The sequence below is a fragment of the Girardinichthys multiradiatus genome, chromosome 21, assembly GCF_021462225.1.
Source record: "Girardinichthys multiradiatus isolate DD_20200921_A chromosome 21, DD_fGirMul_XY1, whole genome shotgun sequence".
NCBI classification, from domain to species: Eukaryota; Metazoa; Chordata; class Actinopteri; order Cyprinodontiformes; family Goodeidae; genus Girardinichthys; species Girardinichthys multiradiatus.
The window spans coordinates 22,669,094-22,930,459 of NC_061813.1; the positions used below are offsets into that span (position 1 = coordinate 22,669,094).

Here is a 261,366-nt window from a genome sequence, read left to right on the forward strand (position 1 = left end):
TCATTATGTATTAAATTAGAGCAGCTAAAGGTCACAGACAAACACATGTTAGCATTAGGTGCTTTTTTTTGGCTTGTAAGTTGTAAAAAATGTTCAGAAAATTTATTTTCTCAGCACTAGTTGTTCTGGTCCTTTGACCTCATCTAGACATCTGATTTGGATCTTTCGTTGTTTGAGAGCATCTGCCTCAGGCGCTCGATGATCAGATGCTTAAATCCAAAACAGATATATGATATACCTGTTTTAAGCACTTTTATTGAAGCCACACTTCTGCTAACTGTGCATTTTTGATAATTTTAATAAGAAGTTAGAAAATACATTGCACCATATGCGTAATATATCATAATCCAGGCCAGTAACTTCAGGCCAATACAAATGGTCAAACTACTCAAATCCAAAGAGAGTTCAGTTGGTTTAAATAGCATTAAAAAAAATACATATGTGAATATATGTGAGGCAGGTTTTAATGTGGTGGTCACAGCTTAAGGGTCCAGCATGTAACACAAGTCTTTATGGGGAAGAGAGTGTTCGGCCTCCAAAACCACGCTGAATAATTAAGAATGCATGGAATTGTAGTACAGCCGCACAAACTGTTTAATATCCAGATCTCTTATGTTAGGATATTGAGCAGAGGTGAAGAACAGGGTAAAGTATGGATATCTGCAAGAATGGAGCAAACGCTGGGTCCTATCATCAGAAGTCATCACCTCAATGACTGTAAATGTGCTTTTCTGACGTTTAAACAGGTGAAAGTGTCTGAGTTCCTGGCTTGCTTTCTTTCTTGGAGAGAACACTGGTCTGTCGCAGACCAAACGTCTTCTCTCTCTGATAAATTTTCCCGATGCTTGGAGACCTGGCAGAAATAGCCAGACAGGACCAGACCAGACATTTCTTTGAAAAGAGTGGGTGTTGATGCACGCCAGCCAGCCGCTCTGGCTGTTCTTGTGAACAGAGGGGAGCCAGTTTCTTTCTGCTCAGCTTGTCTCTTTTACCTTACTCTCAATTTCTCTGTCGTGACTTTGATTCTTGCTGAGATTTATCATCGCTGTTGTAATGTTTGTGGCTGCTGGATGGTTGAGTTTTATGCTGGTGATTGGTGGTTATTCCTGCACATCTTAGCAACAATTCTTTCCAGTCACCGAATAAATACAAGGTCTGTTCTCTCTTAGGTCTTGATTTGGGCATTCTTCTTTGTGACGTCCCAGCAAAGTGCCCACCCTCCATAAAACTGTACTGCAATAACAAACAATGCCATTGGTGATTTACGACCTTGCCCAGACAGTGATTTCATGCAGATTTCCATAAAGGGGGCCCTCTGACGATGTATCGCAATTGAACTGATATTGTATTACATGCGTATCAAAGTTGCCCCAAAAAACATGATCCACATGGGCATGAGCCACATCTCTTTTACAACTGGGAAGCCTATTAATAGGCTTGTGTTCTTTTGGTGGCTAATGTGTCTCAAGTTAGGGGAATTTGCATCTGTAGAGAGCAGCTGTCCACACATTGAGACAATAAGCAAAAGAGGAAATTAGGAGGGAAAAATTAGACAAAACTCCATCTTTAGAGATTTCTGATCAATCTGCAAACCTCAAGCTGTTGGATTCCATTATGCATTTCTTTATTCTTGGTTTTGGCTCATGTTTCATGTCTTGGGGCTGAAAAGACAAAGCCAATGTGACTGATTGCAACTTTGAAAGAAAAGCCTCTTGCTCCTGTTGTGCAGAGCCCAGCACTTGGCTGACTCCGTCAACCCCGGGGGCAGTGAAAGCAGCAAACCTGTTGTCATGCTGTGGCGGTTGGTGGTGCTAAACTAGGCCCTTTGTTTACCGTCTGTTTATTTCTCAGTTCCTGGGATTTGAGTGACTGAGCGGGGCAGTGACAGCTGGTTATCAGGAAGCCGCAAATGCCAGGGATCTCAGCCAGGAGTGCCAGGTCCAAAGAGGCCCCGTGTCCACAGCTATGCCTGTCCAATGCAGACCAGGATTCCCAAATGAGTTAGGATTGTCAAATGCTATTAATGTATGTTGGCAGAGGGCTTGATGAGGCCAACATTGTTGTGGTCTTTGAGGTTAATCGAGTTATTAAGCCAGTTGAGCCATCTAGGGGTCTTTAAGGTTGTGTAGCCCTACACATCCAGGGACCTACAACATTTTCTCCATTAATGTTGCAAATATTGTTTGGTTTCACCAAAATAAGAGAAAACCCCTTATACAGTGTTTTCCAAAAGTAATATATCCCTTCTACCCCATAAATTTTTATGTAAATAAAATGTATTGAAATTTATTTTATTCATAGAGATAAATCTCACTGAGACATTGGTCTTATGTCCAAGAGTGACCTGTTATAAACAGGCATACGAGACAACAATCATTTCAGTAAAGTTCTGGTTGCATGTATAGGGTTGTTGTCCTGCTTTATGGTGACCCTCTGGGGTGGAGATTTCCCTTCCATATTGTCTTCCAGGATTCATTTGTATTAAGATAAACCCATCTTCCTACCAACACTAAACAGCTTTCATGTCCCTGCAAAAGGAAAGCATCCTACGGCATGATGCTGCCACCACCATGTTTTATGGTGGTGGTGGCAATGGGGATTGTGTGTTGAGAGTTAGGCGATAGTTTTCAGCAACACATAGCATCCATGCATTCACTTTAAACATGTAGCCTCAAATCAAAAAGTGTATGTATGTATATTTCTATATCCCCCCTTCTCATACCTACCAGAAAGAGGAAGAAAACAACTAGAGTGCCCAGGTCCCTCTGCAGATATGCACCTACAGTACATTGTTTAGACCAATTTTGTCCTCCACTGACAGTCCATTAAGCCAACAGATAAAAGAAAAGGTTTAAAGGCTTTGGAGAACATTTTAGCTGTAGTCTCATCTTAACAGAGTACCATCCTTCCATATTTCTATACCTGCTTCTTCCATACAGGGTTGCGGAGGGAGCTGGTGCCTATCTCCAGCAGTCTACGGGCGAGAGGCAGGGTACACCCTGGACAGGTCGCCAGTCCATCGCAGCTGACCAGAGCACCTTCTTGCTATATCTCCTTAAATGGCTTGTACCAAACTATGAACAGGATTTCTTATGGCTTTCTTATTTTCACTTTTCAATAAAAGCCTAAAATACGGAGAAAGCAAATAATTGTTGTCCTATTAAGAGATTTCTATATTTTAATTTAACCTTTATTTAACTGGGCAGGACATACATTATTAAGAACAATTTCGTATGTACAGCTGTGGCCTGACAAAAGGTATTGCCTCTTGAGAGAAAAGGGAATAAGCAGCTATAAAAGTGTTTGGTGCATAACCTAACCTAAAAAGGTACACAAATACATAGTAGGTCATGAGCAACTGGTTGCACACGATTTTATTTTGGGGTATCAGATTAAAGTGGCTTGAAAACACACAATGCTACAGATAAATTTAGGTTCCCTTTTTCTTACACTGCACAATCGTGCACTACTTTGTGTTTGTCTATCAAATAAAATTGCAATTATTTGCATTTAAGTGTGTGGCCATAAAGTGACAACATTTGAATAAATAGAAGAGGTATATAAAGTTTAACAGGGCATTGAAATTTGATAAACAGTGAGTTTCATTGGTAATTCAAATAAAGATAAATCTCATAACATGAATAATCTGAGTTAAGTTCCTTGTGTCCAGTCTGTTCTCTTAGAGAAGCCCAAAACCTGGCATTTATGTTGATGACTGAGGAGTTTTTACCCTTTCATGTATTTTGCAAATTAAAGCTCTGCATTTCATTGATCCTCCAAAGTATTCCTTTAGAGAAAAAGCTGCATCTTAGCCTGGACCAAAACTAATTGGCTGAACAAACTCAGCAACACTTATGTAACCTCTCCCCACAGTTCACAACCACTCTGAAACTGCAGTGTTTAAGTTATGAGATTTTGAGTGGCAACACTCAGCCCAAAGTTGAACCGATGCTCGCCGTTTACCCAACCACCACTCCACCTGCATCTGCGGTCAAACACACACACACACACACACACACACACACACACACACACACACACAGACACACGCACACACATGCCCTACTATTTACTGGGCTCAATGCACCATTCCATCTAAAGGTAAGTGGCAAAGATTTATGTAGGTTTATAGTGAGCTGAGGCCATCCCACAACACAGAGAATTTGTGTGTAGGCGTCCTCATTCATTACTTCTCCAGCTAATTCACGAGCTATGAGCCATGAGGTCCCTGAGGATTTATATCCGCAATCTCCTTGGACCTCTCTGTTTGGACTGGGTCAGCATGTGTGTGTATATTAGTAACGTTGGCCCTCTCTGCTGTTAATTGAGCCTCCGTTCTCAAGTCAGGTCTTGGTCCAGGGCCAGGACCCCCTACCAAATGGCAGGTTAGGGAGCCTCTTTAATAAACCGGAGTTCATTGGTTATTAAAGCAGCCAGGTGTCCCAACCTGGTTTGTTTTTGCTTAGTAGATCATAAGCAGTATTTTCCATATTTTTGCTTAAATACTAAATAAACTCCAGCTCTGGTTCTAAGGTGGACTTTTTTGTTTCCTTTAAAGGATTGGAACTCCTGCTGCTGTTTATTATCATAAAACGGTATTGAATTAATTTCCTCTGAATGTGTTCGAGTGTGGGTCCAAACACCAAAAGATCTAAAGAGTTTTTTTCCTAACCTATATCCCATTGCATCCTTTAGTTTCAGCTAATGCATTGTGTGATTGCTTGGTCTGGAACATTTTCATCTAGTCGCACAGTGATCTGAAAATGTAATTCCCCTGCCCCCCACTGATTATTTACATTTTCTTGTCACTCTTAATGTTTTAGATCATCAATTCATTATCAAAAACGTATCTTAAAAATGAAAATACATTTGTTTCCATGGAATTTCTCCTTATTTTGCATGGCATGGTCTACAGCAATGTTCCCCAACCATTAGTAACCAATGTCCTGCTAGTTTAGTGCTGCCACACACCTGACTTAAATGAGGGGGGGATTAAGAGGCCTCTGCTGGACTGGGTGGCATGCTGAGGAGGTACTGCAATCATTTGAAACTGGTATGCTGGGGCAGAGACGTGTCTAAAACATGGGGAACTGAGGACCAGGGTGAAGACCCACTGGTTTAAATTACCAATAAAATGCCAATACATTTCTACATAAGCCTTTCTTAAGCAGATTACAATGAATCATTAAGTCTTTCAGAGGGAAATACCATTAGTCCAACTGTTGTCAATCATCCATCAACAGGAGTCCTCTCAACAGCTAACACCTGAGTACCTTGTTTACAAAGAGCAGCAGAAGATAGGTTAAGGAGAGAACAGCAGACAACAAACACAATAAAATACTTCATAAAGAAAAGTAAACACATTTGGAAAATTGGAAAATTCTAACTCTATATAAGACCCAGTCCATTTAGCATACCTAAAAGCCAGAAATCTGGATAAACATTGTTCCAAAAATGGAATAAATAAAAGGGCTTTGTGTGTTATCAGGATGCCTCTCGGGCACCATTATTGGAGGTCTTCCTTCCAGGTATTTCCCACTAGAAGGAGTCCATGGGGAATACCCAGAAGTAGCTGGAGGGACTAAAGGTGCATTCCCGTTGTACACAGAAGTCTGATTGTCAAACTGTAAATAATAAATCATTGTTATCAAATACCAATATCTGACAATATAGGAAGATATTTTTAATATCAATAAATTTGTTGGTGACCGAATCTTCAAGATAATTATTAAGAGCAATTTCTTTCTTGAGCTAATGGAAATTGGATGGTTGTGGCCTTGCTTTTAGGCAGTGATTCATCCAACCACAGATCACAGATCCAGATGCAGTTAGATTCAAAATGTCTTAGGATTTTCAAACCAGCAGCTTTGTACTTCATATATACTCGTTCCAGATATGTCTGAAAAAAAGTGAAAACTTCTATATTTTACACTAATAATATTATAATATATATATATATATATATATATATACTGCTCAAAAAAATAAAGGGAACACTTAAACAACACAATATAACTCCAAGTAAATCAAACTTCTGTGAAATCAAACTGTCTACTTAGGAAGCAACACTGATTGACAATTAATTTCACAGCTGTTGTGCAAATAGAATAGACAACAGGGGGAAATCTTTGGCGATTAGCAAGACACGCTCAATAAAGGAGTGGTTCTGCAGGTGGGGACCACAGACCACTTCTCAGTACCTATGCTTTCTGGCTGATGTTTTGGTCACTTTTGAATGTTGGTGGTGTTTTCACACTCGTGGTAGCATGAGACGGACTCTACAACCCACACAAGTGGCTCAGGTAGTGCAGCTCATCCAGGATGGCACATCAATGCGAGATGTGGCAAGAAGGTTTGCTGTGTCTGTCAGCGTAGTGTCCAGAGCCTGGAGGCGCTACCAGGAGACAGGCCAGTACACCAGGAGACGTGTAGGAGGACATAGGAGGGCAACAACCCAGCAGCAGGACCGCTACATCCGCCTTTGTGCAAGGAGGAACAGGAGGAGCACTGCCAGAGCCCTGCAAAATGACCTCCAGCAGGCCACAAATGTGCATGTTTCTGCACAAACGGTTAGTAACCGACTCCATGAGGATGGTATGAGGGCCCGACGTCCACAAATGGGGGTTGTGCTCACAGCCCAACACCGTGCAGGACGCTTGGCATTTGCCAGAGAACACCAGGATTGGCAAATTCGCCACTGGTGCTCTGTGCTCTTCACAGATGAAAGCAGGTTCACACTGAGCACATGTGACAGACGTGACAGAGTCTGGAGACACCGTGGAGAGCGATCTGCTGCCTGCAACATCCTTCAGCATGACCAGATTGGCAGTGGGTCAGTAATGGTGTGGGGCGGCATTTCTTTGGAGGGCTGCATGGTCCTCCATGTGCTCGCCAGAGGTAGCTTGACTGCCATTAGGTACCGAGATGAGATCCTCAGACCCCTTGTGAGACCATATGCTGGTGTGGTTGGCCCTGGGTTCCTCCTAATGCAGGACAATGCTAGACCTCATGTGGCTGGAGTGTGTCAGCAGTTCCTACAAGATGAAGACATTGAAGCTATGGACTGGCCCGCCTGTTCCCCAAACCTGAATCTGATTGAGCACATCTGGGACATCATGTCTCGCTCCATCCACCAACCTCACTTTGCACCACAGACTGTCCAGGAGTTGGAGGTCTGGGAGGAGACCTGGGAGGAGATCCCTCAGGAGACCATCCACCGTCTCATCAGGAGCATGCCCAGGCGTTGTAGGGAGGTCATACAGGCACATGGAGGCCACACACAATACTGAGCCTCATTTTGACTTGTTTTAAGGACATTACATCAAAGTTGGATCAGCCTGTAGTGTGTTTTTCCACTTTAATTTGGTGTGTGACTCCAAATCCAGGCCTCCAATGGTTAATAAATTTGATTTCCATTGATGATTTTTGTGTGATTTTGTTGTCAGCACATTCAGCTTTGTACAGAACACAGTATTCAATGAGAATATTTCATTCATTCAGATCTAGGATGTGTTATTTGAGTGTTCCCTTTATTTTTTTGAGCAGTGTATATATATATATATATATATATATATATATATATATATATATATATATATAGATATATACAGTATATTATAATAATAATATAATATGTTTAATTTTGGGCAGTAGATGAGCAATGGAAGAAAAGGCTATGATGCATGTGCTTGGAGAAAATAACTCTTTTCTACTTGCAGACTTTGTAAGCTCAAAGCCGAATCTTAAAAGAAAGCATGTTGTATGAGCTTTAAAGAGCACCAAAGCCAGGAAGCACACTTTGTCCTTTAAAGAGACAAACCATAACCTGTATTACACCATATTTTTTCTCCTTTATGATCTTCTTATGTCTGGCTTGGGTTCTCTCGACTAGCTCAGTAGGAATGTTAATGCCCTGTTCCAATTGGCTGAAATGATTTCTTCGCTCTGCCACTGGCTGGACTGTGGACACAGAGGGGATGGAGGGGAAGCTGGGAACAGGATAAAATATTCTATATCCTGGGTGACTCTGCTGTTCTTGGGGATTACAAAGGGTTTTACTGGCAGATGAAGGAGAGTAAAGTGGTAAGTGACATTTCTGGTCTGGGCATATAGCAATCAGTAGCATGAAGCCATGCCAAGTCTAACGGAACCTGGCCAGAAAATGCTAAAAAGGTTTGGAGGAGAATAAACAAACTTAGTGCTGGTTTGTGGAGCGGGAGGGTTTTGGGAAAGGAGAGGGAGGGGAGTCCAGGGGGACAGATCTGTTAACCATCAGTGGCTGCGTTTCATCCCGCCGCCCGTCTCCAAAAACTTTCAAGGGAGGCTTTGTGTACCTGCTCTGCAGACAGGAGCTGGGAAATTGGGGAACAGGAAACATAGGCATCCCCCCTTTCCCATTTTCCCCACACCTCCCCCAGTTCTATTCCCTGTGCCCCCAGCTGCCCTGCAACACATACCCGACTTTCACCAAACATGAGGCCGTCTTTCTGTCATCACCAAATGCTAAACCCTTCCACTGATCATTTGTAGTTCTGTAAAAGAAGACACGGTGCAAAATTTCACACCAAACACACGTCCAGGTAAAGATGAAAACAGGATGTCCCTCTACTTTTAACTGTAAAGGATACATGGGTCGCTTCATGACCTTAAATATACTGAAAAGTATTCATTGAACAGAGATGTGACTATTTGCTCAGAATAATTGTTAGTTCTGAATAAAGTTAAGGTAAAGTTGTTTGAAGCCCGGGTCCATAATTCATGGTTCATCATCTAAGCCACCAACCAAGAGGAATGGAGCTCTGACAAGAGTTCTCTATGGTAATTAGTCTATGTCGTCCATGAGCTGCTCAAGAGTGCTCAGCTGCCCAGCCTATGCCACTTCACCTCGACCCATTCCTTAAAGGATTATTAACAATGACAAAAAGCTGTTAGGCCAATTACAAGTACACTGTAAAGGTGAAAATGGAAATGATGCAGAGGTCAACAGGCAAAGTTCAAAAAGATCAGCCGATTTCACCAGAAAACATCAAATAGGAATAGTCATGAAGTATTAGTCAAATGGTGGGAACCAAAAAGAATAAGTACTAAAATTAGTAATTTGTAACTGCACAGTTCCTTCCAGGGTTATGAGTGTTCTAATATCTAAACATACCTCTTTAAATTAATTCTAACTCAAATGTTTTAAGTCCTCATCTGAACTGGTGAGTTTGGTAGAACATGACAAAGTGTGGGGGAAAGGGAGCACAGCAGTTAAAGTACTATGTAAACAATTCTGTAGAATAAAATGTAAGACCAGCAGTCTCAAATAGAAATTTCACTTTTATAGCTTCTGCTATTCTTAACTTGTTCTTGTAACAGATGTTTTATGCCAAACGTGTTTTGATCTTGTTTTCTTCTATCTCTCCCCCCTTCCCTTCTGTAGCTCTGATTTTCTTAGTGAGTGGTGTTGTTTCTGAGAAGCATCAGCTCACAGAGCAAGATGATCAGTAGGACTCTCCAGCACTGCCAGATTGTAACCTCTTGATTGCATTGGTCAAGTTTCCTAGTATTTATTTCTCTGTTTCCTTGAACCCCAGATTTGAAAACATGGAAGTTAAAAGTTACTTTGAGCAGCTTTCAGAATTTCAAGTTCTTTCCATGATCTGCAGCAAACCAATGATACTTATCTGGAAATCCTACCTTTATCCACAAGAGTTACTAAAGAATTCAACTCCAGAACTCTAAACAGAGTGATAATTTTAGCTAATACTAACAGTATTAGGGGCAAAGAATTACATTTGGTTTTACTACATGCACCTTTTATGTGGAGTGAGATTTAAATGGTAGCACTTTTCCAGTGAAGAAACTCTCGTTCTTGAACCAGTTCGGTTCGCATGCCTTCAAACGTGGTGTTTTGTTGAGAACCAGTTTCCATCAGTTTCAGGACCCAATCATGAGTTATCAACCATGGGCATTACACAGCATGGTAGCGAGACAATGGAGCTTGCTGAGCTGCAGGCATTGTTCCTTTTAATGCAAGAGAGCATCCATAAACTACAGTTAATACGGAAAAGGAGATGGTGACTCCGTGCAAGAACAATGGTATGTGCAATGTTTTCATTTGCACATGTTCAACATCCGTGGGTGTAAGAGAAATGAGTAGTTATACAATGCGTGTTTAGTGTGTTTTTGGTACGTTCTTCATCTTCACCACATTACTTGTTGCTTTTATTGTCAGCAGCTTCGACCCGCCCACAGGTGACATTACAGTTCGTGCAGAATAACATTCGTGTTCGAAATCACATTCAGGAACAAGCTCTGAACCACGTAGGAGGAAAAGCGGGATAGGTGGAGTGAGAAAAAGGGAAAAAGCTTGAGTTTCACTCCAGTGGTGTGAGTGTTGTCAACCTCGGCCAAGGAACCTCCTCAAAACTTTATTTGGGTTTAAGAGTTTTTTTAGAGTCAAATATCTTTGAAATGTAATGGTGTTTGCTGTCAACCTGGGTGTCTCAATGAATAAATAATGAAACTCCTGATTAAAAGCTGGCACCAAAGACCCAACAGAGAAGACGTGGTATGAGAAGATTTGCTTTTACTTATCCCTTAACAACTGCAAGGGCAAAAAGTGATTTTAAGTATCAAAAATATATATATGTTGAACTTTCCTGACATGGAAAACCATATTGAAACCTTTACTGGTGAAGAATGGTTGAGTATTAGTCAACTGTTTATTGTTTAGGCATTGCCAAATAAGTTGCATGTCAGGATTATGCAAATACTGTAAGTATTTGAAACATGTCAGCAAGGTATGCAAAATGTTATAAATCCCATTGAAGAAAAGGGGAAAAACCCAAACAGCATCAGTGAATTTGTCTTTTATAATGTAGAATATTTGGGCCAAAACGTGACTCTTGTCTTGAATATCCTCAAATCCAAATGTTATGTATATAATGTCTTTAAACCTAATGAAGGGCTATTATTAAGTTAAATAATTATTAAAAAATTTATTTGTATCTATGTTTGTATCTATTTATTCCAACAGTTAAATCTAAATGAGTTGAATTGCAGGTTTTGGGCAGCACTAATATAGTACTAAGGTGACACGGATCATAAAGGCTGCATTGTGAATGCTGACTTGTCTCCCAGTATGCTAAATTAAAAAATGGATGTAACCTAACACGGGATGGTAGTGGCGATAAGATCTGGAGTCAACCTGTGTCCCTGCAGGCCCTACTCTACCTTGGTGCAGCAGAAGGCAAGGCAACACATTACTGACAAGAGGTGTTCAGAGGAAAGTGAACATCCCCAGGATCAGCATATATATGTTTTTTTTTTTTTAAGTATAAAATCCTTTCCGACAGTCACCTTTCAAAGCCTAAGGCAGGGTTTGTCTGGTGCAGCTGGAAGAGGACGGTGTGAGCTGACAGTAGTTGCTGACAGTGAAACGCATGTTTACATATTGGCTCATGTATGACTATGTTTTGTGTGTAATCATAGATTGTTGAAGTCCCTGTAAATAGCTGTCAGCAAGTTTGTTGCTTATGCATTATGACTATGCTTGTTGGTTCACATGAGTTTGTTGCAGCAGAGACACAACGCAGCACCATGACAACGTTGGAGCTGTCTGATCCTTTCTGTCTAATTGTCTGTGACCTCGTAACTGGAGACGCACTCTGAAGGCAGGAGGAGGGCCTTTCACACGGCAATCACTTCTGCATTTGTCCGCCATGCAACTGCTGAATGCCACAGCCAGAAAAAAGAAAGGTGTCTGTTTTTGTTCCTAAGAGTGCATGCATATGCAGATGGGATTACCTTTATAATTTACAACTCACTCAGGAGAATGTAACTTCTTAATAAGTGCCAGCATATTTAGGCTGGTATTTGGGCAAAAACTGTTAATTATTCATAAAAAAAGCAGAAATGGCAGCATATTTTAAAAAAAATAAGAAAATTACAGATGAAAATAGAAAAACTCTAACAAAAGGACAAAACTTTTCTGTTATCTAGGATACTTAGGATAGTTTATAAGGTTCCTATCAAAAATGAATAATAAGTACATATTTATTCCTGTCGTTGACACTTTCCAAAACAAAGGTTTTGCTGCTATATTTGGACAATCTTTTTTTTCTTTCATTTTAATTTCAAAGTAAGTAGGGCCAGCAGCTTTTCACTCAAAAACAGCACAGCATTCATTCAATACAGCAAGTTTTTTGTTTAATACAGTTCTCATTGTTGTTTCTGAGAATGAACATTTTCTAAACCAACAAAATAGAAAATGTTCAAGTATGAAAAGTGTACACCTCTTTAAAGCAAACATCTGAGACCCTTTTTTGACCTAAAATACTTCAAATCAGAATAGGTGGTTTTATTGAAATATTACACGATTAGTTTATCATGGGCAGGTAAAATAAAAAATGGCCCTTGCTCACATTCAACTTGCCGATTTTGGCTTTTGTTGCAAAAAGTTTGGACACCACTGTTCTAATCATAAAGGACATGGACTGATTTGATGGAAAGGTACAGGTTGCAACCCCTTTGGAAAGTTTCAGGCCTTTAATAATTCACTGAAAGATTAAGAAAATCCTTTTATTTTCCTTTTTATAAATTGAAATGAAATCTTTGGGTTTTAATACAAGGTCGCTTTCTCATCATGTGGAGCATCAGGTCCTGCTTGCTTGACTCCCAGCTGGAACAAGGCAGCCTCTGTACCCCCGTAATTGTGCTGTGCGATGAGGACAAGTCTTGTTTATAAAGTTATCGATTTGAATCCTTCATCAAAGCTGCCACCAGCATTCGGAAGATGGTAAATACACTGTTCTACTCTAGCTAGTCTTTAAGTGGATTTACCTAAATATGGGTGACTTTTTCTCTGAATGCACCCATTTAAAGGCAGGCAGACAGCATTAGTGCAGATAAACATGTTTGCTAAGTAGTACTGTTTAAGGAGCAAATCTTCCTTTGTGAGGTTTCTGTGAATTAGACAGAAGACAAACTTGGCTTGGCATAAGATGTGTGAGTAAAAAATCCATGGGAGGACTCATGATTTTTTAACTCAAGAGATTTTCTTTAGAAATGCTTTACAAACTGGAGACTTTTTCACAACTTATCTGGTAAAATTTGACAGAAATAAACTTTGAGAAACAATGTTGTAGCAACTTAGGTTGTGCTTTTTCAATTTAGTTTTATGCCATAGAAATGAGGAAAAATGGAAGCCTGGATGGAGTTCTGATTATCTACTGAGAGAAACTGGTAAATATAGTCTTGGACAGTGTAAGCTGTCACGGTTTTAGAAATTCTTAGCAATCCTCAAAAGGTCACTTTCTTCAATTTTAATGAACCATTTATGTTCACTTAATCTGCACATTCTTATGTTAGCGGCTTTTTCTATGGTTTGGGTTTCTGCTCTATGTCTGAACAGACAAATTCTTTCAAACAGAAGAAAAAGTTTTTAATTTTGACCTTTTCATCTAACCATTTGTTAAAATCTTAGGACTGATGGAGGGTGTAGTTTTTTTTTTTTTTTACAATGAATTTTTGTTAGGATGTAAGGCAAAACTGATTAAAACAAGGTTAGCACATTACCAAATTGACACGCTTTGCACAAACAAAGCAATACCTGATGTTTTGGGGAGCATTTGTATCTTTTAAACGAAAAAAAAACGTACTATGTATTGTCTTTGATTACATTTTTATTTTCTTGCAGTTCAGTTATACTTTATTCTTTATTTTATGAATTAGTACCTTGAGGTTTTTAGGTAGTAAGACTAAAACAGATCCAGCACTATATTGTTAATTATGGTGCTGAAAAAAAGATCCCTGCCAATCACTGCACAGGTGTCCAAAGGTGTTAACAAAGTTACTGGTATACAGAAGGTGGTCATTCAATTAAAGCTAAGTTATTAAATTTGACTATTTTGGTTTTAATCTGAGGAATATGCAAAGTAGAGGTAAAAAAGGGTAAAAAGGAACTCCCTCACAGGCTGCACTCTTCTAGAAAATATCATTTTCTCCAGTCATAAACAAACCAGATGAATCACTATTAACATCACAGCCATTCCAGCCTTTTTATTTTTCTACTAACGGATGAAGTTCTTACTCTGCAGCTCTTTCTAAATGTGCCATTGCCAATATGTGACTTTTTTTTTCACGTTTTATGACAATATTAGTCAGTCATTCAGAGCACTTCATTTTAAGTACAAAGTGATGGTGAAAGTAGTTTACAACATGGAGGCTATATGGAGGCTTCCATTCCAGGGGAATGCACTCTCTTCCATCTCTGCACCACCCATCTGTCTGCAGAGATCGGCCTGTCCAAACGCCTCTGTTGTGTTCCTCCATAAAGGAGCGTTAGTAATGGCCCCTGTCGCACACAAAGGTATTTAGGCCTAAAGCGTCTTTCCCTCTCATCCCGATGCTGCTGGCAGCTGGACCAGCAGAATAATTAGATTTTGTACTTTATCCTGGAAAAGAGCCTTTCTTCACAAGCCACATTTGTTGCTTGGCTTCTCCTCAGCTCCCCAGCCCCCTGAAAGACTTTACATGACATTAACACATTTCAGAGAGCATTATGGCTCGAAAAGAGATTTGTCTAGACAAAGACGGGGTTTATTTGTAGTTAGAGCTTCATTTCCTGCCTGTTCTTTCTGCTGCACTCTTTCCCTTGCACCTTTTTGCCCCCCTCCTTCCTCCGTGACTCCTGCCGGGTGCACAATGCTTGGCGTCCTGACAGGTAAGAGGATTTCTATTAGTTTACCTCAGAATGGGCCCAGTAGAAACGTGATTAATGAAAGCAATTAGTCTTTGTCATGTCTTCAGTGCACTCCCGCTAAATCACTGGACTGATCCTCCACTGACACTAAGAGCAAATTACATCACCCGGATCCTCCACTCGTTGCCTCTTTATGAGCTCCCCACGTCTCAATGAAGAGAGTGACTGAATGGGACCCAGCTGATACCCAAGCCTCAGTTCTATACCCCTTTCATGTTCATCCTGCAAACATGTAATGTTTCTAATGATTTTTATGACAAAACTTTAAAATTTAGGATCCTAACTGAAAATCTATTGCTACTATATAACAAGGGAGATATTAGATATCCTGATAAATGTTCTAGGAATGTGTGTCATGGATTGACGGATAATATTCAGGAGAAGGGTGTAAGTGTTTCTTAATGAACAGTAAACTGATCAGAGGCCTGTGTCTGCCTCCCTTGGTTATAGCAAAGACGATCCAGAGCATCACATTTGTCTACAAGTGATATAAAGTTTAAAATGACCGCAAAATACTTGTTTTGAACTGTTAGATGTTGAGGTCTGTGTTATGGTTGTCTGTCTCGGAGCTTAAACACCTCTCAGCCTGAAAAAATAAAGGTCAGACCGGATAAAACAGAATTCACTAAGCCATAGATAGTGTTTTGCTAGCTGCAGGCATGGTGGACCTCAGCCAACAGTAATCACTGCACACTAAGAGAGAAACAGTCCCCCACCCTGCTCCTTCTCTGCTGCATGCAGCTTCCTCCTCTCATAGATCTTCAGAGTGATATATTTACATCTTCGTCTCTTGTGCTCCCACCCATCTGCCGCACTCTTCCTCTTAAGCTGTTTCACTTCGTCTTAGAACCTGAAGCCTTTTAAATTTCTGCTGAGGATTTAAATCATATGAAAAATGTTAAAAACAAAGATTTTAGCTTTAAAAGCAGGTAAACATTTGCCACAGATTCAACAGCTGTGAACAAATATTTGCCCCCTTAACATTAAAGTTATTAATATTTTAGATTTCTTTTTTTTTATTACATTTAAATGTTTCTGATAATTCAACAAATGTTATTATCAGACAAAGAAATCCTGATTAAATATAAAATACCCTGTTCTGGTAATAATTTCATTCAATAGAAGAAATAAATCCATCCAAACCAATTTAACCAAATAGTTATCCAAAAGAAGGAAGCTGGTTGTGCTACCCTTGACGGCAACAGCTGGCATCTGGCTATGAGTGTTGTACACAATTGTAGTGGAAATTTGACACTTTACAAAATTGTTTAAATTCAGCCACACTGGAAAGTTTTCAAGGATCAGTGCCTGTTTAAGGTCATGCCAAAGCATTGCAAATGAATTTAAGACCATACTTTGAGTAGGCCACTTTTCTCACCCATTTAGAGACTGCCTGCTGGTGTGCTTTGGATTATAGCTGCATAAACCAATCATACTCAAGTTTAAGGTCAAAAAATCATGGCTGGATATTCTCTAGAAAGAAATTTATGCTTCTGTCATTTACAGCAAGTTGTCGAGCAAAGCAGCTCTAGACCATCACGCCACTACCACACTGTTCAGATTTAATCCAAAATGTATTTGTTAGGATGTAAGTAATTTCTTTACATCGGGACATGATGTTTTGCTTTTTTAGATCTTTTAGCCTACTTCATTTTGTCAGACTGGTTCTGTTTAAGAGATTTCTTAATTATACAAGTCTAGTGGTATTTAGGCCAGGGTGTTGCCAATGAAATTCAACTAAATTCAACTGTTCATTTATGATTTAACAAGGATGTACAGTTACTTTTTTACAAAGGATTGCTTTACCTTTAGAATCAGAATCAACTGTATTGGCCAAGATTGTGTGGTTTCATGTGCTCACAGCTAACAGAGGTTTATAATTAAATGTCTGTACTTTGAACTACTTTTTGTATGAAGTCAGGTTATCTTTGTCTGAAAATTAAATTACTTTGATGCTTATAAAGATTTATGGGTGTCAAAAAGTCAAAAGCATAGGACATTTGTTTGCTGTTTGCTTTGGCACTAAATTTGCTGTTTTAGAAAAGCATTGTAGTTTAAATCAAACTAGATCTTTTCCCAGCGTCAACCATGTCCAACAGTTTCCCCATCTGCAACTAACTTTCCCTTCATTGTACCAGTACTCTAAGACTGCTCTTTATTTCAGCATTAACTCAATGTTTCTTACTATTTCCATTCACCATTGTTTATTACAGTTAGAATAATGTTATCTGTATAAGCATTGATATTTGATACTGTTACACAGATTTGAGGTTAAATTTAGATTACATAACTGCTAAATTTAGTAACAGTTTTAAAATAAACTTTCTTATTGCACAGAATATTATTCTGGAGCTGTTATAAGCTGGTTGGTTATTTATTGTTTCTGCTCAGGTAGCTAGCCTGCAGTCCGCTGCTTTACAGCTATGATTCTTGTAGATATACGATAAGGCTATAGTTTTAAAGCAGCGTTAACCTAATGGAGTGATGGTTCGCACTCCTCTGTCTAATCCCTCCAGCACTCTCTCTGTAGGAATGATGTGATGGAAAGTTTTAACAATTTAGAGCCATAACTTTTTTTATCATCGTTAACCAACCTTTATCTGTTAGGCTTCCGGCAAGTTTGGTAAGTAGAACATTATGACATGGTTAGACATGTACTGAGGAGTCTTTTTTTCCAATGAAAACACAAGAACAGGGTGCAGTGATTACAAACTAATCAAAATTAAGCAAAAGTTATGCTGCTAATTAGCAGTCTGGGGTTACTACAAATAAAACCTGCTCTTCGTAGCCACACTATTTCACAATTTTCCATGTCTTTTTCACAGAATCATTGTTTTGACTTGGCTTTGAATTCTGATCTATTGTTTGGATTTCAGTGACTGAAACTATTGAAAATATTTACCACTGTTTAGTCTTAGTTGCTTTGATTGCTTATCATTCATAATGCATATAATTCATGTTACTGAAATGTGTTTGTTGGCATTCTGACTGACTCTGAGACATTTGATTTATGATGCCATCGTTATAGTATTTTTTACTTATTTGTACAACATATTTCTCAATAAATGGCATAAAACTGTTTCATCTGGACAAACACTAAAAGTGCTTGGCTTGTGTGTGGCCTTTGGAAACGTGTACTCAGGATGATAGGGCGTGCATATTTTGGTGTGATCCTATTTCTTCATTTCCTGCACTGGCTGGGAACCAGGTTGCAGCACAGGCTTCAGCTAAACCAGACCTTTCTCCGCTGCCATTCTTCCTCTTCTTCTCTTGCTCTGTCATCAGATAGATACCTATTTGGCAGATATGTTACTATTGGAAATAAGATGAACCAAGGAACTTGGCATCCATCCTGTAAAAAAAGCAAAAGCTAATCATGTAGCAGTATACTGTTTTACTAATACTAATGTGTCTATGTGTGCGTTGGTGTGCGATCATATTGAATGTTTGCATCTGTGGCAGTCTGCTGATATGCCAGGGCTTGTAAGCATCTTTCTCCTTTCTGTGAAGCTTAAAGTGGAGAACGCCTTGTCAAGCTGTCATGCTTCAGGACACTAATATCCCAGTCCCCACACCCATCCCTCTTTCCATCAGTCAGAAATGGGAAAAGAAAATTGCTCCACATACACAAGCTTTTCTCTCCTCAGCTGCCAGCTTCACTCTTTTTCACCATCGTTGTCTAACGTTTTGCTGTCATTGATCCAGAAACTAATTGTTTACAGCTCTGTCTGGTTCCAACACTTTGTTATTTTTTCCAGGCTTCAAAAGAGTGTAACAACAATAGACTTGTGACTGCAGGGAATGCTTAGGGTAGCCAAGAAAATATTACTTATCACATCTCTCCATCACTAGAATATCTTGGAACCTTTAACTGGGTGAGAGATGATGTTCTGAGAGGAAGCAGACTTGTGGTTTTGCAGGCAGCTTGTTCTATGCCTAAGGGTATATTTTGGGTAGTGAATGACTCTCCAATAGGAGCTCAGGTAATGAATTGGGTGTGTATGGTGTCAAAGATGAAAATGGTGCCGTGTCTGCGCTATTTTAACAGCGATGATGTGGTTTTTATAATTGAGGCTGTCCTAATGCATCGGATGATCACTCATTGTTGCTGGGCTAACCACAGACATTAAGAATAGATAAGATCACACAAGATTTAGGGATTAAGAGTTAACATTCATGTAACATTGATATTTCATAAAAGAAAGCTGATATCCAAATATTAAACTATTAAAGGTCCTTCTCAAAAAATTAGCATATTGTGATAAAGTTCATTATTTTCCATAATGTCATGATGAAAATTTAACATTCATATATTTTAGATTCATTGCACACTAACTGAAATATTTCAGGTCTTTTATTGTCTTAATACGGATGATTTTGGCATACAGCTCATGAAAACCCAAAATTCCTATCTCACAAAATTAGCATATTTCATCTGACCAATAAAAGAAAAGTGTTTTTAATACAAAAAACGTCAACCTTCAAATAATCATGTACAGTTATGCACTCAATACTTGGTCGGGAATCCTTTTGCAGAAATGACTGCTTCAATGCGGCGTGGCATGGAGGCAATCAGCCTGTGGCACTGCTGAGGTCTTATGGAGGCCCAGGATGCTTCGATAGCGGCCTTTAGCTCATCCAGAGTGTTGGGTCTTGAGTCTCTCAACGTTTTCTTCACAATATCCCACAGATTCTCTATGGGGTTCAGGTCAGGAGAGTTGGCAGGCCAATTGAGCACAGTGATACCATGGTCAGTAAACCATTTACCAGTGGTTTTGGCACTGTGAGCAGGTGCCAGGTCATGCTGAAAAATTAAATCTTCATCTCCATAAAGCTTTTCAGCAGATGGAAGCATGAAGTGCTCCAAAATCTCCTGATAGCTAGCTGCATTGACCCTGCCCTTGATAAAACACAGTGGACCAACACCAGCAGCTGACACGGCACCCCAGACCATCACTGACTGTGGGTACTTGACACTGGACTTCTGGCATTTTGGCATTTCCTTCTCCCCAGTCTTCCTCCAGACTCTGGCACCTTGATTTCCGAATGACATGCAGAATTTGGTTTCATCCGAAAAAAGTACTTTGGACCACTGAGCAACAGTCCAGTGCTGCTTCTCTGTAGCCCAGGTCAGGCGCTTCTGCCGCTGTTTCTGGTTCAAAAGTGGCTTGACCTGGGGAATGCGGCACCTGTAGCCCATTTCCTGCACACGCCTGTGCACGGTGGCTCTGGATGTTTCTACTCCAGACTCAGTCCACTGCTTCCGCAGGTCCCCCAAGGTCTGGAATCGGCCCTTCTCCACAATCTTCCTCAGGGTCCGGTCACCTCTTCTCGTTGTGCAGCGTTTTCGGCCACACTTTTTCCTTCCCACAGACTTCCCACTGAGGTGCCTTGATACAGCACTCTGGGAACAGCCTATTCGTTCAGAAATTTCTTTCTGTGTCTTACCCTCTTGCTTGAGGGTGTCAATAGTGGCCTTCTGGACAGCAGTCAGGTCGGCAGTCTTACCCATGATTGGGGTTTTGAGTGATGAACCAGGCTGGGAGTTTTAAAGGCCTCAGGAATCTTTTGCAGGTGTTTAAAGTTAACTCGTTGATTCAGATGATTAGGTTCATAGCTCGTTTAGAGACCCTTTTAATGATATGCTAATTTTGTGAGATAGGAATTTTGGGTTTTCATGAGCTGTATGCCAAAATCATCTGTATTAAGACAATAAAAGACCTGAAATATTTCAGTTAGTGTGCAATGAATCTAAAATATATGAATGTTAAATTTTCATCATGACATTATGGAAAATAATGAACTTTATCACAATATGCTAATTTTTTGAGAAGGACCTGTACGTCTAGTCTTGGCAGAACACAATAACGTATTTGTTCAGCTAAGAAAAGGGGAATATAGTATTAATTTAGTATTTATCAATAAACAATCAGTAACAACATTTAAAAACACATATTTGTCATGTAGGGCTACAGTTGGTAGCACTGTTGTCTTGCAGCAAGAAGGTCCTGGGTTTGACTCCCGGCCGGGGGTCTTTCTGTATGGAGTTTGCATGTTCTCCCCTTGCATGCATGGGTACTTTGGCTTCCTCCCACCGTCTAAAAACATGACTGTTAGGTAAACTGGTCTCTCTACATTGCCCTTAGGTGTGAATGAGTTTGTCCTGTGTCTGTCTGTGTTGCCCTGTGATGGACTGGCGACCTGTCCAGGGTGTACTCCGCCTCCCGCCCATAGACTGCTGGAGATAGGCACCAGCTTCTCCGCGTTCAAAATGACTGACTGACTGACATTTGTCATATATGCCATGTATTTTAAACACATGAAGACATAATATTAATATAAAAGTTCACATAATCAACCTATACATTCTTATATCCAGATGTGTTATGCTTAGGATTACTGTATATGACCATGAACAGTTTGGCCCAAATAATTCATACCCCTGGCAGATTTAGATGTCAAAGAAGGTTTATTCAACCAAAACATTTTTCTCTAGTAGGAAATGAAAGAGGCATCTCTTAAAAGATATTAAGACAGTGTTAAAAAAGCCAAAAAATTATTTTCACAAAAACTGCATATGAAAAATTATTTATACTTCTCTAAATAAGCCTACAAACCACTTTGATGACCAGCTTTTTCATGTTTTCACTTATATATGGTTTATCTTCAGTCATGAGCTCCAAATATTGACATTTTGACCTCTCCTAAACATTTAACTCTAAAGCTATTTGGCAAACCTTTCATTTCTGTGCCTAACCTTCCACTTGCAGTAACAGCAATACAAACTGGGCCTGACTTTAAGGTCGTTTTGTATATTTTTGGGCATTCCTCGACACAAACTACATATAAACTGTAAATTGTCAAATGTTAAACTAACCAGCGTGCAAACACAATTTAAATCAGGTTTTGCAACCGGTAGATACATTGTCAAATAAAATTAGCTTGCTCTTAGTAATAATTAGGTTCCAGATTTAGTTCAGCAGTGGGTTTTTTTTCCACTGTCAGGACCTGGGTTGTGTTTGTGTTTTTGTGCATGCTGCATGTGTTCAGTGTTTCAGATGGTGCTGGAGTTCTCAGGTGTGCTGGGTGACTGGTGTGACTTATTCTACCGATTACTTGGAGGAGTACTTAAGCAGGAGACCGCCAGCACTTCGACGCCAGAGTGTTTTGCCTTCAGTGGTAACAAGCTCAGCCAACACAAAGTCTATGTTTTGTTCTTTGTTCCCAAGTAACTTTGTTTATGCTCCTTTGCAGATTGAAACCCTGAACTAGTGATGTCAAAATGAGGCTTTTTGAAGCATAGAATCATTTTTGAACCATTGTGTCATAAAGTGGTTCACTACCCGAAGCTTCATTCAATTCCCTTGGGTGACATCTACTGGCAGTAGTAATTGTTGCACCAAATGAAGCCCTCCGAATGTGAAGCACATCCTGTGTAAATAATAGCACTTATGTATATATGCGTGTTGTACATGTGTTTTGAGTAATTGTTGTGATTATGAATCTGAGAATATTATTGAATTTTTAATATTAATATATTAATATTTTATCAAATAATATTTCGGTCTGTTAAGAGTTGTCCTGTGAATACCAGCCCAGTAAGGCGATGGTATTAGGACAAAATAGAAAGGTGTGAGATGATATTATTGAACAGCATAAACTATGCACACACATGGAATGAATTCACACAATTTCTTAAAATACAAGAATTTATTAACAAAAATAAGTCAACTCAAAGTCAAACATATTTCAATCAACAAACTCTTTACTATGCCAAAACAATCCAACTAAACTACCAAGCAGAGTTAAAGAATAGGGAAAATTAATGGGCTATATACAATATAAACAAGTTGATTAAAGATGATTGGAAATTATGACCAAAAGAGTGAAGCAACATTACCATGCAATGTTTATGTTTGAGAACCAAGGATTATCTTGAAGAATCTGGAAATGAAGTTAAGTTAGTCTTGGAATTAACTTAGGCAATAATCAGCAAACATTTAGACAACCATTCACAATGCAAGATCAGATAAAATATTATTTTAATAAAATAATGTTTTAAATAATGATCTGCTGAATAAAACCAACCTCCTGGATGACTAATTCTCAACGGCGTCTAATTAACTGCCTGTATTTATTGAAATAATATTTGAAGAAATATTATTAAGGGAGTATTTTGGAAAAGAGCCAAAACTTTCTGGAGAAATGGGGCTTAATGGTGTTTACTTAGTTATCAAATCTAATAAATTATGTTCTGGGACTATTATTCACGAGCTTGAAAACTAACAACTTTTCTATTAAATACTCTTTAGTAGCAAGCACGTGTTCTTACCGGTTTGCATTTGAGCTAACAAAAGAAGCTAATAGCTTAGCACCAGAATCAACACATACCTTTAAAATACAGTTAATAAAAGGGTTAAAATGCATAAGCGCGGACGGCGCATTATGATCAATCTTCTGTTTAAAATCACCCTTCAAGTAAAATTTGTCTTAACTTTAAAAACACACAAAGAACACAACCTGAACACCTGTGCTGCAGATAGCCTGCTAGCACCAAGATAGCTGAGTTCAACACAAACAAAACTTCATAAAATGAAAAACGTTTAGATCATTTCATTCTAAATCTGTCTCTGCCCAAAACACCTAACCTCATGAACCATGGTGAGGAAACGTTGTCCAAGGGGCGAAGCTTGAAGAAACGTCCACAATCAACAAGCGGTTAGCTTTCAGCTAACCTCGGGGGTTGAAGGTGCGTTTGCTCTGGGAACAAAAGGGTTAGCTCCGGAGCTGTAGCTGGGCGGCTCGTCCTGTCCGCTGCGGTCTCTGCTGTCTTCCTTCCAGACTGGGAGAGCGCGTCTTTGCAGGGGGTTTCTCTCGAACACCGTTTGCTCCTACAGTGCTCGGAGAGACAGTGAAGCAATGCTTGTACCTTAATTACCCCCGTTCATGAATGAAAATACCGGATACACAGACAGTATTTCATTCGTACTTAACTTTGCATATGATCAATGATCGTATGACATCCTTGGATCCAGTTGAAGAGTTTATGTCTGTTTGCCAGCAAAGAGACATCAGCACGCTTTTCTCCCCTATCTGGCCATGTGGAAGAGGGCGGATGTAGCAACAGCTGTGCTTTTATTTGGGCAGTGGCGTCACAGCAAGTCCGCAGTTATCCCGTTTCCTGGCTGTGCCGGAAGAAGGTTAATGCACTTTATTTTTAAAGTTCCACAAAAGTCCGTACCGGAGTTTAATGTTGAAATCCATGGCTGTGGGTCCCAACAGTAACCCATTAAAGATTCTGAGTAATTAACTCATGAAAAAATAATACTTTAAAAACAATGTGAACTGTAGGGGATTACAGATGAAAAATAGCCATTAGGCTAATTCTGGCTTCTCCTTTCTTTCTGCTCTCAGTGGAGGAGGAGGCTTTTTCCCTGTCTCCCGCACCCCCTCCCATATCTGCCCTGCTTCAGCTCTGTGTCTTGTCTTCTTTTTGGAGCCTCTTCTTGCATATCTTCCAAATTCTTAGTTATGGATTTGGTCAGCTAGTCTCTCAATGCAATTGATCAAATTTTCTCGAAGAGAAGACAGGGTGAAGGAGAGCCCAACTTGTCCGGACTGGACGTTTTTCTCTGGATACACAATGGACTCCTGGCAGAAGTGGAGGATTGTGTGTTTGTCGATAATGTCAGTTGACGATGTGTAAGATATGTATATAATTGGATGTTTGATATCAGGATTTCTGCTTTTTGGAGTCAGCGGTTACCTGGCATATCGAGAAATTCGGAGAATGTCAGCAGTTGTTCTGGCAATTGTGAGGCTGCCTGGCATGTATGATGGAATCTTCAGGGTGATCAGCACTCAGACTGAGATGTTACGTGAGCTGAATCGCAGACTGGATGTGATCCTTACACAGGATCACAGGCAGGTTGCGGTTCCTGGACTCAGGGGTGAAATGGGATAAATCTTGGAGAAAGTTGTTCGCTCGGATCTGGCGAAAGACCAGGAATTTGGCAGTTTGGATTCGCCTTTGAGAAGCACCAGCGAGACTCTCAAGGCTGACGGAAAATTAAGAGTCAGCCTAACCCAAATAATTATTGTTTTTCTGAATCTGGCTCCCCTGCACGGCCTTGATGGCTGGCTATCTTCAACCTCTCCTGGAAGTTATGTAAACATGATGCTCTGCTCCCTCTGCCCCCTCCCTTCCCTGAGGACATCTGTGGAGCTGCTCAGAACTGTGTGGCCAGTTGATGAACATTACATCATATCATCAAGGACAATGGTCTCTGGGACAGTGCTTCATGGACTTACTTGCACACACTCACTTGCACACACACACACACACATGCTCAAGATAAACATATGCACCCCCTCACACCACCTTCACCGTTCCCGGCATGATGTTGTTTTGCAAACTTGTTGCTTCTTTGTGTTGAGGTTTTTTGCAATCTCAAACTGTATACTGCTAAGGATAAGTGTGAAATATGATTTTTTTCCCTCTACTTACCTAATGTGGCCTCTTTTCTCATTTAACAAGGGCAGCGCCTGTGAGTGGGCAGCAAAGCCTCGGTGACCCGTCCCCCCCTTGTCTTGTGTCATGATGTATGTTTGGATGGGTTGTACTGGAATTCTAATTTCCCCTCGGGGATCAATAAAGTATCTTTGAATTGAATTGAATTGAATTGAATTGAATTGAATTGAATTGAATTGAATTGAATTGAATTAAACTTGAATTGTCATTTGTTTTATGAAATTCCACTGTCCTATTTTAAATAAATGACAAAAAATAAATAAATTAATTAAGTGAACATTTTTGATTTGTCATTCATATCCATCCAGGACTTATACAGGTCAAGGGACAGGAAAATAGCTGCAAAAATCTCTGCAGACCCCAAACAACCTGCACATAAACTGTTCAGAGTTTTACCCTCAGGCCGTCGCTACAGAGCACTGTTTACTAAAACTAGCCGCCACAAAGACAGTTTCTTCCCCCAGGCTGTTTCTCTGATGAACATTTAATAGAGTACCAATTGGGTGGAAGGAGCACCCTTCCAGCCTGATCAGCACCCCTCTCCTTTCTGACTCTGTGTCGACCCCTAGGGGCCAGGAGAGACGCACATGGCTCTCACGTTACTCAATCCAACCTGACCCTCCACCACTTCCACGAGTCCATTCATTAGAAAGCTCTCATTTAAATCATGAGAAAACTTGTTTTCTCCCCCAGAGGTTTTATCATGATCTTCCACCATTTCATGAACCTAACCAGCATGACTTCTCAGATGGACGAGGTCCACCTTGGGAGCATAGTGTCTGTTTCAAACAGCTTGAATCCCTTGCTAAGGACATATAAGTTTTTGATCCAGGTAGCCAGGAGTCAAATATTGATGCTTACCTGGTTGAGGTTGAACATTGTCTTCTTGACTTGCGTTTTCCTTCTGATCGTGAGAAGCTGAGGCTTATTTGGAAAACAACAGCTAAGAGTGTTCATGTGTTCATAAAAACTCTTCCTCCCGAAATTAGTGACAGTTATCCAGCTCTCTGTCAGGCTCTTAGAGAAGAGTACTATGTTTACAGAGATGAAGCAGTTGCCACTATTAATGCTTTGACAGTTTTGCAAAAACAGTATGAACCTCCCAGAGAATATTTACACCGTTTAAAGACAGCTTATTTTCAGGGATGTTATGCTCCAGGTCTTGAAGAAGACCACACTTTTAAGTCTTTGTTTCTTCACAACCTCCACATTAGTGTGCAGTATGAAGTGACCATGCATTGCATAACAGAGAATCTCTCCATGCAAGAGATTCGTAGATATGCTCAGCTTGTGTGGGAAACACGTGTCCGTTCAGACAGAGCAGGAAAAGGCAAGGTTGGAGTGTTAAACATTCAAACAGAGAACAGGTCTAAGAAGAAGCGTAAAGTCAGTCCCCAAGTGATGCAACAGAACCAGGGGGGTGGTAACTGGCGGCAGCCAAAAGACAAGCAGCCAGTTAAAAGACAAACACCTTTTCACAGTGCAACATCGAACTGTAAGGTTGGTGGTAAAGAGTGGAGCCACTCCAAAGATGTCATCACAAAGGAGGAGATTGAGATGATCTGCCGGTGTATTATAACTGAGGTAACGGCGTTCCTAAAAGACATGGCAAGCCGTTGCAGTCCAGAATCAACACTGTAAAATCAAACAAGGTATGAAGATGGTAAATAATTTCCAACACCCTATATTCTGTTTTAATCATTTTCTTTCTCATGGTTTTGAACTTGAGAAATTATTGAGGTTTTAAAAGCAGTATTATTATGGTGTGAAAATTATTTCATGACTTTTGTTTTGTGTTTTTTTCTTTAAAACATTTTATTAGTGTTAGTCTCTGCCCAAGCCTGTCTCACTCCTGTCCAAACACTAACCTCTGTTGAACTCTGCCTACCTACAGGACCCCAGTGACTCTTTTCTCATGGTTGAGGACTGACTGTTAGCCCCAAAGACTGGACTTCATCTCATTCTTCAGAACTAAAAGGAGGGATGTTGGGACCCAGCCATGGATTTCAACATTAAACTACGGTACAAACGTTTCTGGAACTTTTCAAAATAAAGTGCATTAACCTTCTGTTATGATTCTGGCACGTCTGCTCTACCCTGTCTCCTTGGCTGCAATCATCAGATTAGATGCACCTGGTGGCTGCTGCTGTGCAGTGCAATCTATGGCATGCCAAGCACCTGTGTCTGCCCTGATATATACTGACTCTGACAAGCAGAAGGTGCCAGATTTTTGAAAGCCATCGTGTGAGTAGATATCCAGCGTTCCTTCCTGTCTGATCATTGTTCTTGACCTTGCCTTGCCTTTTGGATTTATGCCTCTGCCTGCCCCTTGCCTGACGCCTCTTGTTCCAATCGTTGACCCTGTTTCTGTCCTTGGATTATTGAGCCAGCCTAGCCCTCGGATTATTCACCCTGGAGTCACTTCTTACCTGAGCTGTGGAGATCACCGCCTGCTGCCCACTGAGGTTTCCCCTCTGGCTTTCAAGTTCCACTCAAGACAAAAGCAGGTTAGTGACTTTTCTGATCCCTGCAAAATCTGGAGAGACTACAAGTCACTAATTCCTCTTTCTTCCTCAGTGATTCCTGGAAGCTGTGAGGAGTGTTACCTGTGTGACGTTTTCCTGTGGCTGAATAAACCTTTTAAACTTTCAGTACTGTGTCTGGCTGAATCTTGGGTCCGCCTTTTTTTGATTCATAGCAGAAAAATCTGGCCAAAAATGGACCCATCGCCAGCACAACAGTAGCGCACCCATGTTAATGAGACCCTTTCCTGGTTGGGTTTCGGCTTGGAGGAAATAATTTCCACATTATGTTCTATCAACCTTGTCCCCGAGCCACCACCGTCACAAAGAAACCACACCCAAGTGACATGGACAACAGCAGATGTAAGGGAGTCACGCCTCTCTCCGCCTGAGATGTTCAGGGGAGACCCAGACCAGTGTCGAGCTTTCCTAACTCAGTGTGAAATTCATTTTGAGCTTCAGCCGTAATCCTTTCCCACTGAATGTTCCAAGGCGGCTTTTGTTATATCTCTGCTGGCAGGAAAGGCAAAATAGTGGGGGACTGCTGAATGGCAAAACAGGTCTACATCTTGTAACTTCTGTGAAACTTTTTCTAAGGAACTCATTCGAGTTTTTGACCCTATTATTCCAAGTCGTGAGGCCGCAAGAGGATTACTGTCCCTCAAACAGGGTGATCAGCCTGTCTCGTCCTATATAATTGACTTTCATTTGTTGGCCGCAGAGAGCCGTTAGAATGAGGCAGCACAGATGGATGCATTCATGAAAGGACTAAACGCAGACATCAAGGATGAGTTAGCGACCCGTGACTACCCCTCTTCTCTGAAACAACTCGAGGATCTGGCTGCTCGCATTGACATTCGGCTGGCAGAGAGAAGGAGGGAGAAGCGATATGAGAAGGGTCGCTCATCATTAACTCAGGGTTCTGCACACCGGCATGAGGGAAGGAGTCGGTCACCTCTCACTGAGGAAAATGAGAATTGTGAGCCCATGCAGCTGGGCAGAACCAAGATTACCCCTGAGGAGAAAGATCGTTGGAGAAGATTCAAGCTCTGTTTTTATTGTGGAGAGAAGGGACATTTAGCACTCAGGTGTCCATTAAAAGGACAGGCTCAGCAGAGGAAGGGAGGTCTCTGCTGAGCTGAAGTCAACTATCTGCCTCCTCCTTCTTGTTTCCTGCTCGTTTTCAAACCTCTTCCATGTCTCTCCAGGGGGCCGTGTTTATTGATTCAGGAGCAGACACTGAATTCATGGATGAAACTTTCGCAAATAAGAACGGCATAAAACTTATTCCATCAGCTGACACATGAAAGCATTGGATGGTCACAGCATGAACAATTCACACCTCAGGATGGAGGAGATTTAACAGTTGGAGGTAATCATCAAGAAAAAGTAACTTTTATGATCATTAATTCACATGAACTTCCTGTAGTCCTAGGGGCCTCCTGGTTGCAGAAACACAACCATCACATTGACTGGACACATTGACTGGAAGAAAAAAGAAGTTTTGGGTTGGTCTGAGTCATGTTCCGCTGACTGTCTTTTGTCTGCTGCTACAGTGGTCAGTGTGGAAAATGAGGTTGAGGAAACCTATCCAGATTTATCCAAGGTACCGCAAGAATACCATGATTTAAAGGAAGTATTTAATAAAATCAAGGCCACAGCTCTGCCACCCCACAGACCATATGATTGTGCTATTGATTTGCTTCCTGGCACATCGCCCCCTAAAGGCAGAACCTATTAATTGTCTGGTCCAGAGCACAGGGCCATGAAGAATTATGTTGATGAGGCATTAAAGGCAGGGCACATTCAACCTTCTTCCTCTCCTGCAGGTGCTGGTGTCTTTTTTGTTGGGAAGAAGGATGGTCCGTTGAGACCATGCATTGATTATAGAGGCCTTAATGAGATAACAGTTAAAAATAGATACCCCTTACCACTCATGAACACAGCTTTTGATCAGATCCAGGGAGCCAAGATATTTTCTAAGCTGGATCTAAGGAATGCATATCATCTGGTCCAAATCAGAGAAGGAGATGAGTGGAAAACGGCTTTCAACACTCCTACGGGCCATTATGAATACAAGGTCATGCCATTTGGACTTACTAACGCTCCTGCAGTTTTTCAGTCATTGGTCAATGACGTTCTAAGAGACATGGTGGGTCAATTCGTATTTGTTTATCTTGACGACATACTGATTTATTCTCAAGATCTGGAAACCCACAGAAAACCTGTCAGAGCTGTTCTCCTGCGTCTTCTCCAAAACCAGTTGTTTGTCAAGGCAGGAAAATATGAGTTTCACATCACTACCACTTCCTTTTTAGGCTTCATCATTTCCCCAGATCAAGTGCTTGTCGATCCCTCCAAAGTAAAGGCCGTTTTGGAATGGCCTGTTCCAACTGATCGCAAGCAACTTCAAAGATTTCTGGGCTTCGCAAACTTCTATAGAAGGTTTATTAGAAATTACAGTCTGGTTGCTACTCCCCTGAACGCTCTTACCTCTTCCAAGACAAAATTGTTGTGGAATAAGGATGCAGAGAAGGCCTTCAATAAGTTGAAGGAGCTCTTCACGTCAGCTCCAGTGTTACAGTCTCCTGACCCAGAGAGACAGTTTATCGTGGAGGTGGATGCCTCAAGCACTGGGGTCGGAGCCGTATTAAGCCAAAGAGGTGAGGATGATCGTGTTCACCCATGTGTCTTTTTCTCAAGGACTCTGTCTCAGGCTGAGCAGAATTACGACGTGGGAAACAGAGAGTTACTGGCCGTCAAGTTGGCATTGACAGAGTGGAGACATTGGCTGGAGGGGACTAAGGAGCCATTTATGGTGTGGACTGACCATAAAAACTTGGAGTACCTGAAATCAGCAAAACGGCTGAACCCCAGGCAGGCAAGGTGGGCTCTGTTTTTTGGTCGTTTTAATTTCTCCCTGTCTAACAGGCCAGGGAGTAAAAATGGCAAACCTGACGCCCTATCCAGGATTCAAGAGCCCGCAGAATCTCAGTCTGCGGATGAAGAGGATTTTATCCTTCCTGAAACCGTCAGGTTGTCTGTATCCCGAGTTGAGGTGGAAAGAGAGGTCCAGGAGGCCATTAGGGATCTGCCTATCCCACCATCATGCCCACCGGACCGCTGTTTTGTTCCTGAACGCCTTGTGCCAAAGGTATTGGAGTCTTGTCATTGCTCTCGCCTCGTTTGTCATCCTGGAATCAGCAGAACTATTCAGACAGTTCTGTCTCAGTTTTGGTGGCCATTGCTGGTCAAGGATGTCAAAGACTTTGTTTCTGAATGCACTCAATGTTGTCGAGCCAAGCCTTCTCGTCGCCCCCCTGCGGGGTTGTTGCACCCATTGCCCATTCCCCCTCGCACATGGTCGCACGTTGCAATGGATTTTGTGACAGGTCTACCGGTTTCAAATGGTCACTCTGTACTACTAACCATAATTGACAGATTTTCAAAGATGGTTCATCTGGTGCCCTTGGAGAAGCTTCCATCTGCAAAGGAGATGGGTGAGATATTGACCCGAGAAGTTTTCAGGCTCCATGGAATCCCTAATGACATTGTTTCCGATAGAGGACCCCAGTTTGTGTCACGTTTTTGGAAGGAGTTTTGTTCTTTGTTGGGAATTTCTGTTAGTCTCTCTTCAGGGTTTCATCCTCAGTCTGATGGCCAAACCAAGAGAGCCAACCAAGAAGTAGAAACCAAACTTCGTATCTTATGTGAGTCTGATCCGACCAAGTGGTCTCAAAATTTGCCCTGGGTTGAATACGCCATGAACTCTATGAAATCAAGTGCCACTGGTTTGTCCCCTTTTCATGTTGTGTTTGGTTTCCAGCCACCCATGTTTTCGGTTCAGGAGAGAGAGGCTAATGTTCCGTCCGCCCAAGCGGCTGCTCTAAGGTGCCAAAGAATATGGAGAAAGGCCAGGAGGTTGATGATCAGAATGTCACTGGTTCAGTCAAGAACGGCCAACCGGAGACGGATCCCTTCCCCTAAGTACCAGGTGGGGCAGAAAGTTTGGCTCTCCGCCAAGGACCTTCCATTAAGGGTAGAATCCCAGATATTGGCACCCCGATTTGTTGGACCTTTCCCAATCTCCAAGATCATCAACCCTGTCACTGTACGACTGAGATTACTCAACTCCATGAGGATTCACCCCACGTTCCACGTTTCTCAGGTTAATCCCTTCGTGGAGCCCCGACTTTTGAAAGCCATCGTGTGAGTAGATATCCAGCGTTCCTTCCTGTCTGATCATTGTTCTTGACCTTGCCTTGCCTTTTGGATTTATGCCTCTCCCTGCTCCCTGTCGGACTATTTGGATTTAGGTTGTCGACCTTGTTTCCTGTATCCGGTTTATGCCTCTGCCTGCCCCTTGCCTGACGGCTCTTGTTCCAATCGTTGACCCTGTTTCTGTCCTTGGATTATTGAGCCAGCCTAGCCCTCGGATTATTCACCCTGGAGTCCACTTCTTACCTGAGCTGTGGAGATCACCGCCTGCTGCCCACTGAGGTTTCCCCTCTGGGTTTCAAGTTCCACTCGAGACAAAAGCAGGTTAGTGACTTTTCTGATCCCTGCAAAATCTGGAGAGACTACAAGTCACTAATCCCTCTTTCTGCCTCAGTGATTCCTAGAAGCTGTGAGGAGTGTTACCTGTGTGACGTTTTCCTGTGGCTGAATAAACCTTTTAAACTTTCAGTACTGTGTCTGGCTGAATCTTGGGTCCGCCTTTTTCTGATTCATAGCACCTTCTTCCGGCACAGCCAGGAAACGGGATAACTGCGGACGTCCTGTGATACCACTGCCCAAATAAAAGCACAGCTCTTGCTACATCCGCCCTCTTCCACACGGCCTTCCAGAGGCACCAGATAGGGGAGACAAAGCGTGCTAATGTCTCTTTGCTGGCAAAAAGACATAACTCTTCAACTGGATCCAAGCGTGTCATAAGATCACACGATTATATGCACCAGTTAAGTACGAGTGAATAACTGTTTGTGTACCCAGTATTCATTCATAAAAAGGGGAAATTAAGGTATAAGCAGGTGTTCCAGAGGTGTTCCAGAGAAGCCCCTGCAGAGACGCTGTCTCCCAGTCTGGAAGGAAGACAGCAGAGACCACATCACCGTGTTAACGTGCAGTGTAGTTGGCGAACCCAACAAGCCGTCTTTCATCCACAGCTACGGAGGTTAGCTGAAAGCTAACAGTTTGATGACTGTGGACGTTTCTTCAATCTTCGCCGCCTTGGACAACGTTCCTCACCACAGTTCATGAGGTTAAGTGTTTGGGCAGAGAAATAGAAGGATTTAGATTGAAATTATCTAAATGTTTTTCATTTTATGAAGTTTGGTTTTGTTTCTGTTGAACTCAGCTATCTTGGTGCTAGCAGAATATCTGCAGCACATGCGTTCAGTTTTGTGTTCTTTGTTTGTGTGTTTTTAAAGTTAAGACAAACTTTACTTGAAGGGTGATTTTAAACAGAATATTGATCATAACGCGCCATCCGCGCTTATGCATTTTAACCCTTTTATTAACCCTGGTATTTTAAAGGTATGTGTTTGATTCTGGTGCTAAGCTATCAGCTTCTTTTGTTAGCTCAACTGCTAACTGGTAAGAACACGTGCTTGCTACTAAAGAGTATTTAATAGAAAGGTTGTTAATTTTTAAGCTAGTGAATAATAGTCCCTAAACATCATTTTACTAACTGTGAAAACTAAGTAAACACCATTAAGCACCATTTCTCCAGAAAGATTTGGCTCTTTTCCAAAATACTTCCTTAATAATATTTCTTTAAATATTATTTCAATAAATAAAGGCAGCTAATTAGACGCCGTTGAGAAATGGTCATCCAGAAGGTTGGTTTTATTCAGCAGATCATTATTTAAAACATTATTTTATTAAAATAATATTTTATCTGATCTTGCATTGTGAATGGTTGTCTAAATGTTTGCTGATTATTGCCTAAGTTAGTTCCAAGACTAACTTAACTTCATTTCCAGATTCTTCAAGATAATCCTTGGTTTTCAAACATAATCATTGCATGATAATGTTGCATCAATCTTTTGGTCATGGTTTCCAATCATCTTTAATCAACTTGTTTATATTGTACATAGCCCATTAATTTTCCCTATTCTTTAACTCTGCTTGGTAGTTTAGTTGGATTGTTTTAGCATAGTAAAGAGTTTGTTGATTGAAATATGTCTGACTTTGAGTTGACTTATTTTTGTTAATAAATTATTGTATTTTAGGAAATTGTGTGAATTCATTCCATGTGTGTACAGAGTTTTGCTGTTCAATAATGTCAGAGCTCGTCTCACACCTTTCTATTTTGTCCTAATACCCTTGCCTTACTGGGCTGGTATTCATAGAACAACCTTTGACAGACCAAAATATTATTTGATAAAATATCTAAATATTAATGTTAAATATTAAATAATATTCTCAGATTCATAATCCCAACAATAAAGAGGGTGCTTGTGTTGCTTCAGGTGTTTTTATTGAAGAAAAGTAATTTCTGCACAGTAGAAGGGCTCAAACAGTTTCTTTTTTTGAAACAATTTCTCCAGCTTTGGAAAATACTCTTTCACAGGGAACAGAGGAGGCTGGTGTGACAAGGAACTGTTTGGCTGGGTGGTAAAGGTTTGGATACAGAGAAAGGCCTAGAGTCCTTCACTGTGAAGTCCACAAGAGCTTCATCAAGCTCTTGCTTCCTAGATCCTAAAAAAAAAAAAGAAAGAAAGAAAATAATAAAGACAAGTAACAGTAATATTCCCATACTTGGGAACGCTTCCTAGATGGTTGCTCCATGACAGAAAAATCCACCAAAACTCCGAATATCCAAAAACGAGAGCTGTTCATAACGTATAATACGTGTAGAACGGGGATGTGAACCGGGGCTTGAGCCATCTTAAATACACTGAATCGCGCTAGATGTTTGAAACTCCGCCAGTCAACTCGAAGCAGTCAGCAGACTCGGTCTCAATGAAGCAGTGAAGTGGTTTACACATGATCGGTGACATCACATGAAGCAAGCTCCGGCCCACTGCGTCATCATATCTACCCTGTCGAGTTTGAAGCATGCTTTGAAGCCTCGGTGTTAGAGGTAACATCACTACCCTGAACTTTGGATTTACTTCGCTAAGCACTGACTACGTGTCCGGAAGTTTCTGGACAACCAAGATTACCTACGCTCTGAGGACTTCGTCTCCTAACTACTGCTTCAATCTGGATTCAGACCAAGCTGGCAGTTTCCTGCTTCCTCTGTTTCCTGGACCAAGGCATAAGCATACCCTGTCCACCCTCCAACACATGTATCTGCACATTAAGCTCATTCCTGAAATCATCAAAATCATTCAAACAGCACCAAAGGAAATCACCTGAACAACTTCAGCTTCGACAACCTATTCCTCTTCCCCTGGCGACCTGACCGCACCCACTTAGTAAGCCGCTTACTTGACTATCAGAATTACTTACCATTTGCTCAGTCTAATTTAGTCCCCTGTTTTCACCAGTTCTCTTCCCCTCTCTCCATACAGTTAAAGATTCTTCGGTTCACGTTCCCTGATTGTTTATGTCACAATAAAAACATTTTTTTTCACTAGATCTATTTCTTCGGAGTGTTCTTCTGAATGTGGCTCAGATCTATTACAAAAATGACTCTTTCCTTAGTGTTTGCACTAAGAGCAGGTTAGCTAAAATGATCCTTTATGTGCAATTATAGGCTTCTTTAGCTAAATGTTTTACAGCATAAACTGTGCATTAGCATTTATTTGTAGTGTTTGGCAAAGGTCACATTTCTAAGTTTAAATACTAATTATCACTGGCAATGCCTCCAGAATCAAGCCTGAATCTGTTGTTAAAGACAGACCACAGAGGAAAACAATGTTTATGTGACATGATTTGGTCGCAGCTCACAGTCTTACTCTTCAATCAAATACATCCCACTCTGCAACCCAAAAACATCCATGTTTCTTTTGCTTGTAATATAATTCTGTCAAGGGAACTAGCTCTTGACAACAATAAGCGTTAGATTGCGTTACACTTTCTTGTGTTTTACTCCACATAACATTAGTTCACTTTTCACACAACAGTGATCCAATTTCTGTGTTTCTCTGTAACAAGTATTGTTTAGCATGAAGGTTGCCAGCAGCAGGTTAGCACCTACTCAGCCCTGCTAACATGATATGCATTCACCTCCATTGGGGATATGCTGTTCATGTTCTATTTATGGACGTTAAGTAAAATGACACTTCACCCTCAAAACCTGCTGTCTAAAAGAGAAAAAAATGCAGACCAGTTTCATATGTTACATGTGGGACATATTGGGACAAGATTACAGAGAAGTAAGAATCAAACTCAAGCTGCTCTTAAATGTGTAGTAGTGCTAAATTTATCTACATATTCACCCAGAGGAGATGGAAGTAGTTAAGACACACAGTCACAAACTGTCCTCTTGAAAGATTTCTTAACAATGGCATAAACAGGTTGAATGTGGATGACAGTGGGTGGATTTTAAAGTGTCTTCATTCTGACTGGCATTATTGGAAAACCTGCAAACATGTTTAAATTCAAAAATGTGGGTAGCAATCTTTAAAAGCTCTGGATATCACAGTGCTGTGAAGAAGTGTTTACCCTCTTACAGATTAGTTCAGTTTTGTTTTTTTTGTTTTTTGTTTTTACTATTTTCTAACCAATAAATATTTAGTTCATCAAACAACTTAGTATTTTACTTGGTCCTATGTGAATCCCCCCCTTAAATCTATGATTTACCATATTTGTTATTTTAATAGCAGCTGATTATTGAATGAAAATCACATTTAAAAAAAAACTGTGATAACATGAACTTGGCTAAAAGATATCAGAAAGCAGCACATTGTGCCACAATCTAAAGAAATTGAAGAACAAAGCCATTGACATCAATCAGTCAGGAACGTGTTGCAAGTCAAGGCTTTCGGTCTTCAGCGAACCAAAGTGAACGCTATTATTCACAAACAGAGAGAACAAGGAACAGTGGTGAACTTTCCCAAGAGTTTCAAAATTACTCCAGAAGCACATCATGACATACAGGAAGTCCTAGCAGTACCCAGAACAACATCGAAAGCATTGCATGCCTCACGTGCCTTAGTTAAGGTCAGTGTTTAGGATTCAACCATAAAAATTAGACTGGTAAAAAATAGCATCTCTGGTGGTATACCAAGGTAAAAGTTGCTAAACTAACACAATTTCAAAAGAAAAGCATCATACTGACAGTTAAATAGGGTGGATGTGCTGTTATAGTCTGGGACTGTTTTACTGCCTCAGAACCTGGATGAATTACTGTAATTTCATGTAACTGTGAATTCTGCTCTCTTGCACAAAATCCCCAAGACGAACTTTCAGCCTTAAACTAAGAGACCTTTAGATCCAGTGGACTTTGAGTAGCAGGACCATGTGCTAAAGTATACCAGCAAGTCCACCTCTAACTGTGTCCAAAAGAAACCAAAGAAGAAGGTTTTATGGGTTGCCTAGACCAAGTCTGGACCTAAATCCCCTTGAGATGGTGTGGCATGACATTAGACAAGCTGTGCATGCTCCCAAATATGTCAGTGTAGCTGAATTAAAATATTCTGCAAAGAAGACTGGACACAAATGTATCCATAGCCATGTAAAAGACTTGATGTTTTCTTCAACTGCTTCATAGCAGTCGCAAAAACGCAACCAGTTGATTGTATTGGAATTGCTTTTTCACATAGGGACAGGTTGGTTTCGATAGTTTTTTTTACCTTAATAATTGAATGAATAATGGAAAAAATAAATACCAATGTAAAAAATACATTTTAAATCTACTCAAGTCATCTTTGTCTTTTATGAAAAGTTACTTTTTGGCGGAAAAATTTAAGAGGCCAAATACTTTTTCAAAGCATATTACCTGCAAAATGTACACTGCTGCAAAAAATAAAGGGAACACAATATAACTCCAAGTAAATCAAACTTCTGTGAAATCAAACTGTCCACTTAGGAAGCAACACTGATTGACAATCAATTTCACAGCTGTTGTACAAATAGAATAGACAACAGGGGGAAATCCTTGGCGATTAGCAAGACACACTCAATAAAGGAGTGGTTCTGCAGGTGGGGACCACAGACCACTTCTCAGTATCTATGCTTTCTGGCTGATGTTTTGGTCACTTTTGAATGTTGGTGGTGCTTTCATACTCGTGGTAGCATGAGACGGACTCTACAACCAACACAAGTGGCTCAGGTAGTGCAGCTCATCCAGGATGGCACATCAATGCGAGCTGTGGCAAGAAGGTTTGCTGTGTCTGTCAGCGTAGTGTCCATAGCCTGGAGGCGCTACCAGGAGACAGGCCAGTACACCAGGAGACTTGTAGGAGGCCGTAGGAGGGCAACAACCCAGCAGCAGGACCGCTACCTCCAACTTTGTGCAAGGAGGAACAGGAGGAGCACTGTCAGAGCCCTGCAAAATGACTTCCAGCAGGCCACAAATGTGCATGTGTCTGCACAAACGGTTAGAAACCGACTCCATGAGGATGGTATGAGGGCCAACGTCCACAAATGGGGGTTGTGCTCACAGCCCAACACCATGCAGGACCCTTGCCGTTTGCCAGAGAACACCAGGATTGGCAAATTCGCCACTGGCGCCCTGTGTTCTTCACAGATGAAAGCAGATTCACACTGAGCACATGTGACAGACGTGACAGAGTCTGGAGACACTGCGGAGAGAGCTGCCTGCAACATCCTTCAACATGACCGGTTTGGCAGTGGGTCAGTAACGGTGTGGGGTGGCATTTCTTTGGAGGGCCACACGGCCCTCCATGTGCTCGCCAGAGGTAGCCTGACTGCCATTAGGTACCGAGATGAGATCTTCAGACCCCTTGTGAGACCATATGCTGGTGTGGTTGGCCCTGGGTATGCAGGACAATGCTAGACCTCATGTGGCTGGAGTGTGTCAGCAGTTTCTGCAAGATGAAGACATTGAAGCTATGGACTGGCCCGCCTGTTCCCCAGACCTGAATCCGATTGAGCACATCTGGGACATCATGTCTCCCTCCATCCACCAACCTCACGTTGCACCACAGACTGTCCAGGAGTTGGCGGATGCTTTAGTCCAGGTTTGGGAGGAGATCCCTCAGGAGACCATCTGCCGTCTCATCAGGAGCATGCCCAGGCGTTGTAGGGAGGTCATACAGGCACGTGGAGGCCACACACAATACTGAGCCTCATTTTGACTTGTTTTAAGGACATAACATTTTTTTTGAGCAGTGTATTTTACTAAAATATCTATTTTTCTAATCCAGTCTATAAGCTTGTGCATTTTGAAGTATATCTATCCTCATACCCTGTGCATCCATTCTTGGAGTAAGTGGAGTAACTGCAGACACCTTGTGAAAATGGTTGTGGCATATGTTTTGGTTCAGGCTCTTTTTAACTCTGTGGGATGTCTTCAAATTTTCCAAGGCTCTTGTTAAACAACTTGAGCAAAAAAAGACAACCGCTAACAAACCGCCTTCTCTCTTGAAACCTGATTTTAACTCAGTCCTGCAGAAAAAGCTGCTTTTCCCTGAGACAAGCGAAGTTTGGCTCAAACATTCAGATGCTGACCGCTGGGAGTCCGCAGGCAGAAGCAGTCTTTCAGAGCGAGACAGTTTTTCTCCTTTTCCTCCAGCTGCTGAAAACAGTGGGAGTTACAGTCTGCGATTACTGGCTGGGACTGAGCTGACGTGAGTTCACACTAGTTACTTTTCGCTCAGCAGGAGCTCTGTTTTTACAAGACGTCAACTGTGACACTTTGGAAATGGTTTACAAATGACCTATGATGCCGTTTAAAGCAAATAAAATTTTGGTTCTTTTAGTGTAGGCCAAATATATACTATGTATACTTTCAATCCAAGTTGTGCTGTCAAGGATCATCTGTAAAAATATAAGCTTTATGTAATTTGTGAGGAAGCTGTAACTAGAATGAGCATGCTCTTTTTCCTAATTTGTGAAGAAAAAGCAGAAGAAATGTAACTGTTGTTTTCTATATATCATCAACTTCCTAGTAGTAATGGCCTAAGTCATTTTTTGTCAAAAATTATTTTTTTATTTGCCCAAATCATTTCCTCATGATGCTAGCCACCTCTTGTAAAATTGTCTAAATCCTCAGTTGAGGAGGTCAAGCAACTCCATGCCGCTTGTATAATAGCCTATGTCAAGAGTGTGACAGTTTTACAGCCTTTTCAAAATGGTGACCACTTCAGAAAAAAACAAAATCTACTCATCCACTGAAACTATTTCAATTATTGAGGGCTCATCCCCTATTGATAAGTGATAAGGATTACCACAGTATAGGCTAGGCATTAAATATTGCATAGATAGTATTTTAATTCTGTCTTTCAGTTAGCTTTTTTGTCCACAAAGTAGCTACATTCATGAAGCTAGCATTTAGCAAAGAGTGGAAGAGCTCCAGAACCTGTGAGTGTAACAAGTAATGTTTTTTTTTTTTACATTGGTCTAAGAATTAAAACTCTTTTCATTCTTTTTAAAGATTACTTCATCAACTGTTTTTCTTTTAATTTTCCACATTATGTGATCTAATTAAAAAAGAAATGTAGCTTAATAAAAAGGACCATAGGAATGGCTATGTCAACACTCATCTATTGTTATTACCTTTTTGGGGGAAATTTGTTCATAAATATTATACATATTTTGTAGGGTTTTTTGTGTTTCCTGAAAATCTAAAAAAAATGACTATTTTTGGCCATTATTTTAGGAAAGTGACAATATACACTACTGGTCAAAGGTTTTAGAACGCCTTTCTTGTTTAATGGTTTTCTTTATGTTTGTGACCAATAACATTGTACATAAATTCTCATTAATAGCATCAAAACTGTGAATGAACACATATGAGATTATGTAGGGATTATGTTGGTGAGAATTGACAACGTAAATAGTCATGAAAATAAAGAGACCCATTAAATGAGAAAGTGTATCTAGAACTTTTGACCGGTAGTGCATATTACCTATATTTTGCAATTTAAGTAGTAGTGACCTCTTTTAAAAATCTTTTCAATATCCATCCATTGTCTTCCACTTAGCCGGGCTCAGGTTGCGGGGGCAGCAGCCTAAGCAGAGAGACCCAGACTTCCCTATCCCCATCCACTTGGGCCAGCTCTTCTGGGGGAATCCCAAGGCCAGTCAAGAAACATAGTCCCTCCAGCGTGTCCTGGGCCATCCCCTGGGCCTCCTCCCGGTGGGACGTGCCTGGAACACCTCCCGAGGAAGGCATCCAGGAGGCATCCGGTATAGATACCCGAGTCTCCTCAACTGGCTCCTCTTGATGTGGACGAGCAGCGGCTCTACTCCGAGCCCCTCCCGGATGGTCAAGCTCCTCACCCTATCTCTAAGAGAGACCCCAGACACCCTGCGGAGGAAACTCATTTCGGCCGCTTGTATCCTTGATCTCGTTCTTTCAGTCATGACCCAAAGCTCATGACCATTGATGAGGGTAGGAACATAGGTTGACCAGTAAATCAAGAGCTTCACTTTTCTGACTCAGCTCTCTCTTCACCATGACAGACCGGTACAACGCCCGCATCACCAATCCGTCTATCAATCCCCCGCTCCATTTTTCCCTCATTTGTGAACAAGACCCCAAGATACTTTAACTCCGGCACTTGAGGCAGGACATACCCCAAGGTCCCCAGGCTCCGCTTCCACAGTGGGATTGAGGAGGTCTTCGTAGTACTCTGCCCACCAACCCACAACGTCCTAATTTGAGGTTAACAGCACACCCTACCTACGGTAAAAAGTGTTGATGGTGTACCTCTTCCCCCCCCCCCCCCGAGATGCCGGATGGTGGACCAGAATCACCTTGAAGCCATACGGAAGTCGTTTTTCATGAGCTCTCTGAACGCCTTCCACTCCCAAGTTTTTGCCACAACAGCCACCTGAGCCGCATGCTGCTTGGACTGCTGGTACCCATCAGCTACTTCCGGAGTCCCACAGGCCAAAAGACTCCTTCTTCAGCCTGACAGCATTGCTCACCGCCAGTGTCCACCAGCAGGTTTGAGGATTGCCGCCGCAACAGGCACCAACAACCTTGCGACCACAGCTTGGCATTGGAGGTGCAGAACATGGTCCACTTGGACTCAATGTCCCCCACCTTCCCCGGAACATGTTTGAAGCTCTCCCGGAAGTGGGAGCTGAAGCTCCGCCTCACGGGAGATTCCGCCAGGCGTTCCCAGCAGACACTCAAGATTCGTTTGGATCTGCCAGCTCTGACCGGCATCCTCCCCCACCATCGTAGCCAGCTCACCACCAGGTAGTGGTCAGTGGAAAGCTCCACTCCCCTCTTCATCCGAGTGTCCAAGACATGCGGCCGTAGATCAGATGACATGACAACAACGTCTTTTCAACATATTCGTGTCTATTTCTCTATCAGCAAAGATCTGTTGTGACAGCAAAGTTTCTTATTTTGCATTTTTTCCTCTTAAATTTATATTAGTTTGATGATATTTAAAATTGAAATGTGAAAGTAAAAGAAAAAATGGTTAAAAAAAATCTCTTACGGGTTACTTTTTCACATCACTGTACCAATATCTTACTTCAGATGGGGTAAGCAGTGGTGGTTTTTGATTTGGGCAGATGCCTGCTTATCTGTCAGCTGCATCCTGAACAAGTTTTCTATTGTTTTTATTCATATGCAGTCGATAGGGAGTCGGAGCCCCCTGCTTGATGCTTATGGTTGGGAGACCAGGTGGCCTGCTTTGTACAGTACTGCATTGCATTTAATCCTGTCACAGAACCTTAGATGACTCCCTGCATTTTTATTCATTGGGGAACAGCAGAAAGAGCGGCTGGCCCAGAAGCCTTACATGTAAAAACCGCCTCTGTTGATTAGGAATTTTAAGGCCTTATAGAGGAATGAGTCTTCCTTGTGCAAGACCAGGGTTGAACTTCAGCGTGAGATTTTTCCCTATTTGATTAAACAAACTAGATTTATTGTAAGCCCCATCCGAGTTAAAGTTTGTCTTTTTAATTATATTTTTTTATACTTTTACCATAATTTCTAAGTATTTGTCTTTGAAGCCATTTTGTAATTCCATAATGGTTACCCTTTTAACATGAAATTACCTCATTTAAAATCCTGACAGATATCAGTAAATGCAATTTAAACATTATTATTTTTATTATATGTATTTGTCACATTCAATGATACTTCAGTATAAAGAGAGAAAGGCAAATCCCTGAGCCCTTTCCAATCATAAATAAACTTCCTGCCTAACTTTAAATTTCAATTTAAGTCAGGTTTAAGCATTTAGTGTTTATTCTCCAGCTATGGTTCAAATGCCAATGGTGGTACTCGCCATCTGTGAAAGGAATGCTGGAGTCAACAATTTAATTCATAAGAAAGGGAAGCAGAATAGGGATACAGAGCAAAAAGGCACAAGCAGCCAAACGATCAGTTGATTAAACGTCCTGGCTTTGCTTTTGTGTAAAGCTCATATTCTATAATAAAACAATAATAAAAAAAACATTTAAAACTTTTAGCCAGGTTCACACCTTGCTCTTATCAGCCATCTTAAACAATACCTTTTGTTAAGACAGAATAAAAAGGAAAATCCTTGGTAAACAGTGTGGTAGGCAGACCAACCACTGATTCAGTTTTCTCACATCCAAAGATGGCCTACGACAAACATCATGCAGTGTCTGAAATTATCTGGGAAAATTGTGCAGTGTAACAGCTAATTTGTAGTTTTTATGAGCTACCTCCTCTCCTTCCCTTCAGAATTGTCCATTTACTGTTGAACATATATATGTCGGATCGGTCTGATATGACTCTGTTCCAGCAACAAATTTGACATTTTACAGTTTGACAGGAATTACTATCAGAATTTTATTATTTCGAACTCATAGGGTGAAACGTTCATCTTGAAATCACAATGTGGCAAGTATGTCAGCCCTCTATTTAGAGATAAATAAATTACGTGAACCACAGTTGTCATCCTCATACAAAGGGAAAGATTTATCTACCTGGTAATCAAGTCAGTGGGTGCAAAAGCGTTGTGCTTTTCAACGATACTTTGTGAAACTTGCCACTGCAATGTGATAGAATGGTAAGAGGTTTTGGTAGTTATTCTTAGAAAAGATAAAGAATCAGCTCAACATTCACCACTATGTGGGTTCTTCAGAAGTAATCTTCAGAAAACAATAAGCAGTGGTGAAGACATAAATTGCACTCAGGCATAGTTGACTGAGAAAAATTGCATTTTGTACAAAAAAATAGAATGTCATCATTAGTCCTTTCAACTGGATTTCCTCTTCCCAGTGGGATGGAGTCTGTCTCTCTTATTACACACAAATAATGTTAACCAAACATTATTATTATCATTATTATTATTATTATGTGCTCTTGCACGTTCTTGCGATAAGTAGTATTTTTTCTGTAAGTGATGTAGAAACAGAGTTGGCTTCGGAGCAGGTTTGGTCCCTGATTCAAAGTTTCATTATGGTAAGAGAAAACAAACAGAAAGACTGATAGCGATGAGAGATGCTACTTCCCTTACATGTTTGTGCAACACTATAGCTGAACCCAGCTTTTTAAGTGCAAAACCACAGTGGTAGGTTCAAGCAGTTGAAAATGCATAGGGGTAAATGTTTGCAATGCTGAACAAAAGTATGCCTACCCTTTAAGTTTTTCCCCATTTTGTCAGGTCACAAACACAAACTTTAGTTTTCTTTGTAGTTTTATTTCTAAGACCAATGTAAAATAGCATCTAACTGTGAAGTGGAAAGAAGATCATGGATGGGTTTTTTTTTTTAATCCAAAAAGTGCCCCCTCCTACTCTGACACGCCTAAATATGCAGTGCAATCAATTTCCTTATCTCAGTATAATCCAGCTGTTCTGTGAAGGCCTGAACATTAGTGAACAAACAGCATCATGCAGACAAAGGAACACAACAGGTAGGTCTTAGATGAAACTATGAGTACATTAAAGCAGTTTAATCCATCATCAAATAATGGAATATATATAACACATTCACAAAAACACTGCCATCCATCTAAAATAATAGGCAGGGAGAGAATAACTCTGGATGAGCTGCAGAGATTCTCAGCTCAAGTGAGATAATCTGTAAAACAGCAATATTATTATTCATATTATTCATAGACTCCACAAACTTTGCCTTTATGGAAGAGGGGCAGGAGGAAAGCCACTGTTCAAAGAAAACATAACCTGAATTTATCCTAAGCTATATAGAGGACACAGATAACATGTGGAAGAAGGTGCTCTGCCAGATCAAAATTCAAAATTTCTTCCTACATACAAAACCGATGTGTGGCTTAAAACTGACACTCACTCTAAACAATTTATCCACATGGTGAAACATGGTAGTGACAGCATGATGCTTTGGGATTCTATGTGATAGAGAGACAAAAATTATATGACTGTACAGTCAAATAAATATGATACACTGATTTCAAACTATTTCAGAGATAAAATTTCAAAGTGCTCTAGTGTGTCATGGTCTGTCAAAAAGTTGGAAGAAATTCCACATTTTGGCTTTTGGAAGTACTTTGTAAGGATTTTTTTGTTGGTTTACTGCATTTAGCAAAACAGTTACCTTAATACTTCCTATTCTGAACTGAGGTTTTAAGTTGTGTATGTGAAATCTGTGTTTTTACTTTATCTAATCCATAGTAGAAAAGACACTGAAACCTCACTCCTCCCATTGATTTTGAATTGCCTGCTACAAGCTAATCACATCAATGAGGCACTATAAATCATTATTATGATGAAAAGAAATGAGTTCAAATTAATACAACATAAATAACTAGCGCATCACACTGTAAGGCACCTATCAATATAATGGGATATTTTGAATGCATGTGATTTAGCCAAGACCACTTTCACTGCACCATTTCCTCCTATCCTCTTCCTCCGGTGACAGCAAATGGATTTATGTGTATGTGGTTGCCCAGAAGAGCCCACTACTGTACCCTCCCTGCAGAGCCTGTCACACTTGCTGATGTATGCCCCTCCACCCCGCTCCCTGGCCAAGCTTTATGATGGAAACTGATACAAACACTGTGATAGGGTTTCGGGATAAATTATTCACGCTTCCAATGCTCTCTGCTGCTGTTTCAATTCTTAGAGGACGTCCATTTTACAAATGGACCCTTTTTTTAGACCTCCTCCTTTTAATTGATCCGTGGCAAAGACAATACATGTGTGATTGAGGGCACGGACATCTGCACGGCAAAAGTTCAGCTCAATCCGTGACACCGTTTTCAGGCTGGTGTAAGTTGACAGGTTGCCGGCTGCCTGTTTGGCGGGGGCATTAGGTGCCTTTAGATTTACTGCCTGGTAGATGAAATGGCTGTACATCGGCTGCAGGGACGGCACATCAGCAGGACCCTGGCCTAATGTCTCTACCATCTGGTAGGATAGGACTTTAATTGAAAAGAATTTCTGGACTGAAAGGGAAGATCTGGACCAAGTATTGCAGTCCCCCAAGAGAGAGGAGTAATGAAAAGAAAATAACTTCTCTCCTCTTTAGTGCCTATGGAACCCATAAAGAATAACAGGACATGGTGATATAACAGACGCACTGCAGTAGTGAGTGGGTGAATAACTTTCATATTACACCCTACCATCTGCTAAGACTGTTTTGGAGCAAGGAAGCCAATTGGATTAAACCTTATGGTCACTTTGCTCACCGTGGCTTTTAGGACTACCTTCAGGTGGCAGTTCATAAAGCATTTTTTGTCAGATTTATTTAGGCATGAAAGATGTGTTTTCACTTTTGTGTCAGACTCCGCTCTCCCAAGATTTTCCTTAAAACAAACACAAGGGAGGGGAGGGGATGGCAGACGTCCTGGAGGCCATGGAGGATAACTGATGAGTCTAGCAGGACCAAAGGCAGAATAACAACATTCACCTTTAATGTGGTTTTGTCCTGTGCAATATTCGCCCGCATCCCAGACACAGACAGAGGAAGTGAGTTTGTGTGTGTTTGTATTTGAATAACACATGAATTTACATTCTGTCTAATAGTTTCAGACATTACACAAATCATTGATTGGATTGTTTGACTTTTGGGCCATTCTTCAAAAAATAGTAGCTACAGTCAAGCTTAGAAATACTCCTGCAGCAGTATTTCCCTCTCTGATGAGCTTTTTACCAGTGCACTCTTACGCTATATTATTGTAAATAAATAATCAATCATAATTCACTCTAAGCAATTAATTATTTTGTTACAAAAAAGCAAATTCCACAATTTCAAGATATATCTTTATTAAATTCATTTATTTAGCATCAGCATAAAAAATAATTACACTATAAATAAGATTATGAGAAAACACACTGGGAGCTAATAATAGATGTTATCAATAACTGCATTAATTCCTAATTTGCTTTAGATCTAATTACTAATAATTTAATTTAAGTTTAAAGAGGCACAGAGACAGAAATAAGAATACAAAGAAACAAATAAGAAGGGATACTAAGGTTAAATATTCTGCAAATTAGTTATTAAGGAGATGTTTTTATAAATAAGAAATGGAAAATTCAAAATATTACCTAAGGTGGTAAAGTTTACCACCTTAGGTAATATTTTAAAGAAAATTATTTTACAGCCTTGAATTGTGAGCTCAAAAGGTATTTTCTTTTGTTTACCTGAGAGAGCAAGAATAAAAAACATTTTCTGGCCCAAATATTTCATACTTCACAAGAAACGTAATTGCAGAGAAAGAGAGGAATAAATCCTACCTCACTCTCAAGAGGGTAATCAGTCCTGGTTTTCACTTATCCAGGCAAAGGTTTTTGATGGATTCGCTTGGTTCCTCCAGCAGCTCATCAGGACCTGGAGCTTCAGAGGAAGGAGATGTCACAAGGTACTGATCAACCAATCAGAAGAGGAGTTGGAGAAACATCACATTAAGCAGTTAATAATAAATATTGATTCAATTTATTTTTTTCCTATTGTATTCTTTAGACTTTGAAGAAATCAAAATGTTGAAAAACTATCCTTGTAAATAAAATACTGTGCCCTATTTGGAGCTATTTTCATATTCAAGGTTTTAAACAAGTTCTGCTTCTGCTGGAAAAACAAAATTTTTAAATTCAGAGTTTGGCGCATTAAATACTATTTGAAATTATCATTTATGTATTAGGGAATATTTTAAAGTAGCCTGACCTTCTAAATTAGAAAATAAAATCATTTATACAATAAAGTAAATTATTTACACCCCTGGCTTCAGACTAGAAGTAATACTAACCTTTTGGAGTCCTAACTTGAATCTGCCAGAGAATATGTGGAGGAAGCTAAAGATTAGGGTGATGGCAATGAGGTCTTCCAACCTCAAAGACTTGGAGCTCATCAACAAAGATAAAATGTCTAAATACTGGAGGAAACCTATAAAAAGCTGGTCATTAATTATAAGGTTTCATTGTTGTACTGCTGATTTCTATTAATCGGGTTGCAACTATTTCTCGACACACCAGTTTTTATTGGAGGTACATAAAAAGAGATAACCTTTATTTATTAAAATTGATGATCCTTTAAATTTTTTTATCCAAGCAGAAACAAACGTCTTTGTCAAATGTATATAATTTTAAACCCGAATCTGTCAGGAGTATGAATAAATTTGGGCTAAATTGTATCAGAGAAACTATGACATGTATTGACAGGCACTTTATGTTTAGCACAGCACTTGTCGAGGTCATGAAACATTCACATTTTTGTGGATAAGAAATGTTGTGGCTAAATCTACAAATCATTTTCATTGGGCCTTGGAAGAAATCAGTTCAAGTGGATGAATTTTAAAGTCTGGTTTGTTCTATGCATTACATTTGGTCGAAGAATGCAGCATAGTGGGCTAGTTAAGTTTCTTACCATCATTTACAGCTGCTTTAATAAAAAATGCTCCAGCAAAATGAGCTGCATTGACCTGTCCCACTCTTATTTCGGTTAACAAGTCTGTAAATTGGATGAGGTCATTGATAAAATGCTTTTAAGCTCCTAAAGGAATCCCCCACAACCAAAGTAAACAGATATAGATCCTAAAGATAAACATTAAAGAACGTTTTTGAAAACCAAACTCAAGAACAGATACTGTATGAAAGCAGATGAAATAAAGAACAAGCATCACTGGTGATGGGTTGTTTAATTTCTACCTATTTTATAAACAATGTCATTGCTGAAATTAGGTAGACAGGCTCCCTTTGAGCATTCATCCAAAATAGCTCTTTTTTGTTTTTGGCATTTATTGTTTTTAGACCAGCCTTGATTTTGAGTCAACAGAACTAGAAACCCGTCCGTGGGTCTTCAAGCAAATTCTGCTAACAGAGCTCGAGTGTCTATAAGCTTATGGGAGGAAAAATAAATTCAGATGTACTTTCAGTCAGAAAAACAGCATTCAACAAATTGCAAACAGGTAAACTGTTTCATTAGGACAATAACCAGGAATAGGCAGGATGACGAGTTTTCCCACTCTGTGTGTGTGTCTAAATGTGTGTGCAGGCACAGCTTCTCCACCAACATGGACCCCAATAGATCAGATAACAGCACTTCATAACATTGACACATTCACAGCATGGGGTGCACTATTCAAAGGTCCAGGGCGTTGGTGATATACTGTACCCACCTTACATGTCAGGGGCTAATTTTGAATCCGTGAACAGCTTCAGTCATGAACCAAAATTAGAGAGAGCTCGGCCTTAAGACGATGTAACTCTAACAAATACATATTTGAACACAGATTAGGTGCATTCTGGTTGGTGCAAATTATTTAAGTTCATTTTTAATAAATATTTTGTTCATTGGTTATTTTTATTCATTAACGTAACATTTGTGAATAATTAAGCTGAGGTACATTTTGAGAACTTTTTAAATGTGAACAAGTATATGTGTATTCAGACTCAGCACAGCATTCATGTTAAAGTATAGCTGCATACGTGGCAATTTGTGTCTGGTTACATAAGTGACAAGAAGTAAGACAAAAATCCAATTTTGGTTTTAGACAATTATTTTTGGCAAATATTTTTCCTAAACATGATTACAAAATTATGTCTCCATCCACAGTTATGTGAATATTTAGCAAAACTAGCAAGTTTTTTCTAACCTCTTTGTACCTTTTTGGTGAGAGAGTAAGATTTTTAAACATGTTTTCTAAAATTGGCATTTTTTTAATTTTGAAGGGAGCAATGAGGCAGCCGTCTGCTTTATGCAACAACATAGCATTTTGATCTGGAAACCACAACAGCAAAAACAAATTTATGCCATTTGATTTCTCATCCGCTTTATTCCTGGCTTTGCTACTGAAGGACTGATTACGTAAGCAACTTCCTAGCTGCAGGAAGTGGTTTGTTTCGGTTTGTATTTTTTAAGTAACAGGCTTTCAGTTTAGCTAACGATCTTTTTTTTTACTTTTACAATAAGCACACATCTACTTTTCTTTTCAAAGCTGCTCGAACCTGCCTACTTGTTGAGCTGTTTGCAGCATGACTGATATTCAGAAGAAGCTTAACCTGCGGCTTCAGCTGGTGCATGTTAAAGATGGTTTATTCCTGCAATCACTGGATTATTTTTAATCATTTACCAATGAGAAATCAAGAGGAAAGTAGCTCAAGGACAAATTTAACAAGACCACTAAAAGCCCTCATAAACTAGAGCCCATCTGCTTACCCCACTGGTTGAGCTGCTGAGAAGGATTTAGGCGCTGTTTAGCTGTCTCAATGTGTTTTGTGAAGAGGCCGATAGTGGCTAAGGGGGTCTAAGTCCTGCTTTTTGCCTGTGTTATGCCCCTCACTCACCAAGTGAGGTAGCCATAGCCCCGCATCAACTGACTTCTATGGGGGCAAGCCAGCTTCACAAATCAAGGGAATTATGTAATGATGATGTATGGTTTGAAAGTAAACAAGGTTCAGAAATCCTTGCTAGCGAGAATATTCAGAAGATAAGATATAAAATTCATATTGAAAGCGTTTGCTCGGCCAACAACAAAATCGATGCACTGAGTTCTCCTGCAATTACTGTTTTGAAAAGAATGGAATGGGGAAACTGTCCCCATATATTTTATGCATAGAGTTGACATCAATGCAGAAACAGTTCATTTCAAGCTGGCCCTAAATGAATTCCAGGTGGCACTTCTAACTGTCAGGTTCTGTGTTCGGATCGGACCAAAGCGCAGACAAGAGCTTGGGAGCAGCAAAACAAGAGTTCAAAATCAAAACAACCCGACCAGGGCGGGCGGAGGGGCCTTGGAAGGAGGGCATGAGTCCAAACAAAAATCAATAAATAATCCAACCAGGAGAAAAACATAGGCCGACGATGAAGCAGCTGACGGTCAGGATGCCTACGGCGAGGTAACCAGCGAAGAAGCCAATGATCCGGAGGCCGGCAGCGAAGTAGCCAGCGAAGAGGCCGATGCGGCGAGGATGCAGGCTGCCCGAAGGCCGGCAGCGGAGGTGCGCTTGCCCGGAGACCGGCAGCGGAGGGGCAGGCTGCCCAGAAGCCAGCAGCAGAGATGCCAGGCAAACCCACGAAGCGAGGAGTCAGGCGGTCTGCGACATGGAAGCAGGTGCCTCGGAGGTCTGCAGCGAAGCCAGAACCGCGGCGAAGACTTGGGTCTAGGTAGGGCCCGCAGAGGCTTGGGCCTGGCGTCCGGCTTTGGTGTGTCTAGCTGTGTTGTGTCTAGCTGTGGTGTGTCTTGCTGTGGCGTGTGTGGATGTGGTGTGTCTAGCTGTGGTGTGTCTAGCTGTGGCGTGTCTGGATGTGGTGTGTCTAGCTGTGGTGTGTCTAGCTGTGGTGTGTCTAGCTGTGGCGTGTCTGGATGTGGTGTGTCTAGCTGTGGCGTGACTGGCTCTGGTGTGTCTGGCCCTGAGTCAGGCTCTGGTGTGTCTGGCCCTGAGTCAGGCTCTGGTGTGTCTGGCCCTGAGTCAGGCTCTGGTGTGTCTGGCCCCGAGTCAGGCTCTGGTGTGTCTGGCCCCGAGTCAGGCTGTGGATCAGTCAAGCCAGGAGCAGAGTCCATCTGGCCACAGACAGTCAGCCCTGGAGCCAGGATCAGAGGCGTCACGTCCTCAAACCCTCTGGAAACTCAGGAAGTAGAGGCGGTCCGTCCTTGGACCCCTCAGGAAACTCAAGAAGTAGAGGCGGTCCGTCCTCGGACCCCTCAGGAAACTCGGGAAGTAGAGGCGGTCTGTCCTCGGACCCCTCAGGAAACCCAGGAAGTAGAGGCAGTCCGTCCTCGGACCCCTCAGGAAACTCAGAAATTTGGGGCTGCAGAGGCTCATAAAGTTTGGCGACGTCCAGCAGTGGCCCAGGATCTTTGGGGATCTGTGCTGCTCTAATGGCCACAAGAAGAGGGTCGAAAGGACCACCAGCGGAGACAGGAGCCGGAGCATTGAGCCATCCCTCCGTAATGAATTCGGCCTGTAAGACAGAGTGCACCAGGTCCAGATCCTCGGGATGTGCCATTAAATGGCGTCCAAAACTGAAGCAACATTGCCTCATGAAGTCTTTCTTCATTTTCTCCAGCCTGGCTTGCAGCCAATTATGGGCTGGAGGTTACACTAATGGCTGGAAAACTGCAGAGGGCGCTGGGTGACTATCCACCAACTCCGGGGAAAACAGCTGCGAGGCGACCATGGAGGACGGACCCCCCAAAGTAGGGTGGACGCTGGTTGTCTGCTGGAGATACCAGCGTCAGTTGGCGTCCTTCAGCCTCCTCCATTTCCTGGAGCAACATGGGTGAAGGTACAATCTCTACCTCATCGCCAAACATTTTCTTTAAATCCTCCCTCTTCTGTGGCACCCACTTCTTCAGCTCTTTTTGTTTGTCCTCTTGGTCCTGGTACTGGCTGGTTCCTAATGTCAGGTTCTGTGTTCGGATCGGACCAAAGCGCAGACAAGAGCTTGGGAGCAGCATGTTTGTAAGAGTCTTCAGATTTTATTTCCAGAGCTATTTACAAACACGTTGCGAGTAACTGCAGGTACTACAAGAATCCAGACAAAAACTTACATGAGAGTACTCTGCAGGAAAATGTAGAGAAAACAGAACCAGGGATAATGACGAAGGAACCAGCAGGGAACAAAGAACACAGACCAACTAATATACTGAGAGACATGAGAGGGAAACAAAGGGCAGACAATCAAAGAAACAGGGAACAGGGTTGACATGGACGCAGTGAGACAGAGGGAGCAGGTGAACCTAATACAAAAACCAAAATAAAAACATCTAGACAAAATAAACCACAAGAGACCATAAAATAAAAACCAAAATGTCACACCGTGACACTAACAGTGTTTACCCAACTTTTTTATGCACCTACATTACTCAGTTTATCCTGTGCATCTTCTTTGTGGCTGACAGATTTAGGTGAGTTATCACCCCCTACCAGGCTGGAGTGTGTGCTTCGGCATCAACAGTGTGTAAGCAATTAGTGAACTGAGAAAGGTGTCTTTAACTGCATTATTTTTCTTAACGTAATCTTTTTCTGTAATTACTTAATTGAATTAAACTCAGCCCAAAAAAGAAAATCCACATATAAATCTGAAAAAAAATATTAAAGTACCTTAGTTTGGGCATAACCACTACTTAGGGCAGTTTAATGATAATAAATAAATTGTAAAACAAAAATAATAATACAATCAGACAGACTCTTAGCAATCTAACATTTTTTAAAATATGTTTTAGAAATATTCTTGACTTATTATTTTTCATTCCCCACTGACAATTAAAAATTAGTGAATGAGCCCTCTTTACACTTTCGGTGAAGTTCAGACAACTTCAGAATAATTTGCGCATGTTTGGATGGAGAATGAGATAATTATATTGTTGTGACTCCAGAGATAATTCAAACCCAAACTGAATCCTCCTCAATTATATGTGTGAGGTAAAGTGGCCTCATTCAAAGCCAATGAGAGCTCTTGTGGTTCTCCTTGCCTCTTTGCTCTTAAACAAATAACCCAGTCAGACACCGATAGGAAGCGCCTCTGTTTGAGCACGCCTGACCTTTAGCCACTGTCCCAGTGTGTGTCCACTGAGACAAGACCTGCATGTTTGAGAAATAATCCCTAGTACCAACAAGAACAACTTTATAAACCTGCATGAGAGTCTGTTTTTCTGTTGATGCATTGCTCCAGAACAGTAAAATAAATCAAAAGATGCTTCCAGATGAACCCAAAGCCAGAGCAAGAGCTTTGGGTTTGGTCAATAATATGTGCATGTTATTTAGGGTGTTTGTTTGTTTTTTCTCATAGAAAGAATAACAAAGGCAGGGCATCTTGTGGGGAGTCAGTGTTATGCCATGCTCATGGGGCCAGCTGGCAGGGCCCAAAGCTGGCATGACAGAATGTGACAGAGGATCCGCAGAGCAGGGACCCGGGGAATCCCGACACAATAATGCGGATGGCAAAAGCCAAAGCCCAGATTAAATCACCGTCTTCCCCCACCTGCCAATAGCAAATTACACAATGGATATCAATGGCAGCCTCCCCATAGTGTTGAGCCTCAAGCAGCGTTTCCAGTCTCGCCCCAGCTGTTCGTCAGTACGCTTTAACAAGGAAACATCAGTGCAGGGAACAAATGTCAAGGAACCACAGCAGCAAATCAAGACTTCTGCAAAGAAAATCATGGAACTGATGTGATGCTGTTTTGCCATTTATTGTACTGAGACTTTCAGTCATGACGTCCATGGAAATTGTTATGTCTGCATTAGGATTTTTTAGTCAAACCGCAGACGACTCAATAAATTAAAAAGAAAAAGAAATTAACAGGCAGTCCACTATAATCATATTTATTTATTATTATGACAAGTATTATGTTTTTTATGATCTGACTCTTTTTATTTATAAAATAATGTTTTTTTAAATTCTATTTATTTTTTATTGTTTGTTTTAAAAGAAAGGTTCTTCTACTTACTAATATAAAATTTAAAGTTTTATTGAAAAAACAAACAAAAAATAAATGCTTAAACCTTGTTAAACTTATTATGCAAACATTATGCATCTGCCTTTTTTAAATAAAATTTTAGAATTTCTACTCATGTTTTTTTTTTGTTTTAATTTTCTACTTTTGATGCCATGTTTTCATGGAAAATTATATACAAGTTTCTTTTTTTCTGGTTTATGGAGTCTCACTTTATTTCCAAGTGCATATTTGTGTTGTCAGATAAAAAAATCATAGAGAATTTAAATGATATAATGATGTTGTCAGTCCAGAGCAGAGCAGAGTCTCTGATTTTAACCAGAGCTTTTTTTAATGTCCCGTGCAGGCCTCAATTTCAATCAAATATAATCACGTACATGCACACTAATTTACACACACACACACACACACACATGCAGTCATCAGGTTAGTACTCACTTCTGGGACTTGACAGGTAACGGTCCTGTGGTTGGGATACCAATCAGTCTCTCAAAATGTTTACATTTTTCAGTGGTGAATGCGTGCTTTGACTCTCAGGTGCCCCTGTATTGATTGCTGCTCCATAATTAAGATCTGCCAAAATTAGAGCAATTTTACATGCCGAACACCCTCACACATGTCGACAGACATATTTCCTTTATGGAACCTTTTGTCTTTGACTTTAAGTTGGACAGATTTTGTTTAAAAAAGATTTAGTGATCCTACATTAATTTGAAATTGTGCATGTTTTTTACTTAAACTTCAATGTTCCTGTATCTGCAAAGAGTTTGACTAAAACAAACACTCTAACATGCCTTATACAATACTGTCGTTTAGGTTGTTAACTGGGCAGCATGTGTTTATGTTTGGGTGAATACATGTTTATGCTTCCGTATTTTGGGAGGGATGACAGCTGACACAAAGAAGTTGTTTTGCGAAGACTTTACACCGTTGCATGTTCTGATATCTCCCTCGTGGTGAGACAGAGAGGATCTCAGCTCGATGTTGCTCTCAGCCATAAATCCCCCAATGTTTACATGTTTACGCTCACAGTTTCCATCTGTTGTTTCTGGAACAATCAGCAGCGGGGGCCCAGAGAGAAGAACGAGGAATGGCTGTAGGCCGCGGTCAACTTGGGTTTCGTGATTGGGAGGCTGGGCCTGATTATGCTCGACTGGGGTTAGGAGAGACGAGGGTGTTCTTTTTCTTTTCTTCAAGGCCCTCTCAAGGTTTTTGATGGAGGCGCGGGGGGCTCTGGGGACCAACACAAGCTTGCCCTCAGAGAGAAGCCTCACTAAGGGTGAGATCAGTCATTATGGGCCTGTAATCCCACTCATGATTCAAGGGCCAAACTCACTAATGGATTTCAGATACTTACTAAATCATTCACAAAGGTTCAGATTTGGTTGAAATTATGTGGTTGATTGTGAGAGAAACTGATGTGTTTTACTGCTGTGAAGTCTCCACAAACTATTTCAAAAAGAGTGGATATATTTTAATGAAGATATTTTTGACATTTGTGTAAAAATATATATATACGTCCACAGCCTTGTAAAAGTCTTCACGCCCCTTAAAGTTTTGGCATGTGACAACTTCGAAATACATTGTATTTTATTGGAATTATTTTTGATGGATCAACACAAAGTGTTGAATTATGGAGTGGAAAGGAAAGGAAAATGTTAAAAGGTTTTCCATGTTTTGACAAACAAAATTTGAAAAGTGTTGTGTGCATATGTATTCAATGCCACTGAGTCAATAGTTTTTAGATCCACCTTTTCATGCAGGCATAGCTGTAAACTTTGTTTGGGTATGTCTCTGTTGTCTTTTTGCTAGAACAAATATTTTGGATGAATACCATATATGAACATTATTTTCAAGTATTGACACAGATCATCATTAGATTTATGTCTTGGACATTGATTAGGCCATTCAAACACTTTTATAGACCTAATTCTAAAATGTTAATCTAAATTTTCTTTTAGGATTGCCCTGTGTTTAGCTCTATCTATCATCCCATCAACTCTATTGCATCTTACCATGTTTACTAAAAATACATGTTGTCCAGGTCTAAACAGAATTTAAGTCTTGTCACATCTTTGAATGCACTCCCTTTCTGCATAGTTCGAATCAATTGGAATCAATGGTGTCGATTTCAGTCTTCTGCTGCTTTTATTTTACTTTTATCTTGTTTTTTCACATTTAACTTACTATCTGGAAAATAAAAATTGTAATGCTCAGACATGTTTTAAAAATTTGTTGACCAAATCATTCAGATAATAGGTCATGCAAATAGTTTTATTTCATGTTATAAGCATCCAGGATGCCGAGGCGAGTAAAGAGTCTAGATAGTGTAAAGTTTGATTAAGAAATGTTTTTATAGGTTCTTGCTGGGAAATTTGAGATGTAGTTGTAGCAGTGGTGCACACATGCAGTGTACATGCCATGTGAGAACTCTGGTTGCTAAAAAGGGGGAATTTTTCAGCAAGTCCAAAAGAATCTGTGGCAGCCTGGCTCAGCTGGCGATAAAATTACACATACTACAGTGTTAAATGCATAGTAAGAAGATGTAAGGGGTTTAATTTCTCCGTGGTATTGTGTCGTCAAATGCCATTGAAAGAGAATACAGGTGGTGTAGAGTAAGGCATTCCCACAACTTCCACCATATTTCACTGTGGGGAGATAATGTATAGGGTGAAATGTAGTGTTAGTTATCTGCCATGCAAAAAGATGCCAATAAAACACATTGAAGTTGTAACATAATGAAATTTGAAAAATGTTTAATATTGCAACTTATTGTATGACAGTTAAACTTTTAACACTGCAAAATTATTGAAAGGTTTTGATATTCACTTAAATAGGTTGCTTCAGATGTTTGGAAAGACGCTGCAATTATTTATCTTAACTCATGTTTTCTATACTGTTTAATTGAAAAAGGTCTTTAATGAGATATTATCAAAATATCAACAGAACTGCTGCATAAGGAATGTTAAATAATCATTTTAGTAGTAAAAAGAAAACTCTTACTACTGAGAACTATAAGGCTAAACCCCTGAGGACAGTGGGGGCTCTAAAAGAACGGGTGATTATGATGACTGTGTGGATAGGGGGATAAAGAAAGCAAAGAAACAGAGGCAGGATGAAAGAGTGCGTTAGTCCCATGTGATGTGGCCGCAGACGTAGCGGGTCTCAGCGTCAGCCTGGCCTAGCGTCGGGTTTCCCCATGCCGGAAGTGGCGCGTTTCCCCTGGCGACAAGCTCTTCCTGCAAAATAAAGAAATCATTAGAAAGATGACAGCTGGGCCAAGCCAACACAAAGCCCAGGGGTAGCTAAGCCTCAGAGATCTGCCACCCAGCATTAGCTAGCTGCGTTCGGCTTCATCAGCATCCCCTTCAGAGGGTAAACAATGCCTCTACCAGGTGGCGCTCTGCAAGATCCTGCACCTCTGTGTCACAGCTTATCTCATTTCTAATTTTTCTTTTTTTTATCTCTGATCTGAATCTGCTTATTTTACACTCTGCATCTCTCTTGCACACATCCCTTGAGTTCTCCCTCTCCCAGTCCCAGAGGATGGTAAGATGGGGATTTCAGCCTGCAGACGGAGAAATATTTTGACATGTTAACCCCAAATCATATGTGATGAGTACAGAGCTGATGGCTCGAGGCTCAGGCAGTGACCCCTGGCAATCATGGCGTGTGGCAGCCACACTGGGGCCTCCACAGCATGGCCTTCTGGGAACACACCGCGCCACATTTCAGCCTCGATTGCTCCCAAAGCATTTCCTCCTCAAACCATCGCTTACGTCTGTCTGCCAGCTGATCATAGCAAAAAAGGGCCAAAGGATTTAAACATGCATTAAGGGAGCTCTCCTAAAAACCATCAGCACTTGACCTCAGCTGAAATGGTTACACTGTAAGGAGGATATTTGAGGCTAATCTCAAAAGATAGTGTCATCTTTAGCTTAATGGTCTTAAAAATAGGATGACTTGTTACATCCCTTAAAGGAAATGATACTGTACTTTAGCTACGTATTATGGAGGCAGACAACCAGATATGCACGTTTTTGTTTTCCTTATTCACATAGCTATGGAATATTAAAGGAATCATTATGGATTAAGGAAATTACTTCCTCATATGTACTGTGAAGGAATGTTTGTTCATAACTATGAAAGTTAGGGATTGTTATTATAGCTTGACATTATGCTTGGAAGCTCAGTTGAACAGCTAGCATAACACAATCAAAGTTTAACAAAAAGCCGTGATTTCTCAGAAAAGTGAACCACTTCTTCAAGATAGATAGGAAAAGGACAACTGCTTTATTAGTTAACCTCAGAACAAAAGCAAAAGACCTTGTGACGATGCTGGCTGAAGTAAGACTCACAGTGAAAGGAGTCCTGTACCGTGGACTTAATTGCCACTCAGAAAGGAAGGAGCTATTTCCCCAAGACCAACATAGAACACCAAATTACAGTTTGCAAATGCACTCAAGAACAAACAGCTTAATTTTTAGACACATGATCTGTTGGAATAGCCAACGATAAGTCCAGAAATAAATATGACAGAAAATCTGTGGAATTACCTGAAGATGGCTGTAAACAAGAGATATCTTTTTAGATTCTGAGATTTGGAGAACTTTCGCAAGGTAGTGGGAGTAAAGTATTACATTAATAGACTGAAAGCTGTTTTTAAATCAAATGGTGCATAAACAAAGTATTATTTTGAAGGTGTGCACAATTATTCAATAAGCTTGTTGCAGCTTTTTTATTTTTTATTAATACATTGGTTGTTCAGTTAAATAGTACAGCGTATGTGTCACATTCATTGTTCTAATTCTTAACATCACCAAAACCTGGTCCAGAATCTGGTAATTTAACAAGGGTATGGAAACATTTTAACATGAAATTTGTTTTTGTGGTTTTTGTGATAAAAGAGAAGACTGAATGATGTCAGTCCTCCCATTTAAGCTTTTTCTTGAAGTTGCAGAGCTGCTGGGTTCTTTTGATTGGCCACTACATGCTAAAACAGTCGCAGACAACTTATAGAAATGCTAAGAGTGCAATAAACATGTCTGTGTGTGCTGTGCTGTGCTGTGCTGTGCTGTGGGTAGAAACGATAATCAAAACATGACACAACCTCGCAGACACCTCCAGGTGCCACGGCTCGGTTGCTATGAGGATTAGGAGTGACATAGGTTACCACCTGCTAGCGCTCACTCATGGAGATTAATGTGGCTGCAAGAGCAAGACACAAAAAAGCACACACACCAACACACCCATGCTAGACTGCTGTCCCCTCTAATGGGGACTGATAAAAGACAGGCTCCATCTCTCACAAACAGGGCAGACTGGGCTGCTATAGGTCAACGCCACTGCAACCATTACCTCGTGCTGCTGCATGTTTGGCTAGCGGGCTCAGAACTGGGAAACAGGAGGGATTCTCTGGCTAGAGTTGGTTTCAATACTCAAATCTCAAAACTGTCACAAAAAATTGATGGCTGCATGAGGCCACAAGGTTTTATCTGTAGTGACTGGTTATGAAAATATTTTTCAGTGAATCACCGTAGCTGACAGTTAAACAGATGTTGGCTGCTTCTGCTGTAAGTCCAACACACTAAAACAGAATCAAAACTCAGACAAATGACATGATAAAACAGGGGCCACCAGGTCATACATTCGCCTTTGACCAAACAGAAGATCCTGATTGACGGACAGATGAGTAGGCTGATAAAAACTGCTCTGTGGCTGTTGACACTCTGTAGCTCATTTCCATTGCTGATGTCTGAGCCAGAGGCCTTTGCGGTCACGTCTCAGACTTATTTACACATACAAATTAGGCTGAAGGCAGAGTCAGACGTTGCTCCGATAGGAAAGATTGCCAGGATCTACATTTGACAGAAACTTCCTTTACTGGAAGCTGTGTCTTTTCCAAACTTCCCTCTTTAGTTCATACAACTATTAATAAACTGACTTCTTATGTAACTGAAATTGTAACAACAAAAGGTGTTAATAGTGTATTTACAGGGCTGTGTTAAATAATACATAACAATTGAAAATATATGTATGTCTGGGTCATTTTAGTAGAGCCTTTAAAATTTAAGATGTGATGATATTGTTTACTACAATACCTAAAGTAGCAGATGGTTTGATCCAAAAAACATCGGGGAAGGTATCAGTGGAGAGTGTCTGAAAATGTCTTGCACTTCAAAAATCTTGGGAAGCAATTAGGTGGATAATACATCTATTACTGCCTATTATGAGCCTTTTTAGGCATAGACTGTGGAATAAATGATAGAGCATCCCATTGTGGATGTAAATGTATTTAGTGCTGGTCACAGGGCAGAAAACAAATCATTGGCAGCAATAGATTACAATTTTTTCAAAACTCAGAATAAATAAGCATTTTACCTCCACTTATCCATATTGGAAACTGATACATTCATTCAAACTGATTTGCTGGAACCTTTTAAAATTTTCTCTGTAAAGCTTAATGCATTTGTCCAATCAAATTCTATGCTATCCTCTAGTGCCCTCTTGTCCTGATATGGTCAACTTAGGTTCCAGAGTAGACCTAAAACACAATGGCATAACATTAAATTCAAGGTAGCAATTCAAAACAATCAATAGATGGAATGTTTTGTGTGGTTAAGGACTCAACAACAGACTGGAGTTAGGCAGGACCATCCTGAAAAATGTTTAAATGAATTAAATACAAAATTTTAAAGTCAGATGTACTATATATCCTGAGTGATATCAGTTATTAAGAAAAAAAAAACTTTTCAAGGCTACCTTGTGCTTTGTGAAAATTTAACTTCAACCTCTTACATACACACACATTTTCTGGAATACGGACTTCCTTTTCACAAGTCACATCCAACTGACAAGATGAAGTAGGCTAAAATATCCCAAAAAACAGCACATCATTCCCCAATCTGAATAAATTTAAGAACATAAAAGTTATTGATATCTATCTAGAAAAGGTTGCAAAGCCATTTCTAAGACTTTGGAACTCCAGTTAACCCAAATAAGAGTCATTATCAACAGAGCCTTCCCAGAAGTGGCTAGCCTACCAAAATTACTCAAAGAAAACACTGATGACTCACCCATGAGGTTATGATTTAACAACAAGAAAGAGACTGGGCAAAAATGGCATCTATAGAGGTGTTCCAAGTCCAAATGTACTGCTAACTAAAAAGAACATGAACACGGCCTTTTACACATGTTGATGATCCAAAAGATTTATGGGGAAATGTTCTGCGGATTAATAAGACAAAAGTGGAACTTTTTGGAAGGTTTGCATCCCATTAGAGAAGAAAACTAATATAGTATTTTAGAAAAAGAACATGCAGTCAAATGTGGAGATGCCAGTGTGAGGGACTGGAATGCTTTGCTGCTTAAGTTCCTGGCCAGAAAATCTTGAAGTAAATATTCCAGCCAACAATTTCTGACCCTGAGCTCAAGCACACTTTTGTTATGCAGCAGGACAGTGATCCAAAGCACACAAGCAATGAACCTCCAATTGGCTTAAAGAGAATAACAAGGTGAAAGTATTGGAGATATGTAGTCAAATTTACTTAAATCAAATTGAGATGCTGTAGCATGACTAAACAGGCAGTTAGTGCTTGAAATCACTCCAATGTAAATGAGGGGGGCAGCTTAGTTTGGATTGGGTTTTTTTCTCCTCACGAATGAAATTATTTGAAAACTAAACTGTGTTTAATACCTTCGTTATCTTTGTCAGATACAAGAATGTTCAAACTTTTGCTTAACTCCAGAGTTAGACAATCGGTTTTCATAATGCCCGATAGCCTCAAGCAGTTCCCTACCTGTGTGTTTCCAGAACTCTGCCTGTAAAATACATTTTGGACGGTAAGCTCTTAATGACGAGAGTATGATGAGTTAAAGCAGACACCCTCCTTTTACCCACTAAACTCTTATAGATTCTGGACAAACAAAAATCCATTGCAAATGGGTGTCTTTCTGGGCCGAAGCATTCACATAGTACTATTTGTTTGGTCTGTTACAGAATTACTGCAGGGATAAACCAACCTCCTCCTTTTTTCTCCTTTATTTTCCCTTCTTTTTTCAGGTTCCTATAAGGGATTTTTATGTGCTGTTAGAGGGTATTCATTGTTAAGCTTTTGCTCCTATTAAAGGAACAATCTGTTTACTGGGCTCTAAATGGTTGGGACTTGAAAAACATTGTCATCACAGTTAAGCCCATGAGAATGATACAAAGAACTTAATAGCAATGAATAAAGATCCATAGACATGAATAAGTGCCAGTTTTGAACACTACCACCAATTTGTGGATTGGCATGTTATTCTATGGAACACATTCCCTTCAGAATTTAAGGAAGTGCATTATTTTCTAATGACTTAAAGTAGTTAGCCAAACATAGACCATCTGCCAGAGGATCTTTGGTTTTCTGTAGTGCTGTGTGTTTAGTTTAGAGAGCTGATCTGATTTCAGCTTAATGTAGAAGACCAAACCCTTCATTCCATAGTTATGAAAATAAGCTCATTCTGGTTAAAATGGACAGTAATGCTTAATTTTCTGGAAAACTTCCCTCTATCAGCTAAATTCAAGAACTGAGGAGCAACATAATATTTACAAGGATTTTTTTTTTCCCCCATTTTGTATAAACCAACTGCAGAACTCTAATACCTGCAACAATGATTCCAATGATTAAAAGCAATACGACTGGAACTGAAAGGAACGCTTGTCACAGTGCTGTCACGCCATGGATGCATCCATAATGGCAAACGACAACAATAAAGCTTTCTTTTGTGGAACAGCCCCATGGGCCTAATGCACTTATTCCAGAGTTCCCTTTTTTTCACCTTCACATTTTTCACATTGCACAAGAAGCAGGAGAAGGTAGGGCAAGACAAAGATCGGAGGTGCATAAATAGCCTTCAGGCCTCAGGATGTATTGTTTGGTCTTTTGTATTGGAGGCTGGGAATCACCCTTAGGGATGAGGGTGGAGAGGCGCAGGGATGTTAAGGAACAAAGTCCAGGTGACGTTCAGGTGTCAGTGTCACCTATTTAGGGTACAGAGCAGTCGGATCAGTGACAGAAAATGCTGCGGGCTCTTGGACTCTGTCCATGCTGACGTGATCCTCACAGGGAGGAGCAGAGTCAGAAAACCTTAAGAAGACAATATGAATTGGGTGTAAGCCCCTATCTATTGCACTTTGTAACTGATGGTGGTTCTTTTAGTTTATAAATGTGAAGGTGCCTTTGTCTGTGTATACAGTCATGTGAAAACCCCATTAAATATTCTCTTCCTTATTATGAAGTGTTCACATACTGATGTTTAGCAAGATTTTCATGGGTGCAACATAAATACTCAACTCTGCTGCCCAACCCACGAATGTATTTTCCCTATACTGGTTAAGAGGAAATAGACACGCTTTTAAATGGTAGTAGATTTGTTGCCAAGGAGCACTGTTACAGCAAAGAAAGAAATCAATTAAATACAAATATCCTTACTTATTGTGCTAAGTTTATTCATCCACTCAGTGACTTCAGTTGAAGTTTGTGGCACGCATTGTTTCGAGGTTGTATCCAAAAGTAATATAAATTCATCCAAACCAAGCACCAAAAAGTAAAAATTTTAAAGTGAAAAGAAGTTGATTAAAAAAGATATTTTAGCTACTTTGTCCAGACCATGATAGGCAGCAGATAATTGATTCAGATTACAATGTGCAATCCTACTTTTGCCTTTGTCTCACTCAGGTGTGACGTTTTTTCTGTGTTGAGGTCTTGGCTGGGCCTTCCCTCATTCACCATGGTGGTCAGCCATTTTCCAATGACGAAGTGGGGTCTAGAGCAATGGATCCATTTAGCAGTAATATTTCTTAATGGAAACAGCCTAATTACAACCGCAAATAACCACAAGCCTTCACAAAGGATTAAATATACAACCGAGGAAAAAAGGCAGGGATACATTTTCCAAACGATGAAAAAAAAAAACATCTGCAGTTGCTAAATAAAAAAAAAAAAAAACAGAGTCTGGCCAAAGGCTTGTTGGGATTGAGAAAAATGCTTTGTCACTCTAGATTTCACAGCACTGGTTTGAGCAACATTGTTGCTGGTTTGGATTTCAAAACCCTCGGCTTCCACGGAGAAAAACAAAAATATTTGTTTTGTGGTTTATTGTGTTTTATTATGGCAGCGAGATGAGATACAAGCTGAAACCTGGAAAAAGTCAAATGCAGCTGCTGAAGTCAACAAAAAAGGCCACTGTCTCTGACAATCATGAATAAGCCATGACTTAATCGTACTTTAGGAAAGATTTGTGATTTTGATTACTGATCGGGGCTGGTTTGTTCACTTTTAATCTTTTGATTGTGTTACTCAGATACAGATTTCAGAGGGAAACGGGGAGTTTTTATCTTTTTTTCTCAAAGGATTTTCTCTACTTAGCTTGCTCTGTTTTTTGTAATCCTTTGTTACGGGACAGATGATCTCAGCCATAAAGCACAAACTGCCACTTCCAAACAAATAATTGCATTCATCCTGTTAGTAATTTTACTTAAGGACTGAATAGAAAACCAAATCCAGGGGTATTATTCCTGGGTTTGGTTGCCGGCAGGCCACAGTTAGTGGTAGGTATAGTGAAATGAGTTCACTACGGACTCCTGATTGTGAATGAAGGCCTGCAATCATCACTCATCAGCAGCCGTTAATCGCCTGTCGCTGCTCCCAGCTAGCACCACTGACTGCTATAGCTGATTCCTGAGTTCCTATTGTCGTTAGAACAGCGGGTGATCTATTTTGCCCAACATGTTCTCCTACCTTTACACCACCCCTTTGGCGCTGTTAGAAAATGGAACTACAACAAAGGTTTTCCAAGAAAAGAAGCCAATGTAAGAATGGTCCTCTATTTCTACATCTACCATAATAACACAACTTGCAGTGCTGTGACTAGTGCTGGTTTTGTTTTTTTGACTCACTGAAATGATTCATCTTGTTAAAAAATATATAATAAAAATCTAATCTGATTAAATACAAAACTGCAGTTTGTCTTAAACCATGATTTTATTTATTAAGTGAAAAAAGCTATCCAAATACATGAAAACGCATTTTTCCCCCTATGTTAAATGATAAATTATTTGTGATTTAGTATTTTATTGGTATAATTTCACTAGCTACACTCAGTCGTAATTACAGCCAAACCTGTAGAATCAAAAGAATCCCTTAAAGAGGACATATCTGACAACACATTATGCCCTAATTTAAAGAAATTGACATATATCAGTCCGGAAAGGGTTAGAAGGCCATTCCACATTGAGAGCTGTTATCCACAAATGTAGAAAACATTGAACAGTGCCCGGCCAACTAAAGTTACTCCAAAGGAGCCTTTAACGACTGATCTAGCAGGTCACAAAAGAACTCAGAGCATCTAAAGCACTGCAGGCCCTACTTGTTTTAGGTTAGGTCTGTGGTTCTTGATTCTGCAATAAGAATGAGACTGGGCAAAAGAACATCAACAGAGGAGTTCTAAAGGTGAAAAGCACTGCTCACCTGAAGGAACATGAAAGCCCATCTCACACAAGCCAAAAAACGTCTTGATGATTCTCAAGACTTTAGAGAAAATATTCTGTGGACTGTTGAGACAAAGTGGAACCTGTTACATCTGGCTTAAGACTTACACATTATTTCAGAAAAAGAACATCATACCAGCAGTCAAACATAGCGGTGGTAGTTTGATGGTATGGAGCTGCTTCACAACCTGGATGAATAAATAAGAAAATGAAAAAAGAGACTTTTGTTTTTTCTCGGATTTGAAAATCTGAAACATGTAAGTGTATCACAAAGACGGTGAATCAAACTTTAAGAGGGGAATACTTTTTTACAGCAACGTAAATGTGGCAGAACCTTGACGTTAGAAGATTATTTTTAACACTGGAAAAAAATTCACATAATCATCTCTATAAAAGACATCCGTCTCTGATTTTGTTTGGTAAAATGAATCCGGGCTGGACGGCCAGCCGTAATCAATCCAGCACTGTTTAATTTGCTGTCAGCTTGCATAGCACAGAGCTGTCTGTCTCGCTTTGTTGGCTTTTGTTGACAAATGCTCGGCTGACTTGAAAAAAAAACTCAAATTAGGCAAATCCCTCCTTCCTTAGGTCTTCTGATGAGAGTTGTGCTGTATAATAAAACTCAGCAAGGAGCATCAAGAATTTTACCCATTCATTTTCCATCTTAAATTGTATTTCACGGTGTCTATAATCAAAAGACAAACAGCGTCACAGATTGGATTTGTGTTTTTGTCCTTCTCAGCACACCTGGACTTGTCTCAGCTCTGCACCTGCCTGACTGCTTTCAGAGTAAACATCTCCTGACCTGTCATTTACATGTGGGTCCAATCCTATTCAAATGCCTCCATCTAGCAGAGGACCATTTCAAAACAGACACCACGCTGACCTAGAATTATGCACCGATTTGGATGAGGTCTGAGCAGATGCAAAAATTATAATAATCAAATTAATGCCACTGCCAATAAACTTTCATTGGTAAATTGTATCAACTTCTGGCATCACTTTTTCATATTTTGTTCTTTAAACATTGCTTGAGCTCAGTCAGATTAGGTAGAGGGTGTGTATGAACATCAATTTTCAAATCTTGCCACAGATTTAATTGGATTTATGTCTGGACTTGACTGGGCCATTATTACCCATTCTATTATAGCGCTGACGTAACTGACAGTTATGTTGTCCTGCTGGATGCATTCACGATGATGCATATTTCATTTTTTGTTTCACACACAGCTTTTGCATGAATGCCAAAAAGTTTAATTTTGGTTTGACATGACACAGTACCTTCTTCCATATGTTGGCATGTTCAAAGCTTAGGATATTTTTTTATTTGCTAACCGAGCTTTAAAGTTCTCCCCTCACCAGTCTAGCGTACTCCTCTGTCCTTATGGTGGCTGTTGTTCATTAATGTTCTGTAGCAAACCTCTGAGGCCTTTTACAGAACATATGGATCTGTGCTGAAATTAAATTACATGCAGGCAGACTTTGTTTAATAATTAGGTAACACCTGAAAGCATTTAGTTGCACTAGATGTTATTTAGAGGTATTAAAGTAAAAGGGGGTGAATGCAAATGCACGCCACACTACTCAGACCTTTCTTCTATGTAACAATTGTGCACCATTTTCAATTAGTCTATCTCATAATATCTCGTGGAAATACTCCTAAGTTTATGGTTGTGGAATGACAAAATGTAGAAAAGTTAAAGGATTAATACTGTTTACACTGCTGTTGCAGCTTAGTTGTTTTTTTGCCTGGGAGACTAAGTCTTTAATATAATCTTACTCCTTATTTCCGCCATGTGGGAGATTACAATTGGGGCAACAGAAAAGCGCAAATAAATAATCCTCCAATGCAGGATGCTTAGACTGGAATACCAGCATGCTTAACTATAAACCCACCAAGAAAATAACATGAGTCACATGAAATAGAGAAATGAGTAAAAGACATAAGGCTGCCAAAAAGTTCTTGATCTCCAGTTTTATGTTTATAGAGTGGCTCATGGATAAATTGTCAGTCTGGAGCTGTGCATTATATGTAGCTATGAAGATTAATCTAAACATTGCCAGGTAAAAGTCTTATATGATGCCAAGCAATTAAATCATGGGGAAACATACCTTGAAGCTGTAATCTTATTCAAAGAAATGAGCTGTTTATGTTAAGCGCAATGAAGACAAACTAGTACAGTGGCCACTCTTTCCTGTGAAAGCGATCACATCTTTACGGCTCCCATCGCTGCTCTTTACAGATCTGTTTCCCAGAGGTATTTGATGAGGAGAGCCAAAGCAGGAGGAAGTGTGGGTCTGCAGCCTGCATGTTAACAATGGCTCTTCTCAGACCCCCGGCCTAAGCCCAGCCAGTCATGAAACACCATGGAGTTGTTATTGACCTCAAGGTTAACTCTCCTCAGGTAAGCTTGGGAGATAATGGACAAAGAGCAGTTCTTTTACAGGTGGAGTGACACGGCATATCCGCGCCGCACAGCTCCTCTCGCATTGACAGATTTTCTAATTCACTGCAGATTCCCATAAAACTGGGTGGCCAGGGCCTGCCCTGTCCAACAGAGGGCCCATTCATGCTGGGTGGGATAGGGGGCCTGGCCAAATTAACCTGGATTAATTTAAAAGAGCAAAAGGTCTTTACATCCGAATAAAAAGGAGATCAATAAATAAAATGTCCAGGTCAGGATGTCAAGCTGCGGCGATGATCGACTTGCATACAGAGAGTTACGATACTTGGCTCATACAGGGCTCCAAAAAAAAAAAATGAGAAGGAGCCTTAATTACTTTATTCTGAGGAAGAGAAGTGCTTCCATCGCTCTCTCTTTACATGGTAGAGTTGTGCTTCTATAAACACACTCATGTCAGTAAAGAATGCTCATTATTTCTCTCATCTGGCCTTAGGATTAGTTACCTCAACAGAAAAGTCATCAAAGAAACCACTCAGAGATGTTTGTATTCCACACTAAGAATAATTACTTAAGTGTATGATTTATGTCTCACAGGATTTTCCACATTTTTTCTCAATTTTTATTAAGATTGAAGGTATTTAAGAAAAGATTTATATTATCTAATATTAAAAAAGTACTGCCATAAAAAAAAAAAAAACTTTATTCTCCATTTGTGTTAGAGCGGCTCAAACTAAACCTGAACCACATCATGTCATTCACTACATGATCAATTATCCAGTAAGGTCAGCCTTGCACAGAGTCCATTTCATCATGCAGCCATTAATATCTAAACAGTGTCTGCCTGGAGATGACATGCAGGACAATGGAAAGAGGGCCTCAGAAATTACCAAGTAGTCTTACCCCTAGCTGTAAGCAAATTAAAGAGACATAAAGACACAGGGGCCCAAACTTTACAGGATGTCAAGCAGGTGAGAGAGAGATTTTCTTTAAGCTTGGTTGTATTTGTAAATCAAACACTACACATATATTGATTGGGTACTTGCATCTTTGACGATAGTTTTAGTAAGATGCAACAGGTGCAATGTTCGATTTGATTTTGGTATGCTAATTGTATGCATCGTAGTTGCTAAACTAACCTCTCTCACAGAAAAGTTAGTTTCAACTGAAGCATTGAAAATAAATACATTTTAAGATTCAGGAAAACATCTGTAAATCATGTAGAAATGCCAGAAAGCATAAACCGAAATGTGAAGGCATCTTCATTTGATATGGAATGAATTTCATACTTTTTGATTAGTTATTACAAGTTTGATAATTTGTATTAACTGTTGTAAAAGAAAGTTGTTCTTCTAAACTGAGCAACATTTCAGTTGCCACACTAACTGCCTGCACCATGGCAACTAAGCTAGCCTGTACAAAATGACTCACAAAACCACAAAATATGACATTATACTGTATATAGACATATATAACTATTTTTTTTTATTAACTGTATTGAAAGTCCCTAAAATTTTAATGTTTTATTTTCCGAGAAGATTTTTTTCTATCAACAGTAAATCTGCCTATTTACATACATGGGACAGGGAATAACATATACGGAAGCGATAAAGAAAGTGATCAAATACTGCTGCTAATTTTTGACAGGCTCAACTAATACTTCCCAAACATAAATTCAATTTATATATATAAACAGGAGAAACGTCTAATTCTTTTAGATTTTGTTTTTTGAAAACAAACCAAAAAAAAAAATAACAGGGGAAAACTTTAATCACTAAAACTATATTTTAAGGGATTAAAAACATAGAGAGTTTCCCATATGTGATGAAGAATGAAGGTAATAATATGTTTCTTATAAAAATGGCAAAACTATGTTCATATACAATATTTCTGTGGAAATCTTAAAAAGAGTTTTTCAGAGGGTTTAAGGGACACAGTTGGTGCACAAAATGAAGGGTCACATGTTTTGTTTATTTTTTATGTCAACTGTTGCCATATATGATAAAACTTCAGTTTACAGTTTATAATCAAGTATACAGTAAACTTGGAAAAAGATTGCCCACCCTCTGTCAGTCTCTGATGGTGGTAGCAGTAGCTAAAACATTAGACAGTGTTCTGGTTGGTAGTATACATGTATGTTCAGACATCTGTTTAGCAGCTTTTAACTGATGAGTTTTTGTTTTTGTTTTTGATGAATCGTTGATTTCAATATGTTTTATGGTTCACATACAAACACAAAGCATTAATTGTTTCTGTTTTTTACCAGATCATCGTAAAAAGAATCATATTTTTAAAAACTGTTTTTTTAAGCACTGTAACATTGTTATTAATTTTAAATTAAGCGCAGAGGTCATTAAAGATGCAATATCTATCAATTTAGAGCGTATATAAAAGACAAAAACACAATCAATTAATTTGTCAATTAATTTTGATTTATTTAAACATTTATATTTACATATATATTTATTCTGAGAGATAAATTCCTGTTAGGACCAACAGGTTTGGTCCTGATTATACTTCCTTGTACATGCCGCATTTACTACTAAGTTTTATAAATCTACCTTACAGTAGACCTTGCCTCATGTCCTTGCGTTTTGCATGTTGATCAATGATTGTGCATATACAACTCGTTTTGTGCAGATACTCCTTTTTTGTAACTTATTTTTGTAATTCTGCAGGTGTATTTTTATTGCTTCACATTATTTTCTAAGTAAAAAATATATAAAGGAATTTGCAATTGTTGATCTTTCCCCTCAGCTATCAGTCTTGTGATGCCCACAGTGACTTTGTAAACGAAATACCACAGTGGTTGCTGCCAGCAGGATACTTCCTCAGATTAGCAGGGCTGTTTACACAGTCCCCTGGTAATCTGGGCCACAGGGGACATACCTGTACTGTGTCAGAGGCTGAGCTAGAGTTACACAGTGTAACCAACCACGATGTCCAACACCAGAATAAGATCTAGAGAGTCCAGGGGGATTGGCCGGGATTCAGCAGAGTTGGCACTGGGTACAGCCAGTCTTGTCTCCCTTTGGCAGAACAAGGGGAGGAAAGGAGAAGTGCTGTGTGTTTTGTACGCACATTTTTTTTTTCTATTGTTGTTTTTTAACACATATTTTGGTAGTTAGTTGTGGATATACACTTAGGAAACACTGTTGACACATATAGGCACACAAAGGCAAAGCTTTCCATCATTCTAAAACAGTTAACTATGATTAACGATCTTAGACAATTAATGCACATAGGTAGGACAACTAGCCTCTATGTGCAGTGACAGGAAGTGGATTTAATGGAACTGAAGGGAAGAATAATAATAGATAGCTGCCATGTTTGAACTGCAGGTATTATGATCAGGTATGCACGCGCACAAATACAAACACACCACTGTGTGTACATGCACTCACAAATGTGTGTGAGCATATATTCCCTGGTCTTTCTTCTTGGTGCCTCTCTCTTTATCCCTCAGCTGCTTCCCTCTACAAACACATGTCTGGGGACAATAGACGGGGATGCTCACCATCTGCTCACCTGCAAACCAAAACACACAAGATGCCACTTTTAACTAAGGTACATTTGGAAAACTATGTCTAGGCTAAAACCCGAAGGATAAACTCTGTGTGTAAGTAAATCTCTGCTGCAGCGTCGAAACAGCATCTGAGCTGATTCAACCCCCTCCCGCCACATGTCCAAAACATTTCATTGCATCTTTATGTTTTCATTACAAAAAAAACAAATTTTTATATTTGATACATTTTACTAAGCGTGTTCAATACCTCTTTCCTGTGTCATTCGGGTTTATTACACAAAAGTAATTTGTTTTGATTTATTTGCATGTGTGGATTGTTTGGGCTGTTACCGACATCTGGTGTAAAGACACTGAATTGGTGCTATATAAATAAACTGAACTTCAAATTCAATTCAAATTCAAAAATACTTTATTGTTCCCCGAGGGGAAATTAGAATAATTAGAATTAGAATTAGAAAGAGAAACTTAACTGAATCAGTTGTCTCATTTGAAATATTTTTAACAAAAAACATTTTTCCTCAATACATTCCTCCTCACTACACAATTCTTGCATTTGAATTTAGCTGATATTAGCAGTTAAGTCTGCAGAAATGTAAGGCATGAAATATTTTAAAGCACTGCTGCAGTTGAACAGAGAGCATGAGCAATATATAATACTACTGCTAATGACAATGATAATGATGCCATCTCACGTACGCCCGCCCACCCTCTTCATAATGGGATAGCAGCGAAAGGGCGTGTTCAACAAGCTGGAGAGGCAGGAGGATGATTCTGGAGTAAATCACTTGTGGAAAGGTGAAATGTGGCAAGCACGAGTCGACCTAATCCATGCCAGACATGTGCAGAACACCAGAGGAGCAGGTGCAAACAATTGAAGCAGCTGTCAGTGAGCTGCCGTGATCTCTTTTGATATCTTAATTGTTAGTCAATCCAACAGCAATTTTGGCAGCATTGCTGTCAGCCCCAGGACTTGCCCTCTCTCAGCTCCCATCTGTCAGGGGTGCTCTGGTTCTTGCTCTCCCTTTCGTAACCAAGGGCCCATCTCCTCTGGATGTGTGTGTCCAGCCTGTCGAGCATCTCAGAGGGAAATCGGGCTTGATTGCTGCCATTTCCGCTCACTTTGGTGGTTTGGGTCGGGGTGCAGGCTTATGCTGATAATTGCCATGGTTCAAAACTACTGGAATACGTCGAGCCTCCAAGCTGAACTGCGTCCCCCCCAACCACCTTGTCTGTTCAATACTCCAAAAACATTGTGATTAGCATAAGAGCAGAGTGCGTGTCAGTACAGATTTAGGCCTACAACCTGACACTCTCCAGAAACCTCCTCACTATGGAGTCGTAAGGACAGGGGTCGGTGGAAGCAACAGGACTCAAGCTCCACAACAGTGGGATCATGCAATCATACAGGATACAGCTCCACAAAGAACATATGGGCTAATCGAGTTCCCAGGCAAATGTAATTCTAAAGAAAAGGTCAAAAAAACATTTTTATGTTGAAAAGCAAGAATACCATTCACACGTACAAATACATAGAAAAAAAACACACATTCACAGACATCCAAGAGGCGTCATTATGAAGAGATAACTCACAGTGCAGTGACAGCGGGGGACCTGCCGGTGCTCATTCAAAGCAAGATGAGTCCTTACTCTCGCCCCGGCCTGATCCTCTCGACAATTTATGTTGCCCCGGTAAGCCATTTCTATTTGAGGGGGTCCTGAGAGGAATGAAAGTCTTAACAGTGGAGTGTTGAGGACACCGGGACATGCAGGGGAGAGTTATGAGTTTTCTCAGCCGAGCGTCCAGCTTTGGGTTTCTGACATTGTTTTTATCTTGGTGAGTGTTGGAAGAGCAGGACTAATAAAAGGTAGCGGGGGCGAGTGGACAGGAGGAAGGATTGGAGGTGGAGTGGGTCGGGGGGTCCACGGGGCCTGCAGGCTTGAACTCCACAGCTGAACCACTGACCCTGAACATCCATCAGTGCGGGAATCAGACAAGACAGGGGCAGGAGTATGTGGCAGGAGGGGGCATGAGTCAGGCTGGTCACTGGGGCCAAAGGGACTACAATGGGTCTTGGAACATGGGAGGGGCAAGTCGCTGGGAATGTGGGGGTACACAGACAGAAAAACTCAGTATACTGTAAAAAGATGGAAACGTTTAAAGACCAAGTTGTCTGGTTAGTACATTATAACAAGGAATTTTGGAGGGTACTAAATATTGGACATTAAAATTTGGATTTTAATCAAGTGTAAATAGAAATTTAATGTTCTAATAACATTAACTATTGCTTACTAATCATTTATAAACTTTTAGACTAGAATTTAATTGAATTTGCTGGCTCCTCGTCGTACTCGTACTCGTTGTCTTCCGCTTATCCGGGACCGGGTCGCGGGGGGAGCAGACTCAGCAGAGACACCCTTACGTCCCTCTTCCCAGACACCTCCTCCAGTTCCTCCAGGGAGAGCCCAAGGCGTTCCCAGGCCAGCCAAGAGACATAGTCCCTCCAGCATGTCCTGGGCCGTCCCCTGGGCCTCCTCCCGGTGGGACGTGCCTGGAACACCTCCCGAGGATAGATGCCCGAGCCACCTGAACTGGCTCCTCTCGATGTGGAGGAGCAGCGGCTCTACTCCGAGCCCCTCCCGGATGGCCGAGCTCCTCACCCTATCTCTAAGGGAGCCACCCTACGGAGGAAACTCATTTCAGCCGCTTGTATCCAGGATCTCGTTCTTTCGGTCATGACCCAAAGTTCATGGCCATAGGTGAGGGTAGGAATGTAGACCGACCGGTAAATCGAGAGCTTCGCCTTTTGGCTCAGCTCTCTCTTCACCACAACGGACCGGCACAGCGCCCCCGTTACTGCGGCAGCCGCACCGATCCGTCTGTCGATCTCCCGCTCCATTCTTCCCTCACTCGTGAACAAGACCCCGAGATACTTTAACTCCTCCACTTGAGGCAGGAACTCCCCTCCAACCTGGAGAGGACGAGCCACCCTTTTCGGGTCGAGCACCATGGCCTCTGACTTGTAGGAGCTGATCTTCATCCCAGCCAATTCACACTCGGGTACAAACCACCCCATCGCATGCTGTAGGTCTTGGCTGGCTCCGTCAATCATTATTCTATTTCGCTTTGTACAGTGTCTAGATGAGAACGACAAGGCTGATAGATTTTATTGTATTATGAATGAATACATGAGTTTAGAAGAAGTTAAGAACCCTGAGACTGAGCTTTTTAATCCCAAGGCAACTGTTGCAAATGAACAGCACATCTTCCCTTCAAATATGTGGATGTCCATGGACATCTTTTTAATGGTTATAGGTTGGCTTAACCAAGAAAAACAAGACAATAAGTAAACAATTTAACTGTTTCAGGTCATAGGTACATTGTTAAAACAAAAGGCACTGTCATCTTTTCTATGTCTATTCAACAACATTTTACTTAGGAGAATATTTATAGTTGTCAGGTAAATAAATAACATTCCACGTGGTTAGAACTGATTTTAAAGGTTTACTAATATTTAGGTATCGGTTATCAAAAGAGAATCTTTTATAGTTTTAACATGGTTTGAGTGGATGTTCAAGTGTGTTTTTTTTTTGGTTAACCTTAACTAATTTCTGCACAGAGACATATATTAAGATCTACCTATAGTAAATTAGCCAATTGTAACAGTTTGGTTTGTCTGAGTGACAGAAAGAAAAAAAAAGGTGTTTCTGAATCAAATCATACACAGGGAAATAGGCATCCAGTTGGTTTGGGTACAACTGTATTTTTTGCAACTTCATTTTTTTATGAAAATGAAGTCAGAATAAATAGCAGAAATTGTTGTTTGACTTGCATGTGCTTCTTTTCACAACTGTAAGTAGAGATACTGTCGTGATAAAAATTAGAAAAATGGTTTAAAAAAAATGTTTCGATACGTGATAAAATTTGTCATATTTGGGAAACTTTACAGTTGGATCTTATCTGACCAGAGCCACTTCTTTCAAGTAAGTAGAGTCCAATTCACACCCTTTTCTAATTTATCATTACATTACAAGGAAATCCGTCTTTATTTTCCCATCTTTTGTCAACTTCAAACCAAAGTATAATCTTAAAACTGGACAAAATAACATGTGTTTAACTCTGTGACATTTTTTCCTTTAAATTTCTTCCATTATTGTGAGATTTTGACTGAGCTCAAAGAACAACTACAACCCTTCCCCCATATGGTCTTTCAGCTGTTGCCCACTACTCACTGTCACTGTGTTCCACATACCCACACACACAATGCACAGCCAAAGGTAGACTGGACACCGACATCCATCCCGCAGAGGAGCCCTGGCCCACAGCCAGCGAACCCTGAACTGGGGCCCCTGTCGCAATGACAGACTAAAAGGAACACTAATGGTTAACGATGAGGAAGAGTCCAGGGAAGACTGTTTTAACGTGATCCAGTTTGGAACTCCATAACACATATTCCAATTTCACAAGCAACCATAGACTGAGCCTTTTGTCGGTGGTATTAGCAGTTAAAGGGGTGACTGTGTTTGTATGCTTCACACTGTGTAAAAGAAAGCTCAGAGGATGAAGACGTGCAGCGGGATACAGTGGCTGGAGGGGGAAGTGAGATAGGAACCAAAAGAGTTTATGGCCCTCCCAGTTAGGATATGGCACTGCAGCATGAACAAATCCATGAGCAAGCAAAACCACTGTTTTAAATAGCAGGTATCTGGTGTCAGCCTGCCCTGAGAGAGGCCTTCTCCATCAATATGTTCCTTTGCCCTTGTCTGCTCCTGATATCTTTATCTTGTCAGGACCTCTGCTGTACGTTCCACCTCAATGGCTTCCGCCTGTGCAGATGGACCCCTGCTGGTCGATCCGCCATGGTTGCTCGAGGCTGGGCTGAGAGCAGAATGGAGTTAGGGCTGGCTGGGGAGGGGAGGGGGTTATTAAGATGTGGTGGGGGTGAGCTGAAGGCAGTCTCATGTCAACCTGTTGTCTGCAGGGGCCTTATTACACAGACGCCAATGGAGAAGCTTTTAGAGGGTAATTAGACCATTAAAGCTAGTCGGGGGAATAAATCAGCACTTGCTACATCCTCTGAATAAATGAGATGTTAAAAAGAGCAGCTATCCGGCTCAGTTACTGTGCGAATGTTTCCTTTTTGTTTTTAGCTGCACAAGAAAACCCCCCCAGAATATTTTCCATAGTTTGCTGATAAAAAAAACATCAATTTTTATCAGGCAAATTTTTTTACAGTGCAGATTTCTATCCCCGGATTTCTAACATGTTGAGACTGACTTGTACAAAGGTCTGGTGGCGAGAGGAAGCCTCCATCGCCCTTTCCTGTAATTTCGAGCTTACCCTGAGATGTAAATGGGAGCAGGATTGTGGGAAATGACAGATGCGGCTCGAGAGGGCCATTGAAGAGGTCATGTGTCATCACGGGGTCGCACATGCCCTTTGAGGGGAAGCTGAGGAGGTGGGGTAAGGGAGGAGGGGGTTTACCTTCCCACACTAACCTGGCGGGACGAGGCCTGGGAACGAGGACTCTGCCGGCATCACCAGCGACACCAACAGAAACTCTGTCACCTCCCCAACTTTCAGTATAATCTCTGCCCTCAACTGAAGGCGTCTCATATGTTACACCTATTAATCATGGCCATCATATGTTGTGCCGGCCAGTTTTTCTGACAGACATGCGCCTGCTCTGTGTTTCATCTCTTGCTTCCTCTCGCTTTCTCTTTTAGTCTCCTGCAATAACTTGATGTGTGTCTGTATGGGAGGGTGGGTGTGGGTGTAGGTGTGCATGTGCATGTGTGTAAGTGTGTGTGTCAGAATGAGAAAGAGGGGAACCTATGTGTGATTTTTATAGCCATCAGTTACTTACCTGCTCACATATGATACGCCTGCAACCTGCTTGGGCAGATGGCTATTACTTTCCAGTTGTGAAAATCAAGCCTATATAAACACAGGCAAGACTGAGATGCACTGGACCAAGTGCAAGGTCCTTCTGATAGATTCAACTGTGTGTGTGTGTGTGTGTGTGTGTGTGTGTGTGTGTGTGTGTGTGTGTGTGTGTGTGTGTGTGTGTGTGTGTGTGTGTGTGTGTGTGTGTGTGTGTGTGTGTGTGGGTGGGTGTTGGGGGGTAGTGAGGATGAGGGCTGATTCTCTGGCGTCTGTCATACGCGGCCTATCCTGTGGAAATCATTAAGTAGGAGCATTAGGCCGTCACTTCCTGGCAAAGCATGCAAGTGAGATGAGCAACGTTATCACTTTGCAGGACAGGTGGGAACTTTATTGGAGGCAGAGCAGAATTAGAGTCTGATCAGAAGAAAAGTGAAAACAGGTATTCAGTCTTGACTTCTTCGTTTTTAATTGAGACACTTTCCCTTATGAGGTCTTTCAAGTTTAAGGGCAATCCTCTTGTTTCTCTATTTACTGATAGACAAGCCCACATCATTACACATCCTCCATCGTCTTCAGTAGCAGGCATAAAGTTCCACATATTTATTCCTTGTTTCAAGCCAAAACTATTTTATAATCCCAATGCAGTTAAGCAAAATCAACATGTCACTGCAGAAGAGGTTTTTTTTCAAACTTAATTCCCAAGCAAAAGTTGCTATGTAGATAGCTGACATATATCCTGTTTGTGTGTGTATGAGTGGTTATTTTATTTTTATTTCATTTTTTTTTTTTTTTTTTTTTTTGCTTTTTGTTTTTCCCTCACTTGCCATCCTGTGTGTGTTGGCAAAATAAACTAGGGCTGCCAGTGGCCAAGATAAATGAGCCTCTGTCTCACATCATATGCCCCAGGGAAAAATAATGGAATACTATTTAGAAGTTCCTAGAAACTCTGACCTTAAAATCCTACAATATATTTATCTTAAAAAGAAAGTTATGGGTACATATGGATATTTTATAAAAATAAATAAATAAAAAAATCCCAATTGATGTTGTCTTTTGAATAAAATGTATTATAATTAAAGGCTACGTTTTCAAAATTTTCAAAATTTCCACATATATATATATATATATATATTTATATATGCTCCCAAGAACAATCCTTACAGGAGCAGGTCCGACTTGCAGACATCCATCTGTAATTTTCCGGTTTCATTAATTGCGGCCACCTCATGTTGGGCTGAAACTCGAGCCGCTCCGCGTCTTGAAACTCTAGATTCCTTTTAGTGTCAAGGTTGGCCCCGCCGTGTTGCCTCTCTCATGGAATCTGCCGTCATGTGACTGGAACTGCAGCGTCCCAAAACTGCCGATGTTATTGATCACGGCTCGCTGCTGTGAGTGGGACATTTACTGTATAGCCCACTTTACCGCACACCAGAGAGCTGTGTGCGGGGATCATATCTTATGCTGCAGCCCACAGTCGATCAATATTAATCTGGTAAATATTTCACAACGGGATGGCCAGAATAATATTACATCCATTATTATTATTATTATTATATTCTGTTTTTACCATTTTACATAAATATTTATTTTCTTATTATAATACAGTTGGTTTCTTCTCCTTTTTTTATTGCATAGAAATCCTACAGAAAATTAAGGAAATCAAATAATTTTAGTTTAGCAAAAATAATACAGATTGAACTAAATTCTGATTTGTTCATTGTACACTTTTACCGTTGAATTATAGTTTATTATATAAAGATGTCTATTTTCAACATAATGCCAATTGAGATTTATTTGAAAAAATTATTGTTGCTGTTATTATTATTATTAGTAGTAGTAGTAGTAGTAGTAGTGGTGGTAGTAGTAGTATAATTATCATAAGTATCAAAACGTGTAGTTTCAAAAAGTAACAGCGACATACATTTGCAAAGATTCTTCTTGAAAAAATTATTCTTTTTTTTTTTCAACTGAAATGTTGTCCTATTTTATCTTTTATGCTATTTTAAACTATTCTTAATTTACTATAATAATCAGGTGTTTTAAATTGCATCTGGTGAGAAAAAGACGTTCATCATGACCTGAAAGGTATTCATTAAAAACCCAATTTGGCTGTTTGTTTGAGACCATCTGAAGCTGTCCTCTCGGTTAATTGGTGCGGAGTGCAGATGGGGACAGTGAGGCCGATCAGGTGTCTCTCTTTGTGGCTGCTGGCCTCCGCTTATACAGCGGCACTCTGGAAGTCCTGTCCTGGAAGGCCGAGGCCGCGCAAACCTGGAGAACGCGTTCATGTACTACTATCGCCATCTAGTGGACACATAAGAAAAAGGCGAGGGGTCACTGACTTCAAATTACAGATTATTTCATATAACGTATGAATGTTTTGTGGCTGTGAATAAAAAGAAGTGTTATGCCAAAAAGCTCAGTTACATTTATGATTAATTGGATTTATTTTATTAGCTGTGATTGGAACTTTAGTTTTAAGGTTGTGTCTTTTTGCAGCAATTTAATTTACAGCAACTTATCATGCTATATCACCTGGGTCATTACACACAGAGTCATAGAGTGTTTATTTTTTTGTATATTTTGATTAACTTTACTTAAAGCTAAAATCGAAACCCAAACAGTTTATCAGAAGAAAGGATTTTAAAAACAGAATTTTTATGGCCTTAATAATCATGAGGAAGACTTTGGACCCGCAGTTGTCCAGCAGACCATCATTGACATTCTTCATTAGGATGGCTCTCAAAGCTTTATTAGGAGGGCTCTCATAGCTCTCATATGGGGTTCTATGCAGCAGGTTAGCTTGCAATGCCTTGGGCCAGCTCAGGATGTCAGACTCACTAAATGAAAAACAAAAAGTTGTTTCACATATTTCAGAAAGTCTTGCCCTTTTGCGTCTAGAATATTAAATGACAATCACGTTTCTTGTTCAAGATCAACATAGCACAAAATACCTTTTTCTTGCAAAACATGTACTCCAGCCAAAAACCTTCACAAATATGTTCAAACTGTGCTTGCCATATTTGTATAAAGGGGAAATCCCACATGGGCCTGCCAGGACTCGGAGCACTGTCGAGCCCAGCCTGGACAGGACCCACGGGTTGCATAAACTATGCTTTTGCTTCATAAAGGATCAATAATTAATATGTCAGAGTCAGAGCTCCTATCACAGACAAACCTCGCCAACTCTGAGGCGTATTGGAGTGTTTGTATGAGTTCTCTGCTGCCCCGTTAAGAACAAGGCACTGCATTCATTCTTGTGGGCTTGCTCGTTCCTTGAACTTCATACAAACTCACTTGAATTTAGTCCAGCTCAAGTAGACATTCTTTGTAAAACAGCTCATTTCCATTTCACTGGTCACCCGGCATTACCTCTGACTACACTCCAATCTGAAATCCTTCTATGCTTTCAACAGATTTCTCTAACAGCTTAAACCCTGAAAGATCTCTGGCATAAATAACACTGTAGGCATGGGCAGAAAAAAGAAGAAACCGCCTTTAACTGTGATGCTTTGACTATCTTCCCCCTTTGCTAGTATTTAGGTTGGCTGCTGGCTAGGGCATTGTGTTTTTGACCCAAATACTTCAGTCAGAGTGAAGGAGAGACAGCACATTATTATTCTCTCTGCATGCTACACTGCACATGCTAATAAGGGAAGTTTTTTTTGGGATGTTTCTTTTTTTTAAGAGGAGGAGATGATGATATCATCAGTGGGTTTTATCTAAGTTGGGATCTGATGGAGTGATGCAGTTTCCTTTGGCAAAGCTCTGGGGCCCAAACGTGAAGTTGTGGTTTTGCTATAGAGCGCCTGCTTAAGGAGATTACTCAGTCACCACACTTTTGTTGCATTATGCGTCAGACTGAAAGGCCTTTAAATCCCAATGAGATACCTTACTGATTAACTTTAGAGATTCAGATTAAAAACAGTCATTATCATTTCTCTCTTACAGTTACGGCTTTCTTTTGTCTGCAGGTCAGGATTACCAAAACATGCCCCTGGTATTATATTTGTAAATCAGATCTTTCTACTTCCTGACAACATAAACTTGTTATGGTATGGTTATGGTAAAAAGTCCCAGTTCAAATAAATCGAAATAAAATGTCCAACACATTTAGGTGTATTTTATAACATATTCTGTATTGATATTCTAATGACACAGAGAAAATCTGACTTTGAAGAAAAGGGGCTATGTCAACTTTAAGTTAGCTGGTGAAATAGCCACGGTCACGTTCTTCTCCAACCTAAATGAACCAGAATTAGAGTTTTCTAAACTGAGCTTAAAGTTTAGATTTAAGTGTAATTTAATGAGCAATACTTTTAGCTTTGTCAGTTCAGTGTAAAATAAAGATTGCACTTTAGCTAAGTTTTGCAATGATGAAAAAAACGCAGCCAAAATTATTATGAATGCCAACGAGCGAAAAAACTAACTAGAGTTTTCAGCCTGTGAATCAACCATTCAGGTTTAGACTATTTGATCTGCTGAGATACGTGTGTCATTTCCTATCAGAAACAAACTCGGTTAAAAAAATAAATAAATCTAAATCTGCTGAAGTATGAATAGGTTTTGGCTTTACTTTATTTGTCTTAGATACATGAAAATAGTAGATGATTTTGTTGTTTTTTTCACCAAAAATTAATTTTTAGTGCATCCTTTTTGTGTCAGTCCTGTATTTTTGCATATTAGATTTTATGGCGCATTAGTTATTTTTTAGCCATATAGATCACTGAGTATTTAATTGGAAAATATTACACATGTCTCTGTGCAAACAGCAAGCAACAAGAAAAACTATAATACATTTAGTTTACATAAGATTCTAAAATTTGAAAAATTAAACTGGGAAAAAATATGAACAAATTAATTAACATTTTTACGTAAAATATTATAGACCAGAAGGCAAATTGGGCAAACAGTTTAAAATGTGCAAAACTGTAAGCATTTCTAGTGCTTTTGTCAATACTTTTCCCCCAAACTCACCCTAACCCTTACATTAACATGAGCAATGAGATGGCAGGCTGAAACTCAGTCTGATTCCAGAGTAAGTGGGGGAGTTCCACCATATATTTCAGCTCCACAGAACCAGATTTTTATTGCTCCAGTAAACATACATTTGGGTAATTATGAGAGACAGTTTATTTTTTCATGTACACACGGCAATGCTGTCAGAAACCGTAGAGAAAAGCCCACGTGCCTCTTTTCACACCGGCCTGTCCAGCTTTCTTTTGCCCAAAGTTTGTGGTGTGTGTGTGTGTGTGTGTGTGTGTGTGTGTGTGTGTGTGTGTGTGTGTGTGTGTGTCATGGTCAGTTCTCCCCATTCACTGCAGATGGGTTAAATATTACATCAAAGCATCTTTAATGTTTCACCTCTCACGTTTCTTCTCAGTATCAGTTTCAAAACTGGAGCGGACAGCATTTTACAGAAGATTTTATGGATCAATGTCCATAATCACATTAGTACTGCTTTTACATTTAACAAATTTCGCCATGGCGGCATCAAAGACTTGCCCTCTCACTCTAATCAGGCTTTGCATCTTTGCATCCAAACAAGATCAGCAGATTCTCTGGTGCTTTGTGAAAAAAAAAGATTGTTAAGGGGGTGATAAACTTGCAGCATGCAGTTCAGAGGGAAGCAGCTATATACCACTGTAGCTACAATTTCCATATGAAAACTTTGACTCTAAACATTGATAGCATTTTTTATGAATACCAGGAACTGTGAGATTTTCTTACTTCTTGATGCAACTTTGACATAAAATACAAAAATAAAAAACATGCATAGGTACAACATAACATTACAGTCATCCCTCAGCACTTTGGTTTCAAGACCACCAGGGAATCACTGATAAATGCAGATTAAAAGATTCAAATTGCGGAAAAAAATTAAAATTGATGGCTTCCACTGAGCCACATAGGAAACAGGCGATGACGTAAAATGGAAAACATTCCAGGTTTCCCGGTCCAGGTTAATCAAGACAAGGTTCCCCCTGCAAAACGACCTGCAAATATGTGTGTGTGTGTGTGTGTGTGTGTGTGTGTGTGTGTGTGTGTGTGTGTGTGTGTGTGTGTGTGCGTGTGAACCTATTGCTCATGCAGTATATGCCACCTCATTTTACGGCTGATTGTACCTACCATAGGCTGCATGTATGAGGTCTTGACCGCATTTCTCCATCCTGTTCATTATAAATAAACAGGAACGCTTGATGAGGCATCAGGCTGTGGGAGTATTTCCAACACAAACATAGCTTCTGTTTTCTGCATGTGTGCATATATGTTTGAGAAAGGCTGTCTGTGTTAGGGCTAACATGGTTGGAAGCAGTATGTTAATGCTCACTGATTGTCTATGACTGTTATACAAGCCCCTCGCTGCTAAATGAGGATCATCAACACAAACCTCCGCTTTGATCTAGAAGCCCAAACAAGATGTTTCTGATCTATCTCCAGTCACATTATGATGTAGTTCCAACATTTTGCTAAACAAAATAATATGAGTTATTCCTGCAAATTTAAAAAAAAGCAAGATGCTGAATCTGAATCTGAATAAGATGAAGGACTATGCATCAAGACGTTTTTTAATGTGATTTATACTGTTGAACAGTTTCTAAAGAGGGAAAAAACAAAGGATCAGAATCAAAGACAAAAGTCTGACAGCTAATCCTACTTAATGGCCTCAAGTGAGTAGTTCATGTGAAGAAACCCACCAACGGTCAGAGCTGAAGCTGATCTGCTGTCGGGGAAGGACTGTGGGTAGGACCAAAGCGCAGACAAGAGCTCGGTAGCCGCATCATGATTTATTCCACAAGCCAGGTAACAAGACAAAACGTAGCAAAAACGAAGCATGAACTAAGCATAGAAAACGTAGCAAAAACGAAGCATGAACAAAGCATAGACATAGAAACGTAGCATAGAAACGTAGCATAAACGAAGCATAGACATCACCGACATAGAAACAAGGAACCAGCAAGGAACTAAACAAACAGAACAACTAATATACACAGAGCACAGAGAGGGGAACAAAAGGCAGGTAATCAAAGAAACAGGGAACAGGTGTGACATGGACGCAGGGAGACAGAGGGAGCAGGTGAACCTAATAAGACTAAGACATGAGGAAAGGGACTGATTAACAAAACAGTGAAACAGACCTAAACGAAAACTACAGACCAAGATAAAACAGAATCAAGAATAAACATGAACTAAAGGAAACTGAGAACTGGAGGTAGCACAACAACCTAAGATCTAAGGACTAGCAAAAGAAACCATAAAGTCCAAAAATGTCACTCCATGACATCTGCAGAGATTGAATGAGCTACAAATCCTGCTGATGGTAGAACCGGTACAATTTCAAATATTTATTGGTGCTATTGTTGCACAGAACGATCAAAACCAAAGAGATCTGCATTCTTTTTCACTTTCTGAAATATTGGATTATTTTCCATAACAGACAAATAACCCAAAGAGGCACTATTTTTTTTCTTTTTATCATAGATCCTCTTTGTGTACCAAACGTTTTTCCCTGAGCATATTATGCGAGTCTAAAAGTATACTAAGCACCATTTAGTCTTGGAAAAGCAAGTATTCATATTCTTGTAATTTTATGGGCTAGATCAACACAAAGTAATGTGTGCCTCAGAAGTTCAATGCTGATAATACATAGTTTGCAACTTTTGTTAAGAATAAAAAAATTAAAGCATGGCATTTGTTTGCATTCAGCCCCTTTTACTGTGATACCTTTCAGTAAAATCCTTCAGAGATCACCGGATTAGTAAAAAGCCCACCTGTGTGCAATTTAATCTTACAATAAATCAAGATGTTCTTTGAAGGCCTCATTGTACAGAGAAGCAGTCAAGCAACCCATGGTAACACCAGAGGAGCTGTAAAGATCCGCAGCTCAAGTAGGAGTATCTGTTGACAGACAAACTTTCAGACGTGCACGGCACAAATCTGGTCTTTGTGGAAAAAAATACAATTAATACGAGAAAGCTGTTTAGAAGAAGAATTAATTCTGATTCTCTCAGGGCCATGTAAGGGACACAGAAAACATGTGAAAGAAGCTGATCTGGCCAGATGAAACAAAAAAATGTACCTTTTAGACCACATGCCAAACAGCCCACATTTCTGTATTAACAATTCTGATGTAATATTCCAATCTTAAATGTGTTTTCAATAGATGTAAGTGTAACAGAATTAAAGACTTGAAAACATCAGTCTGTGTGTAATTAATCTATATTATGTGTTTCATTTAGTTAATTGAGTTATTAAAAATGTGAACTTTCCAATAATGTTCAAATTTATTGACTTTGACTATGTGTGGATGAAAATTAACACCGTGCCTCACACCAAGCGCATTATTCCCATGGTGAAACATCTTGGTGGCAGCATGATGCTATGAGGCAACCTTTCTATAGCAGGATCAGGAAAGCTGCCAGGGTTGGTGAGAAGATGAATAAAGCCAAATAGAAGACGGTCCAAGAAGAAACCCTGTCCACCCCTGTCTCGGGCAGAGGTTCACCTTCCAGCAGAAGAAAAACACTGAACATACGGGCTAAAGCTACAATGAAGTGCTTTAAATCAAATCATATTAGTGTGTTAGCATGGCCCACATACCCTAAAAGACTTGCAACTGTATTTGCAGAAAAAGAAAAAAGTGGTTTTACAAAATATTTTATTCAGTTCAGTTTATTTATATAGTGCCAATTTACAACAATTGTTGTCTCAACACACTTTATGAAAAAAATAGAATAACATCCAATGTCTACACATAAATATATGGTTGATTCAATTTAATAAGATAGATTCAATCCAACACTGGAGTCAAGTTCAGTTTGTTATTCAAATTGGTAAAAGGTTTAGTATCTAAGGAAATCCCACTGATTACATTGAGTCACTGACTTGACCATATTGAGTCAGGAGGGTTGAATACAAACACGTCACACCTTTCAGATTTTATTTTGTTAAGGAAACTATGTTTACTTTCTATCACACCTCACCCTTAAAAGGTACAAAGATGTTTGTGGTTGTTATGTGCCAAATAGCCAAATTGTGGAAAAGGTCAAGGAGTATGAATATCACACTGACCAATGACCTCCAAATCACCACCACTGGACCTTTTGTCCCCCATCACCGCAACATGTAGCAGTTGCTCAGGAGGTGGACATTTCTGGCCTTCACCATCCCCACAATTTGTAAGGATGCAGCAAATCCACTGGGGCAAGCTGGTTTTAATTATGGCTTCAAAGTCCATATAAACCATGATTAATGAAGCCAGGAGATGCTGTATGTCTTTAATTATGATGACTTGACTGCTGCACCAGCCCTGCGCCTCAGATGGATTGGAAATATTGTTGATCTGCACCCGTCTCCCTGGTGGAGTCTGGCATTTTTGTCTTCTTCAATGAGTGGAAGATGGGAGGGAAGTGACACAATCCCCCCTATCCACCCTACTTTTCTTTCTCTTTTCTCGCAGTGGCACCGAAATTTCTTTAATCAATGTACATGCATACTTATGAATGACTTTGGGCAGTGACAGATTGGAGAGCGGGCTGAGGGTAATTACAAGCAGTGGGCTGGTGTGTGATCAGAGCGTAGCATTGCATTACCTAAAGGGTTTTGTAAATAATGCTCTCATGCAATGAATGAGGATATTGTACAGCACATTATATGCTTGCTACAATGGCCCTGTCATTGTTACAATTTGGGTTTTGGCTGCAGATAGCTGTTGGTGTTGTGTGACAAGAACTGGAACAGTGAAGTAAATCTACGCTTATATGGTGGATGAGGTCATTTAGACAACAGTCACAACACAAGGCACCAATTAACCTCTGGTAACTACTTAGATGCTTCAAATAATAGGTGTTGAATTATTTCTTCTTTCTTCTTTCTTCTTCATTTAGATATGTGTGTGACTTTTTCACTACTAATGAAGCCACACAACTAAAACAATTTCTGTCTGGACTTTGACTAGTCCGTTCCAACACATGAATATTCTCTGAAGTTGTAGGTAAAGTTGTGCCAGAAACGTTTGGATCTATGAGGTTCATGGATATTCCATACTCTTTACATTTTAAGATGATGGGTTGGACAGCTGCCGCAGTAATGGGGACGCTGTGCTGGTCCGTTGTGGTGAAGAGAGCTGAGCCAAAAAGCGAAGCTCTCGAGTTACCGGTCAGTCTACGTTCCTACCCTCACCTATGGCCATGAACTTTGGGTCATGACCGAAAGAACGAGATCCCGGATACAAGTGGCTGAAACGAGCTTCCTCCGTAGGGTGGCCGGGCACTCCCTTAGAGATAGGGTGAGGAGCTCGGCCATCCGGGAGGAGCTCGGAGTAGAGCCACTGCTCCTCCACATCAAGAGGAGCCAGTTCAGTTGGATCGGGCATCTATACCGGATGCCTCCTGGACGCCTCCCTTGGGAGGTGTTCCAGGCACGTCCCACTGGGAGGAGGCCCAGGGGACGGCCCAGAACACGCTGGAGGGACTATGTCTCTCTGTTGGCTTGGGAACGCCTTGGGCTCCCCCCGGAGGAGCTGGAGAAGGTGTCTGTGGAGAGGGACGTCTGTGTGTCTCTACTTAGTCTGCTGCCCCTGCAACCTGGTCCAAGATGAAGCGGAAGATGACGATAGGTTGGACAGTCGTCCATGCGGTTTGGGATATTGCTTTACTCTGTTTTAAGTTTCTCCATAACTCTACTGCTGACCTGTCTGCTGTGTTTGTTAGTTTCTATGATGTTTGTTCACTGATGTTCTCTAGAAAACTCCTGAGGCCTTCACAGAACAATTAAATTCGTACTGGGATTAAAACACACAAAGTACAATCTATTTACTTTTTTATGGGATATTATGGTATTGTTGTTGTTATGGTAGTGTTTAGGAGTATCAGTGTACAGAGAACCAAATATCAATGTCACACTGTAGTACCAATCTTCTGACACTTCACAATTATCCACTACTTCTGCATTGATCGTTCAAATAAAATCACATTAAACCATATTAAGGTTTTTGGTTATGAAACCTTAATGTGTAGGGAAAAGGGTTAGGAATACTTTTACAAGGCATTTTTCCTGTCATGTTTGTTCAATAATACTGGAAAGTCTGTCTTTGAATTAAAACAAATATGTAGAGCAGAACTGCTAAGGGATTTGTCTTGAACTTTCACAGATCATCAGCCATGATTTACCTCAGATTCTCACAGAGACCTCCAATATTTTCAAAGGTGCTATTTTCAGTGAGATCGGGGTAACAGATTACTGGGTATTACGCTCTTAGTGTCTGAAGAGGAAAATTACAGCACCGATCTGAACGCCAAAGTTCTTTCTGCTTGTTTTCTTCCACAGAGAGGGAGGTAATGCTTTATTCAACACATTTCATCCCAATGGCTTGTGACTTCTCCCTGGCATCGCTATCCGTGGTGAGTCACAGCCAAAAGTATGTGCGGTTGGACTAAAGCAAAAGGATGACAGAAAGTAGAAGACTGCTCAGGAACACATTCATCTTCTCCCAGTAAAAGTCCTTTTGGCAGGTTTATACTGCATTAGTCCACTCAAGCTCAGCAAAGAGCTCTGCATCCATCATCTTAAATGCAAAGGAGGATGTGATTTTGATTTCTGGTGAATAAAGAACCCTCCCTGTTAGTATAAATAACTCTATTAATCCAAAAGGTAAGCTGCTATGAATCAACATTTTTACTGCTCTAAGCATTTGTGTGCATAGTGGATATAAAAAGTCAGCTTATTCCGTTAAAATGCCAGGATTTTTTTATTTAAATTCTTTCCACCTTTAATGTCAGCTTTACCCTATACAGCTCAATTGAAAAAATATTTTTGATGAAAAAACAGACAATAAAAACTAAGATAATGTGGTTGTATAAGTATGCACACCCTTATATTACTGGCTATGTTTGGAACTAACCACTCAAGCTCATATTAAAAGGGATGACACCAGTCGTTTAAAGAGCCTCTGAATCTAGTTGACCTCTCCTGACATTTTCTTTGTTGCATCCCACAGCAAAGCCTTGGTCCACAGAGAGTTTTCAAAGCATCAGGGCGATCTCATTGTCAAACAAGCATCAATCAGGAGAAAAATTATCATCAAGTAGTGAAAAAAGGGAACAACAGTGCGATTACCAAGAACTGGATGTTCTTTCAAAATTGACAAAATTACTGAACACAAATTGGTCAAATAGGCAGCCAAAAGGCCCATAGCCACATTTAAGGAGCCTTCAGGCTTCTGCTGGAAAGCTAAGGATGGAGAGGAACTTCATCTCTCAGCTTGACAACGACCCAAATCATACATCCAGATCAACAAAAGAATAGCTTCATGAGAAGATTCAAGTATTTTGGATGGCCCAGTTACAACCCAGACCGGAATCCAAAAAAACACTGTGGGGTTTATCAAAAGAGATCTTCTGAAGAGGAAAAAAAAGTAGAGTTTCTGCAAAGATTGAGAACACGTTTGCAACCACAGTTTTTTGATTTTCATTTTTCCTCCTAAAAAAAATTGTTTGATTGTCAGCTGGGTTGCACAGGTTACAGCTCACAATTAAGTTAAAAAATGTTTTGGAACCTTTAGCTTTGCTTTCTGTATATAAAAAGCAAACGAGCTCAAGCAGGGGTCAGTATGTCCACTGTTGCTTCACAATAAAATTACTGCCTGGCAGAGATTCATTTCCTCTTAAACAAAACTTACTCACTTAAATTTGTTGGAGCTTGAATTTAATGGAGTGTTTCAGACAGAATGCAACCAACAAAGGAAAAGTTCGTGGAGTCCCTTGGTGTAAACAGCTCAGAAAGCTATGAGCCTGGCTGGATTTGAAGAAGGGAGGATGGCTGTGATCTTTAAGAGTCCACAACCATGACCCCCCCACCTCCCCTCCAGCCCCAGCACATCACCTTAGCAGTCAACACAGAATTAGCGCTGGTTTATTATTGCTACTTTGCTCACCCATATCCCCTGCCTCCATCATCTTGAGAAAGGTTTTGCAAGCAGGAAAAATTGTAGATGAGAAGAGTATGGTGGAAGTCTAAATATGCCTAGTTTTTGTTAAAGAATCTGTCCATAGGAATCATTTGAGCAACTTTATAATAATAATATATGATACAAAAACAGGTGTAAAGAAACAGAATATAACAATACAAATTAAATGCATTGAGGAATGTTGAACTCTAAAAAAACACAAACAAAAAGGCACATAAAGACGGTAATAACAGGTCCGATTGGTAACTTAAATTCAGAAATAAAAGAGAAAATTGAAAAAGTCAATTGTGATAAGGGCGCCATCTTGTGTTGATGATGTGTACACCAGTTCAAAAAACAAAATAGGCATCTCCAGGTAGTGTCACTGAGCTGCTTTTGGTTCTTAATGGAACAAGCCTGTGATAACACTGTGCTATAATGTATGAAGTAAAGAACACACACACTGTAGAAGACGAACAAAACACAAAATACTCTTAAAATACAAAAACAGAGAAACAGTGCCTTGCAAATATAAGTGTGCTCCTTAAAACCTTTCTACATGTTGTTACATTAAAACCACAAAAAATATGCTTTCTATTAGAATTTTATGATAATGAGCAACACAGAAGTGGTGCATAATTGTGAAGTGGAAGTAAGATGACACATTGTTTACATTTATATTTAGTTGTCTGACGCCAGTACTTTGTAGACCCACTTTTGACTGCAATTATAGCAGCTAATGTGTCTCTATCAGCATCAAATGTCTAGAGACTGAAATTCTTGCCCAATTTGTTTTAGCTAAATAGCTCAATCTCAGTTAGATTTGATACAGAGCATCTTTGAAGATCAGTTTCCAAGTATTGCCAGTTTTGGATTTAGGTCTGAAATTTGACAGGACAGTTTTAACATACAGTATGAATATGCTTTGGTCGGAACCATTTCAGTATAGTTCTGGCTGTATGTTTAGGGTCGTCTTGCTTAAAGGTCAGACTTTCTCTCAGAGTTGCCTTGTTTTTTTTGCTCTATCCATTTTCCTATCAACTAAGACCAGTTTTAGTGTCCCTGCTGAAGAATAGCATCCCCAAAGCATGATGCTGTCACCAATATGTTTCAGTGTGGGAATAGTGTGTTCAGTGTTCAGGGACTGAAAGAAGTGGGGGTGCCATACGATCTGCACCACCGGGCCCTCTGACCAACATCATACAACAACTGAGACGGACAGAGCAGGAGTTCAAACCAGCAACCCACTGGTTACACAACAAACCCCTACCACCTGGCTTAGGTGGTAGGCTGCAGGTTGCAGCTGCACCGAACTTGCTTTTTTTTCTTTCACACCTTTTTACATATTTCTAGACATGAAAATTCATCTATAATGAGCCAGAACTCTGAACACAACAAAAAACACATTTGTTAATATTTTATAGTGTTTACATGTTGGACTTTTAGAAGTCATGTGGTTCTGTTGGTGGTTTTGATTCATAACCTCAATTAATCTAAACTGACACCCTAAACATACCATCATATTGTAATACATGGTGGTGGCCGCATTGTGCTGTGGGGATGCTTTTCTATAAGCTATCGCTTGAAAAATCTCAGTCAAGGTTTTATAAATGTCCTTATCCTCCTCGCTGACGGTGTTTCCTTTTCCAGCCCGTCCACCTCATCTGGATCAGACCGTTTAGGATGCAGGAAGTGATAATACCACACAAGGGACACCAGCCCCAGCAAGGAACCCCCATAGATCAAACCACTAACTGACCAGAAAAAAATTATTGCCTTCATCTCTGGCTTTAAAAAGAACAACATTAATGGAGTTGAGACATTGATAGCAGTGCAGGAAAAGTAATAAATAATCATTTCTAGTTTGGTGTTCTGTCCTTTCACATTGAAAAAGCTAAAAACCAGGATGGCTCCTATGATGCCCCGGTAGAGGAGTTCAAGGGCAGTGGATGTGCAGAAGTTGGTTTGAAGCAGGTGAGCCCATATCGTTCCCAGCAGCCAAAAAACTGTGAGGCCTACTGTGGTGTACACACTGAGGGTGAGGAGAAGGCTGTAACTGAGAGTTAGACTGGTGATGGTGAAGAGTTTATAGAGGAGGTAAACCACTGTGGCGGGGCCTGAGTGCAATCCTCGGATGTGGGGAAGAGATCTGCGCAGGCAGCTGCGATAGTCCACCAAAGACCAGGCCAGATTAAAGAAAGAGAAGGCCAGAGACAGATCTGCAAGAAAAAGCCAACTGTAAATGATGATTCTGAAAACTTTTGAAATGAAGTAAGGTAAGGATCACTTTGTTTACCCACACTGTAAGATGAACCACTCATCATGGCCTTGCCATATGTAAAGCTGTAAAAGAAGCTGCGGCGCACTCTCCAAGAAAGACTCAAAAAGCTTCAACATGCTCAGATCAGTAGCCAGGCAGAACAGTTCATGGTGCCTTTTCTGAACAGTTGCATTATCTGAACTTGATGCTCTCCAGACTACCCTGCATCCTAGCCTCAGCAGATGGTAATACCTGGTAACAGAGTCAAAGTAAAAAAAAAAAAACTGACAATATGTTGCTAATTAATGTTTTGTTTTTGCAGCTGCTCAGACAGTGACACATTTCAAGAGGTCGATTATTGCGACACAAATGAAATGTGGTCATTCCAGTTGGCACCTTGCAAATCCTGTCTACATGATATTCAGTCATGTACATACCTGAGGAAGATCCCCATCCCAAATATATGTAGGGCCAAAAGACGACCCTTTGACCTGCAGCTCATGACTTGTTCTTGTTTATCTTCCATGTTGTCTGAGAACCAGGCATAGCTGAAGATCTGGTTTATCACCAGCCCAGTGATTATAAACAGTGCAGTCATTCCACTCCAAACATATTGCGCTTCTTGAAAATATCTAAAAGCCAGTGCAGTGTCTGTGCAAATGTCTCCTATGTACATGAATAGTCCGCCAAGGTTTAAAAGCCACCTCCACTTGGAGTACCACATGTCTGACCGTTGTATTGTTGTCATCACTTCAAAAAGCTGGCATTCACGATTCAGGAAGAAAAAAAGTCTCAGTTCCTTTTCTGATGAGCTTTGCAGTTTCTGTACATGGGTTTCATTATCACAGGTGGCCTTTGAGTCCCTCTGCAATAGATACATAAGTAAAATATGTCAACATGAATAAAAATCCTTACAGTAATTTTCAATTATGTAAAACAAGTATTTTTTTCAGCAAAAAACTGGAAATTCATTGCAACTATGGCCGGTTTTTACATGTACTGTTTTTTTGATCAATGATACACTTAGTATGGAATTCATTCTGTATATGGATTCTGAGACTGACTGGTTTATGAGCATTATCATAATTTATCATAGCTTTTTTTTCGTTACAGAAAGAGTAGCATCATAAAGCATTATATACAGTACATTTCAAATTCTTAACTGATCAACTATCCAAGGAATACACAAACACACATTAACAGGTGGGGTAGTTTTATTGAAAATTGAGGCAAGTTCGGAGCAAACTAAAGATAAGATAAGAAAATGTTTCATTCCCTATAACATTTAATCTATTGGTTTAATTGTTGGAATTTCATTAAGTGACTTTCAAGAAATAAACTCATATATCTAAACTTGATCTTGAGTTACATGGTTATTCACACATGCAGAGAAAAGCACTACTACTTCCAAATTATTATATTCACAATAAATAAATACATAGAAATAAAAACTGTAACAAACTTACAGAGACATGTTGTCTGTGGCATCGAGCTCTGAACAGTCAAAGCTGGAGATTCCACTCCCAGCAGGTTTCTTTCTCTTTCCATTGAAACCTTTAATAAGCCCCACCTCTGCAAACAGAAAACAGCTCAGAGCACAAATGTGCAATTGCATAACAGATCTCATGCCTCTGAAGGTGTGGTGGTGGTTGCGTGAGTGTGATCTTTATACTTCCCGTCACACTCCTATATTCATTCAAACTTCACCAATACAACTGGCTTAAAATTTCCCAGAGAGGTTTCCGGAAAGCAAGAGCAACTAATGAACAGAGACTTAATGTGTATGTTGGGAATTTAGTGGACACATAAGGTGGATGGAGGGATGTTGCAATTCGTTTTATGGAGTTATTTTTTCGTCTTCTGAATTATGAAGGAAGTGAGCATATTCCTGAGCAAACCTAGGTTCTTAAAGGTGAGCTCCTATAAGCCCCAAAATAAAATACAATTGTTAAAGAAGAACTAGATACAGACAGTTAAACTTACAGACTACTTACAGACACCTTCATGTTGCTGTATAGGTAAGTTTAGTATCTAACTTCATAAAACACTCTGTTATCTTTATTTCTTTTGCCAATGGTTATAGTGCCTTCCAGAAATATTCAAACCACTTGAACTTTTTCACACCTTGCCATGTTGTAATCACTGATTTCTGTGTATTTCATTCCAATTTCATACAATAGACCAACAAAATCTAGAATATAATTGGGAAGTCTTTTTTTTACAAATAAAAATCAAGTGTGCCATACATTTGTATTACGCCCCCTACACTGTAATACCCCTCAATAAAATCCATTGCAACCAACTGCCTAGAGAGGTCACATAATTTGTGAACAAACAGCTTTATGAAGATCAAGAATGGAGGTGGAGGAACCGCAGAGATCTACAGGAGGTCTCAGGAGACAGAAGCTGCTGACAGGGCAATTATTAGTCGTACACTCCAAACATGTAAAAACTGTTAAAAGAAAACCATAAAAAATTGTTTAACTCAAGCCATTTAGGGGACACAGCAAATATGTGGTAGAATGTACAGTGCAGACCAAAGGTTTGGACACACCTTCTCATTCAAAGAGTTTTCTTTATTTTCACGACTATGAATATTGTAGCTTCACACTGAAGGCATCAAAACTATGAATTAACACATGTGGAATTATATACTGAACAAAAAAGTGTGAAACAACTGAAAATATGTCTTATATTATAGGTTCTTCAAAGTAGCCACCTTTTGCTTTGATTACTGCTCCACACACTCTTGGCATTCTGTTAATGAGCTTCAAGAGGTAGTCACCTGAAATGGTTTTCCAACTGTCTTGAAGGAGTTCCCAGAGATGCTTAGCACTTGTTGGCCCTTTTGCCTTCACTGTGGGGTCCAGCTCACCCCAAACCATCTCGATTGGGTTCAGGTCCGGTGACTGTGGAGGCCAGGTAATCTGGCGCAGCACCCCATCACTCTCCTTCTTGGTCAAATAGCCCTTACACAGCCTGGAGGTGTGTTTGGGGTCATTGTCCTGTTGAAAAATAAGTTATGGTCCAACTAAACGCAAACCGGATGGAATAGCATGCCGCTGCAAGATGCTGTGGTAGCCATGCTGGTTCAGAATGCCTTCAATTTTGAATAAATCCCCAACAGTGTCACCAGCAAAGCACCCCCACACCATCACACCTCCTCCTCCATGCTTCACAGTGGGAACCAGGCATGTAGAGTCCATCCGTTCACCTCTTCTGCGCCGCACAAAGACACGGTGGTTGGAACCAAAGATCTCAAACTTGGACTCATCAGACCAAAGCACAGATTTCCACTGGTCTAATGTCCATTCCTTGTGTTCTTTAGCCCAAACAAGTCTCTTCTGCTTGTTGCCTGTCCTCAGCAGTGGCTTCCTAGCAGCTATTTTACCATGAAGGCCTCATTCACACAGTCTCCTCTTAACAGTTGTTCTAGAGATGTGTCTGCTGCTAGAACTCTGTGTGGCATTGACCTGTTCTCTAATCTGAGCTGCTGTTAACCTGCGATTTCTGAGGCTGGTGACTCGGATGAACTTATCGTCCGCAGCAGAGGTGATTCTTGGTCTTCCTTTCCTGGGGCCGTCCTCATGTGAGCCAGTTTCCTTGTAGCGCTTGATGGTTTTTGAGACTGCCCTTGGGGACACTTTCAAAGTGACCTTCATTTCTTAAAGTAATGATGGCCACTCGTTTTTCTTTACTTAGCTGCTTTTTTCTTGCCATAATACAAATTCTAACAGTCTATTCAGTAGGACTATCAGCTGTGTACTGTATCCACCTCCTGCACAACACAACTGATGGTCCCAACCCCATTTATAAGGCTTGAAATCCCACTTATTAAACCTGACAGGGCACACCTGTGAAGTGAAAACCATTTCAGGTGACTACCTCTTGAAGCTCATCAACAGAATGCCAAGAGTGTGAGAAGCAGTAATCAAAGCAAAGGGTGGTTACTTTGAAGAACCTAGAATATAAAACATATTTTCAGTTGTTTCACACATTTTTGTTCAGTATATAATTCCACATGTGTTAATTCATAGTTGTGATGCTACAATATTCATAGTCATGAAAATAAAGACAACTCTTTGAATGAGAAGGTGTGTCCAAACCTTTGGTCTGTACTATACACTAATCAGAGGAAACCAAAATAGACTTTTTGGCCTTTTTGATGTCCGATGAGCTAAACCCCTCCCTTTCTAATTCTGAGAGAACTGCGCAAACCTGCTCTCCATTCAATGGGTCCGAATTTTCCTAACCTGTCAAAGATTACACTGAACAGGATTACTGAAGAATCTATTCAAGATGGTATTGGGGGGAAAAACGCACCTAGCCTTTGACAGCCTACATCCAGAAGTCAAACCCTGTTTCGTCTGGTGTGTTGGGTGGACTAAGTAGCCCTCACAGTCAGCCAAATCACATTGGTCATTATCTGATAACAGCTGCTCTCTTCTTTCATTTTACAACTTTCACTTGGTAACTGGGCTAGGTTAGGTTTAGTGACTTGAACTTTAGTCCCAAGGATGTTGTTTTAAAAAGTTTGGGCTTAAGGCAACCCTCAAAAAAACCTCCTACAACTATTTTTAAATCATGCACCAAGACATTTTACTATTATTGAAGAACAAAATAAGATGACACAAATAATTGACTGTCTACAGCTCCTCTAAAATGTTGTATGCTTTAATTCATAAAGCATTTGCAGGATGCAACACAGAATGATCAAATAATAGAAAATAATCTATCAATATAACCTAACCTTCCCTAATCCTGAGACTGGGGAGTCTGATGTGGAGCCTTTGAAAGGCGGAGGATCTTCCATACACCCGCTCTGATGAGTCTTTCAGGTGACAACAAGTTGATTTCTTGGACAGAAGGCACACTGAAGTCCACAGTTTCCTTCCTCTGAGTAAACAAACACTGATGTTCCAGGTCTCTGCAGTCAGAAACAATGATGTCTTAAGTATCAATAATCAGAAACAATGATGTCTTAAGTCTCAGAAGACTGAAGCTTTCAGAGTGTGAAGAGTTTAAAGAAAGGTGTTAAAGGGTTTTGTCCAGAATGTCTGGAAGCCTGAGACTTGTAACAACCAGGCTTGTTGAGTCCACTGACCAAGTTCTCTCAGTTGTTTGGGTACTAAAAGCAGCTGGAATCAGATATCCAATTTGAAGCCACAGTCTTTTCACAGCTCATAGGTTGAATCTCTTTATGTTGCAGAATCTCATCTTACCTGCAGCTCAGGTCCTCTGAGCCATCTGCAGTGTCCTTCTCTGTCTAGATCTTGCTCGTTGGTTTTCTATGAGGAAACAACTGAGCAGTTCTTCTATTTTCGCCCATTTTATAGAGCAGATTCTAGCGTCGTTGGCTGGTTTTTGTTGTCACGCTTCTCTTCTTGGTCACTAGTCACATTAGCTGATCTTTTGCTTGGTATTCCCCCAACATCATGTTAGTCTGCAAGGTTGACATCGCCCTTGAGTCATTTGCAGCTGATTCCCTCTTTGCTCCGGGACTTCCCGCAACTCGTTGCTCGCCGTTCCCCAATTCCTCAGCCTCTGCTCTGTCCCTGCTTCACTCAACATCACACTTCCTCTTTAACTGCACAACAGTATTATACTTTAGTTATGGCATTTACTTCAGCTACAGTTCCAAGCCATTACTCTTTACATCATCCTTTCTATTCATACATTTGAATTGGTTAACATTATTTCTTTTACATGTAAAGTAGATTAACAAAGTTCAGTAACGCTTTTATAAAACTTTAAAACCTTATTGCATTTCTATTCATCAGTCATCAGTGTTAAAATCATAATTAAATCAACAATCACTGATATATGTTTAACATGATTTTCAAAGAAATCATCCTTCATTCTATTTTTCATGACTTCTTATTCATGTAGTAAAATCATTATTCATTTGATACTCTAAAGATTAATCTCTTAGTTCATCATATGTAATTTCTTTAGTCTCAATCATAGTGATACACTTCTGCAAAAGAATGAGAATTACTAGCATGACTCCAAATGGGCCTCCCAGACTTTACAGCTTCAGGATGCGAACATTTACTGATTTATATTTCTTTGATTTGACTGTGAGGATTTAATAATTTCTGCATGGATACATGGAAAGATCTCACCTCATTCTGAGAGCCTACATAAAAAATGCCTTGTGGGGCAGAAAACAAACCGCCAACTGCAAATCACCCTGAATACAACTTCTCTCACTGTTAAAATGTGGCACAGTGTGAGGGTGTTTTTCTTCAGCAGGGACAGGGGAGCTGGTCCAAGATGATGGGAAGATGGATGAAGTTCCACACAGGGCAGTCCTATAAGGAAAACAGGCTGCAACAAACTTGACCAGAAGAGTGCGAACGTCTTGTGTTGGCCTAGTCAAAGTCCAGAATGAAATTCAATAAGAAAAACTCTGGTAAGACATGAAAATTGCTTTTCACAGAAGATGTCATTCTGTCACCGAGAAGAACAGAACTAATTAAAACAGTCATTAAACAGAACATGAGTAAAGACAAGAGTCAGCTAAAACACAGAGAACTCAAAAGTGACTAAACTCAAACCAAAGTTTTACAAATCATAATTTAAGAGTATGAAAGTTGTGAAACAGGCTGTGCTAGTTGTATGAGAGGTATGCACATGTAATTATACATTTGCAAACCTGAATTTGGTGATGGTTATAACATGCTGGGGGCTGGGCGGGGCTGCTGGTGGAGAGGCGCTTGGCAGCTGCACAGTCGCTTATGCCTTGGGCTGGCTTTGCAATGACGAGCAGCTTGAGTATTTTGGTTTTATGCCATTTTATACTCCCTGTCCTCTACTCGCCATCAGGGTTTAGAACACAGCTAATTGTTGAAGGTTCAACCAGTAGTTTCTAACATTTTCTTATCAAAAAATACAGCAGTAAAATGTCAGGCTCACATTATGGATATTAAAGACTTACTCACACCCCCAGAAACATAGTAATTTTTCTCTTTAACCTTTCTTTGTTGCAATAAATATTAAAAGACTCACTTGCATTTTCTTGCCAAACAATATTAAATAGTAATAATGCATAATCATATATATTTATCTGCCATGGGACCTTTATAATAACTGTTTCTGCTCTGAGGAATAGTATCAAATGTTTGAGATGTTTTTCTTCCTTCTTATCAGCAGCTTAGTGCCAGAGACTACGAGGGTTGATAAACAGGAACCCATACGTACTGTGCTGGCTTAATAACTTCCTGAAATGATGTCCCAGTCACCAAAACAGTGTAGACACCTTAAAGGAAAAAAAAAGAAATAAAAAATATACTGTGCTAGCCCCTCACATATGGGCTTCTGCACTGAATAAATGAAATATGTAACACATTATTTTATGTGTTTATCTATGTTTGCTTGTTTTAAGTGTGGGACCAGTGGGACCAGTTCACCTTATGATTGTCTAATAAATTGAAACCATGCTTGTCTACAGCTCTGTGGCCTTTCCTTCTACTCCAAACCTCTAGGAAGCGGCAGAGAGCCCCAGCTGTTTCCTCTCCTGTGCGTAAAGAGTCTCTTTGGTCAGGCGCAGCGGCTCCCTCTCTCTCCGTGGACCCTCCCACCAGCAGAAGAGTGACACGCCATTCAACAGCAGTCTGGCCCTGTGTTGAGAGCTCACACCATCTAGTAGGTGAAGAAAGAAAGAAAAAGAAAAAAACAACAACAACACAGAAAACCGCACAGCGAAACTTCTCCGAATCGCGTCGACATGGGGATCCGAAAAAAGACCAACAAGAACCCGCCGGTGCTGAGCCACGAGTTTGTGATCCAGAACCATGCAGATATTGTTTCCTGTGTTGCTATGGTTTTCCTGCTCGGGCTGATGTTTGAGGTGAGTCCACATGTTGAGCGGCTGTGTTTTTAACTGTAGATTGTGCGGAGTTGGTGGACGAGAAAGCTCATTTCTCCCTCCTATCTGTTCTTGTCGAAACTGACATGGCTGTCTGATCAATTCTTTACTACTTCCTCTCAAAGATCGAAAGTTTTCTATGCACATTGGTCCAGTTCTGCTGTTATTCCCGCACCAACTGGGCCCTGTCCGTTAATCTAAACGCGTTATATTTATATTTATAAGCTTAAAGGGGAGCAGAGCTCACTTTCCCATCTGGCTTTTTCGCGTCTTGAAATCGATATTTCAGAACACTTGTCTCCAGGCCCGCTTTCTGGTTGTATAGGAATAAAACTAAAGTATAATTCATATGGGAGCTGTTTGCTTCCAAATAATATATTGCAAGTTTAACACGCAACGTCGAGCTCCGTGTTTTGGAGATTTTGCAACAGCCCCGTTTGCTTAGTGTTTGCGTAGAAGTGTTACGTGGCATTCGCACAACGGTCGAGAGGGCTGTCATCCCCAGCTCGCACCAAAACAGAAAGTTGTCCTTCCGAGCCGAACTGTGCCTTTAATGGGTCCGGTATCAAACCACTCAACATTGCAGTCTATGTGTGGCGTTCAGGTGCACTTTAAACCTCCTGTTTGTTTAAATCTATCGCGGTTTCATCCTCGGATGAGAGCTACTCGCTCTTGTCCGTGTTTAAAGCAACTTCCGGAATTTAGTTCTTCAAAATAAAGGTTTTGCCCTCAACAGCCTTTGAAACGTGTTTTACTGCCGCTGACCCGTTGCGGAAATTGTAAAAATTGTCGCCCCCTTTCTAATTTATCAGTGATTGTAACGTGTTTTTTGACGGTTATTGTTTTTGCTTAAGCTGCACTAATATTTTTGAAGAATTTAAACTTTTGAAATTATTGTAATGTTTACTTTTGTGTCTGACTCAAAAATAAAATACAGAGAACTTAACAATAGAAGGCCAATTTATGTAAACACTACTGTTCCTAAAAATGCAGCTACAGGTGCTTTGCATTGAATTAGAATATCTTACAAAAGTACATTTATTTTAGTTATTTTAATCAAGAAATGAAATAAAAAAATAATATATAGATTCATTACAAACACAGAGCTATATTTCAAACGTTTATGTTTGTTAATTTTGATTATCCTGGCTTACAGTTTATGAAGAGCCCAAATTCAGTTTCTCAGAAAATGAGAATACAACATAATACAAATGAATACAGAATAATACAGAAAGGTTATGGTATGGCCAACACAAACACTTATCAGGTATCCAGCAGACAGTCACTCACCCCCTACACAGGGAGGATACGCCTATAAAGGCTACATTATACAAAGTTTAGTGGAAGGAAAAAGTATGATAGAAAAAGGGGGACAAGTAACAGGGGTAACCACAGCCTTTAGAGGAATCTGAAGCAAGCCTATTCAAGAGTTTGTAGAAGATTTAGAAGGCATTGGCTGCAGCTGCTGGTGGCTTCAAGAGCCACCACATAGATATATCCTAGACATGAGCGCCACCTGTTGTATTCCTTGTGTTGAGCTCCTCCTGAACCAGAGATCACATCAGAAGCATCATACCTGGGCTAAGGAGAAAAAGGACTGGACTGTTGCTTGAGATCCAACGTAAGGTTTTCACAGTCAGCTATGAGTCTTGCTATCTGCTGGTGTTGGTCCAATTCTGCCCAGGTCAAAGTCAGCAGCCCGTCCACCAAGAAAGTTTAGAGCACAAGTTTCACTCCTTGATCCGAGTTACTTCAGTAAATTAACCTCTCAACGGTATAGTAATTTTCTTCGCATGCATGTTTACAGATGCACATAAATATATGAAAACTAGTAACGTTATTTGGGACAAACATTTGACTTACACTTTTCCAATCATGGAAAACTTGAGCAAAATTCTAAATGCATCCTGAAAATCCACCTAAACGTCTTCAATATTGCTGAAATTTCACAAGTGAGTTGTTCAAGACAAGGTATAAAAAGCTTTAAAAATGGGCTACTGTAAAATGTAGGTTCTTACCTCCTAGTCTGCATGTACAACAGCACTGCTTCTGAACAGCCTCACATAAATCGTTTATAATGATACGCCCCGAGTATTTTACTTTACCACCACATCTAACACTTGCTAGGTCTGCTAAATTGCCGCAATCATAACGACACTCTTCATGGTTAAACAGCATAATCAGGCTGGTCACTGTAACTTGCCTATACTCTGCAGCTACTTCGCTCTTCTCCGTATCAGTCAATAATTATAGCTTTCTTCCACACATTATTATTTATTTTTTATCATTTGTTTTTTAACAATAATAAACCACATGTGCTCTAGCCTTGTCTTGTTGATAATACATAGATTCATTTTTTTTAATCCACAGGTCACCTCAAAGTTTGCAGTATTATTCATTACTGTCCAGTACAATGTGACCATATCAACAAATGGTAAGTGATATTTACAAATGTACATATTAGATGATGTGCATCTTTTAGGTTTAGTCTACATTGTAGGATTTTCTGTGTGTTTTCTTGCTGGAAGATTTGGATTCCGGAGCAGTGCTTGCGTGGCCTTAGACGAACCCATTTTAGAGCTTTCTCTTTTTTTAATTATTTAATTCTCTCTTCCATTTAGAGCTAAATTTAGTCTGCCTGATTTATAAAGTTCTCTAGTGGCAAGGTTGTTCCGGATGAATTCGGGGCTGAGGTGCAATATAGGCCTCACCATTCAATCTCCTGATGCTTCCAAGGTTAACATTTCCTTTGCCAGTTTCATGTACTGTTGATTAGAATCCAGCTTCAGTGAGGGAGGGTTTTTATCTATGCCTTCTCTCTGCTGACCTCCCTGTGTTACTTATTTACAACTCATATCTTATTAGACTAATCTTTACTCAGAAATGTCAAAAGGCCATTGATTTTTTTTTTTGTTTGTTTGTTTTTGTCAGTGCTGACTTGCAAACATGTTGATTAAATGGTTTCATGAAGGAGAACCACTGTAGCTTTTTCAATCAGCTGAGATATGTTAAAGTTTTCTCTGTATCTGTGGTGGTTAGTTTTCTGCATGGTGAAATTACGCGCCGTCGAGACTCTGTAATCCCAATGCCACCCTTCAGGATTCAGGATAATTAAAATTGTGGCTCTGCAGCCAAGGTGAATTAAGTGTGTGGCCAATCTTGTGACCACACGTCTGGTTGCTTAGGATCGTGACTTAGGTGTATCTTAAAGTGTCTTATTATTCGCAACCCTTGAACTTTTTAACGTGTGTTTCAACCATAGACCTCAATGTATTTTATTTGGATTTCATGCGATGGTTGAAGACAAAGCTGTGAAAGTAGAAAAGAAATGTTCCTTGAATTCAAAGATTTTTTTACATAAAAGTCTAAATAGTTTGGCTTGAATTGGTATCCAGCCCCCCTGAGTCAATATTGTATGGCATGTGTCTTTTAGGGCAGAGGTTCCCAAACACATCAGTCTGTGAACCCCAAAATAACAGTACTAGATCCTGGCAACCCCAAAAACTACATAAATTAACTCTATATGTATTTATTTATTTATTTATTAAATAAATTTAAAAAATTGAGTTTCAAAATTTAATGGTATGTTTCATTATGTAATAGTGTATTACATAAATAAATATTACAATGAAATAATTTAATGGTACATTAATTTATTTCATAATATTACCGTATTTTCCGCACTATAAGGCGCACCGGATTATAAGGCGCATAGAATAGAAGCTACTGCAGTCAAACGTTTGACTGGGGTTGCGTTATGCATCCACTAGATGGAGCTGTGCTAAAGAGAATGTCAACAAAACAGTCAGATAAGTCAGTCAGTCAAACTTTATTAATACACTACAAACCAGCGTTCTGATAACTCCATTCACTCTCATGGTAAGGTCTCCTCTACATAGAAATCTATTGAATAGAACCAACCGCACGTTAGGAATGCATTGGAGTCTATGAAGTTGAAGTTGAAATCAAACGTTAGTTAAAACGTGAAAGGGAACTTTTCCCTGATTCAGTAAACACGTAAAAGAAACAGTTTGATGCACTAAATCAAACGTTAGTACTGTTAACCTTTCCTGTTTCTGTCCCCTGACCGTAGTCTGATGACACAGGGGAGACGCTTTCTCCAGGGCCGAAGTTACTAGTTTCCTCGGGGTTAACTCCCTCACTCATACGTTGCTGAGTTGAGCATGAAGAAACAGCATCAAAACACTGAGTTGTTGACTAGATTCGGGGTTCTTTTTAATGACTTTGCAGCACGTAAAAACACAGGGCTTACAAACTCATAAACCGCTGCTCCGGTCGCCGTCTCTACCCACCCCACACACACAATAATACTGACGTCACTCCTTCACTCTTGATTCTCAGCTACGGCAGCACACAGCGCCACCTCTGTCCGGAGGAGTAATGTCAACATCTTCCATACACACACACGAAACATACACCCCACACACTGAGCTTCTAATCACATATAGTTCAGGCAATTCCTGCAACAGTACATTCAAACGTTATACACACACAAGTGGTGTTGGACTAGGAATAAGCACAGTACAGGTGTTTACCGCTATTACTTCGCAACGCCCCTGACTACGGTAGCCGTAATGCTGCAAGCGGTGCGGCTTTGTAGTTTACCAGTCGTACTGAAACATTTTGACAGAGCGCCGTGTACAACCAGTATGGATCAACCAATTAACCAATTGATCCATATATAAGGCGCTCCGGATTACAAGGCGCACTGTCATTTTTTGAAAAAATTAAAGGTTTTTAAGTGCGCCTTATAGTGCGGAAAATACGGTATTCAAGTTTGTCCCAATTGGCCCACCATACACCTCTGTGGTCATATCACAATGATTCTGAATATCATCTTGCAACCCCCACACTTGGTGTGGGACTTGGACTTTGACTAGGCCATTCTAACACATGGATATGCTTTGATCTAAACCATTCCATGATAGCGCTGGTTGTCTGTTTGGGGTTGTTGTGCTGCAGTCTCCAGCACTTTGCAGCCTTCAACAGGTTTTCTTCCAGGATTGCCTTGTTTTTAGCACTATCCATTTTCCTATCAACGCTGACCAGACTCCCACTTTCTGCTGAAGAAAAGCAATCCCAAAGCATGATGCTGCCACCACTGTGTTTCACCATGGGGAGGGTGTTGGTATTACTTTTCTTCCACACATAGTTTGTTGCATATTTGTCAAGCTCATTTTTGGTCATGCATGGCAGAAGCAGCTGCTTCTAAATGTTGCTTACGTAACCTTTCTCATGGAGTGGATTGGCTTCCTTCCAACAATGACTTTTTTCCTGCCAGTCCTCCATAAGGACCAGATTTTTGGCTGTCCTTGCCTGGTCTGTCATATCATGCTGTTTGTTCACTAGTGTTCTCTAACAAACCTCTGAGGCCTTCACAGAACAGCTGGATTTACACATAATGCCTGACTTTATTTACTGATTAGGGGTTTACTGAAGGCATGAGGTTGCAATGGATTGTGTTTAGGTGTATCCGAGTTTAGCAAATGCACGCCACACCTTTCCACTTCCACATCACGTGTATTTACTGTATTGTGTTGGTCTATGACATAAAATTCCATTAAAGTACATTGAGGATTCCAGCTGTGATGTGACAAAATGTGAAATAATTTATACCTATGTAAGAGCCTACATATTAGATATGAATGAACCACCTTGTCTGACGAAAGCATGATTTTGCAATCCTGGTCATGGCGTTGACTCTGCATGACTCGTCTGTGTCTCAGAGGGCCCCGAGGAGACGGCAGTGAACCACTTCCACCACGGCATCAAGGACCTGGCTACCGTTTTCTTCTACATGCTGGTGGCCATCATCATGCACGCCATCATCCAGGAGTATGTGCTGGATGTAAGTGAGAAACGATCACAGGAGGACTCTGTTTTTTTGTTGTTTTTTTTTAAACCTTTGAACCGTTTCACTTTTGGCCATTTATCATATTTTGTCTCTGTAGAAAATCAACCGGAAAAAGCACTTCTCCAAAACCAAGCACAGCAAGTTCAATGAGTCCGGCCAGCTCAGCGCCTTCTACTTGTTCTCCTTCGCTTGGGGCGCAAACATCCTTCTATCTGTATGCACACCCTTTGGCTGGTTGTGATTTTGTTTGCTTATGGTTCAGGCTGAACATTGTATTTAAAAGAGTTGTGCTCTTAGGAAAACTTCCTGTCCAATCCCGTCGCCCTGTGGGAGGGTTATCCTCATACGCTGATGCCGTAAGTTGCCATATTTAGCAATTAGACACGAGTGAAACGCAAAACCAGAATTGCGTTATTTTAAAGGATCTTGCTTTCCTTAAGATTCCAGATGAAGTTCTTCTACATTTGCCAGCTGGGGTACTGGTTACACGCTCTTCCAGAACTGTATTTCCAAAAGGCAAAGAAAGTAAGTGTGGCTGTTTGGGCCCTGCTGCTTTTTCCTGTTTGACCTTGTTGGTCGTGTGGCATTGTTTCAAAGAATTATCCTCTTCATGCTGAAATGAACGTGCTGGTCCCGCACTGGTGTAAATAGTTTGACCTCTCTCTGCCTCCGCCTCACTGTGTTTACCATTCAGGAGGATATTCCACGCCAACTTGTGTACATCTTCCTGTACCTGGTCCACATTGCTGGCGCCTACATTCTTAAGTAAGTGCTGCCGCTGAAGGAAAAGCCACAGTTTAAGGCAAGGTTGGTCTTTATCTTGCCGCTTCTAAAATTGTCTCTTTGTGTCTTTTAGTTTGAACCGGCTGGGTTTGGTCCTGCTGGTGTTGCACTATTTCGTCGAACTCCTGTTCCATGTTTCCCGTCTGATCTACTTCAGCAACGAGAACAGACAAATGGGGTGAGTTCTCAACTTGTTCATAATGAAGTCAGATGAAAAAAAGTTTTGACTGTTTAAAAATGTCCATCTTTTTTTGTGTGTTTCATAGTTTCACCATCTGGGCTGTCTTGTATGTGATTGGACGACTGCTCACCCTATCCCTGTCTGTCCTCACCGTGGGCTTTGGTCTCTCCACCGCTGAAAACCAAGCCTTCGATTTGGCTGCAGGGAACTTCAACATTTTCTTTGTTCGGTAAGTAAATGTGATGAAGTAAAGGGAAACGACAAATTCTTACTTTCTCTGCTTCTTTATGATACAGTAGAAACCGGATGTTTACACACACTATAAAAAGACACTTTATTCTCACTGTCTGACATTTAATCAGATAATAGTTTTTCTTAATTTTGGTCCGTTAGGGTTGCTAAAATTATTTCTGTTTGCTAAATGCCAAAGTGATTTGAGATTTTTTTTTAATTTACATAATTTTGTTTTAGTATTTGGTAGATATACCTCATAAATTGTATGATTTGGGTCAAACATTTTTCTATATCCTTTTAGAAACCTTTTATAGTTTGCTGGAATTTTAGCCCGCTCCTCCTGACTAGTTTGGTTGAGTCAGGTTTGCAGGCCGCCTAGCTCACATTGACTTTGTTGTCCTTGAGCCAACTTGTAACTAATTTGCAGAAATATTTAGGGTCATTATCTGTTCAGAAAACCCATTTGTGTCATAGCTTTAACTTCTTAGATGATTTCTCAACATATTGTGACAATAAACACCCTCACAACATGATACTACCACCTCCACACATCACATTTGTGATGATGGCTTCTTCATCTCTGAGTGGCCTTTCAGTTCATGTCAGTACAGGACTTGTTTCACAGTGAAGAATGACACTCCCTTACCAGCTTCAGCCAGCACCTTTAGGGTTTTGTTCTGGGGTGGATTCATGCACTGGGCCATAAAAACATATCCCTAAGACACAAAACCCGTCTCCTTCTTGAACAGTATGATTACATGACAATTCCTGTGGTGACCCTGATTTCTTTTAAACTTTATTCTTGACTCCACACAAGGAAGCAGTGTGTTTGAGGTGTTGCCTTTAAAATACGTCCACAGGCGGGTATCCATTTAACTCGGATGTTTAGAGTTTATTAGAAGCTTTCTGGATGAACTGAAAGGAATGGGTAATGTGTTAGGAACAAAAGGATGAAGTGTTTCATTTGATGAAAATGAAAGCTATCAACCTACAGAGGGCTTAAAGCCACTGAGAAATTTGAGTGAGAAAACTGATGTGGCAGACTAGTCCAATTAGCTGAAATGTCATTGCAGCATCTCAAAATGCTAGTTTTTATGACCCCCATGTGCTTGTATGCATGCCTGACCGCGTCGGAGCATGCTCTTTGTGAGATGACGGAGGGTGTCCTGGGGCACCTTCTCTTAGATCCTGACCAGGGCATCACTGAGCTCCCGGACAGTCTGAGGTGCAACCTGGTGGAGTCAGATGGACCTTAACATGATGTCCCAGACATGTTCTATTAGATTTAGGTCAGGGGAGCGTGGAGGCCAGTCAGTGGTATCATTTCCTTCATCCTCCAGGAACTGCCTGCAGACTCTTGCCACAAGAGGCCGGACATTATCCTGCATCAGAAGGAACCCAGAATCCACTGCACCAGTGAAGGGTCTAACAATGGGTCTAAGGATTTTATCCCAACACCTAATGGCAGTCAGGGTGCCATCGTTTATCCTAGACAGGTCTGTGTGTCCCTCTGTGGATATGCCTCCCAGACCAACTACCAACCCATATCAGGCTGAACAATGTTGCGGGCAGCATAAAGTTCACCACTGCTTCTCCAGACCCTTTCAACATGTATTCCATGAACTCGCAGTGAATCTGCTCTCATCTGTGAAAAGAACAGGGCACCAGTGCACTGAGGACATAAGGCCCTCAGGCCACCCTCAGGAAGTCTGTCTTTAATGGTTTGGTCAGAGACATTCACACCAGTGGCCTGCAGGAGTCTCCTTGTAGGGCTCTGGCAGTACTTACCCTGTTCCTCCTGGCACAAAAGAGCAGATGCCAGTCCTGCTGACGGGTTTAGAACCTCCAACGGCCCTGTCCAGCTCTCATAGAGTAACTGCCTGTCTCAAAGAAGCTCTTCCATGCTCTTGAGACTGTGCTGGGAGACGCAGCAAACCTTCGGGCAATGGCGCATATTAATGTGCCGTCCTGGTGGATTTGGACTGCCTGTGCAACTTCTGTAGGTGTCGCCTCATGCAACAAGTAGTGACGCTGACCCTGGTCAAATGTAAAACTACTGAAAAGCAGTCAAAACAAATGAGGAGAGAAAAAATGTGGCCTCCACCTGCAGAATCATTCCTGTTTTTGCGGTTGTCTCATTGTTGCCCCTTCAGTGAACCTGTCGTTAATTTCATTGACGCCAAAATCATCTGACACTGATTAACAACACCCTCTACTGCTTAACTGACCAGATCAATATTCCAGAAGATTAACTGACTTGATATTATAGTCTGATCAAAAACTGTCCCTTTAATTACTTTGAGGCAGCGTATGATCTTCTAAAGCAAAACACCATTCCATCAGAAAATCTCCTTTATTTTGGCACGCAGGAAATATAAATGGTTTTGGTAACAGGAAAGTTAAAAGGTTATGTCCTTTTACATAGTAGCATTGGATCCAAGTGAAAAACCTCTCACTAAGAGTGAATGTATGGTTGAGATTTGGACTCTTGAGCTACGTGCTTCCAAGCCTCAGCTGATGTTCGGAGGTTTAACACTCCTAATGTGAAACAACTTTTTGTATGTTGAAACCAACTTTAAAAAATGGCATGAAATGCAACCACCGTGCACATTTACTTCGCATATAATGAATTTAATTGGAGTACACACCCCTGTTAAGGTCAAATGGGAGATCTTTGTCACATAAAAAATGAGATGATTACAAATTTTAAAAAGGTGCAATAACCTGGATTGCAGAAGTCTACGCCCCTAACCTAGTGCTTTGTTGAAGTATATTTTCATTAAAATTATGACCCGTCTTGCTGTATTGTCTTTACCATTCAAAGAAGCAATTATTACTCTCATCTACTAGGATGACCGTCCTGTCGGCCATCTGCTTTACGCAGGCCTTCATGATGTGGAAGTTTATCAACTTCCAGCTGCGCCGATGGAGAGAGCATGCTGACGCCCAGACATTAAAAAAGAAACAGGCTCCTGCTAAGAATAAGTCGAAGAAAGACAAAGGTGAGAGAGCAAAGAAAACGCAAATTACAAACCTCTAAAGTAACAAAGAGAAATGGATGTTAAAAAAGGAAGACTTTAGCTAACTGTGCCCTGTTCTTTCCAGCCAACGGAGTAAACGGTGTAAGCTCGCACGGAGCTGATTCACCGAGGTCAAGAAAAGAGAAATCCTCTTAAGGCATAAAGAGGAGAAGAAAAAAACATTCCTATCAGCCTTCCTCCTCCCCTGTATCTCGAACCGTCTCTGCCAGGGTCTTCTCGACTGCGTCCAGCCAGCCGATTTAATGGTTGCTTGACCTTCCACGCCCCCCCACCCCCAACATGCGTTTTCACCTTCCCACACAGGACCGACCTCCCAGCTGGAACTCCCAGGGCCGCTCAGATTTGCTTTCATTGCCAGTCGCCCAGCACAGCTTCAACTTCAACTCCAAATCTTCCTTCCGTGGTATTAATGAAAAACCAACAAATAAACTAAGAGAGAAAGACCTTATTTAAGAAGTGCCTACAGTTGTGGATTGTTTTGTTTTTTTTCTTGTTTTTTTTGTTTTATTTTGTACAGAGTGTAATTTTACCAAGTCAGGAATGATCACTTCAATGTTTCTTTTCCTCACTTTAGGTCATTTAATGCTTTATTGAAATAATGTGTATTCCTTTTTATTTCACCTCCCTGTTTTGTATTTATACACCAGTTAACTCATCCTGATGCTTTCCTTCTCTTGGATGAATTCCCTTTTAATTCCTAATGCTTTTCCAAGATTGAAGGTTGCATAAAGTCTTGCTAACCTTGGGCCAGATCCCAGAGTTTTTTTTTTATTTTATTTTTTTATACCACATCAGACATCAACAGCCACCTGTAGATAGGAAGGACATAAGTTGAAGGACATGAAATAGGAGTACATAAAAACAAGCAAAGTGCATTTATAGTTCAGTATTGTCCTGAGCTGCCAGCAAAAATAGTAGTATTCTAATGTAGCATTTGATTATTGGAGTACAGAGGAGGTTTGTAATTGCAACATGTTCGTCACGAGTTTCTGGGAACGTTGTCGCAGTTGTAATCCTACTGTTAATGACGCATTGTGCTTTAGTTTTAAATTGTGTAGCATCTGACATACAAATCAAGAAAAAACAAATAACGTTCTCGTTAGTTGTTCTTAATGTGTTAGTCATGATCATAAATCATCTATGCCTTTTTTTTTTTTAAATGCCTGCATAGATGAGTTGTCATCACATGGGCTGTGAAAGGAATATATATATATTTTGTTCTGTCCCTTCATACCCCTGTACAGAGTTGACTGTGCCAAATGAGCCTGGTTGATTATTGCTGACCATATGTCTTTTACTTACACACTATAAACCATCAGAGGCCAATCAGCTGTACTTGCAATACTTTGTTACCTAAGTAACACAAATGTATTGTAAAGAATAAATCTTAAGTCATTTTAGGCATACAGTGTAGCAAGACACAATTAACTCCAGCAGTGTTTGGTTTGCTCTACTTGCCCTGGGGGTTTATCCTGTAAAGAAATAAAAAGATCTTGTTAAATTGGATGTGTCCTGGATTATTTTGCTGTTGGCGTTGAAGGCCAATCAAGTATAGTATATATTCACAGTTATGTAGTATACCGAAAGTAACTCAGAATATACATTATTAGTTGTATCCAACGTCAATACTCAGATCAACCACTTTTTTCGGTAGAAATATCTCCGTATGGCACATGATTTACTAGCAGATCTAAGAGAGTAATGGAAAGCCAACAGCCAAAACATGAATGCTGAATAATCTGTAATTGAATCATTAGTTCAAAGGGGCATGTTAAAAATAAGTGGAGTTCAATTTAGAGAGGTAATTCATTCTATGATAAAGCAGGTGGCCCTTATTTAAGAACGAAGGCAGCAAATATGCGTGTTTGTTACAGTAGTTTACTCTGAACATCTGAGTTAAATTGATCAAAAGAATCATGTGCTTTAAATAAAAATGTTTAATGGGCAGTAAACAATGTCTTAAGTGCAGAAAATGATAGGCTGTTCAGCTGTGCCTAAAAAAACAACACCAGAAAGACTACCATTTGAATGGACTAAATAATAGCCCAAAGGGCAAAGACTAAGCTCCAGGGTGATCAAGTAAGGTCTACAGTTACTGGTTTGTACTGTGGCAAGTAGAAGATGTGAAGTGGTGTGAAGCCAAGATATCCACAAGAAGCCCCTACAAAGTCCCATTGTTGGGGAAAAAAATATGTACTGAAGAGTGATGTGCACTTGGCCAGAGACCACTATGACTATGATTGCATGTTCACACATTTATTACCACTGTTAACTTGGCAGCAAGATGATCATGGGTCTGAATCCCAGCTGGGACCTTTCTGCATGAAATTTATGTGTTCTCCCTGTGTATATGGGGTTCTTTCTGGGTACTCCAGCTTCTGCTCATGAACCAAAACCATGTAATTTAGGTTACTTGGTCTATTCTGAATTAGGTACAAGCATGATTATATGTCTCTGCAATGGAGTGTCTAGTTTGTACCCTGTCTCTCACCCATTGACTGTTGGAGATAGATGTCAGTGACCCAGCAATCCTGCATGGGTATAAACAATGGAAGGATAAAACACAGTGACTAGCCTAAAGAGAAATGGCACAGTATCTTGTGTATTGAGGATTACTATTGTTGATTTTGGGTCTAGGGTGTCAGACAGATAAAATGAAAATCAAACTCAATACACTGTGAGGCATGGTGGCTGAGACATCATGCTACAGGCATATTTCTCATACTATAAAGTCAGACCTACTTAGACCGTACTAGAGATCATGCATCAGTCTGAATATATGAAAATGCTTGAAGAGGTCATGTTAACTTATGTGGAAGAGAAAATACTGTTGAAAACCTTGTTTCAACAATCTCAAACACACCACTAAGTGAGCAACATCTCTGTTCCAGACCTAAAAATTTAAAGTTATGGAGTGGGCATCTCATTCCCCAGACCTCAATGCAATAGAAAACCTTTGGTGTATCATCAAAAATGCTGTTTCTGAGGAAAATCTAAGAAATGCAGAGGAACTGTAAAATGTAAGAGTTTAAGTAGTGAATTATAAAGTACTAGGAATTTCCTCTAGGAGTAAGAAATAAACAGGAAATAATGTGATGAATATGAATAATACAAGAAAGAAAGGGTGTTTTTTCATTTATTACTTGTCCTTGCTGGGTCAATGGGAGCTGGTGCCTCCTGAATTGATTCTAGAATTGCGCCGCTCAAGGTGGCAGCAGGTTGGAGTAGCTCTGTTACTTTTGATTCTGATTTATTCTTTTTTGGGAACTATTCCTCTTGTGGTGGATACAGTTGATTTTTTTTTTTGGACGACTGTCCACTCTGGTGTCAGATGCTGTGCAGCTTGGAGGATTTTTCTTAATACTTTCTATTTTTGGACATTTGTTATGATGCATTGCCACGGCAACGGGGTTGTTTCTTACAACCGGGAGCAGCTGATTAATATCTCAAAAGCTCAAATAATACTTCAACTACAACCTCAAATCCCTGATGAGTTGAAAAGGAGACGCCGTGGATGCAGAGCAGGAGCTAAGAGAAGAGAGAGAAGGAAGTTCAAACTATCTCTTCCGTCGATTATGATGGGCAATGTGAGATCGTTGGGAAACAAGTTGGATGAACTCCAAGCCCTACAAAGGACCCACCCAGAGTACCGGGCATGCAGTATTATGTGTTTTACTGAGACATGGCTGCAGGATCATATCCCCGACTCCAGCATCTGTCTGCCGGGCTTCTTAACCATACGAGCAGACAGAGATTTAAAGAGGAGCGGCAAATGTAAAGGAGGTGGACTGGCAGTACTTGTGAACAACAAATGGTGTAATCCAGGACATGTAACTGTGAAGTGTCATCTCTGCAGTCCAGATATTGAACTGTTGGAAGCAAGTTTTCGTCCATATTATTTACCCAGAGAGTTCACCAGTGTTATTTTGGCAACAGTTTACGTTCCACCTTCCGCTGTTCCCGACACTGCATGTGATCCCATCAGCTCAGTTGTTGCTAAGCTACAGACACAAAACCCCAATGCTTTTGTGGCAATTTCTGGTTATTTTAACCACGCTTCACTCTCTGCTACACTTCCAACGTTTCAACAGTTTGTCAGCTGCTCTACCAGAGAAAACAAAACATTGGATTTGTTTTATGCAAATGTCAATGACTCATACATCTCTACAGCAAGACCTCCTCTAGGCAAATCAGATCACAATTTTGTTTTTCTCTGCTCGAAATATAAGCCCCTTGTTCAGAGGCAACCTGTAATAAAGAGGACTGTGAGAAAATGGTCACAGGAAGCTGAAGAAGCTCTGCAAGGTTGCTTTGAGGCTACAGACTGGGACGCACTTCGCCAGCCACATGGAGAGGACATCAATGCCATGACTGAGTGTGCAACCGACTATATAAACTTCTGTGTGGATAACATCATCCCCACCAGAACCGTGAGATGCTTCTCCAATAACAAACCTTGGATCACCAGTGACCTGAAGGACCTGCTTAACAAGAAAAAAAGAGCCTTCAGAGAGAGAGACAGAGAATTATTGAGGATTATACAGAAGCAACTTAAAGTCATATAAGAGACAGCAAGGAGGTGTACAAGAAGAAGATGGAGAGCAAGCTCCAGCTAAACAATATCAGAGATGTGTGGACAGGGATGAAGAAGATCACAGGCTTCAAGCAGAAGGATGATTAGACCGATGGAGGTCTGGACAGAGCCAATGAACTGAACACATTCTTCAGAAGGTTCAGTTCAGAAACAAGCTTTGCATCCTCCTCTCCTGCTCACAGCCAAACAGACATTCCATCTTCCTTTGACCCACAGGACCCACAGCTGTCCAGTAACACCTCACATTTTTTATCTTCCACCTCAGCCCTAGACCCTTCTGCTTCTACATGTTTGCCTTCAACCATATCAGAAGATGCTGATGCTTCCTTTGCTTCCACCTGTGTGTCTCAAGAAGTCAAGTGGAGATGCAACTGGAGAGACTGAATCAGGATAAGGCTGCAGGTCCAGATCATGTCAGCTCTAGAGTCCTGAAGGCCTGTGCAGAGCAGCTCTGTGGGATTCTGCAGCACCTCTTCAACCTTAGCCTGGCCCAGAAGAAGGTTCCGGTGTTGTGGAAGACCTCCTGTCTTGTTCCGGTACCAAAGAAAACTCACCCATCAGTCCTCAATGACTATAGACCTGTTGCCCTGACATCTCACATCATGAAGGTCCTAGAGAGACTCCTGTTGGCCCACCTGAGTAAGCAAACAGTAAACCATCAGGACCCCCTTCAGTTTGCTTATCGCTGTGAAGTTGGAGTTGAAGATGCCATCATACACCTGCTTCAACAAACCCACTGTCATCTGGACAAAGCCAGCAGCACTGTGAGGATCATGTTCTTTGATTTCTCCAGTGCATTTAATACAATCCAACCTGATTTGCTTTGTCAGAAACTCCAGAAGACTCAGGTGGAGGCCTCAACAATCTCCTGGATCAAAGACTACCTGAAAAACAGACCACAGTTTGTGAGACTGAAGGGTTGTGAGTCTAACCAGGTAGTCAGCAGCACAGGAGCACCACAGGGGACTGTACTCTCACCATTCCTTTTCACTCTGTACACCTCAGACTTCCAGTACAAGACAGACTCCTGTCATCTGCAGAAATTCTCGGATGATTCTGCAGTCGTGGGGTGGATCAGAGATGGACAAGAAGCTGAGTACAGGAAGGTGGTGGACCACTTTGTGGCATGGTGAGGAAACAATCATCTCATTTTGAACGTGACTAAAACAAAGGAGATGATTGTAGATTTTAAGAGAAACAGGAATAAGTCAAAAACTATTTCTATCATGGGAGAAGAAGTGGAGGTGGTGGAGGAGTATAAATATCTCGGTGTTCACCTGGACAACAGACTAGGGTGGAGATGCAACTGTGAAGCCATCTACAAGAAGGGACAGAGCAGACTGTACTTCTTGAGGAAGCTTAGGTCCTTTGGTGTTTGCAGCAAGATGCTACATATCTTCTATAAGTCTGTTGTGGAGAGTTTGATCTCTTCTGCCATCATCTGCTGGAGAAGCAGCATCAGAGTCAGGGACTTAAAAAAGCTCAACAAGCTGATAAAAAAGGCTGGTTCTGTTCTGGGGACTCCTCTGGAGATCATTGTGGAAAGACAGATTCTTCATAAAATTAAGAACATTATGGAGAACCCTGAGCATTCTCTTCATAAGACTGTCCTACAACAACAGAGTGTCTTCAGTCAGAGGCTTCTTCAGATCTGCTGTAAGACGGAGCGCTACAGGAGATCCTTCCTGCCCACAGCCATCAGCATCTACAAGGATTCTTTGAAGAAACCTTCATAATGAGCTACAACAACATTTAATTTCCCTTTGGGATTAATAAAGTATTTTTGAATTGAATTGAATCTCCAGCAGTCATTGGGCAAGAGGCAGGGTACATCCTGGACAGGTCACCAGTGCGTCACAGGGGAACACAGAGACACACAGGACAAACAACTATGCATGCATACCCATACCTAAGGGCACTTTAGAGAGACCAATTATCCTAACAGTCCTGTTTTTGAAATGTAGGTGGATGCCCGGAGTATCCGGAGAGAACCCAGTATGCACAGGGAGAACATGCAAACTCCATGCAGAAAGACCCCATGCCAAGTTTCAAACCCAGGATTTTCTTGCTGCAAGACAACGATGCTACCAACTGCTCCACTATGCAGCCCAATTGCAATTATTACTGCGTATGTTTTTTCTTTTTGTTATTATCATTATTACCTTTTTTCTTACTTGCTATGTCCTATTCATTATTTACCTTGTATTATTTTAACATCTATAAAGCCTCGTCATCATCAAAATACATAATTGTGTGCTACAAATCCACCTTTGACTTATTAAAACTTATTTATCAGTTTCCTGCCTCATCACAATTCCCACCAAAACATTTGTCAACCTCACACAATAAGGACATAACCTTAGCGCTGATTGACTTAATAAGGAGACTGGCCACCAGGCGGCGCTGTCGCACAAAATTTGACTGAGAAAACGCCTGCTCGCTTTTTTGGTCCATGGACATTTGGCCAAAACAGTAAATCAAGATAGCCAAATAAGTACACATTTATTGGAAAGATCCACAAGGCTTTATCAAGGCGATGCTTTTTGAATAACTTTTTGTCAGTTTATTGAGTTGTCAACCGAAACGTCACGATAATTAGTTCTGCAACTGTTTATTATAAAACAGCAGAAATGTAACATTTTAGTGACATAAATACAAAAAGCCTCACCATCAGTAACAACCGTTTTCGGTTGATACAGCTCTTATAAACCCCAATTTCACGACGCCACAACTGTTTATAGTCTTAAATTTACATCTACTTTGGCGCGCCTGAGTAAATTAGTTGTACTCCTCTGTAAACGACGCTTTTTTTATTCTATAAGAACCACAGTTAAGGGTGGGGGTGTTATACATAATATATCCTTTCAACCACAACATCCATTGACAACATTGTTTATGTTGTACAGCTGTGACTCCAAGAAACTGTCGTGGCTGGCAGATTAAATGTCGTCATTGTGATGCTGATTAATCAAACGGTTAGTACCATAATCCTAACAGGTAAATCGCCTCGGGACGGCACAGGAGCCCCCACCCCCGGCGGTAACTGAGTCGATTTGTGCTCGGAGCCCCGTGATGTGGTTTGGTGTGTGCGGAGGGGGGAGGATAGGAGCAGCAGCAGCAGCAGCAGCAGCTACCAGCCAGATAAACACTCAGCATTGGTTTGCAGAGAGCAGGAGTAACATGGCGGCACAGTTAGCCAGCAGAAATATTGTTTCACTACCGCGAAGGTCAGAGCAGGCTGGGATAAACGGGATTTAACAGCGAGGACAAGGCGGAAAGTTTCAAATCGTAAGTAGCCACACGCCTCTGTGCTTCTGTTAGAGAACATACGGGTTGTTTTCGTTGTGAAATCCGCGATTCCATGCGAGAGGTCTCCAATCTCGGTTGTGTCTGTCTTGACAGGCTCTCTCGCTTTGGCGTTAGCCTGTTAGCAAGCGCTAGCCTCTTGGCTAGGCTCCCTGCTTGTGGCACTTGTGTTTTCTGCTGCAAACTAAACTAGACGGCGAGCTTGCAAAGAAATTACTGCATGTTTCATGTGCTGTTTTTATTCGACGTGGGTGCGGCCAACTATATATCGTCACCAAACCCGAAATCTAACGTGCACAACACTTTCATGTGTCATTGTTATTTTGTGCTGAGTTAGCGAGTGACCGTTCCTTCAACACCGGGACGAAGTTCGCCAGTTTAGCAGGGACGTAGTTAGCATGCTAACGGTTTTAGCTGCTGGCTAGTCTCTCTGTTGGGCAGAAGATGAGCGATGTTCCCATCACCATGTGTTGGAGCGGACATCTATTCTGGCGTTTGTTGTGGTTGTAACGAAGCTTCTTTGCTACGTGCCATGTCAGATAAAGTTGATGAAATTGTTCACGGTGCTTGGAGGACTATTTCCCTTTGGTAAACTAGTGTATATTTTCCTTTTGGCGAGCGTCACGATCCATCGTCAGTGTTCACTACTACCCGAAAAACCCCTCCAGCGTGTGCGTGGGCATTTTAAACATGCCACATACATTGCCTTTGCATATTGTTGAGGAACCTAAACCTGTTTGAAACCCTATCTACAACGTTACTCTTGCTCTGTATGATGTGTTCCCAAGTCGTCTTCTTGTTCACTGATGTTCTCCTGCAGACCTCTGAGGCCTTAGCAGAACAGCAGTATTTGTACTGAGATTACATTACACTCTATTTTCTAATAAAGGCGACTGTTGAAGGCAGTTGGTTTGTTTGAATTGTATTTTAGGCGTATCAGAGTAAAAGGAGGTGAAATACAATCACACGCCGCACTTTTCAGATTTCTTTGTCAAAAAAAGGGGAATTACTTGCAGAGAGCAGCTGTATTTAACTGAGATTACATTACACACAGGTGGACTCCGTTTAGTAGTTAGGTGGTTTGTAAAAAGTTTTGGTTTCGTTGGATTTTTCTAGGGGTATTTGAGGAAATGGGCCTGACAGCAAATACAATCAAATGTTTTTAGACTTAAATTTGTAAAAGAAAAAGGGAAAAATTGGGTAATTATGCACAGAGGGAGGTGCAGGACAGCAAAGCCTAATAACAAAAATGAAGGGAGAAAGTTTTGCACACTTTATTTTTACAGTGGGAGTAATTTATATACTGGCAGTACTCCAAGGCAACCTGGATTGACTTCAGGTCAATAATACATGTCGATATTTAGACCTCCTATAGGGATGACGTGGAACCCTACATTCTGCTTTTTGAAAAAATCACAAATGAATAGAGTACAATTACACGTCTTCTCTGCATTGTAAAAAAAACATCACATTTGCATCATGAATCAATAACGTAGAGAACCATAAGACACAGTAGCAGAGTAGTAAACTGAAGGAAAAGTATTATATGTATCAGTCTATAGACTAAAACTGTACGCATAAATATGTTATTAGCCAGATATCATTTTCATTTTACTTCATTACTCCACACACTATGAAAGAACATACAATCCCAATAAAATAATTTAGAGTTTTGTTTGAAACGTGACAATGTACTAAAGGTTCAAGGAGTGTGCATACTTTTGCAAGTTATGTAATATAAAGTCTGTTATAAAAGTTCTGGCAGTTTTTCTTAGCTTTTTAAATTTCTGAAACTAGTGATAGAAGAAATATGGCATTATGACATTAATGATATAATTAGGACAATATTGCCACCTTGATACTGTACCCTGATACTGTATGTTTAAATTGAAATTAGTTGGACACGATTTGCGCTGATCAGGATTTGTCTGGCCAATATTGATCTCAACCAATTTGTTTTTTCTCACAAAGACTATTTTAATAGCTAACAGGAAAAAATGTGCTGTGGGCCCTTTTAAAAAGAGGTAGTTTGGAACCCAATAGAAAATGAAGGAATTGCAAGATTATCTCCATTTTTGCATCGATGTGTCCCTAACCTTTATCTGATTTTTATTAATTGTCAAAGTGCATCAGTATTGGTTGATGCATTTGGCAGACCAGATATTGTGGGAGTTTTTCCATTGATTGACTTGCCAATCAGATGAAAACTGTCCAGTTCTGATCTGCCTGATTGATTGTAGCATCTCTAAATGTATTTCTTGTTTCTTGTGCAAACCATCTCAGTGTGCCAGGATTAGTAAGCCACATCACACAAACTCCAAATTGGTGTACATTCAGTCATGTGTTTTTATTTTCTTCCTATCTATTCCCAAAAAATGAAACTTTCTGATGTTTGTGTTTTGTGTCGAGCTGCATAAAGCTTTGAGATGCACTTGACTTAATTCGCCTCATCTAAGGTGCCATGTTGCAATTTTTTTTTTTTTTCCCCACGCACACTGCGTTGTCGATGCTGATCCGGTATACTGAGCAGCCTCTCTCAGACTTACAAGTGAGTAGAAAGAATGTTTTCTGAAAATGTAAGCCAGTAATGCTTCGTGGGGGGATGCTGCTTGGAGGTTTCACTTGTGTGTTGCATTGTTGTGTCCGTGTTTCGAGTGGAGCGCTCTCCTTCTAAAGGGGCCCTTCTGCTTGACTGACTCAGAACTATACAGGCAGACAGCTTGTGTCATTTCAATGAGAGTCGGCACATCTCTGGGGGAACGCCTCCCGTGGAACCAGTTGAGCAGCCTCTGTTGCATCATTCAGCCCACCTGATGGTGCACCGTAGTTGTCACATCGTTGATACGAGGTTTTACGTGACATGTTGTCCTGCTGCAGCTTGGTTTCAGCTACTTTGCCTCTGTGAAAATTGGATGCGATGGATTTCAGTCACATCTGCCAGAAGTCATAACAAAAGACACGTTTCAAGAAGTTTAAGAGAAACACAGTTGGCACGAGGTTTATGGTTCTCATTTGGAGCACCTTGGCCTCATTCAAAGCATTTTAACTGATTTACTGCCTGGCAGGAAGATAAACCACATACTGTGTGTTTTGACAACGTTGTTAAACTCAATGTATGAACTAATATGAAATAGATTCAGTTGGAAAATAAAGTAAATTGTATGTTACGCTTGGCAAACTCAGCTGTGATCTGTTACCATCTCAGATGGTGTGGGATTTTGCACCTTTGGTTCAAGAAGAACACCCCACATCAGTGCCAAATGAGCAAAACCAGTGATCTATACCCCCCAGCTGATTTTATAATGCAGACTGATGTTGTGTTTGCAGTAAATGGGAATCATTCAAAATTTAGAGGTCACTTTTTTTTTCAGCCGACTCTGTTAAGCTCCATTCGCCCATAGGACAACCCGTTCGCTGTGGCTGTGCTCGAGCAAGTTCCCGCATCCACATGAACAGCGTTGCCTTTTAGTCTGCTGCATAAGACACTGTTCATGAGGACCGCTGGCACCATAAATTAAGTCCTCTAGATCATTTTCCAATGTTGGGAGCATGAAGATGGAAGGATCTTTTGATCATTTTGTTCTCATTATTCTGCTGAAACACCCAGCGATGGTCCATTTTCATTTTTCTGGCAGATGCCACCAGATTTTTCTTTAAAATGTCTTTTGTATTTTAGAGTTCATAAAGTCATGCATTATAACAAGGTTCTCATGACTTTAGAAGAGAAACAGGCCCACTGCATGACAGGTCCTTCACCATACCCAATAATGGGCATGAGTTGTGTTTTTTTTTGTGCATAAATTCATCCTTTGTTTTACACCACACTCACCTGAAGTGTTTGTTGGCGTAAAGCTCCATTTTGATCTCGTCGGCCCAAAGCACAAAGCACTCTATCAATTATAAAAAAGTATTCAGCTATTTCAGTTGCATGTGTTTAAGGGAATGACTTTTACTTTTTTCTTAACTTTTTCCCCCAACTGAGTAAATATACTCAACATCATCAAATTAACGGTTAAATTTTCAAACATTGCTAGACTGAAAGGTGGACTTATTTTATTAAATTTTTTTTTTTTTTGACACATCTTTGCCAGGTGTGCCAAAAACTGTACAGGGTGCTGTAGGTAGATGCGAGAAGGTGAGCAAGAAGAATTAAACTTTTTTTAACATCTTCATCTCAAATGACTTGAATCTGTTGACTTAATAGATCAGACTAAAGAAAAATGTAATGTCAGAAAGGCTTTTTGCTTGAAAAATATTCTCATCTTACCTGATGGCCATTTGGGTGTGTTAAATGCCGATCTTAGAGCAAGCTTATGACACCTCCTAACTACTCTGAAAGAATGCAGTCCCTTTCACATTCAAGCCCACATTCCTCCAGTGTCGAGCATAGCTGAATGTCCGAGCTCATTTCTGCTTTAAAGTGCAGACAAAATTGTCTAATTAAAGAATAATGTTAATGTGATAAGAGAAAAATAGGAATATCCTTTTCCACTGAAGAATGTCAGTGGGATGATGACAGAATCCATGCAAGCTCTTGCGCAAATATTTGGATGTTTACACAAGGAAAGCTGGCTGAAAGTTTTCACACACTAACTTGGCACACTGTACTGGCTGTTTCCTCGTTCTCTGACCGAGCAAAACGTGAAGCCGTTTTAGCAGCAGGGGTGTGACACGATGAAGCCCATCAGGTCACATGATTTAAATGGCGCTCTCTTGCTTATCAGTTATCTGGTTTTCCACTCTGGGCTTTATGGAGTCTTTAAAGTTATTCACAACACCATCCCTATTATTTCAGGATTAGACTTGATTTGCTTCCTGCTATTTGTTTTGCTTATAACTTTATTAAATGAAGCTGCGTTCTTTTGTCTTTTTTAGGTACTTGGCTGACGACAATGGTCTGACTTTTGTTTTGTGTTAGACTGCTTTGTTGCAGTACAGCTTAATCGTTTGACCCTTGTTCTGTTTCAGACACTGTGGTTTCGTTTGACTCTTACTGCCCTCTTAAAGCAATGTAACAGTATTAGTTTTTATATATGGCAGTTAAATGTATAAACCAAATGCTGTTTACATGCCATGCTGTAATACGAAAGTACAAATTGTTAGTGCAGGGTACAAACAATTTTCTGAATTTTGTAGATTAGTATAAAAACACTCAGAGTTGATATTAGCTGGTTAGTTGGGCTATCTGGTCTGGCCGCCAGCCTGCACTCAACTGCTTAACAGACATGCTGCTTGTAGCTTCTCTAGTGTAGTTTCGAAATGGCGTTGCCTTAATAACAATAGTGGGCTGCTCTCCTTGTAGTTTCTAAGACATGTGCAATTGGAACATATTTCCAAATGGTCCACTACATCTTTGCCTTTTTTTGGTAAAAGTTTAGTAGTCTCCTTTGAGCCTCCTGATGGGCAGTGCGCACCAACAGGTAGCAGGGAGGGCATGCTTGTGATGAAAACTCTGGTTGTGCTGTTACCTTCTCTGGCATATTTGAAAGGACTTAAAATCTAGAGTTCATTTGGTGAACATTTGTTGCGATTCTGCAGCATCTTGATGTAAAGTGATTCTGGTTACCACTCCTTTAGGACGCTGAACTGGGGCATCAGGGTCTACCAGAATGCACACCCAAGACAAAAGTAGTGATTGCAAAGTCTTTGGTTCAAATGTGGCACAAAAATACGATAAAATAAGCTTAATCTTTACAAACCATTTGCTTCCATATCAAGGAGATGCTTGATATGGAATCAGAGGTACTGTCAAATTTGAGGAAATAACACAAATCTCTTAAATTTGACAGTACCTCTGCTAATTTTACTGCCTTGATTTGGTAAATAATATATTTTCATATTCTAAGTTAAATGATTTTTACTTTTTATTTTTCACCTTTGCAGCTTAAGTTTCCCTTTTTGTTTTTCTTTGTCGATGATCTCATTGATTTATAACTCAATTTGCTCATTTCTGACCTGGTTCAAAAGTCTGCGTTGGGTGAATGAAACTGAGAAACGGTTGTCAGAATTTGATAGGTTTTGCTATTTTAATATAAAAATGTCTAATTATATTTTTTGATTTATACCTGCTAAACAGAAAACTCAACATAAAATATTTTAATGGAAAAAGAAAAGTTGTCAAATGCCTGTAAAAAATGGTTCTGTAAATATTTGTAGATCTGAAACAGAAACAGGGTTTCATACGGTTCCCTGCTTAAAATAAAAAAAATAAATGTCCTAAATTCTTTGGGTTGATTATATTTGCCTAGACTTTGCCTTTGTGTTTGTTTTTGTTACATGATGAGGCCTATTTTCTGAAAATACACTACATCGTGAGGACCATAGCCTGGCCCCATGGGGAAATTGTTGTTGTTGGCTTAGTGGTGAGGTTTAGGACTAAGCTGTCAGTTATATTTAGATTGAGGTATGTACTAGTAATGGTTAGGTTCAGGGTAAGGGTCAGGGTTATTCCCTGTAACTGAATGAAAAATGAATGGAAACCAGTGCAAAGTCCCCATAATGATAGAAAACCCCCAGCGTGTGTGTGTGTGTGTGTTTTGCAACAAAAACAGGATATGGCTCACTTTTGCTTTATTTAGCCAAGTTTAATTTATGGGTGTGCTTTTTACAAAAAATCATTGGATGTTTGTAGTCCTATTTGCTTTCATATTCAATTAAGTCCAGGAAACGTGGTTGAGAAAAGATGAATACAGGTTCAATTTTAAATGGATTAGAATGTCTTTTTTGAAAGTCCTCGCTTCGGTGAAGATTCCACCCGAACATTTTTAAAACTTTGACCAACTTCAATCACCTGAGCTGGCAAGCTGTTGTTAAACTCTCGTCAAAGGGTCACATCAAATCATTCTGACGGCCGCAAATGGCCCCCGGACCACACGTTGGACACCCCTGGCTTAAGATAAGTTCACCGGATGCCCACTGAAATGACGACAACAGCGACTTTTTAAAAATGTCAAATTTGACCAGAGAACTCTGTTGCACCCACACTCTTTGCCAGCACATTTTGACTCATGAACACAGCTGGAAAACTGCAACTGTCTCAGCTGATAACATGTGTGGGATCAGTTTTGAACAGCACCTTGTATGCTATTGTGCCACACAGCCCCTCTAATATTTTCTCCTAGGCTAATTGTATCAATTGTTTTAATTAAGTTGTAAAAAAAAAAAACAACAGGAATCTGAACTTTTCACAAAGTAAATGCAAAGGGTTTTTGTCCACACACATGTTTTTACTTCATAATTAAAACAAGAAACGTGCCTCCTATTCAAGTTTAGATACAGCAGATCTGAATGATCGTGTTATCTCTCCATCACATCGTCTGTAAGCTCCTCGCTGTATTCTTGATATGACACACACCTCCCCGTGTTATCTGCTGCCTTTGTCTCGCCGGGCATCTCACCCTGCTGTCTCTGCGTTTGTGTCGTCATGGAAACAGGCGTGTGACAGGTCTTGGGTGGGCGTGAGGGATGAGCTGTGGGGTAATGGCCAGGTTTTCACAGCGCAGAGGAGGAGAGGGGATAGTGAAAGAGCAGAGAGGAGACCTCTCAAAGTAAGGCAGAGACTGTTAACGAAAAGCTGAGTGGGCTTCGGTGTGGAAGGGAAGAAGTGGGCATTATTAACTCTGTCTCTGCTTCAGCAGTTGTTGTCATTGTGTTATTAGCAGGCTTCAAATCAGTTCCCTTATTTGTCTGTGCCAGAATATGACAGGAAATCAGCCTGCAAAAGATCTTTTGCTATCTTAGCTTGCAAATTTCAGTATACTAAGAAAACCGTAAGTAGTTAGGGCTCATTTTAGTTAAGCCAGAGAAAGAAATGTTATACAACAAACTTTAGATGGGCTTCTTTTATAAATTTCCTGCTTTATTTAGAAAAGAAAAGGAAAAGTAACCGCCAATTTCTGCCAATCAAATGCACTTTCTCAACTGCTCACCAATACCTCTGAATATCCCCATGAACTAAAGGTATTGAATCATTAACTGTCTCTTGTCTTTTAAACAGGGCTTGGACTTTAAAGCGATAATTAAGTAATTGCAGAAAATAAAATAACACGTTTAACCCACACTGTCGAAGGTAAACGCATACGCCATTTAAAACTAGTGTTAAAATGAGTAACTATCAGATGTGCAAGTGAATGCAGCGCAGAATGATGTACTCATGTTTGACTGGTGACAGGGAGCACCATGAAGTCATCAGAGTAATATTTAAAGCTATGGTTAGATTAAACCACACCAGATAACACCAGTAGTAGTGACAGAGTGATTCCTCAGAGTAAACTTTATCAGAAATTAATTCTACAGAGCTCCAGCATTTAGAAACTCAAGCCAGCGAATATATGAAATGAGAAAATGAGATTTCTTAGCAAGGTGAGAAGGCAAAACAGCTGAAGAAGTGATCACAGCCTGTCTGTGTCACCATGCCAATATGTTTTTAATCCAGTTTTTTTCTTACTGTCTTTTTTTTTGCCTTTTGGTTATTTATGCACCATTCAGACTGGGTGAAGAAGCGAGCTGAGGAAAATACATTTTGTGTAGGGGATCTAAAGTCCACGAAAATGCATTGTTTGCTACTGTTTTCTTTTAAATGGCTTTTATGTCATTTATTTAATTTCTTTAACCAGTCAGACAGTAGAGAAATGGGAAGGAGTAAAAATACAAAACTAAGTAGATCTAAGAATATTAAGAATTACGCATGATATGAAGATTAAAATGCAACCAGAGCCAGATATTGTCAGGTATGGGAGGACGAGGAGCAACATTCTGCAAGTTGTTTGAGTGAGTGTGACACAGAGGTGTTGAACACTTCTGAAAGTAGAAATACACAATGATGTATAATGCTGCTGATCTACTTGCAGTTACAAGTTTTGAAAGTAACTGCATCTGGATCTGTGTTTGAAAACAGAATCCAGATTGTAGCTTTCACCAAATTTCACTAAAGCTTTCACATTACATGTCTAGTTATTGATATCGTTTTCATCCAAGCTTTATTTGAACTGAAAAATATATTTGGCACGAATGGCACCTGTGTCTATCTGATAATTTTTTTTAACCTTATCCCACCACTAGGTTTAACACTGTCAACCTTGTTTCTTCAACCCATGATGCTTTGCGTGCATTATGGGCACAACTTTTTGCTGTTGAACCGGACCAGCATTCTTGCATGCAAACCCAAAACACTCTGAAGACCAAATATGAGCCAAAACATATGAAAACATTTACTTCTACAACTTAAACAGGATAGTATAAGTATTAGTATAGTCAGAAAAACCGATATAATACCAACAAAATTAATTATTCAACGATACTCCTTGTGTCAAAATCGATACTGACTCTTTCTCAATTTCCCAAATTGTTGCTCTTCCTGCAGCAGCGCTGCAACAACAGAGACACTCAGCCGCTCACCTGACCCATACAATGAGCTGCTGCTGAAAGTTTTAACTCTGCTAACATGGCGAGTATGTCCAGAAAAAATGTTGCGGCCCTCCTTAGCCAACAAGACGAACACAAAATGTTGTCCGGTGGTACTTGCCCTATAAGGCAGATGGACAGAAAAATGCCAAATGCATGCTAGCTGCATTAACCCTACAAGCTAACGCTATGAGACTGATGCTTAAGAGCAACTTAGGGTCAGTAAGGCTCCTATATCTGCAACACTGAAGTAGCAAACCTCCTGGATGACATAAGCTAACGCTGTCTGTGTAAATATTACTGTCAGTCGGCTGCTATAACAGTCAATTAAAGAAACAAACCAGTGTTCTCCGCTATATTACTTCTGTTTAGTTGTAAAGCTGCTTGAGGCTGATGTGGCTAATAATAACACAGGTAAAGATGGAGCCAGACTGACGCTTGACAGTAAGGGTATAAAAAAGTAGGAACCCGTAGCAACATAGCCTGCTGTTAGGTAATCATTGAAGAAGATATTATGCATAAGTACCAGAAAGACAGAAAATAAACAGGGGTGCTGCTGAATAAATTTGTATGGTCCAGATTCTTGCTTGCATTGTAAAAAAATGTTTTGCTTGTGCCATCCATGTGTGTTTTAAAATGCAATTTCTTTTAGAATAGAAGGATCCTTTATTTGCCCCACAGTAGTAACATTTATTTGTATCAACAGCAACTTGACAGGCAAATGGAAACACACAGTGGCACACTAAAGATAAGCATTTATAATAAAATAAAGTAATTACACGATTGAATCAATGGTACACACTTCCATAAAGAATATTACCACTTATACAAAGTCTTAGTTTGTCAATTGTTTGGCCAAGCAGGGAAGTGGTACTTTCAAACTAGAAATATATCTAAAAGAGGGCTGAATTGTCCCCTACTTATTGGTTTTCCCCCAATAAGGAAGTTAAAATATTGTTATATTGTAATCATATATTTTTCTTCTAACTACAAAGAACCCTGTATCTGTACCTGAATTTTAGGCCTTAGAAACTCCAACATATGCCAAGATTTTCAATACTAGGCCTTAAATGATATTTAGTTAAGTCTTACATTTTTATGCTCAGCAGGTTCCATATTTGTTGTGTTATGGGGGTTTTAAAAATATGATGACTGCATTCATTTTTTTTTTTTTTGTGATTTGTATTTCTGGTGGAGTCATTTTTTTAAAACTTACAAGCAACAAACCTTGTTGGAGGGTAAAATAAAACTGGTATGAACTTTACTTTATGCTGAAGGTGCTGAACGTTTGTGTAAGTTAAATGTTAATGTTACTGAATTCATGTTGATTTTAAAACAAACTATTCTTAGATTTAACGTCCCAAAACCTGCAGAAACCCCATATAGGCTTGTTCTGTATTTGTTGAAGGAAATAATGTGTACCTCCAAAGAACATGTAGGTCCCTGCAGGAGTCTTAAGAACAGAGAGACTTGGGTTCTAGGTTCAACAGGTGGAAAATAGGCTGTTTGGCTGTTCCTGTGTTGTGGGATCAGGCTAATCTTGCAGCCACACATCTCTTATATTATGAAGATTAGAATATAACTTGGTTTTATAATAGTATAAAAGTATATCAGTTTTCTGTTGTTGATTAAGACAGTAGTCAGGGAAGGAGGGATCAGGATTTATGTGGTAATAAACAGAGGACAAACACTGCAGGAATTGAAAATGCACAACTGAAATATAACTACCCATTCGTATTAAGTTTGAAGATGCTCTGCAGTTTATTCAGTAAAAACTCTTATGTCAAACAGCATAAACATTAAGAGAACCTATGTACTTGTCATAAAAGGACATACTCTTTATTCCTCAAACCTCAAAACATTCCTGATCTTTTCTTATCAGCATCCTTTTTTTTTTTTAGAAATCGGTGTTTCCTCTCTGGAGGCCAGTTGTAGCCCAACCCCATGTAGATGAAGAATTCTTGTCCGTCAAAGAGGCAAAAACACAAGCTTTTCTGTGGTTGCTTCAAATTAATTTAATGCACACTCTCGCTGAAATCAGGCTTCGTCTGACTGTAGGTTCAGCCGTGAACAAGACAACTGCCAGACCTTTGAAAAAACACTTTGGTATGTTTGTAAATTAGGAACATCAGCTGATGTTTTGGTCAAAAATACAAATAAAACTACAGCCAGCTATATACATTTACCATAGTTGGGTGCAACTTACACTGTCTTACTTGAAGTTGCACATGTAATCAGTCTTACAGCAACATTGCCAAGAAAAAGGTGGAAACCACGGAGGGACGACCTCAGCAATAATCTCAAAAGCAACAGTTGCGACCCTAAAAAAAAAAAAAAAAAACTGTTTTATGGGATTTTTAGCGATTTATACAAGGTGAGTTTCGTTAATCCACAAATGGGAGTTAATAAGTACTATAACCACCTTTGGGATATCTTTCAACAAAATGTTAGCATTTCTCCAAGAGCTAAATCTAGGCTAAAGAGTAAATGAGAGAGGGAATGGCTGAATAAAGAATTCACAAGTGTCTGAACTGCTCACAATTTACAATGTAAGTTAACTGAAAACCTTTTCCAAGATCTTTAGCTCTGCAAAAAAGAATGCATGTACAGGGGTTGGACAATGAAACTGAAACACCTGGTTTTAGACCACAATAATTTATTAGTATGGTGTAGGGCCTCCTTTTGTGGCCAATACAGAGTCAATTCGTCGTGGGAATGACATATACAAGTCCTGCACAGTGGTCAGAGGGATTTTAAGCCATTCTTCTTGCAGGATAGTGGCCAGGTCACTATGTGATACTGGTGCAGGAAAACGTTTCCTGACTCGTTCCTCCAAAACACCCCAAACTGGCTCAATAATATTTAGATCTGGTGACTATGCAGGCCATGGGAGATGTTCAACTTCACTTTCATGTTCATCAAACCAATATTTCACCAGTCTTGCTGTGTGTATTGGTGCATTGTCATCCTGATACACGGCAATGCCTTCAGGATACAATGTTTGAACCATTGGATGCACATGGTCCTCAAGAATGGTTCGGTAGTCCTTGGCAGTGATGTGCTCTAGCACGAGTATTGGGCCAAGGGAATGCCATGATATGGCAGCCCAAACCATCACTGATCCAACCCCATGCTTCACTCTAGGCATGCAACAGTCTGGGTGGTACGCTTCTTTGGGGCTTCTCCTCACCGTAACTCTCCTGGATCTGGGGAAAACAGTAAAGGTGGACTCATCAGAGAACAATACATGTTTCTCATTGTCCACAGCCCAAGATTTACGCTCCTTGCACCAATGAAACCGACGTTTGGCATTGGCATGAGTGACCAAAGGTTTGGCTATAGCAGCCCGGCCGTGTATATTGACCCTGTGGAGCTCCCGACGGACAGTTCTGGTGGAAACAGGAGAGTTGAGGTGCACATTTAATTCTGCCCTGATTTGGGCAGCCGTGGTTTTATGTTTTTTGGATACAATCCGGGTTAGCACCCGAACATCCCTTTCAGACAGCTTCCTCTTGTGTCCACAGTTAATCCTGTTGGATGTGGTTCGTCCTTCTTGGTGGTATGCTGACATTACCCTGGATACCGTGGCTCTTGATACATCACAAAGACTTGCTGTCTTGGTCACAGATGCGCCAGCAAGACGTGCACCAACAATTTGTCCTCTTTTGAACTCTGGTATGTCACCCATAATGTGTGCATTTCAATATTTTGAGCAAAACTGTGCTCTTACCCTGCTAATTGAACCTTCACACTCTGCTCTTACTGGTGCAATGTGCAATCAATGAAGACTGGCTACCAGGCTGGTCCAATTTAGCCATGAAACCTCCCACACTAAAATGACAGGTGTTTCAGTTTCAATGTCCAACCCCTGTAAATCTGATGTCTTTCTTAGTAATGCGAGAGATTGACTAGGTCATACATAATATGATTGTTTCAAGTCACTGCTGCTAAAGGTTTCTCTACAAACTATTGACTCATGTTTTTCACAAACAGCTTTTGCCTTTTGGCTTTGTTTTTGTTCTAAAGTTAGGATAGTGTAATATGTAGACATGTGAGTTTTTGCTGGCCTCAGGGTTTAGCAGGATCCCAAAGCACATGTTAACAGGTTAATGGAAATGGTTGAAATGTGCTGCTTTACTCCCACTTCTCAAGTAAAAGTCTCACCAAGTCCCCTTTGACTTGTATATTCAGCTTCATTTTTACAAGTTAGCGGATTCAGTTTCAAGTAGGAACTTGCATTTTTTTCTGAATTTGAGGAAAAACATAGTCAAAAGTTTTTAACAAATACAATATTAGTGACCTAATTTCCAATGCCTTGCAAACAAATTCATACTCCAACTTTTTCTAATTTTGCTTTGATTTTATTTAATATTTTACATTGCACATCACCATTCTTGTTTGGAAACATGGTGGTGGCAACATGATTCTGTGGGATGTTTTCTTTCCCCCAGCATCGTCCCCAGCTGGCAAGTGTTTATTGCATCGCTGTATGACCATCTTCAGGTTTTTCCATTTCTGGATAGTTCAGTTTGGAATTCCTTTTTACACATCAAAACTAGCACTGCAGGATATCAGGAAAACTTGCAATTACACTATTACTGCTGAATATTGCAACAACTATATCAGTTACGATTAATCCACATTTTGCTGTCTCTTTTCATTATTTTCCTGCACGACAGTGTCCACAACACTCTTTGTGAGCATGGCATTGAAAGTTTTCCAACAGGCCAAATATATTCCAGGCATTCAGAATTTCCATCCAAGCGGGCGTAACTAATGCCTCATTGACATTGCCATGTGATATATTGATCAGCTCTAATAAAAACTTATGCCAGTAGGATGAAAGCATTTATGTGACTTTTGAATTGAATTATTTCAATGTCACGTTGTAAAAACGTATCATTTGTACATCAGACCTACACAGAGACTCAACCTGGGCTCCAGGAGTCTTGAGACAAGCGACTGTGCTCCTCCACTTATGTAGGTCAGCTGCTGCAAAGTGCATATTGATCTCTAAAGCTAGATGATATTGTTGTGTACTTCTCATTGCTATAAAGGAGTCCCTCAGCTAGTTTGGCTTGAACAGAGGAGACAGCAGAGGTCACATGACCGTGTAACGGTGCTTCCGCAGCTGTTTTCCCTTATTTTAGGAGCTTTGTGCTGTGGAGCAAATATCTCCAATAAAAATGTGGTGGGTTTTCACTCTGTTACTTTCCACTGCTGCAAATAGAAAGGTTTGAATAGAGCGCACACTATTCAAACAAAGGTGATCTGCATATGAGAAGATGCTTCTCATTAACATTTGTCTGCATGGGGTTGTCGGTGGTGATTTAGAAGTCTGTCATCCTAATTTGTTTGGGTGAATCCCCTTTCTCTAAAACACAATGAATCCGTGGTTCTGGGTGTTGGCATGTGCTTGGCACCATTCCTGCTGCCCAGGGTGGAATCCTTGGCACTTAAGGAGTGAAAGAAAACCTAGGTTGAGCAAGCTGCCTCCGATACTGCTGGAGTTTGGCTGGGTGGTCCAAAGGTAATTAGCAAGAACGTGACCGTAAAATGAAAACACTATAGAGTCTTATAATGGGATGGGGTCAACTCGGCCCTGAACTAGCATTGCAGGTTGGGCTGCTGTAGCATAGAATGACGTGGTAAGCAGCGGCATTTCTCACTTGGCTCGTAGTAAAGCCAGAGGAATGTAGGAATTCAGATTCAGCCTTTTCATTACTGTACACATTGTGAGGGTCAAACTCTGACCAGTGTGGTTGCTATAAATGCCCACCCCCAACCCTGTTCTCTCTGCAATTCTTTCATTCTGATGACTCAATGTTTTTAGATGTCAACTGCTGTATGGTTTCTATATTTACTGTTCTCCTTATTCTGCCTATTCAACCTGTTTACTCATCCATACTGTATAGTTAACTAATATTTTGTCAGACTTATATTTTAAGGTTATTATTCACAATGCAGTGTGCTTCTGTTACTCTTTCCCTGTATTTACCACAAACATCCATCCTAATGAGCCTCATATTGATGCCTCATTAACTCTTACAGGCAATGTTAACATGCCTCATAAATACGTTAACATTGCATTAACTGTTATCGGGACCGAATTTGCTTCATGTGTATGTTTTATTGCATTGATCACATTTTTCCTGGCCTTTACATTTGCTGTTTTATTTGAGGCCTGATCTGCTGATTTCCGATTTTGACAGATTTCATGTGATTCATTTACATATTTCTTTTTTCATGGACTTTAATGCACAAAAGGGAACACGTGCTCCAGGGTCAGAAGGTAGTAGTTTTGACGCATTTAATCAACGGGAAATTACAGATTTTTTTGTATGTAGCCAATCACGATCAAGATAAAATTGGCAATCTCTAATTTTATATTACAACTGACAAGCAGGGTGTAAGGGTCCACGTATTTATACCAGAAACATCCAGTGCAGCCCTGTCAGTTTTGTACACATATACCTAAAATGCAAGTTAGAGAAATCTCAATTGTAAAAGCTCATGCTGCATTCAGGTCCAGCTGGGACAGTAGGGTGTCTAAATATTGAAACTCCTCCAAAGCAATTTAAACATGATATATTCTCAAATATGGGTATGTTCTTGTTTTTTAAAAAATGTCAAAACAGTAACATTGTTTTCAAGTTAATTATATTAACCCTAACCCTATCTGTTAAGGCCTTGGCTGTGCCTGCTTATACTACCGTATTCAATCCAGCTAAATCTCCAGTCAGTTCTATTCTTTCCACTTACGTAGTAGAACATAATAAAATCAAAACAATTTGTTTACTGCTAACCGAAAGAAAAACAAATTTTGTTTTGTGTTTTTCTTGATTTAAGCAGACCGAACCAAGAAATAACATACATACTGAACTGTGTTTTATGGGTACTTTTACACCCTTACTAACCACTGTTTGCCTTATTAGTTATTTCCAAAACATTCGAGAACTAATAAATTATTAATAAAATATATTTTATATATAATAAGAGATACAAGCATAAGAAAGACTTTATTGTTTCAAAATGATGAAATTATCAACTTAAAAAACATTTTTCCTTCTGAAAATTAATGCCAAGTATTATTGAAGTTTTTGTAAAAATGGTGGCAAAAGAGAAAATCTAAATATCCGTATGAAAACAACGGCTAAATACTAATTCCCTTCTGCATACAGAACTAAAATAGCTGTAAAAACAAAACGTGCTCACACGTGTTTGAATTTTTATGTTGAATTTCCTGACTTCACGGCTTACTTCGCTTTGCAAGGCTGACTGGCTGCAAAGAATAAATGGCACCTGCTGTGTTGATTTTATTGGCCAAATACAGGCCTCCCCCAGATGGTACAGTGGTGTGGCATTTACACGTGTCTTTTATTTTGGTTAATTTTTCATAACCAGGCAGAAACACATTAATGGAGATTACAACAGTGGAATAAATTGACGTGTTCAGTGTGAATCAAGCTGTGTATTGCAGTTTTATTTCAACAGTAAATATGTGATTATATAAGACATCCAGGGGCTCTCACACGTGGATAAACCCAGTTATTTATTTAAAATAGAAAAGTAACAATTATTCCTGCTGCTCAATAAGTGTTGGATGGCGCTTTTCTAGTTTGCAAACCTGAACCAGAAATATCTGTGAGCTAGGGGTGCACCGATTACAGTTTTCTGGTCGATCACCATTTACGTATTTTAAAAAACCTGACATGCTGATTCTGACTTTGACTGATTTTTTTTTTTCTGTCAGGTGCTATAAGGTCACACTACACCTTCAATGTTTCAATTTTATTTTATTGAAAAACATTGAACAATACCCAGTAAACAAAACAAACTTGTTTTAACTGCATATGAGGTAGTGCTCTCAAATATAAATTAAAAGTTCCTTTAGTCTTTTTCACATTTTAAAAAGAAAGAAAACTTGCACAATAGGTTAAAGATAAGATCTTTTTCACATGTAAGTATCGGACGTATCTAGATCTCTCAAAATTAAGGAAATCAGGGCCGATCGAGTGCACCCGTACAGCGAACAGCTGAATTTGTCTTTCTTGTGAACAATGAAAATGTGTATTAGCCTTTAAGCCAGCGGACTGGCGGTACACAGCAACAGGTGGGGGAAGGGCAGTGCGTCATTGCTATGTGCTCAACATAGCCGAAGATTTCTACTGTCACTGCATCACTTTCTCTGACGTTATTAAACGGAGTGGTATAAAAGACAGTTTGGTATACCTTGATAGTGGTAACTGGTCCATCCCTAGTCATGTTGCAGTGGAGGGTCTATTCACCACCTTTCATTTTTTTTATGTTCAGTGTTTAAGATGAGGCCGTCATTTATTTAGTCCTTCATTTGTATATTCAAAATTAGCAGGAAATCAAATAAAAATTGGCCAAATCTTTATATGACAGAAGAAAGAACCTGATCCGGCTGTTGCTAAGAGTCTCAGAAAAGGAGTGTGTAAGCAGAGAAAGACGAGGGTGCTTCACTCAGCTCCATCCTCTGTCTCGTTCAATTACATGTTCCACTGTCAGAGCAGCAGCACTGTTAATCAGGTAATGCCAGGTTTTACAGTCATCCCCCTTAAGCGTGCTCTAGGGATCATCACATTGCTCACACTCTAGCTCCGTCGAGGAGAAAATGACTTTATGCTTTCTGTTTTCACATGTTTGACAATTCAAGCTGATCTACTGTTATTGATGAATTACTATACAAGAAAAATTATCTAAATTGGATTAGATAAATGATTATCTGGCTATTTCATTATTATTATTGTTATTATTATTATAGTGTTGCTGTTTGTAATCTGTTGCCAATGAACATTCTATATTACAGTATATTGAACAGTCACAAATTGTATACATTTTATCAGAAAATATACTGATATGTCAAAATAGAGAGGTTATTACTGAATATATGTATAAAGAACAAAGGTTAACAATAAATGATTGGTATGAAACTTTGTATTTATAGTAAGAGGTCATAATTGAGATGTTGCTGGAGAAGGGATGGGTTATAATAAGTTTATATTTCTACCCACTCCTTTGAACGTACAGCGCTTGGTGTATTCACTGTCTTTTTTATTGTACTTTACAACGTTCAATAAACACAAGAATCTAAACCTAATATAATTTTTGTGTTAAATGCTTGTACGCCTGTCAGCGTCTTTGACTGCTAAACGCACACGCAGAACACTCTGACATGGCGCCTTCCTGTTCTGTTTCACTTTCACCGTACACCGTCGGACCCCCATGGGAGCTCATTCCTTGGAAACTGAAAAGTTGGCGGACACTCGGTCCTCTTTCCAAGCACAACAGAGTACCAACCTGAAGGCCAGCCATTCTTAAAATATAACTGCTCTCTTAATTCTGCTCACTGTCCTTTTCATTTTCATGGTTGCGTCAGCCACCTACACATTCACCTCTCGCTGTGACTCATTCTTTACAACACGTCTTTTACAACTCGGCATATCAGTCTCATTATTCTCCCTAAACATTTGTTTTTACTGCCGCCGGGATCAGATAAGAGAGCTAGCTGTTGCTACCTAAGCCACACATGTGAAAGCTACTGCATCAGCTGTCTAAATGTTTTTTTATCAGGGTCTTCATGTGTGCCGATCTCTTGCTTCTCAGTTCCTCCTTCATGGCCTTAAATGTTAAATAAACCCTTTAAATAAACCCTTACTTTGAAGTTCACACCAACGTGAAATAAGTTTCAGTTCAAGATAAGTGTTTTATAGTGCCACATTTCAAGCCAGTAATGTAGAAGAAGTTAACCTAGATTACGTGTCTGAAAGATAAACAGATAAACTTCAAAGGAACAGCACCTTGTGGCGATGTTAACACGAAAGTTTGCTTTTGAACAGCTGTGATATTCGTAAACCTTTTAAACACGATGCACTCAGAACTACCAGCATTACACATGTTGGCAAGCTGTACATCAGGTCTGGCTATGGTAAAGTTCTGACCCGCTGATTCTGGTTGCTCTTTAATGTTAAGCACCAGCATACTGAATAAATCTTTTCAAATTTCTGACTGATTGACATTTTTCTTTATAATAAAAATATTGAGACTCCAAAACTTTTCTGTTTTCTCCAAAGTGGCAACGGGTCATAGTGGCATGTGTACAAATAAATCAAAAAATATTACTGTCCGTTTTGAAAGGTCAAATTCTAAAACACAATTAACCAAGGAAATGTGAAGCGCATATTGATTATGTAAAACAAATTTCTTCTCAATTTACTGGCACACCTTTTGCCTTCGGTCAAAGGTTGCTTTACCTTTGAGGATGTGGATGATTGCTACGTATTTGCTGCTTTGCTGTTTGTATTATCTGATCTGCTTAGTTGTAGGCAATAAAAGGAATTGGTTAAGAAAATGACAAGGTGCCCAAATGCAGAACAGTAAGGGTGTGACAACTCACGACAATGGGAGTTCACTAGAACCAGACCCGGTTTGAGGAGATCTCGCTATTCCCCCGTTTTTCACAAATGGTATAATTATTTTCTAGCTGTGTTTTTAAAGCACTTGTATTCGTAGTAGGATAATTCAGTTCAGATTCCTTTAAAAAAAAAAAAAGTTTCTTTTTAAAATGTGAAAAATCAAAGACTGAAGGAGCTGCAGTGCTCTAAGAGTTTAATTTATATTTGAGAGCACTGCCTCACGTGCAGATAAAACAAGTTCGTATTGTTTCACGGGTATTGTTCAGTGTTTTTGAATAAAATAAGATTGGAACTTCAAAGGTGTAATGTGACCAGTGTAGGTTTGGAGAAATCCTGCAAAAACATTGTCGGTTTTTAATATCGTGGGATCTTGTTACACCCCTGCTGAACAGCCAATAAAAGTAATATTTTTCATGACTGGACCAAACCAAAGATGTGGAAGATAAACACATTAGGATGAATATTCTCCAAGGCATTCTGGCCTTCCTGAGAGCCTTTCTCTCTCACTTTAGCCTTTCTTTTTGTGCAAACTGAAACTGAGCATCGAAACAGTTGTGTAGAGGTGCAGTGTTCATTTTTGATTCTGAGCTTTACGGTTAAACCCTCCTTAGAGAAATCCAGTTTGCCTGCATTCCTCTGTTACAGTATGTGGGTATAGAGCAAACGGCTTTATACTTGGGCATCCAAGTCGGTAACTGAAGTTTTTGTTGTTTTGGGGCTGTTTTTTTTTTAATGCAGGTTGAGCTGAAAACAGTGGAGCAGAAAACATAGATGCATGTTAAGTGTCAGGAAAATGGAAATGTATGTAGTATTTATGTGCAGATTCTCTGTCCTACCCTTCTCATTGTTTCCTGTCATTATGTCGACTTTGGGACATTTTGGGCCATAACTTTCAGCCAGTTGGTGTGTTATCACCAGCCTATGACAGCTCGTGGGTGTGAGGACTGTAAAAATGTAGTGATCAGTGCAAATCCCTGTCCCCTCCCTGTTCTCTGCAGTCTGTTTATACGTCTCTGCCGCACACATACAGGCTTCCCTCAGCAAAACAAGGGAATTTGAAAAAAAGAATAAAATCTGCTGATTCTGCATGGGCTTGAGTGCAGAGGTGTGGACGTGGTAATTGGTGCTTCGCAATTTAACCCACATGAAATTGTCTACAAATCTTTCTGATTTGCCTTTTTTGTACTGTAGGTGGCTGCAAGTCAACAAATGCTTGTTTTCTCTATCTTTAGGCCAATGCCAGCTCTATTTTTGATAAAGCACGTTTGAAAATCTGTGTTTGACTGCTACATCTTGCAGTTTATCTCACCTCCTCTGATTGAGCAAACTTTATTGATTTTAGCTAAGAAAACTGATGTCAACCGAACCTTTTCAAGATTAGGGCTTAAAGCCAATTATATTCATTAGGGTAGACATCAGTCTTGATTCTTGTTCCATTGACAGCCATTAGTGGGCCATTTAAAAGGCACTCGCAGAGAGCTCCATTGGTCTTTAGCCCCTCTGTGACCTGGGCAATATGGTCATTTTCTGTCCTGTTGAACATGGACCTGATTTACTGATTCAGTAGCAGTTAGCTTAGCCTTGGTTTGGTTGATTTAGGAACCAAATATTCAAAATCAGTCCAGTACTGGAGGAATGAAAAAACGTGACATATTTTTTTCTTTTTAATCGCAGTAGTGATTACTGATTAGTAACTGTGATTAGTAACTGTTTCGTACACAAATACTAAAGATACCCTGAAGTTTAGCTTTGACTAAAGAACTCCCCAGATTTGTTTGAAAGGGGGTTTGACCCTTAAATTGAATGACCTTTGACCTCCTAATAACCAACGATTGTTTGGAAAATCAGTTTTTGGGAAAAGTAGCTGCTTTTGTAGTCTAGTTGGCAGTTTTTGCATAGATAGTTTCATGTTTCAGCCATCTCCTTCACATATTTTCAGTTTGTATTGCATTTATTTTAATTATTTTTAACCTTCTGAAGTTGTGAGTTTTCTAACACTATGGGTATTACCTAGAATTGTAAAAAAAGATTTGAAAGGGTAACATCAGATTGTTTTTGGTGCTTTAATCAGTCCTTTCCTGGCAGATACCAATAATTGATTTCAGATTTCTGACCAAATGATTTTAATTTTAATAGAAGGAGCAGCGGCAACCTCACCCTATCTCTAAGGGAGTGTCCAGCCACCCTGTGGTGGAAGCTCATTTCAGCCGCTTGTATCCGGGATCTCGTTCTTTTGGTCACGACTCAAAGTTCATGCACATAGGTGAGGGTAGGAACATAGACTGACCAGTAAATCAAGAGCCTCGCTTTTCGGCTCAGCTCTCTCTTCACCACAGTGGACCGGCACAGCGTCCTCATTACTGCGGCGGCCGCACCGATCCGTCTGTCGATCTCCCGTCCCATTCTCCTCTAACTCGTGAACAAGACCCCGAGATACTTGAACTCCTCCACTTGAGACAGGATCTCCCTTCCAACCTGAAGAGGAAGAGCCACCCAGTCGAGAACCATGGCCTCGGACCTGGAGGAGCTTTCCTTTTTAATTTGTTTTTTCTCTTACACATTAGAGAACAAATGCGCTGCAGGTTCTTGGCTAAAGGTAGTTTGAATCCAAAAAAAAAAACGAAGGAATTACAAGATTGCCCCTTATTTATACATCAAAGCTTATGTCCCCAACCTTTTATCACGAAGGTAAACACTGCTGGTTCATGCATGTATAGACCAAAAATAGTGAGTTCTTAGTTTTCTTATGTGTAATAATTAGGAAAAGAAATACATTTAAATAAATGTAATTATTATTTAAATCAGCTGATCCCAGTCCAGTCCATTGCCTATTGATTGCTCCAACTTCACCTCTATTGATTATTCTTCTTTTTGAGATCCAGCAGTTTTCCGAACCCTCATGTGGAATGTTTGTCTCCATAACATCAGTATCTGTCTTGCATTGGTGTAGGACTGGAACATTTTATTGTATTGTGATGTTTAACTCATTTAGTAATTGAATAATTGTTAACTGGAGTATGCAGACTCTAAAACATGCCATTTGCTGAAAAAACAACCCACTAAGAGCTGCAATTAAGCTGAAACGGTGCAAAAAAATTTGCAAAAAATAAAAAATTATCTTATTAAACTTGTGTTGTTATCTGATAATTAATTGGTTAATCTAAAAAATAGTCAACAGATTAATCAATTAGCAAAATAATCGTGAGTTGCAGCCCTACATTTGTGACAAATTTGTAAGCAAAGAAGCTTTTCTATTTTCATGTTAGTGCATAGACAGGCGGTGAGTGTTTTGCACATGTAATAATAATATAATAAATAATGTAGATAATTTTTAACAAAACAATTACCAGCTATTTTACCAAGAGGGCATTTAATAACAAAGTCCACTAATCCTGGTTCCATTTACCCCCTATGATTTCAGTTTGTACCGTTTTTGGTTCTTTGATCTGTTTAGGCTCCTCTTGCTGTACATCTTTTTTTTTTATTGAATTTTGGTTTTGTAAGAGGAAATACTTTTACTTTCAGTGAATCGTTCCCTGTAATTACCCTCAACTGATTAGAAATCGACAGATCACTTTTGCAATAACTACCTGTTTGATACTACCAGGGGCACTTTGCTCTTTTATATTTATTGTTTTGTTGGGTTTTTTTTTCACTGTAATGCTGGATCAATAGAGTGCTTTCAGCCTTCGATTTAGTCGGTCATATAGTCCAAAGATCAAGTCTGGACGGTGACTGAGCATGTGACTGAGTTAAATCTTAGAGGAGAATTCTCCTTAGGAGAAAAAGCCAAGAAACGAGAGCCAAAGAAGAGTTGAAATAGTCACGTTTATTTAGGCATTTGTTTACCTTGTTATAACTGTTGTGTTACCATGGAAACAGGAGGTTTTTAAACTGCATTTAGACCTTTTGTAACTCATCACTGATTTCAGCTACTTCCATGATGCACTTCTAAATATATGTAGTTCTTTTCTCTTGTGGGTTTCTATCTTTGTACTCGGTCTTCTTCACAAGGAGAATCTGTTTACACTCATGTAATGTCAGCTCATCACATGTAAGTGGTTTCCCCAGCTGGCTCTTCTGGTATGTGCAGTATAAAGCAGGAGTATTGATCCCTGCTTAGCATTTTTTTTTTTTTTTTACTATTAATTTGTAAATGGGGGCTCTACTTGCATGTCTGTGACACAAGCATAAAATAGAACGCAAAGTTATTTGTTTGCCAAAGTTGTCTTGCAGCACTCTCTTGCAGCAATAACAGCTCAAAGTATTTGTTTGTCTTTACTAGCTTAACACATCGGCCCAAAATGATTCTCAAAGACAAATCTGTTTCAGGCTGTTAAAGTTAGATTAGTGAGGTGTTTGTGTATGGCAATCTTTAAGCTGAACAGATTTGTCATTGGATTCTCGTTTGACGTTTTGACTGAGTCGATTTGAGGACATTCAAAAGTCTCTTAAGTAGCATTTTAAACACGGATGTAACACGTGTGGCGCAATTATCATGCTGCCCCAGAAGCCATATCTGCAGCAAAGTGAAACAGGGGTTTCTCCAAAAGATTTACATAGTATGTTTGGTGAAACATCTTCAAACACTGCAGCTTCTTAAGGTAGAATAGATAAAAAGCATCCCCACACTATAATGATGCCACCACCATGCCTAACGGTAGAACTAAGGGTTGTAAGTATGATTCAGTGGTGGGTTTTCCTCTGTATAATATGTTTGTGTTTGCATATTTCTTCCTCTTTACATTGATGTCTATATACATATGTGGAGTGTGGCAGCTGAACAGAAAAAGCAGCCATTTTTTTTGTTGAAAGCATTTGCACAAACCTATAAAGGTAATATAGATTTTTGCTCAGCATGGGCTGAACTTGCAGGACTGTTTTTTTCCTAACCATCAACTCTTGAAATGTTTTTGATGGTCTAATGATTTGAATGGTAGGATTTAGAAGCCACATATATTGCTGTTCCTTTTAATAGAACAGATCAAATAACAGAGTTAATCCAAATTGGTACTTATTGAATCTGAAGGTTTAAAAATAATTAAATGAATAACTGCAGCTCTAAAAAAAAGAGCATGATTTCTATGATGGTCACTATTTTTTGTTTTCACTTGTCATCGGCAGACTTGTCTTTGTTATATCCTTATTTACATCAAGTCTCTCAAACTTCATGGAAAGCGACTGAATGAACTGTATTGCCATAACAGAATACAAACCTTTCCCCTCAGAAAAAGCACATTTCTCTTTAACTCTGAGTCGAAGTGTCAGGCAGCTAAAAGCTGCCGAATGAGCTGCAAATGTGCAGAGTTGTTGTGTTCTGCCCTCAAATAGGCTTGGTAGTGAACAAAAAATCCTTTGAAGACATTGTTGCCTTAGGTTTTCAGACAATTTTTTAAATATAAATGCAACCAAAACAATGTTGTGTTTACACCACTGTCCCCTCCCGGAGGCTTTAAAAAAACACTTTGGCTATTCCCTGGGTTTCAGTACAGTGGATAATGAAATAGCTGAAGCCTCGGTTACAGAATAAATGTTGCGTTTAGTCCTCACTTGTTGCCGCACTGTTTAAACATGTGTTCCTAAAATGCCTTTGTGTAACACCAGTTGCTTCCCACTGTGGAGAACTTCTTACCAAGTGTTGATGTTGTTTCTCTCTGCAGGGAGAAGTGGATGATGTGTAAAGGTTTCCAGGCATTATTGTCTTGCAGAAATGGCCTGAGGGACTCTCTGGACTAAGACCAAGGTAAGAGGCGTAAATACAGCCAACTCTCTCGCTGGTCCAACTCTGTTGCACAACATGATAAATACAGTTCTGTCAAACAGCATGAAACGTTGACATGATGCAAACATTTGAACTGCAAACTCGTTATATTTTACGGCCTTGCATCATAAAAAAGATAGATACAGCCATGCGAGCCTGTGGAGATGATCTTGTGGGGGTTTGGCTTGCAGCATTTGCTTTACAGACCTAAGTGTGCATTGTGGGTAACAGAGAGGAGCGCTTTGCTTAAATGATCTTTCGTGAGTCCGATCTATTGCTTTCACAAGTTTGATTGATGCGCTTCTCTGTACTTGTTGGTTTTCTGATTTGACAGTTTTGGAAATAATTGGGAGCTTTAGTGTTGTTGTTCTGTTTGTCATTTAGCTTTTTCCTGTTTTCTCCTGTTTTGTTTCCTGTTTCTGGAAGAACTTTGGTGTTTTAATCCTTCCATTATTTGACATCTGTTATCAGGAGTTATTGTGCTCTCTGAATAGCAATACCCAGCATTATCATGGGCCTGGATGATGATATGACAACCTTGAGTTAAAAAAAACACAGTTTGACAGTATTTACATACATTTTAAAACAAAAATAATCTTTTTTATTTAAAGTAGCTGCTAAAATAATAAAACAAATATATCATTAGACTAATTTTATCCATATTCTTTATTCATTTATTTTGATTTTGATACATAGACTTAAGCAAACATCTACACAACAAGCTAAACAAAGCTAAACATTATAGTTTTAGGAGTTAAATGCTAACAGTAGTTATAAGACACTGTTTAATAGGTGATTGGTGTTGCTCCTTTTAGTTTTTCTCATCATGGTTGTTTGTGTATTTCGCCATGCGTTAGTTGTTCTTGTTAGCAAGGGGAAAAGGCCTCCTTTCAGCCATCTGACTGGCAGTTCGGTGCATTGTATTTCTTGCATTGTGAATAAACTCCAGCCACTGGGACTCTGGCATCTCGATAAAAGGACTTCAAACCACAGGACCGTAGTAACGCAAAGTTCTGGGAGTTTTTAAACAGCATTTCTTTTTTTTAAAACCTTGCTTTAAATTGATGCCAGTAACCAGCCCAGCTTAATTTTTAATATACAGATGAAATTCTTCCTTCACTCTTACTGGGGAATTTTGGCAACTGGAAGATAGATTAACAAGCTTGTAGTTCTGCTGAGGACATGGTGAATATCCAAAACGAATTAAGGGTTTCACCCTAAATTAGCAGCTGAAGTATGTGTCTTTTACAAGGCTTTGAGATTTTACTGGCTGAGCAGTAGAAATATTGGTGGATGTGTTCCAGTGCTCTTTACTAACCCATGGTGTAATCTTGGACTTTGTAATGCCATGAATCAACCTTGAACCATTGAAAATGAAGTAACTGGTTCTTTAGAGAGTTTATTTGTGTTACCTGCTGACACTGTGTTCTTCTCTTAAATAAAAAAAAGCAATTCTTTCCTAGGATTTATAAAATCAGAGTTTCTTTCCACTGCTATAATTCCTTGTGTGTATTTTGCCCTCAGTCACTCCACTAAATTCTTCCATTTTCATGTTAAAAAGAAGCTGTTCTATTTGACCCATAGAGATCAGAATGGTGCAGTCTACAGTTCAAAGTGTTGCTTTTTTGATATCTGCCCATCAGACCAAAACCTTGTTTTGCTTTATTGTGAAACAAGCTTTTTAATATACACTACAATAAGCAGAGGAGTCAGTAGTGGATCGGTAATGGCTCAGATCAATTAGGTAATTTACCCTTGGAGATTAACTCAGGATATCCAACATCTGAGCCTTTACATTAACCTGATTTCCTCAGTGTTATCAAAATCTCCCCATAGCGCTTAGCCACTGATGAATTCAGACTATACTGTTGTTTGAAGATGCTTACTCATAATAGTAGTAATGTTTTGTCATGGCTTTATGCTAAATGGGCAAATTGCCTCTCTAATTTACATATTCAACCGATTAACTCTACAGTGTTTCTCTGACATCCAGATGCCGAACCGTCTGCTTCTGATCTTGTGACATCCTGAAGTTACTGCTGCCATTAAAGATTGATGAGTGTGATCAGCTTTCAGTAAATGGGGGGCCTGGCCACTTTAGGACCATTACCTTGCAGTGATTTCAGAGAGGAGAAAACCTTGAGTGGTACTAGTGGGCCGTATATAATCTGGAACAGCGTTTTTGGTTTTTTTTTACCCATCAGAAGTTTCAGAATTTGCCTTGACTTTTGTTTTGAGCACTGCAAGACAAGATACCTCTGTGTGTTTATGTACATTCACAAGAAATTAAGAAAACTGCACAAGACATGCATTGCAAGACTAATTGAAAAATCTAAGCATCACATGAAAAGAAAGGAGTGAAAAATGCACATTTAAAGTAAATAGGTAAATGTGATCAAAACAATTGGGAAGCTGCAGTAAATGGTTAAGTATTCACTCCTCATTTAAAGGAGCCATTTGTTTCTGCACATCTCAGGAAGTTGGTTCTCTGCTTTCACAAACAAGAACTGATTCGATCCTGATTAGATATGATCCGTTTTCATGGTGTTGGTCAGGACTCTGGCAGCAGCATTTCGGGTGAGCTGCAGCTGTCGGATTGTTTACCAACTCTTGCATGGATGCATTTTTAGCAATCTTAACTTAACCCGACTGGACAGGAAACCTTTCATTTTTGAAAATGTTTTATGGTGGTATTAGACTGATTTAGAATTGGGCTTAACTTGGATGCGAAGATTTAGGTGCGAGGTTAATAACAACACAGGGTTTTCTTGCATGCTCACCTTGTTGAGTCCAATAGAGTGCTGATCTCTAACCTTGCCTTATTAAGGCTAAAACAAAGACTTCTGTCTTTTCTGCAATAAGCTATATGACATTCTAATGAGAGCTGTGCAATTTTAAGAAAACATGGAATTGCAATATTTTTGTTGAATATATGGATGACAATTAACCAACATTTTCATCTCACTTTTTTTCTTTTCCATCATCACAGTGAATCCCTCAACTGTTCAAGTTTCAGCATCTGAGTCACCATGATCTAGGTCCAAACAACTATTGGCAAGCAGAGTCTTGTGTCAATGCAATTGCTATTTTCACTCAATATTGTACAGTTCAAATTCAAACATTTCCAGTCCTTGCTATGATCGGTACACTTATTTAGTAACTTTGGTGACACAGACATATAAAATTGTGTTTCACCCTTTGCATATAGTCAGAGGTCGAAGTAGCTTGTTGTTTTTGAATAAAAGGGGTCCAAGAGCCTTGAGGAACTCCTCACGTAATCTTGTTTTTCTCTGATTTGTAACTGCCAAATTACACAAATTCCCATTGTGGGCGGGTTGAAGCTGCAGAGAATAGAAGCAACAAGTATGGCTGTGAAGACAAAGAACGTACATTATAAACATTATTTATAAGTTTGCAAAGGCACACTAAACATGCATTGCATAACTACTCATTTCTGTTACACCACAGGTACTGAATTAACTATAGTATTAACTTTTTGCATTAAAAGCAACATTGCATGAATCTCAGCAAGCTCCGCTGTCTCGCTACCACGTTGTGTAACGGCAACTGTTTATTGGCTCATCCTTGGTTCCCAAAATTGGTGGAATCGCGCCGGTGCTCAACCAAAGTTCAAAGGCACACCAATCGAACCGGTACAAGAAAGAAAGTTCTTTCAGTGGAAAAACGCTTATATTAGTCCCATTGTGCCACTAAGATTGGGACCAATCTAGCGTAGTGTCAGAAAGTCCCACCCATTTTTACAGTCTATCAAACTCTTATGTTTAAGTGTCTAAACCCAAGCACTGAGAGCTAGAAGATGCTGACCTATCACTGTCGAGAAATGTGTCATTTAATACATTTAGTGCTGTGTTAGTGCTGTGGTGTGGTCAAAAACCTTATGTCAGTCTGTTTACACTGTGTACACTGCTGAGGTTGTAGGTAAATAATTGCATACCAGAATAGAGATGTTAACTTTAGGCTGATTTAAAAAGTCACGTATTTTATCAGCGTTTTCAGGAGAAGCAGAGTTGAAAATTTAAACAAACCAACATAAGCCGAAGGCATCACCTTGAACAAGTCACACAGTACACAGTAAAACTTAGGTTTTTGACTTCATTCTTCTGCCCTCTTTCCATCTCAGTCTGCCTTTGTCTTGAACCAAATCTGATAGCCCCACATCTGGTTCAAGGTAACGGCAACTGTTGGCAAGGCCAGGAGTTCACACAAACTACAGGTGGCTGTATTGAATTCTGTTGAAATTGATATTGTTTAAATACATGTTTGCTTGAATACTACCTTGCATGAATCCAACAGGTTTGTGTATGTTGGCTCTCCAAACACCTCTTTTCACCCCTGCAAAAATACTGAGGTGTAAAATGAGAAGACGAGTATCCTCCGGGTCCTTCTTCTGTCATGATTTCCTCTTCAGTTTGTGGGAAATAAATTGCTGTTTTGCAGCCCTCTAGAAGCACTCTTGTTCCCCATGTTCCTCCTGGGGCCAGTTGGGCCAATACGCCATGTGAGGACAAATTACACACCAACAAGACATTGTTCAGCCCCACAGAGGTTTTGCGCTTTCTGGAAGGGCCCTCGTTATAACAGTGAATGAGACTTCAAACGCTGCCCCAATAGCTTCTGATTCAGTTTGATTAATTGTCTTGCCCAATGCGCTCCAGAAACACTAGGTGTGTCTCTAAACAAAGCCGTGTTAAACCACAAAATTACAGCAATGGCACAGTGGCAGATGCAGTCTCCACTTGCAATACGGGGCATTTCTTTCATGTATTATGTTATCAGTTGAATGGACGTGTCAGTGTTTTTATAATCTATCCTCCTTTTACGGCCTTTAACACAAGAGCATGTTTTGTAAATCTGTATATGTGGTGGCGGAAGATTTTTTTATTTGCTAGTATTACTTTGTACCGGTACATGGATTGATGAAAAGAATTTTAAATGAAAATTAATCTAACAGATTTTGATTGATTTGGCTGTTTTGTTGGTGCTTATTTTAGCTTAAAATACTATTGCTTAGTTTAGAATTTAATAAAATATAATTATGAACAAAATATAATTATAGAACTTATTTACTTCCTTATGTCTTTTCTTTTGTCCTTCTGTCCCATCGCCCTCCCTTCATTCCTTGTTTTCTATCTCCCTTTCTTTCTCTCCTTGGGTCCCCATTCATGTCAACTTGACGTTTTTGCAGCTTACCTCTTAAAAGCTGTAGAAATATTTCCCATACATTTATAGTGAACTCTTGTATGGTGTATTTTAAGGCAAATGCAAAGGACTGGGAGGTCTGGAAAGCCGAGTCTGGAAAAGTATGGCATTTTAAGGGGAAAAATGTGTAGGAACCGTAAAACAAGTATGTTGGGGCAAAAATATATTTTTTTCCCCAATTCTCGTTTGTCGGTCACCAGTGACATTCAGGTGTCTTTCATGACTGGTGGACAGTTCACTGTACTCCAATATGGGGTAACTAGATTTCAGTTATGCAACCTCAGTCCTAAGTAAAATCAAGTCTTGCTTCTACAAATGATATGAAAGGGTTAAGTGCTATTCTAACGCTAGCTTGGTTTCTCTTTGTTTTGATATTGACTTGTTGATAATTCATCTCATAACATAGCTGAATGCAGTTGACTTTAGTGTATGCATACAAAACTTACAGAAAAAGTTGTTCTTCCGATTCATACACTTAGCTCTTTAGTTTGAACATTATAATGTTTAATGATTGGTGTTTCAACAGCTTTCCCCACCTCTTTCACTGTAAGCATATTCAAACGGAAAAAAACTATTCTACTATTTTTGAAACGAGCTGTTAGTTCGAAGAAATGATGTGCACTGCCTATAATATGGTTTTGGATGGTGTGAATTTATTTTCTTTCTTTTTTTACTGTCCAAACAAAAGGTGGGTTTGCAATCAGTCTCATGACTGGTTTTGAGCCGTATGCAAAGACAAGAGAAAACTAAAAAAATTATTTTAGAATATCACCTTTTTGCCAAGTATGTCCTCTATTAAGGCAGTGTGTTGTTTTCTTGGCTGCACATGCAGGTGCATGTCTGAGCTGGATTTCTAAGGTTGAAAGCCATCTGATGGAGCAGGCCACAAGCAGGTTGTACCAGCTTGGTTTGACAGGGGGAAGCACGGTAGCCTCCAAAACTTTATGCAGCATCCAACCACTTGTCGTCTCTGCACTCTTTACTTGCCAGACTGGTTGGCTCCACCTCAGTCCTGGTGGGTCTACTCATGTGACACCTAAGGCATAAGCAAAGACACACACACACCTATGACCATTATTCTTAAGAACCCCCCAAGTCACTTTATTTCTCTTGAGTTTTTGTTGGGTTGTGAAGTAATATTGGTTCTTTTACTAATAGTTCTGTCAGGAATGTCATTTTGTCTGACACAGCTTTAGCTTCTGGACAGCTACCAGTGTCATTTGTTTGAGATGGTGTTGTGGCTATTATAGTTGTTTAATAACCCGCCCCATCGCGCAGCCTTGGGAGTTGGTCATATACTTGATAAATATGAAAACTTGTAATGACAGGAGAATTATTCACACTGTCATAGGCAACCTGTCAGCTCGCAAGTATTCACCCTTTGGCTGTGTTTATGCCAAAGAGACGGGAAGAAGTCTAAGTAGAGACGGTTACTACACTTGTGTGAGATCCAAGCTCGGTTTCAAAGCGGAGACTCCACAGAAGGGCATTGCTTAAATAAACCTCATGACCCCAGCGTCATCTCCAGTCAGTCCTTCAGCCTGTGCTTTCCTAGTCAAAGCTACTGCTTTGCCAGGAACACACAGAAGACAACCAAACAGCGTGTACACAACATATTATACCTAAAGGGTAAAAATACTCTTCTACTTCACACTTAGAAATCATATCGATCTACAAGATGAGCTGTCAGTTGCAAAGTATTATCTCTGAAATTCTTTATCTTAAAAACATTTGAAGATATTTGAGGTATTGTCTTGTACTGCCACAGACTTCCTGGAGTGCATTTAGTCTAAATAAAAGCTAGTATCACTTGTTTTCTTGAAAGTCTTTTCCTTTACAATTTCTTCCACTACTAAATGAAAATATGTCATGGCCAGCTGAAGCTCTTCTCTTCACTTGGCAGTTGGGCTTTAAAGGAACACGTATTTAGCTTTGCACTGATTTTTAAACTGCAAATGACTTGCGCTAATGACTGATGGACCATATGTTCCTGCTTGGTGTAATAATGAATTAGATGAGCTGACAGCTTGATGAGCTGCGAATTTAATAGATGCTTCCTAGAATATGCCAATCATTCAAGAACATAATGAGGTTAGTTACCCTACCCATCTATAACCTATTTATTGCTGTCAGTGATGCCCGGGACTGAAGTAACAATGAATTACCTTTTCCTGTGCTGTCATTTATTAGTATTAGTCTTTTTTTTGTATTGTATAAAGGAGAGTTTTTATTAAGAATCTGTCATTGTTAATGAGGACCATGGCTGGTTTTTACTATACAGTAATGGTAAGGTTGAAGCCAGATGTTTATGTTCATAATATAAACAGACCTCTAAACTTTTCTTACCTCATACACATCACTTCTTTGTGTGACATCATGAAAAAAATCATAGGAAAGCTGCCAAGATATTTGGAAAACCACTGTGGACCATCACAACTTTGGTTCATCCTTGGGAACCATTTTCAGATACCCATAGGTGACACATTCATTTCTTCAAGCTGTTATATTCAAGTATAAACAACAAGGGAATGTCCAGCCATCATTCATTAAGGAGACTGGATCTGTGTCCCAGAGATATCAACCCAAGAATGAAAGCAAAACATGCCTGGTGAAGCGGATAAGAGAACATCATCCATAGTGAAATGAGTCCTGTACCAGCATGGAGAGGAAGAAGTTATTGCCCTAGAAGCAACCCAGAAAATGCCAGATCAGTTTTACAAATGCCTATGAGGACAAAGTGCTTTAATTTTTGGAGAGATTTCCTTTGGTTTGACCATAATGAATGTTGTTACGTTGGGAGGAAATGGTGGGAAGCTTGCAAGTTGAAGAAAGACCATCTGTGAAGTAGGGTGGTAGCAGCATTATGCTGTGTTTAGCTACAGGAGGCACCTGTGCACTTCAATAGGAATAGGAAGGAAAGAAGAGGAAAGAACACAATGTGGAAATAAGGCAATATTTCAAGATATCAGCCTGGAAGTTGAAGCTTGGGCACAAATAGGTCTTCCCAACAGACAATAACCCTAATCATCCATCAGATTGGCTATAAAGCAGCTTAAGGACAAGTCAATGTACAAACCTGACTCAGTTACACAAGTTCTGCCATGAGGAATTGGCCAAAATACCACCTAACTATTGTAGGAACTTTATAGAACAAATGTCAGGTGTCAAAATAAGGTGAGATCTTTCCATGTAATCCATGCAACATTTAGTAACTGCTCACAGTTAACTCCATAAAAGTTACAATAAATATCCTTATATCCTTATGTGTAATCCATGCAATAATTAGTAAAACACACAGTTGAAGCAGTGGAGAGTGAAACAAGCATGTTCTCATATTCTGGAGCTCAGAGACTGGAGAGGCCTGTGTGGAGCCACATATTATCTGCCACATGTTATCTGTCTTATCTTTTGCAAAAAATATAAACAAGTATATCCAAAGAAATGATGTATGATGATTTTACATTCTTTCACATGTATTGAATAAAATTAGTAGTCTTTGATTAACAAGTTAAAAGATGTATGATTGAAATGTGGTTAAGAACTGAGAATTAGAGGACAAAACATTAAGGTTTGACATTCTCAATCAGCTATATATGAACATTAGCCTAAACCTGAATTAAAAGGCAATTCTGATAAGAAATGCTGATAAGAAAAAAGGATAGGACTGAAAGCGGTTTTTGAGCCATCTTAGTTGAATGACACAATTTATCGTAGACCGCTTCAAAACGACATAGTTTTCATCACAGATAACATTGTTTTTATCAGCTGTAACATAGTATCAGATAGAATCACTGGGTTAAGAAATGCCTAATCTTAAATAAGAAATACAAGCATAAAGCACCAGATTGAAAACTGAAATGGCCGGTGTCTAACGGGATCCTGATTGTTGAATGTCATTTTTTTATTTATTCCTCTATAAGTTTGAGGGATGACAATAACGACAAATATTATTATGATATCCTGGCCGGTCAGGAAAACATACTATCATTTGCTTACTGTGACAGTGTCCGTGAACTTAAAGTTCATCCCTCAAAGTCATTAAAGCGTTCAGCAATTTTTCACACATGGTTATTGTTGATATTGGGTAATAAGGCTTTGTACAGTAAGGGCCTGTTTATAGTCAGAGGCCAACTTTGGGCTAGAAGCAGATAGTTGTAGTTCTTTTACCCACTGAAGGGTTGCGTTTCATACTCATGCTATTGGTGTCCATCGGAAGAGCTGCCCTGTATGTGTAAAAACATTGTCTTGGCCCTTTTTTAGATTGGAATTCCCCTGTTAGTCTGTCTGTTACGATTGGATACCCACTTCCATCTCCCAGTTACAAATGCAGTCGACCAGCCTGCTTGCCAGGCTGTTTCGCTGTCTGCGTTGGTGTCATTGAGACGTGCTCGGTACTTCATGTCTCTCTTATGTCTCAATGTAGAGTGACCCATCATTGCTGCTATGTCAAGGATATGGAGGCAATCAATCATATCTGGCTCAGTGAGGCACGCAGACCCAATCAGGACCAGAATCCCCATAGTAACTTGTGCTTGAAATCCCTGGTCCAGCCAATAAAAATGGAGAATGGTGCTTGGCTATTAGAGTTTAATGGCCTGCTGCCATTAATAAAATGATATAACCTCTGATATTGAGTTTTATGTTTTCAGCCAGCACACTTGTTCTGCACAAAGATAGTGGTGTTCAAAAAAGCAAAACACAAGGATGCATGGACTCAGACGTTTGTGTATTTAACTGTTCACTAGCAGCACAAGTCAACACTAGCACACAAGGCACTTGTCTAAAAAACATGTTTTACCCTCTACAGTCTCCCCTCTTACCATAGCTTTGACTTCATCTGTTTCGGCCCTGTTAGACTGTTAGCGTAAAGTGGGTCACTCCAGGGAAGTAGGGAGCTGGACTCAGGTTTGCATGGTCACTACCTCACTCAATATTTTAGCCAGCTTCTGCATGGCTATGCTACGCCGCTCTCCTCTCAAACCCGTCCTCCACTCTGTTCCCTCTTTATGATGGCAGAGCAGCAAGCGGTTTGTTTCATAGCTGTTTCCATGGGAAGAGTAGCCGAGACTGTATCACAACACGTGCCAGCTGTGTTATCTATGCTGGAAAAGACTCACATCTTCTCTTTTAGGGGTCTCTTAGTTAGGAGCTGAAACCAAAGATTGCACATGCAGTGCTTCGCAAAAGTATTTTTGGGGGGTTTTTTTTGTGCATTTTCTCACGTTAAAACTGTAACTTTCTGTGTATTTTGCTGGGATTTTATGTGACAAACCGAATACAAATTATTGCACAATTGTGAAGTTCAACATTTATTACAAATAAATGTTATTAAAATGTGGGGTACAGTTCCATTCTGTCCCCCTTTATTTTCATACCCTTTAATTCTAATCCTGTGCAACCAAATGCCTTAAGGCTCCTTAGAAGGTTAATTGTCCGCCCGTGGGCAGTCTTGTTATAGAACATTTATGAATAGACTGCATCCTGAAGACCAAGAAACACAGCATATGGGTTGGAAATAAAGTTGGGGGCCAGGGTTAATTATAAAATATTATCCCATGCTTTGAGCATCTCTCTGTAGCAACCCTAAACACACACCCAGAGCTACATAGGAATGCTATAGATCAAAGTAAATTCATGTGTTAGAATGGCCCACTCAAAGTCTGGCCCTAAATAAATATCTGTGGCAAGATTGATTTGTAATACCAATTCTTTGCTTGTTTTGCAAAGAAATAGGTACAGATGTTAGTCTCCTACCTGTGAAAAATTGGTAAAGACATATCTTAAAAGCTGTAATTGACCCATAGTGGGTAATTATGATATTCTGTTGAAAATCATGTATACTTTTTCATTCTCTTCTCAATTATGCTGTATTTCGGTGGTGTCCAACCTTTTTGCACTACAGGCCAAAATCATCAAGTTGAAAGTACTCAGGGCCATATTTTTATTTTCTAGCGATAGACGCTAAATAATGTTATAGTTATTTCTTCTTTTTTTTTTATCTGCTCAGCAATAGATTAAACACGCAATATTTAAATCAAACATAGTAGAAAATAACAAATTATTATAGGTCTGAAAAAAGGTGTCAGATATTTGCCATAATAAACGAAAGATCTACAGTTCCTCCACCTTTTGGGTTGAATATTCTCTACCTTGTTGGTCTAGAAAATGTTTTTAGTTTATTCCCAGAAACAAAAATGAGAACTTTCTTCGTAAAACCCTAGCTATATTTAGTCAGGTGCCCAAGTCCGTGTTTTAATAAAAGGTTGCTGTATATTTGATGGTCTATATACTATGATACTAAGGTGAAAGGAGAAAAAACTTTGCTAAATACTTTGTGTTGTACCTCACATTTTCAATTTAAAAAGAAATACATTTATCAGTAACAAGCTCATTATATAAAATTACTAAATGTTTTTCAGCTGCGTCAGCTCCATTTGCTGGAGGGCCAAATTTGTACAATTCTTGAACTGCGGTCCAGGGCCACACAAACTTTTCCAATGTCCGCAAATGGCACTTGGACCTTGCTTTGGTAACACCTGCTGTACTTTGTGTTATTGTATCATATAAAGTCCCAATAAAATACACTGAGGTTTGACACTGAAATGAGACAAAATGTGATGAAGCTTAACTGGTATAAATACTTTGCCACACATTGTATAATCAGTATTGCTTTAACCCATAAGAAGCTGTTTTTATTTACATGCTTTTAAATATAACTATTTATTTTTACTTTCTAGCATACTAGAGTAAGTATCCTTCTGTATATTTAACTTGAATCCATTAGCTGCTGACAGATTTTTAGAGTACGGTGATAATTAATAAGACATTACCGCACTTTGATTAATAATTGATGGTTTTTCATTTTGTGCCCTAAAATTCTGCTTGTGGTTACTTGAGAGTTAGGAGTGATTTTTGAGACGTGTTTATGTTCATTTTAAGTGACAAACCAATTCAGCTTCAATGATTTTGTTTGATGGTGTGTCACTTCTGTAATTTGTAAGATTTTCTCTGACAGTGGCAGAAAAGCTGCTCCATTGTTATCCGATGGTCAAATATCCGTGTCATTAAAAGCCTTTGTTTTTTATGCATCCACACTGATTCGTCAGGTCAGTAAGAAGAAAATACTCGTTGACTGTTATCAAACATGTAACTCTGTACTCAGTTTTCTACCAAACTGCTCTGTTGAGCATCAGCGGACACGTCTGAAAGGGAGCTGCAGCATCCAATGGGGCTGGACTTTCTCTGTGAACGCCAGGGCAAGGAGTGAAATGTCTTAAGTTGTCAGGGAAAACCTAGGGTCTTTAGATTGGACCCAAAAAGTATATAATATTCCATGTTATACAGTGACCTTCATGCATATTGTTGAATACTGCGTTTCTGTCCAGCTTTTCATCTTTATGGAAATCATTTGGGCCCTAGTTATAACTGGTTTGCACAGTGCGGCAGTTCTTTATGCCAGAAATCATTGAATATTTCACTAAAATCAATTTGTCTTTATAACAACAATGCACCACAAATCCTCTTTAGGCACTTCATGAGAGAAATAGGTCTAATTCACATCCAATTACAGTCATGTAAAAAAATTAGGACACCCTGTGAAATTGAATCACATTTTTTTATTAAATGTTCGTAAAATCATGTCAACATTTATTAGCTCTGGAAAATAATGTTATTTACGTAAACCTCAAAAGCAAGATTTGAAAGGTTGCCTCGCTCTTCATTCCCAGGCGTGATGTGTTTGCAGGGTGTCTTGAATGCACAGCCGGTGTCAAGTCACTCCACACCATCTCAGTGTGGTCAGTGTCTGGGCTTTGAATTTGGCAAGGACTTTTCTTTTCCTTATTTTTAGCCAGTCCTTGGTGGGTTTACTGGAATGTTTGGGTCATTGCCATGTTGCAGGGTCCAGTTCTGTTTGAGCTTGAATTTGTTTTTGTGATGGTCTCACATATTCTTCAAACACACTCTAATTCATGGTAGAATTCATGGTAGATTCGTTGATGGAGATCTGGCCATATTGTGCTCCTGCAAAGCATTCCCAGGCCATGATCCTCCAACCTCCATGCTTCACAGTTGGTATGAGGTTATTTTCCTGGAATGCCTTATTTAGTTTAGGCCAATTATGTCCTCTTTTCAGGTGTCCATATAATTTTATGTTGGACTCATCTGCTCAAAGAACATTGATCTGAAATCATGCTCTTTGTTTACATTCCCTTTGGCAAACTAGGCTGGACCTCTTGTTTTTTTTAGTAACCAAATGTTGCCTCCTTGCACACCTTACGTGAAGGTTAAACTTGAATGTAATTGTACGGCATGCACATTCATATTAGCAGTAGCTAGAGCCTGCTTTAGGCCGCATGATGACATTTAATGGTGTTGGAGACTTCTTTTAGCATCTTGCACCCTGTGTTAAGGGTGAACTTGCTTGGATGGCCAGATTTGTTGGCAGTTGTTTTGAATGTCCTCCACCTGTATATTACTTTTCATACTCTAGAATGGCTGATTTCAAAAGTTGCTGAGACATCTTTGAATCCCTTGTCAGGCTGCTACCGTCAGACAGCTCTTTAGATCTCAGCGTGGTGTTCACTCTCACTTCAACAGTCAGGAGCACACCAGATTAAATGCTGAGGTTTAAACAGGGCAAAATTCCAAAATGCTGATTTTTAATGCTGTTGAAATCAAGCAGCATTAAAAATCAATCACAAATCGTGCAGCTGATGTCATACATCGGTGTGTGTATATTTACCCTGCATTGTAAAAATTGATATTGAACTCCAAACATGTTAGAAAAAACGTTTTTAATGGCTGTATATAGGAGTCAAATTCAAACAAATTAAATCTAACATAAAACTCGGATCCAATTACAATCCAGTAAAATAAAAATGTATGCCCGTTGGTAAAATACACTGCTCAAAAAAAGAAAGGGAACACTCAAAAAACACATCCTAGATCTGAATGAATGAAATATTCTCATTGAATACTTTGTTCTGTACAAAGCTGAATGTGCTGACAACAAAATCACACAAAAATCACCAATGGAAATCAAATTTATTAACCAACTGAAGCCTGGATTTAGAGTCACACACAAGATTAAAGTGGAAAAACACACTACAGGCTGATCCAACTTTGATGTAATGTCCTTAAAACAAGTCAAATTGAGGCTCAGTATTGTGTGTGGCCTCCACATGCCTGTATGACCTCCCTACAACGCCTGGGCATGCTCCTGATGAGACGGCAGATGGTCTCCTGAGGGATCTCCTCCCAGACCTGGATTAAAGCATCCTCCAACTCCTGGACAGTCTGTGGTGCAACGTGACGTTGGTGGATGGAGCAAGACATGATGTCCCAGATGTGCTCAATCGGATTCAGGTCTGGGGAACGGGCGGGCCAGTCCATAGCTTCAATGTCTTCATCTTGCAGGAACTGCTGACACACTCCAGCCACATGAGGTCTAGCATTGTCCTGCATTAGGAGGAACCCAGGGCCAACCGCACCAGCATATGGTCTCACAAGGGGTCTGAGGATCTCATCTCGGTACCTAATGGCAGTCAGGCTACCTCTGGCGAGCACATTTCTTTGGAGGGTCGTGTGGCCCTCCAAAGAAATACCACCCCACACCATTACTGACCCACTACCAAACTGGTCATGCTGAAGGATGTTGCAGGCAGCAGATCGCTCTCCACGGTGTCTCCAGACTCTGTCACGTCTGTCACATGTGCTCAGTGTGAACCTGCTTTCATCTGTGAAGAGCACAGGGCGCCAGTGGCTAAGTGTCCTGCACGGTGTTGGGCTGTGAGCACAACCCCCATTTGTGGACATCAGGCCCTCATACCATCCTCATGGAGTCGGTTTCTAACCGTTTGTGCAGACACATGCACATTTGTGGCCTGCTGGAGGTCATTTTGCAGGGCTCTGGCAGTGCTCCTCCTGTTCCTCCTTGCACAAAGGCGGAGGTAGCGGTGCTGCTGCTGGGTTGTTGCCCTTCTAATGCCTCCTACACGTCTCCTGGTGTACTGGCCTGTCTCCTGGTAGCGCCTCCAGGCTCTGGACACTACGCTGACAGACACAGCAAACCTTCTTGCCACAGCTCGCATTGATGTGCCATCCTGGATGAGCTGTACTACCTGAGCCACTTGTGTGGGTTGTAGAGTCCATCTCATGCTACCACAAGTGTGAAAGCACCACCAACATTCAAAAGTGACCAAAACATCAGCCAGAAAGCATAGATACTGAGAAGTGGTATGTGGTCCCCACCTGCAGAACCACTCCTTTATTGAGTGTTTCTTGCTAATCACCAAAGATTTCCTCCTGTTGTCTATTCCATTTGAACAACAACATGTGAAATTGATTGTCAATCCGTGTTGCTTCCTAAGTGGACAGTTTGATTTCACAGAAGTTTGATTTACTTTGAGTTATATTGTGTTGTTTAAGTGTTCCCTTTATTTATTTGAGCAGTGTATTATCTAAGTGTAGCCCAGTCTATAATTTTCTGTTCGGACTAAAAAGGTTAAAATTTAAATACTATCATTGGAGTTTGTAATTCTACATATGTGGCAAATATATTAAAGCTGAATTAAAATGCAGTAACTATAGTTAAAAGCACAATAAAATCTAGTTCATTTATCTGTTAGAAGTGTTCATATTTAGGTAAAAACATTTTTAAGCAACAAAAGGTTTTGCTGTTTTAGTTTTGGTAACATACTGTTTGTGTTTGCTGAAAGCTTGATTAAAAGAACTATTTTAAGTGCGTGCTCTGTAGAAACATAGTAGAAACATCCAGAGCCACCGTGCACAGGCGTGTGCAGGAAATGTGCTACAGGTGCCGCATTCCCCAGACCTGGGCTACAGAGAAGCAGCACTGGACTGTTGCTCAGTGGTCCAAAGTACTTTTTTCGGATGAAAGCAAATTCTGCATGTCATTCAGAAATCAATGTGCCAGAGTCTGGAGGAAGACTGGGGAGAAGGAAATGCCAAAATGCCAGAAGTCCAGTGTCAAGTACCCACTGTCAGTGATGGTCTGGGGTGCCGTGTCAGCTGCTGGTGTTGGTCCACTGTGTTTTATCAAGGGCAGGGTCAATGCAGCTAGCTATCAGGAGATTTTAGAGCACTTCATGCTTCCATCTGCTGAAAAGCTTTATGGAGATGAAGATTTCGTTTTTCAGCACCACCTGGCACCTGCTCACAGTGCCAAAACCACTGATAAATGGTTTACTGACCATGGTATCACTGTGCTCAATTGACCTGCCAACTCTCCTGACCTGAACCCCATAGAGAATCTGTGGGATATTGTGAAGAGAACGTTGAGAGACTCAAGACCCAACACTCTGGATGAGCTAAAGGCCGCTATCGAAGCATCCTGGGCCTCCATAAGACCTCAGCAGTGCCACAGGCTGATTGCCTCCATGCCACGCCGCATTGAAGCAGTCATTTCTGCCAAAGGATTCCCGACCAAGTATTGAGTGCATAACTGTACATGATTATTTGAAGGTTGACGTTTTTTCTATTAAAAACACTTTTCTTTTATTGGTCGGATGAAATATGCAAATTTTGTGAGATAGGAATTTTGGGTTTTCATGAGCTGTATGCCAAAATCATCCGTATTAAGACAATAAAAGACCTGAAATATTTCAGTTAGTGTGCAATGAATCTAAAATATATGAATGTTAAATTTTCATCATTACATTATAGAAAATAATGAACTTTATCACAATATGCTAATTTTTTGAGAAGGACCTGTATGTTGAAGTGCATAGAAGTGTGATGCTAATCGCGAGTTAGCATGTTAGCATTTGAGCTTGAGCTAATTGTAACTTTATATGTAGAGTATATGAGCCTTAGCCAAATATATGAACTAAATAGATATTTCTAAAACACAGTGGACCGAGAGGAATTCTCTGGACTCTTCTGTTGTGGATAGAATCTTCCGTGTACTCCATATAACCTGTGGTGTGAAGAAAATTTCAGCTCTGCTTTTGAGAGGGACCTACCTGGTGATCGATAAGAACTCATCCATTTCTCAGACTGAACTAAAGGGATCTGTGAGTACTGGAGAGCACGTGCATTTTATTTTATGCTTGTTTACAAGTGAAGCGACCATTTTGTTTGTGGTCACTACGAACCCGAGCCACGCTTCAGGCCTGCAACAGTTTTCTTTATTAAATTTATGAGACCCTGCTGTTGTGGAGGGAAATCTGATTCTGAGCTGAACTTAGAGAGCAACATTACAACATTAACAAAGGTTTAATATGTAGCTACTTGGGTTGGGTGCTACACAAATTGGAGGCACCGCTGGGATACATTTCTGAGTTTATGGAAGTTTTTATTTTTAAACTTGAGTCTATGGAAACATTAAAAGTCAAAACAGTGTAATTTCAGTTCTCGGAAAATCAGATTTAAGTTGTTTCTCTTTCAAACTTTAGTACTCATTTACACTATGGCTGCTAAAAGTGATTCTACACAACCTGACTTTGCTAATTGGTGCAGAGGGGAAGGGCTTGACCAGACACATGCCATTATAGTGTTTGGAGTCCCCGAAAATGAGGAAATATCTGTTGTTGAGACAACACTTCAACAAATAAAAGCTTTGGGTAAGGTTAGAGTAAGAGGCAAAATGTTTGATGCCCAGAATCAAACCTTGACAATGTTATGTGAATGCCGTGAAGCAATTGACTCAACCAAAGTTCCGCCAGAAGTGATCTCGTCTAGAGAAGGAATTAAATGGACCATAGCCATTGTTGAACCTGAAACAAACGCCAACCTATTCACCGAGAAATTGGACAAATTTCTACTGGATGAAGGAAAAACAATGGATGACATTAAAATACTGTATGCCCCTACCACTTCCTGGAACAGCAGTCCTGAATCAATCATTCGTGCGGTAAGTGATGTTTTGCAGCCAAGGGCAGCAGAGAACACTTCATACAGGTGTCTTAGAACCTTTTCTGGAGTTCATCCTACTCCACTCGGGGAAGACAATTTGGACAGCTGGTTAGAACAAGCAAAGTTCATGATTGAAGAGGATGAGCGATCGGACAAAGAGAAACGAAGGAGGATTGTTGAGAGTCTTAAAGGACCCTCGTTGGAGATAATTCAAGCAGTACGCATGTCTAATCCCATGGCAAGCTCTGTGGATTACATACAGGCATTGGAAAGTACCTTTGGATCATCTGAATCTGGAGAAGAGTTGTACCTCACATTCAGAACTATGCATCAAAAACAAGGTGAATATTTGTCAGACTTCTTGCTCAGATTGGAAAGAATGCTGAACAACGTAGTGAAAAGGGGAGGTCTACCAGTCAGTGAGGCCAACAAAGCAAGGTTAGACCAACTCATTAAAGGCGCAATTGAATCAGATTTCATGCTTCTTCAGCTAAATCTACGAGAAAGACGTGGTGATCCCCCAGCATTTTTAAGCCTGCTAAAAGTGATTCGTGAAGAAGAGAGCATGAAGGAGCCAGACAAAAGCTCAAAAAACCAGCACAACAGTATGTGCGTGCAGTGCAGGTAGAAAGTGAAACAGACTTGGAAAAATGTCAGAAACCTGATCTTCAGACTGAAGTTCAAGAGCTAAAAGCTAAACTTAAAAAGCTAAACAAACAGGCACAGTCCACAGAGTCAAGTCATAAGAAAGAGTCCAGAGAAATAAAAAAAGACAAGTCAGATTCAAGTAATGAAATGCGAAAATTAAGAAAAGAAGTTGAAGAGCTAAAAACCCAGCTAAGCGTAATGTCAGTGAAGCCCAGACTACATGTAAATGAGGGAGGTCACTATGCTAGACTCAAAACTGATTTCAGTCCAAAGTTTGCTAGCTCTATGCCCAAGAGTACTAAAGATGTAGATTACTTCTGTTACAGGTGTGGAGAAAATGGCCACATTGCAACCAAATGTACAACCCCTGAAAACAGTCAAAAAGTGATCAGAAAGCTAATTCGTCAAGTGCGTAGTAGCACTGATGGACAAAAAAAAAAGCACAGCTAATCAAGATGAGTGTGTTGCTCAAGTTAATACTGCAAATATTTCAACTCAGAGCGCAGACATACCTGAAGGTCTTATTGGTCCATCATCCGTGGCTCTTATCAAAGTAAATGACGTCTCATGTAACGGACTTATGGATTCTGGGTCCACCGTCACCATTATTTTTGAAGATTGGTACAGAGCCAATATACCAACTGTCCCGATACATTCCATTTCCAGTCTAGCTATTTGGGGTCTATCAGCTGAGTCGTATCCTTACTGTGGGTATGTGGTGGTAGAGATGGAGTTTCCCGAGGAGGTAGCAGGCGTTAAAGGGCCCATTAAAGTCCTAGCTCTCGTCTGTCCTGAGCCACCCCAAGGTCATGAAACCCCGGTAGTGGTTGGTACCAATGCTTGTCTATTCCGCCATCTATTTCAGTTGTGTAAGGATAGCAGTAGTGAGAGCAAAGTCAGCTCTATGAGAGTACAAGCTGTTTATAACCAAATACAAACTCAGTCCTCAAAGTCCAATGCAGCAGACAATCCCATAGGACACGTTAAATGGCAAGGTCCAGGGCCCCTCACTCTTGGCCCCAGTGAGCAGTTTTATGCTACTTGTAAAGTAGAGCAGAAGACTACTCAGCCCAGAGATGCTGTTTTGATTGAGGCACCGGTTGTTGTCCCAACTCCCATCTAGTGTGTTGATTCAGCCAGGTATTCTCACTGGAAGTGACATAGATGAGAACCAATTTACAGTATTGTTACATAACGAGTCGGAGAAACCCACCTCTATTCAAGTGGGCACCATTGTCGCTGAGATGCATGCTGTAGATGTAGTCATGAACCCTAAAGCTCTGGAGTCTGAGACCAGTATTTTACATCCAGAACTTTTTGATTTTGGCGACTCCCCTGTCCCCAAAGAGTGGAAGGAGAGGTTACAGCGAAAGCTAGCGGAGAGACGAAATGTTTTCTCTCTTGAGGATTGGGACGTGGGGTTAGCTAAAGATGTAGAACACCACATCCGTCTTAGCGACGCTACCCTTTTCAGAGAGCGATCACGTCGTTTAGCTCCGGCTGACATTGAGGACGTACGGCAACACTTACAGCAGTTTTTAGCCGCCGGTATCATTAAAGAGTCTCGTAGCCCATTCGCTTCGCCTATCGTAGTAGTACGAAAAAAGAATGGCTCAATTAGAATCTGCATTGATTACAGAACTTTGAACAGGCGTACCATCCCAGATCAGTATACAATTCCTCGTATCGATGATGCCTTAGATTGTCTGACAGGGAGCAAATGGTTTTCAGTCCTAGACCTTCGGAGCGGATATTACCAGATAGCCATGTCCGAGGAAGACAAGGAAAAGACTGCATTTATCTGTCCCCTTGGGTTCTATCAATTTGAACGGATGCCGCAAGGTATTACAGGAGCTCCTGCCACTTTTCAGCGACTCATGGAGAGAGCTGTTGGCAATATGCACCTCCTCCAGGTCATAGTCTACCTGGATGACATAATCCTTTTTGGTAGAACGCTCGAAGAATATGAGCAACGTCTTCTGAAGGTTTTGGATCGTCTTGAGGAGTTTGGTCTTAAAGTATCAATAGACAAATGTCAGTTTTGTCAGTCTCAAGTAAAGTATGTCGGTCATCTTGTTTCCGAAGCCGGTATAGCCACAGATCCAGAAAAGGTTGCCGTTGTCAGAAACTGGCCAGAGCCAACAGACCTTAAGTCTCTTCGCTCATTTCTTGGATTTTGTGGATACTATCGCTGATTTATTGCAAACTACTCAAACATTGTTCGTCCCTTAACTGAACTTACTAAAGGCTACCCACCTACTCAAAAAAACAAGAAAACTCAAACCAAACATCTAACCAAAACTTACCTCAAACCTTCCGAACCATTCAAAGAGCGGTGGGACCAATCCTGTCATCAAGCATTTAAAAAAATCATTGCTTGTTTGACTAATGCCCCAGTGTTAGCATTTGCAGATCCCACTAAACTGTATGTTTTGCATGTAGATGCTAGCCTGAATGGTTTAGGTGCTGTGCTCAACCAAGAGTATCCTGAGGGCCTCAAGCCCGTTGCCTTTGCTAGTCGGAAACTCAGTGACTCTGAACGAAACTACCCTATCCATCAACTCGAGTTCTTGGCACTGAAGTGGGCAGTTGTGGACAAATTTCATGACTATCTACAGGGGTTGGACAATGAAACTGAAACACCTGGTTTTAGACCACAATAATTTATTAGTATGGTGTAGGGCCTCCTTTTGCGGCCAATACAGCGTCAATTTGTCTTGGGAATGACATATACAAGTCCTGCACAGTGGTCAGAGGGATTTTAAGCCTTTCTTCTAGCAGGATAGTGGCCAGGTCACTACGTGATACTGGTGGAGGAAAACGTTTCCTGACTCACTCCTCCAAAACACCCCAAAGTGGCTCAATAATATTTAGATCTGGTGACTGTGCAGGCCATGGGAGATGTTCAACTTCACTTTCATGTTCATCAAACCAATCTTTCAGCAGTCTTGCTGTGTGTATTGGTGCATTGTCATCCTGATACACGGCACTGCCTTCAGGATACATTGTTTGAACCATTGGATGCACATGGCCCTCAAGAATGGTTCGGTAGTCCTTGGCAGTGACGCGCCCATCTAGCACAAGTATTGGGCCAAGGGAATGCCATGATATGGCACCACAAACCATCACTGATCCACCCCCATGCTTCACTCTGGGCATGCAACAGTCTGGGTGGTATGCTTCTTTGGGGCTTCTCCACACCGTAACTCTCCCGGATGCGGGGAAAACAGTAAAGGTGGACTCATCAGAGAACAATACATGTTTCACATTGTCCACAGCCCACGATTTGTGCTCCTTGCACCATTGAAACCGACATTTGGCATTGGCATGAGTGACCAAAGGTTTGGCTATAGCAGCCCGGCCATGTATATTGACCCTGTGGAGCTCCCGACGGACAGTTCTGGTAGAAACAGGAGAGTTGAGGTGCACATTTAATTCTGCCGTGATTTGGGCAGCCGTGGTTTTATGTTTTTTGGATACAATCCGGGTTCGCACCCGAACATCCCTTTCAGACAGCTTCCTCTTGTGTCCACAGTTAATCCTGTTGGATGTGGTTCGTCCTTCTTGGTGGTATACTGACATTACCCTGGATACCGTGGCTCTTGATACATCACAAAGACTTGTTGTCTTGGTCACAGATGTGCCAGCAAGACGTGCACCAACAATTTGTCCTCTTTTGACCTCTGGTATGTCACCCATAATGTTGTGTGCATTTCAATATTTTGAGCAAAACTGTGCTCTTACCCTGCTAATTGAACCTTCACACTCTGCTCTTACTGGTGCAATGTGCAATCAATGAAGACTGGCTACCAGGCTGGTCCAATTTAGCCATGAAACCTCCCACACTAAAATGACAGGTGTTTCAGTTTCATTGTCCAACCCCTGTATATGGAGCCAAGTTCACGGTTAGAACGGACAACAATCCGTTGACATATGTTTTAACAACAGCAAAATTAAATGCTGTCGGACATCGTTGGCTTGCAGCTTTAGCATGACTTCAGCATCCAGTATCGTTCTGGTCATCACAACATAGATGCTGATCTATTATCTCGACAATGCATGAGTGATGCCAAACAATGGACAGATGTTTCGCAGTCTGCGATAAAAGCTATATGTACAAAGGAGCTTACCTATGAAATTACCGAGTCCCCTGTTAGACTAGTTGACCAACTTGGAGTCCCCCCATCTGTGATTCCAGCAGCTTATGCTTTTCCAGTGAGTTTAAAAGCAACCATGATTGATCAGTTAACTCCCAAAGACTTGAAAAATGCTCAAGATCTTGACCCTGTCATTGGGTTAGTAAAACAAGCCCTTCAAACAGGAAAAACGCTGATCCCATCTAAAAATCAGTCGCCTGATGTGACTTTGCTAAGACGTGAGAGCTCAAGACTTGGACTAAATGATGCAATACTGTACAGACATCGAAAATTGCCAAATGGCGCAATCAACAAACAGCTGGTTCTACCAGAAAGATACCGAACAATTGTAATGAGGTCATTACACGATGAATGTGGATATCTTGGTGTAGAGAAAACCACAGAACTGATTAAGGATCGTTTTTATTGGCCTCGGATGATGTAAAAACTTGTGGACGTTGTGTTTCCCGGAAAACGCTCCCACAACGTTCATCTTCACTAAATCAAATCACTAGCATTGGCCCATTAGATCTAGTTTGCATTGACTTTCTTCAAATAGAACCAGACAAAAACGGAGTTGCCAACGTACTCGTAGTAACCGATCATTTACGAGGTACGCTCCAGCGTTTCCAACGAAAGATCAAAGGTCAATCACTGTTGCAAAAGTATTATGGGAGAAGTACTTTGTCCATTATGGACTTCCGGCCAGAATACACTCGGATCAAGGTAGAGACTTTGAAAGCCGCCTTATAAAAGAGCTACTCTCCATGCTTGGTATCCGAAAGTCACGTACCTCACCATATCATCCACAGGGGGATGCTCAACCAGAACGTTTCAATAGAACACTTCTCTCAGTGCTGGGAACTCTTGAACATGTAAAGAAACACAACTGGAGTCAACATATTAGTCAGTTAGTGCATGCATATAACTGTACTAAAAATGAGTCCACTGGATATTCTCCCTACTACTTAATGTTCGGACGAAATGCAAGATTGCCTGTTGACCTCTGTTTTGGTGTTGCTCTTGATGGTGAGGCAGAGACATCTCACTTACAGTATGTTGATCAAATGAGAGAAGAACTTCAACAAGCTTACCATCTTGCTACCGAGAGTGCAACTAAGAACCATCTGAGAAACAAATCACTCTATGATCTAAGAGTGAGAGATCAACCTTTGCAGGAAGGAGATAGAGTCCTGGTGAAGAATGTGGGTCTTACAGGAAAACATAAACTTCAAGACCGGTGGAAATCTACTCCTTATATTGTGATCAAGAAGTTACCAAGCTTACCTGTGTACAAAGTTAAACCTTAACATGGAAATGGAAGTGTCAAAACTTTACACAGAGACCATCTTTTACCGATCGGTTACCTTGTTAGGTTTCCAGACAACTTGGAACAAACTGAAAGAGTCAGACCACCTGTCACTAGGAGACAACGTACTCTTAGACATCAGACATATGACCAAAATGATCCAACTTTTGATGTTTCTTCAGATTCAGAATCTGAGCACCAATATGGGTACAAATATTCAACCAATGACCATGACAATATCAAGAGACAATGTTCTATACCAGACAGACCTAATATAGGATCTGCTTCCTCTGAAATATTCTCCTCGTCAGGAAGTGAATCCGAGCTGGAGGAAGGGTTGCAGGAAATTTCACATGAAGAAGAATGTCAGTCCTTGCCGATGGAAGCAGATACGAATGACACAGCTGAAGATACTGATGTAGAGTTGAGAACTCACCCAAGTCTAAATGCCCGGAAGTCAGCACGTGAAGTGAAACCAGTCATCCGTTTGACGTATGACAAACTGGGAACACAAGCTGAGGAACCTGTTACTATTGTACATCAAGGAATGGTCATCCAGTTGAACCTCGGTACTAGGGATAAATCCAATACGGTGAAACACTTTAAACATTCTAATACTCGCCCCTCTAAAGTTCAGTCTAAACTTTATGGTTAGATGAGGACATCTAGATCTTTTAGAAGGGGGAGAATGTAGCCCAGTCTATAATTTTCTGTTCGGACTAAAAAGGTTAAAATTTAAATGCTATCATTGGAGTTTGTAATTCTACGTATGTGGCAAATATATTAAAGCTGAATTAAAATGCAGTAACTATAGTTAAAAGCACAATAAAATCTAGTTCATTTATCTGTTAGAAGTGTTCATATTTAGGTAAAAACATTTTTAAGCAACAAAAGGTTTTGCTGTTTTAGTTTTGGTAACATACTGTTTGTGTTTGCTGAAAGCTTGATTAAAAGAAATGCGTGCTCTGTACCCAACCTAACGTGTTTTGCTCAGTCTTGTATTTTCTTTTATTTTATTGGTTGATGTAAACCTAATGTCCAATCACAGGTGTGAGGGTGGGACTTAATTGAGGCTAGAGTAAAAATCATCCAGATGTACGGCATTCGGCTGCTACGTTTTGCTAGAAGTAAGCTGAGAAATGAAAGCAAGTTGAAAACGGTCATAATGTATTCATAGATGCAGAGTCTACGTTCCTGTTATGGACTGTTTAACCTTGTACTGAGTGAGTACTCGATGTATATGATTTTTGTGCTTACAGCTATATGTTGAAGTGCATAGAAGTGTGATGCTAATCGCGAGTTAGCATGTTAGCATTTGAGCGTGAGCTATTTGTAACTTTATATGTAGAGTATATGAGCCTTAGCCAAATATATGAACTAAATAGATATTTCTAAAACACAGTGGACCGAGAGGAATTCTCTGGACTCTTCTGTTGTGGATAGAATCTTCCGTGTACTCCATATAACCTGCGGTGTGAAGAAAATTTTAGCTCTGCTTTTGAGAGGGCCCTACCTGGTGATCGATAAGAACTCATCCATTTCTCAGACTGAACTAAAGGGATCCGTGAGTACTGGAGAGCACGTGCATTTTATTTTATGCTTGTTTACAAGTGAAGCGACCATTTTGTTTGTGGTCACTACGAACCCGAGCCACGCTTCAGGCCTGCAACAGTTTTCTTTATTAAATTTATGAGACCCTGCTGTTTTGGAGGGAAATCTGATTCTGAGCTGAACTTAGAGAGCGGGGTATTGTTGGGTGTATGCTTTGGGATGCTGTTGAGTGTTGGAGGGTGAGTAGTATTTTGTGTATAAGAACACACCTTAATTTTGTTTTGCTTTATGTCTAAATAATGTTTTCTTTCACTAAAATCTTCTTTTGTATTAGATTTTGAGTTGTGTCATAACTTATTTACTGCAGATCTAAACAGATTTTGAACATGAACCTTGTTTTGTGCCGTTATAACATAGTAGCTCAGATATTTTCATGTTAATTGGAGGCACCGCCATATTTGGAAAGCATAAATAAGTTTAGAGGGTAATAGCTGATCATTGTCTCTCCTGTTTACCATTTTTTTTGTTTATTAGTAGATGACTTAACGTTCCCAGGGCCCCGCCTATAGTACTATTACAACATTAACAAAGGTTTAATATGTAGCTACTTGGGTTGGGTGCTACATAAGGAAGGCCACCTGATTGCAAAGATCGAGCCATTGACTTTGGAGCAATCTCTCTTTCTGACCAAGAATCATCCAAAGCAAACTCGCTGTTTTCTTTTGTATCCCAAATAAACAAGTAAATAGCTTACACCTCAAATCTGCAACACTGTTCCACTTTCAGCTGGCTCTCTGCCACCTTTACACTCTGCATGCTTCATGCTTGGTTTCCTCAAGATTCCAGAGAAACATTGATACATGTTAGAGCTTCTGCTTTTTATCGTCCACTTTAGACAGATGTGGAAATCCTTATACGGTCACTTCCCATGTTGTACAACAGAGAAAAGGTATTTTTAATTAGGCTACTGTTATTTCCACAGAAAAACTCAAAACAGTGCAAGTTCTGGTTGTTTCATTACTTTTTTGATTGACCTCAAGTCGCTCCAGGTGAGATTAGCCCGTACAGTGACGCAGACGCATGTTGCCACTGTAAACTCTCTCTGTCCTTGATGTGAGCTGGCTTCGTTTGGGTTTTTTGTAGCGAATGGGTTTTTCTCAATACACGGTTGAGCGCACAGTCTGTTGCTGCAGGCAAAGCGCGGTGCTCTCATTTCAGTCTCTCTGGGGAGAACTGTGCCATTGGAGAGAAATGATTGAATCTCTACCTCTGCTCCATTTTCACTCATTTCTCCTGGACTGGATCAGCTTGTGCTTCTAGCACAGACTTTCTGTGTGTGTGTTTGTGTGTGTTAGTGTGTGTGTCTGTGTGCTGTATGCAGATGGCCATACGGCCCCTTACTCTCTCCTGCAGTGTCATCCTTTCACATACCTGTTTTTTGTTTTTGCTCATTTAGGCAGATGTAAAACTGTTTTCCTGCGTGTGTTTCGTTTGCAGACGCTGATATGCATTGATGATGAGTGGAGTCGGTGAAAACTCATCTGACCCTGCGAGGGCAGAAGCACGTAAACGCAAAGAATGCTCTGGCGAACTCATAGGGCCCAGGTAAGCTTCAAGACAGATCAAATTTTATTTATTTATTTATTTTGTCACAGACCTGCCTCCAGATTTTAGGTTTCCCACCTGTTTTAAGCCACCCCATCGCAGCTGCTGCAGGTCAAGTCACCCATTTGCCATTTCAGATTCCCTCAGTTCTGTTCACTTTGCATCTTACATTTTAGGTTAAAAAAAGCCAATGATTCAAAATAATTTTCTATATAATTTTATAATTTCCTCATACTCAATAGTGAGGAAACAAGCTTGTAAGCTCTGAAAATTCGGTTTTGATAAGGGGTATAATTACTTACTTCTTAAAGGTCAACTAATACAAATGGGTATCAGAAGTATGAATTAATTGTTATTATGTATGACATTGGAGCGCTTTTATAATGATCTATCCCGAAATTAATTCATAGAGCAGAACAATTTGCTTACAGGTATGATATGAAAGTAGGGCAATGTTTGCATTTAAAATACACCTAGAGCCATCAAAAGGCCCATGTATGATGAGTTATTAGTGTTTTTTTACATGAACACCAGGAATTTTTCAGGGGTTCCAGTATTGTGTGTAAACTTATATAGCTTTATGTACACGTTGTTTTTGTTATGCTTGTTTGGGAAGGTCTTTAATGATATCATATGTAAGCAAGTTGGCTCAAAATGTAAGGGCACTTACTTTTGCTTCGATAGAGCAATGCTTTTTGACAGTGAATGTTAAACTGTTGGAAAGCTGTTTAGTTTCCCCTTAAATGGTGCCAGAGGTGTCAGAAAAATACATTGGAGTATGTGGGTTGTGCTCATGAAAAACTTGCCAATTCCTGCCTGCTTTCGGTGGAGGCCGTGTGATGGTGTGGGGTGGCATCTCCTTCACTGAAGGAGCAAGGCTGTTGATCACTAGAGGAAATCTCAGTGCAGAGGGATATCATAATGAGATTCTGCAATCAGTGGCCGTCATGTAAATCCACTCTCAAGGACCAAACTCTGTCCTCCAAGATGTCAACCTTCACCCTCACAGAGTTTGCTGTTTAAACCTCAGATATGTAGCTTGATGTGCTCCTGATTGTAGAGGTGGCCAGTAATAACATGGTAAGATTAAAGGAGCTGCCTTGGCTGGTTGGGGATTTAAAGAGTTTAAAATCAGTCATCCCACTGTATAAAACATAATCAGCAAGTGGAGCAAATTCAAAACAACAGCTGACATGCCCATATCTGGTCATGCTTGCAAGTTTACCCTGAATGCAGACTACAAGATGCTACAAATGGTCTCCAGAAACCCTAAAATGTCATCCCGGGACCGGTGATGTTAAAGTGTATTACTGTACAACCAGGAAGAGACTAAGCTAGTTAAACTTTTGTGTAAGTCATGCAAGAGAAATTGTTTGCTGTCTAAGAAAAATAGACTAAAGCTTGCCACAACCAACTTAGTGAAAGACCAGGACTTCTGGAATAATGTTCTTTGGACAGATGAGTCCAACACTGAATTATTTGCACACCAGAAAATAGGACATTTTAGGAATAATCTGAAATCTGCCTTTGAGGAGAAGAGCCTCATACAAACTGTGAAGTAAAGAGTTGGAAGTATCATAGCCTGAGGATGCTTTGCTATCGGAGGACCAATAGCACCAAGGACTGGCTGAGAATTAAGAGATGGGAAGTCCTGGAATGGAGTCAAAGCCCAGATCGTTATTCTTTTAGGATGTTCTGTTTTATTTTCCAGTGTTTAAAAAAGATAGATTAGACATCAAAATGTGAACATTTCTTAATAAAGAACCAAATATTTAATGGAATTTCCTAACCTTTCTCACATCCATTTTTGGCAGATTTTGCTTCATTCCCCTATTATTGTTTTATGTATCTGCAGTCCCAAGCGGACCAATGAGAAGCGCAACCGCGAGCACGAGAACAAATACATCGAGGAGCTCGCCGAACTGATCTTCGCCAACTTCAACGACATCGACAACTTCAATGTCAAACCTGACAAATGTGCAATCCTGAAGGAAACTGTGAAACAGATCAGGCAAATAAAAGAGCAAGGTACGAGTGACAATCGAATGTTTTTTACACCTTCATGCTGAGGAAACTGTAAAGGTTATTGGTCCCAGATAACAAAAGTAAAAAGATATCCAGGATTATATTGATTATTTATCCTCTTAAGCCCAAAGGGCTAGGTCACGCCCCTTTTTGGCGGTCTATAAAACTAGGTAAAATTCCATAAATTTTTTTTTCTCTTAAATATATTGCAAGAGAAGGCTTTAATCTTCACAAAACAATTCCCCAAATGAGTTTTGCACAAATACCTTTTAGTTTCACAGCAACCTAAAACAGGCGATGACATTTTAAGGTCTCTCAGACATTGCTGACTCTGTAAACAAAATGGTACAAAAAGCACCTTTTCTCCTTGCAGCCCTCCCACATGTCTCATATCAAAACAAACTAGAGACACTCACCTTTCTAAAAAAGCATAACTTCTAGCACTTTCTCTAGTGATGTAATTTTCTTGAACATTATAGTCTGCTGGTTGCCGGCTGCTAGCTTACGCGCTACTCCGTTAGCTTCAAGTTAGGTTTGCAACTGTACATTTTGATGATACACAGGGTAAATGTCCTAACCAAAGGCTGTGTCATATGCAGAAGGACTCATACAATGGAAATCCGCACTTTTATTTGACCGGATTCCCTTTTATTTCCTTTTTATGAGGTGAAAAACACATTTGGGAAAGTTTTGGCACCCTTTGCCTAACTGTCATTTCTGCCTGACACATTTCTCTCTAAAACCTTTGTGGAACATATATGCTTCAACTTATTCAGTCTAAATTTGCTGCAGTTATAGTGAAGATGTGGATGAATGCAACCTGGGGGTTCTCCTAGGAATTCCATGTTGTTTTGCAATGTTCATTTAGAAAAAAACTTTTGGCAAGGCTAAAAAAAAATCTTTTTTTTCTATTTAATCACAAATAAATCAGACATAGTAACAGTTACAATAGTTGTTCCACAGGAAAAATATTCTTGTATGTCTTACCTTTACACAGGTACCAAAGGTTTGCATGTAGGCCTTATAGCTGTGGAGCTATACTTGATTTATTTAAGGTATGCAATTTCAGGCGGAAATTGCTCTAAAACCCCTTAGGTCTTAAAGGTTAAAAGGTTTACAGCCTATAATAATAGCCCTTGTTGCTAGAAGATTAAGTAACCTGTTAAAGTTTAACAAAAGTGCTTTGGGAGGGTTGAAGAACCCTGCATAGAACAAGTTTTTCTGTGTTTATGCAAATCCCAACATTTGACTGCATAATCACCCCATCACAGGCCATTGAAGTTATTCTTTGGTGCAAATCGTTCCCACATCCAGTCAGAGCTTAGTGAACTTAGCTTTACCCGTCTTTTTTTATTCCGTTAGCTCTAGTCTCTTTTGTAGTTTAAAATGTTTCATTTAAATCTTGCACAGATCAGTAGAGATTTTTTTCCCTTGGAGGTCATAACAAAGTTAAAACGTTCTCCTTTTGTAAATTTAGAGGCTGATATAAGCTTGCCCCTTCCCTTCGAGGCAAGGTGCCTGAATGTGTTACTTTAAAAAAAGCCAGGTCTTTTTAAGCTGCATGAATCAAACCAGTTGATGTTGACAGTCTGTTGTATTTGACTCAGAGAGCTAAGTGTTATGTAAAAGTGACTAAAATGACACACAAATCACATTCAGACTAGCTACAGTCATCCTGCCCCCGTACTCTTGCTGTTCCTAACTCTAATTCAGCTGCATTTTTTTCGGTAGGAGAAAGCATCCCATTTATCATGATAACAATGAATTCCAATCAATGATAACCCTCAAAAGTGACTGTCATTGACACACTCCACAAGACGGAGCCACAGAAGTGGCTCATAAGCCACAAAAGGTCATTGGTAAAGAAGCTGGTTGTTCACAGAGTGCTGTATCCAAGCATATTCATAGAAAGTTGAGTGGAAGGAAAAGGTGTGTTAGGGAACGCTGCACCAGCAACAGAGATACTGTAACTGCAGAGAGGATTGTCAGGCAAAATCCATTTGGGAATTTGGCAACGCTTCACAAGGTGTGGACTTAGGCTGGAGGCAGCACATCAAGAGCCACTACGCACAGATGAATCCTCCACATGGGCTACAAATGTCGCATTCCTCATGTCAAGCCACTCCTGAACCAGAGACAATGTTAGAAGCATCTTACCTTTGCTGGTGCTTAGTGGTCCAAAATCATCTTCGGATATAATTAGAGATTCCATTTCCTTTTGAATTCAAGGTATCCGAGTCTGAGACCTTGGATTGTTATTGTTTTTTAAACTATTTTTTATTGCTTATTTATAGTGTTTGGCTTTATGAATATGTTGAGACAACCATGAGAGTTTTAACCAAACTCTGTTGACATGTTCCAGAAAGCTGAAAATGGGTCTTCATAAGTCTCTCAACAGCATCATCTAAAACATATGGCCCGAATACGCACACAAATGGTTTTCCAGACACAAAACTAATATTCTTTTCATTCCACCTCAGTCCCTAGACTAAATCCGATAGATAACCTGTGGGTTGAGCTGAAGACTGCATAAGAGGACCTAGGATGGTCCAGAGAGATTGTAATAGCCAAAGATCCTAAATGCTGTTCTCTTGGCAGGGGTGCAGGTAAACGTGGCACTGCTGATGTTGTAAAAAGTAAACATAGGAGCATGCTGTTCCTACTAAATCACTTTACTCAAAGTAAAGGTTGGAAGTTTTGAAGGTAACCAGTGTGATACTATGCTAATGAAATAAAAGATCAATTCATCCGAATTTTTTTTATGCAAAAATACTAACTGTTACAACATGGGTTCTTCCCCCATTGAAAAACTGTGTAGGTTATTATCAAACTATGCTTGTGCAGTATATATAAATGTGTGTGTTGGTAGATAGGTGGATATTTATGTAGGTATTTGTTTAAAGGGTCTTTTTTTTTTTTTTTACATGTTTCTTACCTGGGGTGTTTTAATGCTGTAGATGTAGCTGCAGCCTGCTAAGGTTTGAGGATATGAGCTATATAAGGTCAACCAAGGAGGAAGTTGGGTTTCCATCCAGCCACAATGTTATGAGCTTAAAGTCATTAGTAGATGAACGCTTCCCTCTCCTGTGTTTTGATTAACACTGGAATAATTTTTCTTGCATGATTTCATGTAAGAAAAGTTGTAGCATGTGGGATTCATGAGCTCAAATATTTCTCCTTCTACCTTGAGCTGTAAATGAAGACACGTTTGCTCCTCCTAATTGAAATGAAAATAAAAATACGCAACGTAGGTCTTTTTGGATTTTCCTCTGGCTTGTTATGCCATTGCATTACGTATACAGTGGTGTGGAAAAGTATTTGCCCTCTTGAAGATTTCCTTTGCTTTTGCTTGTCACACATTATCTTTCAGATTATCAAATCATTTCTATGAAAGATAATCAAACTCAAAACGGAATGTAAGTTTCAAATGATGATTTCATTTATTTGGGGAAAAGAGCTACTCAAAACAACCTTGTCCTATATAAACAAAAATGGTTAAGCTCTAAACCTCATAACTGATAACTGGCAATAAGTATTTTATGCCCTGTTGAGTATGTTTGGCCCGCTCTTTTTTTGGAGAATTGTTTTAATTCAGCCACATAGGAGGGTGTTTAATCTGAAACTTGAATCTTGTTGAAGATCATACCAAGTCATAAGCATCATCATCCTGATGAATTTAGGAAAAATGAGACGGGCCATTCTGTTCTTTTTTGGTCAGCAGTGGTTTTCACCTTGGAACTCTCCCATGGATGCCATTTTGCCCAGTCTCTCTCTCTCATTGGTAAATAATGAAGACTGACCTTAACTGAGGCAGGCGAGGCCTGGAGTGCTTTAGATGTTGTTCTGGGTTCTTCTCTGATCTCCTGGATGAACCGTAGAAACGCCCTTGAAGTGGTTCTGTTTGGGCAGACACTCCTGGGAAGGATTACCACTGTTCCATGTTTTCTCCACCATTTTCTCCATTAATGGCTCTTACTATGGTTCTAAGAAATGGCTTTGTAGCCATTTACAGACTGCTGGACATCATCTGATTGAAAAGTTCTTTAGATTGCGTTGCTTTTTGAGATCTTTTAGTCCACTTCATTTTGTCAGACGGTTCTTTTTAAGTGATTTCTTGATTCTACAGGTGAAGCAGTAATGTGGCTAATCAAAGCTAAGATTGGTTTAACAGGGGGAGGTGTTACCTTTCTATAGGGCCAGTTTGTTTTTGAAAGTTTTTTTTCTAATAAATTGAATGGTCATTTGAAAACAACTTTCTGTATTTACTCAGGATGTTTGATATTGAAATATGTTGGATCTGAAATGTTTAGGTGTGACCAAAAAGCAAAAACAGAAGAAACCTGTAGGAGTTTAAATACTTTTTCACAAAATTATACGGAGTATCATCTGTGCAGAGCCTACAAAGACATATGACTTTACATTAGCTGCTATTCAGCAGGTGGTTCTTTTATATGCTAGCTTTGCATAATATGTACAAATAACTGCAGAAAAATACCCTGCTGTTCAGTGAATTAATAAGAGCTAGTAAAGCATATAAGGCAGCCTGTCTCGCCAGTTATATATTATGTAGTTGTTAATACATTACACAATCCTTTTAATTGATCAATTGCTCCTGTTATACGTGGCACAGTGCCACACAGCTGCAGAGTAACAGAAAGCCAGTGTAGGGGGCCATGACACTGAGTGATGGGTCTGCACTCAGGGCAGCTGTGTGGGTCTGCAGGACCCCGCCAGGCCTGAAGAGGTCCTGCTGATGCACAGATCATTAATGCAGATGAATGCTCGTCTGTGGGATGTTGCACAAACCCACAGCGCAGAGGGAAACCTGCATTCGTGTCAACTTTCACACATCCATACCCATAAAAAGGAAGAGCGTGATTCTGTTTGCTTCTCACCAAAATCTTTTGTCACCATATGGTCAGCTCTCTCCTTGGCATGGTGTGCCCGTTAAATGCCCCACCCCCCCCCCAAACAGCCCACTCATATTCCGCCTCTCATCATCGACTCGGAAAGTAGGGCAGCCTACGCTCTGAACATAAGGCTTCTCTGCATGTTTATCAACCCAGTCACATGGACAAATGTATAGCTCCTTACTTTGGTTACAGAAGCTAATAGGAAACTGTTAATTGTTCAATTATAAATGAAGCAGGCAGTAATAATGTATCTAAATGGTTGTATTTTTTTATGGTTTCAGTTTTGTAAATGTGCAGATTTCCTTTTAGGTGCTATTTTGAAACATTGGAAAGTCACCAGAGATCCATAAATCAATAAGAAATGTGTTTGATTATTCAATTTTTGCTTTTAACCTGCATGTCTGTATTTTAAGTTCACATTTTAAACCAGCTTTAGTGTCTTCTACTAAACATTAGCATGGTTGGCGTTACTGAAATAGCAAAAGTTCCCAAACTTTTCAACCTGTGAGCCTGAAAGTATGACTACTATTGTCATCGAATATAAATCAAGTATACAGGCATTGCTAGTATTTCAGTTAAACAGAGGTATTGGGGACAGTATAAAAAGTATCAAGAACCAATGTGTTGTATTTATTTTTCTGTAAGTACTTTTTAAAAAAAAATCTGCTGTCACATTTATTGCATAACTATGTTTTTGCCAACATTATTTTGTACCGTATCACAGGTTATTTCGCAATCAACTGTTGGGTCCTGACCACAACTTTGAGAGGAAGCACTAAATTACAGAATATACTTCTTTACCGTAACTCAGCTCCTCTCAGTCACTGTTAAATTATAGTTTGATAAATTTCCCAAATTTGTTAATGATAAAAACCTATTTTGAAAAGCTACCCAACCTTTGAGCTTTATATGCTTAAATCTGTTTATGGTGCTGTATACGTTAAGCAGTACGACCTTCCTTCTTGAGTCCTTGGGAGCTATTTGTTCTCCCATTTCGTACATGAGTTGTTTACACATTATCTGCGTTCCATAATAGCCCTTTTTTTCTTTTTTCTTTTTTTGCACATGACGGTGTAATCCATCCAGGGTCTGTCACCAGTGTGGCAGCCGCACGCTCCGGCACGCTCGTTTACAGCAACCTTTCACTCTATTTACTGCTCCGTGGTTGGGCTGGAGCCACGGCCGCATGTTTTCATAAAGGGAACGAATGTCTTTGCTTTGTTACCAGATGGATACTTGTTAAAATCCCTGTCAGCCAGTGACCTCTTTAAAGTATGTGGGTCGACTGCAGGGGGAAATGCAGAATTGTTTGCTTGTGCTTCTTCTCTGTGACCTCTATGTTCTGCCTTTGCATGTGTTTTTTTTTTTTTTTCTTTCCTTCGGTGTTATGAACTTGTTGAATTCGATCTATGTAAGTAGTTTTTAAGTTTGTTTTATCGACTTTTCTGATAACAGAAAAGGCTGCGGCAGCAAACGAGGAGGAGGTGCAGAAGGCTGATGTCTCATCAACAGGCCAAAGTGTGATTGACAAAGATGCCTTGGGACCAATGATGCTCGAGGTGGGTGGATTGTGTTTGTATTTTTAATTCATTATGTTATCTTCTGTGCTTTAAAATAAGTATTCCCTTTTTAACATTTTGTCACATTACAACCACAAACTTTCTACTATTTTTATTGGGATTCAAGTTTTTTATTTCTTTTTACAAACCCTTATTCATGAAGTCTTTCAGGGAACGTCGCTGTCAGCTTTGCACATTTAAAGGCTAAAATGTTTACTTTCTTCTTTGCACAATACCTTGAGCTCAGTGGACTTTTCTAGTCTTGGGATAGATTCTTAATTGGACATCTGGACACCTTTCTAACATATAGATATTTTTTGATCTAAACCAGTGTTTTTCAGTCCTAGGCCTCAGAGCCCACTGTCCTTCATGTTTTAGGTGTTTCTCTGCTCCAGCACATGTGAATTGAATGATTGCATTACCTCTGAAGCAAGCCATCAAGTGCTGCAGAAGCCTGTTAATCACTCGTTTGTTGAAGTCAGATGTGTGGCAGCTGGAAAACACCTAACACATGCAGAATAGTGGGTCCTGAGGACCAGGGTTGAGAACCAATGATCTAGCTTCCCCAAAACATCATACTACCACCATATTTTGTTGTGAGGATTGTGTGTTCAGGGTTATTTGCAGGCTTAGTTTATCACACCTAAATCATTTTGCATGTAGGTTAAAAAGTTCAGTTCATGTCTCATGTTACTAGAGCACCTTCGTCCACATGTCAAATGGCAACAAGGACTTTCTCTTAAAAATGACTTTCTTTATGCCGCTCTTCCATTGTCAGATTTATAGAGAGCTAATAGTCATTTTGTGAACAGACTCTCCACCGGAGCTGCGAATCTCTGCAGCTCCTCCGGAGTTACCATGCTTCCATCTAATTAAAGCTCTGTTTGCTTGGCCAGTCAGTTTAGTCGTGTACTTGTGCCAATGTCTGTCATGTTAAGGTGATGATTGAACAGTGCTTAGTTAGACCAAACCCTACTTTGATCCTCCCCAAAACTTTATCCCTGACGTTTCTGGTCAGAACAGCTGTATTCACTCTGAGGTCCAACTCCATTTACAAATTAGGTGACATCTGAAGCAAGTATGAGAGTAAAGGCTGCTGAATGCCTCACTTTTTTTTTTTTCACTTTACAGTTAAGCCCTACTATGTGTTGGTCCAACACAAAGAAATATTGATCTTTGTCTTGGCAAGGTTGAAGGGTGTGAATACTTTTGCTAGGTGCTGTAGCTTTCAGGATAATTCACTGTGCTTAAGAATAACATTGTTAGGTGTCACACTAACTGAAACACTCTACCACAGAATAAACTCACCTCTTAAAATCATGATTGATGTCTAATGAGGAGTACCATTCACAAAGAACAATCACAAATGTGCCAGTAGTGGTTATGTCAGAGTGTAGCTGCGTGAAGTGAAAGCTGCCAGCATCTTGCATCCGCCCCTGATTGGCTGTAAATCACCGGTCAGAGCTGTGGCCTTATTGTACAACAAAGAGCCACTGAAGTGCTTACGCACAATGGGAAAGAAAGCAACAGCCTGTCGAATGAATCAGTCCATTGAGTTTGTCCTCTCACCCATTTCCGCCCTCCCGAGCTCGCTCAGATCTCTTTCCCTTCCCATCTTCCCTTTGTTCGCCTCTAGATCCGTCCTGTCATGGAATATTTATAGCACTCCTGGTCCAGCGTCACTGAATCGACACACTAACTCATGGCTAAATATAGCCCAGTGCAGCCTGCGAGCTTTCCCATCTGTCAGCAGTCCCCAAAACATGGCCATAGGCCATTCACACCAGCTCCACTCCAGGCCACGTTCCCTTCCGCAAGCCCGGGCTTATTACAGCCTGTTCAGAGGAAAAAGGCCGGCAGCAGGAAAATGCATCCGCATGACCCCCACTCCTCTCAGACACTCTGCTCTCCAAACGCAGAGAGTTGGAGAGGAGTGTTGGGGAAACATTGTCCCGCTCTTTTAACCTTCTGTGGACGGCTTCATTACATCATATACTGGTTACGTATAGAGTGCCCTAAAAAAAGTGTTCATATCTTGTTTTCTAGATTTTATGTGACAACCACAAACTTCAGTGTATTTTATTGGGATGTTATGTGACTAACACATGTAGGGCATTATTGTTAATGTGGTTTTTAAATGCTTCAGTCTGTACTACACATGTGGAAAAAGGTGCTCCCAAGTAGGAGCACATTTTTTGTTTTTCTTATAGCAAGAAACCCAGATAATATTGCAGCACATCTCCCTTATTGCATTATCCTCACACTGGGAAGCATTTTGGGGGAAGCACCAAACGGGCAACAAGTTTATTTTCTTGATTTGCAAGTCAGCTGGAAAGGCCTGAATACATATGCACACCAAATGTTTTTCAGATTATTTTTAAGAAATTCCCCTTGCACTTTACCATTATGTGCTACTCTGTGTTTGTCTTTCACATAAAATCCCAATAAAACACATTACATGTTTGCTTCTATCATGACAAACGTCCAAAATTTCAAGAGGTATGAATACTTTTGCAAAGCTTTTGCGCCATCTTCAGAATTCTCTATATGCTTGATGTTGGTTTGCATAAAACAAACACGTTTGTTGTTTAGTCATTACTAAAATGTATTGACGCCATGTTGTAGCAAATATATAGGTTTTAGATTTGGTGAAAAAATAAATAGAGCACAGGGAGAGTACAATTATTGGAACACAATAAGACATCCTGGCTCAGCTGTCTCTCCAGTGTATATTTAAGGAGGGCAATGTAAATTAAAAGAATTGCCTAACGCCATTGAGCAATAATGTCTGGAGGAGCATTAGAGTTGGCACTACGCAATGTTTATCCTGTCCAGTCCATGTTATTTCCTTACACAAGACGGACTTGCACAACCACATTGCCGTTTGGAATGGCCCCAGTTAATGCACTGATGGATTGGGTGGCTCTGAGATTGTTTTCTGATTAAGATGTGTCAGAGCAGGCAAGGGAGGACCTCTATCATGCTGTAATCTTGGCTTGTATGGAAGGGTTTACCAAACCTTAACATTTTGTCTGTGTATATATTTGTCATGTGGTTTTGTAGCTGTCAAGAGTGAGAGAAAATAAATGTTGCTTGTGGCTCTAAAATTTCGACAAATGTGTGTTCAGTTTAATTGTAATGATTGATTAAGTAGAGATGATGAGCAGATGTTTATTTTTTATTTTTTTTTTGTCTTGGCATCGGTTTTCCCAGCTTTACAAGCACCAATGTTCTCTTCTTAAAGTCTGTAGGTGATTTGATGGCCTAATTGACACCATCGCGTGTGTAATGGCTGACCTGGGGCTGTGTTCTTCAATTAAGTGCTGCTCCTCCTTCTCATGCTTTAATCAGCCATATGAGTTTTTACTGCTTTTATCAACTGATCTGATGTTTAGCTTTTTTATTTGTGGTGAAACACTAATTGTACCCCTGTTTCTCTATAAGCATAGTGTAATATTATGTAAATAACACAGTGGGTGCTTAACATAAAGTGGGGCTCAATATGTACTAGAGTTTTTAGGTCACTGGTCAGTAGGGGTACGGTACAACAGTGAAAGGAAAATGATTAAAATTTTCAGGTAAAGCTGTAGTTGGTAACTTTTGTAAAAATGTACATATTTGTTAAAACTGTCACTATGCCTCAACAGTACAATATGAGACAGATAATCTGTGAAAAAGATCAAGCTCCTCCCAGTGATACACTGCTCCTGGCCAGAAACAACCAATCAGAGTCAGGAGGAATGTCTTAGCAGTGTCAGTCACCCTCGTGTTGTCCCTACCATCCCTGCCATGGTGGCCTTGCTTACGAGCCTGCGTGCCCATGGCAGGCACCGCTGTGGACGGAGGAGCTGTAGCACAGCAGAGAACTAGGGGGAGGGACCTGTAAGCTGGGAATGTTCACATTTTACGGACAAGTCCACAGCTTTCTCAGAACTCCCTAATGGACCTTTTAATAAAATAAAAAAAATCTATGTTAGGAAGGAGCCTCTTTGGTAGCAAAACTTTTAAAAAGATTTCCCCTAGATTTTGTTAACCAGTGCCCTACAGGCCGTCTGCCAAACAAAATTTTTGGGCCTGAACGAACGGGTATTTTAATTATTTTAAAATAGAAAACTTTAATTAATTGGTTCTTCAAGCAAATTCATAAGCATTATATAACAATGACTCCTCATGCAAAATTACAAGCTAAAACCAATATTAAAAGTATGTCAGTCACCTTGTGTTACACTGTTTTAACACTAGTTGGCGCTTGTTAAGAACTTAGTGCTGTTTATTAAATACCAGGTTTTGGGTGTAATGATGCTTGGTATCAAAGATATAAAATAAATACACAAACTGTTTGCTACAGTTGTTGCATTACGTGACCATTTGTCTTGCCATATTCCACTCTACTGCCATAGTACCATAACCCCAAACTCCTGGCACAGCTAATTTCCATCAAGCAAGTGGGTCTTAAACCTCTTTTCTTTCTCTGTTAGCTGCAATTCTTGCATTAGTTTGGTGTTGAGAGCTTTAGATAATAACTTTGTCTACTTATTTTCTGTTGCAGCACTTAGCAAAAGACAATAAAAACACTTGTTTTTCCTCTACTGAATGTGAAAGATGACTGCCTGTGACCAACCGCTTGTACCAAAGTGGGACATAATGTGTGTTACACCTGATGCATTCAGTTTTAAATGGCATGCGTCTTTAACAGGGATGAACCTAAACCTTTTGTTGTTGGAGCTCAGTGCTGTATTGATCAGTTGATCATAACACACTGATTAATCAATTGAAAATGTGGGTGGAATCATCTGGTACTGTTGGTACCAGATGGCAGAGTAGACCTACTTTTTGTGCTTTGACAGTTTTCAGTCTGAGTGAGAAAATATCATATTTGGGATTCCTCAAGGATGCCTTCTTGGGCCACCTGTAGTAATTGTGTCTTTACTGGTCTCTATGAAAACAAATCAAATCAGGCATCTGCAGCTCATCCAAAATGAAGTTGCCAGAGTCTTGACCAACACCAGGAAAATAAATCATATCACACCAGTCCTTAAGTGACCTCACAGGCTCGCTGTTTGTAAAATAATATATTTTAAAATCAAATTTGTCTAATAGATACAGAAGTATCTTCATTTACATTTCGAAGTTGTTTGTGAGGAATGATCAGAGGGCTGTTCACTGAGTTCCCATAAACTGAACTACATGAGGGGAAGCAGCATTTAGTTTCCATTCTCTTAAACTCTGGAACTCTGTTGGCTTCTTTAAATCAGGACTAAAAACATTTATTTTTGCTTCAGTTTTTTTATAGAGGTCAAAGATTACTTTAGTTCATTTTTAACATGTCTTACCTGTTTATTTGTTTTAAATTTGCTTTTGAAGCTTTTTTATGCAGTCTTTACATTGTACTATATGTCTTTAACATATTTCTTGTTTTCGATGTCATTTTCTTTTTGCATGTTTCCTTGTTTTCCAGAGTGTAAACGGTGCAATACAAATAAACTTACCTTCCTGGACCCGTTATACAGCTTGCTCTGAGTTCAGACAGAATTTACATATCTGCTGTTTTTGATTGGCTTTCATACTGCAAATAAATAATAAAGCCAATAAATCTAAAGTTAAACATAATTATTCACACTTCTAAATGAAATTTACAGTTTTCCCTGATCTGAATAAAGGAAAGCAAATTAATCAAAGGTATTCCCCTTTCAGTCAGCCTGCTGCAGGGTTATTAACAGGCTGCTTAATGAGGGAGATTGCTGTTCAAACAGGTTTTTCATTACTTGTGAATTCTGTTTTCATGTGAAGGAACTTTGTAAACAAACTCCAAAACTGCCTTTTCCCCCCTTCAGGCCCTTGACGGCTTCTTCTTCGTGGTGAACATGGAGGGTAACATCGTGTTTGTGTCTGAGAACGTGACCCAGTACCTGCGCTACAACCAGGAGGAGCTGATGAACACCAGCGTGTACAGCGTGCTGCACGTCGGAGATCATGCCGAGTTCATTAAGAACCTGCTGCCCAAATCCCTCGGTTAGCCACCGGCTTATTTCTCCTGCCAACAAATTCTGCATTTTGGTCCTCCTACCTTGCATTCTTTTGTGCCTTTTTCAATAGCAATGTCATTTTAATTAAAATATGTGTGGTGGTTTATCTTTGCTAGAAAGCTGGCTTGTAAAAAAAAGACTGCAGTGTGCAAAGATCCTAAAGGTTCTTCTTTTTCCCTTTTGCTGATGCTCAGCCCAGACTTTTTCCTCTCACTCTTCTCCTCGTCCTCCCTCGCTTTTCAGCTAATTAACTTCCTTTTTTGGCTTCTCTCTCCTGTCAGCAGCATAATGCTCTTCCTACATTCTCATTTTGTGCCCTTCCTTCCCCTTCTCTTCACTTTTTTTCATGATGTTCTCTGCTGCACACCCCTTTCGAGTTCCTATCTTCTTGTTCTCACTTTCCCGTTTTCCAGCCCACCCATTAAAATCACACTCCATGCTCATCTAATGGAAACATTACAACTGTTTTTGCAATCTTAAGCTTACATTTCCAACATCTTTTTCCCTCATATTAACCTTTATCGCTTCACTTCTCATAAGATGATCTCTGTGTCACTGCATCCTATCAGGAGCTCTGAGTTCTCCTCTGTTGGTGCTCCGGATTGAGGTCTGAGTACCCAGCTATCTGGGTGGGAGAGCTGCTCAGAGCAGAGTACCCTGGAAATGATCACTGGGCTGTGTCCCAGTTACTGAGATTATCAATGCGCTGAATGAGATCACAAACCAGATGGAGTGTGATGGGAGTTTGCTAAAAAGAAATGAGTTGGCCATACATGACTTTTTATCTTACTGTGTGTGTGTGTGTGTGTGCGTGAGTTATTTCATGCCTGTGCAAGTGTTGGACAGAAGAAAGACGGCCAGTGATGTTTTGGGAGGACATGCATATGGAGGCCTGGCTGTGATGCATTGCTGTGGATGGATGGCTCAGGGTTCCAACTGCTCATTAAAACTGATCTCTACCCAGCAACAGCTCTCCTCTTTTTGCACTTCCTCTGCCTTCGTTTCCCTATGCTGCTCTCATTATGTCTTCCACATGCAGTGCGCTCGCCTGCTCTTGGCTCGCTCTCTGCATACTTCATGTTTCACTGTGCACTTTCAGTCGCAGCTAAATGTGGGCCCTCCAGATTGCAAATCTCCTTTCTCTTCCCTCTCTCCTGCAGTCAATGGCGTCCCGTGGTCCAGCGAGGGTCCGAGGAGGAACAGCCACACGTTCAACTGCCGAATGCTGGTGAACCCGCACAGCGAGAACCAGGACGAGTCGCACGAGCCCCAGCAGCAGAAATATGAGACCATGCAGTGTTTTGCAGTGTCAGAACCCAAGTCCATCAAGGAGGAAGGAGACGGTATGGAAACGGGGAGGGAGGTGGGGAGGAAACAGGTTGGAGGATCAGTTGACATTAAAGTAGTGACCTTATAAAACAGCCTTGCAAAAGATGATTCTTTTTATTGTTAAAACCCTTCAAATAATTTGATATTTTTATTGCAGTCGCAAAATCACATATTTAAATTTCAACCTTTTTATTTGAGTGCATTTAATTGGTGGAGAAAAAAATATTAAGAAATAATTGTTTTTAACAAAATCACTGGTTGTATTTTTGTTGGGATCTGCTGTCGGCATTTCCTGTATTTTTCTAATAGCACACGCTTGGCATGGTTCCAAGGACCTTTTTCAATAGAAGCAGGTCCACAGCATCACTGATCTACTTCCGTACTAAACACTGAGCATGGGGTCTTTTACCACATATTCATCCTATGTTTTACGTCAAACCTAACCAGAGTGTTTGTTGCTGAAAAGCTGGTTTATAGCTGCTATTTCTGTCCTCACGAACAGCGTCTTATCAGAGAAGTTTCAGTCAGTCGTGCACATCCCTATTTTGTAACCTTCTGTGGTGCATGTGGTGCTGTCCAAGCAGGAAGAGCAGCCAGATAATCTCTGAAAGCATGTTTGTTTTTACAAGCAAATGCACAGTTGAAGGTAAACAGAGGGAATATTTACTGTAAAATGTCATCCTTCTGAAAATGGCTAAGATGGTACAAGTCGGTCTTTCTTTAGCGTTAGATTTGTGTAGTAGGTTCAGTTCCTCTATAGATTCCTCTTCTGCTGCCATTAGTGAATACAGGCAGATTTGATCTGCAGGGACATCAAAGTGAGGGTGAAAATGTCAAAGTGACGTTCTTCACGTCCAAATACCCTCGAGAAATCTGGTGTACAAAGGTATACCCTTAACCTCTGATCAATTTGATCTTATCTGTAGATTCCTGTAAACTCCACCAGTTTAGGTTTGGATGGTAGGACAGAAAATGATTTTTTTTTGTACTTGGTATCTAATGCAAGAGTTTCCAACTGCAGTCCTAGAGAGCTGCTTTCCTGCAACGTTAAGAGGCATCTCTGCTCCAACACATCTGAAACAGGTGGAATGAATTACCTCCTCAGCATGCCATCAAGTTCTGCAGAGGCCTGGTAATAGCCTTTTCATTTCATTCAGGTTTTGGTGGAGCAGGGATGCATGCAAATACAGGTCCTTCTCAAAATATTAGCATATTGTGATAAAGTTCATTATTTTCCATAATGTCATGATGAAAATTTAACATTCATATATTTTAGATTCATTGCACACTAACTGAAATATTTCAGGTCTTTTATTGTCTTAATATGGATGATTTTGGCATACAGCTCATGAAAACCCAAAATTCCTATCTCACAAAATTAGCATATTTCATCCGACCAATAAAAGAAAAGTGTTTTTAATACAAAAAACGTCAACCTTCAAATAATCATGTACAGTTATGCACTCAATACTTGGTCGGGAATCCTTTTGCAGAAATGACTGCTTCAATGCGGCGTGGCATGGAGGCAATCAGCCTGTGGCACTGCTGAGGTCTTATGGAGGCCCAGGATGCTTCGATAGCGGCCTTTAGCTCATCCAGAGTGTTGGGTCTTGAGTCTCTCAACGTTCTCTTCACAATATTCCACAGATTCTCTATGGGGTTCAGGTCAGGAGAGTTGGCAGGCCAATTGAGCACAGTGATACCATGGTCAGTAAACCATTTACCAGTGGTTTTGGCACTGTGAGCAGGTGCCAGGTCGTGCTGAAAAATTAAATCTTCATCTCCATAAAGCTTTTCAGCAGATGGAAGCATGAAGTACTCCAAAATCTCCTGATAGCTAGCTGCATTGACCCTGCCCTTGATAAAACACAGTGGACCAACACCAGCAGCTGACACGGCACCCCAGACCATCACTGACTGTGGGTACTTGACACTGGACTTCTGGCATTTTGGCATTTCCTTCTCCCCAGTCTTCCTCCAGACTCTGGCACCTTGATTTCCGAATGACATGCAGAATTTGCTTTCATCCGAAAAAAGTACTTTGGACCACTGAGCAACAGTCCAGTGCTGCTTCTCTGTAGCCCAGGTCTGGGGAATGCGGCACCTGTAGCCCATTTCCTGCACACGCCTGTGCACGGTGGCTCTGGATGTTTCTACTCCAGACTCAGTCCGCTGCTTCCGCAGGTCCCCCAAGGTCTGGAATCGGCCCTTCTCCACAATCTTCCTCAGGGTCTGGTCACCTCTTCTCGTTGTGCAGCGTTTTCTGCCACACTTTTTCCTTCCCACAGACTTTCCACTGAGGTGCCTTGATACAGCACTCTGGGAACATCCTATTCGTTCAGAAATGTCTTTCTGTGTCTTACTCTCTTGCTTGAGGGTGTCAATAGTGGCCTTCTGGACAGCAGTCAGGTCGGCAGTCTTACCCATGATTGGGGTTTTGAGTGATGAACCAGGCTGGGAGTTTTAAAGGCCTCAGGAATCTTTTGCAGGTGTTTAGAATTAACTAGTTGATTCAGATGATTAGGTTCATAGCTCGTTTAGAGACCCTTTTAATGATATGCTAATTTTGTGAGATAGGAATTTTGGGTTTTCATGAGCTGTATGCCAAAATCATCCGTATTAAGACAATAAAAGACCTGAAATATTTCAGTTAGTGTGCAATGAATCTAAAATATATGAATGTTAAATTTTCATCATTACATTATGGAAAATAATAAACTTTATCACAATATGCAAATATTTTGAGAAGGACCTGTAGTGCAGGACAGCAGCTCTCCAGGGCTGCAAATGGAGACCCCTCTAATGGTTGTTTTAAAGACTTTGTGATCCCAACATGTTACTCGTTGCTTCAGTTCTTGATCAGCGAGCTCCTCATTGTATGTTGGGGGCAAAATAAGCATGGATCTTTTTCCTGCCTATTGAACACTTCATTAAAAAAAATAATTCTTCAGACCACTGAGAAACAAAGTTTACACTTTTATAGAAACTAATCAACTTAAAAAGGTTATGTATTCATCGAAAATAAATCCTTAAGTTGTGCTTGTCTGAAAATGACTTAAGGATGAAAACAAGTGTACCATCCATTATTTTGTTATTTTGCTTGTTAAAATGAAATGTTTTCCCTCCAATGAACAAACCTGTTTGAATTTGGATTTATTCAGAGCGAGACATGTAAGACTCATTGACAAGCACTGTTCTTAATGAGATGATTTCTTTCAAACTAGTTTTGTAAGTGAGAAAGGTATTTGCATAGAAACTGACAATATTGACAAAATCCACCTTAATTATAGACCAACAGTTCCCAGAGTTAGGGTTGGGGGCCCCAGTGGGGGTCGCAAATGTTTGCATAATCAACCAATAGTTGGTGTCAAGGCCTCACAGAATATTGCAAGCCCCTGTTGGCCGTAAGCTGCATCATACTGTGATAAATCCTCCTGTCATTGGGTTGAGGTTTCAAACCTAATGCATACATCCGTTTTGAAGTCAGTTTTGTTTCCGGGGTTTTTTTCTGGCTGCTAAAATGCCACATTTAAAGACTGAAGTGACCCAGATTTATATTCGTCCCTTTAAAAACTTGAAAAAAATTGTGTACAGCAACAGAGAAGATATCTTTAAAAGCTTCCAAAACATGTGTAAGATAACAGAGTAGTTCTATGTTACGTTGAATTTTTTTGTTCTCTCTGTCTTCATCAAGGTTACTGGATTTGTCCCCTTTGTTTTTATTGTGTTAGACAAGTTGTCTTGACATGATCTACAACCAGAAACACTTCTGTTAAACATGGAGTGAACAGTTTTGGCCTTTAATTTGCCAGCTGTGTTCTGTCAAACAGACTGAGAATGACTGGATGGACGTGTGTCTGATTTTTGTGTATTTGAGCACGATCGGCGGTTATAGCTGCGGCCGCAGACTGAATTAATGGCAATTAACAATTTTTGACGGCCAGACTTCCCACGAGGCTCGCTACATACATGTGCGTGCGATAGCCTGTGGCACACATCCCTCTGTGACTAACATTGGGATTGTGGATTTTGTTGGTGCACAAAAAGTTGGACGGCAGACTATCTGGACTCACCCAAGTGGTTGAATTGGCAAAGTCATTTTTACATGTGCTGAAAACGAGTGTCATTACTGAGCCATGTTGGTCCGGAGGAGGCGTGATTGTGTGTTAGTCGGAACCAGACGGAGGCAAACACTTATGAACACACACACACCACACACTTTCAAAAGGTCACACTACATCATTTTCCTCTGCAGCAATAGCTAAAAGAGCAGAGCCCCGATCCCCATGCTCATTAATAACGGCTTTAATTATGCTGCCTGGGAATAACACGCATTTCATTATCACTCCCTCCCTCTATCTCTATCCTTTACGCCCCCGTCCTCCCCTCTCACTCCCTCTTTATCTCTCCTGTCTTATCCTCGTCCTCTTTGTTCCATCCTCCACCTCGTCTTTTGTTTTCGCCGTTCATTCGGTCTTCTTTCTGCTTAGACTTCCAGTCGTGCCTGATCTGCGTGGCTCGGAGGGTGCCCACGAAGGAAAGGCCCATGCTTCCCACGCATGAGAGCTTCACTACTCGGCAGGACCTGCAAGGTACAAGAAGCATTCAGACAGACAGCAGCTACAAATTGATGCACAGAGATCTTAACTTGCATCTTATCTAATATTCTTTTTAGCGCATTAGGCTGTATGAAATGAGCTTTTCTCTGTGTTGGAAGAAATATCTGGTCCCAGGAGCCTCTTATTCCAAAACTCCATAAATCTGAGCACACTTCTGCTAAGTATTTAAACGTCATACCATCATTGGTAAAAGACACCTAAAGATGAACAAGTTAGTTGCTGTCTGCACTCTGGGAGGTAAAAAAAAAAAAGACTCATTCATGCAGACACATACACAGCTGTCTGCACGTCACCTGCCCTCCGATGTAATAATGCCATTTGTGTGGTATGCACACCCACAACCACATCACAAAAAAAAATACGCTCATGGTAAGTCAGCGACAAACAGTAATTTCCTGTAGTTTCCGCCAGACTTCAGTAGGTGTCCATGAATGGAGCCTCTACTTACTGAGCTGTCTGTTACTACCACACAGCATGACAATTACCATCATTTGTGGTGTTTAAGACGCATAGTTTGCCATTTTTTCCCTTCAGAGTTGAAAGGAAAATGCGATGTAAACTACTGTACAGCTTCAATCATTTCTTTTCGTCCCTTTAGTGATTGTTAAATGTAATGTATTGCTGTAAATTGCTCCTGTTGTGTATCATGTGACAGGTTGATCCCTGTAGCTGTCAGTCAAGCAGAAGGGAGTTTTTCAGTCCTTAAATGGTTGCTTCCATTCTAAATTGCACCTACTTAAGGGACAAGTGTTACACCGCCACGAGTGATTGCCTGTGTCGACACAAATAGCCTAGATGTACAAGTTAAACCAGGTGGCAGAACTATGACTTTTATTTAAACTGCTCTTGACACGTTAAAACATTCAAACTTAGCAGCCAGTTTGGTTTAGGGGACAGAAATTTATAGATCCATATGTCAGCAACTTCCATAATTTCCCCTTTTTGTCAGCAGGAAAGATTACGTCCCTGGACACGAGTCTACTGCGAGCGTCCATGAAGCCGGGCTGGGAGGATCTCGTAAGGCGCTGCATCCAGAGGTTCCATCTACAGAATGATGGGGAGATGTCTTTTGCCAAGAGACACCAGCAGGAAGGTAATTATTTTGGATGTTTTCTCAGTTGGTCACATTACAACTACAAATGTCAATGTATCTTGGAATTTTATGTGATAGACCAACATAAAGCAGTGCATTATTGGTATATGGAAGAAAGATTTGTGGTTTTGAAACCTTTTTCACAAACATAATTGAATAAATCTGAAAACTGTGGCATTCATTGGTATTGAGCCTCCTTTACTGTGATACCACTAAATATAATTTAGTGCAACCCGTTTCCTTTAGTAGTCACCTAATTAGCAATAGATTATTATATAACAGTGGTGAACAAACAGCAACCAGCCACCTCAACTGATAGGTCAAGTTATTGGCTAAAATGTTGGTCTGTGGGGGTATAAAGCTAAACTTTCAGCTGTAATTTAAGTGCAAGGTGGTTCTTGAAGCCATTGACTCAGCTATTGCTGAATACATATGCACAGTATGCTTTTCACATTTTACTGTAAATGGTGTCATTTTCCCTCTCCTCAACAATTGTGCACCACTTCATGTTTGTCTGTCACATGAAATCACGGTAAAATGCATTGAAGTTTATGGTTGTAATCTAAGGAAGTGGGGCAAACGTTCAAGGCACTGTAAAAGAAAAAAAAAAAAAAAAAGCTTCACTTTTTTTTTATCTTGGAATCAGTTTTACCAAAACCAGCAAACCGTGAGTCCTTGGAAGATCAAATCACTATTCCAATACCTCAATCAGCAGGAACACTTTTATTTTATGTCAACGTTTTTTTTGCGCACTTGCTGATGTGAAGCCTGCTGTGTCTACAGTGCTCCGCCATGGTCAAGCGTTCAGTCCCATCTACCGGTTCTCGCTATCTGATGGAACCATCGTTTCTGCACACACCAAGAGCAAACTGCTGCGCTCACCTGCCACGAATGAACCCCAGCTCTACATGTCCCTGCACCTCCTACAGAGGTATGTCTCCATATTTACACATTGGTCAGAAAGACTAATCTGCATCTTAAACATGCTTACATGTTTTAGCCTGTTGATGACCTACATTCAGTTTCATTTATATAGATGCTGTATAAAATCAGGCTTGTTAGTGAATTAGATCAATAACCTTTTTTTAACCTTTGTCTTAGAAGTACAATACATTTGACTGCACTTATCTTTGAACTTTAGCCATCAGTAGTTTACAACCTCGGTCGAACTGAGATAGTTGAAATAGGATTGATCTGCAAAGTATTGCTGTTAGAGATACAGCTGCTTGTGCCTGTGTGTCTAATCTCAACCCTAATTGATTCATAACTTGGTAGATAGCATCTTGGATGCACTAAATTCAATTTAATTCAGTTTATTTCCATTTGTCGGTCAACTTGCTGCTGATACACTGAATGTTCCCCTAGAGGGACAAATAAATGATTATTCTATTGTATTCTACAGCTCCAGTTCACATCACTTGGCACTTTACCAGACAAACAGGTTCAATTCATATCAACATGTATAAAATCTAATTGGATCCAAATTCAAATGAGTTCAGTTCACTCCTTTACAGTTCAGTCATTTGGTCTCATTCACATCTTATCATATACAGCCTGGTTCAGGCAACAATATTATATAATATAGTTAAGTTAAGTTGATCCGTCAGCAAGGGATCAAGCCAGAAGTATGTTCAATGAAAACATAGTTAATGCTAGCTTACTATGTGACTCCATCCAGAGAAAAGACACACCTTAACACAAACACCGAGCCAGAGCTACTTTCCATAAGAGAAAGGGAGTGTTTTAAAAACACTGAATTGTGCAAAAACTGTTGGCTCCTTTAAATCAGAACTGAAAACACTGTTTACTGCAGCTTTTGATCCAAGAGTCTCACTAATAATCTGTTTGCCCAATCAATGATGAATAATCGAAGCGTGACATTAAAGATGAAGTTTGCATTTTAACATCTGTGTGCTTTCTATGCAGTGTTTTTAAGCACTCGACATTTTAAGCAAGCTTTAAGATTTTTGTAATTTTAATGTCACTTCACTTTGACTTCCTGTAAAGCACTTTGGATTGCCTTGTGTATGAATGGTTCTATTTAAAGAAACTGGCCTTGCCTTATAGGTAATTGCTGCAGTAGCTCCATAAATGACTATTCAGGATAGAGACCCTGCTAAACAAAGAAGCACGAATAATTTCTGTCGAAGGGAAAAAATGGGAGAACCCAAGGTTGATGGCAGTTCTGCAAATACAGCACTGCAGCTCTTTGTGTCTTTTACATGATACATGATGTATTTTTATAGACGAATCTTACTACTTTAGATTATGATTTATATAGCTTAGAGGTGATGTATTAAAAATATTCCCCCAAGTTAAGATATTCCAAGAGGAGTTTTCATTTTGCACTATTTCTTTAATTTCCTTTTAATTCTGGTTTCGAAAGTGAGTCCATAAAAAAAGGTCCATAAAAACATCCACATTAAAATTAAATAAAAACTGCTCTGAGTCTATTTAACTTGTGACTTTAAAGGAAGTTAGATTTATAATTACTTCTCCATGATGTCTAATGATATTAAGATTGAAACATTAAGGTTTATATCTGCTTTAAGGCTTGTACAAAATTATAAGTGGGGGCAGAGGTTACCCGGTGAGTCAGAGAAAGGTTCTAACTCAGATTTATCTTTTTTAAAGATATTTTTTTCGGCATTAGTGGCCTTTATTTTTTTATTTTAAGACAATAGGCAGACAGGAAAGAGGGGTAGTGAGCGGGGGAGACATTTGGCAAATGTCGCCGGGTCCGGGACTCGAACCCTGGACAGCTGCTTTGAGGATTATAGCCTCTGCATATGGCATATGGTCACCCGCTTTCGCCCCTACACCATCAGCGCCACGCCCAGATTAATTTTTTTTAGATCAAAAATAGTTTCTCACTTCCGCAATAGAAATGTGGAAAAAGGTCTGCACCATGTTTACTTTTCTGTATGTCTATAAGGTCAATAATGAAGACTTTTCACACACTAATCGGTAACTGTGTGTGTGTTTTTTTTAGGGAGCAGCCAGTGTGTGGAATGGGTCAGGACATGGGCAGTCAGGAAACGGGGATTCCCCCCAAACCAATGAACCCCTCCACTCCCTCCATGACTCCACCAACCCCAGGCAGTTTGCCCGGTTCAGGGCTTCAGGGGCAAGACACTACGATCAGCAGCAACAGCACGCCTTTCTCTCCTCCAGGCCCGGCCGGTCCCAGGGAACCGGCGGCCATGGGGGCCCATATGCAAGGCTACCGCTTCGGCTGTCCCCCTCCACACCCTAACTACACTGGGGGCATGCAGCCACCACAGCAGGGCTCCAACTGGAGGATGAACAGCCCTTCTCGTGCCAGCCCCAGTCCGGCTGGGGGGCCACATCCGCCTCAGCAGAACTCTATGCTGTCGCCCAGGCACCGGGGCAGTCCAGGTGGCGCGGGCAGCCCTCGTGTAGCCGGAGGCCTGCAGTCGCCCTCTCCTGTCGGGATGTGTGGCGGTGGCCCCGGAAGTGCAGGTGGCGGCACAGGTAGCACCCATTCTCACAGCTACACTAGCAATTCTCTATCCGCTCTGCAGGTCCTCAGTGAATGCCATGGCGTAGGACACGGACACGGGCCCTCTCATGCACATACGCTGGGCTCCCCTGATCGGAAGATAGGCTCCCCAGCTGGGGTCACAGCGGGGTCAGTAGTAAACCCTCACATGATGTCAAAACTTGGAGGAAGCTCGAGTATTGCTAGTGGGGCAGGAGACTTCGGACCTCACTCAGAGATGAATCAAGGACATGCCCAGGCTGAAAGCAACCAAACTGAGCCCAAGGAGGAGAGGGAAGGGTCCCTCGAAGGTCACGATGCCCACAGCCGTATGCATGACAAGGGGAACACAAAGTTACTGCAGTTGCTCACCACTAAGCCAGAACCTCTGGAGACGCCCCTGTCCCCGGGTGCCGGAGGCGAGGGAAAGGACCAGGCTGGCACCGGGGCTCGAGGCGGCCACACGGTCGGGAGCACTCACGCCACCTCCCTCAAAGAAAAACACAAAATCCTCCACCAACTGCTTCAGAACAGTACATCCCCTGTAGACCTCGCCAAACTCACTGCTGAGGCTACAGGCAAAGAGCTGGGCCAGGACCAATCACAGGGTGCTGGAAACACAGCGTCTGGGGCAGAAATCACTCCTAAGCAGGAGCCGTTGAGCCCCAAGAAGAAGGACAATGCACTGCTGCGCTATCTACTGGATAAGGACGACACTGTAATGAAGGACAAGGTTTCTAAGCTGGAGCCCGGGGAGGTGAAGGTCAAGGAACACCCCCAGGTCAAGGTGGAGAAACAGGATGTAGGATATGATCGTGCTGAGCAGGTCAGTGTTTGCCGAAAACTGCACTTGCAGTGTGTGTACTTGTTTATGTACACACACAATAGCAGCTCTCTGTTTAAGCTGACTGAGCTTGAGTTATTATGCAAGGAGGAGGTGGGTAAAATTACACCCTCTAGATATGCAAGCCTGGTTGAGACATACCTCTGAAAGACTCACAGTTGTGATTGGAGGTCAGTGAAATGTGGACCTGCAAAGTATTGGTTCATGGGGGGGCGGAATACAAACACGCACCGCACGTTTCAGGGTTTTATTGGCCGGCACGCATTACTTTGCGTTGATTTATGACATAAAAAGCAGAATAAAATGCATCAAGTTTTTGTTTGTAACATAACAAAATGTGAGGGGGGGGGACTAACTTTTCCAAGCCTCTGAATGCAGTCATATTTACAGTTTTGTCTTTTTTTCTGAATTCACTGTGCCTGGGGTTTATTACGGTATATAAACACATCTGGTCCTTTCACCGCCTTTGTGTTGGCAGCAGGCGCTAAGAGAATCTATCTGCCAGCTTCAAACAACTGTGGCATTTGGAGGGAGATCCCTGTGGTTCTCTTCAGCCATTTGATCCCAGTTGCATTTGGCCAGAGTCCTCAGGTTTGACAGAGCTCGAGGCAAGTTCGGCGCTGAGAAAAGGGGAAAAAAGGAGCGGACAGCGAGAGCAAAACTCACAGAACCGATTCAACATTGCAGAGATTTTAGGCCGACCTGCTGATGGCCCCTCATGTTTAGTAAGACTCGTATTTTTGCAGGAAACTGCATTGCTAAACCACGGCATTACAGAGACTTACACCAATACCCTCCCTCTTATTGATCTGTTTCTCTTATTTCTTATATAATATTATTCTTATATATTGAGCATCTTCACACAGTAGTTATGTGTTTTGTGCGTCGTGCATCGTTGCTTGGGTACATATATTAAACAGGAGTGAATGTGATTTGCTAGATATTGAAAGTCTGTTGTATTAAACAAAGAAGAGGGAGATGAGAAAGGTGTAGATACCCCCAGGAGAGCCCAGCTTCGGCATGCAGAGTGAAAATGATGAGCCATATGCTCCTGCATGTTCTCTCTGCTACCATGGAGATGGCGGGCAGAGCCATCGCTGTGTTTGTAAGGACGTACACGAAGAGAATTGATGGGGGGGGTGAAGGTTTAATACTGAAGGTTTAATTTTTGTGGAGGTGCAAAGCAATAAAGTAAACCTGAACAATGACATGAATTTGCTGGTTTTTAACGGCAACGATGAAATTAAATCGTTAGTAAAGCAGTCAATCCAGTGTAACAGATTTCATTAATGAGAAAAAGGACATTTGATAGACATGCACTAATCTGTGACTTTATTAGTCACTTTGTGTGTGTGTGTGTGTGTGTGTTCTTGTACTTGCCGCTGAGTGAGAACCATTTTTCGTATTTTTATCGCAAAGTGAGGACATTTTCCTGGTCCTCACTTTTTCAAATTCTGTTCTTGGGACAGGGGTTAGGGTTAGGTTTAGGACTAGGGTATGAATTGAGTTAGTGTTAGGCTCAGGGTTAGGTATTAAAAATCAAGGAAAATGAATGGAAGTCAATGGAAGTAACCGAAAAGTCTTCATAAAGATAGTAAAACACGGATGTGTGTGTGTGTGGGAGGGAGGGAGGGGTTTTCACTGCTTTTCTGATGAACCGCTGCTTGGCCTCGTGTGAAAGCTGGCTGAACTAGCTGAGGAGTCATCCACATCCTCTCCACTAACCTCACCCACTGCTTCCTCACTGACTCCTAACCTTCCTCTGCCTCTCCTCCTCATCATCATCGTTTGAGGGCTGAATTATTGATGGCCGGGGCAGAGCTAAATGAGAAATCAAATCCCAGTTATGGCTGTGGTTCACTATATGGCAGCTTGCTGCTTGTGACTTGACCAACTAGCAGCCATCGACAGTGCAGTCGGTGGGTGTTTTAGGTGACTATGTTAAAGGTGTCGTCCCACCGTTTTTGTTCTTTTGCTACAAATATAAATGAATGAGAACAAATGACATTTAACACACAGTGTTATATTCCAACACAGTCTGAAAATGTTTAGAGTTTGACCTCTAACATATTATCCAGGCCTTGAAGTATGTAAACAGAAAATAGGATGGATGAATATTTCCTTTTTCAGTGTATCCACTGAATCCATCCATCTATCCATCCATCCACCCCTTTGTTTATCCAGCTTTTTGTCAGTCTATCAATCTGTTTGTCCATAATCCATCGTCCTATCAGTTCATCTCTTTCCATCTGTTTATCCATCCAGCCCTGAACTTTCTGTCCTGTAATTTCTCCATCTGTTCTCCATCTATCGATCAATATATCCATCCATCAATCTGTCCATTATTCATCCAATCACCTGTTTGTCCATACATCCATGGATCTGTATGTCTTTCCATCCCATTCGTCCATCTGTCTGTCTGTCTGTGTTTTATTTAGATTACATATTTAAAGCCTGGCCATTAATAAAAATATCTCTCATAAAGGCTAATGAACCCTGGAAATTTCAAAGCTTTGCTTTTTTGCTCAGCAATTTTTTAACCACAGCAGAACAGAGCCCGTGCTACAACAGAGAAGGTCTCCCTCTGTCTATCCATTTCCTGCTCCATGCTGCTACCGCTCACGAACGCATCAGCACGATACTTTAGTGCTCCTTTAGTTGAGCATTATAGCCTTTGTCCTGAATCTCCATACACTGCTTCACATTCCAGCTCCGTGGCACCTGCCACAGATGCTCTGCCGCCACTCTTCTCAGTGTCTGTGTGACTGAATGCTGTTGGTTGTGAGCCTCTCTGCAGCTTTAAACTTAGGGTTATTTAATTTAAGATCACCGAACATTCCTGCCACTCAGCTTTTAGCTATTAACCGTTGGGTCCAAACACAGGTGGGCACTGTTATGAGGGACACTGGTCGCTGGTTCTGTCACCACTTAGCAGCCACATTGACGATGCAGTGTTCTCAACATTTTTCACTTTCTAGTGGCATAAGAAGCACTGCGTAATTTGATCCCCTGTCATAAATAGTTTCTTAAGCAGCAGCTATTACCAAGTTGTTGCTCTGCAGAAGGAAATGTAATTCTATACTCGCTAATTACCACACAAGATAAATAAATAAATAAATAAATACAGCTTGAGGAAAGCAGCTGGGATTTGGATTCAGATTCCTGCGTTTAACTGAGAGGTGCAGTTGGAAAACAGATTTTCTTTTGGATTTTGCACGTATAAAAATATATTGCATGATTAAAATGTCCAAAGTAGCATAGAGATCTTTCAGTGCTTTAACGTATGCAGCCGCTACACGTTTTTTTTTATAAAGAGGTAGATGTATTTTTCAAATAAAACACAAACATTTTTCATTTAATTTAGATTAAAATGAAGATAAATGTAACTGTTTTGCATTCCAGAGGTTTCATTGAGCTCTGTATACATTTTCTATGTATTGTTGAATTTAAAACTTTTTAAAGATGTCAAAGAGCTTAAAAAAAAGATTGATTTTTTCAACCTCTTTCTAAAATAGCCAAGCTGCATATGAAGTTCACCAAGTTGATCATTATTGTATGATTCTTCTGTGAGAGCAGTTGCTAAATATTGGTTTTTAATATCGTAGGTAATGTTGTCATATATCTGTCTGCCATATTTTATTTTTAGGCAGTATTCTTGTAGGGGTAAGGTGATTTTGATTCCCTTACTTGACAGTGGCACTTCTGCTTTACTCAGTCTGTTTCCAAGTTCCCTTTCCTGTCAAATGCCCTGAGCTACATCAAAAAATCAAAAACACGTTCTCCCTTCTGCCATGGAGTTCCCAGCAGCAACAGGCCAGCTCTTGAGAAGACGGGACACAATATTGGATTTACAAGAACAAGACAAATTCATAGCAATATTTTGAGAAAACTGGACATCTGTCTTTTCACAAATAAAGCTTTTATAAATCCCAAACTGTGTTTAAAGACTCTGTAGTCGGTGTAAAATAATTCAGCCCAGTGGTTTTCAGACTTGCCTTCAGCCAAGGTGGTCCTAATGCCAGAAAAGCTCTTTCTTTTTGTTTTTGTTTTTTTATTAAAGAACCATCCGATCAGGATGTTTTGGCACTGATACCCATCAATTTAGGAATAGGCATTTACTGATGCCAAGTCACGATCCTATAAACTGTTAAAAACGCTTTATAACCTAAAACATGCATGGCTCTGTTTCTTTAGGTGCCTGGCTCGACAGCTAAGGTCTATAAACTCACATCTTGCTCTTGATGTTTTCATGCTGAACAGTTAGCTTAAGTGCTAGTCTAATGCTAGCATATGAGTCATTGATGATTCAGCTCATCACGTAACTCAGTGCAGTTCCAGTTATCGTGTGGACACAACTTGTTTAAAAAGTTCTGCATGAACTTCGCTCTTTGCTTTGAACATATCCGAGTGCAGCAACCAGAGCAGGTCACCGGAAACAATCATACTGAGAGCTGCCGCAGCCAATACAGTTTCTCTATCCCTTCTTAAACATTGTATAAGGTGGAAAAAACCCAGACTCTTTAGGTCATCTAAAATTATTTGCACAATATATAATACAATTTTGCCAGTCACACGAAAATAGGCTGTTTTAAGAGATCAGCCACGCAAAACTCTGCTGCATGGTTCACTTGGTGGAAATCTAGCTAACAAACCACAGACAGCAGCCCTCCAACATGTAGAAGGAGTTCAGTTTTGTCATGGACTTTAATATTAATATTTAGATTTCAGCTACAACTCTGGGTTTGATGAAAGCATGAAAGGTATGAATACATTCTGGCCTGTTGAAAAGGTTTAGGCTGGTTGTAGTGGTGTAATGGTATTGGGGTATTTACTTTGGGCCCCTTAGAACCAACTGAGCATTGTTTAACCATTTCCATCCTTTTATGACCACAGTGTACCCACCTTAAGATAGCTACCTAGACTAGGATAACGCACAATGGCACAAAGCTCTTAAGTATCCCAAACTGATTTCTTGAACATGACAATTAAATCATTGCTATGAAGTGGTACTACAGTTTTAATGGCACAAGAGGATCCGACCTCGGTACTAGCAAGGTGTTCCTAATAAAGTGGCCGATGCACGTATGTAGAGCGCAGTAACGTTTCTGCTCATGCAGAGGTGTTAGTATCGGATGAGTCCAGTTTGGTTTGTAGGAGCAGATGTTGGTCAGCGCTTCATCTCTGCCTCACTGTGGGAAAATGTCCGCTTGCTGTTGCTAGGCATGCAAATGGCTCTGAGTGCCTTTGGTAACAAACATGCAGAAATGTAGGACACATCAACAGCTGAAGATAAATTTATGTCTATATCACCACTTAAATTTTATTTTCCCACAAGTAATTTAACTTTTGCTTTCATAATCACTCATCAGAGCCTGATTGTTTATAGCAAGAAATAAAGTTGGAAATGCCTGGTGTATATTTTATGCCTTTTCCTAAGTGTTTTCACAGTGAATCTAAGACTTAATTGGGGGATAAATGTCTAATCTGTGAATGCTTTGAGACTGGATATTTACCAGGTTGTGTTTTTTTGATTTCCTGCCTCAGAACACTTGCATGTTGCCTGGGTTCGTACGGTTATAGGTTGTAACGCTGAGCAAAAGAGAACACAGATTGAATTACATACACAGACATGCACTGAAGGCCAGCCAGTTAAAAGGATTGATAGCAACAAAACCCATTAAGAGTAAAAGCAGCTAGAAATGGAGAGAATTGGAAGTAGGAGAGAGATTCGAGGAGGAGAGCAAACGGAGTACACAGAGGCATTACATCATTCCTGACCTCATTAGGGCTTTTCTCTCTCTCACCACTCCATCCTCACTCTGCTACTCTCTCCAGGTCTACTATGTATCCGCTCTGCTTGTCCTTTCCCAGTATAACCAGCATTGTGTGGCTAATCGTTTTTATGCCGTTTTATCTGAGGACTTACGGGGGTCCCTCCTATCGTGTGAGAGCTGTGGACCTTGAGTTCTCCAGATAAATATTGTACCAAACATTTTTGGCTTCCTGTTACCTTCAGGAGCAGTTACGTACCTGACAAATAAATGTCACTGTATGCAAAACTGAGGTGCAACACTAAACAATTCTGTGCTGTTGTACAGTATGTCACGATCTGTAAATATTAGTCCAGGTACGCTGCACTCTGCTGGACTGTTATGGCCACTGCAACTTATTTACCAAAATTTCCAACTGCTGCCTTAAAATCATTACATATAATTGATTATCTGCTGTTTTTGCTTTTTAGAAAATTTTGTTTAGATCAAACTTATATTGACTCTGAATTGTGTTACTTTTTTTCGGTGTGTTCTTCTAGATGTTACTAAATGTACACTCCTGATAACTCCTGAAAAAAAAAGGATTCACTTTTTGTGCTGCTGGATCATCCCCAGTTTGTAAGTTCAGCTTTAATTAGTAAAAATAACAAATGGGAACAAGGCACAACACAGAGTGAGAAATTTTGTGAAAACTGTGTTTAGTTTAATACCATTAGTTTAAAAAGAAATAACAAAACCTGGGACTGCCCGTGCAAAGACGTTGGTTTTGTTCTTTAAGCCATTCTCCCACAGATGCTTGTCTTATGGTTACTCGGCTCCAGTTAGCATCAGTAAGGGCCTTAATTTAAGCCTTAACAGGCCCCAAGCCGATCCTCCGCTTCCACACAGGTGAATTTGTTGCTACCAGTTGGTGTGGTTTATTTCCACAATCCTGAGGATTTTGTAAGAATTTTTAGATTGCGATTAGACTGAGCTCAAACGTCTCAGAGATGTAGTGTCGCAAGAGGGCTTTCTTGTGCAGTTTAACAATCCTTCCATAGTCATAGACAGATGTGCCAATCAGGGGGTCAATATTTCCAGAAGGAAATATAATTGCTGCATTATACATCATTGCAAAATATACTGCCACTAGAAAATGAAAGTACTTTTGCAAACGTTAAATTGTAGCAGAGGAAAGGTCATCATGAACTGGTTTTTCAGGAGGCCTATACACGCTGATACTGTGAATGCTGTAGTATGAGCTGTAGAAACATAATCTACCCAGTTTTTAATGTGGCCTTGCTTGCACTCCAATCTTATCCAGCTTATTTGACAGTGATTTGACATATCTTATCGTTGGTAAAGGAAGATATTTGTCCTATCTGTTTTGCTTCTGCTATACATTTGCAATGGGCCATTAGAAAGTAGCTGCTCCTTCATGTGAATCAAACATCCTGTTGGCCTTTTTAATTCTGTATTTGATATGACTAAATAATATTTGGATAGCAACAGATCAAAGCAAGTTTCTATCTTAAAAGATTTCTGAAAATTCAAGAAATGATCTGTTCTTCTTTATCAGTGCAGTGGCTCCGCGAGGTCGTCACTATCTGGAAATGCACGTCTTGTCTCAGAAAACCAAGTATCTGGTGGAGGCTGCACCTAAATTCCCTTCACTTAGCAAGTAGAGCTCTCTCCTACCTTGGCCTTGTCCTTGTTGAAGATAAAAGGTTGTGAAAAGCTACAACGACTTGTCACATCAGATGACATTTCTGTTGTATTTAGATGCAGCTCTGAGTAGTGTTTGGCTCTTTCAGGATTCTTCTTTAAAAGCTTTATGCTGTTTGTTTTACTCCTTTATCTGGTTAAAAAATTAGACATTACTTCTTATTTGTGAGGACATTGTAACATAATTTGTAGGATTGTCCAAATACGGCTGTTTGCAAAGGGTTTCTTCGGGGTCTAAAATTCGATAATGTCAGTTTTACCTCCTAAAATGTCTCAAATGAACCAACATTTTCCATACCACGTCTTAAATCACGTTTTGTGTCCTAAATTTGTTTGTTCGCTCATTCGTGATAAACACAAACTTAGGTTGACAAAGTTGTTCTTCATCTGTTATGCTGGTAAATAAAAGTTATCAGGTTAGCAAGATAGTACCTTAAGTTGTTTTATTAAACCAAGTAGGCCTTCAATGTACATTATAATTGCCTGTTCAAGTCCTGAATCTAACTTTCAGGAACTGGTCTAGGTAAACAGTGTTTGTTGGGGAAACAAAACTCAGTGCTCAAAATTTGTGGCAGCTTAAATATAAAAAGAAAAGGTCAAGCCTTCTGCTCTTGTGTCCAAAACTGCTTCTATTAATTTAAACTCAGAAACTGTGAATGTTTTCAACTCCACAGTATGATGCTCCCACCACCATGCTTAGCTAGGACACGATTCTTTCGTTTGAATCGTTCTTGATGTCATCTGACCTTTAAACCATTCTGGGGAAAGTTTTTGGCTTGTCCACTTGAGCTGCCATCTGCATTCTTTAGAACATTATGTATCAGTACCTCCATATCTATCTTTAACGAGTCTCTAATTGGAATCTTACATGCCTCATCTGTTTCTGTTGTTGCACTTTGACCCTTTGTCTCTTTGTCTCGTAGTCATCGGAGCTTGATGACATCCTTAACGACCTTCAGAATGCTCAGCCTCAGCTCTTCTGTGAGCAGCGGCCGGTTTCGTTGCCCAGTCCCATGGACAAACAGAACATCTTCAATGACATCCTGCAGATCTCCGAGAACAACCCCGCCATGGTGGCACAGCAGCAACCCAGAGGGCTCGGACCCGGCATGGGTCAGACTAGTAAGTCCAGCTCAAACTCAGAAACAAATACCAGGAAATGTTTTATCTGTGTACCGTGAGGTTTGAACCTGTTTCTTCTTGTTTTGAAGACTTTGGTGCTGTCCGACCAGGGCAGCCAGGCAGGGGTTTGCCAGTGAGGAGTGTCTCTCTGGACATGAATGTGCCCCCGCAGCAGCCATCATTGCAGTACCCCATAAGGGCCAATAGCCCGTACACTCTAATGCAACAGCAGCAAGCCATGTTGGGAAGTCACGGCATGATGCCCAACCAGGCTGGTATGGGCAATGCAGGTAGGTCCGACACAGAGCCTTACAAATCTAATCAAAATTAAACTGTTGTGGTTCTTTTTCAAAGTGACTGTTTATATGGAAATTAGATATATATATTCGGAATTTACATTGTGGAAAAAATGCACCTACAGCCTTTATATGTGACAATTGTGGCTAAATCCAAATTCTGAGGATACTCCTTTCCTTCTGCCTGTGTGTCTCTCACCCTAACCTATCAACTTCATGACACACTGACTCACTTCCTGTGACAGGAAATAGTCGCCCACACACTAGCAGTTTCTCTCTCTGTGTCTCCCACATATCAATACTCCTCAAGCAACATCCAGCCGTGCACAGAAAGCGTTCCCCTCCATATTGATCCCACAGCAGCACAAAATGCATGCAGAAGACATTCTCAAAAATCTGCCTAGGCAGTTTTCTCACTGCTTCTCGTCTCTTTGTCCGTGTCTTTGCTCCCCCTAGGACTGATGGCGCCAGGTGGTCCACGGCCAGCCATGCAGCAGCAGCAAGAGGGCTGGACTGGTTCGGCCTCTGCACCCCCTATGGGAGCATCTGCACCAGGACAACAGGGTGCCATGCAGGGTAGAATGGTACCAGGCACTGCTCGGATGAGACCCAACAGCCAGCCAGGACCCCGACTGATGCTTCAGTCTCCGATAATGGCCAATGGTGAGAGCAAACTAAAACAAGCAAACTGTCAGTATTAAAGACCAGAAATAATAACCATCATTACATAGATGTCAAACCTGTAGTTTATGATATCGCCTATTTGAAGACACTGAAGCATAGTGAAGACCTTAGCTCAACCCACATAGTGTTTACTAGCTTATCAAAGTTGTAAATTATGCCATCTTGTGGTTGTTCACAGTGTAGCAGGTGAATTCAAATTTGCACCCACCTTTTTTTTATGTGTTGCTCTTGTGAATGAGAAATTTTAAAAGTTGCAAAAAATTCTTGAATGTCTGTACAACTCTGTAATAATTTATATTGACCTAGGTATTTCTTCCTTTCTTTTTTTAGCACAACCTGATATGGACATTGGCATGGTGGGCCACCATTTCTCCCAGCAGCAGGCTCCACCCAACCAGACAGCCCCATGGCCAGACAGCATGATGCCAATCGATCAGACAGCTTTTGTAAACCAGAACAGGTAAGCTTTCAAGCCCCGCATGACATTTCTGTGTTGCCAAAAAGAACTGGTGTTTTTTCTTAAATTTCAACACTTTCTGTAAGAAAAGTAAAAATTTTGTTTATTTTTCCACAGGCCTGCACAGCAAGCTGACCTTCTCTGCAATTCGGGTCTTGGTTCTGATGGTAGCGCAGTGGATGAGGGGGCCTTGATGTCCCAGCTGTACTCGGCACTAAAAGATTTTGATGGTCTAGAAGAGATCGATCGAGCTCTCGGGATTCCCGCCCTGGTAGAACAGGTGAGTTTTCTAACACAGTGCCTTGCAAGGGTAATGATACCACCAGAAATCTGAAACATTTTTTCACTTTACATAAACTACAATGTATTCCAAATGGAGTTTATGTAATAAACTAAGAGCAAGTAGTGCATAAATTTGAAGTGGAAGAAAAAGCGTACATGTTTTTTTTAAGTCTTTTGCAAAACTGAATATTATGCAGTGCGTTTGGATTCTGCCTCTTTTTCCAGGTACCGCTAAACAAAATCTGGTGCAACCAACTACCTTCAGATGTCGCCTCAGAAATAAAACCGAGTCCACCCGTTTGTGATTTAACCTCAGTTTAAAGGCAGCTATGCCGTGAAGGCCTCAGAAGTTTGTTAGAGAACATTATTGAACAAAGAGCATCACAAAGGCCAATGAACACAGCAGATAAACAAGGGTTAAGGTTGTAGGTTAAGATTGGGTTAGGAAACAATAACTTAAGTTTTGATCATAATGTAGAGCGCTGTTCAGTTCATCATCTGCAAACAGGAATAGTATGAATGAAAATTCAATTGCAAAGAGCTTAACTGGAAACTTACCCAGATTGGCTGGGCAAAGGAAGCCTTTCTCAAGCAGGGTGATGGGAAGATTTTAGGAGCTAAATAAAGGGCAGTCATGTTTGTATATAAGAACTGTTAAAGTCTGCAAAACCACTTGAGACTGTTCTGAAGGTTCATATTTCACCATGACAATGGCACTAAACCAACAGCCAGAGTTATAGATACTCAGTTTGGATTAAAGCATATTCGTGTCTTTTAATTGCCTAGTCAAAGTCTGACCTGAAATTTAACTGGGAACGTGGCAACAAGTTGCTTACAGATGCTTTCCAGCCATTGTGAGTTTGGGCTGTTTTGTAAAGAAGAATGGATGAATATTTTGGTCTCTAGATGCTGCTTGTAAAGCCTGCTGCTGTATTTGCACCAAAAGGATTGACTCTTTCGGGCTAAATCCAATGCACAGATTTTTGTTTTACCCTGAAATTTTACAAATATGCTTTATGTTGTGCTGCTCTATCTCATAAAATCCTCATAAAATGACAAATTGTGAAACAGGTTGAGGTGACTAAATACTTTAACAGTACAATTTCTTGCATTAATTTCTTACAGATATCTTTATAATGTCGATTGTTTCCTGTTATAGAGCCAGCCACTGGAACCAGACCAGTTCTCCCAGGACCCCGCCATCATGTTAGACCAGAAGCCCCCGATGTACACGCAGCAATTCGGTCCTCCGACCTCCCACGTGGTGCCGAGAGGCTTTCCCGGCCCTCCCATGCAGGAGCCCGGCTTTCACCCAATGGCTGGCCAGATGGGCCCACGGCCAAGCTACCCCATGATGAGAATGCAGCCACGGCCCGGGCTCAGGCCGGGTGGGGTCGCCCCGAACCAGCCCAACGCACTACGACTGCAGCTCCAGCACCGGCTTCAGTCCCAACAGGTATGCTGTGCTGCTGACCGCCCTGACATGACTGAAAATGACATGCAGCTTATTGATTCATTCTGAACTTCAGTGTTTTATCTTTTGTGGGGCAACTGAATACATAGATTGGAGATGTGTAATTGTCCTTGAGGCTGACAAATCGGAAGCCTCTGACTGCACACACTTAGGTCTTAGAGGTCTTTCTGTATTTTAATTCAAACTGTGGTACAGAAAAAGGCTTACTTTGTTGTTTACCTTATTCTTCCTATTCATACTTACATTTTTAATGAAGATAAGACCAACTAGATTTTTGTTTTTCAACTAAACTCAAATTAAAAAAGGGTTAAAGGAATTTAAAACAGTTTCTCAAGATTCCGTCTCAGTACTACACCAGCTTGTACTTTTTTTTATTTCCACGACAAGACAGCTCTCTGCTGGATTTAACGGACAGGGCGCTCTATAAACCTTTTTATTCAATGAGGGAGTTCTCTTCGTTTGTTTTGGCCGGTTTTTACATCCCACCACAAGCCTGCACATCAGAGGCTGAAAAACAGACAGATAACAGACATGGAGAAAAAACACCCAGACTCTCTGGTTATTGTTCTTGAGGATTGTAACAGTGTAAACCTCTCAAGTGAGCTACTAAAATACAGACAATACAAGTGTCCCACCAGGAATAAAAACACACTTGACCACAGTATTACAGTCTTAAAAGGAACATATCGTGCAGTTACCGGTGCGGCTTTAGGACTCTCTGATCACGGTCTGCCTTATCTCATTCCAACTTGGAGGCACAAACTGAAAACTGCTATGCCAGTGGTTGAGACTGATGAGTCAAAGCAGATGTTACAGGCCTGCCTTGACTGCACAGATTGGGGTATTTTTGAATACGACGACAGTAAACCATGGTTCACTTCAAATCTGAGGAAGCTGCGTCGGTCTAAAGAAGAGGCTAATGCCAGTGGAGATTGGACCCTGTATAAGTAGGCCAGGAACAAACCTAACCAAGGAGATCAGCTAAGAGAAGCTACAGCAATGAGCTAAAAAGCAGTTAAAGACTGGCCATTCACACCCTACAACAACTCTATAGCCCTTTCCCCTCAGACCATCTGTCTGCAGTAAAGATCACTGAAGAAGATGTAAATAGACTCTTTCAGCATCAGAAGACCAGGAAAGCCCCAGGACATGATGGTCTCCAAAAAACGCACCATCATGGGGTTAAATGACTACAGATTTGTCGTCATGAAATTCTCAGCCCCTATACTGCCTCCCTCATCATCCTGCTGTGGACTTCCGGTTCCTCCGGTTTCTCTGGATCTGAGATGGTCCTCACACATAGACCCTTTTCGGAAGAAGGCCCAGCAAAGACTGTACTTGCAGCAACTCAAGGAGTACAATCTACCATGTTAGCTGCTGGTCATCTTCTATACTGCCATTATGCAGTCTGTTTTCTGCACATTATCACTTAGTGGTTTGGCTCATCCACAAAACAGGACAGGTCCAGACTGCAACGAACAATTGGGTCTGCAGAGAGACTCATCGGGGCTGACCTTCACCTCCCAGGACTAGTTCAGGTCTTGGATCAGGAAAAGGACAGCTAACATCTCTGCACACCCCACACATCCTGAACACGAAGCGTTCAGACTTTTACCCTCAGGTCCGCGCTACAGAGCACTATTTGCAAAAACAAGCTGCCACAGAAACATTTGCTTCCCCCAGGCTGTCTCTGATGAACACAATGACAACCTTACAGTTAAATTCCTTGTTTGTGCACACATTGGTGGTATTTGTACTTGGTCATTGTATGTATCTGTTTTTAAATGTATTTCTGTGTTTTGTCCCAGCAGAAAAGTCAGCCGATGATGACTCCGATGAGCGGTGTCTCAAATGTGAACCTACCTCTAAGACCCAATGCTCAAAACCAGGTACAACAACCATCGTGGAACATGTCTCCAGAAACATGTTCTGGCTTTAAGTTTAGTTTCCTGATGGTGTGCAGCAAACTAAGGGCTTATACACACACATTTCAGAAGTATTCATACGCTTTGAATGTTTTCACACTTTGACACATGAAAACCACAAAACATACATGTGTTTTATTTGGATTAACGGAGTACTCCATTACTGTGAATTAAAATGTGTTTCCTACATTTTTGTTTTCGTTTGTATTCAGTTTTTTTTTCTTGATGGAAGAAATTCAGCTGGGAAACACTGATCCTAACCATTGCCCTGTAAATCTGACACCATGCTTTGGGCTAATTTATTACGGAAAGGAGAATCTTTGCCCCATTGTTTATTCTTTTGCGGCCTTTAACCAGTTTGCCTCCAGGACTTCGAAGTATTTATCTCCATCCACCTCCCATCAACTCTGACAAGCTTCCCTGTCCCTGTTAGAGAAAAGCATCCCCACAGCATGATGCTGCCACCACTGCGGTACATTATAGCAAAGATGTGTTCAGGGTGCACTGTTAGTTTAATGGTGTGGGACAATTTTTGACACTGTTCTGTAAAGGCCTGATGTCTGTAGTGCAAAGCTAACAGCCGTCCTACCAACAAATTTTCCGACCTGAATCGTGCATACATGCAGCTCCTCCATTGTCACCATGGGTCTCTTGGCTGTTTCTTTGAATAATGACCTAAATTAAACCCCCTTGTGTTGGTCTTTGGCATAAAATCTTAACAAAATACATTTAAAGACATGGTTGCTTTTTCCAACTCTTCCTCTTCCTGCTCCTTCCAGGGAAACATCAACGCTCATATGTTGGCGCAGCGTCAGCGGGAGATGCTCAGTAACCACCTGAGGCAGAGGCAGCAGCAGCAGCATGTCCAACAGGCTCAGCAGGTTCAGCAGCAGCGGAGCATAGCCATGAGGGCCCAGGGACTCAACTTGCCTCCCAATATGGCCGGAGGAATGACCAACCCGAGGAATCCCCAGGCCACCCCCCAGCAGTTTCCTTACCCACCCAGCTACGGTACCGGTACAGGCCTGGCTTCGTCACCTCCTCCCACCAGCCCCTTTTCCTCTCCTCTCTCCCCTAGCCTCCCCTCTCTGCCCCCCAACCCTCAGCTCCACCTGCATGGTTCCTCCTCTTCCTCCACCTCCTCCTCCTCACAGATGATGATGGGAAACACAAACATGATGGGCGGGCAGTATGGGGCCTTACTCAGCCCCCAAATGCAGCACAGTGCCTTTCAGTTTCCCAACTCAGGTACTGCTCCCCCTTCCCCGCCAAACAACAGCACACTTCCCCCGAGAACCCCTACTTGTACGTGTGTGTGTGTGTGTGTTTGTGTATATTTGTGTTGATGTGAATGTAGTTGCAAAGCCTCACTTTTAGTTTATCCCTTACCAATTGATGACATATGCCTGATTTTTAATATTGTACATTAGTAATCACAGTCATCATACACTGATACAAGTTAAGCTGCATATGTTAGTTAACCCTATAAATTAGGTCCTGGTTATGCATTTGTACTCCACTAGATGGCGTAAGATCACAGAAAATCAACCCAATTGCTTCCCAGTTTGACGATGCATTCTCGGAATAGCTTGTAGTATTTCTACCTGATTTATCTACCAACATTTTAAATATGATTTCTGTTTTTTTGAGTTTTTGACTTTGTACAAAGCAGTAGATTACACCCTTCTTCATCTCTATTCTTGTTCCCCAGTCTGTTGTTATAATGCATGTAAAAATTGTCAACGGCCTGCAAATGACCCTGAATGCAGACACTGTTTCACCCTAAAACACAGAAGCTTTTTTATGTTCTGCTTCTTTTTTGTCACCACACCTTTCTTCTCCTTTTTGCACTTGTTCTAAATATCTTTCTTCTACCAGGTTTTTGCAGGATGAGTGTGGTTGACATGTTTGAATTCTTGCACCGCAGGTATGAGCCAACAGACAGATGGTAGTTTTACAGGAGCCAGCACGCCTCAAAGCCCCCTGCTTTCTCCACGCATGGCGCACACACAGTCCCCCATGATGCAGCAGGGCCAACAGAACGCTGCTTTCCAGGGTTCCCCTGACATGAATGGATGGCCACAGGGTAACATAGGAGGCAACAGGTAAGGATAACCAGGCTGAGTTAATCTTTGTGGACCTGGATGCTTTTAGATTTCTTTGTATTTTTTGAGAAATGTCGAGCAGTGATGTTTATGGGTCTTAAAGTCCTCTGATAAGTAAAGAAAAAGCTTAATAAAGCATCAGTCTATTGTTATATCTTAGATTGCTGTAAAATCTCTTTAAAAAGTGACTTGCAAGCTCATTTATTTGTATTTTTATTCTGTTTTTCTTCAAAGCAATATTAAAATGTCAATCTAGCCACAACATTATAATCACGATATTTCGAGAAAAAGCTGCAGAAACCATCTTTATATAATTAAGGGATGCTAACAAATCATTTAAATTTATTACTAAAAAAAATTAAGAAATGCTGCTGGTAGCATTAGTAATATTTATTCATTCAAGAAATTATTGGTTTTCAACTGTATAATACTCTAGCAGAGACATGTTCAAGTTAATCGTATAAGTAAATAGATAAAGTAAACTATAAGGTTGTGTTTTGTAAGCCTCTACGGTCTAAGGGTGTACTTACTTTTCACAAAATTTCAGTTTCATCTTTATTTACTAAATCTTGACATGATGGAGTCTGTGTTGTCTGTTTTTGTACAAATTATGAAGTAGCTGGTAAAGAAAGACCTGTTATAGCTCTAGAAATGACAAAGGGTTTGTTTTCTTTCACCCTGAGTGCACCTACCTAACAAAACATGATTCATTAATCACTTACGTGCTTTAAACTTGCAAGTAGGAGAAAATACACTTTAATTGTCACTGTTTGAGCATGAAAAGCAAATATTCGTTAATTATGTGCATTCTGGGTCGTGAAGATTATCATTACAAGGTGTTTTTTTTTTTTCTCATCCTGTGAAATCTTATTGAAATTGATATTCTGACATGGAACAGCCCTAAGGAATACGATTAAAACAGAAACTCCTAACAGCTCTCGGTCTAGCTTGTCTTTAAACCAAAGGTTGTGCCAAAATACAAACATCTTTTGCAAATCTTCAGTCATTAAATTGTCCACTGCACCTATAGAGCGACCTGATTACAATGCCTTGTAAAACTATTCATTCCCCTTGAAATGTTTTTTCTTGCTTTGTCAGCCACAGATTTCACTGTAATTGATGGCAACAGGTTACACAGGATTTTATTCAGTGGCATCAGAGTAAATGGAGACTAATACAAATGCACGTTACATTAATTTGTAAAACATTTATATTCAGGTACAGTACTACCAAATCAACAACATTTTGAGCATTTTTTTTTAAGGCTAAAACAAATGTGTTTCTTTTTTAACCAAAGAAATATTGCAAAGACTGTTTAAAATCAGTCTAGCATCTAATCCCTGAGCGGTATCCTTAGCTCCAATGATTTTTTTGGGGGGGGGATTTAGACATGCCTGTGTAAACTCTAACAGAGCAATCCAACTGCTTCCTTCTCGTTTCCTCTCCCCAGTATGTTCTCGCAGCAGCAGGGGTCGCCGCAGTTCACGCAGCAGAACAGCAGCAACATGTACAACGGCAACAGCATGGGCCTGAACAACGTCTCCATGGCCACCAACATGGGAACCAGCAGCATGGGCCAGATGAGCGGACAGATGAGCGTCACATCCATGGCGTCGGGGTCCTCGCCCGGCTTGCCCTCCATGGGGCAAGAACAGGTAAATCCTTAACGAAACGTTTTGTCTGTACACCCAACTTACAGTGCTGATTAAAAGTTCACATTCACTCATCATGAGCATGAATCTCTTAATAGTTTCAACAGTTTATTTAAACTGTTCATTTTTTGAGAGTGGAAGGGTAAGTCAAATAATTTTTGAAACAAAAATTAGATGCACAAGTTTGAATTTACTGTGTTTTTTTTTCTAATACATACAGGATCAAAAATATACATACATGCCCACTAATATTTTGATAGTTGCAGAGAACCTTATACAAGCATCTGGCATTATTATGGCTCGATATTTGACCACTTTTCTTGGCATAAAACTGGTTGGTTTCCTGGCGCAGACCCCTTCTCTAAGGACAGTCCATTCTTTTCGCATAGGGCTGAGATCAGGATCAGGAGATCAGTCAGCTGGCTTAAAAACCAGTTTGGCTGTTTGATTGGGATCTTTGTTAGAACAGAAAATATTCCCTGCTTTTCCAACCAGCTTAGTTGTTGAAATAAAGTTGAAGAACATAGTGTTCTTAGCCTTGAAAGCTCATCTCAACTGCTTCAAACGTACTGAACCAAATAGGTCAAGCTACCCATAGGGAAGCCGCAACGCTGCCCCCAACCTAGCCACACCTGGTTAGCTTAGCTGTCACCAGCTATTTTTTTTGCCAAATCTTCTTTAAACATGGAGACTGCCAAGTCTTCCTCAAAAGCTGAGGAGAGCACACAGGTCTGAAACGCGTGCAAGCAGCCTTTGAGTCCGGGGAGGAGTGCTCTCACTGTAGCCGGTTCTCCCTCAAGGTGCTCCGTCGCCATCCGGCCCGTCAGTCGACATTGTTCAGCAGAATCCCTGTGATAGCTTCTTCAGCATCCGTACAGGAACCAGCCGACCAAGCGGTTTCTCTGACCACCAATGGAGTAGCAGGGCCTAGTTGGGTAGAAATTCTCGATGCCACTCCACCATGAATGGAGGGAGCGAGCAGGGATTGCATTTTGCGTCCTAGCGCCAGAAGGCGGTGCTCTCAGCCTGTTTTTGACAGACTGGCCTGTCAGCCAGCTGACCGTGAAAACCAATCTTTGGGAAAAATCCACAGTCTCTGAGTGGATTTTAAGAACTATAAGGAAGGGATACAGGCTGCAGTTTGCCGTATCTCCCCCATGCTTCAGGGGAGTGATTCAGTCACAAGCAGAAGGGGAAGCTGCTCTTTTCCTACAGGAGGAAATTTCCTCGGTGCTGGAGAAGAGAGCGATAAGACGAACACAGCAGCGTTATTTTTTATATACGCTATTTCCTCATGCTGAAGAAAGGCGGACAGAGAATGCGCGCGATTTTAGACCTTTGGACGCTGAACAAGCATCTGAAAAAATACAAATTAAGGATGCTGACCCACGCCTCCTTGCTGCACTTCCTACGTCCCGGCGATTGGTTTAGATCAATCGACCTCAAGGATGCCTATTTCCATATCCCCATATACCCAACACACAGAAAACATGTCAGATTTGCATTGTGGGAAAACTGTTACAAATACCTCGTACTCCCTTTTGGACCCTCTCTGAGCCCGAGAGTGTTTGTGAAGTGCACAAAGGCTGCTCTGGGTCCACTCAGGAGGCGGGGCATCCGTGTGGCGATGTACATGGATGACTGGCTGATCACCTCATCCTCCCACCAGGAAGCTGCAGACCACACGGCTGTATTGACACAGTACATGATGGATCTGGGTTTCCAAATAAATATGGAGAAGAGTGTCCTGCTTCCTTCTCAACACATATCCTTCATAGGTCTCTCCCTGAACTCAGTTCGGGCCAGAGTGAGACTAACGGAGGACAGACTGAAAACTATGCTTGACTTCTTGTTCATGTTTCACAAAGGAAATCTGGTATCGTTCACACTCTGCAGAAGGCTTTTGGGGCTGATGGCCTCAGCATTAGTAGTAGTCCCGCTGGGACGTCTCCACATGAGAGGGATCCAACGACGGGTGGCCACTCATCGGAGGCTGAACCCACACTTTCGTCAGAGAGTGAGGGTTACCACATCCTCCACAAGAGCACTATGTCCATGGCGGGATGCTGATGTGCTGACACAGGGTGTTCCATCGCGAAGCGTGCAAAACAGAAAGGTGGTCACGACGGTTGCCTCCCTGTCAGGCTGGGGAGGTATATGCATACGACAAATGGTGAATGGGTCTTGGGGCCCAAACTGGCAGCCAGCTCACATAAATTATCTGGAGCTGATGGCTGTTCGGTTAACATTAAAACATTTTCTCCCTGTCCTGAGGGGACACCGCGTCCTGATCAGAACAGACAACACCACTGTGGTGGCTTATATCAACAGGCTCGGAGGTCTGAGGTCACTGAAGCTCCACAGGCCCACTCACAAACTGATCATTTGCAGCAGCAGACATTTTTTTTAGTCTGAGGGCCACTCACATCCCAGGAGTACCGAACTGTGGAGCAGACCTTCTCAAAAAATAACAAAAATAAAGGCCACTAGTGCTTCAGAGATCCTGCTCAAATGTCCGCCCTGAATTATACCAGCTTTTTGATACAAAAAATGATTAAGGGACTTTTTTAGCCAAATATTAGAAAGAATATATTCAGGTTTTCAAGCTTAGGGTGCCCTTTGGTCCACTTTAAACGGACCAGAGTTCGTTTTCCCCCCTTGGTCCGGACCTTTTGTGCATGTGTGAATACACTCAAGGGAACCCTGGTCTGGACCAAGCAGCCGGTCGGAGACCCACTTTTTGAGGTGATCTTGGTCCTCTCCCAAAAACGAACAGGCCTCGATCCGACCCAACTACAGGAAACATACACCTTTTTGGACTTAACGAGCCACTGTAGCGAATGTTGTGAATAGTGAATTCGTTGAACTCGTACCTGATCCGCCATCTTTTGCTTAGCAACGCTGCTGCCAGCATGCCGTGGGTCAAGGCATGCAGACCACAGCGTCTCCTTCAGCTTGCAGCATTCGTCGAGGCCGTTCCAAAATTAGAAATGACAACGACACGAAACCTGTGTTGAATGAGCTGCTCTTGACACTCATAATGATTTTGCAGCTATAATAGATCCACAAATATGATAAACAGAAATGCAGCAAGCAATACTTCATGATAGTTTTCCTCCATTTCCGGGTCTGTGATCTATCCCGCCCCAGTCATTTCTGTCCAATGGGAGCAATAATTGTCACGCATGTGCCTTGTTTACAGTATAGTTTATATGCAAAAAGTACCAATGGTAAAGCAAACCGCACCAAACAAAAGCCCATTTTTTCTTCAACCAAAACAAGCAAACCAAAGGACCTTCCTGGTGTGAATCCCCCCTAATGAATACAGTAATTTTGATTGCTGTTGGATTCAAGAAAATCCACAATAAATTCAAAACTTTTGCACCCAGTTCTTGTATTTTTTAATCCATTAAAGTTGTTTGTTGTATCATGGAAAACAAAAACAGTTCCGATGAATCATGAAAAGCCCTAAATTAATCTGACGTTCACGCCCCAGATGAGTTTGAGTTATTCTGAGGCCTGTGTTTGGCTCCCTTTTTATTGGATAGCTCTACTAGTGAATAATTTACTGAATAGTTTGCGCAGCTCCTCTAAAGTTCTGCTACTCGTCTTCAACTTTTAGAACAGTGATGTAATTGAGCACTTTAAAGCCAGACCATTTAGTTACACTTTTATGTAGTCTGCTGACGTTACTCACTGACTCACATGTTTCACATCAAGATCACTCGATTCATGCTGCGGCTCGCTCATTTAATGCCCACCGAGTTAATTTGTCTCCGTTTGTCTCGCTGGTATCGTTAGGCTGGGATCTGCGATGCACTGTTGTTGACCGTAATGCTTTTAAGCCAGTAAAGATCCATGAATATTTAACTACAGTGCTCCTGTTTGATTGTCTGCTGTCCGGACCGTTGTAACACACCAGCATGTCCGTCACTGAACTTACCTTCCCTCCAGGTTTATAAAAAACAAAATATTGGCACTTAGATTATTTCAATTATTTACTGTTGGGCCATTAGTGCATGCATTTGTGTTTTTTCCAATTGGTTTTATGCTTGATGGTGTCCTCCAACGTGGTTTGTAATGTCTTATAGTCAGACATGTTCAAGTTCATCGGTGAGTTTTGCTCTTGAATGTAGGTTTAAATGTATTATTTTAAATTTAAAGCCCTTACCAGTTTTAAATACATCCATATTTTCCACACCAGCTGTTAGATTATATTTACTTGCTATAATTTAATGATCTTTTCCAGCTCCTGTTAGCAGGAATTTATCACAGCACATTGTGCCCTTGTCCATGAAGGGTTTTGTTCCAGAAAACTGGTTTATTGTCATTTGTGGCAGACTTGTTGCAAATAAACTAATAATGAATAACTAAAACCACTTCAAAAAGTGAACCTTCATTGCTTTACCAAATGTCTTTTTGGTCCTGTGAAATATTCAAATTTTCTGAAAAACTGAAGTTTGCTTTTATGTGAATTAACAGAAATCAATTCTTAAATAATATATATATAAATGAGCACCCAAAAATCAAAGCATTCTTAAAAAGTCTGAAGTTTAACGTACTGAAACTTACAGGAACTTTGATTGGTTGCTCTGTTAAAAGCTTAAACTAATGTTTGCATTTCCTCTACAGAAATACTGTTGACCCCCTTGAAGCTTCTTAACACGAACCTCAGCGATCAGCTGGTGCAGGGAGCACGTTGGCCCTTTAAGAATCAAAAACAGACTCGTTACTAACTGGCTGCCCCCTACACCAGCCAGGCTGTGTCCTGAGCCCCTTGCCCTCCCTCCCCCCCACCCCAGCTGACCCATCGGGGCCCAAACTGACACAGGAGTGAGCAGAAGGCCAGCCTACCTGCCCGTCCAGCCGCATTCACCGTAGTGTGACTTACTGTAGGGCCCTCCTGATGGGATACACTGACTTCAGGGAGCAGAGGGGGCATCAGTGGATGTGATGAATGTATTCCTCTCAGCGGACAGCGGCCATCTACAATCTCATCTCAGAGAAGAACTGAATTGTTCTCTCTTTGCTCATTTGGGACATTTCCTCATGGGTTGCAAACGGCAGCAGAGACTCCTGGGTAATGTTCACAAATACAAACGGAGCTCAATTGGTTATTGCCTTTTTGCTGTATTTTATTTTATTATTATTGATTTTTATTTTTTCTTGTTACGAAAATTAATATGTATGAGGGGTGAAAGTAACACAAATTAACTTGAAATAAATCGAAGGTGTGAAATACTGAACATGGTAAAACTGAGTGCCGTAAAAACCAACGTGATTAATTTCGCTTCTGTGAAATTTAGAAGCCGTCAATTTGGAGGTCATTAAGATGATACCATGGTGAATATTAAGGTTATAAATATTAAGGTTATCAAATTTAATGTTGCACTTTTTCATTCACTGTGTTGATTTTAGCGCCTCCATTTTTACCGTTTCAGTTTTATCATTCATCACGTTCACAGGATAATTTTGGTTACTTCCGGTAGATCGGAATACGGCAGAAGCCCCGGAGCGACAGCGGACTACTTGTAGTCCTTAGCCATTCGCGTGCCTTTTCAATAGTACTGCAGTGATTTGCTGGAAGGTCCAGAACTAGCCATACAGCGCTCTCAAAAATTGCCTATATGAGTGTAATGCTGTAGGATTATTTTCAGGCTATATTTTGTGGCTATCTGTCAAAGGAAACAAGTCAACCAAACTAAGGACTTAACGTAAATAATCACTGATGCGCACCATGGGTTTGTGGTTTAGGCAGTAGCCTGTTGTTCAAAAGAGTCCGATATACAAACAAAAGTTTATCTTTTCACAGGTTTATTTCCAGGGAAACACGGAAAACGACAATGACAAATGTGGGTTATACCTTTCCACCCAGTAGTTAAACCCAGCGGTAGGTTAAACACGATGAGACGGGAATCAGGCTCCTTTTCTGGAAGAAGGAGGGAACATTGCTCGGTTGGCTGACGGCTGTTGAAGCGAGCTGGCGCAGAGAGACCAAACCTCTTTTTTTTTTTAAATAGGTGGAATCTTAATTCACAGAGTACAGGGGTTGGACAATGAAACTGAAACACCTGGTTTTAGACCACAATAATTTATTAGTATGGTGTAGGGCCTCCTTTTGCGGCCAATACAGCGTCAATTCGTCTTGGGAATGACATATACAAGTCCTGCACAGTGGTCAGGCGGATTTTAAGCCATTCTTCTTGCAGGATAGTGGCCAGGTCACTACGTGATACTGGTGGAGGAAAAGGTTTCCTGACTCGCTCCTCCAAAACACCCCAAAGTGGCTCAATAATATTTAGATCTGGTGACTGTGCAGGCCATGGGAGATGTTCAACTCACTTTCATGTTCATCAAACCAATCTTTCACCAGTCTTGCTGTGTGTATTGGTGCATTGTCATCCTGATACACAGCACCGCCTTCAGGATACAATGTTTGAACCATTGGATGCACATGGTCCTCAAGAATGGTTCGGTAGTCCTTGGCAGTGACGCGCCCATCTAGCACAAGTATTGGGCCAAGGGAATGCCATGATATGGCAGCCCAAACCATCACTGATCCACCCCCATGCTTCACTCTGGGCATGCAACAGTCTGGGTGGTACGCTTCTTTGGGGCTTCTCCACACCGTAACTCTCCCGGATGTGGGGAAAACAGTAAAGGTGGACTCATCAGAGAACAATACATGTTTCTCATTGTCCACAGTCCAAGATTTGTGCTCCTTGCACCATTGAAACCGACGTTTGGCATTGGCATGAGTGACCAAAGGTTTGGCTATAGCAGCCCGGCCGTGTATATTGACTCTGTGGAGCTCCCGACGGACAGTTCTGGTGGAAACAGGAGAGTTGAGGTGCACATTTAATTCTGCCGTGATGTGGGCAGCCGTGGTTTTATGTTTTTTGGATACAATCTGGGTTAGCACCCGAACATCCCTTTCAGACAGCTTCCTCTTACGTCCACAGTTAATCCTGTTGGATGTGGTTCGTCCTTCTTGGTGGTATGCTGACATTACCCTGGATACCGTGGCTCTTGATACATCACAAAGACTTGCTGTCTTGGTCACAGATGCGCCAGCAAGACGTGCACCAACAATTTGTCCTCTTTTGAACTCTGGTATGTCACCCATAATGTTGTGTGCATTTCAATATTTTGAGCAAAACTGTGCTCTTATCCTGCTAATTGAACCTTCACACTCTGCTCTTACTGGTGCAATGTGCAATCAATGAAGACTGGCTACCAGGCTGGTCCAATTTAGCCATGAAACCTCCCACACTAAAATGACAGGTGTTTCAGTTTCATTGTCCAACCCCTGTAGATGTTTGAGTTTAACAAACCTACATTCTTGCCTAAAAACATCTTAACAGATTTTTTGGGGTCACAGGAAGCGTATTGTTTAAATTTTTATTCACAAGTTTTGCCACCATCGTGCACCATTGCTGCCCGAGCTTGCCCAGTCTGCTTTGACATGCAATGAATCATGGGAAATTGTGGGCAACGCACTACAAAACTCCGCTCTCACGCCGGGACTGCTGCCATATTTCAATCTACCGGAAGTAACAAAAATGACAATGTGAACGCAATGAAGGATAAAACTGAAGTGGTAAAAGGAGCTGCTAAAATCAAGCCAGTGAATAAAAACAGGCAACATTAAATTTGATAACCTTAATATTTATAACATTAATTTTCACTATGTTATCATTTTAATTATCTTTATATTGTCGGATTCTGATTTTCACAGAGGCAATATCATTCAAATGTTGGTTTTTACGACACTCAATTTTACCATGTTCAGTATTTCACACCTTTAATTCATTTCAAGTTCATTTTTTTTACTTTGACCCCTCTTAAATGTGTGGATGGAAGACAGTGGAAAAAAAACTGATCTCGATAAACACTGCAGAAGAATGAGTTGAGTGGAATTCTATTATTAGAATAATTTAGTCAAGAGGTTTATATAGTGTATTAAATTAAGTTTTATTTTTCTGTATAGATTCATTTGAATTATTGTAGATGATTCTTTATTCTCGTAGCAAGAAGATTCCTAAAAGTGCGGAAGAGGCGCTTTTTATTGTCTTTAATGGTTGAGAAGATTCTTCTAATCGCCTGAATTGTGTATTATAATCTTGGTCCAGCTGTTTTCAGAAGATGTCAAAATCAAATATGGTTCAGAATGAATTGTACATACTGATGGGTATAAAAACTTTTCTTTCCTATTTATTTTATTCCTTACTGGTCACTACTGCCTCTCTTAAAGCAGAGCAGTTATATTTGGGTTTTGTTGTTGTTCTCTGAAGTCCTGACATTCTGGTACGACTCAGATGGGGGTGCAGGTGGGTGGTTAGGGGGTGTGCTGTGTATACAGTGTACAAAATATGGCTTGCTTCTCTGCCTTTTAGCGTAGAACACAGAAAAAGTATAAAAAAAATCCTCACAGCCATACATTAACTCAAAACTATAAAAAAAAGTGTGCTTTCTTTGTCGTCTGGAGTCAAAACTGCTTCGTACGAGCTGCTAGGTGCAAACTGTTCGGGTGTGATGTAAACAAGCAATAATTACTTGAGAATCCTTTTGTTTGTTTTGTAATTTTTGTACAGTTTCCTGAATTTAAAGAGAAAAAATTATGTTTTTGCTCTGCGTTTGGATGCAGTATTAAACACAGTTTTCTATTGCAGTTTGTACGAAGAAAAAAAAACTACATTCACACAGACGGCGTTCTTGATAAATTATGCAGCCATCTGAGGGGGGGGGGACCTGCAGAGGGGAGGTAGTTTATTCCCCCCCTCATGATCGAATTTAACCCTCTCTTCCTCTAGCCTTCTATTTCAGAGGTCAGACTTTAGACTGCGCCTGCTCTGACAGATACTTAGCCATATTTTATGACCTCAGGCAATTCAAGTATAAAAGTGTTCGCTGATGACGTGCTGATCTATTTCCCCAAAAGGGAATTAAGATCCACAGTAAGTCATCCTCTTTAACCTAAAAAAAAAATTTTTATATATAAACTGTTTTACCCAGGAAAGACTGATCAAGCCAAATAATTTCTCACTTTTCAATTGGATTTCTTTCACTTCTTGGTTAGCAGGCCCACACAGGGAGAAAAACAGGAATTTCTGAAGATGTCACTGAGCAGGGTCTAAATGCAATTGTTCATCATAAAGACAGTTTCACTCTGAATGTATTGTCAATAAAGGCCTACTGTTCATTCTTTCCTAACATGTTGCAGTCACACTTTGCTGTTTCCTGCATTTCTTTTTGCTTTCCTTTTTTTTCCCAGATAAAATTTGAAGGTGTAGAAGGCTGCGTGCGCACTATGCTTGCCTGAAGGGGTCTACAGGAAATTGTGTATTTTTTTCAATAAATGCTGTTTTGATTGTAAAACGCACCCATGCAGAATAAAGCTTTTAGAGCCATTTTCTCAAACAGGTTTTAAAAAGGATTCAGAGCCCTTTTCAAATTTCCAAAGATTGTCAGCATTTTGAAAACAATTGAAAGCCATGTGGTAGCAAAGCATTTTTTAAAGAATTTCTAATGACAGGTGCAAAGGAAATGCACATACTCAGACTTTGGACCCACTTAACTACACATATTTATTTCTCTTTAACATTTGCAAAACTTTAAATGCCCTTTTTGTATCGTCTGCTGGTTTGTTAGAGCTAAGATGCAAACCTTTGAAATGCTAAACACCCTAGCATATTGCCTTAGATTTCGTTCTGCTCTTGTAAATTACACTGCTGTCTGTATAATTTGTATAATGACTGGTTGTACAGTATTGAATGGGTGCACCACTATTCACCTCTTCTCCGCTGCTGAAGACTGTCACAGTTGCAAGCGTACTCCCCTCCTTACACAACCACAATCATTGCTCTTGTATGTTGGGAAAGGTTCACCCTCTCCTCACTGTTGTATGGAAAAGCTGATACACAGATTTTACTGAAGCAATATGTATTATACTGGACTCTTCTGAAGAGAGATCACTGTCCCCCCCCCCCCCCCCCCCCACATTGTCCACAGGAGTCACACTGTATACCTGCATCCATCTGACCTTTGTTACCCCATGGGTGTGTGTGAGCACGTGTGTTTGTGTGTGTGTGTAAGCGTTTTATGCAAAATTAGATATATAAGAGAAGGTAAAACCACAGTTATGCAACTTGTGAACTAATATGGCTTCGCTGATGCTATTTGCCTTGTAAATAAAGAATTCTGTTCATGCATAATTTAACTGTTTGCTTCTATTTCATGTTGGTAGAAACCTGTCATTTTTAAAACTTCTGTTTGGTTCTAAAACATAATTTTTAAGAATTATAAAAATAATTGGGTAATTCAAAGGATTTCGGTGCAGTTTATAAACAAGCATATTTGAATTTAAAAGCGTTTTATTGGTGAGAATTGTCATAATGGTGGGTTTTACTGACTCTGGACGTGGCACATATACGGAGACAGAACAGCGGGTATAACAGTATATTTGTAATGTAAACAAAATGAGACTAGGCCTGGACTGGATCTGCAGACCTGGACTGGCCCTGAGGAGAGAGGTCATTGTTGCTCAGGTTGAGTTATGGAAACTAGTGCAGAGAAGGATTGAGGTCTGCTTACTGTTGGGAGGTGGATGATGGCTTGTTAGAAGAGGTAGGTCTTCCCCACAGAGGCTGAGTTTGGCAGGAGGTGTGGCATGGACATTTACAGTTCTGAGTGATCCTGGGGTGGCTGAGCACATGTTGCAGGAGGGTGGACAGGCAGGTGATCAGTGGGTGAGGTAGGAGTGGAAGGGAGACTCATGACAAGCAGCTGGGGGTTGTCTCCAATACTCATCACAGCATTACACTGACAGGAGATAGGAATCCAGGGAACAGTCACAAAGGGACCAGATCTGCAAAGCAGGAAGAAACTCGATTAGAGCAAGCTTGGAGAAATGCAGAGACCTGCAGAACACTGTAGGGTTACCACGCTGGCAGAAACAATGAGCTGACACCTTTCTCTGAGTCCTGCTCCTTATGAAGCCCCGGTGATTAGGTTCAAATGGGGAAACCCTGTGAAGCTGCACCTGTCAGTCTAAGAGAGAGAAAGCACAAACACCAAACCTGCACAGAACCACTGTGGGGTATGACAAGAATGTGATTTAACATTTTATCACATTTTTGTCTATCAGTACAGGTTCTCCATACAGTTAAATGCAAACACACATAAACATGTCTTTGCTATTAATAAATGTGCATATTTGTGGTTTCTTGTTCTCCTAACAGATCAAAATATAAAAATTGATTTAAGAGTCTATGAACCTGATCCAACTATGCAAGAAACTGGAGGTCATAAGTATTTATGAAACTTATTCTGTTAAATGCAAAAAAAAAATCTGTAAACTTTAGGGGGGTTTTTTTTAACAAATGTTGGCTTCAGATTTAGATGAAGATTGAAAGATTACTGATCAATTTGTACCCTATTTCATACCTATATCCTTCAACTATTGCATGATGGGATGCCTCCAGAAAGTTTGTAATGAGGTCAATTAGTAATGGCCTGTTAACATTTTGAGTTTCACTACAATCATAAATGAATAAATATGTTGCAAGTCAATGAAGGGTGTCCTCATGAATTTATATATAAATATTTATATTGGGCTGCATCTTGAATTAGCATATCATATAATAGCCAATTTATGTGCATAATCCAATTCAAAAAGCAAAACTGAAATAGATTCATTATATACTTTTTGTCTATTGATAATCAAGGCTTACAACTAATAAAAACAAAAGAAAATTCAGTTTCTCTAAAAATTACAATAACCCATAAAACAACAATAGGGTATTTTTATTACATGTTGTGACTGCTTAATCATGTTGAAGACTGCTGACTTGACAGTTGTCCAGTAGACAGTTACTGACTCCCTCCACAAGGAGGATAAGACACAAAAGGTCATTTATAAAGAAGCTGACATTGCTGTATGCACAAAAAAAAAAAAATTATGAAAGTTAATTGGAAGGACAAAATGCAGTAGAAAGAAAAGCACACAAGAAAAATAGAGAGCTGTAGTTTTGAGAGAAATTTTGAAGGAAAGCCGGTTCAAGAGTTTGTTGGTGATTTACATAGTGTGGACTCCGGCAGGAGCATCTTACCATGGCCTTAGAAGAAAAAGGTCTGGATTGATGCTTAGTGGTCCAAAGTCTTCTTTTAATATGACTGGTGGTCCAAAAGTAGAATGGGAGGCATATCCTATAGTTATCAGACTTCTCTCCTGTGGAACCAGCTCCCAGTTTTAGTCCGTGTGGCAGACACCCTGTCTACTTTTAAGACTAGGTTTAAAACTTTACTTTTTGAAAAGGTTTAGAGTTGGAGTGGCTTAGGTAATCCTGAGCTATCTCTGTAGTTATGTTACTACAGGCTTATGCTACTGGAGGACATTATGATCCCTTTCACTCTTTCTGCTACATTTTCATACTACTCTCCCATTTTACGTTATTTGCTGTTATTTCAGCTTTTAACTTTATGTTCTCTCTCTGTTTTTTCTCTTTCTAGAAGCTAAATCTGGCCTGGCGCTGTGATTAGCTACACTTGGCCCTATCTTTCAGTATTAAAACCTGTCTCTACTAGACATAGCTACTGGCCGAGCTTCTACTGTTACTAACTGTATGTGCTCAAAACTCTAGACCTGAAAACTGGCTCAGGGTTAATCTGCTCAGCTGTCTTTGTCTCTCAGATGAAGCCACTAAAGTAGCTATAACTATTAATGTTTTACTTTTCTTTCCCATAGAAAGTGCCCCTGGATTAGTGTTTCTGCATTCTTTTTGTGTCTCTGCTCTTCAAATATGTCATCCCATATCGTTCTCAAATATAAATGTTGACTGAGTTGTGACCCTTGATCAAATAACTCGGAGCGACCTCTTGCTGGAGATATTAGCGTAATAACTTCCGCACAGCACACTGTGAATAAGCTCCAGAAAATTACTTCAAATGACCGAATCTACAAATGTGTGAAATGACCACCACCCACTGCAGGCCGGGTAAATAATTTAAACGGTTTCATTGCGTTGAGTGGTCCGTGAAATACTGACGTCCTGGGTTAAAACTGAGCGCAGGGTGTCCTTTCTTTTCAGCAAACCAGAATGTGCAAAGTAAAAACGTGCGGCATTTTATTCCATTTGTTAAAGCAGTGTAGCTGCGCATATTTTTCTTGTTGAATACTTTCACTTTTGTGTTTGATCGTGAAAAGGAATGGTAAAATCTCCCTAATAGTGGAATTAAAGAATGCGTGCAACCTTGGGTAGGTTAACTCGGTGGGTTGTCCCACGCAGATTAATTTAGATGCATGAGGTTGAGCGGATTCCTCAGCCAATGGGAAGGAGGAAGACGCTAGGAAGCATCTTCAGCAGACCTGAACAAGATGCCCTCAGATGACCAGAGACACATGCAGATTTAGGTTTGTGAAGCTCAGCTCTGATGGCATGGCGGATAAAACTTCATCCTGAAAGCGCTTTGATTGACTGTAGCCGGTAAGCTTTTCCTGTATTTAATTTAATATGTATTTCTAGTGCGTGTCTGCTTCAATTTCTTCTTTTAATAAAAGAAAATTAATGTATGTTGTTTCCCAAAATTAAGAGTTACGCACTGAGCATGACGCACGCCATCTTCACCTCTTATCCAGATCTCCTTCACACAGTTCAGTAAATTATTGCTCGGAAAACGTAAAGGTCCATTAAATGCTTCATTAATGTTGACCTCTGCTCCGACCGACTGTCCTCTGATTGGTGTCGTGACCCTGGTTTGTCTTTCTATTTACTGGCTGGCTGGAGGGACTGGTTCCTTCATGGCCCCATTAGTTCAGTCGTGTGGGGTGTGTGACCTCTCAGCTGGAAAAAAATGCAAAATCGGCTACCCAATTTTTACTGTGGGTGCTTTTCTTTTTCTCCTCTTCTAACGGTTTTCCTCAGACATCATTTTATGGAGTTAATTTTTGGGGAATATTATTTGTGCAAAATACACAGTTACAATGCACAACTAAATTTGCCCCAAAATTAACTCCATATCCTTTGAAAATGTCGCAATTTTCCAGACCAAAATGTTCGTGTCCTCTTTTTGCCAATTAAAAGGTGAAAATACACGAGTTGATTATAAACTTATGGAAGATAATTGTAAGGCTTTAAACATTAACGAAAAAGCGAAGATAATCGATTGATGCCATTTTTAGACAAAATAATAGACAATAGTCTGGCCATTCAAACATTTTTCCATGCTTTCTTTTCTTTTTTGCATACTCACTGAGACCTGAAAATTGAATCAAATTCCAGGCTTTTACACATAGAAATGATCAGCTTCCTTTGACCTTTTCTGTCCCATTTACGAACCATAACCAAAGTAGCTCACTGTGAATGTGTGGCAGGTTAATCCCGCAGTGGCCAGACTTTAATTATGAAATCTCCAAAAACCACATACAGAAGAACAGGGTGCATGGGTGGACGGGTTGGTGCAGAGATGGATACAACAATTAGTCAAAGGGATAAAGTCTAGAAATTGAAATATGTTCCATGTTTTATCTTCTTTTTCGTGCTAGTTCTCACATGGGAACTAAATCAAATGCTTTACTTCATTACAGACTGCAAATGAATCCTGCTATTGGCCCGTTATGGCCACTCAGTGGTAAAATTTTCTTTTAATTTCTTACAGATAAGTGAGGAAATTGACATATATAAAGTTTGCTTTATGTAAACAAATGCAACGAAAGCACGTCCAGACGTGCTTTCTTACCTTTTTTTTTTTCAAATTATTAAATGCATTCAACTTTTATCACTAACCCCTCTTCTTCTCTCCCACCCTTCCTCACATCCCCTGAAGGATCCAACCTCGTTTGAACCTCCACGCTCCGTGCGTTCATGTCGGTGTCCATCTCCAGCGTTCCTGTCATGCTGAAGGAGAAGAGCTACCAAGCCGAGATGCAGAAGAGCAGTCCTGTCCGCGGATTCTTTCCTAGCCCTTATCCCTATATGGACTTCCTCCCCCGGACACACGGCCTCCTCCACCCGCTCAAGTCGCTCGGTCGACTGGTGTCCGACGCCCGGGCGTCCCTGCCCCTCGCGTTTCACGGAGGCGCGGCTCCGTTCCTCGGTCACAGCGCCCACAGCGCGTCAGGCTTGCCGTACACCAGCCAGGTGTTTCCCGGATACGCTCTGTGCTCCAGGCCGGAGGAGCTTGCCGCGGTAGTGACGGAGCACGCCGCCGGTCCGCTGTCCTCGGACTTCAGCAGCCCGTCCAGCGTCAGTTCTCCATCCGCCTCCTCCTCCATCAGTTCACCGCCCAAGTTGAGTTTGTTTCGGCCGAACACTGTAGATCTGTCCCCGGAGAAAAAGGTTACATCCTTTAACTTCAGCAAGGAGGACTTGTTCATGGTGCTTTATGGTTACTCTGGGGGCCAGGAGAGCTGCGGGGGCCACGCTATATCTGGAGTGACCCTGCAGGAAAACTCAGGTGAGGCGCTGAGGATGTGATGGTTTGGATTTTCGGTACAATTACAACTTGATGCATAAATTCAATTGACTAATGAAGCTCAGTTAGCCATACTCCCCCTGCTGAAGGCCAAAAGTGCTCCAGTTGAACAAATATATTTGCGAAATATTTGTGTCGCTGAAGGTTTGAAGAAAAATCTAAATGGAATAAATAGCTAAAAAAAAAAAAAAATCAGCCAATCATTAATCTTATAAATATGTCGGTGTGTTTTTTTAATACACAGTTAAATATTTTTTAAATCAACGAATAGTTAAAAGTTGATTAGGCCTATGTTTTAAAATCACATAAAATTATTTAAGTATTTTACTATTCGTTATTTCCTGGATTGAAGCTAAAAGCTGCAGCAATCCAACAAAATATTTTTTTATATACATATTTAGATATGTAAATGTTTAAATGAAAAAGTACATAATTAATAAAATACATTTAAAATGTGTCATTATTTATGAAATACGCTATTAAGTAATTAGGTTTTTTCTTTATATGTTAAAATTATATACATTGATGGCACCATTTAACTAATAAGTAATTTGCCTGGTATATATTTATGTATCTGATGGTTTATATGTGATAATTTAAATAAAACAGGAATAAATACATTAAATAAAATATCAATATAATACAATACAAACCAATAATTTCATTATTTTCTCAAATTATACAAAATACAGTTAAATTATTCTGTTGTATATCTATCCATCCATCCATCCATCCATCCATCCATTTTGTTTTTGTCTTTTCAGCTTTTGATTCCACCATTTCCCTACTGGACAAAGAAACTCTTGAGCTTCCAGAGGGTAACATAATGTAATATTTCATCTGTTCTAACCATGCACTACAAGAGGGTTTCAGTTCTGATTCTTTGTTGCAGGACTGATTGTCCTCCAGGCTGCGTGGGGAAGTATCTACCACTGTGGAGTTTTTACAGATAAGGTCAGCATCCCTAAAGGCACACGTTTTGGACCTTTCCAAGGAAAACTTGTCAACACCAGTGAGATCAAAACATATGATGACAACACCCTGATGTGGGAGGTGATGCTATTATATTGTCAAACACAATATAGTATAATATGTTTTACAAATTGCTGCATCCTCTTTGACATTAACATCATCACCTGCACCCCTCCAGGTGTTTGAGAATGGTCGGCTGAGTCATTTTGTAGACGGCAGAGGCACTTCTGGAAACTGGATGTCTTTGGTGAAGTGTGCTCGGTTTCCTGAGGAGCAGAACTTGATTGCAGTGCAGGTCCAGGGTCAGATCTTCTATGAAGCCTGCAAGGAGATCACACTGGGTCAGGAGCTTCTGGTGTGGTACGGAGACTGTTACACGCAGTTTCTCGGAATCCCACTCACACTGAAGGACCCCAGAGAGGACAACAACAACAGTAGTTCCCCAAATGAAGGTCTGAATCTACCGCTTCTCCTGAACTTTAGGTGTTGATTTGGTTTGCATTACAAACCTCTGAAGTAATTTCTGTTTTCTGCAGATTCCGGAGAGGGCTTCAAGTGTGACAGATGTGGGAAGGTGTTTGCATACAAATATTACAGAGACAAACACCTGAAGTACACACGCTGTGTTGACCAGGGGGACAGGAAGTTTCCCTGTCACCTATGTAAGAGGTCCTTTGAGAAGAGGGACAGGCTAAGGATCCACATTCTGCATGTGCACGAGAAACACAGACCTCACAAGGTAGATATTATTCAAACACAGTGGGCATGCATTTGGCTCAGGTTTTTGTAACATAACTGTTATGTTGATACTGAAGTATGTATGGTGCTGAAAGAATAGCTCCCATGAATAAATGAAGCTGCATATACCAGATGTTTTTTGATAATGCCTTATCTGACCAAATAAACAGCATTCACTTGATTTCTATTAACACATGAAGTTAACCAAATTATACAATTTGAATGGTTGGTGGTAATAAATAAAGCAGCAAATGGAAACAATTACTCACATATTCTAATATTCACTAAAGTAATTTGCACTTTCTCTCTCTCTCTCTTTTTTATTCTGGTAAAGCATGACCAGTTGCAATAATTCTGTTTTACATGTCTCATGTGCAGTGCTCTGTGTGTGGGAAGAGCTTCTCCCAGTCCTCCAGTCTTAACAAACATATGCGGGTCCACTCTGGAGAGCGACCATACAAGTGCGTCTATTGCAACAAAGTAAGAGGGGGCCACTTTAGTTAATCGGTTTAGAGTGAGCCAAAAATGCATTGACAAGTTTGACTAAATAAAAACAACTAGTTGAGTTTAAAGAGACCCAGAAATTTCAGAGTTTATGCTAAGTGTTGTTTTAGATAGCAACCATGGGCTTTCTAAAAAAGACTAGGCCGAAAAGAAAGTATTCAAAATTTTGGCATAAATGAACAAGCGAATCCAAAGTCATGCAAAATTGTAAAAAAGAAAAATGTATACAGGCCTACATGTGTGTGAAATATAACTGTGCCCATGTTTGTGTATACAACTATAGATGTAAACAAAAATAAATTACTAATGTTACATTGCTGTGATTAATAAACTTTATACAGTTTTTTTTAATTAAAAGTAGACTTGGGTGTAATTTAATCTTTTTTTTTAGTTTTGATCCCTTTTATTCATCATTTATCTAAGGTTCTAACACCTTTTTTTTAATTATGTTCACAGTTGTGTTTTCTCAGCCACTCAGCTTACCGTCTTTGTGATATCTCTCTACATTCCTGTTTTTCCACCCATGTTTTTTTTTTTTTTTTGCTAATTGTATATTAAAATTTTTTCAATTGCTTGTGTTTTCATGCTTCCAATCGTTAACAATGGAAAGCACTTTGTGTTGAGTTAATGATGATTAGCATGAGGACAAATGGTAACGCATTAAACCATTTGAAAGCCCGCTGTTAGCCCTTAGCCTAAGGTAAAACAATCTTAGGCCGTCCCAAAAATGCAAAGTATGGACCAAGTCATATATAAGCCTATATATTGGCTAGATTTCTGCTCTGTACAATAAGAAGCAATAGCTAACATATTGCGGTCGTTATTTAAAATACAGTAATATCTTGAGAAGTCTAGAAAAGATAGGCTATGACGGTGTTTTGTTAAGTTTTAATAATAATAAACAAGTAAAATAAAGAATTGTTATTAGACTTTTGTCCAGGCTTAAACAGACACTTTACAACAAGACTGGGCCAAGTTTTTAATAACAAAAGCAAAGTTAACACTTAGTAGATATATTCCATGTTTGAAACCATTTGGTCTCCTTGTTTCACGGTGCTTTCGGCGCGAGCCCTTGTTTATTGTTCCTCGCGGCAGACACGCTCCTCGGAGCCACTTCCAGGTCAATTACCGCCAGATGTTCCTCTTTTATCCGGGCACGCATTAGGCTTTTATTTATGGCGCAGGGATGAGCGAAGTTATTTCGTACTTTGTTTTAAATGTGTCCACTTTTCTCTTTTTTTTTTTTTTTTTTTGTTGGGCTATTTACAAAATCACAGCATAAAATAACCTACTTTTGAACCGCTTAACGTGAATGCGGGGCATAAAAACAATTTTTTTTCTATTAAATTCAACCTAAATATATATATATATATATATATATATATATATATATGAACACACATTATTTTAAATTAAACGTGTCTCTTTTAGGCATTCACTGCTTCCAGCATCCTGCGGACGCACATCCGCCAGCACTCCGGAGAGAGGCCCTTCAAGTGCAAGCACTGCGGAAAGGCCTTCGCCTCCCACGCCGCCCACGACAGCCACGTCCGCCGGACCCACGCCAGAGACAAGCCGTTCCTGTGCGAGCTGTGCGGGGCCACTTTTCAGGAGGAGCAGGAGCTGAAATACCACGAGAAAATCCACAACAGTAAGAGCAAAAACTTATTTACAGTTATTGCAAAGTGGTTTGCTTCCACTGTTTTATTTCGTCCATTTTTATAAATAAATACGGCTAAATCAAGATAATAGAAATAAACAATAAAAGCATACACTTTATTTAAAGAGCGGAATCAAAATTTCTTTCTTTCTTTCTTTCTTTCTTTCTTTCTTTCTTTCTTTCTTTCTTTCTTTCTTTCTTCTTTCTTTCTTTCTTTCTTTCTTTCTTTCTTTCTTTCTATTTAATTACCTATAATAAAAAATAATAAAAAAATCAGTATAAAATGAAATTAAAATAAATAAAATGTATTGCTTTCTTCTCCTTTAGAGAGGCAAGTCGACACCCTCACTGTTCCACATTCTTCGGGAACTGGACTGCAGGAGGAAAACTCTGGGCTCCCAGTGAAGGAAATCCAAAAAGCACAGAAGAACCCAGGGCAAAGATTTCCAAATTATCCCGGGTTAACACTTTTAAACTCTGATTATCGGCCCTGGAACTAGACCACACAGAAAAAGGGAAACAGAATGATTACGGTTGTACAACCTTATTTAAAAGCAAACACAATTATTTAAATGGTTTGGCATCTATTTATGTTATACGTTATTATGTGGCTTAAAGCTATCTCTCTAAAATAGCCTTCATTAGTCAAGCAGGTATTATTATTATTATTATTACTTTATCATTAAGGCTTTTTTGTAATTTCTGTGTTTAGTTGATTATAAATTTGATGTAAAGTGTATTTTTGTCGATTTTATTTATAAGTCTTAAGTATGTCACCATTTCTTTTATGAAAAAGAAGTCTGCAAAGCAAACCGACAGCACTGGTTTCCTTCGTTCAAGCTTTGGCTTTTTCTTCATTAGTAAAAATAAATGATTGCATGGAAAATAGATATGACTCTTGGTTAATTGAATGTATATATATATATTGTTTTTAACGATTTGAATTGCCTAGAAATATTAGAGAGACAAACTCATGTTTTAGTATTTTAATTATTATGTATTAGTTTTATATCTAAACTTGTAATTGAATTACAGCTAAAAATTAAACAAACAAAAAACACTATAAATTGAACAATCTGGAAAAAAACAAAACAACAACATACATGTCTTGTTGAAAAAGATCCACAGTGGAAAACAACATCAGGACAAAGGAGGATTTCAAATTAAAAGTAGAATAAAAAAAAATTGAATAATACTGAAGCTCCAGCCGCTTGTGGAGACGTTTGTTTGTATCTCTCTGCCTCCTTGCCTGATTGCTCTCAGTAAAATTAAGAAACCCTGCTTGGAGCAAATAAATGACAATGGAGTGGTGCTGTAAAGTGGTCTATTGCCTCTCATACAAAGACGTTCGCTGTGACTGACATCTGCCCTCACACTGTGTCCAACTGTCCCACGCATGTTTGCCTGAGATCACATGATCAGATAGATAGATAGATAGATAGATAGATAGATAGATAGATAGATAGATAGATAGATAGATAGATAGATAGATAGATAGATAGATAGATAGATAGATAGATAGATAGATAGATAGATAGATAGATAGATAGATAGATAGATAGATAGATAGATAGATAGATAGATAGATAGATAGATAGATAGATAGATAGATAGATCAAATTGCAATTCTGATCTCAATCAATATCTGTTTGTCCAATACGGCAATCACAAAGAAAAGCTTGGCTGCATCTTCTCTGTTTCTTCTGAAAAGGGTTCAGGGGTCAGCACCTCCCTGATTATTCAACAGCCGTCTTCTCACTTCAAATAGCCAAAATATGGCTGCTTGAACAAGTGTAGATCAACCTTCACTGGACCTGCCCCTTCCATGAGTAGGTCTACAACCCCCACCATGATGGGGTCTTTACTGTGTAAAAATAGGGTATCCTCCCCTTTGTGGTTTCCCAGGAGCAGAGGGGTGGAGGAGAAGGACGAAAAAGACAAAAAGAGAGACATAAGGAGTAAGGAGAGAATGAGCTGCCATGGCTGAAATACTGAGATTGTTAGCACTCCGTGCTAAAAGAGTGGTTTTACGGCGCTTCCTCTGACTCTTGCATGGGAGAATTTTTATCTGGGTCGTTTATACGGATTGATTTTACATTTAACCTCCCAGGCAAGCCAACAGGGACTCTTTGGGGCCATCTATCAGATTTATCTCTGTATTAATGTAATATTAATAATAGCTGAGCTTGATGGTTAACATGTTTGCAGAAGTTAATTCCCTCTGAGACCAGAGCAAGCATAACTCTTTACCAAACAAGTGTAGCACTTTGATACTTTATACCACTCAAGCACGACGCACAAATGTGGTCACAACTAATTGCACCGCTGTGATTAATTAATAATGTTCACTGATATAAAGAGGGGAGAGCTGCTGCTGAAACATTCTTACAGATGGAGTCACCTTGTACATTTAGATGTTGCTCATAGTCTGGGCTGAGTAGTCAACAGCTCAGATGTATTAGCGTCTATTGATTGCCTAATAGCTGTCAGAGTGTGTGTGTGTGTGTGTGTGTGTGTGTGTGAGAGAGTGTGAGTGTTCTTTAGACAGCGATCAGACGTTCAGCTGAGTGGAAAGCTCTCTGTCCATAAATGGGCCTCAGTTTGAGTCAAAACAACTCAAAAACTTTGTGATGTTAGGGACAAAGTAAAACTTCCAGGTTGTACACCTACTTGTGATTAGTATTTTCTTCTTATTCCACTTTATACTGTGCCTTGCAAAAGTATTTAGGCCTTTAACTTTTTCACATTTTGTCACATTACAACCAGCAACTGCAAGAGCAAGTTTCAATTCTTGACAGATTTTCAGTTTGATTTAGGTTCATGTACTTTGACTGTGCCACATACATATGATTAGATCTAAACCATTATAGCTCAGGCCATTGTTGTCCTGCTGGAAGGTGAACCTTTGACCCAATCTCACCTTTTGCAGTGAGCGTCATTAAAGATTTTCTTTTTCAACTCTGACCAGCATCTCCTGTCTCTGCTGATGAGACGTATTCCCACAACATGATGCTGCCACCACCATGTTTCACCATGGGAATGGCTGGTTCAAGGGAATATGCAGTGTTAGTTTCTCCCACACATTGCACTGTTAGTGAAAGTGTTCCTCCAGCTGACCCCCAGCATCAAGCAAGGTCTTTACATCACCCTTATCTCCACAGTTGTTAAAGAAATGCCCCGTATGGACCACAGCTTCCCTAACACGTTAACTTTAGAATTTTGTGGCAAAGGTTTCTGACATATAGACAAGGGCTATTTTTGTCAGTTTTTATATAAACCTCTATTTAGTACAGCATTTTTAATCCTGGTGTTGTTCTGAAAATCTGCCACTTCATCTGCGTGACTTCTACCTAGAAACAAACATGTGAGTTAAGTCGTTTGCGTTTGAAATCCGTTCCCCCTACCATGTTTGAGTGAAGAAATAAGGTTTATTAGCATGCGTCCTTGCGTCAGGTTGGTCGGAGGTGATTTCAGCTGGGGTTGAGGACAGTACAGCAGAAGGCCCGCAGAGAGGCACAGCAGCAGAATGGAAGGCAGATCAAACACTGTCTACAAAGCCTCTCCATATTGCTCTGGAGTGTGTGTTTCTTCTAGGTGGGATTGATGGGAGAGGTGGGCAGATGGCCTTATTCTTCTCAGTGGGGGGTGGTGTGAGGTTCCTGGGTGCCCCCATGGGGCAACATATTTGCAGATACACACGTGGCCACACACCCGGCTCCTCCCCCCAACCAGCCTTTTATAAAATCTACAGCGTACCTGTATATTTTCATCTATCTTATGATCTGTTACAAACTTTGATGGACTGCAGGGTTTCTACTTTAGTCCGATCCATAGACAACGGTGCTTAGAGGAACAAATCTGCTTGTGGGCTGACAGCTGGCATTGTTATTCGAGGTGTTAGAAAGTTTTACAGGCTTCTGGTCCCCTTGCATTGCGCTTTCAATAGTTCCCTGTGTGTTGTTTCTGTCTTTATGCGCAAGGCTTTTGTATGGACCTAACTGTTATTCCTGTGAGGGATGGAGCTGGCAGTAGAGTAGTGAGGAGAAGAGCTCCTGTTACTGCTCTGTTCGCTGCCTTCCTGTGATGTGTTTGCTTCTGTAAAACGGTGGAGTTGAATGACTCTGATGTTTCGGAAGTGAAACAACTTCATGAACTGAATCTTTAAGTGCTTCCAAAGACTTATTTAAGTTAGGAAAAACGGTTTTGAACCACTTCTTATATCTTTATGCTTTGCTTCAAAGGAGTAAATTCAGCAAATGATTTGGCCTTTACAACATATGTATTTAGGCCTATAAAGAGAAGAGGATTGACTAAAGTTTTTGTTCTGCTAAATTAAATTGCTTTCCACCAGCAGTTTACATTTGAATCCACAAAAAAAGAGACCACTTAATCTAACAGTCATGTTTTTGAACTTTGGGAGGAAGCCAGAGAACCCTGTGAAAACCCACGCATGCACGGTGAGAACATGCAAACTCCATGCAGAAAACCCCACAGCCGGGAGTCGAACCTAGGATCTTCTTGCTGCAAGACAACAATGCTACCAACTGAACCCACTGTGTCTTAAATTGCTCTTTTTTAATTTAGAAAGGGCAGTCTTAAATAAGTTGGACAAACATGTAGGAAGTGATATAATAAATCAGGCATAAAGGTACTGTAGGGGTTTCAATAAAAATGAACGTAGAAAGGCATTTTTTCTAGTTTTCTAGTTTCTAGTTCGCATAAAATATTAAGGAAGAGTCTACAAAGTCAGAGATGTTTCCATACTCACTTTGCTCTCTTTGCACAGTTATCCAGACCTGGAAAATAACTAAAACATATTCCACACTTTTTTAAGTGTGGAATTTGACTGAGTAAAGTGTGTAAGGTTGTAAAACAGCCTAAAGAAGGCCCACTTTCTTGCTGTAACATGATGAAAAAAACGTTTTCTATTCCTAAGGGAAGGATTTACAACATATGGACACTCACTATAGTCCTGCCACATGCACATCCATGCACACACACAAGGTGACCTCCCTGCTTCTAAAGATGTTTGCTGTTTGTCCAGTTAATCCTAAATAAGCTGTCCATTTGGGTGAACACTCAGAGCGGTTCACTAATCTAGGGAGGGATACTGAGAATACTCTGGAAATTACAATATCCGTCTTTACCTTTCAGAGGAAAATAGATTTCTACTATTTATTGGGAGTTTTGTCTGAAGTTTAATGTACTTTATTTGCAGATACTAAGCAGCTGGAATGGAAAGAAATACTAGAGCTCTTTCCTCTGGAATTGAATAATCACCACACTCGTCTTCTTCTTTGCTCCTTTAATTTCTTCCTGTTGAGTGTATGGACTCTTTCCACACTCAACACGCCATCACTGATTCCCTCCTGAAAGCATATGTGGGAGCCGCATTGTTTAGTTTTTAACCTCATGAAACCCCAAATATTTATACAGGTCCTTCTCAAAATATTAGCATATTATGATAAAGTTCATTATTTTCCATAATGTCATGATGAAAATTTAACATTCATATATTTTAGATTCATTGCACACTAACTGAAATATTTCAGGTCTTTTATTGTCTTAATACGGATGATTTTGGCATACAGCTCATGAAAACCCAAAATTCCTATCTCACAAAATTAGCATATCATTAAAAGGGTCTCTAAACGAGCTATGAACCTAATCATCTGAATCAACGAGTTAACTAAACACCTGCAAAAGATTCCTGAGGCCTTTAAAACTCCCATCCTGGTTCATCACTCAAAACCCCAATCATGGGTAAGACTGCCGACCTGACTGCTGTCCAGAAGGCCACTATTGACACCCTCAAGCAAGAGGGTAAGACACAGAAAGAAATTTCTGAATGAATAGGCTGTTCCCAGAGTGCTGTATCAAGGCACCTCAGTGGGAAGTCTGTGGGAAGGAAAAAGTGTGGCAGAAAACGCTGCACAACGAGAAGAGGTGACCAGACCCTGAGGAAGATTGTGGACTGAGTCTGGATTAGAAACATGAGCCACCGTGCACAGGCGTGTGCAGGAAATGGGCTACAGGTGCCGCATTCCCCAGGTCAAGCCACTTTTGAACCAGAAACAGCGGCAGAAGCGCCTGACCTGGGCTACAGAGAAGCAGCACTGGACTGTTGCTCAGTGGTCCAAAGTACTTTTTTCGGATGAAAGCAAATTCTGCATGTCATTCGGAAATCAAGGTGCCAGAGTCTGGAGGAAGACTGGGGAGAAGGAAATGCCAAAATGCCAGAAGTCCAGTGTCAAGTACCCACAGTCAGTGATGGTCTGGGTGCCGTGTCAGCTGCTGGTGTTGGTCCACTGTGTTTTATCAAGGGCAGGGTCAATGCAGCTAGCTATCAGGAGATTTTGGAGCACTTCATGCTTCCATCTGCTGAAAAGCTTTATGGAGATGAAGATTTCATTTTTCAGCACGACCTAGCACCTGCTCACAGTGCCAAAACCACTGGTAAATGGTTTACTGACCATGGTATCACTGTGCTCAATTGGCCTGCCAACTCTCCTGACCTGAACCCCATAGAGAATCTGTGGGATATTGTGAAGAGAACGTTGAGAGACTCAAGACCCAACACTCTGGATGAGCTAAAGGCCGCTATCGAAGCATCCTGGGCCTCCATAAGACCTCAGCTGTGCCACAGGCTGATTGCCTCCATGCCACGCCGCACTGAAGCAGTCATTTCTGCAAAAGGTTTCCCGACCAAGTATTGAGTGCATAACTGTACATGATTATTTGAAAGTTGACATTTTTTGTATTAAAAACACTTTTATTTTATTGGTCGGATGAAATATGCTAATTTTGTGAGATAGGAATTTTGGGTTTTCATGAGTTGTATGCCAAAATCATCTGTATTAAGACAATAAAAGACCTGAAATATTTCAGTTAGTGTGCAATGAATCTAAAATATATGAATGTTAAATTTTCATCATGACATTATGGAAAATAATGAACTTTATCATAATATGCTAATATTTTGAGAAGGACCTGTATTATGTGTACATCGGGTTAAAGGTATGTGGTACCTCTAAATGCCTAGGAGGTGTTGATGATACAGATACACCGAAAACGAAGAATTGCACTCTTTTTCCTATCAGTGAACGCATCATGCATAGGTGCCACCAGGTCATGCTAAGACTCGGTGTGAGCGAGCCATTTAAAAATGAAGTCAGAGAAAGCAACAAAAGAACTATCTGCCACAAAAAGTTAATTCATACCTGCCTTGCAGATGTTTTGTTGAATTGGCACAGGGCAAACTGACCCAGAGCGACTTCAGGAGATAACAGGAATGCTTTATGTAGGATAGCAAAACATCTCTGTCTGTCATGGAATATCCTGGATTTGTAAATATTGGAAAGCCTTTTGGGACTGCTCTCCCACACCCAAAGACTGTGAGACGTCACCTCTGGTCCTAAAATAAATAATTAATGATCGGCTACTACCACAAGGCTAGAATGGAATATTTTCAATGCTGTTAGTTACACTTCTTTAAAGAAAATGTGGCCAAAAATGGTCTGGATAGATCCAACTTACAAAACAGAAATTTGTAATATGCCACAAATCTCTGACTGCATCAAAATCTGAGCTTTTCAAGACGTGAAATGATCAGATTTTTTTCAGTATACATGCAGTCTACTGATGAATATGTAATGAAATTATACTTACTCAATAAAATCCTGGTATCTTTGTGCATTGATTTCTTTCAGCCACTCTGAGCAGAGAGGTGGAAATCTGTGTGCACACCAGACAACCTTTTGATTATACTATCATATACTATAGCCTATTTAAACAGTAGTGGAGGTCAAAAAGTAGGCTCCAGAAAGAAATGTGGAAATTTGAAGATAAAACGTTAACTCATTTTGACATCTTCAGTCATGGTTTATTACCTTATTTCTTTAAAAAATGATTATGAAGTCAGTGTTGCCATCCCAACTTTACCTCTGTTGTTAAATGACCATTGACCATGACCCTCTGCAGCCCCCAAAAGTCTGTGGGATCGAAGGAACTCAGTGTGCAGATGTTTCTGCGGCCATACCTCGAGACAGAATAAATGTTTAAGTACTTGCTGCTTGGTGACGAACAGAACGTCCATAAAGAGTTATGGAGACAAAAACTGAAGGAAGACGTGGCCACTGAGTGCGCGGCCACAGTAAAGAGTACTTGTGATGATGTGAGGCGCTGTATGTGCACTTTGCTTGCTCATGAGTGTGTCTCTGCAATTCAACCGCAGTGGTTCGCTCCACCCTCAACGGTGAGTCATGATGGCTTTTTGACAGCAGTGCAAGAAAACAAATGCCCCTGTCCTGTTGAAACATTCATGAACCCTTATGACCCTCTCCTCCACCTAATGTACCCTAACAGGCCTTTATGGCTTCTTTCTAGCCTAGCATCACCTTAGTGCTGCTTCCCGGCATCTAAGTTCTTAACACCCTGCCAGTACTGCTCTTTTATGTCCTTACATCCAGTAAGTTCTCCTGAGCAAACAAAGAACTACTGCAGATAGATTTGCCGTCCACTAAGTCAAGCAGCAATTACAGGGCCTTGCAAAAGTATTCACATCCCCAAAACATCTGCAAACCTTCCAATAAATGTATGTTTGCCTAAACTAACAGGTCCGGGAAGAACAGGCCCATGGTAACTCTGGAGGAGCTGCCTTGATCCACAGCTCAGGTGAAAGAGCACCAAGAAGGAAGCCATAGGATTTAAATTTTATCTCCTGCCACGTAGGAGACTCAGCAAAACATGTGGCAGAAGGTAATCTGGTCAGTTGAGACCAAAACTGAAATCTATCGCCAACATGCAAAATGCTATGTGTGGAGGAAAACCAAAACCACCCTGAACACAGTTTCCTTAGAGACACATGGTGGCGGCAGCATTATGCTGCGGGAATGCTTTTCTCTAACAGGGACAGGGAGGCTGATCATTATCTGTGGCAGCAGTTCTCAAACACTGTTGCACCCCCCTTGAAGATTTAAACATTTTACAGATCCCCCCATCCCAACAAAATTTAAAAAATACTGTTAGAGGCCGCAAAAGACTTGAGACTGGTGCTGAGGTTCACCATCAAAGGAACCATCAACCTTAAGTACACAGCTTGAGCTATAAGTGAGTGGCAGAGTAGAGTAGATCAAAGCATATTCATGTGTAAGAATGGCCCAGTCAAAGTCCAGACTGAAGTCTAATTGAGGATCTGGGAGAGCTTGAAAATTTCTGTTCACAGAAGCTCTCTATCCAGTCTGACTGGGTTTGAGGTGGTAGAGAAATACCCTTAAAGATGTGCAGTTGTAGCAGCAGTGAGAAATTGTTTTATAACATACTGACTTACTGGGACTAAATCCATATTATTTTTGGTAAAATATGTAAAGAAAGAAAAGCAAGGCACTGGATCTATCTCAAGTGCATTTTTTAGCGGTCTTACCTGTTCTTCCTGGTTTGCGTTGTTGCATTCTCCTTCACATGTGGTCGTTGAACGTCTTTGTAATCTGATGCCAGAGGGCTTTATTGATCTGTTAAGATTGTCGCTTTAAAAAAAGCTCCATTAGGGTTAAAGGTTTGACAGCTGATATCAACACCCTCCAATGTTGTGACAGATGTAAATGCGTCAGGTGACCCAGAGAGAGCAGAGAGATCCTGTGTTTTGTCAGAATTTATTCATTGAGCAATCCACACAATGAAATATACAATATCAGATTATTGCTTATCGTATACATTGCTAACAAGGCATAACATAACACACAACAAAGGAAAATATAATACCCCCCCCACCCCCAAAATTAACAGCAATGAGGAGCCAAGATCCCTGGCCATTATTTATGACTACAAATATTGAACCAGAGGTGCCATATTTTACTGAAGGAGGAATGTTTGTCAGAAAAAGTATACCGTATACTTTCCAAATATAATGTAGTTGCAAGGTCATTGAGCCAGAGCTTTAAAGGAGGAGCATCTCTTTTACCCAGTGAGTAAAATTAAGTTTCTTTGCACTATAGAATATAAAAAAACATTTATCACTGCTCAAAACCACAATATCATCAGCATTTTTGAGCTTTAGAACTGAAAACAAAGCTGTGGCTTAAGGTATGTTCAGCTAGGGACCATTTCCCACAAACAGAAGAGATCTCAGATTAGCTTCTATGTAACCGCTCTCTAGAAAAGGTTCTATGTAACCAGACAGACAGTTTCTCTAGAAAAGTACAAACAATTCTACGTTTCATGCATCACAGCATGAAACGTAGAATTTTGAATTGAACGGTGTCCCGTGTTGTAAGAGCATGTATAGACATTCTTGAGGCTTTCTTCCTAATTAAAATCAGTGATTGTAATACCGAATTCCTCTTCCCATTTAGGTATAATAAAAGATGAGTTCACATAATTAATTGACATCAGACTCTCATAGGTATAAGAAATAAATCCTTTACTACAAGGTGGAAGCTGGAGACATTTTTTAAGGCTAGAACTGTTAGGGGTTTCAAAGCTCTGTATTTCCTCTTATCTGTAGGTATCTGTCTCTTTTATCTGGTTGACAGAAGAAAAGACACCATCTCGGTATAACTCATGAAATTTACAGGGGTTTGTCTGTCTTTAAAGTCTAATTGTACTGTCTACAGACCCATTCAATAAATTAGAAAATATTTTGGAAAAGTTTCTATTTTTCAGTAATTTAGCTCATTAACCTTACTTCAGTTGCAATAGTGCTTCCACTTGAAAAATACTCTTTTATGTCTTACCTTTACACAGGTACCAAACGTTTACATGTAGACCTTATAACTGTGGAGCTGTACTTGATTTATTTCAGGTATGTAATTTCTGGTGGAAATTGCTTCTAAAACCCTTAGGGCTTAACAGGTTAAGTGAAACACATTATATAGATTAACTGCACATAAAATGATGTTTTCAAGCCTTTATTTCTGTTAATTATGAGGATTTTCTGCTTATAGCTAATGAAAACACGGTGTTTAAGATTAATATGTTACATCAGACCAATAAAAAAAATATTTTTGTTACAGAAATGTGGGCTTTTTCAAAGGTATGTTTTTGCCTGCTTAACGGTTGTTATTTTCAAAAAATACTCTGACAAACAAGACTCATTGGAACACATATTATAATTTATTAAATATGACTGTAGATACTTTGAAAGATGGGTTGTCTGCAATGGCCATGCCTAAGGATAAAGACTTCAAGTTAAAATGTGATTTGATCTGCTTAAAACTGTGAATGGTACTTTGTATCACCACATTGCAATTGTATACAGTTTTATGAGTGGGCATGGGAGATAATATACGTAGCTCCTTTACAGTAGGGTTGTCATGCTTCTTGCTCCAATTGCACCCATGTAGGGGGTTTACCAATGTCAGGTAGCCAGTATGTCATGGATTTTAAATGCAAAGCCCAGTAATAAAATAAATAGTTTGACAGCAGCAGCCCTCCCTCCTTTTAAAACTTGCAAAGATGTTTTCTAGCAATTCTATGGCTTTTATTGTCCCGTAGAAAACCCAAGATATTTGAGTATAGTTTTTAAAAACATTATTTAGGGATAAACACTGGGAGATTTTCGAATAGACATGATAATTTGGGTAAGATGATCATTTCTATAGTATTAACTCTACCAATGAGTATGATATAGTAATATAGGGAACGTGTTCTTGTATTCTCGACTGAAGGTCAGATGGTAGAGGAGAAAAGTAAGTCCTGTGGGAAAAATTGTGACCTGAAATATCATTCCCTGTTTAACCAGACAGAAGAAAAAGACCAAATTTTAAGCTGAGACGGGACATTTTTTAAACAAAATGACCTCCTCTTGTCATTGTTCCTTGTCCTCTGTGTGTGTCCACCGTGTGGGGGTCCACAGGGAGATCTGTTCTGAACAGTGTGTTTTACTACTCTCCTGGCCTCCCCACTGTGTTTACCTCTCCGTGGTAAAAATGCCATATGCTAAATGGACTTGTGTTACGGCTCTGGTTTCATGGTGGACCATTGGCCCCACACACACTCTGGCATCAGTCAAAACAGATTTCTAAGCTATATCTAAGCATATAAAGTGGAGCTCTATTGATCTGTTTATCCTTTTAACAATCTCCAACACATGAGATTCATCTTGGCCAAAGACAATGTCCTGATGGTCATTGATTCATCCGGTAACACCAGAACAATTAATTAGGATGGCGCAAAAAATCCTTATTGAGACACTGTCCATTCCTTCATAGCGATAGACATTTCAGTAATTCAACATCATAATTACTGTTTGGTAAAATAGACAATTTGTTTTACTTGGATAAAAAAAAAGAAAAGCAGTGAAACATAAACAATACATCTCAGGCTATTGATGATGCTGTTATTGACAGAGGTAATAGAAGTCACAGAAAATGGCTCAGGATACGGTAAGAGTCGGTCTATATCTTTGACAAAGTGCTTTTAATGAGAAGAAAACTGCCGAGGGCAGCAAGAATTTAACTCCGGACTTTGTTTCTGATGGGAATGTACTGCTTGATGGGGTTATGAATTGCATCACAGGATGAATCTTCTCCACTAATCTTGCCTCAAGTGATTTTTTTAAAGGATGCATTAAACCAAGCATGGATTATTTTCAAAACAACCAGCTATGCTTTTTACAACACCAAATTATTTCATATTTCCAATGTTGGTTCAGATATCTACTACAGGCTGCAGCACACATGTATTCAACCAAATCATTGATCAGAAATACTGACGCACCTGAAATGGTGGTTCTCTTATTTTGAAATATTTAAAGTTATTAGCTAAAAAAGAAAAGAACTATTAAATGTCCACTCTTCATTAATATTTGATACTCAAGGATTAATATTATAATTTTTCTTCTAGCACAGGATGAATTCCTTACCACAGAGGACTTAATGAGCTAATTACCTATATTAGAATGATTGGATTAGAGATAGCTCTTACCATTAAGAGCTGGCATTTTCTGTATTATTGTAATGTTTTTCCTCATGTACAGCGCTTTGAGTGCCTTGTTGCTGAAAAGCGCTATATAAATAAACTTGATTTGACTTGACTTGATGCTGAACACTTGACAGCAATGATCAGTGGAGGTTTTGATTTGAACTATATGGGCATTTGCCCAGGGTGACATTAGACATTTTGCTACTGTTTTACTGAGTTCAAGGTTTTTCCAATGTCAAATATGAACTATTATTTGGGTTTTCACTAACATTTCAGTGAAGGCTCAAAGGTAACCAGTTTGAAACAAGTAGTTTAGTCCTTGTCTAACATTTCTTTGTGTTATAAGATGTACATTTCAGGTCATTTACACAAAGGAACACACCTCACTTTAAAATACCATGGGTACATAAATTCTTAATTTTATGATGTACATGTCTGCAGTGGCAATGGTAGCAAATCAGCACCAAAGCAAGACCCAACCTCTGTCAGGCTTTACTGAACACCAAAGCTTAACAATGAATTAAATAATTCACTGCGCTCCTAAACAGCTTCTCTTTCATTTTTATTCTTATCTAGAAATGAAATAGGCGATTCCAGGCTATTTTCCAGTGTGCTTTAGCACCCTTAAATTTGATCTCAGCTCCCCTAAACAATAAAAGAACTAAAATTACAATTTAAGGAGATAGCCTAATCTAAAATAAAATATATTAGTTTTATATTAACAGGTTGAAATGAATATCACTGTATTACTTGGACCCTCCTGTATTTGGTGTTATTTTTTATATCCAAATCCTAATGCGCCAACTTGATTTATTAAATAAGCTTTTAATTTGAAAGCAAATGTGTGGGGTGAACCAGGCTTTTCTCAGGTAACCAAAATTTATGATAGTTGGATTTGCTTTTAACAATGTCTCTGCGTGCTAAGAAGTAAGACTAAATTTGAGCCCAGACAGCTGTCATGTTTTTATACTGCAAAACTGTTCCTTATTAATTTATTCAGGTCATAAGAATCAAGAAAAAATAACTTGTGAATTTTCATATTGTTATACTATAATCACATTCACAGGAGCTCATACAAGAAAAACCAACCAGTCTTTAAATATTCACACCAGCATAGTGTTAGCCCCCTCCTCACACTAGTTTGGACCCAGGTCTCCTGCCTCTTCGACGTTGCTCTCCTGCTCTATTTTCTCTAGAAGCTTTAGCAGCAGCGGATCAATGTTTCTGAAACGGAGCCTGCCCACAGTCATGTTAATGGTACACACATCAACTTTGAGGGCTCTTCCCAGCAGACCAGCCCACCCCTGCACTCACACATACTCCAAACAGCAACCAGAGTGGAGGCAGAGGTCATTACACACTATCCTGCACTGGGTCCACCTCAGCCTGCAGCCAGACCTGCTGTAGCAGCTCATAAAGCCTTACATTATAGAACCAGGTTCGTTAAGGACCCAAACTAAACCCTTGATAGGTCTCAGGCTTTACAGCAGTGGGAGGGGGACGTCATACGATCTGCATCATCTCTGCAACAGGGAGTTCTTCTTTTGTGGACAGGAAAAAAGAATCAAATACTAATTTTTCTTCTCATCTCTAGGGTTTTTCTATCTGTGTCACTCACCACAACACATCAATACTGACACTTTTTACTCCCCATCCAAACCTTTTCAGCACCAAAAATCATCCACATGGAAATGTGATGAGGAAAATGTATTTTCTTACGGGTCCAGAATGCAGACAGGTATCTGTTACAAAAATGGCTGTTTGGGATGTCGCTTTCAAAACAAAATCTCCTAATCACTGTTTAGACTTCACACATGCTGGGTGCTTTATTGGAGCCCAAATTAGCCATAATGATGAGCCACTCATTAATAAAGGCTATGGTGGAGTTGAAAGGCCTTCTCAGGGGAAAAGGGTTTACTGCCTTCCTCATGCATACTGTCAGAAGGCTTGTAGTTGGTTATGTAGGTTTAAACTTTACTGAATGGCTGATCTGATAATGGCCATATTTAAAAATACATCTGTTTTTTTTTTTTTTTACTTTACTACCAAATGTACACTAAAACATAATAAAAGGACATCTGCATCATGAAATATGAATTTCTAGGACAGGATTTCAGGAAAAAAAAAAAAAAACCAGATAATTTTGGTTTGGTAGTCTTTGGGTTGATGCACTCAGAAAAGGAACAAGAATCCAGGTGGTTATCTAGCTTTAGTAAACACAATGGTGGACAAGCGACTTTTGACAGTTTCTAATTTCAGTCTTGAGTGGGAGTTTGACTCAGATGATGACTAAATTATGATGGATACCAAAGCAAATGGTGGCAGTGATTATGATTGTTTTTAGAACTAACTGGCTACAATAAAGGACTGTTTCATTATTTTTTTTTGGTTTCTGTTTCTGTAGAAAAGTTAGGACTGAGTTTACCAAGATTAAATACAAGGCCTTTAAAGCATAGTTTCTGACCAGTGATACCTTCATTTTACAAAACTCTGTAAAGTAGAAATTATAATGCTTTGCTTGGCATCAAAACCAAAACCAGTTCAAAAACCTTGCATCCAAATAAGAACCCAAAATGAACTGATCTATATTCTTAATGAAAAACTGCACTTTTTCATTTTTATGAGTGTCAGTAGCTCAAAAACAAAACGATCAATTAGTCAAATTGTGAAATGGCAATCAATGTAAAACGTTTTTCCCAAAGCCTGATTTTTATGTTTAATATAATATAATTTGAAATAAAATCTCATACTTAAACCATTTCCATATTAAATTTAAATTTTTTCCATACTTATCCAACATGGAAAAGGAAAATAAATCAAATTCAGTACTTTTCCAAACTTTTCAGGACTGTGTAGGAAACTATGTTTGTGGGTTTAGTTTGAATTTTTTTCCCTCTGACTGGTTTGCATCCATTTTCTCCACCCCACTAAAATGAATAAAGACTATATTGTAATGTATTCTGCTTGTATCGACTTAATAGTGATGTGACTTACCATTACAGCACCATTGCGTTCAGTTTGAACTCATACTGTTTTAGCTTACTCGAACAACTTCTCTCTCCCTGTCTTCCAAGTCATGAGGTTTTGTTCTTATTTCTTCCCTGTAGGGTTGACTGGAAATAATGGTGATGGTATAGATCAGGGGTCTGCATTCTGAGGCTTCCTTGCTCCATCACTATGGCTCTTGGTGTTTTGACATCAAGAGCCATCAAAATGAAGTCAAAATTAAAAATGAGATATTTGAGTTTATGCTATTAGGGTAAAGATTATCTGCTTTCATTTTTTATTTACCTGTTTGTTTATTTTCATTTTCCATAAATGTGGAATTCTTAATAAACCGTGTTTTTGTAAAACGTATTATTAACTAATTAATTAATTAATAATTATTAACTTATTTTGTTGTTCTAAAACCTAAAAAAATGTGTTTCTTAACTTTACAATAAGTTTAACCAACTTTTACACGGTACGTATTTGTAAAACTACTTTCAAATTTTTTTTTCAAATATCAAGGTAGTTTTGGGGCTTTAGGCACATTATATTTAGCAAGAGCAACAACAAAATGAACTCTTTTGATTGTAAAGGTTGCTGACCCCTGGTATGGGCTGCGCTATAGGTGCATGCATAGCAAGGCTATGGGACCAAAATGTTTGCAAAATGTACACATTTTGGCTTGTAAGGTTATGACTCATCTTTCTATGGGCTTTCTTCATATAAAATGTGTTTTTTTATGTGAAAAAAGGAACATTATTTTAATGAAAGTGAAACCAACAATTTTTATATATGCATAGTTATTTGCATTAAAAAAAACTCCAGGATTAAAAAGATCTCAGAGCGACTTCACCAAAGTTCAGAATGTTTATTAAACTCCATCTTGACTATTTGTTTTTTATTAAACCCGACTTGCATACCTAAAAAGCTCTTTTCTATCTGCTACTGGGGGCTATTCAGCAAATCCTTGTCTAACATCAGTCACACACTCTAATCATCATCTGTGTTGATTTCCACCCAGCCGCCAAGATGGAGGCCAGCATCACAGCAGTTTCCTCCTCTGTCCTCGCAGCGTTCAGGCCCAGCGCCTTATTGATCTCAACAAGTAAGTTAATAAGCTTTGGACTCATTCATCAGCAGGGTAGAGACTGGAACTGCACACGGCAGGCTTAATCAAGTCCTCTGTGCCCGCCAAGCATGAACACGGTAATTAAAGGAAGATGGAACGTGAAGATGAGCAGGAAGGAGAGGAGCCAGGGGTCTACAGGGTTCGCCTCTGTGTAAGATAGAGAACCTGAGCTCTCCATTTATAAAGTACAGATTTATGAAGACAGTAGCACAGGGATGACATGGTTACAGTCATCACTCTGTCTTATTCTTTCTACCTTGCATCCCTCTCACATTAATCTGGCCTGTGTTAATCAGCTGCCAAAGTACAGCCAACCACACGGTCCAAACAGTAACCTGAAAACATACAATTCATCCCATCCTAACAAGGCCCCTTCAGACACAGATAAACACATAAACAAGACAACGAACAGCTCCACACCACCCTGGATCCATGACACGCACAGCCACCATCATCTTCCAACATATTTCACCCCCAAAAAAGAGACTGCCCTGGGAGACAGAAATGATGAGCTCATTTGGTTTCCTAGGTGGATTGTTGAGGCTGGCAAGATTTGCAGCAGCAGCAGCAGCAGCTGTAAGTGATGACATTACTTAGCAAATAACTGTTCAGCTTCTGGATAGATCAAGACAAGACCAGGAGGATGGAGGTTTGGAGGTTTGGAGAATTCTGAATCAGGAAAATATTGAATTGAGATGTGCTTCATTTAATTTCATTTTCTCATGATGGGACAGTAATAGTAGCCATATTTATTTGAACCCTGGTAATAATGTTTAAATTAAATTTATCATCATCGGTTCATCTTCTACAATAACATCTCACGAAGTTAAAGAATACAAAGAGAGGGATCTTTGTCTTTTCACAGTCTATGGATCATCCTGGGTCCTCTCTCATGCAATCTTTTCTTCAACTCTTAAGGCTTTCTATAGGTTCTAGGTCAAGGGACTGAGATGGCAATGAAGGAGGTGGGTTTTGCTGGTGAACTGTTTCTATGTAGATATGGCCATATGTTTTGGATTGTTATTCTGGTGAATGATCTAATGATGATCCATTTTCAGTTTAGTGACAAAATCCACCAGATTTGTGTTTAGAATCTCCTGGGATTTCAAAGAGTTGACAAGGCTATGCAGTCTGTCAAGGTTCCCAGGGCCTTAGGAAGAGTGACAACATACCTATGTGCATGAAGTACTTTTCCACAGATTTGTGGTTTGCTGCTGAAGCTCAATCTTAGCCTCATCTGAGCAAAGCACAACGTTCCAGTAAAGGTTGCAACAGAGGTTAACAAACGCAGAGCATTTACCTTTCAGATGGTAAAAAAGGGGAAACAGTTTTCTGACATCACTCCCAAAAACTGGTTGGTTGAAAATAACGTCTAATGGTTCTTATGCACTATAAATATAGACATACCCTGTTTCCTACACTCTGTAACCTTTAACATTTTGAGCAATGTCATTTGTGTCTAGTGTGAGCATCTGCTGCTGTGACACTCTGTCCAACTGGCTAAACATTACATTAACATGTAAAATGCAAGTTCATCACACTTGGAATAAATTAACCAACAGTTATTGTACTCTAAACAGTCCTTTGCACACTGATATTGCAATGACAATATAGTCGCAATATAATGGGCAACTACTCTTCAGTACAGTACATGGACATTATTTTAAGAAGCAGATTTCTGTATATTGTTTTTTATTTCATATTCAAATTTGTAGAACAAAAAAACAGATTGTAAGCCTTTATCATAAAAATTAAAAGAAATAAAATCTTCAAAATATGTGAAATAGTGTATATGAGTTTTACTTCACATTACTAAGACAAAGGCTACAGAGTCACTCTTTAATTTAGGTTCGGGCAGATTTCTTACATTATATTTTTAATGTATTCATGCAAAATTTTATTACCTGTGTTATGTGTGTTTAGTAGGAGCACCGAATAAATTTGGATGATCAGTTTAGACTGCTAATATATAGCCTAAGTTCTAAAATAACAAATGTGATTACCAAATGACCCCAAAGTGTAAATGTGTCTTAAACTGGGGCACTTCAGATGTGGAGTTCTGCTGCTGCTCTCACAAAGTAGATGGAACTAACATCCAGCTCCCTAAAATATAAATAATTACACCAGAGGATTCTCAGGCTTCTTGCTGAACAAAATCAGTTCGAGGTTCGTTTCCCATGGAATATGGCTCCTAGCACTAGAGTGGCACACACACCTCCAGATTGCTCATATACCTGTTTCTGGAGGCCACAGGAAGTGGTGAGTTTGTGGAAGTGGTGAGTTTTTCTCGCTGCAAGATTTACTTGTTACAATGTCTAAGAGAACCCGAAGCATCATATTTAGCCACAATGAGGGATGAGGAGAAAGACGAAGAGTATTATGAGAATTATTTTTCTTTTTAAGATTTTTAGGACATGCTTCAATCCACCTAGGTTTGATAGCTTATTAGAATCATAATAGAACAGTCTTATTCTGATGTGAATGAGGCTTGGAGTATCATAATTCAACATGTAACAAGCTTTAAAATAACTTAATATTTTTTACAGAACTAACATTGTAAATTATTTTCAAGCACAAGTTTATATACATATTTTGTTAAGCAAAATGTTTAATCTTCACTCTTATCTACTTTAAATGCACTTCATGTACATCTGGAAACATATTAATGATTACAAACCATAAACTGTTACTGTTTTATAATCTAATATTTCATGACTCTATACCATTTATTTTTACAGAGAACTACATGTACAATGTGTATGCATCGCTAGTTTTCATGTCAATTGTTAGGTTGCATCATATGGCCCATAAAGACAATATTTAATCTCCTATACATGCTTTCAAATGTCCATGAGTTTTCGTAAAGTACAAGCAGACCTCTTCTCTCAGGTGTTCTTTTCTCCCCTGTGCCCCATTAGCGTTGAACCTGACCATTAGACTGGCCCTTCAGCTGACAACTGTTGTCCTGTAACCCATCTTACGCTCAAATGCAGAGCTTAGATCTGTAGAAGGTGTGTCCGTGTGTGTGTGTGTGTGTGTGTGTACTATAAAAAACATTTTCCTTACCACTTTTGTTGTTTTTGTTCCACTTAAATGTCTCAGATCATTAAACAAATTTTGTTATGCAACCAGGATAACATACAACAAGTGTTTTTTAAATGATCATTTCATTTATTAAGGGAAAAAAGACCATCTAAACCAACCTGGCCTAATGTGAAAAAATAATTGCCTTGTTAAACCATTGTTTAACTGTGATTAATTTATTTACATGTATTTCCAAGCTTTTGGAATTCCATCAAACCACAGTGAGATCTATAAACTACACGAGGAGAAAGGATGGAAAAATTTTGAATCTTCCCAGGATATTGACCTGTACTAAAATTAGTCCTCTCTAATGTGAAAGTCCAACAATCAGTGTCTAACCTTGAACTCATGTACATTTGGGTTAAACTGCAGAAAAATGATCCAAAACACACCAGCAAGTCCACCTCTTAAAGAGGGTTTTGGAGTGGCCTAGTCAAAGTCCACATTTTAATCTAGTTGGGAAGCTGTGGCATGACCTTAAACAGGTTGTTCATAATCGTTAACCCTCCTGTATGGCTGAATCAAAACAATTCTGCAAAGAAGAGATGGCCTAAATTCATGCACATGTAAAAGACTCAATCCCAGTTATTGCATATGCTTGCTGACATACTCTGCCATCAGAGCTGACATGGGGGGGGGGACATCTGTAAAGGGAAACACTTTTTACTTTTCTTTGTTTAGTTATTTCAATATAAATGAACAAAAAAACAAGGCCAGACCAGATGTTTAGACCAGTAACAAGTGATTTTAAAGCTTTCAGGCCTTTTGAAATGTTTTCAGTTTGATTCCTGTTTGAAAGTTGTTCTTTAATTCTTCCTGACCTCCCTGACCCTATCTGTGTTTGCATTCGTCAAGCTCCTAACGTCTTTCTACTGAAGTTAAGAAATTTGGAGGTAGTCGTCCATATTTGGTTCATCCAATCCAATTGGTTCATCCCCAGCATGATCCAACCACCACCTTGCTTGACAAGTGAGAGTGTCCAGAAAGTCTTGATTTCTTCAAAATTCTACAGATCATTGTGGCCAAATTGCCCAATCTGTTTCTAACCAAAATACTTTTCTCCAGAAGACATTTGGCTTGTCCCTTTGGGCCTTTGGTATTTCTTCTGTCGTTCCTGAGCATCCTGACCAACTTCCTTTCATTGAAGGACAGTGACAATGTGAGTCAGGTGGTTGCAACTTGATTACAATTGGGTGTCAGCATCAGTTTTGCCTAAATGTTGGAATAAAACTTTCTTCTTGTGTTTTTGAAGGATCTCTTTATTCTTCAAGCACTCAATCATCAACAGAAACTTTGATTTTGCCACTTGTTAAGATTTAAAATGTAATTTCATGTTGGTCCTCATATTGTTAAACGGGTCTTTGTTAACAGCTTAAAGGTATGATGTTTGAGGAGCCCCTTAAAATCTTAGATTGTTTTTGCATGATCAGATTATCCCACCGACTGTATTTACATTATGTTTCCCTCCTTTTCCAGGCTTCTTCTGGTAGTGATGCATCCTTCAAGGCAAGATTAATATTTCCTATTTCAGGCAGTTGCATGCACGTTCCTTATGCACATGTGAAGAGTTTGACTTCCTGTTATGTTTGTATTAACTGTTTTGGTGTCTCAGATGAAGCTTCTCTTCCATATCCGCTCTCTCTAATCACACAGTGCGGTGGACACTTTGAATGCTGATCCCCCTGTGGGACGCAAACCAAAAACCGCAATCACAACCTGCTTTACAACTCCTAATTGGTACGGGGAGGACATTTCCCAGGGCGAAACATACTAAAAAGCAACACTGAGAGATGCCACAATCCTGCAGTGCAGCACGCTTTAGGTAGGTTTAAAGTGTGTATGTTTTACACTGGAGCACACTCCAACGCTCGCGTAACAACTCAATTACTGGAGGACTCCTTCATAGATCTGTTAGCTTATCTGATGGCCAGATCATCGGATCGATACAGAACAGCCATGGAGGGTGGATTTAAGCCTGCTGATCATTGATGTGGGGCCCTGCAGAAGAGACACAGCAGAAGTGGAAACCTGCCGTGGAGACTGACAGACCAAACATCACCATGTGAGTGAGCATTGTAAGGTTTTAGGAGAGGTTAGAGAGTTTGTAAGGTATATTCTCTCAGAGCACTTTACAGTAAAAAAAAAAAAAACACTTTGTGCTCTTTTCATCCCAGATCCTAATTACCCTGTGTTCATTGATCTCTGTGTAATCATTGACAGAGCGATCTCTGAATGACTAACAGGGGATTCAATTAAAGGCTCACCGTGCTGATGATTTCTTTTTTCATCTGGCTTGTATAACACCTTCTCCCCTGGTGCCTCGGCAGCAGCCCTCCCCAATTAATGGCTAACTAATAAATGAAACAAATCACCACTTGGTTCTCAGTCACAAAAAGGCCCGTGATTAGACTAGCTCTGAACACAAAGCAGTACGCTCCTCTGTTTGCATTTAAGTCTTGTATGAAACTTTGTCCCATTGTGCTCCATGCTTCCTGGCCCTCGTACGGCCTAACTGTCATTGGGGGCTAATTGCACCCCTCTCTTCTCTTCTTCCCTTTTGTGGTGCAGCACACTTTTGCTCCTTGCTGCTTCTTTGAGAGGTTTGGGGGTGGTTTATAGGGGGCAAGGAGGCTGAGAATAATGAAGAAGCCAGCACGTGTGACCAACAATGACATGTTGGGGATTACAGGGAGGACAAAGAGAGTGTTGCAGTAATTAACACCCCTGCCTTGTGCGTGCGTGTGTGTGTGTGTGTGTGTGTGTGTGTGTGTGTGTGTGTGTGTTTAAGCTCAGAGGTGTGCATCAGGAACAGTGGGCACTGCTCTGTTAGCAGCTGTGTCTCAAGAACTGGATCACGAAGAGAGATAAGGAAGTGTGTGTGTGTGTGTGGTCACCGAAATAATTGATAAAAGAACTAAAGACTATAAAGACACAGGACTTTGTGCTCCTACAATTCTGTAAAAATAAAAGACATTTAAAGGTGGTGTCACGTACAGCGCCGATCATTTCATCATTTTATTTCTGTTTTCATTGTAAAGACATCATATCATAGATCACATAAATTATAACAAGAAAAAAAACATTAACCCCAGTGCAGGGTCATCCTATATGTTAACAGTTTACTGTAAAAATCTTCTTTTTTTTTGTTTCATGACGTGTAAAATATTTTCCTTTTGTAACAAATCTAGACCCTTTGCTTGCTGGTTTTATTAGACTTGTAAGGTTGTTAGGGATTATGCTTAATCTAAAATGACTTCTCTGAAAAATTATGCATAAAACATATATAGCTCCCTTCATAATTATTTGCATTCCGGGTAAAGATTTGTAAAAAGAAAAAAGAAAAGTCCTAAAAAAATTGTTTTGGAGAGACGGTGACCTCAAGATGTCCCTCCTTTTGCAACAAATTAATACATGCTGCAGCTCTCTAAAAGTGACCTTTGGAAATAGTTTTACCTTTCTTCTCATCTTCCTCACTGTGAAAGGCTGCAAGATAAACCCGGATCATAGTCCAGCCCTGTTTGTCACAATTCTGATAGAAGATATGAGCAGGTTTTGGGTAGTTATTTTGTCATAGCTATTTTCTTTAAACATATGAAGCTGCATGGTGGTGCAGTTGGTAGCACTGTTGCCTTGCAGCAAGAAGGTCCTGGGTTCGATTCCCAGCCTGGGGTTTTTCTGCATGGAGTTTGCATGTTCTCCCTGTGCATGTGTGGGTTCTCACTGGGTACTCTGGCTTCCTCCCACAGTCCAAAGACATTCCTGTTAGGTTAATTGGTCTCTCTAAATTGCCCTTAGGTGTATGAGTGTGTGCATGGTTGTTTGTGTGTTGCCCTGCGATGGACTGGCGACCTGTCCAGGGTGTACCCTGCCTCTCGCCCATTGACTGCTGGAGATAGGCACCAGCTCCCTGTGACCCACTATGGAATAAGTGGTAGAAAATGACTGACATATGAAGATCAAAACACATCTGGCTTAGTTAAAAATGTTTTCACGTCTTTCAAATTTTGAAGAAACGAGAAATAGGAGCCATGTGCCACATATTTTTATTCCTGGGAAACAGCAAATAATTCATTACAGATTTAAAGTCTCTAAAAAACAAAAAGAGAGTTAACATTTTTTTAAATGTTTCTTTGACAACTATTTTACAAGAATTGTTATGAGCGTCAATAAGAGTCACACCATTTTTATTTTTTAAACTATTTCTTATGTTTCTGAACTAAGTTTATTTTAAAATAGGGATTTTTAATTTACAGAAATGTGAGCAACATCACATTTTGCAATAAAAACTGTAAAGGTTTTCACATTTCCACCAAAGAGGCCATTAATTATGGAGGGCACTGTATGTTAGAGGTTCCAATACCTGTTTAGGTTGTCCAGCACTGAAGGTGTTTCCCACATATTGCCTGTTGCCATGTGCACTAATGCTTCCCTCTCTGTCACAAATGCCAGCTTTTGAAACCATGCTAGGATAATAGCCTCTTTCCTTCAGTTTCGAGGTTGTAGCTTTCATGAAACTCAAGCAGAACTTTGTCAAACTTAATTAGAAGATTTTGTTCACTGCTGAGGATTTTCTGTGTCTGATCACATGTGGTGACGTTTACTACAGAATCAAGTATTTTTTTTTTGTAGTATGTGACACTGTTCTGTCTGCATCGTCTGCTACTTATGGAGATTTCTTCTGAAAATGCGCTGATATTATATGAATTAAAATAGAGCTCTTCTGCACAAAACAATAAAGTTACAGTTTACAGAATTAAAATGATTTAAAGATATGGAGACTGACAGGAGTTCCTGCAGCCACACATCAAGGATTTCTTATTTTGTATTATTCTGTTACACTTGTACATTTCTTTAGAATATATTTTCCACAACTGTATCATTTTTTAGCTTTTCTATGTGACCCTACTGTACAGTCCCCTGTCTTATTTTTTTCAATCATTTTATTTATTTTTATGTGTAACTGATTCATTCTGATGTAGTTGAATTTTCGTATGGAGGGGTAATAAAGGATTATTCTTTTCCTTATTTACTTTAGGTGTACTTTTAAAATGTCCATAGCCACTCATATTAAAACATACTAGTCAGTTTAACCTTTATTAACAATTTGCAACAAATTAATACATTTTTGTTTCATAGCCTCAGATAAGCAAGGTTGCCATATTGGGTTGTACCATGTATCTGACAGTATGGAGGCATTTGGTTTATGCAGTTTGTTTGATTTTTCTTCTACTGCTGTTTTCATAACTTACTATTTAGGAGTTTCCTATAAGTTTTTTTAATTTAGTTTGGATTTTATATTATTTCCTAATTTATATTTTCCCCTTTGTGGCTGATTAGCCACTGTTAAAGGTTCAGTTGTTATGTCAGTGTTAATGTTGGAGTTCACGTCCAAATTGACCTCTTTTATGGGCTCTAACTTAAAATTTCTGGTAAATGTTTTACATTTTGCTAAGAAATTCAACTATATTTTTTCTTGGTTGGTTTGTGGGGCCCCTGATATGCAGTAGTAGGCATGTTTTTAGGTCTATTTGGGGTATAAAGCACCTGCATTTATGTGATTGGCAAAAGGTTTATAGAAAAATAATTAAACAAATGATTGCAGTTTGTGTATGATTCTTAATGAAGGTTTGTTAAAGAAGCACATTTTTTGCATTGTGAAAGATGTTTACGAAACAGTCGAAGCTGTCAAACCAGCAAAGATTTCAGCTCAAGCTAATCATTTCCACTGAAAGGCTGATCTTCCTTTCATCCCTGATCCATCCATGTTTCCCTCTGTCTGTTTCTGTCCAGCCTTGTTCCCAGCTTAGGCTGATTAGCAGGAGTGGTCCTTTTACTGTGTGGTGGCGAGGTAATTAGTGGGATGAGCTCAGCAGAAGGATCCTCTTCAGGGGTTAAGAAGGCACACGATCCAGCACCCTGGGTCCTCTGAAGACCTGGAGAGCTGATGTGTGCTGTCAAAGGAAAAAAAAATCTTTGTCTTTTCTAATTCTGAAAAAATCTGGAACCGAGGAAAAGATGACACTCTCCTCTCAGATTTCCCCAAAATACGTAATGTTTGAATGTTACTTCAGGTGTTTAGAGAAAATAACAATTTTAAGCAAAAACGTCTTCCCTCTGAACAGACGCAGTGCCAGAACCTTTGTGGCTTTAGGGCCTGAAAACATACATACTTCAGATTGCAGCTTAATTCCTCTAAAGGGAAATTATTTCATTCATATGGAGGTAATTGTCTCCCATGAATATGAACTGTTTGTTGGTCCCTCCTTTAGCACTTTGAGTGCTGCGTGAATGCTCCTGAAGGAGGACAAAGCCCTCAAGCAATGGTCCATTTCCATTTGCTTCAGAGGAACTGTTTACAGTAAACTTAGGGTCTCTACTGACTCCTGAAACACCGATCCACACTCTGCAATGATAAATATGATGTTTGCATCATTTTGGTAAAAGTTTAA

At 40.2% G+C, this 261,366-nt stretch overlaps 4 protein-coding genes and 1 long non-coding RNA gene across 10 annotated transcripts; 3 read left to right on the forward strand and 2 right to left on the reverse strand.

The window, feature by feature from the left end:
* Positions 1–57,504: 57,504 nt before the first annotated feature.
* On the reverse strand, positions 57,505–73,999 carry LOC124858459. The gene is made up of 3 exons (XR_007035844.1): positions 73,741–73,999; positions 72,029–72,152; positions 57,505–57,934 (listed from the first exon to the last, which is right to left on the reverse strand). It is a non-coding gene; the product is annotated as an uncharacterized LOC124858459 (long non-coding RNA).
* Positions 74,000–89,764: 15,765 nt separating this feature from the next.
* xkr9 (XK, Kell blood group complex subunit-related family, member 9) lies at positions 89,765–98,887 on the reverse strand. 2 transcript variants are annotated; one of them, XM_047349108.1, is made up of 6 exons: positions 98,463–98,887; positions 97,991–98,167; positions 94,707–94,812; positions 93,678–94,105; positions 93,281–93,492; positions 89,765–93,199 (listed from the first exon to the last, which is right to left on the reverse strand). In XM_047349108.1, the coding sequence occupies exons 4-6, from the start codon at positions 93,986–93,988 to the stop codon at positions 92,577–92,579; spliced, it is 1,146 nt and encodes a 381-aa protein (XP_047205064.1). In that variant the 5' UTR covers positions 93,989–94,105; positions 94,707–94,812; positions 97,991–98,167; positions 98,463–98,887; the 3' UTR covers positions 89,765–92,576. The 2 variants fall into 2 exon arrangements, with proteins under 2 accessions (XP_047205064.1, XP_047205065.1); XM_047349109.1 differs by having other exon boundaries at positions 97,991–98,887.
* A 1,896-nt stretch (positions 98,888–100,783) lies between these two features.
* Positions 100,784–112,728, forward strand: tram1 (translocation associated membrane protein 1). Its single transcript, XM_047350539.1, has 11 exons — positions 100,784–101,092; positions 103,481–103,544; positions 106,858–106,979; positions 107,083–107,199; positions 107,283–107,341; positions 107,426–107,510; positions 107,680–107,750; positions 107,842–107,946; positions 108,035–108,178; positions 111,034–111,185; positions 111,289–112,728. Exons 1-11 carry the CDS (start codon positions 100,970–100,972, stop codon positions 111,357–111,359), a joined length of 1,113 nt encoding a protein of 370 aa, XP_047206495.1. The 5' UTR covers positions 100,784–100,969; the 3' UTR covers positions 111,360–112,728.
* A 6,112-nt stretch (positions 112,729–118,840) lies between these two features.
* On the forward strand, positions 118,841–221,571 carry ncoa2 (nuclear receptor coactivator 2). Of its 5 annotated transcripts, none has more exons than XM_047350509.1 (22): positions 118,841–119,106; positions 144,626–144,708; positions 171,964–172,071; positions 173,927–174,099; positions 180,465–180,568; positions 186,403–186,580; positions 187,755–187,937; positions 192,414–192,515; positions 193,495–193,635; positions 194,419–194,566; positions 196,628–197,963; positions 206,380–206,578; positions 206,668–206,868; positions 207,331–207,537; positions 207,889–208,018; positions 208,133–208,295; positions 209,457–209,753; positions 211,580–211,660; positions 212,476–212,944; positions 213,624–213,801; positions 215,252–215,456; positions 220,086–221,571. In XM_047350509.1, exons 3-22 carry the CDS (start codon positions 171,980–171,982, stop codon positions 220,095–220,097), a joined length of 4,599 nt encoding a protein of 1,532 aa, XP_047206465.1. In that variant the 5' UTR covers positions 118,841–119,106; positions 144,626–144,708; positions 171,964–171,979; the 3' UTR covers positions 220,098–221,571. The 5 variants fall into 5 exon arrangements, with proteins under 5 accessions (XP_047206465.1, XP_047206467.1, XP_047206468.1 ...); XM_047350511.1 differs by having other exon boundaries at positions 212,476–212,713; XM_047350512.1 differs by having other exon boundaries at positions 118,842–119,106; positions 212,476–212,707.
* An 8,715-nt stretch (positions 221,572–230,286) lies between these two features.
* On the forward strand, positions 230,287–235,630 carry prdm14 (PR domain containing 14). The gene is made up of 8 exons (XM_047350394.1): positions 230,287–230,906; positions 231,689–231,742; positions 231,817–231,977; positions 232,075–232,348; positions 232,433–232,635; positions 233,013–233,114; positions 234,570–234,789; positions 235,126–235,630. The coding sequence occupies exons 1-8, from the start codon at positions 230,315–230,317 to the stop codon at positions 235,296–235,298; spliced, it is 1,779 nt and encodes a 592-aa protein (XP_047206350.1). The 5' UTR covers positions 230,287–230,314; the 3' UTR covers positions 235,299–235,630.
* Positions 235,631–261,366: the final 25,736 nt, after the last annotated feature.

Excerpts from the sequence above, each read along its gene's own strand:
- xkr9 (XM_047349108.1), bottom strand. The coding sequence starts at position 93,988 with ATGACAACAATACAACGGTCAGACATGTGGTACTCCAAGTGGAGGTGG. Across the intron at positions 93,493-93,677 it reads GGGATGGGGATCTTCCTCAG|GTATTACCATCTGCTGAGGC; the intron begins GTATGTACATGA and ends CTCTGTTACCAG. Across the intron at positions 93,200-93,280 it reads TGAGTGGTTCATCTTACAGT|ATCTGTCTCTGGCCTTCTCT; the intron begins GTGGGTAAACAA and ends TTTTTCTTGCAG.
- tram1 (XM_047350539.1), top strand. The coding sequence starts at position 100,970 with ATGGGGATCCGAAAAAAGACCAACAAGAACCCGCCGGTGCTGAGCCAC. Across the intron at positions 103,545-106,857 it reads TGTGACCATATCAACAAATG|AGGGCCCCGAGGAGACGGCA; the intron begins GTAAGTGATATT and ends TCTGTGTCTCAG. Across the intron at positions 107,751-107,841 it reads GCTGGCGCCTACATTCTTAA|TTTGAACCGGCTGGGTTTGG; the intron begins GTAAGTGCTGCC and ends TGTGTCTTTTAG.
- ncoa2 (XM_047350509.1), top strand. The coding sequence starts at position 171,980 with ATGATGAGTGGAGTCGGTGAAAACTCATCTGACCCTGCGAGGGCAGAA. Across the intron at positions 172,072-173,926 it reads GGCGAACTCATAGGGCCCAG|TCCCAAGCGGACCAATGAGA; the intron begins GTAAGCTTCAAG and ends ATGTATCTGCAG. Across the intron at positions 206,869-207,330 it reads GGCTGGTATGGGCAATGCAG|GACTGATGGCGCCAGGTGGT; the intron begins GTAGGTCCGACA and ends TGCTCCCCCTAG.
- prdm14 (XM_047350394.1), top strand. The coding sequence starts at position 230,315 with ATGTCGGTGTCCATCTCCAGCGTTCCTGTCATGCTGAAGGAGAAGAGC. Across the intron at positions 231,743-231,816 it reads AACTCTTGAGCTTCCAGAGG|GACTGATTGTCCTCCAGGCT; the intron begins GTAACATAATGT and ends TCTTTGTTGCAG. Across the intron at positions 233,115-234,569 it reads AGTGCGTCTATTGCAACAAA|GCATTCACTGCTTCCAGCAT; the intron begins GTAAGAGGGGGC and ends TGTCTCTTTTAG.